Raw genomic sequence first — 250,850 nt, forward strand, 5'->3', positions numbered from 1 at the left:
CATGCCGTAATGTGGTATAACCTCTTGTTGCTACTGTCAGGGGAGTAGTTGTTTTGCTAGAAATTGACGTGTCACAGCGCCATCTGTTTTCATGATGAGACATTGTTTAATTCTAACTTCCGTGATGCTAACTTGCAATGTGCTTGATGCTACATTATAGCAATGATTTTAGAAGGTGCAGTCTGTGTAATTTGTGATATAGCAAGTTTATAAATAGAATACACAAAACTTGCAATAACTGACATAGCATTTACCATGCGACAAACTACATAATCAATTCAGTAGTTAGCAAGATACAATGACGCAGAAGGAAAGTAGATCGAAGCACTTGCAAGCAGCCATTTACAGCTTGCATCAATGAAGAATAAAAAATTAATTACTAGAATTATGAATGTAGCACTTGCAAGCAGCCACTGACAATAATGCAAAAGGAAAGTAACACTTGCAAACTGCCACGTGCAATTTGCATCAATGAATAATACAATATACATGGGTAGAATTATGAAAGTCGCACTTGCAAGCAGCCATTTACAATAATGCATCAAGGAAGAACAGAAAATACATGCATGAAATTATGGTAGTCATTATAGATCTGATGTGTACAGTCCTTTGTGAACTACAGAAAACAATTGTTTGGTGCTTGAATTCCGAATAAAATTTTAAAAATATCTTCGTCACAGAATTCTGTATCAGCACTCAAATATTTCCAGGAAAAAGAATTAATCTTTTAGAATCCAAATAATTTGAATGAAAATTAACATATAACCCCAAACGCCACAACAGACACTTTCCAGTGTAAAGAAGAAAGCCCAACTAAGAAATTGCTCTATAGAGATCGGTATAAAACCTGACTACTGCGCAATTTCGGATAACCCAGAATTAAGAAATAGAGACATAGAGGCTGTTTACACATAATAAAACACGTACACCTAGTATGACCTTGATAAAATCCAATCATTTTACTCGAGAATAAAATATATATAAAAAAGTTGTTTACTTGAAACTTATTCAAGGCCAGGAACTAGGTCAGAAATATAAACAGTGATTCTATTATTAGGCATTTATGAAAAGATTCAGGACAAACCGAAATGTCTGAAAAATATCAAAGTCTAGTAAAAAAAAAATTATATTACATTGACATGCAATGAAATTAAAAATAAAAAAAAATTAAAACTTACAAACAGACAATTAAATTCAATCAAATATGAATTAAATCAAATGAACGCAACTATATATATATATATATATATATATATATATATATATATATATATATATATATATATATATATATATATATATATATATATATATAGTTACGTCTAGAGGCTTAAATTAGGTGAGACGATTATCCTTAATTTTCACATTAATCCAGAAAAGGAATTCAGAATGAAGATTATAATGCTTATGTGCTAACTTCTTAAAACATCATTTCAATATTCAACAAATTCTGAATCCCTGCAAAGATTCTCGAACATTTCAAACCTTAGAACCTGAAATAATTTAGCAGTCATGTTCTGACCTTCTCAGATTATTGAGTCAATCAATAACTAGGGCGTGCATGATATCTCTACAGGACAAATGGAAACCTAGTTTCACGTAATGTTTTCGTGACCTCCATTCAAACTAATATGTGACCGAAATAGTTTTTGACTTGACATTTGCATTCAACCCCTGGGGAAAGTACATACATGTTTTTTTATATTACTGAATATCTTGTGAGTATATTTTGGGTTATTTCAGACAAGATCAATAATTTTCTAACCACGATATCATGTTAAAGTCAATGGACATTATAAACAATTTTCTTCTAATCCTGTTGTCCGAGATATCTAAGAATATATTTTGATTACTAAGTTTGCTTATGTTTTATTCTCATAAGATTTTTTGGTTGCAGTGCTCTGTACTTTGAAGGAAGAAATTGTTGCATTTGGATTAGTACATATTAAGCAGTACGTGCAAATATTTTAAGACACAACACTCAACTAAATAATTCCTACAGCTAAATGACACCTACAACTACGACAACAACAAAAATCCACGGGGGGGGGGGGGGGCAAAATCCGTTTATCTTGTTTGCCTTTCAAAAAAAATTGTGATATTTCGATAAATCAATGTGCACGCAAAATTTAAGAGATCGTTTAAATAGCAGAATTAGGGGAACTGAGATGTACACAAAATTAGACATACAAAGATATGAATGCGTTTAATCATAGTCATAGTTGTTTAAATTCCTGGTTAAGTTTCCAGTCTTTTAAATCATTGATCGTATTTACATCTCCATGGCGTTATAACGAAGCAAACCAGAGAAAAGTCATACACTTCGATATCCATATCCATCTATTAATATACCATGTGGCTATTAATTAAGAAGACCACTCCGGTGACCTAATCATTAGAGCGTCGGTTCGAACCCCGACCGAATCATACCAAAGACTTATAAAATGGTACTAGCAGCTGCCTCCCTTGGCTTTCAGCATTAAGAGGTTAGTGTTAGAACTGGTCGGCTTGGTGTCAGGATAATGTGACTGGGTGGGATATCATGCTACATGTCTGCGACATGATGCCCCAGTGATAGACATCACTATAAACTGTCATACTGCAGACCTAGTATGCGATAAGACTGAAAAATTGTTAAAGCTACGTTAAAAATCCAAAACACACACATTGATTAAGAAATTTCGACTTTGATCCAAGCAAATAGAACAAGACCAAACATGATGCATTAGCAACGAGAAAAGCCTGTATTATAATTACTACAACAATTACTGCTACTGAAGACTTATATGTAGGTAGATATACAGACAGACAGAAAGATAAAATACATAGAGAGTTAGATAGATCGATCGATAGATTTAAAGATTAAGAGTGATTCAAAGATGGAGAGATGTATAACATTTCAATATCAGAAATTATGTTGTGTTATAAGCTCTACTTTTGTTCTTTTTGTCAAGCATAAATGAAATTGCGCTGACTTTAGTGTACATCTAATATGACTAAACTATCAAATCAAATTATAAATTCAACAGTACTACTTTCAGTGCAAAATCGCACACACTCAGGTTTCACCTATCGATATATGATCATTGACAATAATTTTCAGCAGGTGCTGTCTGGAAATGATGTATTTGATATTCAATATTCAACCAAGTGAAGTGTTTTACTACAGTTGTTTTTAATTGCACTTCTGGTCTAATTTCCTCTTTATAAATTTGATTACTTCGTTTCCATGTTAAAGTCAGACAAGAAATATGTCCGGAAACAGGAATGAATCACACCATGTTTGTTGAAACAGGAAAGGAATTTGTTTTTATATAAACTAAAATGTCTGGTCTAAAAACTTGTGGACACAAGGGTTCTGCTCAAGTTCAGGTGCCGTTTTTATATATCAATTTATCCCCAGGAAGCAATGGGATATTAACCAAGTGAAAACTTTAAAATAAAATACGCAGCTAAATTTAAAAATTGAAATTAAAATACATTATTGTTTAAAAAGGAAAACTCGAAATATAAATTCGATCTCTTTTTAGAATATACATTTGCTTTGATATTAAAATAACACTGACCTGAACTTCTAAAATGGCTGCTTTGACGACCATATTGAAATTTACATATGTATACTTCTCCCGGACGGATTAGTCGTATCGACATACTATAGATATAACTGTATGAAAATGACGCTGACTGAACATTCAACATGGTGGTCGTCAAACTCTCTTATATGGCTACTTCATTTGAACATACTGGTTGTGTCGACATTTGGTTTTCATTTAAACACCGTAAATACTTAGTTGGTTCTGAGTGCAAATGGTTCATAATGGCCATCTCAGAGCTCTTGTTATCACTAAATCTCTCGCATGACTGTCGTCACTAACGCACTTCCTGCAATATATAACTGCTTCTAAATGAAAACAGCGCGAATCTAGTCGCGTTCCTATTCGCTCTTTTGCGAAGGAGTTTTGAAAAGCAGACCTAAATTGATCTTGGGTTCAATTCAAAACTAATTAACCTTGGGTTCGAGTCAAAGGTTCTTGCTCGCAATTTTGTAATTCATTTGGCTTATGTAAACAGTGGTCCATACGCATGCAAGCGAAATTTAACCGGAGTTTGTATTTAGTTACATTCGAATGAACAGGTGATACTAGTAGTCAGCAATCTGGCATTGATTTCAAGGTCAAAGGTTTTGACCCGGGTTTGGCTTGTGAGCATAACTGAGCATAACACACACACACACACACACACACACACAGATATATATATATATATATATATATATATATATATATATATATATATATATATATATATATATATATATATATATATATAACGTCTAGGGACTTAAACTAGATAACGAGACAAGGTAAACCTCAGCAAGCATTCAAAGTAAAGCAATTGAAGGAAAAGAATCAAATATAACTTCCAGTTTTTGAATTCCTGAAATATTCTAAAAAATTGTACCATCAATTTCACATTAAACCGGAAAATATCCAAAGGAATTCCGAATGAAGATTATAATGCTTTTGTGAAAACTTTCTAGCACAACTGAAGAATCACAGTTCCAAATCGAAAAGTTTTAACTTCAAGGTAATCCCGTGAAAATAGATGATCTCTAAGGCCCTTGAACAATTCAAGTAATCCAACATAATTACGTAAATGTCCAAGCCCTTGTATATTATTTTATAGTAATCCTCAAAGTACTGTCTGTTTTAGAATAAACATTTCCTACTAAGTAAGTCCAACGAACATATAAATGAATCATGATTTCCTCTCATCACTCTCAAAAGCTGCACATTACTGAATAATACTAATGCAGTGATTTAATTCTCTTAAATACTCCCTGTGTGCGCACCAAATCAACAAAATCTGAATCGCTCCCAAGATTCTCGAACATTTCAAACCTTAGAACCTGAAATAGTTTAGCAGTCATGCTCTGACCTTCACAGATTACTGAGTCAATCAGTAACTAGGGCGTGCATGATATCTCTACAGGACAAATGCAAACCTAGTTTCACGTAATGTTTTCGTGACCTCCATTCAAACTAATACGTGACCGAAATAGTTTTTGACTTGACATTTGCAATCAACCCCTGGGGAAAGTACATACATGTTTTTTATATGACTGGTCACCCCCAGAATTAAAGAATATCTCGTGAGTATATTTTGAGATCATTTAAGACAAGATCAATAATTTTCTAACCACGATATCATGTTAAAGTCAATGGACATTATAAAAAAATTCTTGTAAGCCTGTTATCTGAGATATGTAAGAATATATTTTGTTTGCTATGTTTGCTTATGTTTTATTCTCATAAGATTATTTGGTTGTAGTGCTCTGTACTTTAAAGGAAGAAACTGTCGCATTTTGGATTAGTACATATTAAGCAGTACGTGCAAATATTTTAAGACAAAAACCTACAACTAAATAATTCCTACAACTAAATGACACCTACAACTATTACAGCAACAAAAATCCACATAGAGGGGGCAACATCCGTTCATCTTGTATGCCTTTCAAAACAAAATTGTGAAATTTCGATAAACCAATGTGCACACAAAACTTAAGAGATCATTTAAATAGTACAGCTAGGGGAACTGAGATGTACACTAAATTAGACATACAAAGATATGAATGCGTTTTAGCATAGTCATATTTGTTTAAATTCCTGGTTAAGTTTCCACTCTTTTACGTCATTGATCGTATTTCCATCTCTACGGCGTTATAACGAAGTAAACTAGAGAAAAGTCATACACTTTGATATCCAGATCGATCTATTAATATACCATGTGGTTATTGATTAAGAAGATCGTTAGAGCATCGGATGCGGGAGGTCGCGGATTTTAACCACGACCGAGTCTTAACAAAGACTTACAAAACTGGTACTAGCAGTTGCCTCCCTTGGCTCTCATCATTAAGAGGTTAGTATTAGTACTGGTCAGCCTGGTGTCAGGATAATATGACTGAGTGGGGCATCATGATACATATCTACGGCATGACGCCCCAGTGATAGACATCACTATAAATTGTGATACTGCAGACGTAGGAGCGATATGACTGAAAAATTGTTAAGCTACGTTAAAAATAAAAAAACACACACACATTGATTAAGAAAATTCAACTTTGATCCAAGCAAATAGAACAAGACCAAACATAATGCATTAGCAACGAGAAAAGCCTGTATTATAATTACTACAACAATTACTGCTACTGAAGACATATATGTAGGTAGATATACAGACAGACAGAAAGATAAAATACACAGAGAGTTAGATAGATCGATCGATAGATTTAAAGATTAAGAGTGATTCAAAGATGGAAGATATATAACATTTCAATATCAGAAATTTTGTTGTGTTCTAAACTCTACTTTTGTTCTTTCTATCAAGCATAAATGAAACTGCGCTGACTTTAGCGTACATCTAATATTACTAAACTATCAAATCTAAATATAAATTCAACGGTTCTTCTTTCAGTGCAAAGTCGTATTCACTCTCAGGTTTCACATATCAATATATGATCATAGACAATTTTTTCAGCAGGTGCTCTCTGGAAATGAGGTATTTGATATTCAGTATTCAACCAAGTGAAGTGTTTTACTGCAATCGTTTTTGCTTGCCCTTCTGGTCTAATTTCCTCTTTACAAATCTGATAGCTTCGTTTCCATGTTAAAGTCAGACAAGAAATATGTCCAGAAGCAAAAATGGATCAGACCATGTTTGTTGAAAGAGGAAAAGAAAATATTTTTATAAAATAATATGTCTGGTCTGAAAATTCGCTGAATCAAGGGTTCTGTTTAAGTTCAGATGCAGTTTGAATATATAAATTTATCCCCAGGAAGCAATGGGATATTAACCAAGTGAAACCTTTGAATACGAACTAATGAGAACGATTTATAACATATTAGTATAAACAACCATCATTTCATCGTCATCCGTAAGTGGAAGACTCCTAATTTTATCCTCAAGAATAGATCATTGAGCTGGTGGAAATAATGGGAATTGAGGCTTACAAAAGCGACATTTGCAAATATTATTAAGTGATTGCATTTCTTGTATCATTTTCCCTTTGTGTGTTTGGTGGTTCCATTTCAATTCTAATTCAGGGCAGGAAATGTGTCAGTGTAGCGATAAGGATTCAGAGAAAGTAAATTGAAACTGGAATTTAAACTATTAGGATAAACTAATTGTACGGTCACAGGTTCCCAGGACCAATTAGCACCTATGAAGGTATTTTTTCAATTAGTAATTCAACATAATGAAACCAGTTGATATAAATTAGGGTTATGGTTCAGAAATGATGTCAATATCGATTTGTTGCCATGCCCTAAAGAAATGTTACGAAAATGTTACATATGCAAAACTAAACAGTAGCTGGTCAAATTCAAAAAGATAAATCGAAGAAACGCATAGAATGATTTGTTAGTTTCTACTAGTCTAAGAGACGAGGAAATAATACTTTTATTAGCAAAGATATATAGGTGAGTGGATGGCTAAATAGATAAATAGACAAATAGATGGATGGGTGGATACAAACAAAACAAAGTCATTCCGTAAATATAATCCATTTCGTGCATCGTATTATAACACTAAGACTGATCGTACGTGCATATTGACACTGCAGAATTATTCATGGCTGTGGTAGATTTTAGACATTTAAAAAACTCTCGAATCAGAGATTTCTTTAAATGTTTAGACACATTTTTTTCTAAATTATGGTTTGCTATTAATTTGATCAGTTGTGCCTATTTCATTCATGGCTCTATATCTTTTCCTGTATTATTATAAAACGTTCTACACGTGAACCTACGTTCATATATCATAAATACAGAGCTGTCGCAAGTTTCCGATGGACGAACAACAAAGTTCGCCAGCGCGATGCTCACGATGTTCTCATCACCAAAGCCAAGCGAGGGGCGGAGTGCTGGACAGACCACATACTTGTCCGAACTACCCTAAAGCTGCGCATTGCCCCACATCACCCAAGGCGTCCTAAGTTTGTGCGCACAGCCTTCAAGAATGTCAAACTTCAGCAGCCTTCCACCCAGCTCAATTTCCATAAGAGCCTAGATGACAAGCTGTCCACCAACGGACCTATACGTGGAAATGCCTCCCAGAAATGGAACAAGCTCAGGGACATGATAAGAGAAACAGCTATGGCGACTCTGGTCCCCAAGAAGCGAACCCATCAAGACTTGTTCGACGACAACAACGGTGCCATTGAAGATCTGCTTGTCAGAAAAACCAAAGCATTCGTGGATTGGCAGAATGACACAAACTCCATCCCCAAAAAAGACCGCATCACATCCAATTAAGTTAAGGCTCAGAGAAAAATCCAAAAGATGCATGACTATTGGTGGGAAAGGAAAGCTGATGAAGTGCAACGCTATGCAGGCACTAACAATTCCAAAGAGTTCTACAACGCCATCAAATTAATATTCAGCCCTTCAAAATCTGGCTTAGCCCCTTGCTTGCTGCAGATGGCAGTACACTAATAAAAAACAAGGTTGACATTAAGGACAGATGAAAGAATATAATAGTCAGCTCCTAAACCTGCCCTCATCGGTAAGCCAATCTGTTCTTGACCAAATACCCCAACAGTCAACGAACCACTAACTGGATGTTCCGCCAATGATTGAGGATTTAAGGACGGCCATTAAACAAATTAACTGTGGCAGGGCGCCTGGAAAGGATGATATCCCAGCGGAGGTGTACAATGCTCTCAGTGAACAGACTCTGGAGGCATTCCATGATGTGCTAATCAGCATCTGGACGGAAGAAGAGATGCCAAACGACCTCAGGGACGCATCAATTGTGACAATCTATCAGAATAAAGGCACACGTGCGATCTGCTGTAACTACAGAGGCATCTTCTTGCTCTCTATAGCTGGCAAAATACTTGCTCGCATCATTCTCAACAGGCTTATTGTGGCAGTGTCAGAAGATAACCTCCCCGAGTCTCAGTGTGGTTTTCGCCCAGACCGCAGAACCGTATACATGATCTTCGCAGTTAGACATGTCCAAGAGAAGTGCATTAAACAGAACATGAATCTGTATGCCGTCTTCATGGACCTGGCAAAGGCTTTCCATACAGTCAACATAGACGCACTGTGGGTAGTACTCAAGAAGCTTGGGTGTCCTCAGAAGTTTACCAACTTCATCCTGCTCTTCCACGATGACATGATTGGAGAGATTCTCTCAGACGGTGAACCCTCTGAGAAATTCCCCATATCTAACGGTGTCAAACAGGGATGTGTACTTGCTCCGGTACTCTGAAACCTCTTCTTCTCACAGGTACTGCTCCATGTCATTCGTAACCTTGACCTTGAAGAATGTGGAAGGTTTCAAACACCTTGGCAGCAAAATATTCAGTGATGGCTCCCTGGAAAAAGAGATCATTGCGAGGATCCAAAACGCCAGTCAAGCATTCGGACGACTCCGAACCAAGGTCTTGCAGCACAAGGGCATACGCCTTTCAACAAAGATGAAAGTGTACAATGCAGTTGTCCTCACGTCGCTCTTGTATGGCTGTGAAACGTGGACTGTCTACAGAAGGCATATTAGTCACTTGGAACAATTCCACCATCAAGCATGCGGATCAAGTGGCAGGACCGAATCACCAACCATGAAGTCCTTGATAGAGCCAACAAAACAAGTATCGAAACCAAACTAATTTAGGCCCATCTTCGTGTCATCCGCATGGATCAAAACAGAATCACAAAGCAGCTGTTCTTTGGCTAGTCCAGGGCAACTGAAATCAACGCCGCCCTCGCAAGAGGTACAAAGACAATCTAAAGACACACATCAAATGGACAGACCTTCAAGCCCACCCTCTCGAGCTTGCTGCCTCAGACTTAAGCCACTGGCGAGCCCGGACCAGAAAAGTCTGTTCCACCTTCGAGGTTGACCACCTCCACAGTCTTGCTGCAGCTCGTGAGAGACGTCACAGATATGTATCCCAGCCTCTCCCAACCACCAGTGTCCATGCCAAACCTGCAACCGCCTGTGTGCATCGGAATTTGGACTCCGGAGCCACGTGCGTATCCACCGTCGATGAGATCGCACTTCTCTTCCTGGGCTCGAGAGACTACCAAGAGAAAGAGAGATATGTGTGTATAATATATATATATATATATATATATATATATATATATATATATATATATATATATATATATATATATATATATATATATATATATATATATATATATATATATATATATATATACATATATATATAAGGAGAGAGGAGACAGCTGAGCGATCAAATTTATTCCTATTTTGGAGTCATTCTCATTTCTTGTGCTCCTGTTTTAAATTTGCAGACGTATTTTATGTTGTACTTAGATATTGTTCGAAAGGACAAAAATTTATTTGGATTGTCCAATAGACAGAGAAAGTGCTCATTCAATTTATCTACATCATTATTCTGCAACTATTGTGAATTGTACAAAGGAGTTCTGGACAACACCATTTTGACATCGCACAATTCTTGGCGGACGAGTACGTTTCCGGTTTTTAAATTTATACGGAACTTTTTATTCTGTCGGACTTTCATAGAGCTTTATCGGGACTGTTTTGGACCCACTTCATAATACTGTAAGTTCCTCTCACATTTATAGCATTGATAATTAAATTGTTTCTTAGGTTTTATAAAAACTTTTAGATTTTGCTTCTTTCTGTTACTTAGTTTATGACCATAGAGTCGTAACAAGTCTAAGCCCGAATACCATCAGTGGATGCCCCCCACCCCCCATTAAAACAACGTGCGCGTGCATCGGGCCAATTTTACGACCGCGATTGGGAAGGGTGGAGGATGAAAATATTTGTTTGCCTTTAAATGCCGAATTAACTGCCACCTATCTGGTTCCAACTCTTTTCCTTGGGTCCAAATGAATATTTATTTCGTGAAAATATTGTTTTACTCTGCGTAACTTCTTTTAACGAAACTCAATTTTTACGCTTAAAAACGTGTCCTTTAGCAAATATAAAAATGAATACCTTATCAACAATCATTATTTCACTAATAAAATGTATTTTCAGTGATACTTTTCTTATCTCTGCGTGTCCTAGTCCATTCGCCATCCTCATGTCAATACACCTCTATACACTCCGGATCATAGTCGTCGAAATTGTCGAACCATAAAGAAATTAGCGTTCATACAAAGAACTGTGTTAAAAATTTGAAGCTGTCTTGAATCTTGCAATAACAAAAATGTCTTTAGCAAGGTCCTACTTATCAGACCATTTTGTGTGAGTAATTGTCGTTGGTTTACGCTGCCAAGCTCGTTTTAAGTACGACATGTCTTTACACTGATTTCAAAAAAGGAGACAAGCATATTTACTAATAGTCCGAGTTTCCTCTGACCCTTGCCACCCCATGTTTGATATTTGGACGTTTATGTTGGGGTGTAGCGTCAGAGTCCATTCCCTATCGAAAAGTTGGAATTCGCCGACTCCTTTTGGTGTCGGCATGGGGTAGCCGCTTACTAGCCGCCTTAGCATACTTGAACGACGTTTCATCGAGATATACCTGCATGAAATCGATAGTAATATGATTTATTTTCTCAGAAATTGCGATCGTAGCATTCGTTCTGTCTTTAATCCTCTGACAGACGATACGAAAGTACATTGTTGCTGAAATTTGACCTGGATCTAATTTACCAATAGTAATTGATTAAACGTACAATTCTAAGAGAGAGAGAGAGTGAGAGAGAGAGAGACAAGGTTGGTGGGGGAGACCGAGCAGTCTACAACGTTAGGATCGCGCTGATTTTGAAATGAAAAATGCACACATAAGTCTTTTGGAAGCTACTCATTTTGCAAAGATAAAAGATATATATTATTACAGAGAACAGCTCTGTGCACATTGAGATGTTTCGATGCATAAATTGGGTTAGTATAATTTGATTCTTACTTGAACGTTATATCAATGATCAGTTCTGCTGATGATTTTGGGTATTGCTAAGTCGAGTCATTTACACATGTGTGCTGTTTAAAAATTTCCAGCGTGCAAATCAAGTAGAAAAAAGTATAAGAGATATGAAAGCAATCGAACAAACACACACACACACACACACACTCAATATATATATATATATATATATATATATATATATATATATATATATATATATATATATATATATATATATATAGAGAGAGAGAGAGAGAGAGAGAGAGAGAGAGAGAGAGAGAGAGAGAGTGTATGTGTGTGTGTAAGGTATGAACTACACCATGGAATGAATTTCATCACGGACATGAAATGAAATAGCAAAATAATGAAACGATTTTACAACACGTGCGTATTTCACGGGGGAGTATTGAGTAACACATAATTTAACGACAAACTTAATTTACTGTTGTAGTAATACTGGTTTCGTTTCGCCATTTTATGACTGGATGATGTACGTGACTGAAAACGTCTTGAAATTGTCACCTGCAAAGAAGAGGCGGCTGCTTCAGCCAAGTCATTGTGTTTTATTAATAAATGAATGCAAACAGGAACTTTTTTGCGCCATGAAAGCCTCCCCCACCCACTGTTTTTTTTTTTTTTTTAAATATGAGTTTGTTTAATCATGAAGGAAAAAACATGAACTTTGCAAATTAAAAATATGGACTAACGGCACAATGAATAGTATTCCGTCCGAGGTTAAATACGTAAGTTTTAGGTGGATATGAGTTTTACTTTGTTTAATGATTTCGATATTTGACGTCAATATACACTGTAGTAGAAACAGAGGAAGTGGTTACTGATCCCACCAAACGGAGGTAGGAAAGTCTTGGCAAATACGAGATCTACTGCTTTAAAAGGGATCTTAGGAATTTGTTTTCTTTCTTATTAAGTATTTTAAATCTGCTTTTAATACCCCATTATTTTTAAATCCTGCCGTGGGTGGTCAGTAAATGGCTGCTTGTTGGTAATTCGATAAAGCCATTTTTAATAGTGTGTGTGTGTGTGTGTGTGTGTGTGTGTGTGATTTGGATTTTTAACGTAGCTTTAGCAATTTTTCAGTCATATCGCTACGATGTCTGCAGTGTGGCAGTTTTTATTGATGTCTAGCACTGGGGCATCATGCCGCAGACATGTAACATGATGCCCCACACAGCCTCATTATCCTGGCACCAGACCAGTCCTAAACTAACTTCTTAATGCTGAGCGCCAAGCGAACGAGCTGTTAGTTGCATTTTTTTTTATGTAAGTCTTTGCTAAGACTCGGCTGGTTATCGAACTCACGACTTTCCACATCCGAGGAGGACGCTCACGGGCACGGGAGCTGTTCGTTTTAAATAGTAGATGTAGTTTGTTAGGAGTTGAGGTTGTAAAATAAGTAACAGAAAGAAACTGAAATAAAACATTTCTTCTAAGTTGCAAGCGTATATTTAAGAAACAAAGTACTGTGGATCAAATTCCAAATAATCATAACTGCCCCGCTACAACTCCAAAAGTATATGATTTCCCGAATGAATTCCAATAGTCCCGAATGTCCTTATGTGCCAGAATGATGCAATCTGGAATGTCTTTGAAAGAGTCATCATGAATCCAATTTAGTAGTGTGTAGAATAGTGAATCAACACTTTAATAATTCCAATGAATATTTAAATATTTGATTTCTCTCAAATTATATCTGAACACAACTGAAAATGATTCCACAGACTAATCTCACAGCAAGAATGAAACATTATTAAATATTTGTTCAGAAAGCCTCTAATTATACATGCACAATAGAATGTTTTGGAATTCCCTATATGCAAGTCATTTCCAGTAAGAAAATTCTGTCAAACTGGTTCTGAATATTCTGAACTCCAATAGCTACATATATATCTTATTTACAACTTACAATCATCGACAATAGTTAGCTGCATAAGTAGTAAATGGGGATACCGTAGGGACTAGGGGACTTATCATTAAAAACATGGGTTTTGTACCGTAGGGACTATAGGAAAAAATCCGTTGTACTATAGGGACAACATAATGTTATTTTCCCATAGTCCCTAGAGTACAAATAACTTTACAAAAAAATCATAGGTATTATAGGGACAAGGAAATTGAACATGGGGGGAAAATAACATTAGTTTCCCATTGTGGCTCTACAGTCCCAAGGGAATGGAACATGGATGGGTTTGTATAGAGACAATGGAAATGTAACATAGGAATACAGGACCGGTACTTGGGGGACAATGGGACTGTAACATGGTGGGTTCGCCTAGGGACAATGGGACTTTAACATGGGTGGGACTATAGAGAGACAAAAGGTATTAGGACTGTCTAGGGACAATGGTAAAAATCACGCTAGAAACAAAACAAACTCTTGCTTTACTATTCACAAGTCCCTAACCAGGGTGTATTGCCTATGTTAAATTTCCCCTTGTCGCCAGGGACTGTCTAGCGACAATGGGAATTTAACATGGGAATTTGAACAGGGATGGGTCTGTATAGCGACAAGAGAAAATGAACATGGGAATATATCTTGGGTTTGTATAGCGTCAAGGGAAAATGAACATGGGAGAGGGAAATAACACAGACAAGAGACAAACACTGAGTTGACAAGCAAATCTAACCCCAAGCTCTATTATCCACACAGAAGGGGAAGGTTAAATAACCACACACTCTACTATCCACACAAACGTACGTGAGGGCATACAAAACCCAATCATATACTATCAACACAAACGTACGTGAAGGCATACAAAACCCAATCATATACTTTCCACACACGCTAATCAGCCAAATCAAACCTTAATCTACGATCCACACACGCTAAGCAGCCAAATCAAACCCCAATATACTATTCACACGCTGACAAGCTAAAAACATAACCACAATCTATGGGCAGGGTTATACAGTGCAATGTCACTCGCGTCATTCTTCAACATTGTTACAATTTTTTTTCCGAACGTGTGTTTTGGTTTTAGATTTCAGAGTTAACCATAGGCAGGGTTATAAAGCGCAATGTCACTCGCGTCATTCTCGAAAAAGCCTTGTGTTTGTTTCCTTTCTTGAAAAAACGGTAGATCTAAGGTTAGAATTTTTCCGTGACACATTGCAGTGCCAAAATAAAGAGAAAGCTACGATACCTGAATTGTACAAGCTCGTCCACTCCAGATTTTATTTCATCCACCGATTTACTGATTTACAATTTGTAAGGATGTAAGTGTTTCAAAAAAATAAATAAAAAAATTACATGACAAACGGAACATTTCACAGAAATAGGGTGACTACTGGTCACAATTTTGGAGAGGTATCTTCACACGGGAACAGATACCTTTAAGATTTCAAACAACACTACTATGACGGAGAGAGAGAGAGAGAGAGAGAGAGAGAGAGAGAGAGAGAGAGAGAGAGAGTTATTCCTACTGTAGAACATATCAAGACACTTACGTTTGTTTTCACAGTCTATTTTCGTGAAGAAAGATTCAAAGAAACACTCATTCCACTCAGATAATCACAGCCATAGAAATATTTCACCATTATTAAATATCACCAGAGTGAACTGCAGATTTAGGCAACTAAAATTCCCTCCTTTTTTGATAACGTGGATGTAAAGTTCTCACAGAATAGTTCATCCAAAATATGCTGTGATGTATTTGACTATAAAACTGATACAATTTCTGCGGGATCGCCCAGGGTACGATTGTTCTTGCGTTAGTTTTACTTTTTTTAATTATTTTATTAATCGACTAGCAGTGAGACACGACTTATCTCGACACTGTGTGAAGAGATACTGAAGTCAGTTCGTAGTCAACGCGGTCAGAAAATAAGTCTAGCCAATGAAATCGTTTATGATGAGCGATGCATTGTTTTGTTCGAAGTTAGTGTGGCAAAATAATGCCTACGCTCTTGCATTGTTACCATTGCAGTGCAGACAGACTGAATATGAACTTGAATCGCTCTGTTGTGTATTGTACCATTTCTTCTAACGTATCAACTACTGAAAGGTCACAGTACTGGTTCACTTTTCTGAAATTGTCAATTTCGTTTTTACCTCACTTAAACATTTTGACATACACACTCACATAGGTGGAGTCAGAAGTGTACTGAGTGGCATGTTTTTTTTTTTTTGTTTTTTTTTTTAAATTGTGAATCTGGGGTTTTTACACATTGGTAAATGGAATACTGTTTCTTTTCTAGGGTTTTAGTTAGCCCCTATGTTCTTATTCTACAACAAAGAGACACTTATGTTTTATGCCAGGTCTATTCTGATCCAGTGAGAGTGAAATGAATAGTGGACCGTAAGACACACCCCCTTTATATAGGCGCTTGGTCTGCCATGGATATAAAGTAGCCCATGGTGTTTAAACTTTAGTCATTTGACGTTTTGCTTTCAAGATGAAACGATTGAATCATTTCGAGAAGAAAGAAGAAGAAGAAAGCAAGAGGCAGAAACCTGATCCATCGCCTCGTACCATCGCTGCAGTCTTGGCACAAATTCATGCTTGTGATTTTGAAGATGATATGAGTGAACCAGAATCGAACCCCAGTGAGTCTGCACCTAACCCAAGTTCACCAGTCAACTCTGAAAAGTACTATCACATTCGAGAGACGGAAAAGCGACCCTCTAGAAAATTTAGAACCACGACTTACAAATACACGGTGAAGTTTAAAGATTTCAAGTCCGACGTACCCATGGAGAAAGCAGAAGGGTTCATCACCGAGGTGTGGGATTATTTGCTCACCACACTCAAGCGACAATGTCAACCCAAAGAAGACGATCGCATATATCACGACGGCTTGAAATCCCCTGTTTGGATCGAGTTTATCAGACCCGCAGAACTAACCCCTTCCAAAGTCATGGACAAGATACAACAGGTGCAACAATCCAACGACCAGTTTGACATCACCGATGGAAAAGCCACAGTGAAAATGACCCACACCTCTCCTCCTCATGGGAGTGGTCGCAAAAAGGTCTTTATGGTGAACGGCCTTCGTAGTATTAAGCGTAGCCTCGTCCAAATTCACAACCCTCAAGACCAGATGTGTTTAGCCAGGGCTATCGTGGTGGGACGAGCGTATGCCGACAAGAACGACACGGCAGAATGGAAAAGAGCCTGGGAGAACATTCGAAAATCGAAACGAGCCTAACAACGAAACGAAGCAGAACTCCTGTTACAACAAGCCGGCCTGTCCAAAGACACACCCTGTGGCATTCCTGAAATGCAAAACTTGCAAGATGTCCTAGCTCCACGCTACACCTTGAAAGTGCACCCTCAAGAAATGCGTGGGCCTCTGTTGTTTCGAGGACAAGATTTTAAAGATGGAAAATACATTCACCTTTATCATCACGAAGAACATTTCGATACCATTACCACCATCACTGCATTCCTAGGATACGGTTATTATTGTGAGAAATGTGACTATGGCTATAACAATCGAGAGCAACACAAGCATTGTGGATCGAAATGCTCAGGATGTTTGGCCTCTCAACCCTGTCTGAGCGAAGGGCAAGAACCAGTGCATTGTCCTGCTTGTCTGCGCACGTTTGTCAGCCCTGCCTGTTACCAACAACATCTGAAGACGCAAGGTTCACAGAAGAAATGCGCTTGTCAACTCCTGAGATTGTGCCCTACGTGTGGACAAGGCATACGTACCAATAGTACCAAGGCACACGTATGTTCAGGAAAGAAAAAATGTCACATTTGTCATCACATCGTGGACTTGGAACATCAATGCTACATGCAAAAATACCAACCCCAACAAGAGGAAGATGACAGAAACAAAGGCAATTTCATCTTTTTCGATTTCGAATGCATACAAGAGACCGGCACTCACATTCCTAATTTCTGCGTGGCTCATCGAGCGTGCGAAAAGAGCATTCAAGAACCTATCGTGAGTCATTGCCCTCACTGCAGTAAGATTCCTGGAGGGCGTGAAAAAATCTTTCCAGGACCCAAGACGCTAGAAGATTTTGCCCAATGGGTCTTAGACCCCATCGACGAAACGTGGAGCCAAGAGGACATCGAAAGTTATGGTAATTGTCATCGTCACGCCACAGCGATGGCTCACAATTTCTCCGGATACGATGGACAGTTTCTTCTCAGATACTATACAGAACATGGCACCGAACGTCCTAAAGTCACTTTGAACGGAGCCAAAATCATTTTCATGCAAGTGGGACAAGTACAGTTTAAAGATTCGATGAGCTATTTGGCCATGCCTTTGAGTCGAATGCCTAAAACGTTTGGAATGACAGAAATGGCTAAAGGGTACTTTCCACACTTTTTCAATACCAAAGCCAATCAACACGCCGTTCTACCCCATTTGCCTAAGGCTCACTATTACGACCCCGACAACATGCATACCGAACAACGAGAAGCTTTCTACGCTTGGTACCAGGCTCACGCCTCCGACCCTTTTGACTTTCAGGAAGAAATGTTAAAGTGTTGTCGTTCCGACGTGGACATTTTACGGCGTTGCTGTGGAAAATTTCGAGAACTGTTCATGGAACACGGAGGGGTCGATCCTTTGAAAGAAGCTTGCACCATTGCCAAAACGTGTTCCTTAGTGTACCGGCAACGATTCATGCCTGAAAACTCCGTTGCTGTCATCAGTCCTCAAACGACCTACTATGTCAAACGTCAATACTCGGTCAAAGCCCTACGGTGGTTACATTACTTGTGCGATAAAGAAGACAAGTGGATTCAACATGCCCGCAACGGAGGAGGCGAAAAGACCATCGGAAATTGTTCCGTGGATGGCTGGGACTTAGAAAACCCCAAGATTGTGTACGAGTTTAACGGTTGATTATTTCACGGATGTCCCGTCTGTTACCCTGACCGTGGCACTAAAAATCAGTTTTTACAACGAACCATGGGAGACTTGTACCAGGACACTTGTCAGCGACGCCTAAAGTTAGAACAGCAAGGATACCAAGTGGTGGAAATGTGGGAACACGAATACGATCGCCGTTTGAAAACCGATCCCGAGTTTAAACGTGTCGTGGAAAGTTACCAGCTGATGGACCCCTTGAACCCGAGGGATAGTTTGTACGGAGGAAGGACCAATGCCACCTGTTTGCTGTACCAAGTCGACGAAGAGAAAGGAGAAGAAATCAAATACTTGGACGTGTGTTCGCTGTATCCATACGTGTGCAAATATTGTCACTTTCCTGCAGGGCACCCGCAATTGTTGACGGAACACATCGACCTGGCCAACATTCGACAATACGAAGGCTTGATCAAGTGCAAAGTTTTGCCTCCCACCGACTTGTACCATCCCGTCTTACCTCACCATTGCCAAGACAAACTGATGTTTCCTTTGTGTCGTACATGTGCCGAAACGTGCAACCAAGACCAACCTTATCATCACACCCAGGAAGAACGAGCCTTGACGGGAACCTGGGTCAGCGTAGAATTGTTCAAAGCTCTGGACATGGGATACCAACTGTTAGAAGTGTACGAAATTTGCCACTTTCCCAAGACACAACAATACGACAAGGGTGACCCCACTCAGAAAGGCATTTTCGCAGACTACGTGGATGCCTTTTTGAAACTGAAGCAAGAAGCCAGCGGCTATCCTTCCTGGTGTCACACTACCGAAGACCAAATAAAATTCAAAGAGAAATACTGGGAACAAGAAGGCTTCCCTTTAGACCACATCGAGAAAAATGAAGGCAGGCGATCGTTTGCCAAAGTGATGTTAAACTGCTTTTGGGGCAAAATTGCACAACGACCGTGTTTACCCAAGACGGAATATTTGACAGAACCTTCCCGCTACTTCCAGATGATTCACGACAAAACGAAATTCATCAAAGACGTGGACGTCGTTCGTAAGGATTTGATCTTAGCCAATTACGAAGAAGATCTGAACTTTGTACAAGACGATCGATTTGGAAATGTCATCATTGCGGCTTACGTGACAGCCCATGCTCTCTTAAAATTGTACGAAGCTTTAGAACTGTTAGGGGATCGCGTCCTGTACTTTGACACGGACAGTTGCATCTACATCCATCGCCCGGGTCAGCAACACCCTAACATCGAAGAAGACCGATTAGGAGCCTGGACAGACGAACATCCTGATGACAAGATTCTAAGTTTCGCGAGTGGCGGTCCTAAACATTACGGCTACGAATACCGTGACAAACAAGGAGAAGTGTACACGAAGTGTAAAGTAAAAGAATTGACTCTGAATTATCGTACCAGTCGAGTGGTGAACTTTGGCGTATTGAAAGAAGCCTTGCAGTCTGGAGAGGATGAAAACTTTAAAGTGACCACCCACCAACCGAACAAGATTGTACGTTTACCCACTCACCACATCCTCAGTCGACCCTTGGAAAAAGTCTATCAAATCGTGTACCAGAAGCGAGTGCGTCTTCCCAACCACTTTACTTTGCCGTACGGTCACATCGATATAGGACAGTATATCAAAAGGAATCATATGCAAGGCCAATAGTAAATGGTCAAGTGTCAGAAGAACCCGTTACCGAGGACAACCATTCCCTTCAGGACAGGACTGTCGTTTACATTCCCAAAAGACCCTTTCGGGAGGACACTTGTGTGACAATACCTCATGTAAAGACTGTCAGAACATTACACTCTGTCCCTAAGACATCTTAGTGACCAAACACATGTCTTACAGAGACTTGTTTCTATTTCACTTTGATCGTTTTCATGTGCCTTTTATCGTTGTACATAACTATTTGACTTTGATGTATTTTAGTCTTTCGTGTTTATTTTTGAAACCTCAATAAACGTGTCCTGAAAAAGTATATAAACTCTTGTCTTGTCTGTTTTCGTGTCACAAGTGACATTCCTGACACTATGGCTACCTCTGCTGTCTCTGCTCCCTCTTCCTCCACTTTCAAAGTCATCGACGAACACTTAGATCGTGCCAGTTGGGAGGCTTTGTATCTTCGCCATCCCTTTAACATGCTCATTGCTGGACCTAGCGGTTCAGGCAAAACCGAATTCGTCAAACGTTTGATCGAACATAAACATCATTTGATCGATCGACCACCTCAACGCATCGTGTGGTGTTACAAAGAGTGGCAATAGGCGTACAGTCTCTTGCGAGAGAGTCAAGGTGATTCCATCGTGTTTGTGGAAGACATTCCTAAAGAAGACGACGGAATCGTCTCTGACTCCCGTCAAACCCATTTGGTCATTTTCGACGACATGTTAGGAGAAGACGAAGAAGAAATTAAACTGGTTTACGCGCAAAGGGCATCACCGTAATGCCAGTGTTGTTTACATCACTCAAAATTTGTTTCAACAAAGTAAAGCCCATCGTACCATCAGTCTCAATGCTCATTACGTGGTCTTGTTTAAAAGCCCTCGAGATAAATCGCAAGTGCAAGTCTTGGCCAAACAGTTAGGAACGCCTAGGCTCACTCAGGCGTACGACGATGCCACTCAAACTCCACATGCCTATTTACTCGTCGATTTGAAACCCACTACCCCCGATGACTTGCGATTTCGTTCCCATTTGTTTCACCACTGGTGTCAAGACGGAGGGCCTGTTCTCTACACGTCCTCGTCCTCGACTTAACTTCACTCAAAAAAAAAATCTATAAAAACCTCAGACACTTTTTGTCAGTCTCACACAGCGTCAACATGACGTCCCTTCAGTCTCATCTTCCCGTCAAACTGATTCGTGCCTTGTATGGCATCAGTCGAGAAAAAAATCCACAAATACGTGCTCGTGTCTTAGAAGCCAGTCTCAAAGAAGTCTTACGATGGTTCACGGTGACAGAACGTCAATTACTACAAGGGATCATTCAGATTCTTCATCAAACCAAACGCTTTTTTGACAGAAACAAAGTCGCTTTCACCCAACTGGCCGATCCCCGCATCGACACTCCAACCAAAAAGCAAATCATTTTGAAACCTGGAGGGAGCGGTACTCTAGGTGGGGTCATCATTCGCTCCCTCTTAAGATGGGATCCTAATGCTCCCAAAGTTCTCCCCAAGAAAACAGCCAAACGAAGCCCCAAGAAGAAAAAGAGCCATGGTGTCAAGACCAGGTCACCACCCCAGAAAAAGAAAAGCCCACAGAAAACACGCAAGAGAGGCACTTCAGCTAGAACGCGACCATACATTCGCAAACCACGACCTGCAAGGGCGGTGACCGCGTCTCCGGTAGCCTCAGGTTCATCCACTTCTCCGTTGATGACACCACAGAAGCCCGTGTCTCCAAGAACTTCTCCTCCAGGTGTGACACCCTCCTCCTCTTCCTTAGTGCCAGTGGCCGCTGCTCACAAAGTACCTGCTCCCAAAACCAAGGTCCAAGAGAGATCGGGCATGTTACAGAGTTTACTGGATTTGTCCAAGCCAGAACTGACTCGATTTAGTCCGTTGTGAACCCCTCCACGACGTGTGATGCCTGTCCTCAAGTTGATACGAAGTAAAGACAATCAGTGGCGACGCGTTCCAGTATAAAAATGACCTGAGACAAAGCCTGGGTATCAGTGTTTTTGTGCTCCTGAAGAACCAAAGATGTCACCCCCCAGAAAACATCCCTCTTCTAAACCCCAAGGAAAGAAAAGGAAAGGACTACCTCCTCGTTTAGTCAAACATGGGGACATGTTGTCTGTCCTGTCCAAAGCTTCTCCACTCCTACGAAAAAAACTCATTCAATCAGCCTCCAAAGAGGTCATCGATACCGTGTGCGAATGTTGTTTGAACGTCTTGAAAGGCACGATCCCTTTGTCCAAACACCAGAAACAATGCTTAGGCAAACATCGTCACGTTCTTCGCCAAATGGTTCAAAAGAAAATCCCCATTGGACAAAAGAAGATGTTGGTGCAACGTGGAGGAATTTTCCCCTCTTGTTAGGCTCATTGCTGAAAGGAATCTTGGGAACCATGTTGGGAGGACTGGTGTGAGCAAGATAAAAAGGACCTCTGAAGTCCCAAGATCTCAGAATTGATCCTTGACATCGAATGGAAGGACGAAAACTAGCTTTAGTGCCTTACAAACGATGGATGGAATACCATCGTTGGCAAGAACAACGCACCCCGCATTTACCTCCCAATCCCCATTCGAGCGAGATGTCCCAGTTACAACACGAATTGCAGTCGTTAATGGATCGCCGCGATTTGTCCGAAACAGAAAAATCACAAAAGTACGGTCAACTTTTGCAACGACTGCAACTCTTTCACCAAAAAGCTTTAGACGAAACATCTCAACCCACTCTGAAAGTTTTTAAGACTTTGATGAAAAGTCCATCCCAAACGCCACTACCACTACCAGTACCACCACCATCCCCAGGGATCGTGAGAGACGCTACCCCACGAAGGCCTGAGGAAGAAGAGATACGAGAAGTCTTTCAAACACCGTCAGCAGCTCCCATTTCTAGTAAGATTGCAGCGTCCTTGTTGACCCCATCCCCCACACCCCAACGAGAAGAAATGAAAGCCTGGGTTAAAAAGATGATGTCCACTCCTCCTTCGACAGAAGTGAAAAAGAAAGAAAGGAAACCTGAAGTGAAACAAGAAAAGAAGGCCAAAGCCATTCCATTACCACCTCCAACACTACCTTCGTCTTCTACTCCCGTAGCCCATCGGACACGTAAATCCGTTTCCAAACCACCCTTTCGGCCCGCCTACAGTAGCATCACCGAAGAGTGGGTGACTTATTAACACACACACACACAAAATGGAGAAGGTGTTATCCAGCATTTACTACGATCCATCCCATCCTGCAGGTTACGGAGGAGTTCAGAAATTGTATCGTGCTGCCAAAACTCGACTGAAAAGTCTCCGTTTACTTCAAGTGCAACGATGGTTACAAGAACAAGCTACCTACACTTTGCACAAACCCATTCGAAGCAAGTTTTCTAGAAGTCGCACCCTAGTGGAAGGCATCGATCATCAATGGCAAGCCGATTTAGCCGATGTCTCTCATTTGACCACCTACAATCGTGGCTACAAATATTTATTTTGTGTCATCGACGTCTTTTCCAAATTCGCCTGGGTCGTACCATTGACTTCCAAATCGAGCAGCGAGTTAGTGCGAGCCCTGCAACAAGTGTTGAAACAAAGCGGTCGTCACCCTCTTCGATGGCAAACGGATAAAGGCACCGAATTTCTGAACCAAACTTTCCAAAAAGAATTAAAGAAACGTGACATTCACTTTTTCACCACCGAGAATCCCGAAACCAAAGCCAGCATCGTGGAACGTTTTCAAAGCACTTTGAAAGAACGCATGTGGAAATATTTTACGCATCACCACACTCTGAAGTACGTCGATATCTTACCGCACTTGGTGCAAGCGTACAACCAATCTTACCATCGAAGCATTGGACGTGTCCCGCAAGAGGTGACTCCCGACAACGAATTGCTGGTATCTGATCGCCTGTTTGGTAGGTCCCCGACGGTGGCTGTCCCCAAGAAAGGTGAAGTGTTAGCCGTAGGAGATTGGGTGCGCATTGGCAAAACCAAACGCACTTTTGACAAGGTTACTTACCTAACTGGACGACCGAATTGTTTCGTGTCACTGGACGAGTGCATGGCCGGGAACCTTGTGTCCAGTGCTAGTGCCAGTCGCCACTCCAACAACAACAATAACCCCATTTTGGGCGGAGACACTACACTGACTTCCAGTAACCCCTCGGACAGTCACAGAACTCTGGAATTATGAGTCACCCTAACCAATTTTACTTAACCTTACCCAGTGACAGTTCTGTGGAGGTGTTTCCCAACAACACTTTGTGCTGTTACACGGTCAAATTACCTCAGGCCATCCAATTAGATCACGAAGCCCATTGGGAAGTGGCTTTAGTGGAAATCATTCACCCGACCCAAGTCCTCAATGTCCTTCCCAATCAAAATTTTTTTACGGTGGAAGTTCATGACGAGCAAATGCAAAAGTACTTGAATATCCATGTCAAATATGACAATAAAAGCTATGATGACAAAACTCAAAAGTGGACCTACCACTTGTTCGTTCCCCCAGACTATTATTTTAGTGGTCATCATTTGGTCAGCACCATAGCCTCCAGGTTCAATGGCGTGTTTCTTAAAGCTTTGGAGAGTGTCAGAAAAAGTGTCACCCTGGAGTACCACAAAGTAGCTCGCCGCTTCCTGGTGAAATTTGAGGGAGGTAAAATGATGTCTATTTTATTTTGTCCTGAATTGTTTGGCATGTTGGGCGAGGACATGGAGATGAGAAAGAAATTTGAGCAAAAAGGTGAGCTAGCAGTCATTTCCGACAACGATTCTTTTAGCAAGTTATTTCGTTCCCCGGTATAAATGAACCAAGGACTGAATTTGATCTTTGTGTACTCCGATGTGGTGGAGTACAATGTGGTGGGACACACCCACGCACCGTTACTGCGTGTCATTCCTTTCAAAGTGGATTCTGCCACGATCGCTGACGAGGAAGGTGGAAACACTTATCACGTTCACCGCGAATTTGTACATCCTCATTATTTGCCCGTCAGTAAGTCGCATTTGGACACTGTCAACATTGCTATAAAAGGAGATCTGGGACAAAATATTCCATTCACCAAAGGAAAAGTCACTGTGAAACTTCATTTTCGAAGACGGTTCTCTCACGACTCGTAAGTCATGTATCCAGTGTACCGAGGGGTTGCTCGACAGCGAGGACACGGTTTAGGAGATATGTTAAAATCGGCCTTTCGTTCGGTGGCTCCCGTCTTGAAACCGATGGTGACACGAGGATTGCACGCCTTGAAAGATGCCGCACTGACGCAAGGAAAAGAATTTCTCCAAAATGTCAAACAAAACCCCAAAGAAGCCTTCTTGAGGGCAGGCAAAAATGTCTTGCTGCAAACGGGCAAAGACATTTTGGGTCGACAAGAAACACCTATAAATGCCCTGAACGCTACCGATTCAGGCATTCCCGCTTCCCTGACTCCACAGCAAGGACACGGCAGAAAAAGGCGACGAAGAAAACACCCCTTCACCAGTCTTCACACTTCTAAAGCTAGAAAGACAAAGAAAAGAAGAACCGTTCGAGACTTAGACATTTTTGATTACTAAAAATTATTGAGACACAGAAAAATGATGCACCGAGAGTCTTGTGTCTGTTCCAAGTCGGAACTAGATCTCTTTGCCATGCCCCCTACCATGATGACGATGCAAGAATCCCAGTGGGTCGAATTTCATCCCGTCTCCTCTTTGACGGAATCAGCTCCCATTGAGTTTGATATCAAAGGTCAACCCGAAGATTACATCGATCTGAGTAGCAGTTACCTATACTTGAAAGTCAAAGTGATCAAAACGGACAACACCAATCCAGGAGCCGATGCTAGAGTAGCTCCCGTCAACAATTTCATGCATTCCTTGTTCAGCGAAGTGGACTTGTACTTGAATAACAAACTGGTTACCCTTATCGAGCCTACCTGGAAAATCTCTTGACGTACGGAAAAGAAGTCAAGAATACTCATCTGGATGCTTGCGTGGTATGGAAACCTGACACAGAGGGTGAGAACACGTGAAACGACACAGTCCTGACAGCAGATGACGATCCTCACAATGTGGGGTTTAATGACCGTCGTAAGAAAATTCTGCAAGGGCGAAGTTTAGAACTGATGGATCGTTTGCATTTGGACATGTGGTTACAAGAAAAGTATTTGTTAAACGGAGTGGATGTCCGCCTGAGACTGAATCGTAGCAGTGCCGCTTTCCATTTGATGACCCATGCCAACGAATACAAAACTATCATCCAAGAAGCCATGCTGTACGTGCGTCGTGTGGAAGTGTTACCTAACGTTGGAAACGACATCAGTCACACTTTGAGCAGAACCACCGCCAAGTATCCGATACGAAGAGTGGAAGTGAAAACGTTCACTATTCCTGCTGGACAGCGATCCATGATCGAAGATCATCTCTTCCAAGGACAATTACCCAAACGTTTGATCGTTGGTATCGTCAAGAATTCAGCCTTCAATGGACTTCACAACGAAAACCCTTTCCAGTTTCAACATTACAACGTAGCCAAAATCGAAGTCAGTCGCGATGGCAAGACCTTGTGTACCAGACCCTTCGAACCTAAGTTTGGTGACATGAATTATTTGAGATCGTACTTGTCCCTGTACGAAGCCACTGGTCAGTTAGGAACCAACACCAGTCACGGTATTACGTACGAGGATTATGCAGGAGGCTATGCTTTGTGGGCTTTTGATTTCACTCCTGACCAAGGCAGCGACGAGGGACATTTCCACCCTATAAAATCGGGTCAGATTCGTGTGGAAATTCAGTTTACTACAAATCTACCAGAGACGGTGAACGTCATCCTGTATGCAGAATTTGATAATACGATAGAAATCAACAGTTTGAGAGAAGTCATTCTAGACTATTAGAAGCATGGAAGACTGTTCTCCCTCTTTACCTAGTGGAGAAGCTTTGAAGATGGAATGTGAGGAGACCGTGGAAGGAGAATCCCAAGACAAAGACGAAAAGGACATCGGGATCAAGTCGAGATGTCCAGAACAAGAACAGCAATTGGTCTCCTACTGTGCTACATACCTGGCAGACACAATTACGATATGGATGAAGCATGATTACTATGGATGTCAAAACATCAGTCAAGAAGAAAAATTCAACGAATATCTGGACGAAGCTTGGAGTCTGTTTAAAAAAGACGTGTTACGTTGGTGGTATAAAGACTTGCGTGAACATTTCTGTCCTCCATTAATGACTCAAGAAATCCATTACATCAAAGCCCTCTTTGACAAATTCAAAGAGAAAGTCGAGATCAAAATTGATCACTTATTATCACCAAAGAACATTTAGTGACTTATTTTGATCGTGATTTTTCTAGAAACAATGAGAAAGTAAATCGTTGATTTTGTGACTAGTATGCTTATTTTGTTGTCTTCAGCTAGGAAACGTGTGTCCATCCGTGACTCAATGACTTGCAACAGTGGAAATCTCAATTTCATTCACCATGTTGTCTACCTAAAAGAGTGTGAAAAAATGTTTGTTATTGAATTGAATGATTATTGTTGAAAAAATGTTTATTGTTAAATTGAATGATTATTGTTGAAAAAAAATTGTGAATTGTTAGTGTTAAGTGATTTGAATAAAAATGTTGTGTTTTGAAAAAAATGCCTTTGTGGTTTGTTTTGCTATGGGTATCATGATTCATGCTCTTTGACTTCTCTCTATCCCTCCCATGTCACTAATTTAGCGTTCCGACTCGATCTGTTGCTGCAAAAGGAAATATCTAGAGCAAAGTGCTTACGTTTGTTCAGTTTTTTATTTCAAGCCCTACAAAAGGATACAAGTTTGTCTTGAAAGAGGATTGAAACTCTAAGTTACACGGACGTGAAGGAAAACACCTCCTTTATTCCTACAGTTAGCTGCCGATGTGTTCATTCTAATCATGCTTGCCGTATATCTTTGTTATTTTAGAACTCCTATTTCTTCTGAAGTAAATACACGCATCAATAGACAGACAGCTTGGGTCACCATCCTTGAGGTTCACTATACTTTAGTTCATTTACTTCATAAAAACCCCAGATTCACAATTTAAAAAAAAAAAAAAAAAAAAAAACATGCCACTCAGTACACTTCTGACTCCACCTATGTGAGTGTGTATGTCAAAATGTTTAAGTGAGGTAAAAAAGAAATTGACAATTTCAGAAAAGTGAACCAGTACTGTGACCTTTCAGTAGTTGGTACGGAAATGGTACAATATACAACAGAGCGATTCAAGTTCATATTCAGTCTGTCTGCACTGCAATGGTAACAATGCAAGAGCGTAGGCATTATTTTGCCTCACTAACTTCGAACAAAACAATGCATCGCTCATCATAAACTATTTCATTGGCTAGATTTATTTTCTGACCGCGTTCACTACGAATTGACTTCAGTATCTCTTCACACAGTGTCGAGATAAGTCGTGTCTCACTGCTAGTCGATTAATAAAATAATTAAAAAAGTAAAACTAACGCAAGAACAATCGTACCCTGGGCGATCCCGCAGAAATTGTATCAGTTTTATAGTCAAATACATCACAGCATATTTTGGATGAACTATTCTGTGAGAACTTTACATCCACGTTATCAAAAAAGGAGGGAATTTTAGTTGCCTAAATCTGCAGTTCACTCTGGTGATATTTAATAATGGTGAAATATTTCTATGGCTGTGATTATCTGAGTGGAATGAGTGTTTCTTTGAATCTTTCTTCACGAAAATAGACTGTAAAAACAAACGTAAGTGTCTTGATATGTTCTACAGTAGGAATAACTCTCTCTCTCTCTCTCTCTCCGTCATAGTAGTGTTGTTTGAAATCTTAAAGGTATCTGTTCCCGTGTGAAGATACCTCTCCAAAATTGTGACCAGTAGTCACCCTATTTCTGTGAAGTGGACGAGCTTGTACAATTCAGGTATCGTAGCTTTCTCTTTATTTTGGCACTGCAATGTGTCACGGAAAAATTCTAACCTTAGATCTACCGTTTTTTCAAGAAAGGAAACAAACACAAGGCTTTTTCGAGAATGACGCGAGTGACATTGCGCTTTATAACCCTGCCTATGGTTAACTCTGAAATCTAAAACCAAAACACACGTTCGGAAAAAAATTGTAACAATGTTGAAGAATGACGCGAGTGACATTGCACTGTATAACCCTGCCCATAGATTGTGGTTATGTTTTTAGCTTGTCAGCGTGTGAATAGTATATTGGGGTTTGATTTGGCTGCTTAGCGTGTGTGGATCGTAGATTAAGGTTTGATTTGGCTGATTAGCGTGTGTGGAAAGTATATGATTGGGTTTTGTATGCCTTCACGTACGTTTGTGTTGATAGTATATGATTGGGTTTTGTATGCCCTCACGTACGTTTGTGTGGATAGTAGAGTGTGTGGTTATTTAACCTTCCCCTTCTGTGTGGATAATAGAGCTTGGGGTTAGATTTGCTTGTCAACTCAGTGTTTGTCTCTTGTCTGTGTTATTTCCCTCTCCCATGTTCATTTTCCCTTGACGCTATACAAACCCAAGATATATTCCCATGTTCATTTTCTCTTGTCGCTATACAGACCCATCCCTGTTCAAATTCCCATGTTAAATTCCCATTGTCGCTAGACAGTCCCTGGCGACAAGGGGAAATTTAACATAGGCAATACACCCTGGTTAGGGGCTTGTGAATAGTAAAGTAAGAGTTTGTTTTGTTTCTAGCGTGATTTTTACCATTGTCCCTAGACAGTCCTAATACCTTTTGTCTCTCTATAGTCCCACCCATGTTAAAGTCCCATTGTCCCTAAGCAAACCCACCATGTTACAGTCCCATTGTCCCCCAAGTACCGGTCCTGTATTCCTATGTTACATTTCCATTGTCTCTATACAAACCCATCCATGTTCCATTCCCTTGGGACTGTAGAGCCACAATGGGAAACTAATGTTATTTTCCCCCCATGTTCAATTTCCTTGTCCCTATAATACCTATGATTTTTTTGTAAAGTTATTTGTACTCTAGGGACTATGGGAAAATAACATTATGTTGTCCCTATAGTACAACGGATTTTTTCCTATAGTCCCTACGGTACAAAACCCATGTTTTTAATGATAAGTCCCCTAGTCCCTACGGTATCCCCATTTACTACTTGCATAAACGTGTTATTTACAAATGAACATTATCTTAGAGTACATCTACAATCATGGAACAATTAATCATACGGTATAGATATACAGAGCAAGTTATATTTGTACTATTCTTGCTATAGGCCAGAGAACCCCACATATGGTATATCTTTATTCATTTCAGCTGGCAAATATAGAACAATCATCCTACATCGTTGTATTCCCAGCCAGACAGATTGTCACTTATAATAAACGTACGCCGTATTTTTGTTGGAGGGCAGACAAAGTGACACTTCCCTCATCTGACCTGTTACAAAGAGACTCATCACACATTATATACCTACCACGTAATATTCGTTTCATTTTGAGGGCAGACTATTCCCCCACCCTTTCAGACACACGCCCGTCTTATAATGCACTACTTTGACGTACTTTTATGTCAATATATTTATAAAGGAAAACAAAATACGAAGTTAGAATTATAACTAAAGTGCATTTCCCGTGAAAATAAAACAAACATGTTACAGAGTCGTTCTGTGAAGAAAAAAATATGAACTAATATTTTGATAACATATTTCCCCAATATATTTCAATATGGCGGCCTGCTGCTAAATTCCCGTAGACATCTCGTACGTATTTGACCCCGTTTAACACGGGGGTCCCATATACACATAAGGTGACTTATATTGTAATCGTTCCTACCTTTCACTAAGCATCCCACATGATTCGTCATTTGCAGAGTTGTTTGCCTTCTGCCCCACATACATCGTCAGCATTCCTACTCTTCAGTGGTATATTTAGGCAATTTATTTCAAAATAATTATGTTGTAGTTCCTTCGAAATTTATTGTCAGCATGTCTGTAAATTTCTCATGGGACTTCTTGTCTGATAATCAGGAAGCAACATCTAGATCAAACTAAAAATGCGTTTGATGTATCATTGAAATGAGCCCAGTGGTTTTCTCGAAGGATTCCAATGTTGTATATGAGCTAGTTATTAAAGGTCAATGACACCAAAAACATACGACCATTTCATTTTAATGCATTTCATTCTAATCTGATTTTTTACAGCATGTCAATTTTGTTGGAGTTACCTTGAAATTTATCGTCAATGTATCGGTAAATTTCTCATGGGACCTGATATACGTTTATCAGGAAGTATCATAAAGGTCTAACCAAAAAGTGTTGGATGTATAACTGAACTGAGGCAAGTGGTTTTCTCCGAGGATTCCAATGTCAATGCGTTAGTACTGGAAGGTCACTCTCACCAAAATATACGGCCATTTCTTTTCAGTGACTTTAATTATATCTCTGACTTGTTACAATTTGTCAGACATTTTAAAGATTTTATTTACAAAAATGCTGACGATGTAATATATATAGATTGTGATAATATTTCAACCATTTTTCTGTAAGTTTTAGAGAATTATTTTGCATAACTCGAGTAAGAAGAAGCACAGTACGCTGTAGTTTTAATTGGCACAGGTTGTAAAATTAGCAATGTAATGAATAAAGAATTATTCCAAATGCTCGTATTTCAAAGAGATAATGTCCAGGTTTTTATATAGAAAACAATATATTTGTTTACATTTGCATCACTGTAACATGGAATACAAAGATGCACATAATATTCTAGTTTTGATTGCCACAGAATAAATACAGAGCTATTCCAAATGCTCGTATTTCAAAGAGGTGATGATCACGGTTTTGTATTGAAAGCAATATATGTGTTTACATTTACATCACTGTAACATGGAATACAAAACAACACAGAAGGTTATAGCTAATGTGTTATGCCAGGTCATTACTTACTAATGCCTACTTCTGGTAAGTTATGTTCAACAGTGACAACATTACGTTCTTTTATTTTGTTTATTATTGTAGTTATTCATGTTAGTAAGGCTGATTACTGGTAAGATATATTCAACAGAGATAACAGCACGATCTTACGTTCTTTTAGTTTGTTGATTTTTTTTGTTGAGTTTAATTACAGTGGCGTGCGCACAATTGTGCATGTGCCACTTTTTTCTGACTGCACCGCAGCCTGCTAGTTGTTCCTGGGAAAGGGGATGGTGCCACCTCCCCCAGGCTTTTATGGATTCAAGGAACCCTGATAGTTTGGCCTCAATCTGTGGGTCCATAAAGGTCCCTACAGTTGAATGGTTGGCTGTCATTAGTGGGAAGGAGAGCTCGGGAACGGTCCTGCTTGCTTTACATCGCTGGTTTCTTGTTGCATTTGCCTGGTGTTTCTTGCAATTTTTTTTATTTATTTTTTTTATTTATTTTTTTCGATTTTTTTTTTTTCTTCAAAATGTTCTAAAAGGAGGGGGGATGTTCTATGCTGTTTATAGAGGCTCTTAGTAGAAATCATGTATGAAGAGAGATTTTCAAGCTTATTATGGTATTACTACTCGAGGTGTTTATGGTGTGTTTCCTACGTTATGTTATTTATAAGTTTTTAGATATTACCTCTTTAAGTTATTTATTAATTAATGTTTTTAGAGATTGAATGTTATTTATACTTTATTTAGCAAGAGACCGGAGTCCTAGCCGATTACACGGTTCGTTAAGTACATCTAGGACCGGAATCCTAGCTGATTACTCGGTTCGTTAAGGACATCTAGGACTCTCTGACTGGTCTTAAAAAAGAGCCAAGCTTACTTCTTGACAGAGTGAACAAGATACCTAAAGAGCTATACCACCAACTATTAAATAATGCATTTCGCTTCTTTTCCCCATGTGTGATTTTACCTAGTTCTACATCTTGTTGTTTTAATATTTTGCAGTCTTCTACATTTTGTTTTTTTTTCTCCTGTTATTTCTTTAAACATTCGTATTTCACCTTTATCAAATCCAATGAACAATTCGAGTCATCGTCCAAGTTCATTCCTACATGAAAGTGAATGTACCTTTTACAGGTTGTGTGTTAATCTTGTTTTTATTATAGTTTTTGTCTAATTTACTTTCTAATTAAATTAAGACAGATTAACATTTTTATGGATTTCAACAAGTGACCAATTGTAAAATGTTACGTACAAGTATTTAGAACTAATTTGTTATCAAGCATATTTTTAAACATTTATTTCTTCTTTGATTTCTGTTGTCTTCTTAACATTTAAATGTTTCAGTGTTATCAGATTAGAACTCCATGAAGATGCAAAGCTTAGATTAAATGAATAAATATAGTGGAGTATCTAATTTTGTTTGGTATCATATAGTCATCTTTCGGTTCATATTTAAAATATCTCCAAGTTACAATTTGAAACCTTTTGCTAACTCTTGTTGTCGCTATATTAATTATCATCTGACAATTACTTGGACATTGTAGAACCTCTTGCGTTTACAAGAGTGTTTTTACGTCTTCTTTATTTGCTTCTCTTCCGTACGTTCAAGTGTTGCTTGTACTCCTCCATTCCTGGAAGGTTTGAGTTATTTTTCATTATCGCTTTGAAAATTTTCCAATTAAGTCGTAAATTATCGATTCCTTTGCAATAGCCGTGATAATGGCTTACAGTAGCGAGGACTTTGAAATTAAAGACGTCTTAAAATCCTCTCTATGTAGATGATAATGGGTTCGATACACAATAAATACAAATGAATCATATTGTAAAACGTGCTAGTGGGTTTCATGACAAATATGGATGACATAATGTTGTTGTTGTTGTTGTTGTTGTAGGGTTTAACGCCATTTTTCAGCACACGATAGGCTATACATGGCGGCCAGTATTAATGGTGGAGCAAGAACCCGAGAAAACCCCGGAAAGAACCACCGAGCCACGAGAAGCTACTGGCAAGCTTTCTCACATACCCACATTGGCTGAATCCGAGACTCGAACCCACGGAGACAGAGGTGAGATGACAGTGATCCGTCACGGAGACCACTCGGCCATTCGAGGTCCCCTGTATGACATAAACTAATGCCTTCGTCTGAATGAATTACATCACAGCTTGGAATGAAACAAAGTTAGAATGCAAAACAAAACATTTTTATTTTGTTACGAAATAACGATGGTAAGTAAATTCAAATTTTAAAGAAAGTCAAGATCAATTATAGATATATGCTAGCACCCATCATAAAGAAGTAAAATTGGTATAAACTTCTTAATCCAAGTAGACTGCTCAATCAAGGATATAAACCCTACTCAATATCCGCTTCAACCAAGTATTTGTTTAAAGACTTTCAGTAAACGTACCCGAGAAGAATGAATAGTAAACAATTGCAACAGGTGATGAACCGTTTGATGAACAGGTTGTTGTTGTTGTTGTTGTTGTAGGGTTTAACGCCATTTTTCAGCACATGATAGGCTATGTATGGCGGCCAGTATTAATGGTGGAGGAAGAACCCGGGAAAACCCCGGGAAGAACCACCGACCCACGAGAAGCTACTGGCAAGCTTTCTCACATACTCACATTGGCCGAATCCTAGACTCGAACCCACGCAGACAGAGGTGAGATGGCAGTGATCTGTAACGGAGAGCGCTTTAGACCACTCGGCCACTCGGGGCCCCTTGATGAACAGGTAAGAGAAGGACTGACTATAATTGACGATTTCAATGGAGGAACTCAAAGGAGAACTTCCAAATGAAGAGAATAGATAATACACTATAGCAGGAGAATGAGGTGGTTAGGCTAATCTTGTCAAACCAAAGCTATAGCTATCAAATTGGATGTTGAAACGTAGGAAGAGCAGATAGAAGATTTACAAATGGATATCAGCAAAGACACAAAACCCACATAAACAAGCTGAATGCAAAGAGCAGTTTAAAAATACTGAAAGTAAAAGAGTTAGTCGAACATATAGCATATACGAAGAGCAATTTTAGAGACAATATTGCAACAACAACAAAAACCAATAAAATAGTTGAGGTAATAATCATTCGATGAAAGACTGACATAACAGTTCCACAAAATTGGTGTAATAAAAGCTGTTGCAGCTAAAGCGGTAACAATGACAATACCAGCAATTATTCTTATCTATAACAAACCGTATGAAAGGTTTGTTGATTAAGGGAGGTTAAACAAGTTTATCGCGGTTTATCATACTCTTAGGTCATGCCTCAGCTCTGAACATCTCTGATTTTGCCGCTGGGCTGCCAGTGTTTGTTCTGCCATCAGTCTTGTCATCAGCGAGTGACATTTTCACCACAGTCAAATGTAATTGCTTATAGACTCCCAGCTAACTGTCCAACCACAAAGCCTCTATTTAAGTTCCCTGTGTATGCAAGCAAGGGATTTCTATACTGCATTGGGTTTACTAGATAGTGGGTCGATATTTTGCACCAGCTGAGACTATATGGATATCCTTGTGATGTGTTTGACAATCGGAACAGTTTGTAACGTTCTGTTTACGAATATATTTAGTTGTAGACAGAGGGTACGTGATATAATCAAGAATTATCATTAGGTGAAATGCTGACACAAAAATGTCAATAAATATATATACATTATATAGTTTTAGTACACCATAACTTGTAACTGTTCAGTACTGACTCAGTTTAACATCAGTCAATAATTGAGCTCTCTCCAAATATATAACTTTTTTAGTTTTGTATACCTCCGCAAATAAGAAACACGGTGTACACGTCATTTTCGTTGTCATATGTTTGTCATTTCGTGGTCAAAGTAGATAAAAGAAGACGTACTTTAGGTATGATATTGTCTTTGGGTATTTTAAAAATGTATGATCAGTAAATAGTAATAATACGCGTCTAAAGGCAAATTAGAAATAACATTGATAGAAACTGTAATTATATCTTGAAATGAAAATTATGATCAAACTGACACAAACTTTGTGCAAAAAAAAAATTCCATCAACAAAATGAAGCAATTGTGATAATGATCAAATGATTTTTTGGTAGTTGTTATTTCTGTCTATAGCTCATCTCATTTATCAGTCATAATTTTAGTCTTTTTTCTTCCAAATATATAAAACATTGTACCAAAATACTAGCTTCATATTCTATATGAATTTCTATTTTGATTGAATTATTTGTCAGATAGTTAAATAATATGATTCTTCAACGTGTTTTAATTTGCATACCATTTCCGGAGTCTCTACATTTCAGTAAAAACAAACATGGAACTATCATAATAGTTTTATAACGTCCTTAAATATAATCATTCGATTCATGACAAGAAGAAGATTGCGAAGAAGGAAAATACTTTACAAGAATGACAGAGACATGATGCTGGAGTAATACAAACAGGAAACAATTAAGAAAATATTATGATAAGAGCTGGCAGAAAAGGAACAAGAAGTGTTTGTTAGAGCCGACTACTTGCTGTAGCGCCGACCACTGTGTTATTGCCCGGCTGGAGTAATTAATAACATAAAATATGGCATTAATGGATGGAATACAAATTAGAACAACACGAACCCCAGTATTTAAAATATATTAATTTTAATTAATCACATAAACAAAATGAAATGAATATGAATTTGATGGATACTCTTTCTCTTAGAAATGAAGTTAGAACGTTTATGCTTAATACAATTGGCAGTTCTGTTTTACAGATAAAAACAAATTTCATCATATAATTGAAAGAATGATTGAAATCATTTTGCTTAGCATAACCAGTCTTCTACAATACGATGTCAGTGACAGGTTAGAGTCGCCGTTTTCCTTTCCTCTTCTCTCCGGCCTTTCTCGCCTTATGAACGTATGTATGCATGGAGCTATTTTATTCCTTCAAATAAATAAAATGCAACCTAAATAATTGTCAGGTTTTCTTTTGTGGCGTCGAACAATATTCCCACTCTTCTTATGTGAAATTTCATCTTAACGAAACTCAACAGACTAAAGCCTAAAGTAAAAATATGGTCAGTTCGCAACCTGATACACACATAATCCTCTCATCATAAAATTAATATAGTTTTCCTAGCTGCTAGCCACATTCCTAACTGTAACCATGACATGAGTAGGCCTCTTCGATAAACTATTACGTCCTACTGTGGGATATAAATCACTAGTGTACGATGTCGGTCGACAGTCATTCCTAATGCTAACACCATTAATTATCGGTTGAAAAGAATTCAGAACCTAATTACACAAATTAAATCATGTCTGGTCCTAAATACATTAATTGCTAATTATCAATTCGTTGTCTTACGTTTCCAGAAAGAGTAAAATAAATTCCGAGCATACCTGATACATATCATGTATGACAGTTAAAGTCACATATTCACATAATTTGTATCAGATGTAATGCATGAAGTCCTTACAATGCACGAGTCATATAACATTCGAGACAAATACAAACCAATAACTTCACAACACACGGAGAATTAATGTATGAATTTAAAACGAATATATTTAGCAAATCATTACAAGCTTACATCAATGAACATAGTGTAGGTGATTGAGACCAAACTTGTGCTTTTCCGATACTCGCTCCCTTTTTCTTATTTATCTTTATCTCTGTCTGTGTCCTCATATTTCCAGACACTCGTCCCTTGGACAATTTAACAAACAAAATATTGTTTACAGATATCGGAGCGAGGCTTCCACTTCCACTGAAAAACGTGGAGTGACTACTGTCGCGAGGGAGATTACTTAAATCTTTGAATTTCGCTTTGGAAACGCACGCCCCTCATTTAACTTAGCCAATCAGGATTAACTAACCGCCAGACCTTTAACGCACCCAAAGAAGCTATAATATGTCTCTCTGTTCCGCCTGTATTAATAACTAGTCTGGAAAACTCATTTTATGACACTTATTTCAAGTGGCACAAATTCTCTGGATTGTCTCTACTTTGACACTTTTCTCTACCTGACCCCAATTTAACATATCTATTTGACCGTTGACTTAGTTGGTCTTAATTAAATTCAGTCAGGTCTCCAAACAAGAAAGGTTAACAATCGCAGACTGTCGATTTATCGCGGGCCCAGCACATTCTTTAAACTTAATTGGCAATGTTCATGCTGACTACGACAGAAAGTGCTGTGCGACCATCAACATAATTTTTGCAGCTTACAGTGTTTGAATGTCAGTAAGCGGAATATTGCTTGCTGCCGATGAAACAAATCGAGTTATTATTAATTTGAATCGTATCACTCGGCCAGAGGAAAACAACAGTCACAGAAAATGCCCTGGAAGATATAGCTGTTCTTCAGTTTCAAAATACCATATGTCTTGAGTGCAAAACTGTGTGTGAACATGAAGCAGGTATATATATATATATATATATATATATATATATATATATATATATATATATATATATATATATATATATATATATATATATATATATATATATATATAAAGTGTCGCATTTTGAATTGTGTTCAACCTTGAAGTTGAATGCACTGAGCATTAAAATTTATCACGTTTAAGCCAGAAAAGTCTTTGTGCATGGTCACTTCGACCTTTCTTCTTTTGTCCCCCCATGTCAGTGTTAAAACTTTAAAGGCTTGCATTTATGGCTCACTGAGGCTGACCAGGGCATTGCAACGCTGTCCTGAGAAAGTAAACATCTGGGCTACCAACCATAACCACTTGATAGGAACCCATGTCAAATTAACATTTTTCAAAGAGAAATTGGTGCATTCACCGTAGTTCAGATTCTAGACTGTCTAAAATCTGACGAAAGAAATGATTTATCTTAGGATAATTTAGGAACCGCTGCTTACGATTGGCCAGAGCAAATTAAAGAGTACACTTTAGAAGTATTGAGATTTAAAGTGATGACCTTGGTCGAATTTCTTTAGTCTTAAAATTCATGAGAGAGAGAGAGTAGTTTTACACCGGGTAAGACTAAAAAAGAATAGTGCTTTCCTCGTTAAACAAGAAATGGGGACCAGCTGGCTGTATCGTAAGAAAAGACATGGTTTAGTGCCAGGATGCACAATTTCTGAAAGAGAACAGCATACACAATTTTAATTTTACACGTAATCTTCTATTTTTGATTGTTTTGTGCAAATGTGTTTGATATCACTAGGATCCGTATAATGTATCGTCTATTCAATTTCATGGAAATATGTTGATGCTAAAGTTGTTATGCAATTTATCTCTTTAATTTTACAGTTACTAGTTCATTGATAATACCGACGATTGCATGCTATCCATGTTTCCATATGTGTATGATTCCATCGGGTTATATGAAATAATTGTCTTTGTTAGGACGATACTGATTATCCCGAGTTAACGATAATCGCATATTTATATCTGATGTTGTAATGTTTAAATAATCTTTTAAGTTAGGGATTGCTGTGAGCTAGAATTTTGTGAATTTTATGCAAAAGTAATTGAGCATGTGATAGCGTAGATAAAGAGATAAGGTAATGTCGGATATACCGCTCTCGTGTTAATTTATGGTCGGTCGCTGTGAAACGAGAGTGATGATCTATCGGGTTAAGTAAGAATTTATGCAGTGTGGATAGCTAGTATGTATGCTTCTGAGTAACATAAGTGTGGGATTTTATGTACGTGTAGAAAGTGGTACATATAGAGATTTAGGGGTAATTGTGTCCTTTAAGGAACAGCTTTCTGGGAGAGACGGGACAGTCCGAAGACGGAAGTCCGAAAAGAGAAGTGATGTGTTCAGAATAAAGGACTATAAAGTCCAGGAAGGTGTGAAGCGTAGAGAATAAGAAGGTGATGCAATCAGTCGTGGACATTACGCTCTTTTCACCCCCCGTTATAATGATGAAATAAATCGAAATAGACACTGCTATCAAATTATGTTGACACTAACTTATGTTGAATTGGAATTGTCGCTATTAATTTGTTTTTATTTAAAACAATTCTTGTCTAAGGGGTCTCATATTGCATTATTTCTTCCCAATAGTCTTGCACAAGACTCTATTGAAATTCTATCTTTCCCACCGGGCTATAATATCGACGGAGGTCATCCTCTAGATAACGCCTACCAAATCCAATTAACCACCCCTCTTACTTAGAGGGCGACGTTACAATATTCATATATATAATTCCAAGAACTGGAACATAATGGTGAAACTTACGATAACTCTCTGATAGTTTGTGTCTCTCTGAAGAAAAGCCACCATGACCCGTCATATATATTTTGTGAAGTCTAGCAAACTCGGACCTCATTATGTGTCCCTTTCATCTTGTCAGGATGACCATGATCTTCCTGAAGAATTCCGAATTCGTGGCTCCTTTTGTTTTAAAGATTTTAAAGAAGAGAGGCATTGGTTTGTGAACCATTTTGAAGCAATAACAGAATGGTGACTATATGTTCTTTTACAATTCCAATGTTTATTTATAACAAATAACACTCCTGAAGAAAGACATTCTCAATTTTGTATCATCAGATGAATTCTACTCCTTAAATAGTATTTAGAAATAAACAACCACACTAGCTGTGATTGGTGCATTATGTAAGAGTTGTCCTTTCTGTCAGGTTTTAAAAAAAAGCTAAGCCTCTTGGCAACATGTGAGATTATGTTAATTCATATCTAGATCATATTTTGTATTTTTTTATGATTTTTTTAAAATGTGGTACACATGGCTGAAAATGTGTCTGTTGTGACTATATAACTCTTACCCCTGTCTAGTTCCAGCAGAGTTATCTCTCTTAAATGCAGTGGAGTACCTGGTTTTGTTCTTGTCAAATTGACAATTGAACATTGTTCTCTGTGACAGTGTGTGACATGCATGCTTAGGTAGGATAGAAAGTATATTTTTTTTCTCCACAAAACATTAACATTGAGGTATATGGAAAAACAATTGGTACCGTGATACCATCCGGCTCACACAATAATATTAATAGCGTAGGGCCATTCAACTGGGGTGTCATATTACCATGGATCCAAACTATGCACATTATTTGGACTTAGCCTAAGAGTAATCAGGAAGTTAATGTTTTTTTATAAAATGCATTTGTATGATATAGAAAGTGTACATGAGTTGCGTTGCATCATACAGCGCATTCTCGAATGTAATATTTCAACCTTAGCTATTCGAAAATACTGAGTTCAGTTTACTCATTGTTACAGGTAGAAAGTGCCGGTAATGAGAAACACAATTATAGAAAGTTCTCTGTATGTGGAATTGACTACAGCCAAATTACTTATATACCCCCCCCCCCCACACACACACACATTTTCTCTGTATAGCCAAATTCAGGTATATGAAGACGAAAATGTACACGTTCTTGATGTCTGTTCTATGTGACAGAATTGCATTATATGTTGGACGATTTAGGTAAATATTCTAACTTCATTTTCTAATTAGACCCGTGACATAAGAACGCCATGCTTTCAGATAGAAAGCGTCTGTCTCAAGACCGTTATAGCTGAACAGACGAGCTGAATTAAATTACAAACTGTTTGTAATAAATGATGTCTAACAGTTCTTACCGGCGAGAGATTCGTATACGAAAGTGGTTATTATAATAATCTGGTAAAATGTTCTTATGAAATAATCGAATGCATAACGAAGTAAATTCACCCGCGCGCATTCGTAATTTTTATCATTGCATTTTTACATAACCGTGCATTATGTATTTACACGGCTATCTTCACGCAGAGACGTTGAACTCGTCGGGTTTTGTGTAACCCAGATACTGCGGTTGATGGAGACACTGCTCTGAAAGAACGAAATGGTTCACTCAATCTGAGGGACTATGGGTTCTAGGCCAGTGGATCTTCGGGTTAGGAAGCTCTTGAGGCTGTCGTGAAAGGCGGGGGGGGGGGGGGGGGGGATGAGGTTGTTCCTTTGCTATTAGACGGGAGCTGTGGAATCGGAAATCTCTCGTGACTTCACGAGATAATCAATATCATACGTTCCACTTTGAATCAAATCCAATTCAATACAACTATTTGGGTGAAAATTTAATTCAATGTTACTAAGTGAGTAAAATGAACTATACAACCATTGTATTTGTTGATGAGCCAAATATCAATCCTAAATATTTAAAATTTAATACGGTGATCATGCCATGTTGATAGATGCACTTATCAAAGATGTTTGTTCGTAATTCCATATATTAATCATATCAGGTGAAGGTTCCAAACGGTGGTCATATCGGTTCATATACGGAATCATTTGTGTTTATTTGTTGAAAGTCCATGTTTTGATTGGTTCTCTTTAGAAATAATTTTCTCATATTCATTGTTCGAATTTGTACGCATATATTCATTATATATATCGCTGAAATTTGTTTGCATAGGTAAGGTGTCAGACATTCATCATTCATATGCGTCATAAAAAAACAAAAACATCACATTCAAGTAATTGCGATTAGTGCTTTCGCTTGATACAGTTCTACCCAGCTTCCTTAATGTTACAGTAATGACGGTTCAGTCCTTAACGATATTACAAAAAATGTAATAGATATTGGCAATTATCAATAACTAAATAGGTTGATCCATCTTATTGGTATATTCTCTTTCTTGCTCGTTTTAACCGGAGCCATGCCTGTTGATGTGTTAAAAATACTATGGTACTAAAAATTAGGTTTGCTTAAAAATTCAACCTATTATTGGAGTTTAGTTTAGAGTAAAATAATTGCATATTCTAGTCTTTAAAGTTATGTTAAATATTTCCACAATATGTGGTTTTGTATCTATGTAATGGGAAAGGTATTCAGTCTTTTCCATTTTCAACAAATGCTTAAAGCAATTATGTCATCAGCCATTTTCACTTTTAATCTTTCATACCTAAACAAGTTTGAAAGTACATATATCACAGTTAAGATTTATTTATATCCATCCATGTATTTTTCACATGCTTGCATGTCAACAATATTTGACTGACACCGATCATATATATGAATAATATTAATCTTTCAGAATGGATCTCATTTTCTCTCTTGCTTGCGTAATGTGTTGTTAGAAAGTTCGGTTAGCCATTCTTTTAATTCTGCGCATTTGATGTTTAAACGTTTAATTTGTTCCCAAAACAAAATGATATATGTTTAAACAGCTGTAGTTTCTAGATGGAATGAAAGTGCCTTGAATACTGTTCTTTTCAGTAAAATAATACGGTATAAAAGCATACAGAAAATCCTTTTTTGCTAAACACATTGCCATTAGGCGCATCGATCTATAAGGTAAACTACTGTTTCTAGCAATTTGCATCATCTTTAATCTTGTTAAGTGTATTAGTAATTTCAGATTTATATAAAAAGTTGCCATGGTTGATTGAAAAATAACTTCATATACATAGTCGCATTGCGTGATCTAAGTCGTTTCTTTCCCCATAATTATATCGTATGAAATCTACGAGATTTTAGAACTGTACTGTAAATTTAGCCGAGTAAAAATTTGTGTATTTACTTACATCAAGCAGCTATTTTATTCTTTCTTCCGAGCGTAATATTTCAAGAATCTTGATATCAGGATTCATGAGACATGTCTCCCAGCCATCATAGTTCAATGGAATATGGAAATCATCTTTTTCTAAAATAAATTGCATGACATTTTATTTCAATGTTCGAAATCAGCAGATCAACATCTCTTTGACCATAGTTTAATACCATGAAAACTAATACACACATATACCTTATTTCTTGATATTGATATTGGTACATTTACGTTAACTCGTGAAATCACATCTCTACACTGGGTGAATCCATCCCAATGTAACTTTGTGCCATTATTTATGTTGTGCAAACAATGTCATTTTATTTTCGTTCTACCCAGTGCACATTCAAGAGAACACAATTCGGGTGAATAAAATAGAGTTGAATCAGTTTAGTAAAATATATTAATGCTCACTTACTCTCTAGACATAACCGGTAAGGCAAAGTGAATTCGACTTCGAAGTGTCCTAGAAACCTCCTTGACAAAATACCCTACCATCAAATTTATTAAAATAAATTTAAATGGGTTCTCGCGCTAACACACAAATAGCCTGTGCAGCAAAATCTGACCCCCCCCCCCATGAGAACCATCACTAAAATTCTAAAAACCATTCATAAACACTCTACCATCCGATTTATGTAATAAACGAAGTGTTCTCAAGATCTCACTCCACCTTTCTCTTTCGCATTATATTTTCCAAAATACAGATTAAACCCTTATTCTGGGATAGAGAATCCTATCACTTGCTTCAAAAGCGGCGTCATTATAGTGGAGTTTTAGAAAATATTTTCATTGAAACTTTATTTCACCTCTAAACCCGTAACTATCAAATAATATTCAGAAAAATATATGCTAATATTAAACGGGACCGTCATAACCTTTCTGTAGTTAGGGCGGTTTACTTGGGGGAGGGGATCTTCTAAAATGAATAGGAAGCATTTTAAAAATGGGTTGAACAATTTGGATTGTCATATAGATCCAAATTAAACTCTGTCACTCAGATCAATTAGGTCAACCATTTAAAATATATATATAACAACTTTAATGACATTACACAATTTATATAAATAATGAATTCAACATATGAAATAATAACTATTTTGACAATATGCCATAATTTCATAGTATATATTTTATATTGGCCTTGATGTAGACTGTCTGTACTTTCTTAATTCAATAATTCACAACTATCAGAATCAAATTATCACTGAGACTTTTAAGAAATAGTAATTTCTCCCCAGGTGATAAATATTCAACTTTGAATTGATGGAGGAATTATTTTTGTTTCTTAAAACTAAGATATTTCATTACAAGTGTAACCATAAAGTCCACACTCTAGGTGCCCTGTTTCACAATACGTCTTCAAATTTCTTCTTCAAATTGAGATTTATGGTATCGTTTTTATTGTTGCTTGGTAACATTGATTTCTGCAAATATTATTAAGCAGCCACCAGGGATTAAAATATAGTAATGCAATTTCAAATTTTCCTTAATGGATTGTTTTGTATTATCTCTAAAAAAAAATTATTAGGATTTTGTTCAAGTTGAGGAATTCGTCAATCTGTTTTTCAAGGAAAAATGTTTCCATTGGTTAAATTTAATAACGAATATTTAAATATTGACCATACACCCTTTCCTCCTTCTCTATTTCTAAAAACAAATATTATTGTCTGATGTGTCATTAGCGTGAAAATGTAAAATATCAATCTGAGGAGAAATTTTGTAATTGTAACTAGGGCAGATTGTTTGCCTGACGATTTTATGAGTGTTGTATAAGAAGACTCCGTCCCCGTGAGAATCCTGAAAAGCGAATACTGACTGGCAAGCAACTACAAAAGTTTCTATATTCTAGTCAGTCGGTAATGTCATTTGCACCTCGGTGACGTCCTTCTAGATACGGTTAGTCTGAAAACTCTATTGCGATTGCTTGGTATCTACATATCTGCCCGATGCATAATGGGTAAAAAGTACGAAAATTCTGCACATTTGGAAGACGATGGTTATCTGCGGTCTCACGAGTACCGAATGTAAGGTGCAGTTGTCAAGGATCTACGAAACCTGCCGGTGTGCATTACAAAATTAGTGTCTTAAGCGCCAACGTTTAATGACATTCACTTACAAAGCAGTAAATTATGTACGGGGACTAAGGCTTGTCGTATTTTTCACGACTTTAAGCGCCAGGCCGTCAGCAATGTCTAATAACGTTGTCTCTGTAGTTTTCTACGTCAGTTTACTTCATATTCAGCTGTAGGCAATACTTATATGTATTGTTCCGTATGTTTGTGACTGTGGAACTGAATTTAACGACTAGTGCCCTACGCAGTGGAGACAATATTCAAAATTATCCAAACTGGTGTGTGCAAGTTAATCATGACACAAATGCTTAACAAAATATACGTACTTGCAGCAAGTATACCCATTTCTTACTTGAAAGAAAAGACAGAAAAAAGCAAAACAAGCATGGCAAATTTAAGAGATTCTTTCCTCAGGGAAGCCCCCCTCCCCCACACACACAAATACTTTACATGTTCTCATGAACTTTAACATACTGCAATTGCTTTTATGTTACATTCAAGAGAGTTTTTCTTTAATGATGAAATCACGAAGTGCAATTAAAGAGTAATAGGATAACTGTCCCCAGAGGCGTAGCAAGCATTCTGCCCCCACACCCTGGCAAACATTAGATCCTGGTAAAAAAGTTGTTTTATGAAAGTTTTGGGCATCCCCTGGGACTAAACCTGCCCCTATCCCACCCCTTTGCTGGGGTGGTTGTATCACCACTGACAATCCTTCTTCAAACGTTTAACTAATACCACGCACCAACAGAAGTCTGGAGTGAGTTCATATTATCTCAGGAGGATAGGTATGTATGTATGTCTGTATGTCTGTATGTATGCATATATGTGTGTGTGTGTGTGTGTGTGTGCGTGCGTGCGTGCGTGCGTGCGTGTATGTATGTATGTATGTATGTATGTATGTATGAATATATCCTCGCAAATTAAATCTCAACACAACTGAAGTTAAATATAGGAATGTGTAATTCTAATATGAACAACCCAAATATGAATAACACAATAAGAGGACCAAGACGAGCGTCATATTAATGGAAATTTCCATCAAACGGTAAACAAAATTTGTTTCTGGAATCTTCTAGGGTCAGAATCGAGGTTGTATCTAGAACTCAAAACAAGTAAACATGCTTACCCTATACGACAGTATGCGCCTGAACCCAAAATTTCTACCCTCAATTATGTACAAAGGTCAATCACACAGTACAACTTAAATAAACCGAAAAGTTGTCAAATTTGAGGTTTTGTAAAAACATTATGCAATTTTTTTCACATAAACTCTGATATACTATGCCACCCAGGATAATCTATACTTGTCCCGTTTAACGAACCTGGCGTATAAACAATTTATCAGCTTTACGGATTTTGCTTAAAAGTTTTATATCAGATTTATATTGATTCAGTGACCCTCTTCATCACAGTTTGTAATAGTTATCAAACTGATATGCTTTTGCATAAAAAGCTTAAAGATTCAACTTGAAAACAAAACTTATCTCTATATATATATATATATATATATATATATATATATATATATATATATATATATATATATATATATATATATATATATATATATATATATATATATATATATATATATATATATATTCATGCAAGGCGGATACTGCCGTATAGTTCAAACTATCAAAAGGGTCATCCGCTCGGAAAATTATTGCTAAATGATTGAACGTAGGATGGGCTAGACAACAAACCGTACTGGTTGTGCATTTGGTGCTTATGTCAATCAGCTGCATAGTCGAATTCAATACGACCCAACAAATGAATTTCGGCTTGTTGCCATCACTCGCTACTTTATGGCGAAACAGCAACTCTCCTAACCACCAAACTATTATGTTGACGAACATTCATGATACAAATTGAGATGACATTGCCTATTGACTAAGTCTTTATTCCTACTACTTAAGTTAACCCTTTTGCAGTCACATCTACCAGGCTACTATTGCTTTTTAAATTAAATGTCGAGAAAATTGTATTTTCCACACGTGTTATGATGCAAGTATAACGCCAAAAGGCTGAAGATTCTTCTAGATGCTCCTTTTGATTGCTTTAACAAGTTTATATTGCCGCCAGCGATGACGCCTACAATAATTACTTTGACATGCACGTGAGTAACATCCACTTTTGTGTCTGTCAGGCAATATAAAACATAAAATCAGTACTTTAGGTACTTTACTTGTTTTTAATTTCTGGCAGCAGTGGCCTTTAAACCTTGAAAGCTTCATTCAGTAAAACTCAGTCTTATGTGCAAACATGTTTGCCTCGCAATATTGCAACCTGGATCAATAAGAACATGCATCTTTCAGTGCATCATTTCCAACTGTTTTGAATACTAACTCTGCCGTGTGTATTTTCATCGGACCGCCTGCAGCCGTCAGTAAACCCCATCCAATGATCTATAAACATAATAAAGTCTCACTATGTCAGTTGACCTTTCTCTCAGCAAGGCCCACTGCAGAATTTTATCGAATGAATAAAACCACACTCGTACTGGGCGAGAGATAAGAAAAATTATTTATGGTCAGCATGGCTTAAAACAATTCACCATTAACTCCAAGTACCTGTTTATAGACATAAAATAAAAGCAACATTAAATGCAAGATACAGCAACACAGTGTAATACATAAATACAAAGGGTTAAATCACAAAGCAGGTAACTTAAATTATAATAGGCAAACCAATTGAGACAGGCAGAAGTTATATGTGAAATCAGCTTTTAGGTAACCAACAAAAGTACAGGTTATGACCTTAGGGATGCTTTTAACTTACATTTAAATTAAATTAAAACAAAGTTCCAGTGTAGGACTAAAAGGAAGACGAGATGCAAATCAAGCTTTATTTAAAAGGAAAAAGGAAAAACAAGCATGAAACAGTAGGGCATCCTGTGATGGTACATAAGACGAAATGGACCCAAACATTTATTAAAAATGTTCTCAAAATTAAGCTGACTGGGTTTCAGTTAATTTTGCAAACGGTTTGTGTATCAAGGGAAAATGCTAGCTAGCCGATAGTTAATTTTATCAAGAAGAATGTTATTTTTTAAAGTCGGAACTACTCGAGGAAAAATATCTGACTAGTGTTTTCTTAGATCGGTAACATGGCTAACACAGACTGGTACTATAGCTTTGACAGATTATAAGCTGTACACAATACAGCGAAGAACATATTTTAAAAATCATTTACAAAGTCATTTAGAGCAAAATCTGCCATACCTCGAAAAGATTTTTAAAATTTTGATTGCAGAATGCCAGGTGTATCATAGCTAAGTAAAAATGATATTATGAAAATTGCCAATTCCAAAAGAGTCAATCAATACAGCATGGATTCCAGCCATTCCTAAAACATGTAGGTTCTCTAGTTAACCTAGCAAGATGCAAAATACCACAACGAGACTGGCAAAGGTTCTACATATCAACATTTAGGTCACCAATATTAGCAACAAGCCCGCGCAGGTCAAATGTACCAAGCTCTGATTAAACCACATTAATTTTATTACATATAATGTATTATGTAACAGATTTCTCGAACTTAACTTAGAACAACATTCAAATCATACATGGGTTCCAAAAGATGAGAGTGTCTTTATAGACCAGTATACACACCAAGTATATGACAGCATTGGCACAGCATGTTTACGCTTAAAAGCTGATCAACATGCACCGAAATATTAGTTCTGCTTCCTGGTCAATCAAAGCATAGGTTGCAACCACATCACACACTGATTTTACATGTGTACTCCCGCCACACTACTTTTGCAACCACAATAAAATGCATCTTGAACTAGTGAATAACTTTTTCCCCAATTTTCGCATAGCAAAAACAGTTCCTTTCCGGAATACCCCCCCCCCCCCCGCGGCACAGAACTATTAACTGTAACGGCCTTAGCAAATGTCTGGATTTTAGCATGATTGAAATAACTTTCATATCATTTTTGTTGGTAAATTAGGGACAAATCCTTTCCCTTCTTAGTGCTTGTGTACTCGACAGTTTATCTTTGGAGTAAGTGTGCCCATCATATAATAAAAAAAAGTTGTCATCTTAAGACAGCTCGGCGTTCCATAACAGTTCTGAAGTACGCCAGGTATCGCCTCACATGGCGGTTCGTGTGTGTGTGATTTAGAATTTTTACGTAGCTTTAACAATTTTTCAATCATATCGCTACGATGTCTGCAGTGTGGCAGTTTATAGTGATGTCTGAGGCGGACGCTCTAACCACTAGGCTACCGGAGCGGTCATGGTGGTTCGTCAATTTATCTAGGCAATGAATAAGTCATGATGATGTTGTGTATGGCTTTGAGTAACAGACGTTTGCGCTCAGTTGACCTTTAACCGCAAGCTTCTTTCTATGGCAAAGTCGAGCGTGGCTTCTATACCTACCATTAATTGTTCCCTATGGAAATTCGACCAATCACTGATACCAGTTTCTACATGAAAATGCTATAAAAAGTATTTGTCAAGCACGATGCTGTCTAAATACACACTCTGTGCAGGTAAATGATCCCTCCAGCGGTATTAGAAAAAGTGTAGGTGACACCCGAGACAGTCTCCCCAGAACCCAGAGTGTGCGTATCTGAATCCAATACGTTCAAATGATGACACAAATTCAGATAATCGTAATCGACACATGATGCGCTCGTCTTTTCCCTACTTATGACTTGGACCTCCAAGTTAGGAACTTGTCTATTCTGTAAACTTGGGAAAAGCTTCATCCAAATATTTAAGAGGGACACAAAGTGGCAGTCTGTATTAGGAAACGGGCTACTGATTTACAATATCAACTGTTGTGACCAGGAGAACTGGGACTGTTACTGTAAGATACAAAAGCCTTAAGTTTCATTCAGATATTTTCATTGTTTTTGAAGTTATACCTGTATCTGGGATATAGGTCAGTGAATTATATTCCCTAATGCCGTGGTCTTCATACTGAGAAAAGAGGCGTGACAATGTAATTGTGACAAACTGTTTAGTTACGTTATATAATTGGTTGAAGTTTCATTACAATATCTGAAGCGGTTCAAACGTTATAATCCAGACAAGGACACAAATCAAGATTTAGTTTCCATTTTGTTGTGATCTTCGCCTTGAAGCAGAGAGCATATCTGTGGAAATACAACGAAGAAATTTTTCAGTGGTTAAAGAGCTCTATAGGACTGGTATGCAAGGCACCTGTTAGAAATAATACACGCACATAATTGTCGAAAGATCATCAAAATCTCAACTTGGTTTAAAGGTTCTTCGTTGGACAAAGATCAAAGAATTACATTTTCCTTGCCGAGACTTTGGCCTTGAGACAGAGGGCTGTAGTACGTGTTATGTATATATAATTTGTAGTGTGTGATTGACCTTTATCCACTATTGAGGTTAGGAGTTTAGGCCTACCTGTCATGATTTTTAAAACAACATATTAAGTAGCTAATTTTTATATATGAGTGTAGATTATATATTAAGATTATTATTTGTTGGTAAACATGTTCACATCGTTTTGGGTGCAAGATACAGCCTTGATTTTATGACCCTAAATATTCCAGAAATGAATTTTGTTTACAGATTGATGGAAATTTCATTTTAAGATGGCCTTGATCTTGGTCCTCTTATTGTGACGTATGCTTTCATATTAGGGTTGTTTATATTAGAATTATTCTTTCCTACTTTCCTATCTTAAACTCCGAAGTGAAATCAGTAGTCTAAGTGTGTTCAGCTTTAATTTAAGAGGATGTATTTCTTTAAATTATTCTTCAGAATTACAATGTGCTCTTTGATTTTATGACTATATAACTATTTTATGATTATTGTGCATTAATTTACAGACATTTTAGGTTATATAACTGTGATATATTAAAACTGTTAGCACATCATTCGAGGCTGTTGGTATATCAGCACTGAAATTCATTCGGTAAAGTCTATACTTTTGGACTTAGATAGAACTTTCAGGACTATTCAGGATTTAATTCACAATAGTGTATGTTCTTTTTAAAATTTCACTTTGTATCCTAGTGAAATAAATTATTTGTTGAATTTTACTAAAATCTGGTTTCTGCTCCCTTCTGTTACTTAGTTTAAGACCACATATTCGTAACATACGCGAAACACCGTCAGGTCATGATATATACTTGCGCAAGGTTTCGTGATAATCTATAACCTTTAAAATGTTATGACATTATCCGTCCGACTTTTAGACGCTCATATTCACGTAATAAAAAAAGGAATGTATACCTTTATGTCTGCGATAAGTTAATATTTATGTCAATAATGCATCAGAAGCAGATTCATCGATGCTATTATGTCGTGAAGATACCAATGTACAATTATTAACTGTTGAAAAGGGATAATATGAGGATACTTTAAATAATTATAGCGATTTTCGATAACATAGCTGTCTGCTTCCAGAAGCCTACGGTCAATACCTTACCTTATTAATGATTGTGTGTGTGTGCGTGTGGTTTGGATTTTTAACGTAGCTTTAACAATTTTTCAGTCATATCGCTACGATGTCTGCAGTGTGACAGTTTATAGTGATGTCTAGCACTGGGGCATCATGCCGTAGACATGTAGCACGATGTCCCACCCAGTCACATTATCCTGACACCAGGCTGACCAGTCCTAACACTTACCTCTTAATGCTGAACGCCAAGCCAGGCAGCTGTTAGTACCATTTTTATAAGTCTTTGGTATGACTCGACCGGGGATCGAATCCACGACCTCCCGCATCCGAGGCGGACGCTCTAACCACTAGGCCACCGGAGCGGTCTATTAATGATTGAATCGTTTATTATCTCTGACACACTATTAAGGATGTGAGTCCTTTGAAATGTTGACTGCTTTCATTATGAATACATATAAATGTAATTTAACTTCGGATGTGAATAGGTTGTCTGGCCACCGTGGCTAACATTATGCGACCCAGAACACTGCTGAGAAGAGAGATGGGCGCTTTATTCTCGGGAATCACTGGTTTCCTTGCTTTTAGAGAACTGTATGTCTGTGCTCCAAAAGAAGGCAAAACGAACTAATGAATAACACTTTACATTTGGATTCTTCTTTCATTGTATGAAATGGAGAAAGAAAAAAAAAAACATTCTATGACATTCGTTGGACAAGCATTTCAATAGATGATCATTTGCGCGTCATCTTGAAACGCTTGCTTAATCGGTGTAGTTTAAGTCGCTTTAGTAGAAGAACTGATGTCATTCTGTCACAATTCAAGTCAATCAAAACTCAGGTATATAGCTCATAGGCAATAAATTCAAGGTAGCATTTCTACCTCAACAGGTCGACAAACAATGGAAAATATTTTCATTATCACCGGCATTAATTTTTCAGTGGTTTCAAATAATTGAAAAATCATTTTAAACTCAGAAAGGTTTGACAGACAGCTTGAAATTTTGAATCCCACATTAGTTGATAACTCATCAAAATCAAATTCGGTTGAAATCGTCAAACAGATACTGGCCAAATATGAATAATTGACCAAAAATGTTTGAATGAGATTGTCAAGTGTGATGAAATATATATTCAGTTTTGTGAACTCGTAATATAGTGTGGGTCGGGGGAAACGAGCAGAGAGCACAAATCTCTCAAGATAATCGGAATGTCAAGAGAGTTCTACAAGCGTTACTTTTCGTAAATCATTCCAGAAACATGTGCCTGACCTGGCATTGTCGCTGGACATTTTTGTGCCTCCAAAGCATTGCAAAAAACTGTGGAACGTTATCAAACTAGCCAATCCGCACACTGGTAATCGATGTGTCCGTCTACTCAATGGCAACGCACCTGTGCATAAATCAGCGGTTGAGTGTGTGATGGCAGCTTGTTGGATGCATTTATCTTTACTATATAGTTTCGATGATGCTTTACCCGAGATTATTATGGACATACGTGCAGACAGGGAGTTAAACTAATGCATCTGAAAATGTTGGCAACATTTAAATGCTTCAGCTAGACGCGGTAGCTCAGCTGGCAGAACATCGTTTTCGTAATCCAGCATTCATAAATTGATACCCGCCCTTGCAAGTCTGTGTTGCCTGTATTAGAATGTTCCTTGGAACGGCATTTAGCTCCAATTGCCACGGCACAATATTACCAATAATATACTAGAAGTTCCGGTAAAACCGTCAGGAACAAAAACAAAATACAAAGCAACAGTTAGAGATGGAGGTACTCTACCCTCAGTGCCCCTTCTAGCCCCTCCTCTCCAAAACACTTTTTTTCAAACTGTAATTTTCTACTTTAACCACTTATTTAATCCTTTAGTTTTTTGAAATGTCACTTTATTTTCTGATAAGAATTTCCTGGATTCACAGACAAATCTTTAAAAGAAGAGAGTTTTGAAACCATCAAATAGTCTGGAAAATTCCAACATACTAAGTTTGGTAACAAAACTATTTTCTTATCTTTGAATTAACAAGTTCAGAAGACAGGTGCCTGGTCGGCTCAATTTTTTTGTAGGACCAGATATCGTACTAAGTTTTACGTTAAATAGTCATGTCACTATGACTACATTCCAGAGATATAGCTGTAAGACGATTTTTAAGATGGCCACAAGGTTGCCATATTGTAAGTCAAGTTTGTACCTTTCTCATTATTGAGCAAAATGGCAAATGGTCCTTTAGTGAAATATCTCAGTCATCCATTTACCAGCAGTATCCATTAAAAATGCAGCCTGGCTGCCACCTCGGTTATATTGTACTTCACAATGGCATAATTTTCATTTAAGACCAGCCAGACAAGATTGGCCTTTTGATTGAAAAACCCGTGTAGCTCCTGCCAGCCATAAAGAAGCAGCGGTAAGAATATTTGGTAATTATTTTGGCCGTTAGAGCAATACCATCTTCACGTCGTACCAAGCAGATACCATGCGTCTTTAAGTGAAAACTCCGTGATATCAAGACAATCCATCCACGAGCTGTGATAACAAATTTTTTGCGATGGCCGCTGTGGTAGAAAGGCACCATGACTTCTAATTTGGATAAACTAGACAGCATAAAGTCTTCTAGTGACAATACCATGTCAATACGAATATCCGTTCAAAACAAAGAGAAGAACAAAATTTTGAAGGTGACTGCCATTTTGGATGCTAGATCGTACCATTTATAATAGGAATCAACTAGATTTCAGATCAAGTTTGTAAGCAGTTTGGATAATCACCATCCTGTGTTGAATTGGCAATATTGCATTCAGATTCCCATACGTTGTTGCTTTTTGCCTTCTCAGCTAGGTGAAAGATCTGATGAGATGCCAAGTAATATGGGGAGAAAATCGGCGTGCCGTTTTGGACCTACCTATATGTGATGTGATACACTTGTCTGTCCACTTTGTATGTTAATAGTAGTAAAGACTGTTTCGTGATTAGGCATATCCGAGATTTAGGCCTCGGCATGTGACCTATACCAGTGGAATGAGAACGCTGCAGGTAACTTGCTAACCTAAAAGAAGGCCGTCTACCAGCTTGTGACTCTTGTCCGAGAGACCCAAGGTAAAAGTGCAGAAAAATCCTTAAGGTGGCGCTCTACACTTTCATATTTTGCATATTTGTAAAGAAAATAATTTTATTATGAATTGTAAGAAGAACTTTTAATTTCATTTTTTTTGGTGTATGATTGATAGGTGTAATTTAGGTTATAGAATATACAGCTTGGCCTTTCAAAAAACTGCTATCTCTGCTAGGTAGTTTTACTTTCTAAACTTTTCAAATGTAAATGGTAAAAAACCAGACTTTTTAAAATGGTATATATTTGATAATATATTTATTGTACTTTCAGAGGCTGGTATTATCTACTCTGGCAATATTCATTTTCCCTATTCCAATAACAACTAAGGATAGTATACTTTGGACTAAATCAGGTTAATTTTCAAGCAAACGGGATCAGTCATTTTGGTTAGCAGTGCGATTAGTGCAGGTACAAATTCCACAAGTAAAATATCCAAAGACATTTCAGCCACAAAAAAAATATATATATAACACAGAGGTATGCCAACATTTCTCCATTGTGAATGTTGCAAATGCAAATTTCACCTTACACCTGTCCCTCTCTCAGAAGTTCATAATATCTGTGAGCGCCCCACAAAAAGACCACACGGGAAATATTATTGAATAATTTTAAATTTTAGTTGTATAACTGAAACATTTAAGTCGCAAGCATCAAAACAATCCTTCTGAATAATTCTCAGTTTGTTTCCCCACACAGAACAGTATTCAATAGTAGCAAAGTCCCACACAGGCTTAGCGCCCCCCCCCCCCCGAAATGGGAGCTATTTTAGAACTGTACATTTACTCAACAGATCAACCAACTGGCTGTCAAACCTTTCTGAGCTTGAAATGATTCTTCAATTAATTAAAAACAGTAATGGAAATATCTTTAACGTTTGTCGGCCTTTTGAGCTAGAAAAGGTAGGTTGAATGTATTGCAAATCAGCTATGTTCATTAGCAGGCAGCATATGCTACGTGGTCATAGTTGATTCACTAGATAGCATGCCGCTCATTTATAGGCTGATTAGCATCCGTTAAAAGACAGTAAACATTGGTTGTAAGTCATGTGTCAATCACAGTATCAGATCGGTATCAAATTTCGATAATGAACAACTTACTTGGATGAACAACTAAATACATGGGCGAATCTTGGATTTTTTAAAATATTTTTTAATTTGTTACGATGGTGCTATTCTAAAATGGGATATTTCGTGTTGCTTAAAGTGGAAGCATTAACTGGAAGAAAGTAGAGCCGAATAATGTGTGAAATGGATTTTTAACGTAGCTTTAACAATTTTGCAGTCATATCTCTACGATGTCTGCAGTGTGGCAGTTTACAGTGGTGTCAAGCTCTGGGGCATCGTGCCTCAAACATGTAGAGTCCTGTCCCAGCCAGTCACATTATCCTGACACCAGGCTGACCAGTCCTAACACTAACCTCTTAATGCTGAGCGCCTAGTGAGGCAGCTGCTAGTACCATTAATACCATTTTATATATCTTTTGTATGATCAGCATGGGTACGAAAACCCGCGACCTCCTGCATCCAAAAGGATGCTCTAACCACTTAGTCCACTGGAGCGATCGGTCCAATTAATATCCCCCTAGATCCGCCACAACAGTTCAGAAGGGAAGTCTTGGTAAAATATATCCTTTACGCTCCTAATGATATTAGGTACGTTTTAAATTCCGACTCTGCTTCACCTTTGATGGTTCTTTCGCAGTTTCTGTTGACTTGAATTGTGATATAATGACACCAGTTTGTCAACTAAAGTACAGCCGAACATTTTATTTGTTTTGAAAGCGCTTCATGATGGCGAACATGCGAGCTGTTATCAAAATAACAGTCCAAAGAATGTCATAAAAATTCAATTTTGTTATTAAAGAAAAAGAAAGAATATTATTAAATGCAAAATGTTATTTTTTTGTCTGAAAAGTATTGTTTTTAAGCACAGGAATATAATTTTATAAAAATGAACGGAAATCGGTCATTTCCCGAAAACAAGGCTCCTGTCTCGCTTAACAGCAAAAACGTGTCCTGGAAAACGTAATGTCAGCCACGGTAGATTCGTTGACTAGAAAGTCTATTCCCATCCCAAGTTAAAATCACATAATGAAAGCTGGCTACATTTTCAAAGGAATCACATCCTTAATATTGCGTGACTCAATAAATGATTCATTCATCAATAAGGTAAGCATCTGCCTGACTATAAAGTACCCTCTCTTTTCAACAATTCATGTGTACTATCTGAATCTTCATGACACAGATGCATGGAAGAATATACTTCTGATCCATCGTTGACATGAATACGCATTAAACGCAAAATACAGGGTACGTTCTTTTTTATTTTGCGAATACCCGCCTTAAGTAGTGCGTATATTGTCATAATGTTGTAACATTTGAATTTTTTTAAAATAAATCTTGTCCAATTTTATATATGACTAGACGCTGTTTCACGCTCCATGTCCACACCTCCTTCATCAATACCCTAGCGGGGCCCCGATTGGTCTAAAGCGTTCTCCGTTACGGATCACTGCCATCTCACCTGTCTGCGTGGGTTCGAGTCTAGGATTCAGCCAATGTGGGTATGGGAGAAAGCTTGGCAGTAGCTTTTCATGGGTCGGTGGTTCTTTCCGGGGTTTTCCCTGGTTCTTCCTCCACCATTAATACTGGCCGCCATGTATCGCCTATCGTGTGCTGAAAAATGGCGTTAAACCCTTCAACAACAACAATAACCTAGCCATGCATCCAGTACGAATGCCAAGGTCACAAGGCAAACTTCAATTCCTTGATCTGTATCCTTGTCGGAAAAATAATTTTTGAATCGCGTTTGTGATTTAATGACAATTATCCAATTATACATCATGTGAAGAAAGCGTTTTTTCTCTCATAAAATTGTCATAACTCTTTAATCACTGAAAATATGTTGATGAAAGTCAAGTACAGAGGTGTGTCGGATACCACAGCTGTACCCACTGCTTCAATGTGAAGGTCACAACAATGGGCACTAACTCTTGAATTGTATCTTTGGAGTATAACGTTTGAACCAATGCAGATATTGTAATAACATTTCATCCAGTTATATATAGTAACTGAAACGCCTTCTAAAAATACCTATTATATACAAGGTCCTTTTAAAACAGTCATTATAACCAGTGAGGAAAACCTGAGAAATTCTTCTTTTTAAAAAAATCTAACCCGAAACTGTTGAGCAGCACCTTAAAATAAATTCTGAAAATTTGTGCATATTTTTCTTATTTTCATTTGATCATGTTTGATATTCTCATCCAAACGTGCATTAACATTTAAATTATGCATGAAAATAAGCTAATTATGCCTTTGTTCTTGCTTGTGCAAATATTATGTGTGAAATGAGCTAAATTATGACATCAGTAAGGTTAAACTGGATTGATAGATTGGACATTGATAGAACACAGTATAGAATTTGGCAACTATTAGCAGAATAATGCCAGCTTTAAGTAAAATGGTAAATGAAATTACTTGCATCACTATCAGTGCATGCTGTTGCATATGAGTGAGTGAATGGATGCAAAGGGATGACTGGACAAACTGGCCTCATGGTGTCATCATGTGAAGTGAAAGATTGAATAATGAACATATTGGCAGAATAAGTGGAAGAATGGACAGAAAGGTGAAAGGATGAAATGATGAAAAATGGTGAAATCTGTATGCAAGTGAAAACACTGCCATGATAGTACATAAATATATTTACAGAATGGTGACTGAAGTTGAACTCGGAACTAGAAATGTGTTAAATGAATGGGATGCCATATTGTGCCTGGAAAGACCTAAATGCAAAATCCAACCAAGGTCTGCTGGATGAACAAGCAAGGGTAACATAATGCAGACCTACCACTGTCTATGTGGGGCATGAACAACAAATTCAATTATAAAGTGTCTGGGTGGGCCATGACAATAAAGGTCAACTATAAATTGGCCATACCACTGTCATGGTGGGGCATTAAAAAAATTGTGCATTGATATAATTCATTAGAGTATCAAACAAAAATACTTGTCAGTAGCACAGTGAGTGAACGCATGGATCGTGTATTGAGTTGATACAGATACTGAAAGAATCTACAAGCTGTGTAGTGAGTGAATACAATCTCAGAATATAAAGGGCAAAATCAATGCTGCATACAAATATGTGTCTGTGTTTGTTTTGTGCCAATGCATTCACTGAACACTAACTGGATCCATCCAATTGTCATGCTTGTAATAAAATAATGCTGTCACATACCATCAATGTTAAACTGCCATTCTAATTACTCCAATGGTCCTAATCACCACAATTTTTTTTGTGGCGTTTTTGGTGTTTGACAGCACACAAACACAGTATTTGCACACTGAGTGCAGACTCATGGGTTTCAAGCATTTTTTGTACTATGTCCCCCAACTATTGATCCTGTGAATCCCAACTCCACCCCAAAGGATATACTTTTGAAAGAGGCTCATACAGTCTTTAATGAGTAATGTTCATTCATGTCTTTGTAGATACAAGCAATGGCAAGTCACACAAGATCATAAAAACTGAGATGCATTGAATAATCATTTTAATAAAATGTATTTGGCAATAAAAACATTCTAGGTATATGGTAGTCAGCTGAGTTGTTTTGGATTTTTAACGCAGCTTTAAAACAAATTCAGTCATAGCGCTACCATGTCTGCAGGTAGCAGTTGACAGTGATGTCTAGAATGGGGCATCATGCCGGAGACATGTAGCATGATGTCCCACCCAGTCACATTATCCTGACACCAGGCCGACCAGTCCTAACACTAACCTCTTAATGCTGAGTGCCTAGCAAAGCAACTGTTAGTACCATTTTTATAAATCTTGGGTATGACTCGGCCAGGTTTCAAACCCGCGACCTCCTGCATCTGAGGCAGACGCTCTAACCACTAGGCCACCAGAGTAGAGGAAGATTTAAGATTTTATGGCTGAAATAATGACAAAAAGAGACTGAATTATGTAAATAAATAATTTTATAGCCATAATGCAAATGTCTACAAAAAGCATGATAATACAATGCAGACAGCAAAGTTAAGGTGACAAAACTATCGAAACAAACAAAACTGTCTCATCTTATGGCACTGTTAGTGCGTTATATACTATTTGTTTCCTTCATCCCTCAAAGATACTTTGTGTACCCTGAATATGGAGGTTGGGGTACACAGTATCATTTGCGCTTGGGATCTCTTGTGCACTAGTGCCAGCACATGACAGGTTATACTATGCCCAGGCAATTGGAGTAAATTTGTAATCCCAGGGACAAACCAAAAATGCAAACTTGGCCTATATTACACATGGTTCACACCTTGGCCCTTTTGGTCAGGAGTTTGACACTCTAATATGCTGAGCCACTTCAGCTCCCTAAACAATACAAAAACATACATAACAAAAGTGATTCATTATGTTCTATGTTATACAAAACGGTGAGATGAACACAGCAGATTCCAACAGAAATAAATATTTTATTTAAGGATACAAATTTATATGTAACATTCTGTGTGTCTGGTTACTTTACATTTGAAAAGTACATTTGGTTTCCATTCAGGTGTTAAAGAAATAATATTAAATTGAGGTGGAGTGCAAAATACTAAAAACTTTATCCAAAAACTTTATCTAAAACTTCTATTATATATCAACCATGTAAATCCTTATCAAGTTTGTAAAAGTAGACTTCCAAGTAAAATTATGTGCAAGAAAAAGCCCTACTTGAGATGGGTCTGTTATTTTTTTTGTACTGATTCCTCCTAACAAACTGACCCACCCAGATCTGTTGGCACATTATACACTGGCAGGTCTCTGTCTGTGCAGTTTGCAGCTTGACCCGACTTATAAAACGAGTATAGACAGTAATCTAATATTAGTATTACTCTTAATATTAAGTATACATTGATATTTACATATAAATAATGTCTCATTCAAATAAATCTGTTACGGTGAAGGCCTGTATTGCAAGCCCCAGCATTCAGAGATGCTTGCCCAAAAGCATTCTTATCAGGAATCTTAACATCAATTTGTCTGAATCTAAGCAATGGATAACAGATCTGATACAAGTAACAATTTCTATATAATTATATTGCAACTTCTTTTGAGTCAATACAGTGATGTACACAGTAACAATTATGGTTTAATGAAAATAAATGGTATATACATTTATCCACTTCCAGGACCTTGAATTCATTCAATACTTTTTGCCAAAATAATCAAAACAAACATTAGTTTTCCTTGACAATTATCTGCATTTTATATTTTTCTTTGCTTCAGTTGGAAGTTTTAATATATTTAGAGTCTAGCTGACTGGTTCCATGTTATCAACATTCAGAAACCTAATTCTATGTAACATTCACTCATACTGATACTTAAGACTTTTCTCCGTACCCGTGTCTGCATTGAAAACCCTAATTCGAAATATTTAGGCAAAGAATTTTGTTAACATGATCCAGAATGTGGAGTTTTCAAATAATTTGTAATAATTCTGCAAAATCCAGAATGGTTGGCATCTTGGCATAATCTGAATTTTTACATTATTTTGACCAAGTAAAAGTTTTTCTCCTCAGGCAAAAAATTTATGAACAAGCCTTTAGTCTTCAGCCTGCAAGAGTTCCTATCTTTTCCTGGACTCTGGTTAGTTTTGTTTTCATCAACAAAGTTGTCTCCCTGTAGATAAAAAAAAGATTATCTTTGAGCATCTATAATTCTCATAACATTAATGACAAAGCAATACCATCAGGGTTTTTCACACAAGTTGGTAGCCAGCAATTTTTCACTGCAAATTTGTGCATTACTCATCTGCCTACAATTCCAGAATTTCCAAAAAGTTCATTTTAAAATGTATATAATACACTGCTGCATTTTGGCAGAGACAATTTATCTTATTAATATCAGCATTTTCTTCTATTCGATGCAGACTGGTCTAAGCCAGAGCTCAAACCATTGGAGAGCCCGATGGCTGGGTTCCCATAATACTAAATCGGCAGCCCCACCCCCACATCCGAATATCAAATGCCTGATAAACCACTGAGTGTGCCGACATCAAGCAAGTCTGAAAAAAAATTATGAGCACTGTAAACATACAAGATGCTTACTTTTCTTGTTTCAGCATTAGTATTAGTAAAAGCACTTGCCTGACACATGATTCAATCTATGTCAAAGAGAACCATCAATGTTCAGTGTCTTTCATGCCCAACTGATCCAGATTCAGAGTGGTGATCACATGTCAACAATTCCATAATGGAGGCACATGCTTGACTTTAAAAAAATCCAAAATCGATTTGTAGCAAATTGTCATAGAGCTATCAATTTTGCAGTACTGAGGGTGGTGGTGGCATGAAACAGACATAATAAGATAGGCTAGTGGACAGTTATTAATATATATGAATGATAACAGGCAATCAACATGTCAAACATGTTGTTGTTGGGTTCATCACCATTTTTCTAGATAGTCTATACATGGTGGACCAGTATAAATGGTGGAGGAAGAACCCAGGAAAACCCAAGAAAGAACCACTGACCCACAAGAAGCTACTGGCAAGCTTTCTCGCATACCCACATAGCCGAGCCTAATACTAGGACCCATCCAGACAGAGGTGATTTGGCAATGATCCATAATGGTCATCGCGCTTTAGACCACTTGGCCACTCAAGGCCTCATCAAATATATTGCTTACAGTTTAATAACAGATATCTACATAAAATAAAACATAAATGCAAAACACATATTGTGATATATATTGAACAGTGATTGAAAGTGAGTCTTTTTTATTGATGGGTTTAGTTTGTATATTTATAAAATCTCAGTTCTGCTTATTTTTCTTAGTCATCAATACCTAGCAACATTCATTTTTTCCATGCTCTATTATAATGCTATTTATATATATATATATACTGATTTTATCAGTGCACACTACCTGAGATCAATCAATCAATCAATCAATCAATCAATCAATCAATAAATAAATAAATAAATAAATAAATAAATAAATAAATAGTTTTATAATTAACTATTTTAAATTAATTCTTGTTCTATGATACTTACATGAAGTGGGAACTTTTATTTTTCATATCTAATATTTATTTTTATAGCCATGATTTCTATCTCATCATCATCACCATTATCGTAATTTTCATTGTTCTTGTTTTTCATGTCAAATGATGGTGCTAAAATCAGTATGTAATGTTTGACCTCTGTGTGAAGTATGTAACGTTTGACCTCTGTGTGAAGTATAAAGATTTAAACCTAAATCTAATTACAAAACCATGCCTGAATTTAAACAAGAGTTATGAAAATAAAAACAGGATTTGATGAATATTTAAAGGGAATTTTACAGAGGTCAAATATTACATACTTTACAGAGGTCAAATGTTACATACTTCACACAAAGGTCAAACATTACATACTTCACAGACGTTAAACATTGCATACTTAACACAGAGGTCAAATGTTACATGGTTCAAACAGAGGTCAACCATTACATACTTCAAACAGGTCAAAAGTTACATATCAAAGCCATTCATTCCCAGAAGTGGCATTTATCTCAAGGCTTTCACTTCTTTTTTTCCCCAAATTAATCCAAAAGTGTTTCCCTCTTAATGTTTTCACCGTTAAGCCATGGTTTAATGTGACTGATAGTATCTGTGGAAGCATTATATTATTTATAATAATAACGATGATAATATTAATAATAATAATAATAATAATAATAATAATAAAATGAATGATAATAACAATAATACAATTTGTGAAACAAATTTTTAAAATCAACATTATGCCACCCAATGCTTGATGTCATAATTTCATTTTAAAATTTAATATTTTATATCATCAATTAATAAAAATACAATTAAAAAAAAGGAAAGATATGAATCTATACAAGCATAACATCACATTACTGATATGAAAACAGGATACAAACTTCAAAGACCCAGATTTGCTGCCATGTAATGCACCAGCAGATCTGAGTCAATACAGTTTGTTTGGAATAATCAGTTGGACAAACAACATATACCCTGATCAACCAGTGAATAAAGCATCAGCAGATCAGAGTCCAAGTTATATGCAGTTGGTCTCTGCTTATAAGTGAGTATATAAAGTAGACATTTCCACGAATTTGTAAATATTGTTATGTGATAATGTATTTAATTTAAATGCATTGGATTGGTTTGGTGGTTGACAGCACATCAACATAAAGTAGGTTATTTAGTACCTAGGCAAATAAGTAATATGTCTTGCCAACATAGTAACCAACCCAGGCTGATCCAAAGGAAAGAAATGATCTTGCACTTTTTAAGTCACAAGTCGAGCATGCTGGTGAATAGTTTAACAAAAAAGTATAAAAAGCAAATTAAATTTGAAGAAAAAAATATTATTGACAATAGCAAAAAAAAAACAAAAGTACTCTTAATACTAATCAAAATAAATTTTACTTCCAGTTGCAAGCTAAATAATAAAAATAAAATCAGCATGTCAAATTTTAAAATTATACTGGGGTGGGACTGGAATTAAAACAAATGGTATAGACTACCTTTCTCTTTGGCACCATCTGTCACATAAATGAATAATGAAAGTCATTTATTTTAGTCATCTTTAACAATTACTGACTTAATGCACATTAGAGAAATTTTAAGTTTTTTTTTTAATGACCAATGAAGCAAATAATCCAGCTAGATTGTTTTAATAATTATTTTATCTAGGTCTCATTTCCATTTTATAGCAACTCTGCATTACAAATTGATCTGTAATTGTTAAACAATATTTTTATTTGTAATAATCTTTTACAAAGTGAATAACATTAAGTCTGAAAATCTATATGGAATATATATATATATATATATATATATATATATATATATATATATATATATATATACACACACACACACACACATATATATGTATATGGAATCTATATGGAGTCCCTCTTCTTGTACCTCTTTTAACTGAAATATGACCTAATTATGCCTGAAAACTGTGCTGATTTCATGACTTTTCAAAATGTATATTTTAAAATCTTTACAATTGCAGGAAATGTTTTAAAATTTTGCACATATAGCAGCAGATAATGACATACATTACAAGAAAAGAACATATAAATGCAAAAAAGATAAATGCATGATTAATTAATATATTTGTGAATTATAACTAATAATTTAATGTTCAATAGATTTCTGCTTCATCATCTGAAGAAAAATACATGGAGGAATCTGAGTTGCATAGATGCTTACCTAAAGTGGAGTTCTTCATCACCTTCCCCTTCAACTTGGATCAAAGTCCTCACCTTCTCCATCAAAAGACTCAATTCTGCCTTTAAGAACTTGGCAGATTGCTTCATTTCACCTGAAATGTCAGCAATAAAATAAAATAATTGAAGTTGCCATACCTTGGGTTCTTTTTGAAAGAAATTTGGACAGATATGTTTTGTTGTTTTTTTTGTTAGCTGTATACCAGTTTATGAGACATCCTTGCTCATGATAAACCTCAAAACAAGGTAGCCTTACTTAGTTTATTAAACACTTTTATGAACAAAGACAAAGTTTTGAGGACATATGACTGTTCTTTGATTTGATGAAGCTGCTTGTGTGTGTGTGTGTGATTAGGACTTTTAACATAACTGTAACAGTCACATTGCTATGATGTCTGCAGATTGGCAGTTTATAGTGATGTCTTGCACTGGGGCATCATGCCGCAGATATGTAATATGATGTCCCACCCAGTTACATTATCCTGACACCAGGCCAACCAGTCCTAACACTAACGCTTTTTTTCAGAGACCAGATTCTCAGTGCACAAATTGGTTTGGTACACAGTGTGATGACCTCTTTTGAGAAGCCACCTGCCTTCATGGACCAGAATCTTTGTCTATAAATTAATTTGTTATGTAGTATGATGACTTGGGTTTACAGCCATTTTTCAGCACATGCTAGGCTATACATGGCAGCCACCATGTTCCCCACCTAGTGTATTGAGGAAATATGATGGAGAATTTATGTTCACCATGTAGTGTATTAAGAAAATACGATAGTGCCATTTTACAGCCATTTTTCAGCACATGCTAGGCTATACATGGCAGCCACCATGTTCCCCACCTAGTGTATTGAGGAAATATGATGGAGAATTTATGTTCCCCATGTAGTGTATTAAGAAAATACGATAGTGCCATTTTTACAGCCATTTTGACCTCAACATAAACATATAATCCTACAAATGACACCGATTGTGACATAATCATGTAGAGAAATCAAAATAAGTCTAGTCCCTCTGTATAGTGTCAAAGTTGATGGGCAGAAATAAAACTCTAAAAATTACATATGACCTTGACCTTTATGGTAGGACACTTGCAATATGGCCCTCTAATGATGGTACATTAAAGTACCAAGGATTACCAATTTATCTCAAATGTCATTAAAAAAAAAGGTATATATTGGATTAGAACTAAAAATGAATGACTAGTACTCTCGTGCAGATCAGTTATTACTGGATCTTCAATCAATATAACTTCTACCAGGAGATGGAACTAAACTACAATATTTGTAAATTTTTTAGGATGTTGGAATTATGTTTGTTTCCATATTGATCCAATTATAACTTGGCAATTTTCTAACAAATGGGCAAAAACCTTCACAATGCACAAAACATGACTGAGACCTTTTATCCAAATAAAACATATTTCCTTATCTTCAACTTTCTTATCTCAAAATAAAATTACACAAGCAAAACCAACGCTAATATTATGAGCATATGTGCTCTGAAATGTAACAATAAACTACATCAAAATAACAAAATAAATCTTATCAGCCACAGCCTGGCAATTCGTTCTTGCTATTAAAAGGTATAATGGAAAGATCAATTACATGATGTATCACCACCTGCTTACACTGTATGTATATCTGTAATATTATTTTATGGTATACCAGCACGAAAGTGGCTATGAAGACCAAACTAAAAGTACAGTTCATAAAGTGTACAAAGCAGGGTTTTTTTCTCAGTAAATTACTTAGGGCTGTTCCATTAAAATATACATGGGACCGGGGAAAGCAGTTTTGAATTTGGGTAAACCTGGTAATAAAGAAACATTATAACAATGTCTTTTGAATTTGACTTTGAAAATTAAACATTAACCTTTTAACAAAAAAATGTTTTATCCAAAAACATAATCAACATTCAATACTTAATGAATATCTTGACAATTTTTTAAATTTTTATCCAATTGTCCTGTGCTTTGTGCAATCTGTGAACCAAAATGTTTAAAAAGCGTAAAACTGGTAACGTTTCCTATTTTACAAGAATTTGTACACGAGGCAATCTGATAAAAGTCAAATCTACATTGGTCCATGTGAAGATGTGACAGTGACCATTTAGGGGTCATGTTCTGTTGACCTACGTTATTACCATAATTGCTAATTTTATCAGCTGCTCAGACGAAGTCTTATTTCTTCATCTTTGGGAGACGAAGCAGTATGGCTAAAAAGCATCAATATGTGCCAAATGTTTTGATTCACTTAAAATTTTTGAAAGCTGCATCTCCACTGGCAAAAGGTCACCAGAACATGACCCCTAAGCAGTCACCATCAGTTCTTCACATAGTGGAGATCTGATTTTAAGATTGGTACATGAGGACATTTATTATATTATGTCAGAAATTCATGAAAACCCTGATATGTATGTATCTATATATATATATATATATATATATATATATATATATATATATATATATATATATATATATATATATATATATATATATATATATATATGTATGTATATGTATATATATATGTGTGTGTGTGTGTGTGTAACTATAATTCATTTTTATAAATTGCACTTACGTTACTTTGGTAAACTTTGTATTCAAGATTACAGTTCGAAATCTAATGTGCATTTCTGTATGACTATCTCTAGCAGACAAGCTCCAGTCGAGTCATCATGTTTATGTTAGTTATATTGTGCAAATGCTGAGCCCAATGCCAGATTACAGATAGCCAAAGTGTTCCAATATAAAATACAAACCTAAATCTGGCTGTCTGACTGAGTTACCATTTCTGGTCAGCACATTAATTGGAAATGTCATTGCAACATTAGGCATTGTTAAGTATGAGCTTTTCTGGCTGAGAGTAAAATACTGACACATTTGAGTGATGATTGGTGCTTATAAAAGTTGTTACAGCTGCAGAGAAAGAGTACTTGACATCACTAGGCATATACTGCAAAACCATGACATGTATACAGGATTGCTACAATGTCTACATTCTACTTTATATTTTCTTTTCCATAACATTTAGCACATATGAAATGCTATTAGCATGGACAGTCACTTCTCTGCCTTAAACACTATTCTACAACCACTCTATAATCATGTTTGTAGATGAAAAAAATAATAGACATGGTCACTATATACTGATCTACATTATCTGTAATATTTCTAATGAATTATTCATGGTTCTTGATGTCTTATTATTTGAAGTTGGGAAGGGGTCTACATAATACTTCAAAACAACATTCAATGTAACATCTTTATTTTAAAATATATTACCAAAACGATTTCTTACATCACTGTTAAAATGTTGTGTTCCAATCTTCCACTAGATAAAGACAATAAATTGTTCAAATTGTATTTCTGCTAGATAATTTTATTTAAGAAATTCAAGTCTGTCGAGAATATGCATGACCACATGTAATCTGAGATCCTGTAAAGTTAACCAACAAATTCTGATCTCAATGTTTTGTTCATGGCAACTCCATCTAAAACGAAGCTACCATAACACAACTAGTGTTGACCCTAACCTTCGTATCTACATCCACACATTTGCCATCTTACAGATCACAAATACATGAACATGTACCAAGATCATAGCAACAGGCTCATGGCAGCACGTGATTTTAAAAACTGAATTCTCAGGACAAATGACATGTTGGGACTTCAATTACATGTATGACATTAACTCATTACCCCCTGGCGCCACGTTTGTGCATCAGGAGGTAGTACCCTACTTTCGAGCTCAGTAATGTCAAGTTCATTTAAGAAACAACAAAGTGGGTAGAATTAAAGAAAAGTAGATTGATGTAGCTTTACAATGATACCAAATAATCTGGACTCCCTACCTGCATTACAAATTACTGAGTGAAAAAAAAAATACTTCTTGAGACCCGACTTTTTTTTATACCAAATATTTGCCTGTTGTTGGATTCAGATTTTGTGTCCAGATTGTAGACATTTTTGCTTCAGATTTAAGGAAATGCATAAACCCTTGCAAAAAGTAGGATAAGTAGGGTATTTTGAAGTAAAAAGTGGCCAGGACATGAAAATGATGGGTCCAATAAGCAAACAAAATTAAAAAACACAAAAAGAATTCCAAATTTTTTGTGTACACATGCGCGAGCGAAATAGCCAATGAAAAATAACATTTCTAACACAAGTAGGCATCAGGCTAAATGGATATCTCTTGGAAGCAGATTTATTTGCATTTGTTCAGAAGCAGCCTCCAAACTGTGTTTCTGACTTGCATCTCAGGCAAAAATGACAAATCTCCAGGGGTTAATAGGTCAACATGTACAACAATGACAAATGCTCAATCTGAAATTCCATAAACATCAATAAATGGCATCTATAAATGGCAAACTTTTAACTCTGAACAAGTAATTTAAACTGCTAAAACGAAGTTAACAAAATAACAATAGAACCAGTAAACCTTTTTTCTTTCAACATTTTAAATTTTGACAATTTTAAGGAATTCATCATTTCTAAATTCAAAGTAAGGTCTTGTTAAAACGCAAATTTTTCAGGAAAGCCCTTTTATACATCTTATTGCCACAGAGGTAGATACCTGTAAAATAAGAAAACATGGTAAGTGATCTGTACTATTAAAATTGGGACTATAAGAAATAACCCCAAAGACACACAGACTTAAATCCTGAACATAATCGGTCTGTGCCCTATAATGGTTGCCAGGGTTGTATCGACATTTCACGCTATGATACAAAAATGTGATCCAACATTTTAGTAAAAGTTAACAAGATACTCAAATATATGCCAATAACCCACTCTTCATTATAATTCATCTGATATAACATCTAAAAGTACAAGCTGCAAGGCTTTTAAAACTGCCTGCTGTTGAAGAAGACTCTATCATCACCATTGCATTACAAACGTGAATCCCCTCGCCAGCTGGACTACAATCAGAGTAACACCAAAAAGACTTCTGTCGAGATGCATACACATACCAATATTTATCATAAAATGTTAAACAGGAAATTCTTCAAAAGAACACTTATCATATTTTGTACAGTTTACTAACATCACCTAAATAAAACAACCACTGTTTGAATTTGTACCTGTTGACTATTTTCTGGATTACTCAATTCTGCATTAAGTATTTCACTCTATTTGGTGGCCCTTTTAAGAGCGAGTTTGCATCATTAATGTGAGTTTCTTCCTCAGTAGCTTTAAGTACAGCTTCTGTATCTTATTGGTCAACATGAACAGAAGTTGGTTTGTACTAAAGTCACTAATTGGTCCACCACAATGTTTGTAATATATAACAGTACTGATAATTTCTTGGATTTCTGTCTGACAAAAAGGAATAAAATCATAAATGTCATCTAGGCTATGACAAAAGGAGCAGCTATATTCTGAAACTTTAAAAAAAGTCTTTCAAAAGGAAATGTGCTCAACTGACCAATAAGAATTATAAGAAGCTAAGTAAAAAACATTTCTTCTATTTCACAGCTGAGTGCTGAACCTACAAGGTTACTTAGAGATTTAGCATCATGGCATTGGAATAATGTGCCTTGTCCATATTGGCATTGATGGGGGAGGGGGGCAAAAGGATTTTTAACTTCAGCTCAATTGATATGTGTGTGTATATTTATGCCAGAGTTATAATAGCTTGGGTGAGGACCTGTCCAATGATTAAATATATACTGCAAGGGATTACCCATTATCAAATTTCTATCATCAAAAACAGGGCAAAATTCCTATTCAGTTTCTGACAGTAACATTATGTACTATCTAAAATTAATTGTAGACATAGTGTGTAAAAATATTTAAAATTTTATGCAGTGATTCCAATTTTTTCATTAAAAAACCCCAACAAACCGAAAAGACAAAAACTACTGTCACATAATCATGGCTGATCTAATAAGAGTTGTTATTGCCGGTGAGGATAAGGGGCTTTCAAATTATTATGAATGCAGACAGTCATTATTTTACCGACCACAGCCACCCCCGCTGCTTTTGCTTTGTATCCCCTTCAAACAGTCAATTACTTTGTATTTTGAATAAAAAAGGAGTTTGTTTAATAATTCCATGAGTCCCTGTTTTCAAGCAACAGATGTGATCATTCACTGCATTTCATAATCTCACTAATCCCGTAAATTTTGGAACTACATTTTTATTTATTCATTATTTTTAGAAATATTATAACTGTACATTGTAAATACTGGATGCAGACAACACAGTTTTGACTGCCATGCATCATCTGTCCTGGAAACCAGAAAAGGACGCAGGGGCTCATCTAGTTTCTTGCAATTTATCTGTTATATATGTACTATAAAAAAATACAAGGTAGGACACTTCTCTCCCTTTTTGCCTGATATATGTACTACCAAAAAAAAATACAAGGGAGGACATTTCTCTCCCTTTTTGCTTGATATATGTACTATAAAAAGAAATACAAGGGAGGACACTTCTCTCCCTTTATGCTTGACCTGTATGGTCATGATCATGTCCACTTAATATGCAAATGCAATACAATGAATGGTTGACTGCCCTCTCATTGGCCAATGATGTACTGCACCTATTTATAACTTATTTCCTTGATGCTTTTCATTTTTAATATGAGTTGTATGTTGTTGGCTAAGGCAAAAATCTATGTTATTAGGTATGTATGTACAGCTTGGTCTTATCCCCACCCCCTACACAAATATTCAAACTTGGTCTTATCCTCACCCCCTACACAAATATTCAAACTTGGTCTTATCCCCACCCCCTAATAAATATTCAAACTTGGTCTTATCCCTACCCCCTAATAAATATTCAAACTTGGTCTTATCCCCACCCCTACACAAATATTCAAACTTGGTCTTATCCCCACCCCCTAATAAATATTCAAACTTGGTCTTATCCCTACCCCCTACACAAATATTCAAACTTCAGTACCTAATAAAACAACGTTGAATCCAAAGCCAACATAAGATTCCAAGTCAACAATATTTAATCCAAAGCCAACATAAGATTCCAAGTCAACAATATTTAATCCAAAGCCAACATAAGATTCCAAGTCAACAATATTTAATCCAAAGCCAACATAAGATTCCAAGTCAACAATATTTAATCCAAAGCCAACATAAGATTCAAAGTCAAAAATGTTTAATTCAAAGCCAACATAAGATTCAAAGTCAACAATGTTTAATCCAAAGCCAACATAAGATTCAAAGTCAACAATGTTTAATCCAAAGCCAACATAAGATTCAAAGCCAACAGTGTTTAATCCAAAGCCAACATAAGATTCAAAGTCAACAATTTTTAATCCAAAGCCATGATTCAAAGTCAACAATGTTTAATCCAAAGCCAACATAAGATTCAAAGTCAGCAATGTTTAATCCAAAGCCAACATAAGATTCAAAGTCAACAATGTTTAATCCAAAGCCAACATAAGATTCAAAGTCAACAATGTTTAATCCAAAGCCAACATAAGATTCAAAGTCAACAATGTTTAATTCAACTTGCAACTATGGTATGATTGTGCTTAAATTTTGTAGAGAGAATAATCCTTTACTACTCACCAACTCGTTGGTTTCAAGGTAACTTTCTTATTCTTGTTCTATAACTTTGACTTCCTTTCCATAAAATTAAACAAAATTAATGCAGGTCAATCCATGAAACTAGTTCATTTAAGTGTCACATAAGATACTTCATACATACATACAAATAGTAAAGTGTCACATAAGATACTTCATACACATACAATAGTAAAGTGTCACATAAAATACTTCATACATACATACAAACAGTAAAGTGTCACATAAGATAATTCATACACATACAATAGTAAAGTGTCACATAAAATACTTCATACACACATACAATAGTAAAGTGTCACATAAGATACTTCATACACACATACAATAGTAAAGTGTCACATAAGATACTTCATACACACATACAATAGTAAAGTGTCACATAAGATAATTCATACACACATACAATAGTAAAGTGTCACATAAGATACTTCATACACATATAAAATAGTAAAGTGTCACATAAGATACTTCATACACATATACAAACAGTAAAGTGTCACATAAGATACTTCATACACATACAATAGTAAAGTGTCACATAAGATACTTCATACACACATACAATGGTAAAGTGTCACATAGGATACTTCATCCACACATACAATGGTAAAGTGTCACATAGGATACTTCATACACACATACAATGATAAAGTGTCACATAAGATACTTCATACACACATACAATGGCAATGCCAATGTTATTATGCTCTGCATTGCTTCCATTCCAAATTTAAAGCACCTCAGTCAGATTTTTCCTCTGATAACTGTTAAAGTCAAATTTTGTGAAGCTGTATTCCATCCAGATCATCAGAATTATCTTTTGGAACTTAAATTGGAATGATTGCAAGTTATAGTTAATATCTCCAATGGAGACTCCATTACACACAAGCATTTGTTTTTGTTGGCATAGAAAAAGAAAACTGATAGACACCCACCCCTTCAACTAATTAACACAAAGTAACTAATGCAAAATCTACCCCTCCAAGCCAATTATGTGCGTGTCGGTCATCTTGCGTTAATTAGTGGAAGAGAAATATGTGTTGTTATAATGGTTTCTGACCGACAGAACATAGTGTCTATGGCAACAATGTTTGTAATGATTGAATAAATGGAATTTAACTAGGCCTTTTACCACTTTTTGATTGGCTTTGTTGAAAAAAAAAACAGAACTTACCTCTAAGGTGGTCAATTATTTCTCTAGGCTGTACTACCAAATACTGACTTCTTCCACTGTCGAAAACATGTTTCACGACCACAATTGTCACAATCCAGCCATTTGCAGTGCACGTTGTATCGGATCCGAATAATGCAAACCAAGTCTTATGAGAGTAAAATTAATGCGGCCGCAGAATTTATACTTTCATTTTGTAAGGAGATTTATTAAAAAATCTGCAGTTTTCCTTATGGTTAAGAAAATAAAGACATAGATTTTTACTTTGTTTATGAACAGTATAACTACAAATGCTGCATCATGTGGTCGGCTTTCCTCAACCTATTTATAGCTGACCATTGAGAATGTTTTATAGTCTGTCTATGTCCAATCCAAGTAATTGAAATGGATATACCCATGACCAGCAACAGTACTCTTCAGTGAAATACAGCATGCATAAAATCAAATATGAATTTGATGACAGGATATTTAAAGTGAAAGTTTCTGCTTATGTTTAGCTTGCACTTTTAGACAGACTTCTGGAGCCAGTTATTTCAACAACCTACAGAAGTGATTTTATTGAATAAACAACCAGGGACAGAAGTAATTTTGAACCAAACTATCCTGGCATATATTTTTTTTTAAAGTGCCATCTCCAGGTCCCATGGAATAGCCCTTATTCAATCATATTAATAATAAGGATATAAACCTCCTATATCCAGCCCTACTAAACAAGAAAATTAATCTTTTCTGTCTAGATGATATTGACAAAGGGCAATAGCTCTTGCACATTACCTCCACTTGCTGCCACCAGGTGTCACTACTTTTATTAAATGAGCAATATACCATCGAGGATGCTCACATGGCATGGTGTTTGGGAGGATTCTGAATTAATGTTAAGTAATGTATTCTTGAGAAAATTAATTTACTGAAATGTGCTTTCTTCTTCAAAAATATGTTCCCCGATCACATTAACATTAGGAGAATTGGTGATAGGAGGGAATGCTATGCATGCCTTTCATCAAAATCCTTGGACTGAGATGGCTGGACGATATGGATGGCTAAAATTTACATCAATATTGGCATGATTTACAGAAGGACTCAAATCTGATGTCTGCACAACAATGAAGCTTAGCTACTAACAACACCTAGTGATGGTAATTGGAGGTAACAGGCAAGACTTGTTGCCCTTTGTATATATGTTATAGATAGAAAGCACAAATTTTCATCCTTTAAGGAGGACTGGATTTGGGATGTAGCAAGTGTATATTACTTATGTTAATGTGAAAAGCTGGATGGATAAATAAACAGATGAACAAAATTACATTTTGATATTAAGTCCACCCAATGCACAAAAGAGAACATAAAAATAAGATTCATTTCATGCATAGCAGGAGTCATACAAAAATTTGATAATCTGACCTTAATAATCCCATAGCATTTAAAGACAGAACCTGCCCTGTTTACCCCATGAGACAATCCTCTGATAGAGCCATGAATCTGAGTCATATATTCAGTTAATTGTGGGAGTTTATTTTAGTTCACTTTGATCATGCACAATATTTACAACTGTTCAGTTGCATCAATCCTTTGATGATATATCTCTGACTGCATTATCAAAACATCAATTACTGAGCCCAAGTTCAACCTCCGCATAAATATTGGTCCAAGTTTCTAAATCCTTGGTGTTCCATCACTTGGGTATCATACATCATGAACACCTCAACTTCAGTAATTTCACCAAAATGGGAAAAGACAATTTAAGACTTATGATGGCTCGTTTAAGTTAAAAGTTACAGAGTTTGCTGAAAAAACAATAATTGCACTGCAGAACTTGAATTTGGTGTGGTGCAAGAATAAGCCAGTTATTGGTATAATGCTGTATATTCAAAGAAAAACTCATTTAATGGAATGAAAAATGTGACAGTAATCAGATTGAATTATGATACGGTGTCAAAATGATCATGCAGGAATGCTATTATATTGAATGCCAATCACTGAAAGGTGTATATGATTAATGAGATGTCACTTGTACTTATGACGTAGCCAAGTAAGTGCCCATTGATGCTGATGAAAAAGAGGATAGCTTCTTTAAATTTTGTTATAAATGAGAGGACACAATGATTTGGATCTGACACACAGAAGAAACATAGTTAAAACTCCCACGTCTTTTTATATGCCAGGATATTCTACTGTACACCAAGCTGGACTTCAGAAAATGAAAGTACAACATTTTGCAGATGACAGTACAGACAAGGAATCAGATGATAAACTGGATGAGGAATGAATGAAACTGTCAGATGATAAACTGGATGAGGAATGAATGAAACTGACAATGTTAACAACAAAAGTTTGACAGTGGATGGATTTATAAATTTAGTGGCTCAGACGATTTTGATAAATTCTTGGGCTTTGAACCAGACAACATTAGACATTTATAGGATATTGCGAACCACACAAATTTGGACTCTAAATGTTTATTTGCAAGACATGTGGAATTAATTTATTATATTGTGAACCCAGTCATCCTATACTACTGTTTATATACCTGCATGTGACTAGGAATTAATGGAATTATCAAATAAATAGATTTAAAATGTCAAGCATTAAGGATCTCATTACATGAAGATGGACAAAATTTAAACTGTTAATTCATTTGTGACACGTTCCACCGAACAATATAAATGTATTCATTTTCACCTGGTTTTGTTAAGTCTAGCTTGTTGTTTTTCCTGAAGTACGACTCACTGATGACAAGTCACACATTATACATGGATTTAATTTGCAAAGTAGATCTCGACTGACAGGAGGATCATAGTGTAATTAGCTTTTGCAGTCACAAAAAAGAAAGAAGGGATAAACTTTTAATTGTGTATAAACAGTATTAAAAAAAAGATTAAAAAATGCTGTTTTATTTGTGGAATAAATAAAATACAATTTCAATAAAACATCTCACATTTTTGTTTTAAAATTTTTTTGTTGTGATGTTATGTTACATGTATCATATTTTGAAACAAGTTCTAATCTCCCAACGGTAAATTCAATTTTCTAAATAGATTGCCCTTTTGCCAAAAAAATTTCCAGTCATGGATCTCTAAAGGATTTATAGTTTAATTCTATAGTTTAATCCATTGTTCAACCAGAGAAATCAAGTGAGACCCATTTCTCACTAATGTTGGCTCAATAACACCAGAGTAATGTATATATTTCAGAAATTAAAATTGGGTAAAAAAATACTTACAGATTGCAGCCATCAGGTGAATTACACCATGGGCATTGTGTAAATTGCTTAGGGCTCCTGAATCCACACAAGAACACAACTCATGAACAAAATACCTGAAAAGACAGAATTTTTCAAAATTTCTCCCATTCTGAATTCTGGAAGATAATGTTGCATTGAAACTGATACATGATTTTGGTAATATTTTGGTAATATTCATTCATTTTCATGCATGGCAATTGTTATAAAAATTCCATAGCGTTAATACAGGACATGTAGCATGATATCCCACCAAGTCACATTATCCTGACACCAAGCCGACCAGTCCTAACACTAACCTCTTAATGCTGAGCACCAAGTGAGGCAGCTGTTAGTACCATTTTCATAAGTCTTTGGTATGACTCAGCCGGTGTGCAAACCTGCGACCTCCTACATCCGAGGCAGACACTCCAATCAGTAGGCCACCAGAGTGGTCTAGCATAAAAGGTAATGAAGCAGCTCTCTGATGATGCAGGAAAGACACCTGGAGTCCAAGCATATTAGGTCATGAAGCTTTCTAATGATGCAGATATGACACTTGGAAACCCTGCATATCATGTGATGAAGTAGTTTTCTGATGACGCAAATATCACACCTGGAAACCATGCATATCAGGTGATGAGGTAGCTTTCTGTTGACGCAGGTGAGACAACTGGAATCACAGCACATCAGGTAATCAGATAGCTTCCTGCTGACACAGGCAAGAAAACCGTTTTTGTGGGGGGGGGGTAACTCTATCTTTCAGCATATGATAGGCTATACATAGCGCCCAGTATATTTGGTGGAGTAAGAACCTGGGAAGACCCAAGGAATATCCACCAACCAACAGGAAGCTAATGGCAAGCTTTCTCACATACCCATATTGGTTAAGTCAAGACTCAAACTCAAGTGGACAAAGATGAGATTTGGGAGTGATCTGTGAAGTTGAATGCCTTAGACCACTTGGCCTCCGAGACACCTGGAATCCCAGGATATCAAATAAAAGAGGTGAGAAACATGGAATTCCAGCATAATAATTGATAAAGTTGTTTCCTGCTAACACGGGAGAGACACTTGGAATCCCAGCATATCTGGGCAAAACAACTTTAGGTGGAAAGTGATACTGTGCAAAAATTTCAGTTGAGTACTATATATAATCATATTAATTCAATCATGACTGCTAGATCACACCAAGTTGTCAGCAAGATGGAACATGATAATTTATGATCGAGATTTGCTGAATCTGCTGACAAGATGAGACAAAACTAAGAAGACTTAGTGCAAAAATTTACCTATGCCTTGCCATTGATAGGTCAGACAAAACTGTAGATATGTAGTGAAAAACCTATACCTGTGCCTTGCCATTCAAAGGTGAGGCAAAATGGGGACAATTCAGTAGAAAATTTGTACCTATACCTTGCCATTCACAGATGAGACAAAACTAGATATATTTACTGGTAAAGGTTTTGGGAAAGAACCTACTTGATTATGTTGACTTTCTTGTTCAGGATCTGTAGGAGCCAGGAAGTGAGAGGGGGCAGGGATTTAACTTCAAAACTTTCCTGTAGTTCAAGCTGCAAAAAGAAAAAGAAAAATGTAACAAACACAGACCTTTAAAATACATTCACATTATTTCTTATGTTTACGTACACAAGTATAATATTGAGCTAGTAATCCAGACCTAACACTGAAGTAATTAAGACCTGAATTTTTTAAGATAGTGACTTCAAATTCCAGAATGATTACTGGGATAGTGTCTAAGAGTAGGGGTTTGGTTTGGGTAGAAGACAGGGGACAGGCACAGTAAGCTACATAAGAAATATTTTAAAAAACTGACATTAACTGCATTGTTATAGAATTCTCATTTGACTACCAATTTGTATTGTCCATATGACCTTAAATCCTCACCACTTAGAAGCCAACAACCAAATCAAATCTTTCATATCCCTTTATTCTGCTGGCAGTAGATAAAATAAAAATATACAAAACAATGAACAATTTATTTTGCCCCCCCCCCCCCATAACTGCTTATGAAGCACACATAAAAAACTAATCTGATCATACTAGGGTAAAGCCGTCACCTAGGGTCTATGCTATTTACTTGAAATCCTATGCTGAACAAATGGAAGAGACACTTCAACAATAAATAAGATGGAGATAGATAATGAAGATTACATGTAGTGGCACCTCCTACCCCCATAATCACAGAACTGTCTGAGTTCAAAAACTGAACTCTGACTCAAACCTCAAAAACATACTTCCAAGACTTTAAAGATGTGAAATTTGGTGTAGATGTAGAGATACTGTATATACTTGCTTATAAGTCAAATCCCAATGCGAACTGCAAGATCCTGATCTGCCACTATATAATGTGCCAGAAGATCTCGGTCTATGTTAGTAAAAAGTAAAAAAAAAAAAAAAAAACCACCCTGATCTGCCGGTGCATTATGCAATGGCATATCAGGGTCTATAGTTTGCAGGCGGACATGGCTTATGATTATATACAACAACCATATCACTTACACTTTGTAAGCCTCATTCAAAATGTACTGAAAATTCGAATTTTTAACATTTTAGAATGAGTTCAATTTTTGAGCTTTGGCTTTCTCATTAATATGGGGCCTGGTGTGGAAATCATAAAATCTTTGTACTTGAGGCAGTGTTTCACCCATTTATTACATCATTACATAATTACATTACTCTCCCTCTTCAAAGGCCATTCCTTTTTTTAAAACCAGCTTGCTGACAAAAAATATATTTCAGCCATTTTTTCTCCCACATCAGGAGTCACTCCTTTTATAAGGTCATTTTCTCATTGTAGAAAATGTAACCTCACAGCAGGTGAACTGTACTAATAAAGTGTTTTTTTTTTATTGGCTGGTTGTAGAAATTATCTCAGACTCAAGTGTCACATTTGATGATCTCCAGGCCTAATCTGCAGTACACATGTTCAGAATATCTAGGTCAGTGCTCTTTGGAGTTCAGTGTGAATTATTGTCAATCCATATTCTCTCTCTCTTTCTTTCTCTCTCTCTCTCTCTCTCTCTTTCTCTATGTGGCATGAATTCCCATGCTGGTGTCAAAAATGATATTTTCATCAGTACTCAAATTCATGTATGGTGAATGGAAGTTCAACCATTTCCAAGGTAGCGAAATATTTTGTTGGATTTTTACATTCATAATTGGTAGCGATGCACACCTCTTCGTTGGAATGAGATGTTTCCAATGCCTTATATTACCATTTGTCAAACTACAGGAAACTGACTAGTTGAGAGTTGGTGACCACCCCCACCCCCATATAGATCTTGCTGTTATTCTCATTACTGTTGGTTACTAACTTTACATTTAGAATAAAAATCTGTAGCAAATACATTTTGCTTATGTACACAAATTAAGAGATTCTGCAATATTTATTACATTGTTAAATGAACATCCCTTACCGGATGTAACAGATTATTTCTTCATTTTAATTTATCCACCTTTTCATTATTACCAATTATTCATTCACTTGTAAAGGAGCAAAAGAATACAGACTTACCTGTTGACTATAAAAGGTAAGTTCAGCTATCACTGTAGCAACTACGGTTGCCATGATGTCATGAAGAACTGCCTCATCCACAGACAAAGAAGTGAAAAGCGTCTTGATCAGTTCAAACATATGACTTTTGACATTCTGAAGCATCTATGAAAAAGAGAAAAATAAATTAATGACTTGAATAAGTACTGCTTCAATAAGCGCTTATGATTTTATGTTTCCCCCCCCCCTCCATATGTATGGAAAAACCCAACAGCTGTATTTCTCATTAATTTTTGTGAGTGTTTACAATAAATTTTTACAACTGTCTACTGCCACATGATGCTCCCTATGAATTAAATAATTATTGCAACAGAGGTAACAGTGTTTTCTCGTTTCAAAAAGAAGGGTCCCACTGGTATGGTCTGGTGTTTTACTGCAGAGGAACCCAAGTTATGTTTATTTTGTGCCAAGACAATTGGAGAAAAGTGCCTTTTCTGGGGACACACCACTGTCACCAACAAAAGCTGATCCAATAATAGGATACAAACCCCACCCTACTGGTCACAAGTCCATCATGTTTACTACAGATCCATTGCAAATCCTTTGAAGCCACCCCACACATTGGGTTGAATGTGGCCCTTTCAGGGAGCTCTGCTTATTGTTTATTCACTATAAACTTATCATCTGCTTATCAATCCAATTATGCACATTTACATTAAATTTCTTTACAATGCTGCACAAATTTCATACTCTTAAATCTGACCTGATGTAAGATAATGTATAATGTAAATAAATGGATGATAATGTCTACATTAATATCCATCATGAATGATAATGCCTACAAGGAAGTGTGTGTGTGTGTGTGTGTGTGTGTGTGTGAGATTTGGATCTTTAACATAGCTTTTACAATTTTTCAGTCATATTGCTATGATGTCTGCAGTGTGGCAGTTTATAGTGATGTCTAGTACTGGGGCATCATGACGCATACATACATGTAGCATCATGTCCCACCAAGTCACATTATCCTGACACCAGGCTGACCAGTCCTAACACTAACCTCTTAATGCTGAGTACCAAACATGATAATGCCTACATGCAAGTCCATCATGGACAACAGTGCCTACATGTAAGTCCATCATGGACAACAGTGCCTACATGTAAGTCCATCATGGACAACAGTGCCTACATGTACGTCCATCATGGATGACAGTGCCTACATGTAAGTCCATCATGGATGAGAATGCCTACATGTAAGTCCGTCATGGACAACAGTGCCTACATGTAAGTCCATCATGGATGACAGTGCCTACATGTAAGTCCACCATGGATGACAGTGCCTACATGTAAGTCCATCATGGACGACAGTGCCTACATGTAAGTCCATCATGGACGACAGTGCCTACATGTAAGTCCATCATGGACGACAGTGCCTACATGCAAGTCCATCAAAGGTGATAGTGCCTACATGCAAGTTCATCAGGAGTGATAATGTATACATGCAAGTCCATCATAGTTGTTTCTATTACACTGCTGCCATTATAAAAACAATGAAATTTTATTTTTAATTGGTCATTCTGAATCCAACATTCCAGATAAATTATTAGCAGTATGATTATTCCATTTTTCTTGAGCCTTCTTATACTTTTAAACTTGATTTGCTGAACTATCACTCCATGAACTGATGTTAGATTTTGATTGGCTGAACTATCACTTAATTGTATTGATTTTAAATTTTGATTGGCTGAACTATCAATCCATGTATTGATATCAGATTCTGATTGGCTGAACTATCACTCCATGAACTGATGTTAGATTTTGATTGGCTGAACTATCACTCCATGTACTGATATCAGATTCTGATTGGCTGAACTATCACTCCACGTACTGATATTAGATTTTGATTGGCTGAACTATCACTGCTTGTAGTGAGATCAGATTCTGATTGGCTATCACTCCTTTGACACTAGGGCTGCCAACTCAGGCTAGTCTTGGTGGTTATTGAACCCATGATCCCTGGAGTGAAGCACCCTACCAACTTAGTGCATAATAGAACAGAAGATAAAGGCTGATTATGCTTTTTTCTACCTATCATTTTCCCTAAAATAAATAGCACATTTTGTGATAGTAGATCCAGCCATATGCTGTTTCAAGCTGGTCAATTATATTCCACATGGAAATAGATTGGCATTTTTAACACATCGCTGACCAAAAAGTCTGAGTTCAAAAACGTTAAAATACAAAGTTACAAAGAGAAAACAAAAAAGTTAAATTGCTAAAATGACCTTAAACTCTATTCAGGTTACCTACATAAATGCAATAAAGCCTACAAATTTCATATACAAGATGATAATTAAATGCGTGATATATATTTTGTACTTGGAGGATTATTGACAGCAAAATTAAAATCAAACAAACTAAATGCTGTAAAAGATCATACATCAAATAATAAATTCAAAAAATAATATGAGAGAGAGAGAGAGAGAGAGAGAGAGATGGGAGCTGGACATGAGAAGTGAAATGGAAGTATTTTTTTTCCAAGGGCTTCAGACATATGGAGGTGGGTTTTTTTTTTATACAAGGACTGGTTTCTTTGGACTTTGGAGGTTTGTAAGGAGTATTTTTTCTTTAAAAAAAAAGTGTAACTTACATACACTGAACTTTCTTGTTATGCTTCTTTGCATATAACGGCATAAATTGACAATAAAACACTCACCTAATATTAGCTTGGATATTATTCAAGTTTTATTTGTGTTTAGTCACCATCTGAAAACTATCACTAAAATGCAATCAAATATTATTCCATTTTATTTATTTGTTCCTTATTTTCTGAAAATATGTCAATAATAGTTCTGAATTTGAAAAGCTTTGTACATATAGTTTTAATACTCTGTATGCCCTCTGATAAATTCAAGGAGATTTTGGCAAAGTTAAAGGAGTTTTGCAACAGAGTTTTGCAACAATTCAAGGATAAAACTAAAACCTATTTGTAACAGTACTACGCCAAGTTTTAAAGGTAATCCCTCAAATTCAAGGATATTTTGAAAGTAGTGTGAACCATTAATAATGGCAAGGGCCAGTATGTCAAGTCTGAGATCAAAGCATCACTGTAAAATGTGTGACCTTGACCCCAAGGTCAAAAGGTTCATCCAGCACATCACAATTAATCGTCTTACCTTCTTAATGAGTCATCCAAAGTATGAAGAAAAGACTCAAGGGGTTATCAGCAAATGGAAACATTTCAATCGAAAAACTTAACACAAATTTTGTATGACCCTGACCATGATGCCAAGGTCAAAGAGGCAAGGGAGCATGTTACTGAATGTGTTGTCTTAAAGTCATAATAGGTCGTCCCATGCATGAGGAAAATCCATTGAGACACTGAGTAAATTTAAGCAGATTAAATAACTATAACCAAAACCGTAATGCAAATTTTCTATAACCGTCGTCTTGACCACAAGGAAAACAGGGTGAATGACCATGTCATAAAATGAACTCTCATGCCTTCATAATGATATGTGCCAAGCTTAGGACATATATGCAAATAAGAAGTTTCAAGCAGAATCTTAACAAAGCATTGATCATGCTGCTAGTGGTATAACCGACGCTGGAAAAGTGACTGCTAGGTCAATTCCTACTATTTTGCAGGCTTGACAAAAACGAAGACCTATCTTTTGAAGATTAGGACCTAATGTTATCAATTGAGTTCAATGTTTAAGATAAGACAAAAGATGTGGAAATAATTTAAAAACAGCATGGCAAATATATAATTATTACCATTCAACAAATGTACCAGCTGAAGTCACCCTAATTACTCATAATACAATGTACACAATATTGTCAATCTGGCTTGCACAGAGTAATGCCATTCATAAAGCTGTAACATTAGCATTCTCTACAATACTACTACTTTATCTGGAGGTGTGTTCCATTTTATCTTCTCTGAGAATAACTCACCTCAATGTTCAAGTAAATAAGAATCCCAGATGTTGGTGAATTTGAAAACACAAAAAATGTAGAATAGAGACACCAAAAATTAAATGTGATCAGATTTTGCATTTACACACGCTGAAATATCTTGGCATGAGGAGTTAAAATTGTATACAACAGACACACTTGTGAAATTTGTCTCTTTTACTCAAAGTGATAAAGTATACTGCAAATGAAACTTTGTAGGAAAAGCATGTTTGCATCTGTGACTGAAATTTCTTGATTATTCTAAAACAGCATACAGTGCTATCATCAATGTTCATGAAAGCGGAACCTACCAGCAAATATAACAATGCTAAGGTGTTGACCTAGCTTTGCCTTACACTCCGGATTGACATATATATGAAAGATATGAAAGGATGGAAAATTTACAATGTGAGAGAATTTGACTTATCCTCCACACAGACTTAAACGCTGAAAAATATGGTATATGACACATGGTTCACACCATTGTATGAAAATATCGGGTAAAGACTTTGTAAGGAAAAATTTCTTGAATGTAAGGCCCAAACATCATCACAACTCAACCAGTTCTGTACTCCATACTGAAAGAATCCTCAAATTGGTATACTGACTTCCATTTCCTGTTTCAACTGAGTTCTTGGTTTATTGTTTCATAAAAATCTTTTAATAACTGTCATTATAAAGCTGACATTACCAATTAAAATATTAGAAAAATAAAAAGCACTTACTTTTTAAAAAAATTTCCTTAATAAAAAAGTAAACACTCTTTCAGGCCTTAACAAGTAAACATATTTCCAATTTGAAAGGACCAGGATGAACAAATGGACATAATTCCACAACTCCCATACCCAAGACATTAATTTACCAATATTTAGTAAATATCAAGCTCAATTCTCAAACAGATTCAGACTAAAATAAGGAGTATGTCAAAAAAACATAAAACTGACAAGTTTACAGAAAATCAGTGCAATTGCTGACATAAGGAAATTTAGTGTGTGTACTATATAACAACAAAGAGCAATGTAATGTTGCAACTGATAAACCTCCTTTGCCCAAGGTTGGAAAAGTTCCTCATGATTCATAATTTCAATGGCTAGTCAAGTTTCAGATGACACCAGTTAGCATTTTGTGGGAATGAGTTGTGATGAATCAGCAGAAAAGTAAATTTTTCAATCTACGAGTCCCTGAATCTACAAAAACATTTACGTTAAATTCTAGGCCTGTGCTTTCGAATACCTTTCTTACTGTTTGATTTTTTTGTTACAAAACAACCAACAGCATTAAAAATAAAAAATATTCATAAAATCTTGATTTTTCATTTAATGTATTTTGCCTTATCTCTAAGGAAATTTTCATGATTGCCTAAAATTTTGAGGAATTTTCTCAACTCTTTTTTTTTTCAAGAATAAGAAGATTTTCCTGTTTAAATTTAAAACCTAAAAGGAAATATTGCATCCTTTCCACCACCTGTACCTCTAAAAAATATATAACTACTGTACTGGAAGATGATGTACAATTTCAATCTGACTTGAAATTTTGAGAATTTTCAGTGAAACTAAGGCATATTCTTTTTGCATGCCATATATACTCACCTATAAATCAAGTTGAATTGATAACTGCATAGACCCTGATCTGCTGATCATATCTTGGTCTATGCAGTTTGTTAGGAGCAGTTAGTCAAACAAACAGCAAAAGCCCTGATCTTCTGGTGCATTCTGTGATGGCAGATAAGGGTTTATGTTATTTGCAGCATTTATATGATTTATATAAGGCACTTCACAGTTGGCTGTTTATACTGTACAGGCAAATAACATGTAAATTTTTATTGCAGGCTTAAACATGTCACTAAATTTTTATTTCAGGCTTGGTGAGTTAGAGCGGGTGATATGAACTGCACCTTGAAAGAAGCGAGTAATGGAGGCAAATTGTTTGCCATGGGATGCATTCCATGATGACATTCCAACTGAAGTATTCACATTTTAAAGAGTTTTATTGGCCTTGTGTTATTTAGGATTTTACTCTTATTTTCTTCTTTATTTGTTTTGCATGATTTTTTAATGTTTTTGCAACGTCTTAACCTTTTGTCACATGATGCATATTTTTTTCTTTTAGAAGTAGAGATTTGTATTTCTGTGGATACTGGCATGGAATTTTGTTTTTCTTCCTTTATCTTTCTGTTATCATAATTTTCCGTAAATCCAGAATTGTGTTGATGTGCCACAAAACTTGACATACACCCAAATGAATGAATAAGCTCAAGGACAAAAACTGACTGGGGACCCTGAATGGCTGAGTGGTCTAAAGTGCTCACCATTATGGATCACTGCCATCTCACCTGTCTGCGTGGCTTTGAGTCTCGGGCTCGGCCAATGTGGGTATGTGAGAAAGCTTGCCGGTAGCTTCTCATGGGTTGATGGTTCTTTCTGGGGTTTTCCTGGGTTCTTCATTCACCATTTATACTGGCCACCATGACCTATCTTGTGCTGAAAAATGGTGTTAAACCTAATAACAACAACAACAATAAAACTGCCTAATATAAATTTACCATGCTATAAGGAAATTCTAATCATAAGAAGCGCCAATGATCCAAATTCATTCCTTTTTGCAGAAAGCTTCAGTACTTGTTGCCTTGGGAAGTCAGCATGGGGATGGAGTGATTTTGGGTTTGGAGTAAAGGAACGTATAAAGAAAAGGGAAACGAAATAGGGGTTCCATTCCTGATGGTATGTTATCTGAACTGAGAGCCTGTTAGAATCTGATCTAGGCAGATGAGAGGTGGTAGCTCCCTTAAGAAGAAGAGTATTATGGTATTTTAGATATAAAAAATATAAATAGGGTCAAAACCAACCTTCACACATTGGGTGTTGTGACTTTTTGCGTAGGCAGCCAGTGCAACAAAAACTTTACTTAGAGCTCCTGGAATTAGGTTTCCATGTGAACTTCTGTGTGCATCGTTGGGATCAATGACCTTCAAGAATTCTGTCACCTGGAAAAGACAGAGTAGTACCGCTGGCAACAGTACCAACTCCTGGTCTGAAAAACAAAACAAAACAAGAGTTACATGTAAATTTGATATTGTATGTACCCACTGTACATGACTTGATAACATTTTAATACAAAACTTAAGCACAGAATTATAAAATTTGTGAAAATGCCACCTAAAATAATATATTTACGTACCTGATAATATTTATGGGCAAAAAAGTCAGGTCCAACTGAAACACATCAAAGACCTTGATTTCCTGTCATATAATGCATTGACAGATCAGGACCTTTGTTGTTTCTACTCCTGATCAATCCTAGAACAAACTACATAGACTAAGGACTGCCAGCGCATTACATGACGACACATCTGGATCTATGCTGTTTGTATACTTAGATCTGACTTGGATGCAATGATATATGGTATGTCTCACGATCTGCTTAACACATTATATATGTATAACTTTTATAAACCAGGGAAAACTTGATACTGAATGATGCAAAGCAAATCTCAAAGTTCAAAATGATGGATTACTAGTTCACAAAGTTTCATACACATTGAAAATAAGGTATTATAATTGCTTTTGTTTTTCCTTTATAATTTTAGATTGGAATTGCTTGAAACTTTTAAGTGAAGATGTCAACCAGCTGCCCAATAGTAAAAAAAAAAGTTATTACATCTGATGAAAGTCAGTGACATCACAACAGGTAATATGATGAATTATTGCAAATAAAATGTGTTGTAGTGACAATAACAAGACTTGCATGGAGATCAGAATATTTTATGTTATGATGTCTACTGTATACTTTCCAAAACTTTGCATGTACAATTTTTAAAACTAGTGATGCTTCCATGGTCTGCATCAATTTGTTTCTCTTATTAGCTTATACAGAGAAAATACCAAAATCTTTAAGCTAATAAAATCCAGTATTAAAAAAAAGTATGGATATTCTTGTATTCACTGATTCTTTAACAACCTGAACCACCATGGATTGTGAGATTAAAAAATTTGAACACTGAACTATAACAGTGACATTGCTATAAGTGGCACTGGAAAAATTTATATTTATGTCCAATCACTGACCATAAAACAGGAACCAAAATGTCTTTTCTACATATGTATGTATGTATGTATATATGTATGTGTTGTATGTATGTTTGTATGTGTGTGTATGTTTGTATGTGTGTGTGTGTATGTATGTGTGCATGTATGTATGTATGTATGTATGTATGTATGAATGTATGTATGTATGTATGTATGTATGTATGTATGTATGTATGTATGTATGTATGTATGTATGTATGTATGTATGATTGACTAAATGACTGACTGATTTTATTTCCTCTTCAGCAAAAGATTACATCAGATTAATCAAATTCAGGATAATACAAGATCATAAAATACAACAGAAAAGTGAGAAAAATACAACCATAGTACTGTCAGCTACCGTACTGACAAAACGAAATATCTCAATACCTGCAATTATGCAAACCTGTAATCATTTGGCTAAGCATGGCACTGATCTTTTAACAATTGCTTGATGATAATATTTCACAAATATTACTACGTCTATATTGTTATGTGCTTAACATTAACTTTGAAACAGTAAAGAAAATGAAATAAAAAACTTATACCAGTCTAACTATATATTTATATCGATTTCTTGTGTGTTTTTGATTATGTTTTAGACTAATGCTATAATTATATCTAAACCTAATGGCTCATAGGTTAAATAAACAAGACAAATGTATGTATGTATGTATGTATGTGCATGTGTGTATGTATGTATGTATGTGCGTGTGTGTATGCATTTTTATTTGGTGTAAACCGAGGACATTCATGAGATTACACACCAGCATACTGAGGATACCTCCAACAAAAGATGCTCTCAGTTGGAAAAATGGTAAAATCTTGTGTCACAGAATAAGGCAAGAAAAAACTTGGTTTCACCTTAGAACGATTTGATTATTTTTGTCATACCTGCATACAACGTTACCTAGGGTGGATAATTGTTTTTTTTTTTTATAGGTAAGCAACTGAACTAGCATGTATTTTAGCGTAGATCACTTGCGGCAAGACACACTAAAAGCACGGTATGCATGGGTATTCTACTCTTACCAATACTCACTCTCCTGTAGATTTAAGGCAAGCTTGTTTTCTAACTGACACACTGGTTGTTGGATCTTGTCAAGGAGTGAACGTTTTCCACTTCTGTTCTCCAGCCATAGGGCTGTCTGTATCTCTCGGTACCTGTCTGTATGTATGTCTGTGCGTACCTGTCTGTATGTCTATACGTATGTCTGTGCACATGGTAGCTCCATGAAGGGTGGGTGTGGTCAATACAAGTGGGTCAACCCAATTCAGGAGAACTAGGCGCTGTCTGTACATATGTCTATATGTATGTCTGTGTGCATGGTCAATCAATGAAGGGTGGGCATGGCCAATACAAGTGTGCAAACCCAATTTAGGAGAACTGTGTGCTGTCGGTGGTATGTGTGCGCGGGTGGACGCTCGAATAACTAGGCCACCTGAGTGGTCGTATTGATTGTTAAGACTGGACTAGATATGCAAACATGTCCTTGTTGGTCATAATGTATCAATGTCTACAGTCTCCATGATTTTGTCAAATAGTAAGCATCCTTAGTTTGCATGGATTATATGGAATATTTGTGTAAATGTGTATGTCCTCGCTTGCATTGCTAAATTTCATATTCCATAGAACTGATAATACAGTTCCTTCATTGATACATCACCATCTGCTATTAATTTACTGCCTCAAACAATATCTCTTTTTGCACTATCATTGCCAGAACAAATGTCCTCGGTACATGGTTCCATATGCAGGTCCTCAGTATCCAACAAATACAAGAATGTGTGTGTGTGTCTAAGTATCAGAGATCCTAAACAGCATACATACTGACAGATGAATGAGATCAAATATACAGTTGCTAACTTGATATGTTGGACATTGGACATTAGGCATACGATGGTTGTGTTTACCTCATAAAATGATTAAGTTTTCCCAAGTTGTATAAACACTCTACAGTCTCAATTATTTAAACACTCTATAGTCCAAACTGTTTCAACGCTCTAAGGTCCCAATTGTTTAAACACTCTATAATCCCAATTGTTTAAAGAGTCTATATTCACAAGACAATAGAGGTATGAATGACCAAACAAATGATTGCCCTAGCACCTGCATCATAGGTATTATACGAGTCCCTCACACCAGTGTCAGAAAAATAGAGTTAAATTCAAAAAGTTAACATAACCACTGTAACATTAATAGAGGATCATTGCGACCTGCTTTGCTTACCCTTCAAAATGAAGACACTTCTCAGTTTCATGACACACTCTCTGTATCGTATACATGCATTCTTCTTAATAAAAGGCATCAGAGCTAGAGCCTGGATTTTAAAAAAAACTTAATATGTTCACATTTAAGATAGAACCTTAAAAGTGGCAATGAAACTATCAGATTATCAATGTGTTTTTAGTTCAAGACAGGGCAAGAAATGTATGTATATTTGCATGTAACTACAACTTTCTATCTAAGTTGGAAAATGTCAATATGCAAAATTGTATTTTTGGATAATACTACTCTGAAAGAGCCAAAACATTGCAAGTAATCTTCCAATGACTGTTACCTTATCTTGCAGACAGAATCTTGACACTGGTACAATATGTAACATCCAAAATATTTTATTGTCATTACTTGAACAGCCTCTGAACTGCAGCCCAATCATGACAATAACATTCATCTTTAAAACTGAATTATAAAAGTGTTATGTGACATGACCTTAAGTCATGATGCATGAATATAATGGTTTTTTTTACATCTCACTGTCCTTGAGAATTTGTGAGCTACAGGGGTAACACAAAAATAGATAATGTTGATCTAGGGTCTAAACCTTGATGAAAATACCATGAATATACACAATTCATTCCAAAGTTATGACTTAAAAATACCACAAGTTGAATTAAACAACCTCCGATGACAGTCCAAATATAAAAAGTAAGTAAACTTCACCCGTGACTTTGATCTTGCTGATACACGATATCCCCTCAAACTATGACTTTAAAGGGGAAAATATTTAATTTCATGATCTTTAACAGATGTTTCTGGGTGATAGTCTGGAACCACAAAAAATGATATTGACCAGAGACATGGCCTTTTCTGACAGGTCCATGAAAATATCAAGTGACAACATCAAGTCATGGTGTACAACCATAACCAACGTTTTTGCCTGCTACTTTATTTAAAAGTTTTCACGTTACAGCCCCCAAACAAATATAGTAATGTCCACCTCTGTCCTTCGAATGAGAACATTGAAAGTGTTAAGTTTTACAACCTTGTCGTACATATTTACCAATTTTTATACCATTACTTCTATCAAATTAAGAGTCAAAAACAGCAAACAAAATGTAACCCTTATCTTTGACATTATTGCTTTAGAAACACACTCTCTAGTTCCAATGTGTACATTTACAAATATCACCCAGGCAATAAGCTATTGCAGTAAATAATCCAAGCAGAACAATTTTGGAAGTTTTTTTTATCCACATTTTCTTCAAGAAGCAGGTGGACAGTGTCACTCGTACTGGATGATTTCTTGGGTAACCATCAAATTCAGTGTAATCCAAACTGAGATGCAGGAAAATACTTAGAATTACATATCACCAGGCTTCCAAATCTATATAGCTAGGGGTATGGCCTCATCCAGGGGCCATTTTTTTAACGCTGTAATTGTGTACTTTTCCTTTCATAACCAGTCAGTGTAATATATGGTTATGAATCCTGAATACCAAGTTAAGTCTCCTAAACTAGGGCATGACCCAGAGTACATGTTGGACCTACGGGTGCATATATATTCATTTGTGCTCAGTGCATGTGTGTGTATGTGTATATATACACTGGCTATCCATTCGATCCAGAATCAAACACAAAATTTGTTCTCTGTGCTACATTTCACTGTCAGACTCTAGTCCAACATACATATCCGATCTCACCCATGTGTACACACCAGCAAGATACTTACGCTCCTCTTTTGACAATCGTATACTCATTCTTCCCACTATGAAAACAAAGTCATATGGACAGCATTCTTTTGCATACCAAGGCCCAGCAACGTGGAATGAATTGCCCACTGAACTTAGACACAAAGACACAGTGATCACATTCAAGACTGCTCTCAAAACTCACTTATTTTGACTGCAAGAACAAACTTAAAGACCTAATAATGTTTCCTATCTGAAATATTCTCAGCATGTTTTTTTTTATTTTTTAATGTTTTTTCTAATTTCATGGTGTTTGTTTTTGTAATAATATTATTATATGTTTTTTATCTTATAGGTGTTGTCTAATGTTGTAAAGCGCTTAGAGCTTCTAAAGATTAGGCGCTATACAAAGTCCTCATTATTATTATTACTACATATACACACACACACACACACACATATTCATTATGACTGATTTCTAAAATATTCCCCAACCCCCTTGCAAAAATCATGTATATTTTTGCAATCCCTACCTTTATTCCAATATTTATCATATGGAGGGGGATTCCCTTAAAGTTTCAGTTGTAGAATAGACACTGAAGCAATAATTACTACCTCGAAAATTACATCAAATATTTTCAAACAAAACTTTTAAGTTTTATTTCTTAGGTGAGTATGTGTCATTTTTCATCGATATCTTTGACAACACGTGTCCTTAGTGGTTACAGAGTCTGCCTCTGATGCAGGAGGTCACAGGTTCAAACCCTGGCTGAGTTATAATAAAGACTAATAAAAATGGTACTAGCATTTGTCTTGCTTGGCGCACAGCATTAAGAGGTTTGTGCTAGTACTGATCGGCCTGGTGTCAGGATAATGTGACTGGGTGGGACATCATGCTACATGTCTGTGGCATGATGCCCCAGTGCTAGACATCACTATAACCTACTACACTGACATCATAGTGATGTGACTGACATTTTTTTAAAGTTACATTAAAAAAAAATCCAAGTCACACACACATCTTTGTTAGCTTTGGAGACTATGTTACAATCTTCATTAGCTCACTCATTGATATCTTGAATATATGCAACACATGGTTTGCAACACAACTCAAAAATATCACACTTGTCAACACTGAGAGTGAGTTTTAATGCTTGCCAACTTTGAGAATGAATTTCTGTGATGGAAAAAAGAGCAAAGGATTTGGTAACAAATCTTTTTAATTCAAGAACACATTAAAATCATTTAATTTCTTTCTCAGGAACAAACTTTTTATCTTCAGTTTAATTAAAAGATTACAGTAATGCATAACAGTTGATAAAAACTCAAAACTATTCCTAAATACACATGCTTAATTTTGTTGTGAAAACTGAAATCTGAGCCTGGATGATGAGGAAGAATTAAAAGTTGGATAAAACAAAATAAGCAAAGCAATGCAAATTATTAAGTTAAATATTTCCTGAACAGTTTATATTTTCTTTCTTATGTCTGAACAATAATCAAATGTTTGTTGCAATGTACTGGAAAACCTCTCACCTCTGTCTGCATAGGTTCGAGTCTCGGATTCAGCCAATGTGGGTATGTGAGAAAGCTTGCCAGTAGCTTCTTGTGGGTCGGTGGTTCTTTCCGGGGTTTTCCAGGGTTATTCCTCCACCATTAATACTGGCTGCCATGTATAGCCTATCGTGTGCTGAAAAATGGCATTAAACCTTACAAAAACAACAACAACTGGAAAACCTATGAGTGAGCTAATCATATATTGTTTGGCTGAATCTAATTATTATGATAAAGAATTATGAATTTCCAGTTTTGACCAATATCGTAAAGTTTGCAAACCTAAAAAATTAAATTACAAAGAAACAAAAAATTGTGTTCTTGGAACATGGATATCTGTCCTGTTGTTGTTGTGGGGTTTAACGCCATTTTTCAGCACACGATAGGCTATACATGGCGGCCAGTATTAATGGTGGAGGAAGAACCCGGGAAAACCCCAGAAAGAACCACCGACCCACGAGAAGCTACTGGCAAGCTTTTTAACATACCCACATTGGCTGAATCTTAGACTCAAACCGCCGCAGACAGAGGTGAGATGGCAGTGATCCGTAACGAAGAGCGCTTTAGACCACTCGGCCACTCGGGGCCCCAGATGTCTGTCCTGAAAACTAATCTAGACACAAGAGTTACAGTAATCAATACGAGATGGATGGATGGTATAATTGTAGATGGATGGTATTGTAGATGGATGGATGGTATTGTACATGGATGGTATTGTAGATGGATGGATGGTATAATTGTAGATGGATGGTATTGGAGATGGATGGATCGTATTGTAGATGGATGGATGGCATTGTAGATGGATGGATGGCATTGTAGATGGATGGATGGTATTGTAGATGGATGGATGGTATAATTGTAGATGGATGGTATTGTAGATGGATGGATGGTATTGTAGAAGGATGGAATTGTAGATGGATGGATGGTATTGTAGACAGATGGAATTGTAGATGGATGGATGGTATTGTAGATGGATGGTACTGTAGATGGATGGATGGTATTGTAGATGGATGGTATTGTAGATGGATGGATGGTATTGTAAATGGATGATATTGTAGATGGATGGATGGCATTGTAGATGAATTGATGGTATTGTAGATGGATGGTATTGTAGATGGATGGATGGTATTGTAAATGGATGATATTGTAGATCGATGGATGGTATTGTAGATGGATGGATGGCATTGTAGATGGATGGATGGAATTGTAGATGGATGGATGGTATTGTAAATGGATGATATTGTAGATGGATGGATGGTATTGTAGATGGATGGTATTGTAGATGTATGGATGGTATTGTAAATGGATGATATTGTAGATGGATGGATGGTATTGAAGATGGATGGATGGTATTGTAAATGGATGATATTGTAGATGGATGGATGGTATTGTATATGGATGGATGGTATTGTAGATGGATGGATGGTATTGTAGGTGGATGGATGGTACTGTAGGTGGATGGATGGTATTGAAGATGGATGGATGGTATTGTAAATGGATAGATGGTATTGTATATGGATGGATGGTATTGTATATGGATGGATGGTATTGTAGGTGGATGGATGGTATTGTAGATGGATGGATGGTATTGTATATGGATGGATTTTATTGTAGATGGATGGATGGTATTGTAGATGGATGGATGGTATTGTATATGGATGGATGGTATTGTAGATGGATGGATGGTATTGTAGGTGGATGGATGGTACTGAAGATGGACGGATGGTATTGTAAATGGATGGATGGTATTGTATATGGATGGATGGTATTATAGATGGATGGATGGCATTGTAGATGGATGGATGGTATTGTAGATGGATGGTATTGTAGATGGATGGATGGTATTGTAGATGGATGGATGGTATTATAGATGGATGGATGGTATTGTATATGGATGGATGGTACTGTAGATGGATGGTATTGAAGATGGATGGATGGTATTGTAGATGGATGGATGGTATTATAGATGGATGGATGGCATTGTAGATGGATGGTATTATAGATGGATGGATGGTATTGTAGATGGATGGATGGTATTGTAGATGGATGGATGGTATTATAGATGGATGGATGGTATTGTAGATGGATGGTATTATAGATGGATGGATGGTATTGTAGATGGATGGATGGTATTGTAGAAGGATGGATGGTATTGTAGATGGATGGATGGTATTGTAGATGGATGGATGGTATTATAGATGGATGGATGGCATTGTAGATGGATGGTATTATAGATGGATGGATGGTATTGTATATGGATGGATGGTATTGTAGATGGATGGATGGTATTGTAGAATGATGGATGGTATTGTAGATGGATGGATGGTATTATAGATGGATGGATGGCATTGTAGATGGATGGTATTATAGATGGATGGATGGTATTGTATATGGATGGATGGTATTGTAGATGATGGTATTGTAGATGGATGGATGGTATTATAGATGGATGGATGGCATTGTAGATGGATGGTATTATAGATGGATGGTATTATAGATGGATGGATGGTATTGTAGATGGATGGATGGTATTATAGAAGGGTGGATGGTACTGTAGATGAATTCATGCTTGGATAGATCAACAAGGGTGGGTAAAACTACATGACCTAACACTCATGGTGGAGTATAAAACAACCAGAACTTGAGTTATGTACTATTAACTATTTCATTATAAGAAAAAAAGTTAATTCAACTGTCTTGTACCTGGATGCTTTTCAGTAATACAAGACAACAAACCATTTAAGTAATGCAATCGGGAACAGTTCAAGTAATTAATAATAATCAATCATTACTCTTTTGTGCAAATAATCAATTATTAATTTCTTTTAATTGTGCAACACTATATAGCTGCAACCTTTTGTTGTCTTTTAAAATACTACATAACTGTAAAAAAAAAAACACATGAGTAATGGTGACACATTTGCTGACATAAATATACGCCCACCTGCATCGCATCCCACTCTGATTCAATTTAAAGTCTGACTAGTCAGATGTTTTCCAATCCTTTAAAAAATGCTTTTATGAAAAGTTGGTGTAATAATAATCCATCATGAATCTTTTATGCAACAGAAACATGCAAAGAACCAATTATGAATTTCATGCAATTGTGCAATGCTATTCTTTGTAATATTTGTCTTTGTCTTTATCGATATCGTAGAACAAAACTGGAGGAATAGTAAGCCATCTGGCAAATAAATGTATGCCCACCTCACACACATCCAACCATACCCTATGTCAGTGAAACGTCTAGAGTACACAAAAATCTATAACTCTTCTCTCTTTGTTTTGTGTGTGCTTTGGATTTATAATGTAGCTTTAAAAAAAATTCAGTCATATTGCTACAATTTCTGCAGTGTGGCAGTTTACAGTGATGTCTAGCACTGGAGCATTATGCTGCAGACATGTAGCATGATGTCCCACCCAGTCACATAATCCTGACACCAGGCCAACCAGTCCTATCATTACCCTCTTAATGCTGAGCACCTAGCGAGGCAGCTGTCAGTATGATTTTTATAAGTCTTTGGTATGACTCAGCCAGGGTTTGAACCTGCAACCTCCCACATAATTTTGCTGCAAGTAAAATGATTGGTTAATATGCATATCTTGTGATTATGAGCATACTATATCAAATGTTTCAAACATATCCACTAAAAATTGCATGAATAGCTGCATTCAAAATTTCTTTTATGTATTGCACCCAGCTGTAGGTTAAAAATAACGGGCAATAACTCTTACAAAAATCAAGGGAACACAAACATTTGTCATTATATATGTGCATCTCATGATGATGGCAATGATATGTACCAAGTTTCACTGTGATCAATAATAAAAAATGGAAGACACATTCTCAAGATTACGTCTTGCAGAGCATTCAGATGCAGGACATAAAGGGCAATAACTCTACACATCTACAGGTGATACCCACAATATTTACCAAGTTGCATGGCAATCCATCAGAAACTATGGGACTAGTGCTAATGAAACTGTCGTATACTGCATTACGATGCAAGACAAATGGGGAAAAAAACTGTCGGAACATTATATCTGAGGGACATTATTCGTATGTCATGTGACACATTTAAAATGTGCTAAATAACAATATATTGAAATTCAAGATTTTTTTTGTTTATTTCTTCCAGAACCTCATTTTTTACCAATTTTTTTAAAAAACATTATATTTTAACTTCCATTTTATATGTAACATAATTCATATTTTTTTTATTTATTTCTTCTCAGTTGTAAATGCTTTTATCGGAAGAAGGCTAAATTGATGAATCTTATTGAAACTCAAAGGAATTCATTAATGTAATGTCAAAGAAAATTTATTTTAAGTTGGTATTCTTCATCTGTGATGTCATCAAAATCAGGAAATAGTAATGATATGTGTTATCTTCAATGAAAAAAAATTGAAATGCTTGTGATTCTAAAACTATCTGACACATTTTGAGCAAAGTTTCAGCTTGATTCATTTTAAGATGTCCTCCTTATTTGTTAAATGTTATTTCTAAACTTTGGTATCACTTTAAGCATCGCTTACAATAAAGTTAACTGTAGTTCAAGATGATTGGCAATAACAAGACTTCAGCGTGATGGGATGTCTAAATTCTTATGTGCCAACAGCGCTATCATGTTTGTAAAACTTTAAGTGCAATAAATTTCAAAATTGTTAACAATAAACCATTTGTTATGTATATTTGATTTAATTTATATTTGATTTGATTTAATTGTTTGTTTGTAAGTTTTAAATATTTATTTATTTAAATTATTATTCACTGGAAATACAAAGTGCTCATCAATAACAGTCTTTGAATGGAACATTAATATGAAATTATAGTTAATTTAGACAAGAAATTTTTTTGATTATATTATTGTGATACATCAAAAGACTCTTAGAATGTTGCTACAATCTAGACCACTGGTTCATTAGCACATTCAAGACTACAGGCGCATCAACACATTCAATATTGGAACTGATTTGGAATAACACTGGAATTTAATTAGAACTTTACACATCTGGAATTGTGACAGAACATTTAGGACTATTTGGGATTTAATTCACAATACTCTAAGCTCTTTTAAAATTTTCATTTTGTATTCTATGGGAAAAATTATCTGCTGAATTTTACAAAACTTGCTGGTTTTCACTCTTTTCGATTACTCAGTTTAAGATTACAGATTCATAACAACTAAGAGGAGCAATCTGATTTATGTATTAAATTTGGCATTTTTTAATATAAATTTTAAAAAATATGCAGATTACACTTCTGTGTATATTAATTACACATTAATATCATCTTCTTTCCAAAAACTGCAATTATTTGTTGTTGCTTTATCTTCAATCTATCAATGACCATATTCAATGAAGGTGTATTGTAATTGTTTCAATTTCTTAAACCTTCCAGAGGATTACTGTTCACTTCATAACCTATTGCAAAATCCTACTTTAGTACTGTATATACTTGCTTATAAGTCCAATCTAACTGCAAACAACAAAGATCCTGATCTGCCATAGCATAATGCACCTATAGACCAGGGTATATGTTATTGGTTCTAGTGATTACTTTTAATAAACTGCACAGATCTGCCAGTACATTATGTGATGGCAAATATAGGTCTGTGCAGTTTGCAGTAGGCTCAACTTATAAGCAAGTACAGATGTTAAGTCTATTGATCCAGTTAGGTGTCACTTCATCATACATATTGGGGGGTAATAATACATATGCAAACCCTTGATACAGCTATACTTTGGAAATTAATTATTCAAAACAGCAGCAGAGGAGGTGAACAGACCTTTTGCAAGAACATAATTTTTGAAAAAAGAAAACTTCCTACGAAAATGAAAAATATAAGGTCACAAACGCCAAACCGAAGCCTCTAACTTACAGAGAGTTTCCCTAATTGGGTTAGTTTTTGTTACTTTATCTTTGTCATTCGTGTTTTTCTAAATTTGTATGTGATTTTTATTTACCCACTGGACGTTTTATTAAGGTCGCACCTCCTCTGCTGCCATAAATGTATGAGTAATTAAATTAATATCTCAACCAAATATTTTATCATAACCTATACGATATCGTGATCGAGGATCATGTAAATTTATTGTTAAAATCTGTGTGCAGTGTTCTGTGCTTTTCAAAATAAGTTTTTGAACCTAATCATGTTCACAGAACTAAAATATTGGTTATCTCTGATCACTTTAGGTATTTGTGTATATCACTGTGTAACATAAATCACGTCTGTGTTTTAATGTCTGCCTCGAGAAAATATTCTATCTGGATTTGATTGTTCATCCAGCATTACATCATCATATACTACTAAATTATTAATAAATCCATCAAGGTTGTCTACAGATGGGGTTTCATCAATATCGGTGATAAAATTAATAATATCGCCATCTTTGTCCAACAATTTTGCATTTTCATTAAAATCTTTAAGTACATCATAACATTGCTGATAATCAACTGACGGAGCTACTAAATACAACTTATCCCACCTGAGCCAACTCATTATCAAATTAAGCAGTAATTGTGTTTTACCCGATCCGGATGGACCTATTATTATCATTCTGATGGAATTTGGTAATGCTGAAATATGTTTTACTGGCTCTTGTTTTCGTGTCACTGAGAAATCAATGACATTCATGCTATAAAATATAATAACTAATATGGATATTGTATTTGATGTAGAGCATCCACCCCCACAAGTGGATTAAAAATAATAACAAAAAATAAAAAGTGTCACTTAAGGTAAATGTGTGAAATGTGATACAAAAAAAAATAATTTCTTTCTAATAATAAAATTGGTGGTGATATCGCTGCTACATCAGGAAAATTACCAGGAACACCATGAGCTAAATACCCAGGTGAAAAACATCCTCCAGGATATAATTATTGTGGTCCTGGAACCTGACTTGATATATGACTTGATGAGCGAGATCACCCAAGACCTGGAGAGTATCCAATAAATGCTATTGATCAAGCATGTCATGTTCATGATGTGGCTTATAAAAGAAAAGATCTGCAACAACGACATATTGCAGATGTGAAGTTGATTCACTCATTAAATTCCATAAAAAGTAAATATATTAGAGAATCATTATTTAATTGGTTGGTAAGATCTGCAGTGAAGGGTAAATTATTATTCAGAGCTGGTAATTAATCAACTGATTATCATAAAATAATGGAATCTATTTATTATAGCCCAAGAAGACATTGGAGGGGTAGAACAGCGATTAGTAAACCTGCTGATGCAGCAAATGTTACATGTTCTGTTGCTGAAAATTGGTTAGCATGGCAGGCAATATGGCAAATATAACTACCACCAACTAAAAAAATTCTGCATGCATATTTTGATGTCAGCACTCCTAATGAAGTTCATCAAGCAGATATTTTATTTTTACCACATGATACTTTTCAAACTGGAAGACATCAATCACGTACATACAAATATGCATTAAGTGTCACTGATGTTGCAAGTAGATATAAAGAAGCAGAGCCATTATCAACTAAAACAGCAACTAGAGTTTCTTCTGCTTTTGAATGAATTTATCAATGAGGACCCTTGCAATGGCCACAACTATTACAAGTTGATCCTGGCAAGGAATTTCTTGGTGCAGTATCATCCCTGTTGTAAAAAACTTAATGTTAAAAATTAGAGGAGGAGGACATACCGCAATTCATCACGATCGGGCAATTGTTGAATGACTTAATCGAACACTTTCTGAGCAGTTATTTGGATATCAAAATGTGATGGAAATAATTCAGAAACATATAAGATCTTGCGAATGGGTTGCTAGATTACCAAATGTGATAGCTGCGTTAAATAATGAAATTACTTGAACAAATGCCATGAAACCTATTAATGCAATTTCAAAAAAACACATACCAATACAATGACATGAATTTTCAAAACAACCTGTATTGGGTAATGTGACTGTCAGGTATTTACATGAACCTGGTAAACTTGAAGGTGGTAAAAAAATAGCGACTAATCCTGTTTGAAGTATTACAACACAAAAATGTCTAGCATGGTAAGATCCACGGGTAGACCTGCAATCTGCAGATTAGATTAAACTGTTCCTCAACGTGGATCTGTACGCAAGCAATTACAAGTAATTCCTGAAGAGACACACAATGGAGTTTTATCCATAGTTAATGCGCTCTCCACAACACTGACAGGAACTAAAACAATATCATTTAATACAAGATTTTGTTTTTCTGATGATCCTGGTATATCAACATCAATATTCTGTCATCACGTATCTGCTGGTCGATAACACAAGTTTCAGGCATTCATAACTTTGCTTTTGAACCCCCAATTTGTGTCAGTACTTAAATGTACTCAACTATTATGCCCATATATACTTCATACCCGCTTCCTAAGGTGCATGTATGGAGTATCGGCTGATGTTTGTTATCATGGCATCCTCAGGATCAGACTTGTCGAGTTTCGGTTATCAGTGTCCCTATATACCAAGTATCAGCCACTTGCGGCTCCACATACAGGTGTCGGACACACTTCACAACCCTACAAACTCCCACAAGTCTCTCTTCCTGAGTAATTCCTATAGAACAAACAATTCAGAGCTAGGCTGGTGCAGTGTGCTGTGACAGGACTTGCCCCCGTTATGCCAAAGATTATTTTATATGTATAATAAAGTGTATATTGAACCTGGGTATTGTGTGTTATTTAAATGTAACATAAATAATTGTTGTTGAAGTGTATCACAAACTATCTTTCTACTTGCAAGTATCAAATCATTTGGTCACCGTGAGCTCCAAAAGTTATTAATAAGAGTTTCTGAAATTATTTCACGCATTACTTCACACTGAATTTTATTTGGTTGTAGTCTGATTAATTTCTTAAACTCTCTTAATTCTGGATCAAGTGATCTATGATCATCAGTTATTTCTTCATAATAATCTACAAAATTCCTCAGCCACTTATGTGGAGACAATCCAACAAAAGGTGGTGGTTGACGATGATTGCCGCAAATTATTACAACAGTATTTTTTGTCAATAACCAATCAAGAAATATCTGTAACGTTTCTAATGAAACAGTGCATATTTCATCCCAAATAATAATCCTTGGAATATATTTCTCTCCCATTCGTTCAGGAGTCCATTTATCTCCCTTCCATTCAAAGAATGTGTGATAAGTTCATGATTTAATAATTCTTTCTCTCATTTCTCTTGCGAATCTGTGTGTAGGTGTTAATACAACTATTTCTGAACAACTGTTCAAGAATAATTTGATCACACAAGTTGTTTTACCACAACTTCCAGGCCCATTGAGATTAAATGTTTTATGTGTACCTACAGGATCAAATACAAATGGCGCTGATGACAATTTTGATATTTGATTTTTTTTGCAATTTGGCAGCTTCAATTTCAACATAAAGCCAAAACAACAGATTTGGAAATACTGGCAAACATTCAAAATTGCAAGACCTTGTAAATACAGAAACTTGTGAAGAAACGATATTTCAATCAATAAACGCAGATGGCAAATATTTTTATATTTACTTGCCTTCGGTTCAGCCCATCGCAAATAATATTCCCAGATCTGCTTTTTCGAAAAAATATAAACAAAAGATAATTTTCAGTATCTCCCAATTGTGTTAGATACAAACAGATAAGATATCTCTGGTGGAGTAATTAAGCAGTTACTTCCTTGTTGCTACTAATATTATATTACTATTTATTTAATTTTTTGTGTCATTATACTCACTGTTAAAATAATTATTGTTAGAACAATCATTTATTCATTCTGAGACTTCTATTCATTGGTGGTGAAAGTAGCAGAATTACATATATTTATTAGTGCACTTTGCCAGTCTTGAAACATGTAAGGTGTTTTTTTATGTCAAGTAAAATATCAAGATACAACAGTTATTTTATCATTTTGAGACTTCTATTGCTGATGAAGGGAGATAACTCTGTCAAGCTAACGCTCTCTGCAGCAGAGTAATTCAGTGGTTACCTTGCTTGTTGCTACATAATATTTATATGACTAATTAGGATTTTTTTGTGTGTGTCATCGTAACTAATTTTATACAATAATTAAACTATTTGTGTAACAATTAACACAAAATTAATTCAAGAAAATATTTCATTTACCTTTAATCATTTCATATGTATTTCCAGACTGACTGAGATAGAATGAGTCTGGCCGTGTTTTATAGTCAAATAAACCCACGCAAGTATTATGGAAAGTTATTGTTCCAGAAAATCATGTGACTATATTATTCTGGAAACTTCGTCATTTTCCAGAATATTACATGGGTTTATTTAACTATAAAAGACGGCCAGACTCATTCTATCTCAGTCAGTCTGGGAATACATCAGAAGTTAATAAAGGTAAATGAAATATTTATTTAGTAATCTAGATGTTTTGTATCTGCTATATTACACAATTGTATTATATCATCTTGGTTGAGGAACACACACACACACACACACACACATATATATTGTATAATGAATTAAAAAAATATTAATATTATTTCTGCAATTAAAAAATTAATAAAAGATGGCATAAAAATTCAACTTGATCCAGAAAAAAGTTATGATTCTGAATCATTGCAAACACGTAAATTTGAAAATAGATATAAACTACCAGAAGAATATAGATTTTTTAAGCTCATCCAACAAGCTATGTTCCAATCTTTGGCTACTGAAGTTAAAAAGTTAGTATCTCTCTCAAGCGTGATTGAAAAACTTAGATCAGAATTAGCTCATGAATACGAAATGAAAAAAGTTATTAACACACACGTGGGGCAGTTAAAAAGGTTTATGTCAGATCGTGAAAATGAAAATAGTAAAGAGGATTATGAAAGTGAAAGTGAAAATAGTAAACATGGTCATTTATCCTTCAACTTTATTCTACCTGAAAAATAAATAAAAGAATCATTTCCTGTGCTTTTTCCTCCGATCAGAATTTCTAAGCAATCAACATCGGCAAGAACAGTCAGGACAATTTCCTAATCCACTTCTGGTTTTTGGTTCAGATTTTCCAGTCAGTTTTATCATACTATCACGAAATGATTTATGAAACACTTCACTCCCTGAAAGTTCAGGACCAAATATGATTGAAATTATATTATTAATCCAATTATCTTTTGTCAAAGATCTATGTTCAGGTTTAAAATATTTATCTCTCATCATATATTATGCAATATCTAATACTACATAAAAATCCGCAGCCATGAGAGTCTTTAAACCTTTAGTTGTGAATTTATTTTTAGGATTAGCTTCAATTTCAGCACTAGAAGGTTGTGGCTGAGCTTTAGGAGATTGTTTTTGTTGTTGAGGAAGTTGAGAAAGTTGTCGTCGAGGAGATTGTGGTTGAGCTTCAGTTACAATGCGTGGTTGTTTAGGTTGTTCTCTTTTTCTTACTTCTTGAAATTTTTGAAAATCAGGATCATCAGCTTTAACAGAATCTTGACTTAAGTAAAGATGAGATATACATCTCTAACCCAATCATCCTTTGCCCAAGAATCAGCACATTTCATTCTTACATATTTTCCCCTATTTTTTTAATTTGCAGCAATATCATAAACTTCTGATTTTGCATTTGCGATAGGCTTAAAACCTTTAATAGTCATTTTATCTTGAAGAGCAACTTCAGGTTTAGGAGGCTGAGCCAATCTTTTAGATTCAAAATGTTGCTCTATCTCTGAATCTCTATCTCACAACAATCCATCACAAACTGCAAGACAAGTTTTGTTGACAAAATTTTGCTTTGCACTGCATTCAGCTGCAGGACAAGAAGTGCATTAAATAATTGCAAGTGTATACATTTGTCAACATGCCAATATTCGGATGATGACATAAACATGCACAAAGTTCATGGCAACTGATTGAAAATGTGGGACAAGTTGCATTCATAAGATTCTTTTGTACAATGCATCCAGCTGCAGGTAAAAAAGAACATTAAACCCTAACTGAAACTGACGGAGGACTGTGACTGACTAATATATGCATCTTGTACCAAGCTTCAGCAGTCCACTACAAACTGTGCAATGATTTGCTGCCATAAGATTCGGTCATACACTGCATTCAGCTGCATGGGCCCCAGGTGGGTGAGTGGTCGAAAGCGCTCAACTTTATCAATCACTGGCATCACACATTTGTCAGAGTGGGTTTGAGTTTCTGACAGCCAATTCGTGTATGTGTGAAAGCTTGCCAATAACTTCCCGTGGGTTGGTGGTTCTTACTGGGGTTCCCCCCCCCCCAAGTTCTTCCTCCACCAGTTATATTGTCCTCCATGTATATCCTATCATGCCCAATAAAATCGTGTTTAATCTGATTAAAAATCAGATTTCCACTGTGCAACATGAAGAGCTGACAGAGACTGTTTAGGGATCATGTTCTGATTACTTAGGATTTACCATAATTGCTAAGTTTATCAGCCAATTTGATGAAGTCTTATATTGTTGTGTTTGGAAGACTGGGCAGTGTGGCTGAAGAGCATCAATGTCTGCCAAACAATAGGATTCACTTTAGATTTTTGAAAGCTGCATTTGAACTGATTAATTCAAAGGTCACCAGAACATAATCCCTAAGTGATCGATGTCAGATCTTCATGTAGGATGGTGGAGATATAATTTTAATGAAAATGAAATTAAACCAAAGAATAAAAAAAAAAAACAGCATTCATTTGCAAGGTAAATTGGACAATAATGTTAACAAATATTCTGTGAGAATACCTTGTTGACAAGCACATCTTCAATAGATGACAATAATATATGCACATATACGAAGCTTGTATATCACATTGAAAACTGTGATTAAATGTATTCTACATCAGGCTCCAAGTCAACAACGTTAATAACACCATTACCATAGGAACACTCACCTCTGTCTGCGGCGGTTCGAGTCTAAGATTCAGCCAATGTGGGCATGTGAGAAAGCTTGCCAGTAGCTTCTCGTGGGTCGGTGGTTCTTTCCGGGGTTTTCCGGGTTCTTCCTCCACCATTAATACTGGCCGCCATGTATAGCCTATCGTGCTGAAAAATGGCGTTAAACCCCACAACAACAACAACAACCATAGGAACACAGCGATTTACTGATATGGGATTGCATTTCTTTTAAAAAGGCATCCAGCTGCATGACAAATTGGAGCAAAGTGATTTGTCAATATGCACAATTGTTTTTACAGCAATCCTTAAGGAGTTCTAATACCCCTTTCCTGCGACTACATTTAACTGCCATACAAAACAGGAAATGTAATTCCTAACAAAAATTGACAGAAGAAACTGATTTGTCAATAGATGATGATGGGCACTACATTTACCAATTACATGATGATCCACTGAAAACTGAAACTTGTTACATTCGCAAGACTTTGTCATACATAGCATTCAGCTTCAAGTCCAAAAGGGCAATAACTCTTACAAAAATTGTGGAATCAAAATGATTTGTCAATCTGCTTATCATTAAGACGATGGCCATAACTTTCACAAGGTTTCATACCCATCCATCATAAACTGCAGGATTAGTTGCATTCACAAGATTGTGTGATGAGCTCATGGACAAAAGGATGGGAGTATTAAAACAAATCAATAATGATAAATATGAAAAAGATCAATGGATATTTTTAAGGAATTATATCAGTCTTATCTTTTATATTTTAACAGAAAAGTTCACATAAAAATATGACTGTGTTGATGGTTACTGAAATTATTTCAATTTTTAGTATAACTATTACTCAATATGCCTAATTCTGATAACTAAGTGAAATGGTGATTGGTCCAGCCGACAGATAATTGATACTGGGGCAAATGGACCAATGGTTACATCAACCCTATTATTACACTGTGTTACTATTGTTGTTGTCATGATTGTTGATGATACTGATGATGTTGCTGATAGTAGTAGTTAGTAGTACATGTAGTTATATTATTTTTGTTTTCGTTACTTAGGAATTGCTGTTTTTAATGCCACAAAATATTGCGTAGAGCATCATACCACAATTAGTTTGAATACATTAAGTCCTCAAATGTTACTGAGTAAAAACAATTGAATGGCTGAGTTTCAAGTCAAACAAGGACCATAACTCTTGAAACACTTTTAGAAAACGGTGATATCAAGCTATAACTTGATGATAATCTTCCTAATGTAAAATCTCATAATAAATTTGATCTGAATCCATTAAGAAATTCTGACACAAAATAAATGACAAATTTCCAAGTCAAATATGGGCTATAACTGGGAAAATGGTGAAAATCAAACTTGACCTAGATCTTCTTCATGTTAATTCTCTCATCAAATATGCTTGAATTTGATAAGCCCTTCAAATCTGGATTTAATCCATTTAATTTTTCTAAAGATTACTGAAAAAGAAATCTGCAGGACCAAACACAAATCTAGTTTGAATCCAATAGGCCCTTCAAAGGATATTTAATGTTAAGAAACTATTCAGGACATGACAAAAATATGGGTTGAATCCATTAAGCCCTTCAAATTTGGTTTGGTACTCAGTATCATTTGCTATGGGCGACTGAATATAGATCTCAGCTGAGTAACACATGCTATGGTGACTAAATGTAGATCTCAGAGCTGCAGGTACTTAGTAAAATTTGCTGTGAATTTATCAATTTTTGTGGGTACTGTATATATTTATATCGTTTTGTGACTCAACTTTTACAGATTATATTTGATTCACTCATTTCAGTGATTATGGTGAAAACTGAAAATTGGTATAAACCAAAAGTAATGTTTGCTAGTAAATTGAGGAGGTTCTTGAGCAAATTCAGTAATGATTATTTATGCATAATCTTCAAACAAATTAATACATATAATATGTATGTGAGCTGCATGCGAGTCCCAACTCTACGCCAGCGATGGCAAAAAACGAAAGCACAATGGCACAGTTGAATGTTATTTCTCCGTTACATTTGGCATTAGAATGAAAGTGTGTAAATCTAGTTTGAACATAGCGTCACCTGTATAGTAACCAGAACAATCTGAAAAACTGATGCATCTACCTAATGTAAATAGACCAGCATGTCACCAGCTGACAGAATCACAATATGTCTGTCCAATATGAACAGCATTTAAGAACCTTACAATGTATGCATTTGGTAATGTTCAGCATAGCTGACAAACAAACACAACACGATCCTACCTCTACATGGTTCACACCATCTTATGAAATACTGGATAAGGACTTTGTATGGACATTATAAGGGAAAATGCCTTGAACATAAGGATAAAACATCATCACAACATGGCAGATTATGTACCTCTTTACTGAAAGAGTCTCGATTCTTTTGAGGTGTGCCAATTGGTATAATGACTTCCATTTCCTGTTTCCAGTGAGTTCTTCATTATTGTTCGATAAATAAAAATAAAATCTGTTAGTAACTGTCATGATAAAGCTGATTTTATCAATGAAAATTTAGTAAAATAAAAAGGAAAACCTTTTTCATGAATTTTCCATTTTTACTAAAGTTTAATAACAAGTAATTGTGTTTCCAATTTGTAAGGACCGGTACAAACCAAGTTTGATTGGCAAGCTGCATATTTGCAGAAAAAGACTCCCAATAAAATCCACATCTTAAACTCTAGACAGTATTTTTGTTAAATTTTCACTAGAAACTAGTGAAATCATAGTGGTAAACAGCTCTGCTTTAATGAGGCTATATACAAACAAACACTCCTATTAAATTTCATTGAGTTATTGCACCATCATGTTGTCAGGCTTCTAGGGATGGACGGACAGACAGAGAGACAGGATCAAATCAAGCTGACCCAGCTGCAAGCAATAGGGAACTAAATATAAATGACACCTTCCTATCTTCTAATGCAACTAAATATAAATGACACCTCCCTATCTTCTAATGCAAGAGACATGAAAGGGGTGGGGGGATTGATGTAGACAATTTCAAATACTGTATACAGTAGCAAAAGGGGTGGAGGGATTGATGTAGACAATCTCAAATACTGTATACAGTAGCAAATGGGGTGGGGAGATTGATGTAGACAATTTCAAATACTGTATACAGTAGCAAATGGGGTGGGAGGATTGATGTAGACAATTTCAAAAATACTGTATACAATAGCAAATGGGGTGGAGGGATTGGTGTAGAAAATTTCAAATACTGTATACAGTAGCAACAGACCTGCCAACCCTTAAAAGACATTCTCAGGAAGGCAGTCAATGCCTTCCCTGAAGGTCAGACCAATATTCAGTAAGAAGTAATGAAATATGAACTGACAATGTCAAGTTAAAACACAAACAAATAATAGATAATAATATTTGTAACAAATCAAAAACTGTAGTCAAATACAGCACATGTGAAATTACATCCTACCAAAGTGTTTGTAAAGTACACATAGGTCTCAATGATCTCCAGTTCAGTGCGATAAATTGATTTTCAGGAACAAATGCTGATTTTCAAAACTTTAATGCATATTTAACTACTGACAACATCTACAACCATCAGTAAAGATGGTCAATAACCTGGTTAATTATTTAATATCCAAGAAGCATGTGTTACACTCTTGCACATTTTGAGTAAGTCATCAGATACAGGCTGTTTATTGGAGCCTCTTCCACACCTTATCAATTCAATCATTATTGATTTCACTGATGATCTGAATTATGTGCGATTTACTGGACTAAAAATTCTCTCACAATCAGCATTTTAGAGTGTGCTAAAGAAAGAAGTCCTAACATAAAATAAATCTGAAGACTTTTCATTCTAGCACACAAGTAATCCTTTGTGATTTTACTGTTTGGAAAAAGTGCAAAATAAATTTGCCTGCGTGACTTGCAAATGAAGGAAGAAGGTTCCTTTCTAAAAGAAATTTAGCAAAATAAACTTCCAATCAAATTACAACAAGCTTCTCCCTGGTATTTATAAACACTAAGTTCAGGCTGTGCTGTTGTGATGAAGCAGCAAGCTGATGTTTATTAGCTTTTTATCATGTTTGATGTCATGGGTGCTTCAATGTCCAATAGTGAAATCACATTTACACAATTTGCAAAATTGCAATGTTTTCTCCTTTACTAAATGGTCTCACAAATTTAAACAACCACATAATTGTCCTTTGAGTTCTGTTTCCTTTTCTTTGCTGGAGAAAATTCTGCATCTTCTGCTTTCCTTTTCGACATGAGGAAGATAAGATACAGTGATAGCGGCACATGCTTTGCACAGTCAATATGGTGGTTAAAGACTGGTATGATAGCCTCAATTCTGAATGAACCAATCACATTTTAGAACTCTATATCCCTGTATATATGCAATAAATTTAATCAAAGAATGGAACCTGGCGCCCATTCTAAATAGAAAATTGCAAGGAAATTATACATTTAATTTTCTTTTTTAGAAAATGGATTTTTTTAACATGAAAAAGGTACACTCCTATTCAGGTCCAAAATACAGGAAAAACGTGACACTCAGCATCTATGTTATATTTTGATTTACACATATTTGTTTTTCAGTTTTTTAAATGTGTGGACAGGGAATTCAGCACACTTTGTATCCTTTTTGGCTAAGTCTTTTTTTATGTGGTGAATTTTCTTAATTTTTTGGGGATCCTGAAGCTTTTTGGACTTGCTGATCAATGTGAAGTCAAAGTTAAATAAACTCATGACTCATACTAATCATTGGATATGTTTACTAGAGCTGAGTCACATGTTGCAGGTTGGTTAACATTTTACTGTTGTAATCAGTGGCTAATTCCACTTTACATTATAAAAACCAGTCATGCAATATGCATGAACAAATATTTTAGCCAACCGTTACATAAGACATCTTCAGTCTAGTTGAATGAAGCTTCTATGGTTGACTTTGGAATTTTCTTTTTCCAAGTAATAAACCTTTGAACAAGATCAGACTAAATTTAGGTCTTACAACACTAATATTTATGAGGCAGAGTACTCAAATTCAAATGTAAAATAGCACTAGCTCACACACTACTCTATTACACATTGTTCCAGTCTGACTATCATGTCCACAGCCATGTCTTCGAGTAACATTGTATATAATTTTGCATGTATACTTCTTGACAATTTACAAAGTGTTTAAGAAACAACGCTGACATTTTCTTGTTAAAGCGGGAGGTCCAACAGACTTCTGTCAGGTTTACCTCTTGTGTCTGACTGGAAAAACTGCAGGTCCCAAACCATGGACCACTATTTTCAAGCCTTGAACATGGGGTTCCTGTTACAGCCCCATGCAATAACCCAACCCCGAGCCTTCTATCCATTTACTAATACCATTAGTTTTATTCATCACAAGCTCCTGTGGGGTAAATTGGTCATTTCCGACAGATGTAACCGTTTATTCCTAATGCCCCTTAGGCAATCACTTCAAAAAATGGCTGACAAACATGTTGATAGTAACGGCAAACCAAAGAAAAAGTTCTGGAAGGCAGGTTATAGAAAATTACCACATTCTTAGCCAATCAGTAAAAAGAATACTGTGCAATAGTTTCACAAGCTTATTTGGACCAATCAGAATCACATAAAGTGATATGTTAACAATTTGCCATATCAAAACTATTAAAATGCACATACTACATGTAAAGTGTACCTACTATGTGATAAATTGAAGTTCCCAAACCCCATGGAGGTCAGTGGTTTGCTTGCTGGATCTCTCATTGCGACATAATCTTTATGGTTTGTATTTTCTGCAGCAATCATCTTCCACCATCAGCAGTACTGAGACTGACAACACATGATGTAGAAAAAATGTAAATTGCCTTTTCTTTGCAAAGCATGACCACATACCTGGATATTCCTTTGTATGCCACCTGTTTAGACTTTTTCAGATTGTATACTTCTGTGCCATCTGTTTGGACTTTTCAAACTGTAATTTCTGCCTTCAACATGTTTTTGTAATAACAATTGCTTGATCATGCACAGAAAACATGGGCAGATTAAATCATTTCAGGTACCATTGCAAATTTAGTATGGTTTTCTGACCAATTTTGTTGAATCTAATATGAAAACTAAGATCTGGACCAAATCTGGACAAGCAAATATCAAGACAGAACTACAATGACCATATTATAACTCATTCGGCTCCAATCCCGTCTGTAGGCGTGATCCGGTTTCTGCATTCATTGGCCGATCCCTCCTGTAGTTGTGAATTGTTTACTGCATTCAATGGCCACTCCCGTCTCCAGGCGTGATGAATGTGTGTTAGATACAATGTCTCTGATTGGTTAGAAATGGTTTATTCCAAGAACTAAACAACTATTAAACCAATCTGAAATGATTTTACTTTCATTTGTGGAAATTTGAATTGTTCAGAAGCAAAAGGCTAAAGTGTGAAAGTGGTTTAACTACACGTGTTCTGTTCATGAAAAATCATAAATTATGGCAGATGGAAGAGTGATTTTTGATGAGAGCAAAAATGTGGAGTTTCTCGGGTTTGAGCTTGAAATTATTGAGCAAGCTGAGGAAAGATATGTTCAGCAGTTGAATATTTTGTGAGATTTAGATTTGGACATAGAAGTTTCTGAGCCTGAATCGTCCGAAGATGATGATGCTGACAGTGATGATGACGGAGTTCTTGCGGATAAACGTTGCACATAAGTTTGTAAATACTGTATAAATAAGTTGTGAAAGACTTCTACAAATAGGGAAAAAATTACATCAATGTGTCGACAAATTCATTTGAAATAAATGGTGAAAATTTTGTGGATTTTGTTTGGATATAAGAAGAGAAATTAAGGTAAGAGTGAATGCATGTGCACGATGTTTTCAAACAGGTAAAAACTATGGGGCACAAGCAGCTAGACACAGCTTTGTGCTTCTGAGGCATATCAGCAGAGATACTGAAAACAGTGCTGGGGCCGAATGAGTTAATATTTTAGCTATTGTTCTGCAAGTGGATCACCAAAACAGTTGTAGCCATTTAAGTGCAGACAGCATCATTAAACATCAGAAAAGAATGATTGCTGTGGCGGAAAACATTAAGTGCAAAACATCCACAGCTTTGGCAAGACAAAAGCTGTACTTTAGTTAGCTTAGAAACATATTGCAAATAATGAATTTGGAGTCTTCTGAAGCTAAAGATTGTGGATGCCCATCTCTTGAGAAAAAAAAAAGGCATGTTCCCATCAAAACACAGCAGAAGAACTGGAAATCGCCCTCACCAAAGTTGTGATGGAACAACTTGATACTGGAAAAGTCCCTGTGCAGATGCAATCAATTATGAAGCAGTGAACATGACCATAGGCAAAACACTGATTGTCTAGCTACATCTGAGTCAAAATCTACAACCAAAAACTGCATTTTGGGGAGGAAATATAGTCTTTGATGGAAAAGCTGAAACAATTAAAAAGTTCATGAAGAAATGGCTGATAGACATGTTCCATTGGTCAAAGTTATCGGACTCTCATCAGATGGAGCAAGTGTAATCACAGAGACATACAAGAGTATGCATGAAGACAACCCTTTCCTCATACACTTTAACTGTGTGGCTCATCATGCAACATTTGCATCTAAAGATGCATCAAACACTGAACAAAAAGTTGCAGATTACAAAAACACAGCCAACCAAGTCTACAAGTTTTATCAGTATTCAGGAACAGGAAACCGGTATTTAATGGAACAGCATAATATAATGAGTGATGATGTAATCTTAAGCTGACTTGTTCTGAGAAATGTCTTACAAGAACTGCTGAATCTCTGAAAAAAACATGCCTTACAGTTGTTCTTGAGCTTGAAAATGAACACCAGCGACTGAACAATGCCAAAGGACTCATGCAAAATGGACAAACACTCTCCTTTATTGCAACGATAAACATACTTACTGATGCTGGGCTTTCATAGAGAGAATGAATCTAGTTTTTCAAAAAGAACCTGTCAATTAAAGTATTATAAAACCAATGGTTAGTTCGACAATACTTGAACTGGTCAATCTTGCATAGGACCTTGGTATATCAGAAGGCCAGTTCAGAGCTGCAATCAGAATTGACGGGAAATACAGGGACCTCAAAAAATTACTACACTGGAGTCTGTATTCGCTTTCACAAATGAATGAGAACAAAATTCATTCAGTCTCACTATTATATCTTTAAGCACAGTTTTCTGAAAGAGATGTAGGCACTGTTACAAATATCAGTGCTGTGTTGAAAGTTTCATTTTACGCAGATGGAGCTCCTGCATTGGATTACTACATCAATGATGCTCACATAGGATTATGGCATAAAGGCTGTTAAAACCTGTAGTACTTAACCCTGTTTTCAGTACAAATGAAAAATAAATTTCAGCAGATGAAAATGATCCTCTAGGGACATGGCAAACTGAACTCGCGATTCTTCATGTGAGACATTAATTCAAAGACTATTCTGACATTTTCAGTTTGAAAAACTTGCAGATATTATATTGGCTATTGGATTGGCTATTCTAGTAACCAGCATACGTGATGCACGTGGTTTCTGAATGAATGAAATTGAATGAAAACTGCTGGAAGAATGCATAACCAGACTAATGCTATGAGCATTGTAAAACTCATGACATTGTCATTCATGTGAACCTTTTGACTCGGAGCGTTATCCTCTTAAGATGCAAGTGTCTCCAGTTCCGCCCATCACTCACTTAAATCTCCCCGAAATACAAAATAATTTTTGAGAAATTCAATTTTTTTCCACACTTTGCTTCCACTTCAGTATATCTGTGGCAATAATGCCGGCGATGATATGAGTATGAACTAGCTTAAGCAGGGCAAGACAGTTTAGTTGCACATTTCAAGCAGCACAAAACAGCTGACATCCCTTCGATGCTCTCGACAGGGTCGGATGGATTTAGTGTTGAAGTTTGAAGACATGGATACTGTGTGGGATCAGAATTCAGAAAAGATTAATGACATTAATTGATTATGGCTGGATTTCTATTTGGGAGTCAAAGACATGTGGTGCAATGAAAGTTTGGCATTCTCATTGAAAATCCACCCTCAGCAAGACATTAATTGCTGATGGTTGGATTACGAAGGGAGTGCAAACAGCATAAAACAATTAACATTAATTTCATTCTCTCTGCAGAGTAGGTTCAGCTTTTGTGCTTAAAGTTGTTGAGATGAATTAGAGTCTATACTATCCACGATCAAGATGTTAATTGATTATCGCTGAAGTAATAAAAGGCCAAGTGGCATAAAACTTCTTTGGTTTGTCTTTGGTTGTTAGGGATGTTCCAGTAAAACATACATCTCCGCCTGGGATGACACTTCAAAAAAACTTCTGAAGGAGGTTGTGTTTCAAACTATTTTGATTCTGACAGCGGAAGGTTGGTTAGGAAAATCACATCTGTTGTGGGTTGTGTTAAAAAAATGTGGCCTTTTTTTCGAAATCACTGGTGGGGTTGTCAAAAGAAAAAAACGAATATATATTTAAAATCACATCTAACCCCTCCTATTGGTCTAATGTGAATAAAACGTTGGGCCAGAAAATGATGCCAGTACGAGCTGAGTGCACGTAATTTGTACAAATTCGCATACTTTTAAAGCAGTGATAAGTGTTCCACAAATTACGTCAACGTCGCAGATATAAAACATGTGCTTTGTGTAGTATGCAATTTTTATTAAACTTTTAACTTTAAAAAGAGCATTTCACAACGTAATTAGCGCTGCAAGTAGTGGTCTAGCAGCGCTTGATGCGACATCCAGATAGCTGGATACTTTGATTCAACATGAATGGCTGTTAAACTAAATTTTATTTGTTCATTGGGCCCTGGACCAAGCATTTTATGGTAGTTTTAACGTTATTTTCATCATGCAGTTTTACAAATGCGTGTTTCGAAAAAAGGCCACACAGGAAACCAAAATGGCTGAATCACAACAGGGTTTGTCTTCAGATGACGTTTTCAGTCGGCAAAAAATGGCTGGTGATAGCTATGATGACAATGAATTTCATGTATTTCAAAAAGTAGACTCACTCTGATGGACAAACAAGAGCTGTCAGTGTTATAAAGAATGTAGAAATTAAACTCAGTGGCAACCAGTAGTTCTTATAATTTGCAGTTTTCTGGGAAGGGACTGCAACTTTTGCTTGTGGGACTCCTATTTTTACCAAAATGGGAGTCTTGGACTCCTAGTTTTAAAATCCTTGCGAGACCTGTGAAAAACTTTTCTTTTTGGAACAGAGATATCCATGAGAGAATACCCATTGTGCCATACCCGTGAGATGTTGAAAATTGCACAACCATAAAGAACAGTAACTTGTTCAAGCTAGTACAATATGTATTTTATCTTGTCAACCTCTAAATTTCTGAATGTATTCTGCTTGGATTCCATGTTTCTGCACAAAACTCAAGAATTCAGGACTCAATGTACTAATTCGTTTCCCACTGAAAACCTGTGCAAACACCATGATATTAAGGTATTAAGGGAATGATCAATGACATATACAAATAATAATCCACCATGAAAATTTTTGATTTCACAGTATCAGAGACATACATGGCTGACATACAAACAAACAAAAGGACAAAAGATTGATTATAATGAATGAATACAAATAAAAATATGCAGTAGATTATATAATCTATAGGAATTCAGCAGATTGCCGCCAACCAACATTTAAATCGCTTCTGTCCCCAACCCAATATTAAAATTGCTTCTACTGCCCACTAACCCATAGCCAGAAATTATGTTATAAAAATATGCTTCTGTAGAGGGCAGTGTTTTTCGATTAAAACATATCTGATGGTGGATCATAAATTTTTTAAATTGCTTCTGTTGTGGGTTGGTTGAATTTGAAAATGCCTTCCCCCATGGGGAGGTGTGTGTATATGTTTTACTGGAACAGCCCTTAACAATTGTCGAAGCATCTAAATGTACATTTTCTCCTGATGATATAAAGTCAAAATCTAAGCAATTAAAATATTACATGAAATTCAGTGATGCTTTAAAACAGACATTTCAGTGGAGAAATCAAGATCAAAGGAAATGAATATACATTCTGCCATTCCTGTAAAGCTGAATTTCTGCTAAGATAGAAAGAATATTATGTGTCATGCAGAAACTCCCTCTCATGAAAACATATTAAACATAACAAATATGTCACCACTGAAATCCATGTTCACAGAATCTGCATCAAATGGGGATAAAGATATACATGCTGAGATGCTATTTGCCACCTTCACAGCCTTACATAATCTCGCTGTTTATAGTAGTATATAATTTTTCAGATCTAGTGAAAATAAGGTTAACGGACTTAGAAAATCGCAATAAAAGTTCTCATTCAAATGGAAGAATACTATGCAAATTGTGATCCAAGCTCTTAGACGTCATTGGGATAAGAAAGTCAAAGACGTGCTGCAATGAAAAGTTCCCCCTTTTGATGTTCAGACTAAAAAATTTCAAATCTCCTGATATGTCCTAAGTTGACTGCTCTATTCTGTCACTCGTATACATTGTTCAGTTCATTTTTATCAATTAACAAATACATATTCAACTGCATGTATAAGCATCGACAGGTAATCAGTGAATCTTGTACCTGAAAACTCACTGATATTCTCTTCCCAACCTGTGATATAAATGCTTGAATATTGAGTCATTTCATTGCTCTGAAGTTATTTCATTTGTTTACCATTTGCATCTTTATTTCTTCTTGTTCAAAGCAAATTAATAACAACATGTTCATACACTGCATGACTGGCTTGGCCTGGATTTTCTAGCTTTCTATTTTTATATGACTGTAAGTTGTGTGATCTATAAACCATTCTGAATTTGAAGATTTTCACTCCCACCAAGTCACTAAAACAAAACATTTATGAGATGTATGTAAACACCATAACGATTCACTTTATAAGAACGACAGTTGTCATGTGAGGATTAAGTTTGCAATGGACAGTGAAAATTTTATATTGGACTACACTACTGTCACAATGCTGACTTGTGATGTCACTTATCAATACAGCTCCTGTAAAGGTCAGAAACTCATTAACTTGATCTTTTTTTTCTAAATAATTGTTCACAATATAACTTTCTACTTTTTGCAACCAATAAACCTGTTTGACAAGACTGGTTGATCGTGTTTGTACCAGTAAAATTTGGTCTTGTATCAACTTTTCCCATCATTGTTTGTACAAGGTACTGGTAAGTGCACAACCACAGCAGAAATGCTGTTTGCAGATGTTCCATTTGCAGATGTTTGTTTGAGCTGTTCCATTTACATACATGTTACCTATGGATGGCACTTTTAAATATATGCCAGTGTACTCTTATTAAACAAAGTTCTAAGAAAATGATACAAAATTCTAAACTGCATCTATGGGTAAATACTCTGCACTAAAAGTATCTTTCCTATGTCACAAGTATGTTTTGCTGGAACAATGTTAACCATTTTTCATAAAAAATGTTTTACCAGAAAGTTTGATTTTAAGGTTTGCTTTAATTGGGGATATGCATATCGTATAAAATGTTCAATAGTTTTGTATGAAATCAGAATTCATCAACATTAATGCATTACTGTGATATGATGTTATCTCCCTTTAAGATTTCAAACTTGTATATCTCCCAAAAAAATCTTTAATCGATTTTTATTAAACTTTTACTGTACATTTTGTCGAGGTTTTTGACACCAGTTTTACTTTGATATAGTGAGTCAGCGAAAATAGTCAAAGTCACACTAATTCAAATATGACACTGTGTGGTAAGAAACATCCACTTGATGTAATTACTCAAAGGGCATGTGCCATCTTTCACATTAGGAGCATAAAATATACCCTATCTTTGTTGGTTTTTGCACACCTTTGTAATCAAGTGGTAAAGTCATTTCTTACACGATCTTGTAGTACATTTTCAAAACAGTATGTGGTAAAATCTGTGACTTTACCTTTTCATAGAGTAAAATAGAGTTATCTAAACTGGGAAATGTTTTAAATAACTTGCATAAAGACATGATATCCAATATGGCTATGTATCTCATAATTAAAAAACAACTCAACCTTTATTGTATTATAGAATTAAAGCATGTCTTACCTCCTGAGATACAGTGTGAGCAAAAGTCAATGACATCTGGTATATAGTCAGTGTCACACAGTCCACACAGCAACAAATTACTGAGAACCTCCAGAACAGTCTGAAAATAGTATTAGTAATCAATTATTGACTTTTGATGAGAACAATGTATCATTTTATGGACCTCTGACGAGATCCATATATCATTTTATGGACCTCTGACGAGATCCATGTATCATTTGATGTACCTCTGATGAGATCCATATATCATTTTATGGACCTCTGATGAGATCCATATATCATTTTATATAATTTTTGCATCTATTTAGAGGTTATTATATTGCTATTTTCATATAAGCTATTAAACAAAAATCTATATAACATTTTGTATTCTTTTCATACTGTACTTGCACCTATTCAGAAATAGAATTCTTCCCACTCTCTTTCTCTCTCTCCCAAACACTTGTATGACAAAAATACAATGTTAAGATTGATAATCAACTGTTGTTTTTTTTAAACAAAAGACTATAAATAAGTAAAATACCTTCTTTTGCACTTCTCAAAACTGGAGACCAGCTTTTCAAATTTTCAAGGCATACCTTAATAAGGAGCACGGCAAGGTCTTTTGAAACTGTACTCTCTGTCTGTCTTTTTTGTCCCACAACTTCAGCTTCAACCTTTGACGTGAGAACTGGGAGTACAGAGTGGTCCAGCCATGTATATAATTCTTCAAGATGTGGTTTGATGTTGTGATCTGTTTTGCTCTAAAAAATAGAAAGGTGATGATGCAGCCCTAAAATGATTAGTTGCATTTATATTTGGTAAATTATTACAATCTTAAGAAGTATCACATTTTTGTTGCAATAAAGGGTTGACATAAAACAGGCATGCACAACTTCCGCCAGAAAGTGATTTTTAAAGCCATAACTTAGGACATAAACGTAACTATATAAAACCGGTTCTGAAGGTTGCAAATGCCTGACAAAGAATATAAATCACCACAAAAATATCTACATTCTCCAATAATTATTATTATTTCTGAATTAGAGTAACAGCAGCTGCATTTGTCAATGTCAAATTTACCAATACAGCCGACTCATGCCGCACACCTGTCAAGCAAAATCCGGTGCAGAGCTGGATTCAACTAGCCCACCATTGATCACAAGTGAAATTTACAATGTTTTAAATAATTTAAGAATGTACGCGTATGTAAATAAGTTGCTGTTGCCAAATGTGAACACAAAGTCCACTTTATGTCATTCTGACTGGAATATAGGAACACAGGAACATAACATAGATCATCTTTGCAACAGGAGGGGACTCTCAATGTAGTTTATTCATTTTTGCTACTTTTGAAATTATATGTTAGATAAAGGGTGCACTATTACTGCCATCATAAGTACACGGCTTTGCCTTGGCACAACCGATACAATAGCTACTATCAATCTGAATTGATACTATCACCATTATCTAATGTAGAAATAGCTACGAATAAGCAAAAATTAGGGACATAAGGGTAAAATGTGTGATTCTATTGAAAACTCTCTGACGCTTAGAACAGGAAATAAAAATTCCACAAGGAAGCCAGAAGAATGATAACATCTATACAAAACATGTCGTCCACATGCAGTTATATAATACTATTTACAGTACATAGCTCTATGCATTATTTTAATTGTCCTCCAAACTGGTACTGGCTCTTTTCAAGTTTGCTAAAAGATCCTTTTCCAAAATCGTGTCCATACAGCAAAGGCTGGCTGCCCATTTATCACACCACACGGCTCCATTCTCAGCTCTCTCAATTTTTTGGATGGATTTTTGTATCTTTAAAACATGAAGGACATTTTTTTTTCTCTATAATGATGAATTTATTTAAATTTGATTCCATATAGCCTTTAGGATGGGTTTACAATCACTGGCTGACATTTTGATGTCAAGGCACACATGAAAGGCTTAGAGAAACACTGAATATATAGTTCGCAAGTGAACACAAACGTTGCAGAAAGCTAATTAAAAAAAAATGAAAAACAAAGTACATCATGAAGAAAACACAATCAAGTGAAATCAAGCATTCTGAATAATGGCATGAAATTGATCATATGATAGGAATTACCAGAAAAGACTGAGAAGGAACGAAACAAACTGTTCTGAATGGCATGTTATAGGACAGAAACTGGTCTTATGTCGCAAATTACCATGCAGACAGGAAAGTCCCAAAAACACTCTAGTTGTATTGCCAGAAACTGATGTTACAAATTCAAAGAAAAGAATAGAAGGGACCAAAAATACTCACATATGGCTCTAACTTGCAACAAATTTTTCTTTTGGTTTATTTTTTATATATACAAAAAATCATGATTTTTGTATACAGTAGCACAATTTGTGAACAGGCTTGGCAACTCTGGACATTTAAGTCAAATTCAGGACAATAGACATCTCTGTAGAAGGCATGTACAGACATTATTTATGTGCCATGTTTACAGAAATAATGGGTGATACCAGGCACATTTCTAGCATGATTGAGAATAGTGCCTTGAACCATCATTAGAAGAGGGAGAAGTCAGACACATAAGAACAAAACTGTCAGACCAAATTGATAAAATTTATAAATCTGCATGATTCTGAAATAATCTTCATTGAGATAAAGATAAAAATTGATAAAATTTATAAATCTGCATGATTCTGAAATAATCTTCATTGAGATAAAGATGGCTCTCGAGGTGAAGAAATGTGAGACAATATATCATAATTACCTTAGAGTGAAGAAGAATCAACAACTTGCAGCGAATATTGAAAGTTTTAGTCAACAACTCGTCATCTGCAAGGGGATTTTCTATTGCTTGTCCCTCTAACCTCTTTGTAAGCAAGTCCTGTCAAAAATTAGACTATGTTAAACTCAGTGTTATAAATCAAGATAAGAATCCATTTGAATAAAATGAATACATTTAGTTTTGAGGTTAAAATGTTTTTGCACTCTACAAAAAAAAAGAGAGTATTCTCAGAGAAACATAATTTACCTAAAAATTTGCCATCTCCTTCAAATACATTCCCCAATTACATTACAGCAGAAGAATTGGTAATAGGAGGAGGGAACTGCTTATTTGATGGTTTGCAGGTAGAAGACCTACTGTTTTCATAAAAGAGGCAATATTGTTGGGTATCTAAATTTGCAGTTTGTTGCAACCAAGAAATCAATGAAAACTGGTACCATATGAATAATAATAATGATTTCATGATATGATGTACAGTAAAACAACATTAATCTCATTCCACTAAATATTCTACATCACAGCTATTCCCTTTAAAGATACATGACAATCAGGCAAGGCGTTTTGGGGGGTTAAATTATATACCAGCGTACTCTGATTACTCAGACGTTCATTGGAAAATAATACAAAATTTTAAACTGCATCAATGGAGTTACTCCACACTAAAGTGTTTTCCTTGGTAGCAAATATTTTACTGGAACAGCCCACACCTGTTTACCCTGATATGAGTCAGTAATCTGGCAATGTCCTGTCCATAATTTTAGCAACCAGTTTGTAGGTTATAGCATGAACATGGCTGTTTCTGCTTTAGCTGATCCTGAGGTTCCCCACTCCATTTCTACACCTACCATAGTTTGCAAGAATTGGTTGCTGCAAGTTCACAACCTCGGTGCATATATTCATTTCAAACAGGACCTTTTAATCTGTTACAGAAAGTGAACATATATCCCATTCTTTTATTTTACTTGCCATCAACTCATGCACAACACAAAACTTGCAGGCTTGACCCCACTCCTAATCCTACAAATGTCTAAATACAGTACAATAAAGCATTCTCAAGCATTTCAAAGCTACTTCAGAGATTGAATTCAAGACCCTAACAAACACAAAGAAGTCATGCTGTTTCTTTGTGGAAAAAGATTTTATCGAAAAAATCTGGAACCATAGCCCTTATTATTACAAAATCTTCTATAGACACTATACTCAGTCACAGCTGTCTTCTACACAGCTTCTTTCGCACACACTAGCAGGAACATGCCACAGTGGGAAAAAGGAATATTTCAGTAAATCATTTTTCCCTGAGAATACTCACCCAATTACATTAATTTCAGAATATTACCCTGCTACTTCGCGAATCCAACCCTACTAAAAGATGAAAAACATCTTTTCTGGGTATATATATATATATATATATATATATATATATATATATGCATACACACACACACAGGGAAATAGCTCTTGCTAAGTCCCCCCCCCCGCCACCCCGCCATCAACAGGTGTCACCAGTTTTTAGCTGAGCAATATATTAACAAGGATGCTAACATGGTGGGGGTGGGGGTGGGAAAGTTTTTAAGTAATATAATTGGGTAAGTATTCTCAGAGAAACATAATTTACCTAAAAATTTGCCATCTCCTTCAAATACATTCCCCAATCATATTATAGTAGGAGAATTGGTAGGATAGAATGCTCAGCATCTGACCTTTACCTTGGATATCTTTCTAGGAAATGACGGCTGGATTCCCCAGGTGAACTATAACCCATTCTCCTAATTACATAAGCAATACAGACTAGGGTAACTTGATGTGTAACCCTTTCTACATCATCATCCTCTAGTGCCACTCATGTGACTGTAGCCAATGGTTGCAGAGGTGAACTTTCAGTCAGGGGAGGGACGCAGCATCAGCCCACAAGACTCACAATACAGGCTGACTTGGGATATATGCTAAGGACATCAACACTTTCCATCATTGACTTACTCCACTGTTCCTACCTTTTAGCTGCCTTCTGGACCACTAAATCCCAGACTTCCTCTGACCATGTCTTGCATATGCTGCATGACACCAATGATGTACCTTTTGTACATACAATACAGGTGTCATGGATGTCCTTCCTAGCTTTGAACTTTGCACTTTATGCAATAGGAAGAGTGGAAACATGAGAATAGTGTCGTGTTCAATCAATCAATCCTCTCCGTGCCGTCTGGTGCTTGAGGCGACAGCAAGGGAGCACCATTTTGGTCTGTCGGGTGCTTTTATGGGGGCGGTCTGCAGGGTGAGGCCTCTGGTCTTCAGTTCTCGCTCCACGGTTCGGCGCCAGGTCTCTTTGGGTCTGCCACGGTTCCTTTTCCCCTGTGGAGTCCATCTCAGTGCCACCCTTGGTAGTGAGTCAGGGGGCATTCTGCAGACGTGGCCGAGCCATCTCCATCGACGAGTTGCAATGGTCTCAGCGATGGTGCTTGCGCCTGCTCTGTGCCGGAGTTCCTTGTTTGAGATCATGTTTGGCCAGAAGATCCTCATGATCCGTCGCAGGCACTTGGTCTGGAAGACTTTGAGCTTGCATTCTATGTTAGCAGTGGTCTTCCAACACTCTGACCGGTACAAAAGGACGCTCAGCACGTTGCTCTTGAAGATACGGATCTTCATGTGGGCGCTGAGGTTTGTTGTCCTCCAGATGGGCATCAGCATTGCGAAGGCCTGGTTGGAATTGCTGATTCTTGTGGTGACTTCCCTTGTGCAATCTCCATCTGTGGTGACCTTGCTGCCCAGGTATGTGAATTCGTCTACTTCTTGCAGAGGCTGGTCGTTGATGGTGACTGGGTCGCCCACTCTAGTGTTCTTCCTCAAGACTTGTGTCTTCCCTATGTTGACTCGAAGACCTATGGTGCTTGCTGTCTGTACCAACTGTTGTGTCTTCTGTTGGATATCTTGGTGTCTGCTTGCCAGCAACCCGATGTCATCGGCATAATCCAGGTCATCCAGCATTGAGGTCAGCGTCCACTGTATTCCTTGCCTCCTGCCCTCTATGGTGCGGCGCATGATCCAGTCAATGGCCAGTGAGAAGAGGATCGGCGAGAGAATGCATCCTTGCTTCACTCCGGTTTCCACCTTGAATGGTTCAGTGAGTAGGTTGTTGTGGATGACTCTGCACTCAAAGTTCTCATACAGGGACCTGATGACGTTGACAAGTTTCTGAGGGATGCCGTAGTGTTGTAGGATCTTCCACAGAGAAGCTCTGTGCAGGCTGTCGAAGGCCTTCTCAAAGTCCACAAAGACCACATAAAGGGATCCATTCCACTCATGGGACTGCTCAAGGATCTGTCTCAGAGCAAAGATGTGGTCAATGCAGGATTTGCCCTTCCTAAAGCCTGCCTGTTCCTGGCGTAGGATGCCGTCCACAGCTGTTGTGATGCGTTGAAGAATGATGTGACTGAAAATCTTACTGGAGATGGATAGTAAGGTGATTCCTCGCCAGTTGTTGCAGTTCCCCAGATCTCCTTTCTTGGGAAGTTTGACGATGATTCCTGTTTTCCAGTTATTCGGTGCTTCTTCACTATCCCAGATCTTTTGGAGACTCTGGCAAAGAAACTGCGGTGTCTTTGTGTCTTCTGCCTTCAGCATCTCGGGACATACTCCATCATCGCCAGGTGCCTTCCCATTCTTCAGCTTGTGGATGGCCTGCTTGACCTCCTCAACAGTGATGTCGTTGCAGTTGATGTCAAGGTCTTCCTCTGCTTTAGGAATGTCAGCGAGTACTGGTGGGTCTGGGTGATTCAGTATGGACTCGAAGCGTTGCTTCCATCTCTTCAGCTTCTCCTCCACTGTGACATGAGTTCCATCTTCATCTCTCACTGGAAGGTCGTGGTGCTGATCGTAGTCGCCCTTCAGCTTCTTGGTGTTCTGGTACACCGTCTTCATGTCTTTCTGCTCTGCTGCTGCCTCCGCCTCCTTTGCCAGTCTCTCTGTGTATTCTCTCCTGTCTCTCCTTGCTGATTTCTTCACCTCCTTGTCTTTTCCTCTATACTCCTTCAAAATTCTCTCTTTCAGTCTTGGCGACTTGGAGTCCAAAAGTCTCTTCTTAATCTGTCTTCTCTCCTCTATGCGAGTCCACGTCTCTCCTGATATCCACTCTGTCTTCTTACTATTCATATAACCTAAAACTACTTCTCCTGCTTCCTTCATTACTCTGTTGAAATTGTCTATGGTCAGCGCTGCCTCATCTTCTAGAACACTAAACCTATTCCTTAGGGCCAGCCTAAACTCTTCCTTCACTTTTGGATCTTTCAGCTTGGCCACATCAAAGCGCCGATTCCTGGAGAACCCTATCCTAACTTTCCTAAGCTTCAAAGTCACCTTGGCCACCAAAAGACTATGGTCGCTGCCGATGTCAGTGTGCTGCATCACTCGCACATCCTGCAGAGAGTGTTTCCATCGGCCGTTGATGATGATGTGGTCGATCTGGTTCTGAGTTCTGCCATCTGGTGACGTCCATGTGAGCTTGTGGATATCCTTGTGCTCGAACAGGGTCCCTCCTATGACCAAGTCATTCTCTTCACAAAAGTTGACTAGTCTTTCCCCGTTGTCGGTCATCACACCTACTCCATGGCGCCCCATGGTCCTCTCTCTGTCTTTATTGTCGCAGCCGACCCTAGCGTTGAAGTCGCCAAGTACCAACAGCACGTCATGTCGATGGACGTCCTTTAAAACGGCTTGAAGAGCGTCGTAGAAGGTGTCTTTATCCTCTTCTTCCGCATCGTCTATTGGTGCATAGGCCACAACAACAGACAGCTTGGCGTACTTGGAGTTCATCCTGATGTACAGCAGGCGCTCATTCACTGGCTTCCACTGTAGAACGGTATTGGTCTTGTTCTTGCTGATAATGATGGCGACCCCCTCCCGGTGGTCATTGTCCTTCCTTCCGGACCAGATGATGACTTCTCCGGAGTTCAACTTCTACTTGCCGGCACCAGTCCATCGTGCTTCTGTTACACCCATGAGGGTCAAGTTGTAGTGATTCAATTCGCTCACTGCTTGTGCCAGTTTTCCAGTCTGGTTGAGCGTTTGCACGTTCCAGCATCTAACTCTGATCCATGCTTTTGGCATCAGAAGTTCTGCTATCAGGATGGGGACTTCCTTGCGGTTTTGTTCTCCATCCGTCATAGAGCCAGTTGCCTGGTCTGCTTCGCTTCCAGCGCCGGTTGTCGTTTGTTCCCTTGTTGTCGTTTCCGTAGCAAGAGTTGTTTTAACGGGGTGGGGTTGCTAGCCCCATGCCCAACCCTCCTGTGTCGTGTTAGATACCTATAATATATGCTTGAAATCATGCATTATGCCTTTAGTTAACATTTTCTATCAAAACAACACCGAATAAGAAAACCGAGAATAAATCATCAATGCAGCACATTATAAAATCTCTAATACTATGTCTGTTACTAAGCAAAAATAGTCAAAGCTGTGCTAACTTGTAAATGACAACATGAGATCAAAGATAGCATGGTGTAATGTGGTCTTAAATAGACAAGTCCAAACAAGTGACAAAATCACTCAAATTTGGCAGAAATTTAAAAATAATGCAAACAACCTGCATCAGAATGATTGTTTCACACAATAAATCCAAGAGGAACATTGGATGGTTCGATCTGAAACACAAAATTGGCTTGGATTGTCAGCAGTTAATTGTGCAATGTTATACAGCAGCAAACCTAAAAACTAGCAACACCTGGCAGTGGCACAAGAAGGTAATGGGCAAGAGTTATTGCCCTTTGTCTACATGAGATAGACATAAAGCGACATATTTCATCTTTCAGCAGGGCTGGATTCATGGGGTAGCATGCTAAATATTCCTAATGTAATGTGATTGGGGAACGTATCTGAATAAGAAATCTCCATTATTTCAAGCAAAGCAAGTCAGAAAATACATGAATTAAGAAGCAGTCAGTCAGATGTGATCACTATTTTTTGACTTCATCTATTTCATATTAATTTTTATCTTAAGATAGAGAATGTATTTCCACCATCTCAATGAACCTTACTAACTACCTCATCTCTTCACCTATGCCTTGTATCACATCTCTTCACCTATGCCTAGTACCTCATCTCTTCACCTATGCCTAGTACCTCATCTCTTCACCTATGCCTAGTACCACATCTCTTCACCTATGCCTAGTACCTCATCTCTTCACCTATGCCTAGTACCTCATCTCTTTCCATTTGACTAAAAGGGTGCTGCAGTAGGTCAGCATTATACACATATTCAAAGGGTCAAGGGTTTGATACCTGTTCAAGCCAGCACAGGTCAGCTACCTCAGTGTGTCGATAGGAATAGAACTTAGCTATCATTTTCTTGGCATGATATGGCCAAAAAGTACTGAAAGTGCCATTCAAAACCAACCAACCTATGGCCAAATTTATGAGTAAAATTCAAGATTCCTTTTCTTTGATTTAATGCAGTATGGCTCAGAAATTTCTTTAATTGCTACATTAGAAAAGTTCACCTGCAAATTTCTTTAATTACTACATTAGAAAAGTATGTGTGTGTGTGTGTGTGTGTTTTGGATTTTTACTGTAGCTTTAACAATTTTTCAGTCATATCGCTACGATGTCTGCAGATTGGCAGTTTATAGTGAAGTCTAGCACTGGGGCATCATGCCACGGACATGCAGCATGATGTCCCACCCAGTCACATTGTCCTGACACCAGGCCGACCTGTCCTAACATTAACCTCTTAATGCTGAGTGCCAAGTGAGGCAGCTGTTAGTACATTAGAAAAGAGTACATATGCCAATTTCTTTAACTGCTACCTTAGATAAAGAGTATATATGCTAGGCTAAGAGCAAATTTTGAAATTATCAATAATTATCAATAATCGTGTGTTTTGGCATGAACCCATTTCATTCATTTCAACCTGTGGCACGTCAAGAGGTTGTATGTGACACGCGAAGGGCAACCAAAAATCTCAATTTTATCAGTGTTACACTCTTACTGGTGGCACACGCTCGTTTATTTTGTAATTAATCCCCAAAATGTGGCAGGCTATGTAAAACAGGTTGCCAACCCCTGGCGTAGACCAAATGAAATTTGTTTATTTAACATGTTAGAACTGAACTAACTTTAAAAGAGGAATCTATTTCAATAAATAAATACCTGATTTCAATGTTTTCATTACAAAAAAGTTGTCTAAAGCAGGCAAGTTATGAGATTATTTAAAATTAAAAACTTAAACAGTCAAATTAGTCTTAAGTACCTTAGCTGAATGCAACAGCTGAGCTAATTCAGCAAGGTTCTTTCTGTTGTTCTGCAGAAGTTGTTCCTGACATACTGGGTGCTGCAGAAGGTACTGTAACACTGACATGGCCACCTGAGGCTGGGGCTCATTGGGATCAATAAAACACACAGATTTGGACTTCCGCACCTGCAAAATAAAGTCTTTTAAGATAAGTAGTGGTGAAAAATGGTTTTAACAACCTGTTACCTTATAAAGAATATCCTAGCTCTGATAATGATTGGGTCATACCTATCACATATTGATCCAGTTTTAGTTGTTTAATGTCCTAAGATCCTTGACTCACTTGGAACACTTCAGTTTTAGTTATTTAATTTCCTAATATCCTTGACTCACTTGGAACACTTCAGTTTTAGTTGTCTTAAAATGTTCCAATATCTTAGACTCACTCGGAACACCTGTTTCAACTGTCTTAAAATATCCTAACACCCTTGACTCACTTGGAACAGTTCAGTTTTAGTTGTCTTATGTCCCAATATCCTTGATAAACTCAGAACACTTCAGTTTTAAATGCTTTAAAATGTCCTAACATCCTTGACTCACTTGGAACTACATTAGGGACTTTAACTTTATTTCAACCCTACCTGTTCCATTGGGGTTGCAATCACTGAAGTTAAGAAGTCATTTCAAGAATTACATAACAACAACTCTCATGCATAACAATGCTATTAAAGGTTAGCATTGATAAACAAAGTGGACAGCGAGACAGAAGGTACGACAACCATCATGCCGGCCACAAATGAGCACAGAAATTTTACTACTATTTTCATACTACAGTATTTGACTGTGTGATCGATTCAACTTTATTCCATCACAAATATCATACTGAATAAAAGCTGACTACATGCATATTTCTGATTTTAATCTGTTATATGACTACAAAATTGTCTGTTATGTGTAACCTTTTCTATGGCACTAAATAGCCTAACAGTGCTTGTGTGCCATAAAACTAAAATCAATCAGTCAGTTACAAAATTGTCAAAATAATAAGAAAAGCTAGATATCTGATTCAATGGCAGGGTTAAAATGGAATATGTTGCTGCAGGTAGCAAATGTTTTTAAACTGGCTGCAAAATATATTTACAAGAGGAAAAGCATCACTAGCAGTTCATATTTTCAAAAAGGTAGCAAAAAAATGCATCTTACAAGTTTTTAACTAAGCAGGAAAACCATAAAACTTATACAAAATTGCTACTGTGTATTTCAATCCCTGAATGTGTGTGTGTGATTTGGATTTTTCATGTAGCTTTAACTTAACAATTTTTCAGTCATATTGCTATGATGTCTGCAGTGTGGCAGTTCACAGTGATGTCTAGTACTGGGGCATCATGCCGCAGTCATGTAGCATGATGTCCCAGCCAGTCACATTATCCTGATACCAGGCCAACCAGTCCTAACACTAACCTCTTAATGCTGAGCACCAAGCAAGGCAGTTGTTAGTGCCATTTTTATAAGTCTTTGTTATGACTCGGCTGGGGTTCGAACCCATGACCTCCCACATCTGAGGCAGATGCTCTAACCACTAGGTAACCAGAACAGTCCAATCCCTGAATGGTCTAAATTGTAAAACATGCTTCTTTTCAGGCTTATGTGGAGTTTGCACCTACATCGAGTTGTCTATATTGGTTCTAGACATTCCATCCTGCACATGAAACAGTTTTCTGTTTTTGACATATGAAAGGCTTTCTTCCCTGCCCTTTACCATTTAATAAAAACAGCAGATATTGTTTCAGCCACTTTGTCACAGATCTAGGATACTTCTGCCATGTGTATAATCCCAGAGTACAAAAATACTGACTGCTTATGACAAAAATACTGATTTTCAGGAACAAACACTGATTTTCAGGAACAAATATTGATTTTTAAAATTTAATGCACATGTAACTATTTACAACATCAACAACCATCAGTAAAGTAGGACAGTAACTTACTTAATTATTTAAAGTCAAAGATGCATAAGTTGCACTCTATCACCTTCTGAATGGGCACCCTGTTCCATCAGGGTGCCCATTCAGAAGATGCAAGAATGCAACACACACCCAGACACAGACTGTTTATAAGAGCCTTTTCCACACTGTGTTTTTCCAATCATTATTGATCCCAATGAACCATCTTTCATTGACTGAATTCTGTGTGACGTATTTTTTACTGAACTGTTTTAATCTAGCACATGAGTAATCCTTTGTGATTTTACTCTCTGGAAAAGGTGTACAAAATAAATCTGCAGCAACACTAGTACTTGAAGAAGGTTCGTTTCTAAAAGAAATTTAGTAAACTGAACTTCGATAAAATTACATCAAGGTTCTCTCTAACATTTATAAACATTGTAAGTTCAGGTGTAGCTGCTGATGATGAAGCAGAAAGCTGATGTAATCACAATTACATAATTTGCAAAACATAAGTTTTTCTACTTTACTAGATGGTGACACAAACCTAAACAAGACAGCACGACAATTGTCCTTCCAGTTGTTTTGTTTTCTTTGCTGGAGAAAATTCTGAATCTTCTGCTTTCCTTTTCTACATGACAAGAAGTTGAATATTATGAAAGATGAGATACAGATGGCAGCAACCGCTTAATGCAGTCCAATATAGTGGTTAAAGACTGGCATGGTAGCCTCGATTTTGAATGAACCAATCATATTTTAGAACACCAGATCCCTATATACATGAAATACATTTACTCTCAGAATGGAACTGGGTGCCTGTTCTAAACAGAAAATTGCAAGGAAATTTCTAATTCCATTTTTTTAATAAAAAACAGATTTTTAGCAAGAAAAACATGCACCCGTATTCAGGTCCAAAATACAGGACAAATATGGAAAAAATGGGCAGCTATGTAGCAATCTTTCTTATGTAGAAATCTAATTTGATCACACTGTTACATACCTGCAAAATTTACTTACCAGCACACCCTCTTTGTCCATCTGATAAGAGGAATTTTATGATCTTCAGCCTGTGCAAATTTGATTTATTTTAAAATTCTCTTTCAGTTATTATTTCATTGGCATTTACTAACAGGTTACTACCTCACATACTTTTCTTTGTAACTGCTTTGGGACATTTACTGAACCAAGTGTACTACAAGCAAAAGCATGACAACCTATGCATTTTTCTTAAGTGATTTGGTTTTGCTTAGCTATGTAAAGATATCACAGTTCACAAGTGATTACCCTAAAGTGCTCAGGTATCTATGGTTAGTAGTCCCTGAATTCTCAGGTCTCCTCCACTATAAAGACCACAAAGTAGATCCTTTACCTGACAGGTGTTTATAAGGAGTTCCCAATGTCCTATGTGGATATAGCTACCAGTCAGTAGTCAACATCCCAAAACTGTGATTTGGATTTTTAACCCAGCTTAATTTTTTCTAGTCATATCAGTACGTTGTCTGCAGTGTGGCAGTTTATAGTCATGTCTAGCACTGGGGCATCATGCCGCAGACATGTAGCATGATGTCCCACCCAGTCACATTATCCTGACACCAGGCTGACCAGTCCTAACACTAACCTCTTAATGCTGACAGCCAAGCGAGGCAGCTGTTAGTACTATTTTCATAAGTCTTTGGTATGACTTGGCAGGGGAATGAACCCACTACCTCCTGCATCTGAGGTAGATGCTCTAACCACCAGGCCACCGGTGCAGTCTCCATTCTGTTTGTATTAGTTGATTTTTCCGGAATGGCACGTCTGTTGATACAATTAATCCGATTGGAATATGAAGTTGTATGTGAATTTGTTATTGAAGACAACACTTTAGAAAATTCCAAACAAGAACACAAAGGTCAAAAGACTTGCTTCCCCCATGCCTTCTGAGATAATTCACCACAGTGGAGTTGTTGGACAGAATGAAAACTCCCTTTCCACATATTTTTTCCTGCCACCAATAAAATATTTTGAGTATGGCATCATCTCAAGATTATTGATATGTAAAAGACATCCTTGAGTTGGCCACACTCCTCTGGCCTCCTGGTACCTACCATATCCACTCGGCCCCAAGTGGCCAAGTGGTCTAAAGCGCTCTCCGTTACAGATCACTGCCATCTCACCTCTGTCTGTGTGGGTTCGAGTCTCAGATTCGCCCAATGTAGGTATGTGAGAAGCTTGCCAGTAGCTTCTTGTGGGTTGGTGGTTCTTTCCGGGGTTTTCCCGGGTTCTTCCTCCACCATTAATACTGGCCGCCGTGTATAGTTTATTATGTTCTGAAAAATGGTGTTAAACCCTATAACAACAACAACCATATCCACCTAATTAACAAATCCATTATAAATTCAAAGAATTACAGTGAAAGACAAGATAGCTATTGGTATTACTTGAGAGTTTTTCTAAATAATACTCTTCATATGTTTTGATTAGTGCTGGTAAATATTAGTTTCTTTTGTGTACTATTTGCATTGGTATGCTTACCCCATACTATAGACTCATTATGAATTTAAATTCCCTAAATATGCACATCAAACTCTGTTTAAATAAATGCCCCCCCCCCCTTTAAATATAAGCAAGTGCCTGTGTTTAAAGATATATTTCATTGAAGGGATTAACCAAGAAAGCACAACTGACATCATTTAATTGTTCAATCGTACATGCAAAAAATCCTAGAACTGATGAACCCAACACAAAACATGACCTTACAGGCACCATGCCAACTTGTCCCTTTGCGATTATACTCAATAGTCATGTATACTGTGCTGGTAAATGACAATGGCATATGTCATATTTACTTCCAAGACCTTGAGTGATATTCATCGTTTTTGTGAACCCTATCAACAAATGCGAACTGTATGTAAAAGTGCACTCCATAAGAAAAAGATATTTTACCTTTCAAGATGCAAACTCTTTGTTTATTTTCACATATTTGGTGTATCTGTTCAGCAGAATACAATAATAAATGTGTTTTTTTAAAAATCATTTTAGTTTATCTAATTCACTTTACAGAAGATTTATAAGGTACGTGAAATGTTGCTGAATATGAAATGGAAATGATAAATTGATTCCTACCTTCCCTGCCTTTGACCCTGTTGAGTAAGCAGTTAGACATGGCTTTAGCCAGTCTATCACCAGATCCAGAACATCTTCACCCCGTCCCCAGCTACAGAGGGACTCCAACACTGATGAGTATTCTTCAACAGTACAATCTGTCTTTAATTTCCTCAACTTCGACAAACAAGTTCGGCTGAAAAGTTTTCAAAATAGAATACCTGCGTAAGTACTTTTTAAAAACGATATTTACAAAGAGTATTGAATAACACCACATGCTATGAGCTCCTTCAATGTGCATACATGAATACTGTTATTGAATAAATTTCCTACACGTCATACATGGCCTCCCTTGGAAATATTTTTCTTTTCAACATGAAATTTGCCAAATTTAAAAATCTGGGGCCACTTTTCAGCCAAAGAAGCAATTTTATGCCATGATGCAGGGACTTAAATATATGTGTAATATTATATTAGCCCTACTTTTAATCCAAATAAACATGACAATAAAACAGTTTTTTACATGTTTTTATTACATTTCAAAGGACAAGAATAATAATAAATATAACGATACCATTATATACATGTGAAGTTCAAAAGCAAGGATGAATAAGAATGTTTCTGATAATACAAAATACTGCTTAGTCTTTCTGAATATTGTCACTTCTCCAATATCTGCCTCATTTTTTCCAAGACCATTTTTAAATGCCTTCCTGAAATAAAGATTCTCAACACTGGGCCCATCAACAGAAATTCTCAGCAAATTTTTCAGAGTAGATATACCCATAGAATTTCTTAGTTTGTTTTGATCAGATTCTGGCGACTGAACCCCCTCACAGTTTGCAGTAGAAATAGGGGCAACAAGTAACCTGGTAACTGTCTCAGATGCAGCTGAATATAAAGAGCTGGATTAGCCATGTTCTTTGTGCTTGATACAGGCTTGTTTCACAAGTAAATATTTTAGTTTTCATTGATATAAGCAATTCTGGCCCTTTACAGTTGGAGACTCATCCTTGTAGTGGCACCCTGTGTTACTCAGTTAAGTTTAGACCACAGAAACAGGTTATCTAAGTAAATAATCCCTAAAACACTAAACAGTCCAAAGTGCATCTCACACTCACATTTTGCAATAAACATAAATTAACAACACATGCAAATGACACAAAATCTTTCTGCCACCCTGTTCAACAACAGAGTATATCCCCCGACCATTCTTTATTTCCTACTAATCACATTTAATTGCTTCTCAAAACTGACTGACAGCTTGCAGTTAGCTGCAATCATGTTCCAGTAATGTCATATTCATCATCTACCAGCATGATCCACTGCCACAGATAGAGAAAACAATTAAGTGGCCCAAGTCACTTATATCAATGAAAAATTAAAAATTTACTTTCTAAAAATTTGTCACCAGCAACTTTTGTCAGTCAATAACACTTTCAAAATTCTTTCAAAGCCTAACGAAAGTCCTGTTGAATGAGTATATTGTTATTCAATGAATTTCCTATGTGTCATAAGAGTATATTTTTATTCAATTAATTTCCTGCATCATTCATGTATATTCTTATTCAATGAATTATCAATATATCATATGTGTATATTGTTATTAAATGAATAATAATAATGAGGACTTTGTATAGCGCCTAATCTTTAGAAGCTCTAAGTGCTTTACAACATTAGAAAACACCTTTAACATAAAAAACATATAATGATATGATTACAAAAAACAAACACCATGAAATTAGAAAAACATAAACATGCTGAAAATATTTAAGGTAGGAAACATTATTAGGTCTTTTTGTTCTTGCAATCGAAATAAGTGAGTTTTAAGACACTCTTGAATGGGATCACTGTGTCTTTGTGTCTAAGTTCAGTGGGCAATTCATTGCACAATGATGGGCCCTGGTATGTAAAAGAATGTTGTCCATATGACTTCGTTTTCATAATGGGAATAATGAGTTTACGATTGTCAGAAGAGGAGCGTAAGTATCTTGCTGGTGTGTACACATGGGTGAGGTTGGATAGGTTTGTTGGACTGGAGTCTGTGAAATGTAGCACAGAGAACAAATTTTAGTTCAATTCTGAATCGAATGGATAGCCAGTGTAGGGTACAGAGCAGTGGGGAGGTGTGCTCTGGGAATGGTACTCTAAGTATGATCCGAGCAGCTGTGTTTTGAACTTTTTGAAGTTTCTGGAGTAGATATTGAGACAAAACAGAATTGAGTTACAATAGTCCAGTCTTGAAAGTACTAATGAACACAAAAGTGTTTTAGTGACATCAACTGAAAGATATTTGCCAATGGAGCTGATTTGTCTCAGCTCAAAATATGCAGCCTTGCATATGTTCATGACATGTTGGTGCAATGTGAGAGTACTGTCCAGAGTAACACCTAGGTTTCATACTGACTGTGAATTTAATGTTGGTGTTGCTGATATTTATTGTTTGAGGTAAAGGATGTGACTGAGAAAGTCTTTGTGTTGTGACCAGAATGGCCTCAGTTTTATCATCATTCATCTGCAGCTTGTTACATGTCATCCATTATTTCACATCAGAAATGCACCTCTCTACACCTTGGATGGTAGCATCAGCTTCAGTTGCATGGCTAGATTTGTATATTTGAGTGTTGTCAGCGTACAATTGGTGAGACACTGGATGATGATCTATGACACTTGAGAGCAGCTGAGTGTATGGGATGAAGAGAACAGATCCAAGAACAGACCCCTGTGGAACACCACAACATAGATTAACTGGGCTGGAGTGTATTCCATTTGCAGACACAATTTGTGTCTCGTTGACCAAGTAGGACTATAACCACAGTAAGGCTGTATCATGAATGCAGATTGTACTTTGCTAAAAAGACTGTTTGAATTCAGATGAGATAAAAGCTGGGATAGAACCTTTTCTAACTTTTTTTTTATAAGAATGGGAGATCAGAAATTGGGCGGTAGTTCTTTAAATTGTTATGGTAGAGTGTTGGTTTCTTCAGCTGAGGGTTTACGATGGCAGTTTTGAAAAATGATGGGAATTCACCAGATGAGAGAGGTATTAATAACATCAGTTAGTGAAGGCAATACTGGATCTAAGCACTCAAGCAGCAGTGATGTTGGAATTGGATCAAGTTCATATGACTTTGGTGCACTCTTCATCATGACTATACGTAATAAATCTATAGAGACAGGTTCAAATGCAGCTAATGGTTGCCGATGAAATTCTGTATCCCAACTGTATGGTTGTTGTTGTTCTAGGGTTTAATGCCATTTTTCAGCACAAGATAGGCTATACATGGCGGCCAGTATAACTGGTGGAGGAAGAACCCTGGAAAACCCAGGGAAAAGCCACCAACCCACGAGAAGCTACTGGCAGGCTTTCCCACATACCCACGCTAGCCAAGACTTGGACTCGAATCCATGCAGACAGAGGTGAGATGGCAGTGATCCAGATCCAGAACGGTGAGCGCTTTAGACCACTCGGCCCCCCAACCGTATGGTGATGATGAGTCAATTGAAATTGTGTTGTCAAGCTATCTCTAAAGGTTTGTACTTTGTCACGAAAGAAATTTGCAAACAGGTCCCGAAGGTCAACTGGAGAGAAGGTAGTTGGAAGTGGTGAACATTTGTTTCTTGACATTAGCTTGTTAGTAATCTCAAAGAGCTCTTTGCAGCTGGAACTTTCCATGATCTTAGTACTGTAGTGGGTTGATTTCACTGCATGGACTTTGTTTGTGACATTCTTCTTAGAGGCTTCATAGATTTGCTTTTGAATAGTGAGTCTGGTGGAAAGCCAAAGCCTTTCAGCTTTACGGCGGTCTCTTTTAGCAGTGCGAAGCAGGTCCCTAACACTGCTATACCATGGAGAACACTTCTGAATTGATACTCTGCACTTGGTGGCTGGGGCATGTTTGTCAAGTAATGAACGCAGGCAGTTATCGAGTTGTTCCGCTGTAGGAGGTAAGCAAGTTGTTAGGCTTGCTTGGATGTCATGCATTAGTTTGGTTCTATTTATCATACGGAGGTTTCTCTTAGTAGCAAATAAAGGCTGAGGGTTATGGACTGATACGTCAAGATCGCATACAATGCAAAGGTGATCTGATGCAAGTTTGTGGGATACCAGGGAGGACCATAGAATATTATCATCAGGTCTATGAAGAATCCAGTCTAAAATGTGACCATGTTTATGGGTGGGTTGGTTAAATGACTGTTTGAGGTTGAAAACATTAATGGAATCTAGGAGTTTTGATGTGTTTGGGTTTCTGGGACAGTCAAAGTGAATGCTGAAATCTCCAAGAATAATCAGGTTGCCACCTATCGAATTTCCATACTCCAAGAGATTCAGAAACTGCTCCAAAAAGAGAGATTCAGTCAGCTTGTTTTTCTACTAGGAGGGCAGTACAGGCAGAAAAAAGGGACTGACTTTTGTTCCAGTGTGAGTGTGGTTTGGACTAGTTCAAATGATGTGTGGTAGAAAATGAAAGTTGTGGTGTGGTTAAGATGTTTGATCATGGAGTTCTTTCTGATGACAGCAATTTCACCTCCACAAGAGTGGCGGGTGAACGACTTGATGGAGTAACCGGTGGGTATTAGATCCGCTCACTTGGGCTCATCATCTGATGTTTTTAGCCATGTTTCTGTCAGGATAAAGATGTCGATATTCTGATCTTGATAAAAATTAACTATTTCTGTGCGCTATTCCGGTGGTTCTACTGATTGGGAATTGAATAATGCAATACGCAGAGGTATCTCTTGGATAGTTGACACAAAGGTTGACGATTTAATAGGGATCTGAATTAGATTATCTAAATTAACAAATTTTTAAATTGTTCAGCAGGAAAGGGCATAAGGGAGATAACTGGAATTCTTCTTACTGTTCTACGCCGGCCAGCTTTTAAATGTTTCTTTTTTCGCTTCTGTTTACATTTAAGTAATGATAAATGTAGTCCGAGTTCGTTTAGTCTAGAGCACAAAATAGTGTGGAGAGCCAAGGAGTGGTCATTTAAAGCAATTAATGAGGGTCCATCATAGCATAAACGGGTTGACTGGCAAGTATCACATGATGGCGGTTTGTTCAACAACAAAAGAAGTTGTAGCAGTGGAGAAAGACAGCTGAGAAATGTTCTTGTTTCCAAAACAAGGAGATGCATACACTGCGGCAACAATTTAGAAGAAAAGAACCATGCATGTGTAGAAGAAAAGAACCACACTTGTAAAAACTGGCTGTGAAATACAAGAACCTAATCAGGTTCATTATATATGTGATTCAGACTATATTAGAAATTTAAAACAATATTTAAAATAGTTTTGAGGCAATGGTGTTGACAAAATGAAAAATGATGAGACAAATTCAAAGCTTAAAAAGGACAACAATTATGAAATTTGGATCAGGTGATCTACATGTGACATTCACAATATCTGCAAAATGTCATCAATAAACAATAAATAGTTCATAGTGTCTAATTTTGGAGTGTGATTGCAGAATTCATATCACTCAAACTGCATGCCCTATCTTTGCTTCTTCAATAAATTTTTCCTGTTGAGAAAATTCTCCCCTTGTTCCACATGGAGACGGAAATTCCTCCTTCCTTCTGTTCTAAAATTCACCCTGTGTCTGTGTGTATTCTTGCTAACAAACTAGCCTGGGAGAGAGAGAGAGAGAGAGAGACACACACACACACACAGAGGGTGTATATCAATGGAACAAGCCATATTTACACACACACATACAGATAGACAGGGTGTATATCAATGAAACAAGCCATATTTACACACACATACAGATAGACAGGGTGTATATCAATGAAACAAGCCATATTTACACACACACATACAGATAGACAGGGTGTATATCAATGAAACAAGCCATATTTACACACACATACAGATAGACAGGGTGTATATCCATGAAACAAGCCATATTTACACACACACATACAGATAGCGTTTATATCAATGAAACAAGCCATATTTACACAAACATTTACAAACTGAGACAAGGTGTATATTAATGGGAGAAACCATTTGTACACGCAAACACATACAGACAGACAGGGTGTTTATCAATGGGACAAGCCATATTTACACACATATACAAAGAGACAGTTTATAGTGATGTCTAGCACTAGGGCATCATGCCGCAGACATGTAGCATGATGTCCCACCCAGTTACATTATCCTGACACCAGGCCAACCAGTCCTAAAATAATAGGGTAAACCATATGTACACACACACATACATACGACGGGACAAGCCATATTTACACACATACATACAGACAGATGGGTGTATATCAATGGGACAAGCCATTTGTACACACACATACATACAGACAGACAGATGTACAACAGTGGGACAAGCCATATGTGTATATACATAAAGACAGGTTCATATCAATGTGACAAGCCATTTATTTGTGTGATTTGGATTATTTTTAGCATAGCTTCAACAATTTTTCAGTCATATCACTAAAATATCTGCAATGTGACAGTTTATAGTGATGTCTAGCACTAGGGCATCATGCCGCAGACATGTAGCATGATGTCCCACCCAGTTACATTATCCTGACACCAGGCCAACCAGTCCTAACACTAACCTTTTATGCTGAGCGCCAAGCAAGGCAGCTGTTAGTACCATTTTTGTAAGTCTTTGGTACCACTTGGCCGGGGATCGAACCCATGACCTGCTGCATGCGAGGCGGATGCTCTAACCACTAGGCTACTGGAGCAGTCGACAAGCTATTTATACACTTACATACATACAAACATACACAAACACATACATACAAACAAACATAGACAAACACATACATACAAACAAGTGCATATAAAAATACTCTCACTGCACTAGATCAGATGAAATTTACAGCCTTGTGACAAAATTAATAAAAAATTTCTGCTCTCATGTATTTATCATCTGAATATATCTTTACTATTGACCCACCCACAAACAATGTACTGAAAACTATTTACCAACATGTGAATGTTGTGCAACAAAATTTACTTATTCACGTTAATTTATGCAGAATGAAAATCTCATCTTCATGATTATTAAGAAAAACCTCATGTTTACCTGTTTCTATGTTAATTCCATGAATCTGATCAATTGACTTTGATGGCCATAATGTCAGTGTCTCAATATGTAGCTTTGGTCAACTAAAAATGTGTTCATGAAACAAGAATGCCCTGCCCTACCACATTGCCTGAAAACTGACCTACATGCAAAACGTAACTGGATGGACATAGTGATATACACTCAGAAGGATGTACAAGAGTAGTAGTATGTACCCACAATGCATTCAAAATTACTTTCCTTTCTTCCTTCATTCAATGATTAACTTACATACCTGAGGGGCTGGAGATATTTGTGTGGCAAATATCCTGCCAGTAAGACCAGTGCATTACAGATCTGAACATCCTTTGAAATGAAAAAAGGTAGAAAGAAATTAAACATTTTACAATAAATTCTTAACCCATCTGATTTTTCACCTAATTTAAAGATCTCTTTTTTTTCTAATGAACAGCAATATGTACAAAAGGCTCCCTTGTTTATCATTAATAGCAACATGTACTAGAGGTTCCCTTTTTTCTCATAAATAAATAGCAACATGTATTAGAGGCTCCCATTTTTCTCCTTAATAGTAATATGTACAAGAGGCTCCTTTATTCTCATTAATAGTAATAGGTACAAGAGTTTTATAACATGCCTGTACTGAAACTGAAAGTAGTTTTATGTTTTACCCAATCTTATGCAGAGAAAAATCTGTTTTGAATGCACCTACTTGTAATACACTTCAATATGCATCTATCAAAGTAAGACTAATTGGGGTAGACTAAAACAAGGATGAAGAGCATGGTGAAATCCATGCAAAAGCCTGGGCATATAACCTGAAAACAAACATGTGAAGCTGTTTACCAATGTGAGGCAGGGTAGAGAAAAAAAAAATTTCAGATGGGAGCTCCTTACAAAGTTGGATGCAATTTGACTCAAAAGTAAATCCAATTTTAAGCATTTAACAGCTAATTTAAAACTGGTACCTCAGCCTGGTTTTGACTATTGAGGTCCACTTTTCATCCTCAAGGTACCTCAGCCTGGTTTTGACTATTGAGGTCCACTTTTCATCCTCAAGGTACCTCAGCCTGGTTCTGACTATTGAGGTCCACTTTTCATCCTCAAGGTACCTCAGCCTGGTTTTGACAAATGAGATCCACAAGGTATGCTACAGAATTCTTGTTACATTACGCTGTCTACTGAACTCTATTATCATTACAAAACAGACATAAATGAGAAATAATGGAAATATGTACTTACCTCAAAAGCTCCTAACATTTCTGGAATGGCTATGCAAAACTTTTTCACCAAGTCTCTGTAAATCTCTTCATTCTGTGGCTACAAGGAAGGTTAAAAAAGAAAAACTAAAACATGAGATCCATGGAATACAGTGTAATATCTGTGAATGATATAAAGCAGGCAAAGCAAGCATCTGTTCATATCAGTTGACAAATTTTCAGACATAATCTCCCAAAGTTCCAGCTGAACATGGTATATGATGTAAAGATTATATGACTCAAAAATACTTTCCCCGTATCTTAATACAGTTCTACCTTGATACAATTTGTAATTGGGGTCAATAACCACCGACTGCATTATGTACCAAAACACATTACAATTATAACTGCAGTATGTACAGAATCATGGTATATTGAGAACAGCATTATATACCAAACCACAGTACAGGATGAATGATAAAAAAGTTGTTAAATGATGCTTTGAAAAGGAAATAAAGATATAACACTTAGCTTCACATTTTCATTCATTCCTTTCTACAATGGTATGGTACTGGTCATGAGGTCCATAGTGGAATATCCAGAATCATGTTATGATGAGGCACGTTATAAAGAGTAAAGCTGTATTATTGATACTGCAATCATTGTTGCTGTCACCTCTAATGCCTTTAGAAAAATGTCTTACAATAAACTGCCTTCAGAAAACAATATATACATAACAAAATTTCCTAACAGCTCCATTTATGAAAATTTACAGTTGAGTACAATTTATCATAATACAAGTCCCTTAAAATGGAAATAAAATAGCTAACATTAAACCATAATATAGATACAAACGCTTGCATAATATAAATACAAATGCTTGCATAATATAAATACAAATGCTTGCATCTGCAGTATAAAAGATGAAAATGATTTTAAGAAATCTAAGCATTAATGTAATGAAGATACAGGCAAATAGCAGCATTATATTGATTTCCAAAATTATAATACAGATTTAAAGTTAATAAGCATCTGATTGAATAGGCCAAGTATCTATAAGACGTTAATTACAGCCATTACATACTAGATTCACAAGATAATGTAATTCTTTAAATAGTGCGGTACATTTTGCTTAATACTGAATCCTTTACTAGCAACATGGCATATATTGACTCAGGATGAAACTGAAAGCTGATTTTTTTTCTCTGGTCTTGTCTATGACCTTCAAAAAACATCATGAGTTTTTTTTACTTGGTTTTCTACTATGAGCAACATGACAGTATTTTTATATACTCTATGTAACAGCGAAGCAACAATTTAAAACCACAGACATTTTAAATAAGCTTCTTTATTAGTGAGGAACATATCTCTACTGATATTCATGGATTCCTTTATAACATTTTTGTAACCAACCACTGTAATGAAATGGTCAGTTGACAGATGGCATTATTGCCAGGTCCTGCTTTACCAGTGTTTTTTCTTCTTTATGAAAATGTACATGGTCATATTGGGTCTGCATAGAAAATTAATCTTTATGAAAATTAATTCTCCAGTGAGTTGTATTTTGTTGTGTCAGACACAGTAGGTTACCTATCTTAGTGAAACGAATGGGCATTCCAAAATATTTACCAAAAAAAAAACACTCCAGGCTCTAAAAAGACTTGCATTTACCCAATTTTAGTTACAGATTCCATAACTGTCATGGAGAGATTGGTTAACATGTATTTTGTTGGTAATTTCATGTTTGTATTTGTGGTATTTGTATTAGAAACTTTATTAATGGTATCTCAGGAACGCAAAACATATGCTCAGTTACTCTCATAAAGGTAAACATTTGACATCCATGACACATTCTAGGTCTTGAGCAAGTAAAATGAGCAAAGATTTCTCATTTTCTATATTTCTATTTTTTTATATAAAAAAAACAAGCTTTATGACATACATACACACACACTGCATATATATTTACTAACTTACTTATGAACTAACATTTGATCAATATTTTCTCCTTTCATGGATTGATGATTATAAAGTTGTTTCTTTAAACTGATTACGTCAAGAATGCATGTTCAGGTTTTACGGATATTCAACATAGATAAAATAAAGAATTATTTAGCGTTAAATGCAACATTCATGTTCACCATTTACCTTTGTATTTCAATGGATCATCAGCACACAACCTTCATTTGACATCTAACAGTTTCTTATAACGTCACCTTGCATCATGAAATTGTACATCTTTTCCAACACTGAATTATTCTGAACCGATGTTTAGAATTAAATAAATGCAAATTATTGATTCAGTTCCTGGATTATTGAAAGAAATTGGTTTCTTCTGGTTTGTGACCAACATAATAATTCTATAACTTCAGGAAAATTGCATAACATTGAATCATGCATAAATTTAATTATTGAATGGAGTTATAATGATTCAGGACACAGTGCTTTAAAGGTAAATATTTGAACAGAGTATTAACAATTATCTTTTTGAAATGGAAAAAAAAACTTACATGTATATTTAAAAGCTATTACATGTACTTTACAAAACTTCAATATCAAAATAAATCAATGACTAATATCAGGGATGAAAACAGCCTCCTAAATAAAGCCTGAAAATTTTCCATGCATCTCCAGGACATATGTAAAATACAGAATTTCACAAGTAACTGAAAACATGCACAACACTTTCAAAATCATCAAAACATATAAGAAAAGATTAACTATTATTATCATTTGTTAACTTGAATACTCTTTCATTGTTTTGACAAGTCGCTTGTGAAGAACTGTTGATACTCCTTCTTTCAGCTTGTATGAAATTGTTTCCAAATGGCCTGGTGTACCTGCTGTGAGGTAAAAAAATGTGTTTCTTCTGGTTTTAAAATTAGGGTAGGTAGAGTTTTTAACGTTATATTTATATTATAAAATCATGAGTATATATCATAAACTAAGCACTTCAATTACTGGGCCAAACCAGCTCAATTAGATGCAAATATCAATTTCAGGATTTTCTTTTCTTTTCTTTTCTTTTTTCTTTTTTACCCCGAGATGAAATATGTGCTAGGGTTAGCATTGAAAAAATAGGATGGTTGGCTGACCAGAAACATTTTCTTTTGGCCTGAGGTGGTCACTGCTATTTTCAAAGATGCAAGTGACTGAAAAACCACTGGAAGTTTCTGCCTATTTAAACCTGATCTTCCCTTTCTGTGCCTTTTTGTTTTAGCATCGTTAGGGAGCACTTTTTGCCAGCTGATCCAGAATTTTGTCTTTGCAGCTCATTCACCATGTTCCAATTTCCAAATATATTCTACACACACACACAAAAAAATCCTTATTTTAATCATTTTTCTTTTAACCAGTTCCATCTGAACGGATTATTTACTGAATGGTCAAAGTTAGTTAAATTCATATATTTTCCTCTTTCAACAAATTTCAATTCTGTAGAAGCCATGAAATTTCTGAGTGAGCGAGACATTACTCAAAAATGCATAATGAACGACTGAAACAATGAACAAATCTGCCTGCACAATGTGTTTAGTTGCCTTCGTTTCTGCTAGAATTACAATCAGGAACAAATATTCGGATAAAAGAAGTAATTATAATTTTTTTATAAAAAAAAACGGGGAAAAAGTCGGCCAGAAATTTTTCTAAACAATAAAATTGGCCTGCAATATAAAACAGGATTTCTGACTAAAACAGGAAAATTTTCATCTCTATAGTACGAACAATCTAATTGTTCTGAGAAGACAAAATAAATGAGTAACTGTATCTTCCAAGCTCTTACAATGGTGGCGTTTATATATGTGGTCATATAAATGTAATTATATAATTCAGCTGAATAATTATAATATATACTCCAGTAAAACATACATGGGACCCACAGAAGGTACTTTTAATGTGGGGTACTCACCCAAAGATGCAACTTACCATTTTCTTATCATTTTAATATGAACTTTTTGAAATCAAAGTACCCTGGCATATATTTTTTTTAAAAACTACTTTCCTTGGTTACCATATACGTTTAAATGAAACAGCCCTCATTTACAAGTTTGAGTCCAACTGTAAGCAATATATACCCTGATCTGCAACTGCATAATACACCAGTAAGTCATGGTCCAGGCTGCTTGTTTCTACTGATTACTCCTAACAAACTGCATAGACCAAGATCTGCTGATTCATAATGCAATGGCAGATCTGGGACTATGCAGTTTTACAGCTGAACTCCACGTAGAAGCAAAATTATATGGTATCCATTCTGGCATCTACTTTCAATACTTTATCTTCGGCTAATGTGGGTATGTGAGAAAGCTAGCCAGTAGCTTCTCATGGGTCGGTGGTTCTTTCCATGATTTCCCCGGGTTCTTCCTCCACCATTAATACTGGCTGTCATGCATAGCCTATCGTGTGCTGAAAAATGGTGTTAAACCCCACAACAAAATCAATACTTTATCAAGTAATACTCTGGAAGTGAGACTGCTGGTAAATTGCAAATGTACCTTAGATTGTAAAATGCCACATCTACAATCATCATAAAACATAACAAAGTTCAAAAAATGTTGATTCAAATATAGTATTGATCATAACACATAATGCAAAGTATAAATGTAACACATAATATAAAGTATAAATCTTAAATTACTATGATGCATTTATTTTTGAGGCTATCAATTTTCATGGTATTTTTTTTAAAACTAATACTTGCACCAGTATAGTATATATTTACTTAAGAGTCCAAAAGGAAACAACACAGACCGTGATCTGCAGATGCATAAAGTACTGGCGGATCTGGGTCTGTTATTTGTTCTAATGATTATTTCTAAAAACAGCAGAGACCTAGAGCTGGTTGTGCATTATACGATGGCAGATCTGGCTATGTGCAGTTTGCAGCTGGACTCAAATGAGAAACAAGTATGTACAGTATTTTATTTGTTGAAACTGGACAGGGTATTCCAATTGTTTATACAGAAGACTCCAAAATCCATGAAAACTTCATATACATGAATAAAATTTAATTCAAATCATTTTTCCAAACATTCATAAAATGGAAGTTCACATATGTGACCTCACAAGTGCAATTTTCTAATTTAGCAGAATCACACCCCTTGACATCTGTCATTAAACTACTGCAAAGTAATATGGCAGAACTACATTTACATTTCAAATGGCCAAAACTAATTATCCAGATATTCAGAGACAAAGAAAATAATTCCCAACAAATTGTCTAAAAACACAGGGTTGTTGAGGGGCAGGGTATGGGCAAGATCGACCTCAGTTTCAGATTCTGGAGTTGGCCACATGAAGCTTTCATTTGCAATGGATGAAAGACAATATCAGAATCTTTGTTACCTATGTATCACTTGATCCTGACATGTGAAAATACCTACATTGCAATATCAGATTGTATTGTTAGTAAAGTCCGAGTTTAAGAACTGATGTGGTTGATCATTTCATTGCATCTAAGGTTAAACAGCTTTAGCTTGATCAGCAGAATTGAAAAATAATACTGATATAAAAAAAAGAATTATTGCTTCCTTTATTCAATTTTCCTCTGAACTTGTCCAGAGAATAGGATGTTAAGTACAATGTCAGCTTCATAGTGACCGAACAATTATCTGATTTGTGTCTTCTAATGAACCAATAATAAAGTAGTATGTTGTGTCAACATGGGGCACAAGTATTGTTGCAGTGTCAAGTTATTACATTTAAATTTCAAACTTCAAACTAACTGGGTTGGCTGGTGTTCAGTGCAGTGAACAATAATCATGTGTCAGGCACTGTGATCTGCAGACGTCTTTACCACTCTCCTATGAGGGACCGCTCTGTTGGCCTAGACATTAGAGTGTCCACCTCGTATGAGAAATGCTGCGGGTTAGAACCCTGGCCAAGTCTTACCAAAGACTTATAAAAATGGTACTAACAGCTGCCATGCTAGGCACTCAGCATTAAGAAGTTAGTATTAGGACTGGTCGGCCTGGTGTCAGGACAATGTGACTGGGTGGGGCATCATGCTACATGTCTGAGGCATGATGCCCCAGCGCTAGGCATCACTATAAACTGCCACACTGCAGACATTGTTGTGATATGACTGATCATTTTTTTAAAGCTACATTAAAAATCCAAATTACACACACACACACAAAGACAGACACTCAGATAAGAGGAAACAGATTTCACAGATATATAAATCTAACAGAATAACGCTGTGATGTCTGCAGCTTGGCAATTTATAGTGATGTCTAGCACTGGGGCATGTAGCATCATGTCCCACCCAGCCACATTATTCTGACAACAGGCAAACCAGTCCTAACACTAACCTCCTAATACTTAGCGCCTAGTTTGTACAAGTCTTTGGTATGATGGCGCCAGGATTTGAACCCCCGACCTCCAACATCCAAGGTGGACACTCTAACCACTTGGGCCACCAGAGCGGTTGGCTTGTGATGATGCCCCACAAATCATGAAAATTGATATCCATGAAAATATAACAATTCACAGTATTTGCAACTTTATCCATGTCTCAATCTGTGTTTTTACAAGACATGAAATGTTGTCAGACTGAATAATACAATCTTTCCAATCTCTGGAAGCAGCACCTCGTTTTTATTGTTACTATGCTCCAAGTTTCTAAAAGGATTGCAAATGTATTTTAGTCATTTTTTCATGTATTTTTTTTGTAACCTTTTATTTTTCATACACAATCCAGTCATCAAAATAATAATTATTTAAATGTATTATAATCTTCATACATATCACTTTATATTTTTAAATTATCGGACATAAAATTTCTACTAAGAAGATTTACATTTGTCAAAAAGATCAAAAATACCGAATTGACATTTTGTTTGACAATACAAAGATTGATGCATAAGCATGGGCACCCACAACATAGGTCAAGGGGGGTAACATGCCCCCCCCCGCCCACCCCATCATACTGCAAATATAGAATATTACATAAGTGCTCATTTCAAATGAAATTTGTTCAAAACTGTTGAAATTTCAACCTTTCTTTGCTCCCAAAAGACCAACAGAATACAGAAATCATTCAACTTGTTTTATAAATTTGATTTGTAATGAGCCCACATCAAAGATCCTTGAATCACCTTCTGAAGATCTTTTCCTATGGTCGTCCACATGATAGCTAGGCCCTCAATGAGCAGTCGTAAAACTGGGACATTCTTCATGGTCAGCTCTGAATCGTCCAAGTCCGAGTCTACATCTTCCCCTTTTTCATCACCACTATGAACATCCTGGTCAAAGAGACAAATGTTATATGCACAAAAGGAAGAACAAAAATAACATACCAAAATCTACTATAAATTAATATATTTCTGTGGTTCCCCCCACCCACCCAATTATTTGGGGTGGTGGTGTTTTCATCTCTAAGTCTGTGGATTGGGGGAAGGGATCCTATTGTTAGCAGAAAAAGATAATTGTCTGTTTGGCCATTAAAATGCTAACATGTACAAATCAGAAGATCCATAAAAATCAGTATTCCACAGCATATAACAAATTAGCAATCTTTCCTCATTTGACTGAAGTTATCCTACAAAATAAATTTTCTGAGCTGGAATCAAAAATAAGAATGGAAATGATAAACTTAATTTTTTAATTCCACTCCAAATATTTTTCTCAAACAAAGATAGATTTGAATCATTGCTAAAATTGGAAGAGATACAAAAAAATCTTTATCTGAGAATTTAAATCGAACCTGCTTTAAAGGTCACCAGTATTAAACAATCACCTGTCCCCAATAACCAGTCTAACAAAGCCCCATTAATAAAAATATTAATGAAATGAACCTGTCTTAAACAGCCATCTGCCTTCAGAGCCCAATATTCTTGCATTACAGAGGTGGTTACATAAGACAGGTTTGATTACACTGTATAGAAAGAATTTCAAATAAGAACCGAAGTAATTAGCAAAACATAATCTTAAAAATGCCTAAATATAAATGTACCTGAGACTGAAATTTTTATAAGCTCGATGTAAGGGTCCCATTAATTTTACCAGTTGAATCATAACATGTATAATAACTATGTCGATAAAGATATAGACAGAAATGAGATAAATAGACAGAAATGAGATAAAACAGTGAGACCTAACGGAAAAGTATATTTACAATTTTAATTGCTACATATACTTACTTGTAAGTCAAGTCTCACTGCAAACAACAATGATCCTGATCTACAATAGCAAAATGCACCTGCAGATCAGAGTCTATGTTGTTTGTTCTACTGGTTACTTCTAACAAATTGCACAGACCCAGATCTCCAGGTGCATTATGCAACAGCAGATCTGGGTCTTTGCATTTTGCAGTTGGGCTCATTAAATAAGCGAGTATATATGCTACTGTATTACATGATTGGTTTGACATCAATAAAATATTGGGATACAGGTATCAGAGGAATGAACCCAGCATTAATTTTATTCATGTGTCAGGGATCCAAGGATGAAGATACTATTTCGGACCCTGGACCTATCTGAGTGTCTCACTTTAAACCAGTGGCCTCAAACTCTAACCATCCTGAGGACCGCATGAGGGCATTTTCAAATGCACAAGGGCCACACCACCTTTGTTGTATCTCGTGACACCTTGTGAGGCCAATCGTTTTGTGGGCCACAAGATATGGCGGTGGGCCACATGCAACCCAGGGGCCACATGTTTGAGACCCCTGCTTTAAACAGTTTTAAGTTTCTTTTTCTGTTTTCATGGACTAATACAGACTGCAAAATTTCTTTAGAAATGTGAGTGAGCTGCTGATAGTGGAGACTAAAACAAAAGACAAAAAAACAGGTTACACCATGTGTATGTATGATAAAAGTATAGAAATATCCATCAATGTAACAGAATTATGAAATAGAGAAGAATAAATGAGATCATACAAAACTGATATAATTTTTCAAAATGTACAAGAATATAGTAACAATGTGTAGGAAAGAGATTTACTAGGAACCACACAAGAAGACACATACATACACACACATACACTTTTCAAGTAAGGGAAAATACTATAACTCCATTCTGATAGAGCCATTGTCAAGCATGGGTTATCCTTCTTGAAAAGTGAAACATTCAGGTATCATGAAATTGGTCATTAGATTCTGTTTAAATTCGGAAAGACAGTCCTTTGAAATTCTTAATTCAGTACAAAAATTTAAAAAAACACGTGCATGGTTTATTCTAGTTTGAAAGATTTTACTTACGAAATGACAAGTAGGTTAAAGTATACCTCATTTTGAACATTTTCTTGTCCAGCATTCTCCTCTTCTTCCTCTGTCTCTCCCTTTTTCTTTTCTCTGGAATCGCTATCTCCCTCTGCAGACTTCTTAGCAGCACTGTCCTCCTTTATACATACCAGGACAGAGCGGCATAACAATATCATATACTTAGCTATAAGAAATGGGAAAAGATAGGATCAAATACAAAAGTCATAATATATGTACAATTTACTGTATATCAGAAATGATTTTGGTCTCCCATAAAAAAAGCTGAAAAATGTTAAGGGGGTTTGGTGGTCCTCCCCATTGGGGTCTCAAGAGGCATTTTACACTCATAAAAAAACTGTTCCTGGTGCAACTTATAATCTTAAAATAAACCAAAATAATCATTTGAAAACTAATAAATTTACCAAAAATGTTCAACTTGACTTCAATAATTTCACAATATTTATAGTCACATGAATTTGTTCCCCAATACTATTGATGCTGAAGTTATTTCATGTGCATGTCAGTGTTCACATCATAATTAAGTCACAGTAATTTGTCAATTTTTGCAGCAAATATATTATACTTCTCTTTTCATAACAAATCTGTAAAATACACACCCAAGTATATCAACTATATACAAATAATCCCATACATTCACTTGTCTTTTTCTCCAATGGACACAACCTGTTGACATGCCAGTTGAGCTCTTTTTGTGGCTTTGGCAAAGATTTCTTTAGTCTTCCTTTCTGACTGACTTTTCTGGCTCAATGTGCAATTGTTTCTTTTCCTTCTCAATGAGAGCCTTTTTCCTTTTAAGCTGGTGCTTGTATTGGTGACATGAAGTGCGCATATTCTGATAGAGAGCTACATCTGTTCTCTCATGCAAGAAATCTTTCTTCTTACAGTAACTAACTGCACTTTTTCCAATGTCTTCTGAGCTTAGATTTTTCTGTATGCAGCTTCTTTTGTGGGTGCTGTTCCAAACTTGTACAACTGCAATGACCGTAATTCAGATTTTTCTTGCAGAGGTCACAAAATGCCAGTCCTCTAGTGTTCAGTTTTCTTATAAACTGACCAACTAAATTTCCATCAACTTCTTGATCCAGCCACTCCTATTTCCATACGTTTTTTAAACTTTTGTCTAAATATTTCATGTCTTGCTCTCTCTCAACTACTCAGTATGACATGTTTTACAAGCATGCTTCTTCTTTCCATTGCCATCAGATTCCATTACATGAAAATTCAGTGGATAACATTAAACCTTTGACCAATCAGAATACTCTTTACAAGAGTCATGTGCTAACTAATATATGGAACAAATAATTTAAAAGGGTCGTTAGAGAATCGGACTGGACAGACCGTGTTTAAAAAGCTGGATCAGTGATGATATAAAAAACGGACTACAACAAGAAAAATCTGATTCAAGTCAGGAGAAAAGTGGAATTCCGCTTTAAAATGGAGAAAAATCATCTCTGGTATATACTCACTCATAAGATGAGTCCAACTTCAAACTGCAGAGAGACCGCTCTGGTGGCCTAACGGTTAGAGAGTCTGCATTTGATGCGGTAGGTAGTGAGTTCGATCCCCAGCCAAGTCGTACCAAAGACTACAAAAATGGTACTAACAGCTGCCTCACTTATCACTCAGCATTAAGAGGTTAGTGTTAGGACTGGTTGGCCTGTTTTCAGGATAATGTGACTGGGTGGAACATCATGCTACATGTCTGCGACATGATGCCCCACTTCTAGGCATCACAATAAACTGCCAAATCAAACTCACATTCAAACTGCACAGACCCAGATCTGCCATCACATAATGCACCGAGTGATCTAGGTCTGTGCAGTGTGTTAGGAGTAATCAGTAGAACAAACAACATAGGCCATAGGCACATTATGCTACGGCAGATCAGGATCTTTGTTGTTTGTAGTTTGATTCAGTTTATGAGCAAACATAAATGGTATGAAAGGATATATGCATGCATCAAGTGAATAACATATTTCATCAATCATTTTACTCAGGCTTTTCACCCACTTGATGAAATGTATCCATTATTCATACAAGCAAATTTTCTTTTTATTTTATGCTCCAACATATCTGAAGTAGCAGAATTCTTGTGTTGTGTGTGATTTGGATTTTTAACATAGCTGAAGCAATTTTCAGACTTATCTTTATGATTTCTACAGTGTGGCAGTTCTGCAGTGTGGCAGTTTATAGTGATGTCTAGCACTGGGGCATCATGCCACAGACATGTAGCATCATGTCCCATCCAATCACATTATCCTAACACCAGGCCAACCAATCCTAACACTAACCTCTTAATGCTGAGCGCCAAGTGCAGCAGCTGTCAGTATCATTTTATAAGTCTTTGTGGTAAGACTCGGCTGGGGTTCGAACCCGCGACATCCTGCATGTGAGGCGGACATTCTAACTACTAGGCAACCAATGTGGTTGATTTTTTATGGTACATGTAATGTAAGCTGTTTACTGCTTATATTCTGTGGTGTTTTTTGTATAATCACACTGAAAATACAAGAAGTAACATAATTCTCTTTCCAATTTCAAGGTATTAAATTGCACACTTGGGGGAAAATAAACATTGAAAAATTCTTAATTTTAGAGTGCAATAAAAAAATGTTTCTTCTGCGTGACATGTCAAGAAGTTACCACTGCATCACGTGACATGTCAACATGTTACCACTGCATCACGTGACAAACAACATGGCAGATTAAACTTTTTTGGTCACAATGTCACCAATGTCCAAAGAAAAAAGTTATCAAGGAAAAAAATAAAACTGATAATTCACTGAGAATGAATTATCAAAATTATTTCTCTTGGAATATCCACTAATTCAAATAATAGCATTAATCAATGCCATCATTTAACATTGCATTATTGACAATGGATGTTGCTAAGTATTATGTCAAGATATGACATCAAATTCTGATGCAACTTGATGATTACACACAAAAAAATCTTAATTTTTGGAAATTAGCCTAAAATTGGGAGCATATTGTTCCCACCATAAGCACAGTCCATGTTGTAAGATGGCATGTTTGATTAATATAAACTATGCAAACAGTTCAAGGTCACAATGTTCCATGCAAATTTGAAATGACAGTACTTGATCAATGTAAGAACACTCACTCAAAATGAGACATATAATCAAATGTACCATGATCTAATCTTTGTCACTAAGACGTTTGAAGTATTCAGTATTTTGATTATTAAGATTCAGTCAAATAGTGAACTTTTGTGTTGTGGTAATCACAACATAACCAATAAAAAAAAATAATTTAAAAATGCAATTCTACTAGTCCGCCCTTTATAAGACCATCTCTTCTGCAGCAGAAAAGTGCCATATAAGACAGGTGGCCTTTCTTGAACGGGATCATACCGATGTTATTAATAACTACATATAATATGTTAGTAATAACTACATATAAAGTATCACTGTCCATCGATTCTGCTTTCATGCTGTAATAGAATGTATATTGATGCTGCTTACATGAATGCTTTTCTGACATCAAGTTTCTAAGCAGTGATCAAAGCAATTTATTCTTTCACTGGCAATTTATAGTCATTACACGAAATATGCATTTTTCTGTAATCAAGAAGAGAGATGCCACAATGGCTAACATATGACTTTTTCTTCCTGGAGACTGGCTGATCTGACCTAAACAATAATGTGTTTCTGATTTGTCATCTGATAATTGTCAGTGGTAACAATAGCCAGTAATTACCACAAGATACAAAACTTAACATCTAACAATTTAATGCCAGTTTGCCATCGTAAAAGTCCATAGCAATCAAATGAAAGGTGTATAAAGGAATATACTGTTATGTCTTTATTTGGTTCAAAGTAAAAAATGAAAATTAAGTTCATGAATTTCTATTGGAAAAATGAATACTGACTCCTTGCTTTGGTTGGTCAACCTACACAGTCATTGGTTATGCGCCAATCATCTGTCCACACCAATACTTTTCAGTACAAATTCAATAACCCACATGTATTGCTTGTGCGAATATTAAATATTCCATGATTCTAAAACCAGATTACCATTTTGTTAAAAATATCACTGAATAGCATAAGAAGCCCAGGTCTGCAAATTGAGCTCAAAACAGTACTGAAAAACTTTAATAAAAACTATAACAAATAGATGTTAACACAAAAAGTGACTATGTCTCTCTTCTCACTAAAATTATGTCAGCAAAACAACTGACCTGTTTCATTTAGATCCATATGCTGAGAAATATATTTAAAGAACTGTCGCGCTGCTGCAGCGTTCGACTCAATCAATGTCTTGATACGGAACAGCTTTACGCTACCTGTAAGAACATCAAAAATCTTGTTAAATTGATGAAGCCTTATCCAATAAGTTTTTTCATTTCAGATAAAACAAATGAAATTTTTTTACAACTATCCTATAGTAGACATATCTGAATTCCTACCACATTTTGGATATTCCCAAAGGGCAGTAGAGAACAGGGGAAGATGGAGAGAATTGGTTGTAAACTGTGATGCCCCAACGACCTCTTGGGTTACGGGATTATTGTTGTTGTTGATGATGATGATGATTTCCTAATGTGGTACTGAGATAACCAAAAACATGTTCAAAAGACTTTCCTTGCCTTGATCATTTTGTGACAAAAAAGCCTTCAATAAATGCAAGTAGGTTTTATAAATAAAGTAATTTACAAATTATAAACAAATAACTCAATAAGTGGGACAAATAGTGTCATTAAGACACAGACAAATAGACGATTACCACTGGCTTACTTCTTTCTTTTTCCCAAGTGCAAGCAAGCCCTTCACAAAGTTTGGTTCAGATCCATAATGTTATTAAGCAGAAACCATTTTTATTCTTTAAGTCACAATGACCTTGACCTTGGATATCAAAATCTAAAAGGCTCTTCCTTACCCCAATTGCAAGCCATCCACAGACCTTGGTAACTGTAGATGGTGGACACTAAAGTTATTATGCAGAAACAAAATTGGTAACTGACAGACAGATGGACAGAAAACACCAAAAAGTTAATATACTCCAAATTATGGCAGGCATGTAAAAATATGTTTACAAGGCTGGGCAATTCCAAAATAGTCTACTTGCCTGGTGTCAAAGTTTTCATGAAAAATATGATTTTAACATTGTATTCTATACAAGTGATACAAAGTTTTACTTGCACAAAAAAATGTCTAATGCAGATTTTTATCAATCACTAATTTTGATGAAACAAAGTTATATGATTTTTATGCATAAATTTTACAGTTATTAAAACTAATATCAAAGCTATAAAAATAGCACAATAATGGATGCAATGTGTCATTCTTGCTTTTCTAGTAGACATCACAGATATGTAGGCTTTTGCTATCAAGTCCATCCTTTACAGGTCATTAAATTGGGAAATGGTTGACTAGTTCAAGTTATTCAGGCATATTATGTTTATTACTAAACCATGATGCTTTACTGTCTTTTCAGCAATAAGATTTCCAAAATTAGCAACTGGGTGGCCATATTAAATCAGAGTGGAACCAATTTCATTTAGAACCAAGTAAGTTGGTGAAAACTGAATATCAATATGAATTTCCACTCAGGAGCAATATAGCAACAAGATGTTTTCAAGATGACTGTCATGGCAGCCATAATGGACATCAGACTGGCATCATTTTCATTTACAGCCAACTAGACCTTGGAATGAATGTGTGTGTGTGTGTGTGTGTAAAGTTTCATGGCAATCCTCCAAGTAGCAATAACATACTTGTGCTAACAGATGGACAGACATATCAGGCAAGGACAACAGACCATAACATAAACTGTTCTAGTTGTGGATGGGGGAAGCACACTATTTTCTGAGGAGGAGGGGCTTCTGCAGTGTATTTTTTTATTCTGTTCTAGTGGTGGTACCCTCCACCCCCATTAAAGTTGCTTCCCCATGACTTGGCTCAAGATTTAAACTGAATAGCCCTTAGTGCATACTAATAAACAATAATGAATACCAAAAACATAGTCACGAGTCCACAAAGCCCTTTTCAAATAGCTATTATTATCTTATGTATTTAACATGATCCTTAAAGAGCGCTCAGAATGTAAAAATTGTATCTGGAAAAGTCAGCCACACTTTTAACGTGTACACAAATCAGTGTAGCACAGTAAAAATAATTAGGAATAACAAAGGCTCTATTGGAATATGATAAGCACATTCTCTATTTATGGTGAGTACATATGGCTGTTCCAAAGACATATAGTTGTAAACAATTAGCCAATAATTATGCTGCAAAAATCGACAATCAGTTCAATAGGTGTGAATCCATGGTAACTACAAAGGGTTGAGTAGAAATAGTACTCTATTTATACCATAGTAGAAATCTACATGTACCTGAGTAGAAATAGGACTCCAAGTAAACATGAGTAGAAATAGTGCTCTTCATATACATGACAAGAAATAGTACTCTGCATATACCTGACTAGAAATAGTACTCTATGTATACCCGAGTAGGAAGTATTTTAAATATACCTGGCTGGTCCATAGGCATAAAACTGTTAAATATCAGCTTCAAAATTCTTCTGACAACAGGGGCTGAATCACATGCCAACCTCGCCAGCAAGTGGTTAACTGGCACCACACTCCAATACTTAAATACAAAAATGATTGCTTACTGTAAATATATTTGTTCTGAAAACTGAAGTGTTAACTATGAGATTTATTATTACTCAATTGGTCCCTTGAGAAAAAAAATCAAGATTTAATTAGGAGAAAAACAAAATATTACAAGCAAAAGTCATCTAAGTTGACGTAATACTCAACCCAGTACTCAAATCATGTAAAGATTCCTTCTGAAAGTATTCCATGGTCCAATGCTCCTAATTTTTAAATTACTTATGCGGTTCAGCTGTCAATTTATACACTAATTATATTAGTTTGTTTCCATAGCAACTTAAAATAAATTGAATGCAAAAGGTAATTGTTTTTAAGCATATTCACATTAAGGTTAGAAAATAAACTCTGCTACTTCTCAAATCAAGCAATCCTAGAAAGATTAAACTTCTGTCTTTCCAGTCTATATGAAGGTAAAAAACATCCAAACATTACATCCCCTGGCACCACCAGGTTGCTGTCTATCAATTGAATATTTACCAGTTTAAGCTAAGCAATACATTCAAATAAAAAAAAATGTCACATTAGTGAGAATATTACAGCACAACCAACAAAAGAGAGACACAAAGGAAAAGAAGACTGTTAGTACAGGAATGAAACACCTGTGACTGTGGATTTTTGAGCAGGTTGGGCACCAGGGGAAATTTCATGGGGCCGTCTATGTAAGAAGATCATCATCCACCCAAAACTCAACCCATCTGATGGGAGGCTATCATGATCACTTTGCATTTCTTAATCCTTATTTTGTTTTATTTTCGGTACATGATGAAGCTGAGCAGTTTGCGATTCAACTCATCGCCAAAAGGGTCTATCAATGGATGCCCCCAAAGCACATAAATCTGAATAAAGACTGATGGATAGGTGTATCACTCGGTGTCAAGAGAATTCCCGTTTCACGATACCAAGTTAGCCAGGACATTTAGTCTGACCTTGACCGTTACTTTCAGATGTGAGTTGCATCATTGGTCAGATGATTTGTTGCACCCACCCACCCCTAATCTGAGGACTTAGAACACCACTACCAAGTTGTACAACATCATCAGAACCGTGTTTCTGTCAAGTTTTCATTACAAAGATGAAACGTTTTTACCTTGGTCTTTTCTTCAAGGTTTATTTGAGGAGGTTAACTGCCGTATTCCCCGCTTGGTGTGCAGATCACACTATTTCTTGCAGAGGAATTCTATCCATGAGCCCAAACTTATGGGTCTAAAGGTCAAGCTCAGTCATGAAGGGGGCCTTACACCCACTGGGAAACCCAAGTAAGGGAAGAAACTCTTCCATTAATTGCATGCCATAACAAGGTCACAAGTGGCGGAGTGGTCTAAAGCACTGTCTATCACGGCTCACTGCCATCTCACCTCTGTCTGCATAGGTTCGAGTCTCAGGCTCGGACAATGTGGATATGTGAGAAAGCTTGCAGTAGCTTCTCATGGGTCAGTGGTTCTTTCCAGGGCTTTCCCGGGTATACCTCCACCATTAATACTGGCCACCATGTATAGCCTATCGTGTGCTGAAAAATGGTGTTAAACCCTATAACAACAACAACAGAATGCCATAACAGGAACCATGTGATAGAGGGACAAAGAAAATCACCTAAGGTCAGCAATTGTGCTGTCAATTCCAGAACCAGTTAACACATTGGTGACTCCAGTGATGTAGGGGAAAGATATGGGGTCAGCATCTCTGCCATGTTTTGCTCCTACATTTCTAGCTGACCAAATGTTTGTTTCCATGAGCATTATCTTTGATGGGGGTGGCGGTGGAACCATAATGGTTTCCCCAGCTAGACTAGCAAATAATGATGTCTTGAAATGAATGCATTGCAGTGTTGACTACTTTCTGCATTTCTTCTTTCAATATTATGGACTAAACTACCTCGGACCACAAACACTGCAGGTTCAAGAGAACATGGACTGGATTTTTTTAATGTAGCTTTAATCACTTTTCAGTCATATCGCTAAAATATCTGCAGTGTGGCAGTTTAAAGTGATGTCTAGCCAAGCAAGTCAGCTGTTAATACCATTTTACTAGTCTTTGGTATGACTGATCCAGGGTTCTAACGCATGACCTCTGCATCTGACGTGGACACTCTAAACACTTAGGTCACAGGAGTGGTCAAGTGAACATACATTAAGTGCATGTCAGGCACATCATTGGCCACAAAAAACCTTTTGCATTAACACACTTTGTCGCCATTATTCAATTCCGAAAGACAAGGACAGCCAAAAAAGGAACTGGAATTTAACAACAAAAGTAGTGACCTGTACCAATGATCAACACTTGTTACTCTAACAAATTATATAGTCAGGGTATGCAAATGAAAACCAACAACAAGCACCAATGAAACCATACTGAAGCACAAGGTCAGAATACTTAGGTCCACAGCCATTAAAAAAATTCAATAAATTATTATCCAAATTCAAAACATAGTTATTGCAACATGAAACAGATACCTTTTTACACAATACTATAGCAACTTTTTCAATAAATGATTAAAAACCACAAAAAGATTTTCTTGGCACTTGTGAGGCCGAGCAGTACAATATTTATTTTATGGAACAAAAGCTGTCACGTAAATACCCATTTGAAGGGTAGCCATCATTGGTCGGGGGTGTGTGTGTGTGTGTGTGTGTGTGTGTGTGTGTGTGACTATTTTGCTTTGTCTTTGTGCTAAACATATGGGAAAGATGGAATTTTTTTCCTTCCTGAATTGCTGGATTCAGGAGGTACCAGAGTTTATTTCCTAATGTCAATCAACTCAGGGAATGTGATCAATGGAGAAAACTCTAAGCATCAAAGGACACTCCTATAAATTTTGATTAAGACATGCAAAAAGTTTGGCTGAAACAATTATAACAGTTTTAGAATAATGCTCTGGAAGTAAAAAAAATGTCACAGATGGACATAATGATAGTTATTGCCCTTAATATTACAGACCTGGGGTATAAATATAAGAAAGAGACGGAAAATTTTACAGTTACACAGAATGAAAGCTTTATCACTCTCACAGAATAAGGCAAGAAATAACTTTGTTTCGCCTTAGAACGATTTGATCATTTTCGCCGTACATGCGTACATTACCTAGGGTGAATAATTGTTTTTCTAGGTAAGCGGCTGAGCTAGCATGTACTTCGTTGTAGATCGCTTGCAGCGAGAGTTACTAGAAGTTTGGTATGCACTGGTATTTTACCCTAATACTCACTCTCTTGTGGATTTAAGGCAAGTTCCGTTTCTAACTGACACACTGATCTTTGGATCTTGTCAAGGAGTGAACGTTCTCCATTTGTGTTCTCCAGCCATGGGGTAAGTGTTACATTTGTATTTCATTCGATATGTGAAGCATATTCAGTTTTTGATGTCATATCATGAAATAATGTCTTTACTACTATGCAGATTTGAAACATTGTGAACTTTTGAATTATTATTATTTGATTAGATTATTTGAATCTCACTTTCATTTGAATCTTTATTTTCATTCCATGAGATTAGTTGAATCTCATTTTCATTACATGAGGTTACATAAGATTATCTGAATACTAGAGCTATTCCATTTAAAGATACGGGGGTGGGGGGGAGGCACATTAAAAATGGGTGACCACCCATAAAAGTGATTTTTTTCCATACCACCACCAGTCACAGAAGTGAATTTCTGAAATTCATGACCGTGCATACAAATTATTTTTACAGAAGTGAATTATATATTCATTTTTATTATTGGTAAATTGAATAGAAGTATCAAACTTAATAGAAATAAAATGTAATGGATCTAATTAATATTTATAATTAAACATAATATGATAAATATAAACATTTTGTGAATAGTAATAATAAAATGAGTTGTTCATTTTTGATCAACCGGGTATTTGTGCTTTTCAGAGTTAAGGATGAAACATTGTCTTGATAGTTTATTTGGATTAAAACCCCAATATTTACATGGTTTAAGATCAATCTGTTTATAAGCACATAAATAATAGTACCCAGAAATTATATATGAAATTTGATAGCAGGGTCAAGCATGTAAGTTTCAAAAATTATTTTCAAGTTAGACATGGTAATATGTATTTTATATCAAGGGATTAAAGAAATATTAAAACTACAAGATGCCTGAATTACATTTATTTTCAGTAAACATGGAAAATGTTCCCCAACAGACTGCGAACATGCAGTTTTAATTGTCTTATATAAAGATGACACATGTCTCATATCACACCTTTTACACACAGTATCATTGGATACTCTGCCAACCCATTTGAAGATTTTACATATTTATATGTTCAAACAAACATTACAAAACAAAAACATTACCATACTTTATATATATATATATATATATATATATATATATATATATATATATATATATATATATATATAAGTTTGTTGTCTTTTCCAGGCATTATTGTTGTATCTTGTCTTAATTTGTCAACTATTACACCTGTAAAATTTCTGCAATTTTCAAACACACAGAACTGATTGGATCCACAGATGCATGTAGTTTAGAAACCAAAAACAATTCCACAAAACAGTTTTCCCATGGCAAAGAGTAATATTTTGAAATATGGTAGTTTCTCATGAGGTCGATATATAAATCCATTATTTTCACTGTGATTTATGATAAATTTGTCCAATTTTCAGTAATTTATCATTTCAAATCTAAACTTTAATCATGGTATGGAAAATTTAAGAGTAAAGTCCAACCATTATAGCTGTGTAATTATTTTTCATGGAAGAATTTTTAATATGCTTTAAAATCTTGAGAGAACTCATTCACCATCAAGTCAGTGAAGCAACGTAACCAACCGTACCTGCCATTTCTCATACTCAAAATTTACAAGTTTTTTGTCCATGTCTACATCACTAAGTCATCTGAATTTGATAATTTATAAAACCTAACTGCTGCCTACATCAATATTAGAGCCTTTACCTAAGTTATTCAAGCTTTCATAATCGTGATTCTAATCGTGAAAACTTCGTAAGTACTGAACGAAATCCACAGCCTCCATTTTGGAGAGTGGAGAATATGACCCAGTTGCTTTAAATAGCAGATTTCGACCAAAGCATGAACAGTAAACACATGAATGAATGTAGCATCTAACAGGTGTTTTCCCCCGAAGGTGGTGCTACAAAAACCCGCTTAAAATGGCTGATGTTTACAGCAGTTGTCAAAAGGCGCTTCCATGCGAAAGGATTAGAGGCGTCCAAAGGAGCTTGCATGAGGTAAAGGGTTAAAATAAAATAGGCACCACCGAAGGAAGCATTTTTCTTTTGATATGACATGGCACAGAAGTGATTATTGTTTACTGATGACCATGCATGGAAATTTTTTATTTTGCCGTCTGTAGGGTAGTGGTATGTTTAAACTGAATAGTCCTTAGTCATACATGAGAATACATTAATCATTTTTAGTTTACCAATTTGTGAATGTCTGGATAGAGTAATTGAATGAGACATACATTTGGAGCGTGAAAGAATCAGTGCATTTATAGTATATATATATATATATATATATATATATATATATATATATATATATATATATATATATATATATATATATATATATTTTATTAATTCATTTTATAAATTTTCATCTTTCATCACATTGTGTTGTGTTGTCATTTGATCCAAGCATCCATTCAGGTCTATCCTGTTACAATCGCTCCATTCTACATACCCGAGGTATGAACATAAAAAGAAGGAAAACATTACAGATGGACATAATGATAACTACATCCATAAACACTACATAGATGGGGTATAAATATCATGAGACAAAAAGCTTTACATGGTGATAGCTATATCCCTTCATATTACATACCCTAGATATAAATATGATAAAGAGATGAAAACTTTACAGACATAGTGACAGCTATATCCCTTCAAATAACATACCTGGGATATAAATATGATAAAGAGATGAAAACTTTACAGATAGCTATATCCCTTCATGTTATACCTGGGATATATATGATAAAGAGATGAGAAACTTTACAGACGAACATAATGATAGACAAATCCCATCATTGTACACACATGAGGTATAAATATGATAAAAAGATGGAAAACATTAAAGATCCTAGGACACCTGTATCCTAATATCTAACTGAAGCCACACCAATCACGTAAATACACAAAAGTATATGTGTGTTTTATTCCAAGATGGCAGAAGGAACAAGTTTAATATGGTGCAAGAAATATTTGAAAGCCATATCAAATATGTACTTTCCACTGACTTACAACAAAACTCCAAATGCGGCTTTGTATTTATTACTTAATCCATCTTTCTAAATATTTTTAGCTTTACAGTATGACTGAATCAAAAAGTGGGATTTCTAAAAGTAAGATTCACTGCATCTAAACATACTAATGTCAAAGAAGACATCAAAGTGGTTCCAATGTGGGTATGTGATAGAGAAAATATGGACTAAAGATCTGTATCAAACGCCAAAGCAACCATGTAAGATTAAATAGATATGTGCTTAAACTTTATAATATTATCACGTGCTATAATTGGTAAATACATTTTTATGTTCTATATCATTTTTCCACTCCTCATCTCTATCTGTTACAATCATCATGACTCATTCAGCTGGACTTTTCATCAGAAACAAAAGCTGGGTCTCCATAGGAGCATTCTTTTAGTCCCAGACCTCAGGTTTATAAAATTTCCAAATCCTGTTTAAAGTCACTATATTTGTGAAAACGTATGATAGGAAAATATATGATCTACAAGTATAAATACTAACCTTTATAGCCCGTAGACCTTTTATGGCCATTAGTAGATCCATCATGGCAATTCGCACTCGCTCTGATGCATCATGAATGGCATTTTTTATTTCTGGGAGAATGGGCTTCAGGAACAAGTGGCTGAGGTGATTCTTTAACAGTATGCATAAACCCTGGGGAAAAAAAAGGAAATTTCAGTTTCATTATTTGGTTACATAACTATGAAAATTATGTTTTATATCCAGGATCTATCCAATTTACATAATAATGTCTAGTCTTTTTGATCTGTCAAAATTATATAATAATGTCTAATGTCTAATGTTCCATATCTGTATGAATTACATAATAATGTCTCATCATCCAGACCTGTCAAAATTGTCTAATCTTCCAGATCTGTCAAAATTACATTATACTGCCTAATCTTTCAGAACTGTCAACAAAGAATGATCTCAAATCTGTCAAAATTAGATCAAACTAACGTCTAATCTCCCAGATCTGTCAAAGTCACATCATATCTAAACTCCAATATCTATCAAAATTATATCATATCTAAATTCCCAGATGTCAAAATTACATCACAATATGTAATCTTCCAGATCTGTTAAAATTATATCAAAATAATACTTACACTCCCAGATATGTAAAAATTACATTATAATGCCTAATCTTTCCAAATTGTGAAATTTACAAAAGCGATCTCACTGACCTGTCAAAAAAATATCAAAAATACTATCTAAACTCCAAGATCTGTCAAAATCACATATTCTAAACTCCAAGATCTGTCAAAATCACATCATATCTAAACTCCCACATCTGTCAAAATCACATATATAAACTCCCAGATCAGTCAAAATCACATATCTAAAATCCTAGATCTGTCAAAATCATGTATGTAAAATCCTAGATCTGTCAAAATCACATATCTAAACTCCCAGATCTGTCAAAATTACATCATAATATGTAATCATCCTGATATCAACATGTCATGATACCTGAAGGTAATGAAAGTATAATATTTCAATGACAATGGATTTTTTCCTATATGTGTTTAGAAAGAAAAACGACACCACAAACAACAAGTACAAGCAGTGGAAAATAGAATCGACAAATGTTGTCTCCTTGGTAAACATTAGGTGATGTTGGCCAACTGCTGGGTCAGGTTTCATGTGTTTAGAATATAAATACCCTAAAATCCCAACAATTAACTGCATCGTTTAGTCACTTTTACTACAATTTTACAGGCTTCATTTCAAAACCATCTTACTTTCCATAGCATCTTACTTTTGCATGTCTTTTGGCAATACATAATTTTACATTGTCTCCCTTTCATGTTTCCATATAAACAATGCATTTTCAATTATTTTTAACTTTGGGATTTTAAAACAAATGAAATTGAAAATTTCAAACCCATCATTAACAGTTGTAATGATACATGTCTCATTATACATGGTACTCAATAATATTTTAAAATTTTAATAAAATTCAGCTAATTTTAGATCTGTATGCATAAAAAAGGAACAATATACAAGTATATAAGAAATACAAGCCAGAAAATTGTGCATCTTTTTCTGAAAACTCTTATCTTCAAATTATTTTTAGGCACAACAAAATGGCTTCACATTTTCATGATTATTTTCATATCTACACAAATTTATTCTTTCAAGATTTTACCATATTAAAGTTTCTACTTAAATTATACCTGTTGTGCTGGCCTAAAAAGTTAGAGCATCTGCCTCGAATGCAGGTGGTCGCAGGTTCGAACCCTCGCCAAGTCATATCAAAGACATAAAAATGATACTAGCAGCTGCCTCACTAAGCTCTCAGCAGTAAAAGGTTGGTGTTATGACTGGATGGCCTGGTATCACAATATTGTAATTGGGTGGGACATCATGCTACATATCTGCAGCATGATGCCCCTGTGCTAGACATTACTATAAGCTACCACACTTCACACATCATAGCGATATGACTGAAAAATTGTTAAAGCTACAATAAAATCTAAATCACACACACAGGCTACTTAAGTTATGTAATGTTTCTCACACTGAAGCTCTTATACATTAAGTGAATGTCAACAACTTACAAGAACATAGTCTATATGTATTTATATATAGCATTTAATCTACATAAATCTTCTCTAATCATAGGCTAGTTTTCTATTTATTTGCAATATGATTTAATTTTTACTTTTCTTGCTGCAGACTAAACAGACACATAATGAAGAAAAAACAACTGAAATATTGTTGCTTTGAAAATGTTCAATAGACAGTTTAAAATTTATCATCAAATATGGCATTATTGTTACCTAGAATTATATTCAGTGTTCTCCAAAGAAAACCAAACAAGAACAAGAAAATGAGAGGGAAAAAATGGATACTAATAAAAGGTCTCTAATTTGAAATAATAATTATAGCATAATTTTTTTTCTCACTCATCCCATGATCCAAACACTCTTGACATTTGACCCTGAATCCAAAGATCAAAGTGATTTTGTAAGCAAAGCCTAAGGTTTGACAATACTGTGATTCCACTCTTATACAGTGTCCGTAACAGCAGCCCCCCTCACTTGTCCAGTTTTCTTGCTTTTACTGAGTTTGTGTGCAAAAGTGCCCTCGTGGGCAGCCATGCAGCCAGCGTGTTAGGTCAAAAACATCAAATTTACCCCTCACAAGTGGCCATGTTTTATCTGTGTCCAAAACCAATATTTAATTCATATCGTTAGGTAAGTAATCTGATTATCTCTACCAATGTCAGTTTTCCTATGCCAGGTTATCATTACTGAGAGAAGTGTTGGCTAAATGCATTTTAAGATGTACCACCACAGTTAATATAATATTAGCTACAAATACCAATATTTACAAGAAATGGCCTCAACAATGTTGTGATCAAGTTTTAGCCTTCACACAGCCGATGAGTTCTTCTCTTTGATGATTATGACCAGAGAAAGTTGTCAAGATCATAACATGGGTCTACATAGGCTAAATATAGCTTTTGTGGATTCAAAGAGAAATTAACCTTGAACAAAGCAACGTACAAGACAAATATCGAAAAATCATGTGACAGTACATGCATCACTGCCTTTATAAGCAAGTGATTTGTCTACTCTACAAAAGTTCATCTGCATGATTAAACTGCAGTACAAATAGTAACATTAGAAAAAAAATCATCATAACATTTGAGCACATCAACATGTAAATGAAAATTCTTACTTTAGAATCAAATGTTATCTGACTCAACAACAATGGGGAAAGTTCAAGAGTTCTTGCCAAAATATAATGATATTCAAAAGACTTAAATAAACATCATAACAGACAAGAAGAATATTCTGCAGCAAAGGGAAAATGGAGTAAATGGAATATTCTGCAGCAAAGGGCAAATGGAATATTCTGCAGCAAAGGGAAAATGAAGTAAATAGAATATTCTGCAGCAAAGGGCAAATGGAATATTCTGCAGCAAAGGGAAAATGGAGCAAATAGAATGTTCTGCAGCAAAGGGCAAATAAAATATTCTGCAGCAAAAGGGCAAATGGAATATTCTGCAGCAAGGGGCAAATGGAATATTCTGCAGTAAATGGGCAAATGGAGTAAATGGAATGTTCTGCAGCAAAGGGCAAATTGAACAAATGGAAAGATAATGATTCTAAATGCCAATGTTTGTACAAAGATTTAAATGACATATTTTAATGGTTTTACAATGCATGTGACAATAATATACTATCGACATTTCATGCTTAAGAATTAAGAACTATTAATATATATTCACTTAAAATAAGTCTATTCTTGAGAAAATAACAACCTTTTTATAATTTATGTTACTTTTAAATCAAGATGCTAAATACTTTGAAGTTATATGTAGCTTTCTTACTACACACACATATACTTCTCACAAATAAAATCCCCTCTCTGAAAACACCACCCCATTTATAAGGACAATTTCCCTGAGCAGAATAGGTGGCCATATGAGCGGGGGACCACTGTACACTGATAAAAACTGGATATGAAACAAAGCAGAAGATGCAAGGCAATAATTGATGCAAAGGATCTGCAACACCTATCACAGAGAAAGAGTCTAGGTGCAAAAAGATATCAATCTAAACTAACTTTCAGTACACTCTCCCTGACTTCAGGAGAAGCTGCATCATGAAGTAGGTCATTCAACATTATTGACATCAAGCCTCTAAGTGTCTCAGATGGAATCATCTCCCAGTAGAGGCTCATAATCTTGAATACCCCCTGCACAGTTTTGCTTCGGACATGGTGACTGGGGTCCTTCAACAATGTCTGAAAGAATAAAGCAAACAGAAACCTGTCGATATGGGATACTGCAAAAAGAATAATGATTTGGTTTGGTTTGGTATCTTACAACACAAACACACAGATAAGTGATTAAGTGCCAAAGCAATTGCAGGAAAGGGCCTTCCTAAGGTCAAACCGCTCTAGCAGATCCAGACTGGTCTAATAAGGATTCGAACCTGCTCTATTTTAGTCATGAGTCCTGCAAGATAACCAATAAGCCACCGCAGCTTTTGACTTCATTAGTCGCCTTTTGCAAGATCCTGGAAAGCACAGCAGGCCTATTTTACATCCCTGAGCCCACTGTGGTTAGCAATGAGAACAAACTGATTTGCTTTTGCTTTTATTGATTTTTAATGTAACTTTTAACATATTATTGGCTATATCATGCAGCCAACCAAGAGTGGCCTCAACAGATAAAAAAAAAAACAACCTTTGGTTTACGAGTCTGACATGCAGTTGACTGTATTACCATGGCTTCCTGAGAATAAACAAGACCTCCACGATACAAGAATTCTTTTTTCTTTTTAAATTACAGTCAAAACATGTTGTTTTTAAAAAAGACTATAACCAAACCTCTTACTTTAAAACACTGCTTTTAGTCATAATTATATATTCCTATTAGCCTCTGTAGCACTAAAACGGTAGCATATCAAGAAATTCAATTTTTTTCCCCACTTCTTATTCTGATTCTTAAAACTGACCTGAACAGTTTTAATTCTGATCAATTAAGAATAATATGGACAGTAAATTAGAGAAATGTCCATTATGAAGAGGTGTGTTCATTATATGCTGTGGTCATCTGTAAATCTTCATATTAGGTATCTTTTGTGACTGGCAGACATGGTGAACTCCAGAGGTGATGAGGAGCCCCAAGTGGCCGAGTGGTCTAAAGTGCTCACCATTATGGATCACTGAAATCTCACCACTGACTGCCTGCATTCAAGTGTCGGGTTTGGCCAATGTGGGTACGTGAGAAAGCTTGCCAGTAGCTTCTTGTGGGACATTGGTTCATTCCAGGGTTTTCCTGGGTTCTTCCTCCACCATTTATACTGTCTGCCATGTAAAGCCTATCTTGTACTGAAAATGACATTAAAACCTACAATAACAACAACCATAGGTGTTGTCACAGGTGTTGACAAATGTTTCATGTGTTTCTTCAAAGAAAACTCTGACTCAGGTAAAGTAATCATTCTGACCTAAATTTTGATGAAAATATTGATAAAATAGAAGCAACTAATTTCATAGTTAAAAACAACACTAACGCAGTGAAATGGACAGTCAAATGAAACAAGACAGGAAGTATACAATACTAAAATGCAAGAGTTCTTCATACATAGAAAATATCAAACTGCTGCTGGAGCTGCCTTTCTGCCTCCTGTTTACTGGTGTCCTCCATCACAAGGGGAAAAGCATCCAAAAGTAAAGTCGCTGCATTCAGCCGGACAGCACTGTTAGCCACCTATAAATAGACCAATCCCCTCATTATCTTTTGAAGAGAACTGAGCTCGGAGTTGGACATTAAAAATGGAAGTCCAGGACCACATTCTTCCCAAAACTGACAATGAATTATAAAGAAAACTTTTGACTAAATATTAAAAACTGAGGGTCCTGGAAACAAGGATTCTCATTACAGAGTGTTCCAAGTAGCAGGTTCAAATTTAAAGTCATGTGCTTGGCTATGTATCAAAAAGTAACAGATTAATACAATGTTACAGAATTTCACAACTCATTTCAAATGTAGAATATATTTTATAACTGAGTACAAAATGTTGAAAATTAGTTGTGACAACTCTTTTTCTTTTTCTTTCCTATATTTTTACATGTGAAAATACCAAATTCACAATGAAATGCAATGTTGGATTGTATGTGTCTACAGAAGTTATACTTATAGTAAGAAAAATAAACATTCTATGACGTTAAGCAATAAATGGAAACTATATAACTTTTCCGATATGAAAGTTATATTCTGTCGAAGGTATCTGACTTGCACCATTTGTGTCTTGAAACAGTTACATCCCTTGTACTGCATTGTCAACAACAATTAAAAACACAATATGCTGCATCATTCTGTCAAATGTTTTGGTCAGAGAGGGTCAAATAATTTGGAAAATGTCACACATGCAATTTATTATAAAAGATTAGGTCATGTCAAACTTAACACTCATCATCTGTATATGTTGTCATCCTGCAAAATTTATCTCTGTACTTTACACCCATTACAGCAAGGGATCTTTTTGACGCCTTCAGTTTAAATGTGTATACATTGCCAACATCAACACCACCAGAAAAGTAATACCTCTCACATGCAAGTTTTGTTTTAGTTTTTAATTGCACTTTGATTTTAGTGGGTTTTTTAACTGCAATTTGAACAAATTATTGGCTATATCATACCGAGGAAACGGGAGGTATGTGCCAAGCTGGCATAAGTGGGTATCAAACCTGCAACCCTTTTATTACATTTCCAATGCTCTAACAACTGAGCTATAGCAGTTCCTGTCACAGGCAAAGTATCAACTCTAAAGTTTCAATGGGAAGCTGCAAGCCCAGATAATCTTTAAAATGATGCCATTTGGATTTATTGTGAATTTTACTTGGGTCACATATCAATTACAAGATTGTACCGTTTATCCCAAAATAAATATCAAGACCTGAAAATTCTGGTGGCCAGAGGTCTGATTGTTTTTCACACAAACTGATCTTATGAAAGCAGCACTAGCCCACTGGACCTTGAAAATTTATTATTTCTTCCTGTAAATTGAAGAAAATGTGTTTTTTAATTCTTTTGTTCAGCATGTACAGCATGGCTAGAGTCAACCAATCATTGAAATGCCTTATTGAAAATCATGTCCAGTTTTATGTGTGAGTATTTAATTTGGATTTTTAATGTAGCTTTAACAACTTTTCAGTCATATCACTACGATGTCTGCATTGTGGCAGTTTACAGTTATGTCTAGCACTGGGGCATCATGCCGCAGACATGTAGCATGATGTCCCGCTCAGTCACATTATCTTGACACCAGGCCGACAAGTTCTAACACTAACCTCTTAATGCTGAGCGCCTAGCGAGACAGCTGTTAGTACCATTTTTATATCTTTTGTCCACTTTAAAACTGACCCATTATTACCAACTGAAACAAACTGAGGGCATATTATTTGCACCATGAAGGTTATAGTAAATAAAACACTCCTCTCAATCTTCAACACCCCGAATGCTAGAGCACTTACAAAGCTGACTGCTGTTCACAATATTAGAGGGATTTTTTTTATATATGTCTTGAGACCATTGTACACACACTGATGGCTTTCTTCTGAGAAAACATGACACTTGTCAGGTACACTTCAAGGGCTCACAATGTCTCACAAATCCCCCCCCCCAAGAGAAAAAAAGTCAATTTTTATATTTTCTTTTACTTTGCTACTTTTTGGTGTGTATGAAAAGTGGACTTTATTTACATTGCACAGAACATACAAACAGTTCTAATATAAAGTAACCTCAGTGGTTGATTGGAGTGGTGTACAAGAAGGAGGGAATTAAGTATCAGCCAGTTTCTTTTGCATGTGTAAAAACCGGTGACTGAACACATAACCAGTGAGTTTCATTGTACTATCCAGGCGCCAAAGATGCAGGCTTATTTCCAAAACTTATTTCCCAAATATAGTGGAGATTTGATGACATAAATGAGTACAGGATTTAGCAAAAATAACATACAATTTTCACACAATTAGTCGATATTTTGGCATGACAGGGTACATACAGATCAGGAGAACTGACATTCAATGACTTTTCAAAGAGCAGTTACCAGTTTTCAATGACTAGTCACAGTATAAAGTGTTCTACTTACTTCAGTTACTAATTTAAATACAAGAAACAAATACAAAAAAACAATAAAGAAATAAATAAATGTAATGAATTACAAAAGGAAATGATATTTATAATGTCATTGTAACTGGATCCAGATGCTAACCATTGCTATTTAGCTTCTATACTTTCTCTTCCAGCTCAGGGATGCTGCTTGTATTTTATTTAATGGGATTGGTGGTGGCTCCAAAAAGGATGGGGAGGAGGAAACAGACATGGTTCAATATTTACCTAACACCTCAATATCCATCTCTTTCTTCCAACTCCACTGTTAGAATCCTATTGAAATTAAAATCTTTAAAAAGATGTTGCCCCGACTTGTTGATTTTTGTTTGAAGCTTAATCTGCTACATACCAATATATGAATATTGTTATTTACTGAGACCTCCATACCGATATATGAATATTGTTATGTACTGAGACCTCCATACTGATATATGAATATTGTTATGTACTGAGACCTCCATACTGATATATGAATATTGTTATGTACTGAGACCTCCATACCGATATACATACCAATATATGAATATTGTTCTTTACTGAGACCTCCATACCGATATATGAATATTGTTATGTACTAAGACCTCCATACCGATATACATACCAATATATAAATATTGTTCTTTACTGAGACCTCCATACCAATATATGAATATTGTTATGTACTGAGACCTCCATACTGATATATGAATATTGTTATGTACTGAGACCTACATACCGATATATGAATATTGTTATGTCCTGAGACCTACATACCGATATGTGAATGTCGTGAGACCTCCATACCGATATATGAATATTGTTATGTCATGAGACCTCCATACCGATATATGAATATTGTTATGTAGTGAGACACCCTGCTGAAGGGGCACGTACATAGCTAGCTTAACCAGCTGAAACAAGTTTGGAAGCTGTTCTTTATGGATGATGTGAACAATTTTCCACAGCTCACAGGTATTGTCTCTTGGACACTTCTACTCCAAAATAAGATTTTTCACTAACATAAGCTCCGCTAAAGTTTCACTTTCTTGAATCAGGCTTTACTGACTAATACGCCAGATTTATTATCTGTTCCATAATGTTGTATTAGGATTTAAAGTCCATCAATGCAAGTCTGCTTGTTCAAACAGAGGTATTTGGGTCAAATATCTGCATTTAATTTTTAGATTCTTACTTCTTAAATTTACGTGAACTCTTGTATATATAGCTATATCAGCAGTTTTCTTGTCAACGAAAGGGAATCTGCAAACATATCAAAACTGTAAACACTTTTTATAGTAACTTAAACTAAATAAATGTTGTCGTATCCCTGCATTTCTTCAAATGAATTAAAAAGACAGTGAAATATATATCCCCATTTTTCCTATCAATGATAATTTGGTTGTAAATTGTCCCGGTCTGTACATTAGAATTCACCTTGCATTGATTTACTCCAAAGTAAAAACATAATCAAGGCAAATCCAAGAATAAAGTTAACATTACTATTCATTGTCCTCGTACATGAAAACTGAGTAGTAAATTTAAACTTCGAGACAATACTTAACAACGCTCCTCAAGAATATCAAGTGGTTAATCTGTGTTTAGAAGTCCATGAACAATTGCCAAATCAAGTTTGGACCTCTTAATCTGGTAATCAGGTCTATCAAGTGTTCGAAAAGTTACGAATTTGCCAGTTTTTGCTAAAGTCGAGTAACATATTTTCGAGCTTTCAAAATGACATCACAAACTATGTGTACTACTAAAGTCATGTTGGCAATGCATTTTCCGGTTCTGAAGACTCACTTTCAGGAAAGGATATCAATTAAAATTCTCACTTTGAACACTTTTCCAACTCCAACAATCTGATCACTTCATAGCTTTAAAAATAAACTAAACCAACATTTATAGGATATGGGGTCAACAATGTTGTGATAGAGTTTTGGGCTTCATACATCAGTTAAGTTTTTTTTCTTTGATGATTACTTATCATAAAACACTTTCCCGGTGAGATGGGGTGGCTGTATAAGAGGGGGACCGCTGTACATGATAAATGGGCACATTTTACACACATATTAACCATACTGATGTTGCTGTGGATGCTGCTTTTATTTATTATACTGTCGTAAAAGTATTATGTTAATTATCCAGATAATAAAAGAAATCCTCAGCTAAATATCTAATTTGTCCATCCTGTTACACGAGTTACAAGTCAATGACAGCAATATTTGGAAAAGAAAATTGACAGTTATCTTCCAACTGTTATTTTATAGAAGATGGGATACTAAAACAGTCATCCCTACAAACTTTTATGTGAAACTGAAGCATATAAAATTTGGAGAATTTGTCCCACAGGATTGGCTGAGGAGCATATTGCAAATCTCATACTGTCTGTATAAATGTCTTACCATCAGGTGTCTCCATAATATTGATTCATACTGTCTGTAAAGCATGTCTTATCTTCTGGTGTCCCCATAATACTGGTTAATACTGTCTGTATAGCATGTCTTACTTTCAAGTGTCTCCATAATATTGATTCATACTGTCTGTAAAGCATGTCTTACCTTCTGGTGTCCCCATAATATTGGTTCATACTGTCTGTATAGCATGTCTTACTTTCAAGTGTCTCCATAATATTGATTCATACTGTCTGTAAAGCATGTCTTACCTTCTGGTGTCCCCATAATATTGGTTCATACTGTCTGTATAGCGTGTCTTACTTTCAAGTGTCTCCATAATATTGATTCATACTGTCTGTAAAGCATGTCTTACCTTCTGGTGTCCCCATAATATTGGTTCATACTGTCTGTATAGCGTGTCTTACTTTCAAGTGTCTCCATAATACTGGTTGATACTTTATGTATAGCATGTCTTACCTTCAGGTGTCTCCATAATATTGGTTCATACTGTCTGTATATCATGTCTTATCTTCAGGTGTCTCCATAATATTGGTTCATACTGTCTGTATCTTCAGATGTCTAGACAATACTGGTTCATACTGTCTGTATAGTATGTCTTACCTTCAGGTGTCCCCATAATATTGGTTCATACTGTCTGTATAGTATGTCTTACTTTCAAGCATCTCCATAATATTGGTTCATACTGTCTGTATAGCATGTATTATCTTCAGATGTCTAGACAATACTGGTTCATACCGTCTGTATATCATCTCTTATCTTCAGATGTCTAGACAATAATGGTTCATACTGTCTGTATAGTATGTCTTACCTTCAGGTGTCTCCATAATATTGGTTCATACAGCTTATAAAGCATGTCATTCATTCCCTTCTGTTTCTTCTGTTTGTGAAGGTAGAACAACAGCTGGAATGTACAAGAATTTCTGTATAGTGAAATCATACAAAACATTTTGCAAATTGGATGAAAATTACAATTTGTTTTCTTAAGGACAAAACAATTTTCAGTCATGTTAATCTAACAGATTATAACACTTTAAACATGTCAGTAAGGCCACAGTGTTTACACATGTAAATAGCTTTGTTTAGTTTAATGCTTGCAACCATTTTCAAATCAGTTGTTGTTGTTGTTGTGGAGTTTAACGCCATTTTTCAGCACACGATAGGCTCTGCGTGGCAGCCAGTATTAATGGGGGAGGAAGAACCTGGGAAAACCCCGAAAAGTTCCATCGACCCACGAGAAGCTACTGGCAAGCTTTCTCACATACCCACACTGGAAGAATCTTAGACTCGAACCCACGCAGACAGAGGTGAGATGGCAGTGATCCGTAACGGAGAACGCTTTAGACCACTCAGCTTAAATCAGTAATCATTTAAACAAATATGCACATGGAACATATGGTGCTAGCACAGGTGCATATACAGGAAGTACAGCGTGACCCCATTATAGCACGATCCGTTATAACGCAAATTCAGATATAACATGGTCACAGCGTGGCTCCCAGAATTTTATATACACGTATTTTTCTCACACACAAAAAAAAAATATTTCAGAAAAGTACTCCCCAAAAACGTAAAAAGTTTATTATCATTTTGGGGAAGAGATCGCGCATGAATAAAACAAGACGATCGTGGAGTGGCTCCTGAAATTTTATATGTATTTTTCTTGTACACGAGAAAACGTTTTTTCTTCTTAAAAGTACAAGAAATAAAGTGCAAAATGTTTATTCTAGGATCGCGCAGGGCTTCGCCAATGTCACAAACTGCGATTTTATTTTTATTAATTGGCAGCAAAATAAATCGTCTGGTGATTTTTTTTTATTGCCGACCTTGTTGGCTGTTTAAACTTGTATATACAACCATTGGTTTGGAGTGGAGAAATTCAGAGGCCCCATGAAAGGAAGCTATAAACTTGATATAAAATGCACTGAAATTTATCTATTGTTACATAAACAATTTCTTTGTCCATATGGACAAACCATCTTAACAGTGCATTGTCATATCATAATCCACTTATGTTGACATCGAGCATGAGTACTGTATGTTGTGAGAAATCCGCTTTTTTTGTTGTTGTTGACACTTCTGGAAATGGAGATCAACCGGACAAGGCAATTATCTCGTAATCTATCTTTCGTCAGATATTTGGCCGCTCACTAGTAATTAACATATTTACATAGAATGACATTTGTGTGCAGATGGTATGTAAAATTCCTGTTCTTTCCACTCAGAATTAAATCCTTCAAAACACTCATATTTTCTGTACTAATCCTTGTCATCAGACCAGAACACCTGTGTCTCTATCGTCCATTGACCCTTTGTTAAACTGAGTGGAAGGCAGCATCACTCCGCAACCACAAATGTAATTTTTTAAAAATCTTACTTGTTGGTTTATTCAATATGCATGGAGGAACTGTAACTACAAAAAACCAAACGAAGGCCAATTCCTTTTTTAAAAATGTACCCAGATTAAATAATTTTTGCTTAAATTTCAAAGAAAACATTACCTTTGAAGTACTGACTGTTATGAAAATGTACTAAGCAAATGGGGAAAAAAATCAGTCTCAATCATGCAATACAATTATTTGATGTTGCCGCCATAATAAGAAATGGACATTTGTTTGGTTCTCTAAAGCTGGCCTTTAGCGGTGACTTCAATAATGCATGCACATTTCATCAAGGAAAGTCGACTACAATCTTCAATAAAAACAAAGAACTTTTCTTCAAAGAAGTCAGTACCAAACTTAATAAAAGTTTAAAAGTTTCCTTTTTGCAGGGAAAAAGTTTGTGCTTACGAATGCTACCAATGGCGGCTTAAAATGCAAACTAACTTTTACCCACATGGGACGTACTGAAAAGTAAATGTGCTTCATCATTCTTTACGTGATTGTGCTATGTTTATCCACTGAATTCAGACCTATATGAACTGAGACAAAATTATTGCATATTTTAAATCTGTGTGGAATTTTTTGATGGAATTACTTGTATTGTGGATTCAATGTATGTGATGAGATTCGCGGGTGAGTACACAGTGTTGATACTCTATTCATGCTATACATAAGATATGTATATATAAACAGTATACATGTATATGTACCAATCCATGGTTCTCTAAATAAAGTACAATATTATATATGCCTTATCTGTTTTCACTACAGGTGTATTTCTCATTTAATATGCATCTATTTAAGATGCTAACTGTGCCAATGAAGCACATATTTTACGACCTGCATTTATTACCTACCCCCCCCCCCCACAAATTTGTTGGGGTACATGCATCATTTTCTTCAGCTAACTGACCTAGTTGCTTATAACACGGTTCGGCCTATAACATGGTCGGGTTCTATGGCTCCCAACTACTGTGTTATAGCGGGGTCACACTGTATGTCTAGAAACATTATCAACTTTTTCATCTCTCTCTCTCTCTCTCTCTCTCTATATGTGTGTGTGTGTGTGTGTCAGAAACTGTATAATCAAACAAATATCACAACAAGATTTAAAAGACTGCATCAAATGAAATGACTGTGAGTTGAACAATTTATGTTATGCACATTTTCAATGGCTTTCATAGCTGTCAGCTGTAAACTGAACATGCAGATCAGAGGAAACACTGAGTTTTGAATCAGTTCAATTAAATATCATTTCATACCATGCTCATGCTTAGACACTGTGTTAAGCACTGAAGCCTTAAACCTGAATGTGGGAAAAACAAGTTTAAGTGATAAGAACAAAACCCGTTCATATCATCCTAATTATGTGTAGTTCTTTAAGCAGATTTTTAGTAAATATCATTAGACTGTATTATTATTCATCTGTTTTTCTGAACTGGTTACGTACCTTTCAAGCTAATATGACTGTCTTATTTCACTCTTTGATTACATCTAATACCTCCATCTAAGTCAACCAAAAAAGGCCATGAAAATTGTCCCAAAATGTCATGATTTTAGAGTCCATGAAAATGCTGTCCCAAAATGTCATCATTTTAGAGTCCATGAAAATGCTGTCCCAAAATGTCATCATTTTAGAGCCCATGAAAATGCTGTACCAAAATGTCATTTTAGTGCTAGAATTAAACATTTTGTTTGATTGGAAAAAAATGTGTACAGACACATTTAACAAATACAAGATTAAAATTAATTAAATAATTAAACGGAATTAAACTCTCATGCAGTTTTCTGTAATTTTCATCTCTGGAGAAATGAATTGGAACAGGGATGCACAAATGACTGTGAAAATTCTAATGGCTGATAATAAAGATACAAGATTCATCCATACAACTGAAAACATGTTTGCCAAGTCTACTTACTGTTCTCAAAGCTGGGAAGATGGCATGGTTACCCAGAATACAGTGATGCATCAAGTCCTGTATACAGGATGTCTCCAACTTCTGTCAAAACAAAAGCAGAACTACTTCCATAACTTGCCTGGAACAGTCCCCATGGTTTTCTATTATGTACCCCAACCCTATTCCTAACTGACCCAGGGGAGATAATCCAAAGTCTATTAAATATGTCTTCCAGCAACGACTATGAGTATAAAGTTCTGGTATAGCTAACCTTTGACCCCATACCTGGAACCTCAGTTGAAAGACCTAAAACAAACTTGAATCTTCTTGCAGATGGTTCTGGATGAGATGGAATAATGGTGAGAGAGCGATTGTGGGACAAACACTGATCACAAATCCACTCTATTAAAGCATGGGAATTATGAAGAAAATAATTTATCACTTGCCATTATAGGTGTACCTATTACCAGTATACCTCTAGGATTTTTTATTCATAGTATATACCATGGTACTTTTACACTGTACTGGAGTTTCAGTAGTTCCATCAATAAGGATTGTACCAACATTCCCCAAATAATCTTCTTACAAACTGAACAATATTAACAGCATGGTCTCATCTGTCATGACATAATAATTAAAACAATTATTATTTCTTTTACAAAACAGCAGCATTTGTCATAAATTAATTTTGAATTATACAAATATAATTATATTTATGATAATCTAATCACAAGTGTGATACATGACATGTATGCAGATAAATATTCAGGGCAAATCGCAATGTTTGAAAAATTTCAGATTTTAAAAAATTTAACTTTTTAGTTATTAACTAGTATATGTTAAAGTGTTAAGTACATTTGTTTCTTCATAAGAATCTGAATCAGTCTAAGTCTTTTTAGGCGATCATTTGTTTTCTGTTTGAATTTTATGTATTTTCTCAAATCTACTAAATATTTTCTCTTTCCTGAGTATGGGTGTTTTATGTTTACTAGCCCTCTCTGGTAAATATCTTGCCTGGTTGTTAGCATCCGACTCAAAGTTTCCCTCCTTAATATAACAAAAGTGTAGCGAATAAATCCAAGTATTCAGTGTCAATACTTGCCTGTTTTTTTATCAACAAGCTCTCTAATGTCAGTACAATATCTTTCACATGGCATCAGCTTTAGTGTAAGCTTAATCATCCCACTTTAGTTACAGATTTTCGATGACAAATAATAGAACTGACATACACATGGCAAATTCATTTACTGACCATTTACTGGGGGGGGGGGCTGTGATTTTCTTTCTAACAGAGACATTTTATTTTCTTTTATCTCAAGATAATATCTTCCTTCAAATATTATAATGGATATATGGTCCTATTTTTTCCTATAAAACAAAACCAGATATTTTTCTAGCTATTAACAAATGTAATTTTTTAAAAAAAACATGATTCAGGCCATTGCTAAAGAACATTAAATTCTTGGTCACTAATATGTTGTGGAATACAGTAGCACATATCATATAATGCTCAGAAATAACACGGTACACCATGGTACAAATCTGTAGCACCCAGATCTAGTTACCAATAAAGCCTATGTCTTATTTTTGCACAGATGTATACACAGATTATGGTCAAGAAAAGTCTTTAGCTTATACAACTGATCTTAAAATAATTAACTGGACATTTGCCGTGAATGGACAATGATAAAATGAGTTCTTTATTGTCCTATATTTTCTATGTGAATTTTCCATGTGTACTAAATAAATTTAGCCAAAGACAAAAAATAAAACATAAAATCAAAACGTTTCAGTCCAGTCGATTATTTAAGCTAATTAGACGAGACGGATTATAATGGCACTATGAGCACATTATTCACTATGCTCAGGAAACGGGAGCTAAGTGCCTTTCCCAAAAATGCTCTGAGGGCTGTTCCAGTAAAACATATACCCCCCGGAGGGAAGGCACTTTCAAATTCAACCAACCCACAACAGAAGCAATTTTAAAAAATTATGATCCACCATCAGATGTGTTTTAATCGAGAAACACTGCCCCCTATAGAAGTATATTTTATAAACATAATTTCTGGCTATGGGTTAGTGGGCGGTAGAAGCGATTTTAATATTGGGTTGGGGACAGAAGCGATTTAAATGACAGCTGGCTGGAGGTAATCTACTGAATTCTTATAGATCATATAATCTACTGCACATTTTTATTTGTATTCATTCATTATAATCAGTCTTTTGTCCTTTTGTTTGTTTGTCTGTCAGCCAAGTATGTCTCTGATACTGTGAAATCAAAAATTTTCATGGTGGCTTATTATTTGTAGATGTCACTGAACAGTCCCTTAATACCTACTAATTTAACAGCCATAAATACAGATTTTATAATAGATATTTCTATTCTAATAAAGAAATCATGAATTTGTATCCTTAATAAACTCTGTGTTTACTAAAGTGATCACTATGTCTTGCTATTTTTCTTTGTTCTCAGGCATGCTGCTTTTGATTAGAATAATAGTTAAATCTTGTATTGCTTTAAATGCGTGGTCAGATTCTATGATTCCTTGTCATTATTTTTTTCAATAAATGTTTTGGTAAACTTGTATGATTTGTCAGAAAAATAACCAATGATGCCTGTGGAAGTGATGTTGCATCATTTGTCTACTTTTACACTATATAATTTATTGTAAGAACATCTTTTTCAGTTACCGATGTCTTATTTTTATGCCTTGTTACAAGACTAATATAAAGTTATAAAAAAAATATAGCAAGTCAAACATTTTTATATCATAAGCTAGATTTTTAAAAATGGATGAAAGTCAAGGAATCATTTTTCCCAGAGCACTCATATAATCAATGTCATTGCAGTTAACTGTATTGTCAACAGCAGCAACATCATCACTGATGGCCTAGCAGTAACATTCTGCACTTTCAATCCAGTTGTCACAGGTTCTATCTCCCACTTCTAGCCTTTCACATGAGACTTACACCTATGGCCTGAGGGGCTTTCATGGCAGAGTTGTATAAGATGCTTGTCTTGTGATACAGATCTGAGGGGCTTCCATGGCAGTGGTACAAGATGCTTGTCATGTGATTACTTGCCTCCAATGTGTAAATGAGAATGTTGCCAGTTACTTGTGGAAGGTCAGTGGTTCTACATTAGTGGTGTTTGGTGTCTCAAAAGGATTTGGATTTTCTTCGGCAGTAAAACTGGCTGCCATACATAGATTCTCTTCATCTGAAAATGGTGTAAAGGCCATAATGATCTACTGAAACCCCCGAGATCTCATGTCTAAATGACTTCAGCTGTTGGAGATAAACATCAAATCAACAGAGGCTCCATGTGCCCAAGTGTACTAAGGTGCTTGCTTTTACATCACTTGCACATCTCACAGAGTGAGTTTATGTCACAGATCAACCAATTTAGGTTGGTGGTCTTTCGGGGTTCTTCCTCCACCTAATATATTGTTAAAAAATCACCAAAAAAACCCAAATCAAACCACACTAAATCAACTAACTAATCAACTGTGGCAACAGCAGCAAAGGTACTAGTCAATCATTTTTGCCACAGCTGTATAAGTTTATAACTTTTGACTCAAGTAATTTTTGTAGCCCTTAGAATATCGTCAATTATACCTTTCTGACAGTTACCTAAAAGTCATCATCAGTTGGTGCAAATGGATTTTTCACGATGAGCATATGAGATGGAAACATCTTGAGCAATCCTGCATCACACACTGCCGAAAAGTTTACATTTTAGCTTACTTAAATTTTCTCTTAACAATGTTCATTATTCCAGCTAGAACTGTTATAACTTATCCAAGCTATATTCACCAATATCTGGAGATATGCATCTGTAATAAATATTTGTAACAAAGTATGAGAATGCATCAATGTTTTTCAATGATGCATTTGAATTGAGCAACAACCACAATCAACAAACCAAGAAATAAAATTATTCACATCTCTCAGGTAGAAGTAGGGTATAATCATAATCTGCCAAAAGATTTTTAAATTTGCCAAATATTTTTTCCAACCATACTGATTCAGTGGACATATCACCAGAATGGACAGAAACAGACCAGAAGGTTAAAATCAATTTGATACAGCTTTTAAGTAGCTAAATTCATATTGGTTTAGTTAACTGTACACCCTTTATTGTCTTCCTTTTGATGAAATTTCTTACTGAAGCTAAGAAAATAATGTTGCATACATAAAAAAGGAGGCACACTTCTACTCATTATTGTTTTTATTATACTTCTCCATTCCAGCCTGTTCTAATGATCTTCTCCCACCACATACTGTTTGTCTTGTTTATTTGTAAATTTCTCACTTACTTTTCCTACTACTATACAAATGTTCTGTGAATATGCATATCAGTGTGAAACACAATGGGAAGACTAAATCCAAGATTGAAAACCTCTACATTTCTGGATGTATTCTGCTTGGATTCCATATTTCTGCACAAAACTCAAGAGTTCAGGACTCTCTGTACTAATTCAGTTCCAACTGTAAATTTGTGCAAACACCATGATATCAAAATTCAGTAACTTAAAATTTTGAGTGCTCATAATCAAATTTATATCAGTATAGACACATCTATGATGACAGCTTTTGTGAAAAGAAAACCATAACAGCCGCACCATTTTCTGGATCTATAGAAATTTGAAATGTGTGCTTTCAATACTGCACCAAAGAGTCAGCTGCTGATTTCAGTAATGAGTCGTCCAAACTAGGGTCAGTAAAGGGATGGAAATTATGTTAATAAAACAATGTCCCTCACTTTTTTCAGTTACAAGTAGGACAAGCTCTCCAAAGATTGTTTTTACTAAAATCTTACTTTCATTATCAACCAATCAGGGACAGTCAAACCCATATATACTATATTTTATCTTAACTGATTTATAGTATGGTTCTTGTTCTTTTACATCTGTAGTAATGTGAGTCCTTTAACAACTCTCAATGGTTGTAAGACTTTTTCGACCATGCTGAATGGACACACTGTAAGAAAATGTTCAAGTAACAGAAATACCATGGGATAACCAGAGACCAATGAAATCAAATAGTCAAGTTATCTCCCCTGCAGGGATGCTGCCAGGATTTCAGGATGTACTCTAAGTTTTGTGTGTGTGTGATCTCCAATGAGGAAGTGGTGGTGGTGGGAATAGCCATTGTTAAATATCTCCCTAACACTTAAATACTGTTCCACTCTGTTATGGCTCTACTGAAATCAAAATTCTCAAAGAGATGTCATCTCTAGTTGTATAGCGATTATTACCGTGATGTCATTGGGCATGGTCACGTGGTTGTGGTGGGGTCTTGATTGGGATGGCATAAAGACCATAGGCCTACTCCATATTTGACAGCTAATTATGATGTTGTCAAAAGAATTAAAATATTTCTAGCAATTCAGTTGGACTCAGATACTTGATTCATAGTCAATGAAATGGTTCTAAAATTGATGTGTTTATTTTGGAGCTATGTTCCTCCATCACATTCAAGATTTGGATATACCAAAGGTGAAATTGGTACAGTTGCATCCTAAACTACTATCATGGCTACTTCAAATGTTATTTAGTGTGAGACTTTAATGCAAGAACTCGTAGCTTCAGTGATTTTTGGGTTAAATAAATTAATTTCTTCTCAAACAACTCAATTTGGTGCAGATTACATTGTTTTTTAACGATATGGTGAGAATTCTTGATGTGTAAAAATTGCGCAAGAAATGAACAACATCAGATAAGAAAATTACTACTGCTGGGAAAATACTAATAGGAATATATAGAAATAATGATATAATTATTTAAGTAGAATATGTGGTGACAATATGTACATCATTTGGTCATACATTTGCATGATATAAAAGTTTGTCTTTTTATTCTTTTGTTGCCACAGTGGTTCTGCCAACTAGAGATCTGCACACACTTAATTATGTTGTGTGGGGATTCTCTGATGTTCCATATGAGCATTAATCTGTTAATTGTTTCTGAATTTAATATGATCCTCCTCCTCCTCCTCTGTGTACGAATATTATTCTGTGCTGTGAACTCCTTTCATTGCCTGCTGTCTGAAACGCATGTGCATAACTAGCTTGAACAAGTTACTGTTCTTTATGGTTGTGCAATTTTCAACATCTCACATGTATGGCCCCATGGGTATTCTCTCTTGGATATCTCTGTTCCAAAAAGAAAAGTTTTTAACCAGAGGTCTCATTAGGATTTTAAAACTAAGAGCCCATGGTAATAACATGAGTACCACCAGGAAAATTTGCAGTCCCCTCTCAGAAAACTATGCAAATTATAAGAACTATTGGTTGCCATAGAGTTTAATTTCTACATTCTTTATAACACTGACATAGCTCTTGCTTGTCCATCAGAGTGAGTCTGAATTTTTTCGATCCAAGGAAGGTTTTATTCAAAGCACTAAGCTAGGCATCACAATTTCTTACACTTGGCTACTGTCCCTTCCAAACTATTAGTCTCAACATGTCATGATTCCGAGGTCACGTGCACTGCTTATTCCGTTACACTCAGAAATGAACACAATAATGAAAGCTAAAGTTGTTTATTTGATGTACTGCTATAAATGACCACATGTACATCTTTGGGTATTTCTGCCTCTGAATTCAAGCACTGTAAATATCAGTAGATTTTCCCACCAGCTGCCAGTCAAAGCCTTTGATCTTGCCGCTTAGCTATTGCAGCATGTTCTTTTGATGTACTCTTATAATGGTAACGACGGGGCGGGGGCGGGGATTTCAACCACTAAATTCTGTCATTGTAAATATCAGCACAGCTAACTGATCAACACATTTTGCAGGTGACTGAAGCAGGACTAGCAAGTCTCTGAATTTTACCGCCCACCTAAATAAAAAAAATTGGCGTCCAAATACGCGTGATTATAAGCGTTTCCAAGACCTCTGTCAGTTTTCACTAACATGAACCCTGCCCAAGATTCCCATAGTCTGCTTGTTCAGACATGGGTATCTTGAATAATTATAACCGGCATATTGTCCATCCAACACGTACATCAGACTCACACTCAACATCAATTTTGGGCTCAAAATCACACACTGGCATTTCCAGTGACATTTTCCCAATGTCCAACAGACCAATATACATGAAATTCATTGTCATCATAGCTATCACCAGCCAGTATTTGCCGACTGAAAACGTTGTGTGAAGACAAACCATATTGTGATTCAACCATTTTGGTTTCCTGTGTGGCCCTTATTGGAAACACGCATTTGTAAAACTTCCACGACGAAAGTAAGGCTAAAACTCCATAAAATGCTTGTTCCAGGGCCAATGAACCAATCAAATTAAGTTTAACAGCCATTCATGTCGAACTGAAGTATCCAGATATCTGGATGTCACATCAAGCGCTGTGAGACAGCTGCGGCAGTGCAAATTACATTTAAAAGTTTAATAAAAATGGCATACTGCGCAAAGCACATTTTTTTATATCCACAACGATGATGTAATTTGCTGAACATGTATCACTGCTTTAACAGTACGCAAATTCGTACAAATTACGTGCACTCGCGTGTACTGGCATCATTTTCTGACCCAATGTTTTATTCACGTTAGACCGCTAGGAGGGGGTTAGATGCGATTTTAAATATATAGTCATGTTTTTTGTGGGGTTTTTTCTGACAACCCCACCAGCGATTTCTCATTTTGTTAACACAACCCACAACAGAAGTGACTTTCCTAACCAACCTTCCACTGTCAGAATCAAAATAGTTCGAAACACAACATCCCACATAAGTTTTTTTGAAGTGCCATCCGGGAAGTTGGGGGGGTATATGTTTTACTGGAACAGCCCTGCAGCAACTGACCCATGGCTGGCCTGGGTGCTGCTAATTAGGGAAAAAGAAAAAATATGTAATTTATGCCTCATTTCTCACCTGCTTTTGCTTATCCTCTGCTTGTTTCCAGGCCAGGAAGTACACCTCACCATACCGTGAATGCCAGGATCTACGGACACAGCACAACATCATATAATTTATGCAATGCTTTGTTTTCAACAAATTCTGCTTTTTAAAAATTAAAAAACCTGAATCTTCTTTTGGGATTTTAAATAAAGAGAGTTAATTCCCATCCTCATTTTACTTTATCAACTTTTGTTATTGTCCATTCCATATGTATTTATTTTAATGTATCAAAACTATTTATCTATGTATCCATAATCATCCCCATTTTGTCTTGAAGGAAAATAGAAATAATGAGAGCTATAGACAGTACTGAAATAGAGATAAGAAAAAAATGGTAAGATTTTAATAAAATAAGAAATGCAGGTTAATTTGACTAAAATTAGAGGCAAGTAAAAAAAACTTGTGTACATTTGCCTTGGACTGGGCTCTTTTCAAACTATACAAAGATTTTAGGATTTTATAAGTTTATTTGCATGATACCATACCTTGGGGCATTTGGAATGTGGAACTTAGTAATTCTGTGAAGCTCAATAACAAGGTCACAGTCCAGACTCAACACATACCCAAGAAAGCGAACACCCTGAAAAAGATAAGGATAATCAGACCATGTTCTTCCTGGAAACAATCTTATTATTTCATACAATAATATTATTTTTGAAGGAACTGGAAGAAAGTAATGGTATCTAAATAAATAAATCCAAGATTTCTTGTGAATTGTCTGGATTCTTGGCATGATCTGTTTTCAGTTAATACCAATACTTGTTGAAGCTCACAGCTTGTCTCAATGAGTCAGGCATTATAGAGTATAAAGTTCATTATGAAATAGCACTGTCCCCACACTGGTTAAGTCAGACCTACTTCAGCTTGCACACTGCCAGACTCTGGGAGTTTCCTAACCTTAGGAACTTAATTGACTTACTAACTGTGGAAATTTAGCTCATTCCACCTGCTGGTCATTCTCTTTATGACAGCTAATATGTAATAAATACTATGAAATCTTAAGCTACACAGGTAATGAACAAAGAAGAATAAATAAATATGCAGACAGGCCATGTGTGTGTGTGTGTGTGTGTGTGTGTGTGTGTGTGAGAGATTTTCATCAGCTATACTAAGTACACAAAGATCAGATGGATCTGGCTATGAAGAATAAATAAGAAAGAAAATACAATCTGACCTTAAGGAAGCCAATTAATCAAGAATAATAGGGAACAAAATACTGAAGTAGCATATTAAGGTATACAACAACTGTATAATATTCCATGCAGTATCTGAACACATAAATTACATACTCCAGATTGTATATGACCACAGCACGATACAATTCTATTTAACAAGAGTTTTTGTGGTTCAAGCATAGCTCAGCCAGTTTTAGAAATAAATGTCTGTTAGTTTTGTCTTCATAACTTCCATGTACAGGGCTGGACAAATCCACTTGCCCAATGCCCAAGACAAGCTCAAGTCCGCAAGGTGCTTGCTATTGGGCAAGTCAAAACAATTCAGCAGTCAGGTTCAATTCATATTATCTGATATTCTGCACATTTTGAATTTTGCAAATTAGCAATAGTACACTGACAATTTTTTTTGCATTTATATGCACCACAAACTTCTATTACAAAAATGCTTACGCTTTCATTTATCTCTTAAAATTATTTTTATTTCACAAGTCTGTCACTTCCATCTTGTAGTCAAGGTCAGTCTCACGTTATTGACACAGACACGATAATGTGAAAATTTATTATTTAAAACAAGCTTTAATAAATAGGGAATGAATATTTATATTTAAAGTTGCAAACAGTTACAATTAAACCCCAATATTTTCAAGGTCAGTAGTCCCCCTCTTATAAGGCCACCCCTGTTGCAGCAGGGAAATGGCCTTATAATGAGGGTGGCCTTACTAGAGGGGGATAACAAATGCGAATAGTAAATACATATGAAGAAAGTCACAAGTACATTTAATTCTAAAACATTTAATATTTTCATTTAAAAATCAAATGCATGTTGTAAAATAAATGTAAAACAAACTGTTTCATCATTTTCAAAAGAATGTTATGAATAACCATTGATATAGTTTTAAAACTGTCTTTATAATTATGTTAAGATCACATCATCTGTCACTTTGCTGGTAAGTCTAAAAAACAAACCAGTCTCGTCACAATTAAAAATATCCTGGCTGTCATATCCCTTGCATATATCGTTTAGTCTTTTGTTCCAATCTTCGACAACTTCATTACTAACATCAGCTGATTCTCCACTAAGGACAGGACACACTTATTATTGTGTCAGACTTGAAATCTGTGCAACCATCCGTTACTTGCAGTAAAGTCATCATATTCCATTTCAAGTGATAAAACTGTTGCATTTTCTTGGATCATTCGACCATTGAGTGGAATTTTCTTAGCATGTGCAGTGCAAAACCATTCAAAAACCTTGTCATTCAAATCAGGATACAAACATCTCCTGGCGCAAACAATCTTCCTTTCTCTGTCCATTCCACCTTCCCACTTCTGCAAAATTGTTTCCTTATCTTTCACAATATTGTTTATCTGAGTCTTTCTGACATCACAGTTTTCTGCTAGGATCCTCTACCCCCCCCCCCGCCCCCCACTTTCGGTCAGTTGAATTACTTTCAATTTCTCTTCTATACTGAGGATTTTTCTTTTCCTCGATGACATGTTGATCTTTCTGCAGCAAGTTATTCAAGTTGCCAACTACAAGACTAATAAACAATTTTGTATGCATTTAAACAAATTGCAATGTGTTTTTAAAGGAAGTTATCTTGTCATGTGATTCGTTGGTCGCAGTCTGGTACCCTGTTTTTATACATTTCTTTACATTAAGTGAGAGAAGCCAAAACGGCTTCGATATGTACCATTAACATCACACAGATTTGACCTCGCGGCCATTTGGATTTGTAATCTTGACAATTATTGTCAGTAGTAATAGCCACTAATTATCAAAGTGAACAAGCTCAACATCTTACTAAGGGAAGTGATAAAGGCTATCAAACCATTTTCCTGCTGACTTGTGTATTTTACATCAATAATGCCACTTCTCAGCTGTTACTACTGTTCAATAACTGTAATTCTCAGTGACTAAACCGGACATCTCATGATAACACAACAGCAAGACTAATCGGATTACATGTACATACCCTTTTGTATGGATTAAAATTTGAGTCTTTCTCTGCTTTATGGAATAAATGTGGCTTCTCATGAGGCATAAATGATATAATATTAACCTTAGTGGTACATGTACTTTAGTCAACACTTCTTTCAGTAACGAAAACCTGACATCGGGAAACAGAAATCATATTACTTAACACAAGTTATGAATAAAATAATGGTTCAGGATACATATTTAACTAAAATGCGGCCGCTTATGAGGGGGTAAATTTTATATTATTGCACTAATATGCTGGCCGCGTTAGCCAGGTGGCCTTTCGTAAGGGGCACTTTTGAACACAAACTCTTCGGTGCCAATGGATTCTGGCCATTAGGAGTGGGTGGCCACTGGTGGGGGGGAGGCATTCAAGAGGGGGACTACTGTATATGGGATTCACTGACCTTAAAGTTACCTTGCCACAGGAAATGGGCAAGCAGGGTATCACTAATCATAATTCTGCTAAAGGCAATGAGCAAGTAGGGTCTCACCAACCATTATTCTGCCACAGGCAATGGCCAAGTAGGTCTCACCGGTCATCATTATTCTGCCACAGGCAATGGTCAAGTAGGGTCTCACCAATCATTATTCTGCCATAGGCAATGGCCAAGTAGGGTCTCACTAATCTGTCTAAATAAATGGTCTTATCCAATAAAATGTATCCTGCTTGCAAATCTTGTTTTGATGCATGTAGCCACATTTAAGGTGCCTAGGTGAGCAGAGTGGTTTAATAAAAGAAGTCAAATCAATATGGATATAAACAGAAAAACTATGGGTATTTTCTAAATGTTTTTATGTCTGTTTAAAAAAGACTATAACGTTCATTTACAATAATTTACTGAAAACATGGACTAATGATAACTAATGGAAAGACAATCTTTTCAGTAGTAAAACCATAAGAAAGGCTGCAGATGTTCATGATGTAATAAATAGTCACCTATCGTATCATATTGGATAGGCATATCAAACATGTCTTTCTCTTACTGGCAAACTGTGTCACACATAACCATGTGACAATCAAAGAAAAGAAAATAGTATCTCATTCTCACCTCATCTGTTTGGAGGTACCTGGGACTGCCAATACACTTGAATAGTAATTCCTTGATATTATCACTGCTCTGGTTGGAGAAGTTGATCAGAGAGAGGGCCTCATGAATGGCCCATACCCTCTTAACCTCTACTTTCTGTAAAGAGATAATTAACAGGCAATTTCTTGACATTGTAAGGTTAGTGTCCTGAATGTGATACAATTTTAAGTATATTTAAGTAATTAAATTTTTTAAGTATTCAACTGATTTTGGACCAAGTTAAAAAATATCTTAAAGGCATAACTCAATTTACAGCACATGGCACAAGGATTGGAAAAAAGTTCGATTAACTAAGAATGCCAATGAAATGGTGTGACCAGGTCATTATTTATTCTCAAACTGTGAAGTTTGCATATTGTCTCAAAATTTGTATCATATCATGCATTGCTTATTCATAACTTTGCCTTCACTCTTATCGTATCATACACAATGACCAAACAGGGAATTATTTTAGTGGTGGTTAAAGTTTTGTGATTTTAGCGGTCCTAGACTGATTATGCGCAAGTAAATCTTGTCAATATTTATTAACTGCCAAAAATAAATCTGTGATCTGCTGTGAAATAAATGTTTTATCGGCTGTGAAATAAATATATTATCTGCTGAAATAAATGTATTATCTGCTGTGAAATAAATGTGGCTGTGGGAAGGCAAAGAGAAAAACAGATCTGGCCACAATTCTCCTAATTTGTTACATGAAAATGACTCAGTCAAGATAGAAAGTACATAAAATAAAGGTTTCTTCTTTCTTGGGGGTATCTTAATGTTCAGTATAAATCAACAAGAGCATTGTCAATGGCACATTATACAACCAACCCTTATTTAATAGCCCTTATGTAGGTACTAGCAGGGCATGGTTCACTCTGGAAATTGCTGAACATCAGGTCTCAATGGATCTTTGGTCAATGTATGTGGTATTGAACTAAACTTACTTTGCCAGCAAAGACTTTATATGACTTTTGACCTTTCCACCCCAGAATGTATGGGTTTCTTTATTAACCTAAGTGCAAGCCTATTATAAAGTTTGGTGAAGAAATAAAATTTACTCTGCAAAATCTATATTTATTTGTGCCAGTGATCCTGACCTTTGACCTATTGATGCACTGGATCATTAGGCATCTTTCATATCTTAAGTGCAAGCCTTCCACAAATGTTGGTCAAGGTACATGTTACGAATCTATGGTCACAAGCTTAAGTAACAAAAAAGAAGCAAAACCAACAAGTTTTATAAAAGTTAACAAACAATTTCAGTCATATTATTAAGATTATTATTAAGATTATTATTACTAATTGTCAATGTGTGTGTGTGTGTGTGTGTGTGGTTTGGGTTTTAACATAGGTTTAATAATTTTTCAGTCATATTGGAATGATGTCCGCAGTGTGGCAGTTTATAGTTATGTCTAGCACTGAAGCATCATGCTGCAGACATGTAGCATCACGTCCTGCCCAGTAACATTATCCTGACCCCAGGCTGATGAGTCTTAACACTAACCTCTTAATACTGAGCACAAAGCTAGGCAGCTGTTAGTGTATGATTTGACACTCTAACAACTAGGCCACCAAAGTGGTCAGTAGCTGTTAGCACCATTTTTTAAAGTCTTTGGTATGACTCGGCTGGGGATGAAACCCATGACCTCCCGCATCCGAGGCATATATTCTATCTACTAGGCCAGCAAAGTGGTTGTCAATACATATGTAAACATTTATTTATAAATCCAATGCAGTATTATACTCAAAGTCACATAGGCCAAACTGAACTAAAGATGTTCTGTACACATTACAGCCATGAATAAGAATTATGCAAATTAAATAAAATCATGTAACAGGAGTTACAAAAATATAGATATACATGTACAAAACAATGTATAGAACTAAAGTTATTATGTAATAAATATAATTTTTGATCAGTGGATTTGATCTTTGACCTTTTTAACTATTGAATCTTTAGGCTTCTTTCTTATCCAACAAGTCATCCACAAACCATGACGAATACATATGGTTAAGGACCGATATTTTTGCAAAATCCATTTCCTTCTTTCAGTCACAGTGGCCTTCACCTTTGAACCCCAAAATCGATAAATTTCTTTACCACAAATACAAGTTATTAAAAAAATGCAAGCCGCCAAAATAGTTTCATTCAGGTCTTTGAGGTGGAAGTAATGTTATCTGGGGTAGCCATTTATCTTCTGTCAGTCAATAACCTTGACTCCTGGCCATTTAAACTCCAAGATCAACATTTTTTTCATTAGTTGGAATGAAAGCAATCCATAATGGCGGCAACAATTCTTCCTTTTAATCCCGATGTATAAGCCAGTCAAAAACTCATTTTAACATTTTTCTATTATTCTATACAACTGGCTGGCATAGCCTTAAAATTAAACACCTCCATTGATTGATTTGTTTTCCGAGACTTCTCCCTCACTGAATAGTAAATAAATCATCTGTATCTGTCATCAGTTGTTTGCGACATAACTGAGAGTGGCTAAACCTAAGCCAAAACAAAACAAAAGATGTTGCTACAGGTAGAAGGTACAACTGGTTATCACATGCAAAACATAAACAGCAATTTATTACCAATCACTGAAAGACTACTTATCAAAATTTAAACTTACTTTTTTGGCAAAACAGCTTGAATATACAGCCACCTATTTAGCTCAAATTTACCTTATTTCCAGCTATGTTTAAACTTTATCTCTTTTATATCTATTGCACAACTTCTACAAAATTATAGTAACACACTCTCAATAGCTGGGATGTTGGTGCAAAGTAGTCCTTCATTGTGGAGAAAACCTGAGAATTGTGAGGAAACAACCTTGAATGGACACCTGCCTAGTTACATATGCAAAAGCAAGTGTGCTACTGCTGTCTTACCCAGGCCACATTACTTGCTACCTGACAACTCAAGACACAATATTTATCCTATTTTGTGACCTGATTACATTGGCTGTGGTACAATGCCTTGAACTACATTAAAAGTCCTATACCTTCCCACGCCATCTAATTTTCATAGCGTTTCTGGCTATCTTTATCTGGGGTACTGTATATACTTGCTTATAAGCAGAGATACTGCCAGGATTTTATCTAATGGAGGGAGCTCCCCATTTGTCACTAAAATAAGACAGAAGTGAAGGGAAAAAAAAAAAAGGGGGGGGGGAAATGGCCATAGACCAATATTTACCTAATGCTTCAATATCCATCTCTTTCTTCCTACACCACTCTGTTAAAGCTCTACTAAAATCAAAATCTTTAAAAGATGTCACCTCTATAGTTGCATAAGCTTTAATCTTTTGATTGTTTCTGAGCATAATCTGTTCTTTATCTGTGTATGAATAATGTTCTGTGCTGAGAACCAACAATTCAGTCTGATGTCTTAAGGTGCATATACCTAGCTAGCTTAGCCAACCTGAATGACTGGGTTCTTCATTAAGTACAATTTTCTAACGCTCCCATATATCATCTTTTGGATGTTTCTGCTCCAAAATAAGATTTTTCACTAACACAAGCTCTGCCAAAGTTTCACTTTCTTGAATTAGTGCTTTACTGACTACTATATATGATTTCTTATGTTTCATAATGATGTATTAGGGTTTTAATTCCATCAATGCCAGAGTTTGCTCTTTTAGGCACTTTATTTTGATCAAATACATATTTCAACTGATACTTCATTTTTTATACTTATTTTTTCAATTTATCTTAAAACCCTTATTGGCTTTGAAGCACACGATCCCATTGGGCTAAATTATTTGAGAAAAGAAATGAAACTTGCACTTTACTTTTAAATTATCTGTATTTTAATTAGGCTTGGTATTCTGCCTTTCTACATCTAATTTTGGGGCCCAGCAGGGTGGCAGAATGGTCTAAAGTGCTAGCCTTTATCAATTATTACCATCTCACCTCTGTCCATGTGGGTTTGAGTCTCAGGCTCGGCCAGTGTGGGTATGTGAGAAAGCTTGCAATTAGCTTCCTGTCGGTTGGTGGTTCTTACTAGGGTTTTCCAAGGTTCTTCCTCCACCAGTTATATTGGCAGCAATGTATAGCCAGAGATGCCCATTGCCAACCAGGAAAATTCAGGACAAGAGTAAAAAAAATGCATGATTCTATTGAAAAATTAAGAACAGTTACTGCAGGAAGAAATATTCCAGGTGGAAGCCAGAAGAAAGATAAAATCATTTACATGCTGAGGGCCAAGCAAGGCACCTGCTAGTACCATATTTATAAGTCTTTGGTATGATTCACCTGGGGTTCGAGGTGGACTCTAACCACTAAGGCCACCGGAGCATTGATTACGTACCTATACACTTACTTATAAGTCAGATCCCTTTGCCAACTGCATAGACCAAGATATGTCGTACCATAATATGAGTGATCTGCAATTGCAATATGTGATGACATACCAGGGTCTCTGCCGTTTGCAGGTGAACCAGACTTTCAAGCAAGTATATATGGCACATATACCCCATCTGGTCATTCACCATCGTGTTTTTTTTTTTTTAAAATGTCTCAAAGTATATAAACAATACATAGATTTGACTATCATTACTCTCGGTGCTGGTATGGTACTGTGTGCACAAATTGTGGATATCAGACTGTTTATTGGTATTGTGAAATGCCAACATGGATTTTAATGCTGATGAAGTGGGTTTTATGGCAGCAGCTATTGCTTACATTTCTTGGATATCCCCCTCCTGCATCATGATAGCGTGCACATCAGACAATTGCCTAACTGGATATTCCTCTTCTTGCCTCATGGCACTGTGCACATCAGACAATTGCCCAATTGGATATTTCCTCCTCCTGCCTCATGGCAATGTGCACATCAGAAAAAAACTGCATAACTGGATATCCCTCTTACTGCATCATGAATGTGCACATCAGACAATTGCCTAATTGGATATCCACTTTCTGCCTCATGGCAGTGTACACAACAATAGCCTAATTGGATCTCGCCCTTCCTGTCTCAGGGCAATGTGCACACCAGAAAACTGCATAACTGGATATCCCCTTTCTGCCTCATAGCAGTGTACGCATTTGAAAATTGCCTAATCCTGCCCATTTATTTATTTATGATAGCTATACTTAACTACATTCATCATGTATATAAGATTTGAAAGCTTTTTTAAATCTCACTGCATTTAAAAAAACAAAAAAAATTAATAAACGGAATAAGCCCAAGGAATCCTTTTTATATATAAGCTACAAAATCAATAAAATGTTTAACAGGTACTAAAATGGTAAATATTTTGTAAACAGTGACTTCTGAAATATTTTCATGTTTAATGATACACGATTCAGAACCAGACGACAACTCAGAACCAGTCTAAATGCTGAAACAGGCATTCACTTTTATAATTACTATCTGAGCCAGTAACGGTGGCAGGCACATAACAGACAAAAATAGTTCAACTGTTTGTAATACATCAATTCCCCTAACACAACCCAAAAATGTCAACACAACTAAAAACGTTACTATGTATACAAAATTTAAAAAATAACTGAAATGGCATTATATAATGCTACTGTAATGGAACCAGAAATAAATGCATTAGACCATTCAGCCTCCAATATTAAATGAACAGCAATTTGCTTAGACCACAAGGAAAAGTTTACAAAACTCTTTAAATATGAAATAAAAATACACTTGTACCATGTTCATTTTATTTTGTGCTATTGGAACTGTACCAGGTCAATAATAGAGGTCAAAAGATACCATATATTAACAAAGTGGCCATGTAAACAAGACAAATATTGATTTACCAATTAATTTCAAAGTCTGAAAGACAAATACCAAGAAATGAGCTGCAAATGAAGCAACTGACAGTTGACATCATCGACACCTAATATGAAGTACTAACACAGTATAATTCCCAAAACTAAATGTGGCACTTTACTAATGTGTTCAGTATTTGTAAGACCACTCAAGTGGCCTAAGTGGTTAGAGCATCCTCCTCAGATGTGGGAGGTCACTGGTCCAAGCCCTGGCCAAGTCATAATAAAAACTTATTAAAATGGTACCAGCAGCCGACTTGCCGTGCACTCAGCATGAACAGGTTAGTGTTCTGCCTGGTCACAGGATAATGTGACTGGGTGGGACATGCTGTTACATGTCTGCGGCATGATGCCCCACTTCTAGACATCACAATAAACTGCCACACTGCAGACATGGTTCCCACACTTTACTAAATATAAATTTCCAGGTTTTTTCCAGGATGAAATTTATTTTTTCAAGGTTAACATACGACCATTATGAATGGAAGTAAAGAACATTTTGGATTATAAAACATGCATTTTCCAAATCTGAAGATGTTTCTCTTTCAAGACTCTCCAAAACATGTACTTCTGAAAAGATGATCATGTACAAAACCACAAAATGAGTCATACAAAACAAATTTGACTATATTCCCATAAATTGGCATTTAAAGCCATTTCAATGTAAAGAATACAAATTCTAACATTACTTTGCTGACCTGCATTATGTTGCTACGTGGAAACAACATAATGAGCATAAATTATTTTGTTTCCTTTCAAACATTTAATTCCAAAGAATTCTAGAGCAATATGTGTGCATGTTACACAAAGTAAACATTTCCTATCACTGTATGAAAAAACCCCAATAAATGCAAAGTTTTAGAATCGTATCTTGTTACGAACAAAGTTTAACCCTAAAATTATGTGCCAATAAAATCTCAAACAAGATTTTTCAACCAACCTAAACTCCTTAAGACGATTTGGTTAAAAATTCCATCATTTAAAGACATTTACAAAAGGGTTGATTTAAATTTTGACAAAAGACCTTCAAAATTATATATTGTTGTATAAACAAGGACTGAATTTTCTGTAAAATCAACTTGTCTTTTTGTAGTTCAAGAAACCAGTCCCCAAACCTGTATTGTCACATGGGCTCTTACCGTTTCTTAATATATAATAAAAGGGATGATAATTTCTCATTTCTCATGCGTTCTATTTAAGATCTGAAACCAATGCTTCAAGATACACGTCACTGTGTAATAGTCTTGCACCAATGTTCAGCTCAGAGATTTGAAATTTTTCTAATCCCGGTTTCCGCCAAATATTCCAACCCTATTTTTCACATTTGGACATTTTTTATGGAGTGTGGGTTCAAAGCAATTACATATGAAAAATTTGGAATCTGCCACCACTGTAAGATAGCTTACCAGCCAGCCTAGCAAATTTAAACTAGGTTATATTGATGTATACCTGCATAAAATCGATAGGAAAAGTATTTATTTTCTCGAAAATAGCAAGTATTATAATCATTATGTCTTTAATCCACTGAGAGGCTAGATGAAACTCAGCATAGATGAAACCTGACCCGGTACTCACCATTTGCATTAATAGTCACATTACTTCAAAAATCTCAAACAACGACATCGAAAATACAATAGCCATGTGATATCAACAACAAACTCATTTTTAAGGTTGTTGTACAAAATTTCAATTATATTAAATGAAAGTCTGATACCTTTTGCAAAAACCAGAAAGAACATATAATTCTCAACATATTTATTTCGAGAACTACAAGAAACTTCGCCAGTCTCATTCATCAAGCAGAGTAGTCTGGTTCCCTGCTTTGTATGCTCCCTACGTGAGAGAGCACATGTCAACGTGGTAGTCATGTGATACAACAAAACTCTGAAGTTGGTCTCAGAATAAATACAGAGAATTTTGTGCTCTTTCGTTTTTGTATTTTTTATTACGACTTTCATTTAATATTTTTTCTATAATATCTGAAAATGACAGTTGTGAGATTCTGTGTACTGGTGCAACATGCTACTGAAATCATTATTACCAGCTTTAATTTCATCAACACATTAGTTTCATTGTCTTTCAGCAGATTAAAGACATAAAAATTGTATTACTAACGCAATTTATGAAAAAATAATTAATTTTCATATCGATTTCATGCAGGTTTAACTCGATTTAACAACGTTTATGTTTGCTAGCCCATCCGCTAAGCAACTATGCTTTAACACCACCATGTTGGCCTCTTGTGATGCTAAACTGGTTTTCATACCTTCCATAAAAAAATATGGATATCGAGCCGTCTGTGAAACAAAAAGTCTACTAGATGAATCTAATCCACTGAGTGTTTGGATTGTCTCAAAAAATATATTTATGGCATGCACCCAAATGGTCGATACTGAAAACTCCTAATATTATGGTTAGAACTTGATAAATTTAACTTGCGATCAGTTCAGTTACAACACAATTATATAACTGTTTTGAACACCACGTTGTGGAGGAAAATTCACGGGTTTTCCGCTGACTTTTGTCAATATTTGCAAAATTCAAGGACTTTTCACGGTCGGAATAAAATGATCATTTCTCCCAACTTTTTCCCGCTAGCGTGGGAACCCTGCATTTAAAAACATGTCTATGTACAGTTATATAATATTAATTACAGTACACAGCTCTGTGTATTCTTTTAATTGTCCTCCACACACTGCTGTTGGCAAGCTCCTTTACCAATATTATTTCATGGCAATCCAGTCTGGCTTACAATCACTGTCTGACATTTTAATGTCTAGGCACAAACAAAAAGTTTAAAGAAACACTATCCATCATAGTTTGGAAGTAAACACAATCAAGTGAAATGAAGCATTCTGAATAATGGCATGAAAATGATCATAAAAGGAAAATAATCTTAAGTTACTCTTCATAAGAATATTCTCAAATTTATATAAGTGGAATTAAAGAAATGATAATAAAAATGAGAAAAACAACTTTTCATTACTTTTGTTCATTTTTTAACAAACCCAAAAAGCAAAATCAATATACAAGTCAGTATAAAATGTAATTTGGTGAAACAAAGCTTAATGATTACACCAAAAGCGTAATGGTTGTCATGTATGCATTCACACCAAATTCAGGACAATAGGCATTTCTGTATAGCCCATCCTGCATTGAGAAATGGCATCAAAACCCAAAACAACATTTAATTTTGAAACACCAATGAAAGGAGGTTTGACTGGTATGCTTTGGTTTTCTTTGTGTGCATCCAGCATGTACATCTGATTCACATTTTACACCATTTTCAGGCTCAAAATCACTCACTGGTATCTCCATTAACACTTTCCCAGCTACAATAATCAAATATACTTCATAACTTTAGAAATCATTGTCATCAGCCAGTATTTGGTGAATGAAATTGCAATCTGAAGAAGAACCATTCTGGGGATCAGTGATTTATAAAACTTCCTTGATATGAGGCTCAAACTATGACATTAATGCTTCTTACAGGGCCCAATGTGCCAATCAAACTTAGTTTAACAACCATTTATGTCAAGCTGAACCAAGATGTGTAAAAGTTGAAAAAAGACTGATTTTGTAAAAAGCGCAATGAAACTTTTACTGTCGCAACTAAAGATGCAAACGGGTAACTGGGTACTCACCCACTGATAATAACCCCAGTAATGACATGAGCCATAGAGTACTATTTACCATTTACAAGTTTTCTGCTAGTATTTGTAAAGGCAGCACTCACTTTGTTTTCAAGTTGACAATTCTTTTAACTCAGCTAAAAAATATACATTCTTTTTCCGAATTAAAACAGAGGTCTTCCTTTTCCAGTAAATAACTGACCTTAAGCTCATAGCTTGTTTCCCCATGTAACAACTCTTTGATTGCGCCACAAGTGTGGTACAGTGTCAAAGAGGGTGGTTATCTGATCATGCCACACAAATGACACATGTTCAGTTGCAACCTCTACTAGATTTCACAAGCTGTATGATCAAAGTGTTACTTACAAAGCTCAAGTTCAGTCTCTAAATAAGCATCTACATTTGACAGTGAGGCCAAGGAAAGGGAGTCAGATAATATTTATGATGACTACTAGATCATGAAGATTAACTAGACAATGATGGAGGATTTTGGAACTTTATCAGACAATGAGGATGAAATCTTTCACTTTGTACCAGATGACATCAGGTAGTGTTATTCATAAGACACCGTGAATTAAACAAACGTGGACTTAACTTCAGGTCTGTACACATTTAACAGTTTCCAGCACTATGCACCAACGCTGCTCAGTAAGTGTCTCTGCTATCTGGCAATTTACTATCCAATTTTGGATATAATCCCTATGCCGACCAACTCGGAGATCACGTCTGTATGTTAAGATAAACAAGTTAGTTCCAAACATGTGGTTCCATTATTTTGTTCATTTTCATCACTTACTAAGGTCAATCTAATATATCTCATCATTGTAATTTAAAATAAGCACAATTCTTTATAGAAGAAATTTGCAAATATGCATGTTTGCAAACAGTCAAATTGTCCATGCTTACATCGGCTCTTCAGTTTCAGAGGTGTGTAGCTTTGCTGATTGTTAAGCTCTATAATTTCGAAAGTAGCTAAATCTTGCATGAAGTCCGTAATTCCATAATATAAGTGATCAGTTTTGAAACTTATGAAGTTTGAATTTCCCTTTGATCAGGTACGCAGGTAACAGATGATTAGGATATTTGTAAAAATTCTGCACGATTAGCGCTATCACGCACACTGGCAACATCTCTGTAAAAGCCAGATCTGAGAGAAAACTGCAGACCCCGACCTGAAATCACATAATGGACCAGTGTATCTGGGTCCATACAGTTTGTTAGGACTAATCAGTACAACAAACAATATAGACCCCAATCTGCTGTTGCAAAATGTGCCAGCAGATCAGGGCATAGATTGTTTGTAGGAAGATGATGGCTGATTATATGTTGTTTGTAGTTGGATGTGACATCAGTATACGCACCATAACTAGCAGTCAACTATTATAATGCTCCAATAGACCTAAGTCTACACCATTCATCCAACATAATGTTCATGGAAACTGCATAGACTAACTGGTACATTACAAACTGCATATACTAGCTGGTACATTACAAACTGCATAGACTAGCTGGTACCTTATACAACAATAGATCTGCTTATGTACTGTTCAGAGCTTGGCATACCATATGTAGTTGCTTATAAGTCGAATCCAACTGCAAACATCAAAGATCCTTATCTCCCCTAACATAATGTGATTGCAGATCATGGTCTATGTTGCTTGTTCTACTGATTACTCCTAACAAGCTGCACAGACCCAAATCTGCAGGCACATTATATGATGGCATATCTGGGTCTGTGCAATTTGCAGTTGGATTCATCTTATATGCGGGTATATACGATGAGCAAATACCATAATAGCAATATAAATGATTAATATTACAGCGGCCTCATTTCGTAGACTCCTTTCCAAAAGGTAGACCATTGAGTTCATAATGATGTTCTCTCTATGTTCTAGTTCCTTGTTCCACCATATTTCAAAAAGCTTACTTGTGTTGTTCTTCAAATTGTCACATGAGTCAGGCAATTCTGGGAGGAGTCCTGCAAAAAAAATATTGGACAATTAACTTTAACTATGTGTGGGCTACAGGCTTGAATTTAATGAATTGAGCCATGTTAAAACTCAGGACTGATTCCATTTGGAAACAGAGGGAGTTTGGTCAATTGAGATCCAAATTAGCTAAAACATTTAATAGGCTTTTATCATGCCCAATATCACATCTATCATGATGCTGGAATGTGTCCATTATCATGGAATGGTAGCCTTTGGTAATAATTGGGGTGAAACATTTCTCCTCAAACAACCTGAGAAAAGGTCAGCCAGTTTAGGGATGCAGGCTCTCTGAGGGTCAATGTTTTTATTGGCATGGCACCAGTCCCTAAAAGCATGCCATTTTTAATGTAATGTACCAAGCCTTCAGAGCAGAGGGCCTTCTGGCTCTCAAGATTCTCTCCACAACTGAAAGCCCGGATAAAAGTAAAGTGTGCAGAAGAAGATGGTCTGGGCAGGGAAAAGAAGATTCAGGTTGGCTGGAATCTTCCTGGGCAGATCTATCACTTGACTGAGTAGATCGGTGACTTAGAACTTGTCCCATCTAAGAGGAGCTATCAGAATCATCATGCATTTCTGACCCCATGACTTATGGATTATTTTTTGGTATCAAGACTGTGGGAAGGTAGGCAAATGCCCACAACCCCACCAAATTGATTGACAGTGCACACATGGCCCAAGCTTCTGGGTCTGGAACTGGAGAAACAAAAGTGAATCTTGAAATATTTAAAAATTAAAAGCTAATTGTGAAAAATGCATGGGAAAATAAAAACATTATCTGAAAAGTTGAGTTACATTTAATAATATATTAAAATATAAGAATAATCAATGCATTTGAAAAAATTACACCTGTGTCTACCTTGGCAACTAACTTACCATTCAGAATGACTCCACATGCCAACAAACTATGTGGTACCAACTTGTTCTCTAAAATCTGCAAGCTACATGTTGCCAGGGATAACATGCACTGCAAACTTTCAACCAGCTTCTGTAATCCCTGTAATAATAAAAATAATAATAATAATAAATAATAATAATAATAATATTAATAATAATAATAATAATAATGAATATGAGGATAATAATAATAACAATGATGAACCATGCTTCATTGTACATAGCTTGGCTCAGTTTACAGACGAAGCCAGTTTGGTCCTACGTGAACATATCTCATGATTATGCAAAAAGCATATTTCCAATGCATTTTTGTTTTAGGAATGCAAACAAAATTACAAAACTAAACAAAGTTGATGGAAAGATGGCATCTATAATAATAATAATAATAACAATAAAAATAGCATTTACTACCACCATCAATGGACCAAAATTACAAGTCAAGTCCAGACCTGATCTACAAGTATATTATGTGACAGCAGATCAGGGTCTAAGTGAATTGCTTTTTTAATAACTCCCTAGAAACTGCATAAATCCAAATCTGCTACGCACAGCAGGTGTACCTTATTTATTGCTTGATTACAATTGATTGCCATTGTCAGGATGTAAGAAAAGGCCTATTGACACCTGCATCCTGAAATGTCCTTTCAAAGCATCAGTTCACTGATTCCAGTGTCAAATATGAGTTATGCATATCTATATTGTGTGTTTAACTTTTGTCCATGATTGTTGATTGTAAGGGTCATTTTCTCATCAACATATTATGTAGCTAATATTTATCCATGACTGTACAGTAGATTGTACTTTAAGATAATATAATCATGTGGGCATGGCCTTTTGACTTTAGAAGGTTCTAGGCATACCTGCTTTTGGTCTTGTTTGTAAGTTATAGATTGCTTCCTAACATTCTGTTCAAGATCTAGATATTTTAAAATTTAGAATGTTCTACAAGTGAACCTGTTTATGAATTTGATGGGAAAATGACATACATCCTTGCTATCTCTTTGTGTCTTAGGTTTTTATATAAAGGTTGTTTACATTAGAATTATTCATCCTATTTTAACATTGGTCTAGTGGAATCAGTGATGTATTGTGTTAATTTAAAAGGATGTATTTATAATATTCATTGGAACTACATAGTGCTCACTGTCTTTGGGACTAACATCACTATTTTGGAATTATTGTGAATTCATTCAAGGACATTCTGGGCTACTGGCACATCAGCATATTCAAGATTGGAATTTGTAACACCACATGAATTCATCTGGAGCACTATACTTTTTGACTTGTGATAAAACTTTTAAGACTATTTGGGATTTGTTCACAACAATAAGTTTCTTTTAAATTTTCACTTTGTATTCTAGGGAAATAAATTATTTGTCGAATTTTACAAAACTTAGTTTTTTACTTGTTATCTACTCAAGTCCATGCAGTCGGAACTTGTGTTTAATAAAATTGGTGCCCTGGTCAGAGCCAGTGCCAAAAGGGTCATAGCTGGAAGCTGAGAGCTATATGCATTTTGAAGCAGGGAATGGGCAAATCAGGAAAATCAACCACCATACCTGCTTCCAGAGCTGAATATACTTAGTTGGGTGTTGGCGATATGTCTTGAATCTAGGACTGGGCATACTTGCAACATTTATTAAATTACCCAGTCCTGGCATGTTGAGCCAGCACTAATGGCATCTGACATCTAAAGCCCCAGTACAGGTACAGTACATCTTGTACTGATTGAATACAAACAGTCCAGATGGGCTGCTGTATCACGTCAGCCCTGGTCCACTGTCTTTTTGTATAAATCTGAACTGATTGTTGTTCTCATAATTTTTGGACCATCAGCGCATGATAGTCTATACATGGTGACAGTATAAATGGTGGAGGATGAAACAGGGAAAATCAAAGTAAGAACTACTGACCCGCGATAACATGCTTACTTATCTACAATGAAGACAGAGCACAGTAAAACCTGTCTTGAAGGACCACCCATTCTGCCAAAAAATTACGTCTCTCATAACAGGTCATAACACTGTATAATAAAACTGAACTGAGAATAAGATCTCTCAAGACAGGCGGTCTAACATAACGGTAGTCTTTCAAGACAGGCGGTCTAACATAATGGTAGTCTTTCAAGACAGGCGGTCTAACATAACGGTAGTCTCTCAAGACAGGCGGTCTAACATAATGGTAGTCTCTCAAGACAGGCGGTCTAACATAATGGTAGTCTCTCAAGACAGGCGGTCTAACATAATGGTAGTCTCTCAAGACAGGCGGTCTAACATAATGGTAGTCTCTCAAGACAGGCAGTCTAACATAATGGTAGTCTCTCAAGACAGGCGGTCTAACATAATGGTAGTCTCTCAAGACAGGCGGTCTAACATAATGGTAGTCTTTCAAGACAGGCGGTCTAACATAATGGTAGTCTTTCAAGACAGGCGGTCTAACATAATGGTAGTCTCTCAAGACAGGCGGTCTAACATAATGGTAGTCTTTCAAGACAGGCGGTCTAACATAATGGTAGTCTTTCAAGACAGGCGGTCTAACAATGGTAGTCTCTCAAGACAGGCGGTCTAACATAACGGTAGTCTCTCAAGACAGGCGGTCTAACATAATGGTAGTCTCTCAAGACAGGCGGTCTAACATAATGGTAGTCTCTCAAGACAGGCGGTCTAACATAATGGTAGTCTCTCAAGACAGGCGGTCTAACATAATGGTAGTCTTTCAAGACAGGCGGTCTAACATAACGGTAGTCTCTCAAGACAGGCGGTCTAACATAATGGTAGTCTTTCAAGACAGGCGGTCTAACATAATGGTAGTCTTTCAAGACAGGCGGTCTAACATAACGGTAGTCTCTCAAGACAGGCGGTCTAACATAATGGTAGTCTTTCAAGACAGGCCGTCTAACATAATGGTAGTCTCTCAAGACAGGCGGTCTAACATAATGGTAGTCTTTCAAGACAGGCGGTCTAACATAATGATAGTCTTTCAAGACAGGCGGTCTAACATAATGGTAGTCTTTCAAGACAGGTTTTACTGTAATACATTGACAGAAATAAAGATAATATCCCTGAGTGAGAAAGCTCCAAGGAATCACTCATATAATGGTAAAAAGGCACAAATGGATATTGATTTTGCAAGATTTCGAAAAAGTGTGTACTTCCTAGCAAAAGCAAATGTACTAATTGTTGGGATTAGCTCTTTAGTACTTTCACTGTCAAAGAAAGCCTAGGAGAAATTGATCTGCAAGGTAGTGAATGTACTTCCTAAGGTATTATGTTCAGGGTACATATCTAAAGAATACTGCAATAAACCTTGATGTACAATTGACAGGAAAAAATGGTGTAAAGTCTTCAAGGTATTTTTTGGGTCAAGTACCAAGGAATACCTGATGCAAAGATTTACAACAAATGATTACCCTACCTCTTTGTTTTCATCTGCATCTGCCTCTACTTCCAATGTTAGGAGAGTTACAGCAAACGTCTCCTGTACACCGTCCCAAAACTTTTCAAGCTCCACCTTGCTAAAGGCATCTAGGGCCTCTGACAGATCACCGGGTTTAATCTGAAAAATATTTATATCAAAGGAGTCCAAACCAGGGTGTGATTTCAGATGAATCTAGCTTAATTTGCCTATTCTCAAGCTGACTTCTTGACCCAACCCTTGATTGTCATTGACTACTTTATTATTCCATGTCCAATATCAAGTCTTTATTTTATATTAAAAAGACCAATGTACACCACTCCCTCGATAACTCACACCCTGATAACTTGTGAACCCGCTTAAACATGGGGTCAGTCGTGGATCCGATGTTGTTGGGTTTTTTTACCAGAAAGTACCACAAAAAATCTGACCCCTATTTGTTGAACATGAAGAAAATCGCGATCAAAATTGGTAACTATGACCTGGGAATTTTAATAAAGATTAAGAAATTATCAATTTTTAATAAGAAATCGTGTTTTTTGTTAAAAATTTCTTTTCAAATCATATTCTTGGTACACTGTAAAAAAACAGTATGTAACAAAAAATGTCATTCCAGGAAATTATCACTAATGCCTATTTGAGCCAGCACTTTTAATAAATAAGTATCAATTAAATAAGTTTTTTTTTATGAAGTTAAATACGTGTTTTAGTTATATTTTTTACTTTGGTTGAAGTGGAATGATCATAAATACCATGTGCCTTGTTGTATTCAAACATGAAATGCCAATCTCTCATAACAGCTACCGCTCCGGTGGCCTAGTGGTTACAGCGTCCACCTTGGATACGGGAGGTCGTGGGTTTGGTCCCCGGTCAAGTCATACCAAAGACTTACAAAAATGGTACTAACTGCTGCCTCGCTTGGCGCTCAGTATTAAGAGGTTAGTGTTAGGACTGGTCAGCCTGGTGTCAGGATAATGTGACTGGGTGGGACATCATGCTACATGTCTGCAGCATGATGCCCCAGTGCTAGACATCACTATAAACTGCCACACTGCAGACATCATAGCGATATGACTGAAATTTTTTTAAAGCTATGTTAAAAATCCAAATCACACACACACACACACACACACACCCATAACAGCTACGTATGCAAGCATTTCTGTGAGAACATAATTAAGTGCCGATGGTATTTTGATACCTAATTTGCATAAGTATTTGTTGTATTGTTGAATTTAATTAATAGCTGACCTCCTTGTATTACAGTGTTAATTATGTCTTTTGAATCAAATAAAGGGAGTGGACTAATTGAAAAGTTATAAGGCATGCAAATCCAACCTCCATAAAAACTGGAAGCCCTGGTCTAGTGTCAGGTCAACTTTTTACAATTTTTTGCATGATAATGTAATTAAATTACTTTAAAATTGCATACTCATTCACAAATGTGATCAACAATAGCAAGAATACCAAGCAAAATGAATAATTGATGATGTAAAATTCTGTTTTTCAGAGATACATTTTATTAATGAAATGCTAGGTTCAGAGTTTGTTGTTAATTTGTAATTATTGAATTGGCACTCAGAGATTTCCTCATGATGACAAAAAGTTTCACTACTACTTGCAATGAAATCATGGCATTAATTAATATTTTATTATAGAACAATAAAAAAAACTGACTTTCAACGATTGCGGCTGTTTTATGAACAAAATGTTTTGTTGCTCTTTAATAAAAGGGAATCTTGTTTGATTGTGAATTTGAATCAATAACCAGTCTAGTTCCCTGCTTAATATGCACCTTGCATTGCATTCCAAATGAGTAGAGAGCAAAGCAGGGAACAGAAGGATCAGGGAATCACACTACTCAACACCAAAAAGCAGCGATGTAATACACCATGTTTTCATGTACAAGTAAAGGTTCTTGAAACCAGATGGAACAATGTTAACGATCTCGGAGTGGTTGGGCATCTTGAAATTAAAGGTCTCCCCCCATGGATTTCTTGATTTCCAGCGAGAATGGTATCATTTTATATTGCTATGGAGGTCACTCAATAACTTGTGCTCTCGCGTATAGTGCGGTCTAGGTTTTTGGACTCCATTGTGTGCGAGTTACCAAGGGATAGGTGTATACTAGTGACAATATACTATTTTCATGGATTTTGATCAACTGTTGTGTTTTATAAGTAGCTGAAAATAGAATTAGGTAATGTTTCTTCAGTGTTCCAGCTATAATCTAAAACATGCCAACTACCGGTGCCAAATGAAGGGCACAGATCACATTAAATTTGCTGTGAAATGGAACTGAATTTTTTGTCCATATACAAGACATATCCAGCTATAAACGTTCACCTACTGAAAAAGATCCCGTAATACAACTACTTTTAATTAACTTTATAAACTGGAACTTTCTGAAATAATTGTAAGAACTTATTTCTTTTACTGCTGCAGGATATTAAAAAGATTTTACTATTTTTTTGACAGTGCAGCATGAGTAAGCAACAGTTCAACTGCCGTCTGTACTTTGAATATCTTGCAATACTATCTTTTTCTACTGCTACTCCCCAGTAAAAGCAAATATTCTCTCCTCCAACTAGTAATTGGAGGACTAAAACAAACACTACATGAACCCAGTCTGATAAGCAAGTTAAATTTGGAATACCTTTAGTCTTGAGACTAATCAGAGCTGGTTAGGATGAAGGAATTAGGCAACAACAGAAGTACATATTTAAAATTAGTTTTAACCCCCCACAAAGACTATGTTTTACTACTATTAATGCAATTCTGAAGTTACAATCAAAAAAGGAGGTTAAGAAATTGCCATTGCAGTATATAGGGCATTCTACCAGTGTTTCCCTTTACGCACATTTGTGCGTCAGGGACGCAAGCTGGAGAAAATTGATGCACACATTTTGTTGCTGTGCATTTGGTTGATGCAAGGGATTCGCATAATGCAATCAGGATTTATTTAATATCCAATATATCGGATGAAGGGTGGCATCATGTATACTTCGAGCACAGGCATTGACTGGTTCCCTGCTTTGTTTACTCCCTGTGTTGGGCTCCTCTATTTGTATAGCGGAGTGCAACACAGGTAGCATACTAAGCAGGGAACCAGACTAAGTGGACATAAGAAATAAGGAACCAGACTAGCATAGGCAATGTTATGACGGAGTAGCTTTCCCTAATCTCTCGAGCTCTCACACGATTTCCATTGAGCTCAGCAAGATGTCATCTTGATGTTTAACCTCAATGCTTGTTACACTAGAAAATGATCTCCAGATTAAAATGCTGTGCACCAAAAATCATTTGTGAAGAAAGTGAAAGAAGCAGAACACAGAAGAGTAACTGTGGATCTAACTTTAATGGAAAATGGACAAAAAAATAATTCCCTTGACTGGAATACGGCACATCCGTTAGGACTACCGATGTGACTTCTGATAGCGTGATTGTGAAGACTGCCAAAGTGAATAATCCTTTCGTGACAAGGCTTAAGAGTTTTAATAAATCTGCCGTCGTTCGCCACAAGATATCTGGAGAACACATTATAACCCAAGGCATTCTTTCACAACAAAGAAATCAGTAAACTTGCCAAGACAAATGCATTTATTTAAATTACACAGTCAGGGGGTCATTGCAGATTTTGTTGGTTTTTAACTTTGCTGCAATAAAAGAAAGACCTTAAAGTTCAAGTGTAACTTATTAGAAACAAGATGAATCATTGGCCTCCTTGATTTTTGGATAAATTTGTTCTAGGATGAAGTTCAATGAAACTGATGATAGTACACATTTTATGACAGGAGGCAGTAAATTGACTGCCATTCGGTTAAAAAGATTTATTAGGCTTTTTGTATTGGCTTGTATATAATAGGTTGGTCTATAATATTGCTTCAAAAAGATTATAAGAAGACTGTTAAAAGTACGATTTTAAAAGAAAAATGAACTAATAAAATTATTCTTTGAATGGACAATGCATTTGTTTGTTAATTGTTCATGTTGGTTTATTTGTATGTTTAGAGAGAGAGAAAGAGTATGTTGTGCAAGTTGCAATATCCTATTTCAAGCTGAAAAAGTACGAGTCGGATGAAAATTTGTCAGTATATTTTTGACCCCCACATTTTTTATTTGACCACCAGTTCTGACACCAAGGGGTTTTTTTTAACCCTCAGTTTTACACCCCTGGGGGATACACTGATCTACTGCAAGCTGTATAATCACTTGAAAACATGCTGGGTCTAATGTCGAATTGCCTCAGCTCTAATGTGACACTAATCGAAGGCAGAAAGAAGAGGCGTTGGAAACCTACAGAATATATGGTTTTAACAACATCATCCGAAGAAGACTAATCAAAGAAGTCCAAAGACGCAGCAATGGTTCTGATCTCGTGGCCATGGATTCTCATGAAAGAAAGATCTCCCAATAAGCGACTGATGAGTTCTTTTGATAGATCAATCCACCTCGAGATGGTGACAATAAAAATACTAAGGATACCTTTGAGAGGCACACAGGCAGTGTCAACCCTTTCTTTTCCCTTTTGGTTAAGCCAAATAGAAATGCAATGCCCTAACCAGGCAACCAAATCTATCTTGATCATCCCCAGATATGAATGAGACTGGGGATTTAAATCCTATCAAGGGATACCGAATGTAGCTGATTCTTGGCCAGACACTGAGGCTGACAAAGAAGAGAAACCGAATCAAAGTTACCAATGAACCATAAACAAACTTTTCCACCGATGTGTCATGAATTGCACCTCTCAGATATGCTGGGGAGAGATGGAGGACTTGAAGCAAGCTTCACTCTGTGTTCATAAAGAGGTTAAAATAATGACCAAAGAACAAAAAAAAAAAAAAAAAAAAGATCTGATCTAGCCATTAAAGAGCAAGAGACTGATCTTACAAGCTCAGAAAACCTGGTCAGTTCTGAAAGAAGGGGTCCAAGCCCATAGTGAAGCATATGAGAACTTAAAAGTATTGGAGAGGGCAGTTCTGTAGCCCTTAATGGCTGATACTAATTAATCCTTTTCTTCTAATTGGAAAAGAAGAAAATCTGCAAAGTGCTGTTAAGGGAGGGCAGATAGAAGCAATGCATTTCCTACTGTACCAAGTAAAGAAAATTCTCTACTTTGAATTGTAAACCTTCGAAATCATTTGCTGGGCGATGCCACTGGCAACGTTTTCTGAGAACCAATCCTGGAAGATGGATTATATTTATATCAGCCAGGCAAGAAGGTGGAGAATTCCAGGACTATTATGCAAGAGCCCCTCTGTGTAGTGAAGCATATCCTTCCACAGTATTCCAAGGTCATCATCGACCAACAAATCGAGATCACTGAACCACAATAATTGGGGCAGCAGGAGGATATCAGGATGGGTCATGAACCTGTGAAGAACCTGAGGAATTAACCTGCAAGGTTGGAAGGCATTGCCATAAGGATGATGACTTCAGACTGATCACAAACTGCATATGTCCTCTGGTTTGGAGGAGAGAGTCTGTTGTTCAACCTTGTTATGAACATGTCTACCACTGGCTTTCCACAGTGACCATTCAATGAGGACCACATAACACTGTCTAGACAAAGCTGGAGGTTCCAGTCAGAGAGAAAAGTGTATGATTGCACCACCATCCCAATTTCTGCATTAAACTGCAACTGATGTGTTGTCTGAAGCAACCATAACAAAGTGACATTCAAGTGGACAATATCTTCTGCAGGTGATGCACCCTTATAGCGCTACAAATATGACCTACCGTATATACTCGCGTATAAGCCCATTAGTGTATAAGCTGACCCCCAAGCTGAACAGGTATAAACACTAAAAAGTGCATGACACACATATAAGCCGACCTACAACTCTGAGACATCTCAAGATGCACAAGGTAAGTTCCATTTAGGCAAAGTTATATTTTTTTAAAAAATTACATGTATACTCCTCTTGAGGTTGGCGTGCATGATTATTAAAAAGAAATGGTATAAACTTGTTTGAAAAGTAATTTGTTTAATTTTCTGTTTTCCTGTTTCTGCCTAATTTAGATTTGTGTATAATTTGATCGAACGATGACAAGAATTTAGTATTCGCGAGCTGCTCTAACACTACCTCTCCTTTTTGACTCGACTATTGTTTATTTATGCAGTATTGCATTGGACATTTTATATCAGTGCACCTGTAATTACGTTTTTACTTTGCTTTGAAATTGTAAATACCTAACTGATTAAAATGTAATCCCAGTATGACAACAAAGCGAACAAAAACAATACAGGTCTGTGCTAATACCATAAAAGCTGAGTTGTAGTTTGGGTTGATGTAAGCAACCTTACACCATGGCTGTCATCTTTCACAATGGAAGGAAAAGAAAAAACTCCAGATTACTAAAAAGAATTCGCTTCTTCACTAAACAGAATGTTAAGTTTAAACATTATTCACATAAATTAATGATTTTATTTTACCTCTACAATAATACAAAAGTAAAAAAATAAACCAGAACAAAAAAGTAAACCACAACAATAAAACTGTCCACAATTCATTTCAATCCCAAAAATGATCACTACAAATGATGCTAGCTACATCTGCTATAGTGCCATTCCCATGAAAGAAACTTAACGAGTGAACACCTGGCATTTTCGTACCATATATAACAATGATAATTACCATCGTGGTTCTTCACGGGTTTTTCCTCCACCAGTTATACTGGCTGCCATGTATAGCCCATCTTGTGCTGAAAAATGGCGTTAAACCATACAACAATAACAATTTCAGGATTTATATGAGGGAAAAATTCTTACAGAGACCAGAAGCCCTGCAGAACTATGACCAAAGAGTTCTTGGTAAGCACCCCAGCAAGAATATGAGGTGTCAGTGTATCAGAATGAATGAAGTTCAAGTGCATAAATTGGTACTCGATTCAGAAGCCGGTATTAATTTCACCACAAACTCAAGATTGTGATATATTTTGGATCCTAAAGAGAATGCTAAATACAAGAACTGGAGAGGTCCCTTTCTTGGGGAACTAAATCTGCTCCATAAAAATAAGTGATTAGACCAAGTCTTCCTGTCCAGTCATGATGTGAGATACAGTATTTGTGAGATTCTGATCCTCGCTAGATGAGAAAATTCACCCCTATGTAAACAAAATTCTGAGAAGAGATCTGATCCAACTTCGACTAGTTGGGGTTTTGACCTGTACAAGTTACTATCTGCCAACATAAAGGCACATCTGAGTACAGTGTGCATCAACCATTTCTACAAGTTGTGGATGGTTGGGGCCTCACTATTATACTAGTCATCATAGTGAATGTTCTGAGACCAGAAGCTTGGCAGGAAAGGAAGAGCCCAAAACTATAAGATATCCTTTCCCAGATAAAACCACAGGACTCTCTCACGGGCTGGGAAGATGGGGATTTAAAAATAAGCATCCTGAACATCAATGGAGATCACGCATTCATTCGCTACGACGGCATTCCTGACAATGAGTCTATTTTGTAATGCTATTTCATATGAAACTTGTTCTTGTGGGAAGAAGTTGTCAGTTTGCCTCTTTGTAGAAACTTGGAGGACATGGAGAAAAACCCAGACTTCCTACGCTTGTCACTCTCTCTCTTATGTAACCTTTTTTAGAAGGGTGTACACCTCTTCCTGTTCAGATACCAGTTAGAATTGGCAGAACAAAATGAGGGTCAATGAAAGATGTGGATAATCTTGGAAGTGAAGACAATAACCCTCCTTTATGTGGAAATTAATCACATTTCATTAATTAGGCTCTGAAGAAATAAAATGCCCATATCACACCTACTGGGACCTTGAGATGGGTGATGGGGGCAGATGGTGTAACCCCATAGGACCCACTGCCTCACATCATAAAAAAATAGGATAGGTCCATATATTTATTCCCCTTGCCCCTCAGGCCAACTTGTAGTAAGAAAGATGTAAAGAAAGGACTTTTAAATTGGTTCTGACAGTAGCAGTGAAGCCTCTTTTGAAGGGGACCCATCAACCAATTAATATTGTTTCTCTTATATTAAAGATTTGCTTACCAGGGCCATGTAGGATTACAGATTGCCATTGGAAGCTTACGTAAGAAGCAAAGAAGCCTTCAGTTTCAAATCTTCAAGGAACTTAGCATTGACTCGAGCTCAGGTCTCTGCCAATATTCAGAGCTGTGAAGCATCCAAGTCTATTGTGGGGGGCTTAAGGACTCATAAGGAAAATGTTACCTGTAAATGAAGGCACACATCAGGGGCAGCATCATGGCCTAGTGATGATCTCTGCATTAGCTCCATAATCAATGCTGAGTATGGAAGCAACATAAGGTCCATTCTAACCTGCACCCCAAACAGACACAACAAACTGGAGAAAATGTTATTGTCTGAGGACCCAAAGCAGCAGTGACCTTCCCCCCTCCTTTTCCTTTTTGATAATGAAGTCAGAAAAGGGATAGTGAAGATCTACAGCCTGCCCAGTCTGCAGATCCATGGAGTTGTGGCTGACTCACAACTGGTTGATTGGAATTCCCAGTCCCATAAGGGTTGAATGGGAATAGCAGGGGTGTCTCACCTGATCCCTCCATCTAGACTGAAATTCAGAACCTATGGATTAAAAGGCAAGAAAGAGTAAGGGGGCTAAAACCCCAAGCCTATTCCTTGAACAGATGACTGGTAGTTATTGACCAGTGGCCAAACCAAATATCAGCTGACTCCTAGTGACCAGTACTAATATCCTTTCCCAATGCCTAGTGAATGACCTAGTAGCAAATACCTGATGCATTACCTGTGACCAATGCCTTGTGTATGATGACCATGACCAGTATGCAGTCACCAGGCAAAGGGTAATCAGGCAACGGTGGAAATTCTATTTGTAGAACTTGAATCTGACAAACGATCATCTCTCGATCTGGAAATAGCAAGAATAAGCCCAAATTTCTCTTGCAGCAGAAAAGTAGGACTTACTACCAGGTGTTCACAACTTTCCTCTACCATCAACTACTGAGGATCCCTACTTCAGGAGAGGACAAGTATCTTCGTCTTGGAAGTGTCAGGGATCCTACCTCTGCTGAAGCAGGTGATGACTGTACCATGGAAAGAGTCAATCCTGTGCTGGTGACTGCCCTAGGTCAGAAAGTGTACTAGACCCCATCCTGGGAATGAAGTCGATGTTAAAGTTAATAATAGGAGGAATTAGGTACCTCTTCGTAGCCCTAAAGGAACGGAAACTTTCCATAAAGTATGCCAACTCATCAAGCCAAAGAGCACAAGCAGGTTAGGTATGTTTCCCACACAACCCTTTTATGACTACATTTACCCACACTTTGAAGCAAAATGAAATGCTGAAAGAAAATAGAAAACTTAACTGATTGGAACAAGAAATGAGTGGGCAATACTTCCCTTAAAATTAGTTATTATGAATGATGATGGAAGGAAGCAATGTTTGCTACGATGATACAAATAACCCTTAAATTTAATGGACAAATATCAATGAAAATTATGCAAGAACTGGAGAGAAAGTATTTAAAACCAGAAAGAAAAGTATACTATTGATGGCAAATATGCCAAAAGACAGCAAATTACAAAATTCATCGAGCCCCCAAGACATGGAAAAGGACGATATTTCAAAATGATATTAGTTGACTAAGATACATGAAAGCCTTCACCTTGTATTTTATTCTAGACAGACTGGGGAACAGCGCCAGAAAAATAACAATCCAATAATAACAGGTATTGCTACTATTGAAACCTAGCTCAAACCTGAATTGAATCAAACTGTTTGAAGAATATAAAATAAATGCAAAATCTGTTGAAATGTGTATGTGTGTGATTTGGATTTTTAATGTACCTTTAACTATTTTTCAGTCATATTGCTACAATGTCTGCAGTTTGGCAGTTTATGGTAATGTCCAGCACTGGGGCATCATGCTGCAGACATGTAGCATGATGTCCTACCCAATTACATTATCCTGACACCAGTGTTTCCCTTTACGCACATTTGTGCATCAGGGATGCACACTGGAGAAAACTGACGCACACATTTTGTTACCATGCGTTTTTTTGACACAAAGGATTCTCATCATATGATCATGATTTATTTAATACCCAATGCATTGGACAATGGATGGCATCGTATATACTTTGCGTATAGGCACTGACTGGTTCCCTGCTTTGTTTGCTCCCTGTCTTGCTCTCCTCTATTCGTGCAGCAAAGTACAATGCAGGGAACATATAAAACAATGAACCAGACTAGCATAGGCAATGTTATGACGGAGTAGCTTCCCCTCGATTTCCATCGAGCTCAACAAGCTGTTCTAGATATTTAACATCAAGCCTCGTCACACTAGAAAGTGATCGCCAGATTAAAATGTCATGCACTAAAAACATTAGCGAAGAAAGTGAAAGAAGCAGAACACAAAAGTGTAACTGTGGATCTAACTTTAATGAGAAAATTATTCCCTTGACTGGAATATTCATTATGATTACAGGTGTGACTTCTGATCGCGTGATTGCAAAGTCTGCAAAAGTGAATAATCCTTTCGTGACAGGATTTTAGAATTTTTAAAAATAGGCCCTTGTTTGCCATAAGATATCTGGAGAACACATTATAACCTAAGACATTATTTCACAATATAGAAATCAGTAAACTTGCAGAGACAAATGCATTATTTGGATTACAAAGTCAGCAGGTCATTGCAGATTTTGTTGGTTTTTAACTTTTACTGCAATAAAAGAAAGATCTTAAAGTTCAAGTGTAACTTATCAGAAAGAAGATGAATCAGTATCCTCCTTGATATTTGGATAAATGTGTTCTAGGACAAAGTACAATGAAACCTATGATAGTACACATTTGATGAAAGGCAGTAAATTAATTCCCATTTGGTTAAAAAGATTTATTTGGCTTTTTGTATTGGCTTATATGTAATGTGTTGGGCTATAATATTGTTAAGGAGACTGTTAAAAGTACAACTTTAAAAGAAAAATGAACTAATAAAATTATTCTTTGAGTGGACAATGCATTTGTTTGTTAATTGTGCATGTTGGTGTATTTGTATGTTTAGAGAAAGAGAGAGAGAGAGAGTATGTTGTGCAAGCTGCAATATCCTATTTCAAGCTGAAAAAGTATGAATCGTATGAAAATTTGTCAGTACATTTTTGACCCCCAGTTTTGACACCTAGGTTTTTTTTGTACCCTCAATTTTACACCCCTGGGGGATACACTGCCTGACACCAGGCAGAACAGTCCTAACAGTAACCTTATAATGCTGAGTGCCAAGCGAGGCAGCTGTTAGCACCATTTTTAGAAGTCTTTGGTATGACTTGGTCGGGGATTGAACCAATGACCTCCCGCATAAGAGGCAAGTGCTCTAACCACTATACCACTGGAATGGTCGTTAAAATGTGTAACAATCTAAAGTTTTCATCCCATACACTAATTTATAAGTCAAGTCCAACTGCACAGACCAAGATCTGCTGTTGTAGAATGTGCTGGCAAATCTGGATCCATAGTTTATTAGGAGCAACCAGTAGAACAAGCAAAAGACACCCTAATAATCCAGCACAATATGCAATGGCAGATAAGGGTCGATGTTGCTTGCAGTTGCACTCAACTTAAAAACCAGTACATATGACAGACCTACACAAACACAGAAATATGCCTAACAATTTTCATTTGTCTGGGTCAGGTGGTTTCTGACTAATTATGCTAACAAGTTAAGCTCAAGATGGATGACAGAAGAACAGGAGTAAATCATGATGCTCCCAGTTTACCAGTAGTGAAATACACGTACCTGCTGAACATAACATATAAGCTCTTCTTGCTTCTGATTGTTTGCAAGTGATAGAAGTTCCTCTCGGGCCGTCATATTTTGTTCCTGCAAAGATCAAACAGACTGGTGTCTTACATTTCCAGATGTCCCCAGCCAAAAAAATGCATTTTACACTCATAAAATAATTGCTCTTGGTGCAACTTGTAATCATAAAATAAATCAAAATAATCATCTGAAAAACTAATAAACTTGCCAAAAATGTTCAACTTGACTTCAATAACTTCACAATATTTATTGTCACATGTATTTTTTTCCCAATACTATTGATGCCAGTCATTTCATGCGCATGTCAGTATTCACATCGTAATTAAGTCACAATAATTTCTCAATTTTTGCAGCAAATATATTATACTTCTCTCTTTTCATACAAATCTGTAAAATAAACAACCAAGTACATCAACTATATACAAATAATCCCATACATTCACTTGTCTTTTTCTCCAATGGACACAACCTGTTGATGAGCCAGTTGAGCTCTTTTTGCAGCTTTGGCAAAAATTTGTTTACCCTTCCTTTTGGTCACCAATGACTTTTTTGGCTCAATGTGCAATTGTTTCTTTTCCTTCTCAATGACAGCCTTTTAAGCTGGTGCTTGTATTGACGACATGCAGTGCACATATTCAGACCAAGGGCTACATATGTTCTCTCAAGCAAATCTTCCTTACAGTAATTAACTGCACTTTTTCCAGATTCCTTCTGAGCTTCAATTTTTCAGTATGCAGCTTCTTTTGTAGGTGATGTTCTAAATTATTCCAACCGCGATTACAGTAATTCAGATCTTTATTGCAGAAGTCACAAAATGCCAGTCCTCTAGCATTCATTTTTCATATAAACTGACCAACTAAATTTCCGACAACTTTCCCCTATAATCATTCCCATATGTTTCTTTAAAACCTTTTTTGAAACTTTCTGTGTCATGGTCTCTCTCAACCACTCGATACACCATGTTTTACAAGCATGCTACTTTTTCCATTGCCATCAGTTTCCATTACACGAAGATTCATTTAAATCTTAGACCAATCAGAATACTCTTTGTGAGAGTTGTGTGCTAACTAATATATGGAACAAATAATTTACAAGGGTCGTTGCGGAATAGGACTGGAAAGACTATTTAAAAAACAACCAAAAAAACGGATTGGAGATGATATAAAAAAAGGACTATATCAAGAAAAATCTGATTCAAGTCAGGAGAAAACCAGAATCCCGCTATTAAACGGAGTGAAATCATGTCTGTTTTTATACAAACCTGTTATGAGAGACCACCTGTCTTGAGAGACCATTTTTTTAGGCAGAAGAGGCAGTCTCTCACAACATTGAATTTCCTTTAATAAAACCATAAATGTTCAATCCTATCAATGGACTGCTGTTACGAAATTAGAATTACTTTACAAAAACCTGTCTATTTAAAAACAGATGCACTTGCATAATGGCTGTTTCAATTCGGTTGGAAAGATGGTTTCAGTTAGTTCATATACCAACTGTAATGCTTCAGTCTGTTATCAATGAATAGTTACGGTAATGTTTGATCGGCAACAAAGAAATTGGGATAAACAAGATAGTAAGACACGTGTGCATTTCCACTCATGTACATATTACAGGGGTTGTTTCAAAACAAGTTTATAATTTTTTTCAAACACCATTTTATAGTGAACTTTCATTAAAAAAAATTTAAATGATCATGCTTTGCATTTTACATCTGCAGTAAAATCTGACTTCAAAGAAACACTGCTGCTGTTCACAAACTTGTCAAAACTCTATAATACATATGGCTTAAATATTCTTATTCATAGCAATTATATGCAATAACTTTTGTTCTCCTACACATATCTAGCATTTCTGTATATTGGTTTGTCCCACATCTTCATTGTACCTATGCAAATTATCACAATGTACTCATCCACTGCAGTCTTCTCTCGCTAGCTGTTGTCAGAAAATTAAGTAACATGGGAAATGGTGGTTTGCCTTTTAATTGCTGCTATTTAAACTGCCCAAAGGATAGTTTTACATCAGCTCCAATCATGACTGTTTACTATTTATACATGCTACATGTAACAGGCATATAGTGAAAGTTTTCCCCCATTTTCAAAAATTACTGAAAACTGTTTTCTAGAGATACAACTGTGTGAGGGGGTTTGGGATTACAAACTCATGTTTTTAGCATGATGTGCCATGTTACAATTTGATTAAAATCGTATCTCCACTTCATGTAGGACAGTGGTGACCTGATTTTAATCAGATTGTGCCACATTATGGCAGGTATGTCAACATCTTGAAAACACATTTTGCATTAAATAAGCACAATGAAAGTTTTCTCTGGCAATTTGATTAACTGATTTTGACAAGCCCACCTCTCTTAGAATACAGGATGGTCCCGATGTGAAATTAGTGGTCCCCAGGCACCGGACTTTCAGATTTTTGAGTCCTGCGTTTAGGTGAAATATTCACCCTTGTCCATGAATTCTAACTTCAACATACATGTACCAAGAGATCAAGGTTGAATAACAGTAATTTCAAAAAGATAATTTTACTTCTGCAGGTTGTCATTTTGGGTCTTCATGGCTTAAGCTGCTTGGTTTCAGTTTTCTAAAGGACATATCCAGAAGATTCCTCTTCTTAACTGGCGTCAGAATTATAGTTGGGGTTATGAGCAATTACAACTTGTGTTCCATCACTGGCCAGGAGTAGAGAAGTATTCTACAACTTGACTACTGTCCAGAAGTAACTCAAATTAACAATCTCTGACGACAGCATAACCTTAGAAATCTATGAAAACCAGTAAAATCTGGTAAAGATTAATATAGCCCTATTAATGAAATATAATTTGTAGAATCCTAATTTTGTAATAACCATCTAATTCAGCCTTGGGGATTTATGTGAATTGCTTTGAGAGAAGTTGAGCAATGTCTGAATATTCAAATTTTCGAAAACTACTTATGATAACATACTTCACTATGACTGGTGTTAACTAAAACTGTATCCACTGAACTATTAATATTATGAAAACGACTATTTTGACTCGAAATTTACTGGCTTCAAGATAGCAGTCTACCATTAGTTTCAATCCCTGAGACAGTGAGTTAAATCTGATGTACTGAAAGCCTACTAAAGTCGACTCTCTGAGTTAACCATTGCCATTGGTGCTGCAGTTTTGCTATGCAAACTTTAGCCTTAGCACACGAGTCCGATATTTCATCAGTAAAGTACGATGAAATCTCTGACAACACGAAATCACCTTATCGGTACTGTAAATTAACACAAGAACTGCAAGCATGACCCTAGCTACAATGTGGCAGCCTCAACGTGATTTGTTTGTGGTTGAGGCTACGAAATGATCCCATATCATGTAATGGAGCAAAAAAAATAATCACTAAAATCAGAAAAAGTGTAGAAATCTACCATGTAAGTATATTTGTGTTGTGAAAGAAGTTTGGCTTATTTTGAATTTATTAGGCCCTTACACGATAAAATAAATTGGCACAGTTACACTAACCTCACCGTGTCCACCATCACTGATAATGTGAGGATTGGTAGACCATATTTGGATATTCTAAGCTATGTTATTATCAATCAAGTGGCGAATAATGGCTTCTTGGTGGAATTTCAAAGCTACTTGTAATGTGCAGAATTTCTGATTCAAACCACACCATATTTTTACTATGATTTGTTTAAGTTCCCAAATAAGGCCTCAATGTCCTTATATGGCACACAAACGAGGCTGAGAATGGAAGTAATCATTATTTGAACTTATATGGCGGACGATCTAAACAAAAATATCAGACAAAAAAGGTAAATGAGATTTTACAACTATTTCTACAATGATTTGCGATATTTCTGGTATTAAATAAGAGGGCTACTCAAATTTATTGCATTATATGCAAGGAATATGTTCGTTAAAGAATAACATTTCAACTTAACCCGATTTCGGCATTCATCATTTTCCAGTATACTGAAATGTAGGCCAACGAAACTTGAAAACAGGTCCATTTCTTTTGTGAGAATTTTAATTTATTAAAGAAAAGACACCAGAGTAAGTAAAGTCTGATTAAAACATTATTACTTTACTTTGTAGAAAAGCGCCGTTATTTTAGATGCCAGTTGTGTGAGATATTCCTAAAAATTTGACTTCCATTACAATGTTAGTCACATCAAAACACACTACACAGTGCTGTTAGTTAGGCAGTAAGACCCTGACGCCCAAAACATAAATATCAACATCAGGTCTGACATGTAGGACTAGAGATGGAGTACTAATATTAGTACTATAGGACTCTACATCCCCGTTCGCTTGTACCCCCTACCGATTTCAAAAACCTGAGTGTTTAATGTGATAAAAAGTGCACAGAACTAAGTCAATTGAATCATTGATTTATAATTTCTAACCTGACTGTGATCAGGATGGTATTAATGCTGGCATTCCCCTGCACCATTTCATGCTTAACAGACTTTCCATACTAACATGGCACCATACTGCATACACAATAGGCTAGTTTATTTCCATCAGACAACATTATGACGTAGCTCAACCTGTTCGGCAACTGATGAATAATTGTGTAAATTACATAATGCTAAGAGTTTGGAATTATATCCCTTTCATATATGAACACAGAAATTAAACCACTTGTTAAATCCACATGAAAAGCAAATTTATAGTTGTCATTATTTTCTTTTGCTTGATTCGACATTGTAAATATCGGAAGCAGACGACTTATGTATGTACATTTTTAGTTGTGATACATCCCATTGCTGAAAATGGACTTGTCCAGAAACTGGAAATGGATCCGAGCATGTCTGTCCATTTCACTGAAAACTTCCGTTAAGTATGAAATGCACATAAGATGACGGTGTTAGGGCCACTCTACTCAGTCAGGTTAGAAACTATAAATCAATGAATAAATTGACTAAGTTCCTTGCACTTTTTATCACATTAAAGGTTTCCATTATTTAAATCGGTAGGGGGTACAAACAAACGGGTTTGTATTGTCAGACTATAGCATGACCCCAGCCTCCGCTTGATTAGACTTTTGTCACGCATCTTTCATCGCTTCAGACTCACCAAAAGACTGAAAAGCTACACATATCCATTCAAAATACAGTAATGTACAAACCCATAACTCATGGACGACCATCGCATGAATCTAATACGGCCTTAGTTTTAAGAGGTCTCACTAAAAAACCCAAGACACCCTAGGACATCCAAAGACTCTCAAAGTACACATCAAGACTCAATAAATTACCTACTTTAAATTTCAACAACACAAACAAACACAGAAACAAAAAGTGTGAATATTTAGCAATTGTTTATTTAACGGTAGCGAGATCAAAGAGTTGCCAAGGGAAATAACTCCCATTTTGACAAAGAATGTTCAGGCGCAGTAACATGAATATTTATCAGCATTTATAAACAAGTAGCAATACCACATGGGAGCAAGACATTTCGACCCCAAGAAAATTCCCAAGACATTTCGACACCAAGACACTTCAACTCCAGTCAAGGGACAATTCGCCCCCGATTCATGCATATTTAAAGCAATAATTAGCACTAATATTAATTTCCACTAATCACGCCATTATTCATTGACGTCTGCAATTAAAGAAGATACCAACACATATCTAAGTCGCCAAAAAAATGTCAACATTTAATTAAAATTAAAGTCACATTTATTAAGTTGTGCATGCTAATCTGAATGAAAAGAAATCACATTTACTGCACACTAGAAATTTGCATTAAAAAAATCCGATTTTGCTTTAGAAACAATAATTAGCACACTGCTAATGGTCATTCCCACTAATCAGTTATTCATAGGTGTCTGCAATTTAAAAAAAAAGATGAAAACACTCAATTATAATTAAAGTCACTTTTATTAAGTTAATCAATGCACGCTAATTTGAATGAAAAGAAAAGGGTTTGAAAATTGAATGCACCAAACGCTTTAAATTTGTACAAAAGAGCCAAACGTGTGTAAATTTTGGATTAATTTATAGTAATTACAGTTTATATTGTGACATTTCGATCATATATATTTTGGTACAATATGAACTGAACTGTGTTAATTGTGACAATGGTGTTTTATCCTTGTGTACAATATCATAATCATGTCAGGCCACACCAGCTTGCTTTGTCTTGTAATAGATGAGGGAAATGTTAGCATCGCATTTGCGATACAGGTTAGTGTAATGATTCATTATCCTTTTTTTAATCTGTCAGTGTTTGCAGTAATTGCAAAGTATTAGATGTTTAACTTTAAATACCAATATATCATGTTCTGCACTTTTAAATGTATTTTATTTCTAAATTAATTAGTACCGAGCATGAAATTAGTAGCAAAATCTTCTATACAATAAATCAATACAATTACAGATACATGTAAATTCTTAATAATATTTAACTTTCCAAAACACAATATATATTTAATAATAAGTAGTAAATAATAATAATAGCTTTATTAATTATGGTGTATTTTCCATTTTGTGATTTCATGTACTTTGATTTCTGTATACGTTTAATGTCCTTGAGGACGTTTGCGAAAATCTGTCTTTTGCTTTTCGGATTTGCACCTCCAGACGCTGTCATGCATGTGGCAAATGTGTTCTTTTTTCGTTAACTGATAATTCCCACTGTCGTAATGAGCACTTCTATCATCCATGAAATGGAGCTGTGTCACGCTGAAAAGTTTATGTATTAGATCTTGCGCGTGTTGTGGTTTCCAGTCAATGGAAAGTTGTAGAATGTTATTGGTGGATACATTGTCATTAGTCAAATTCACGCGTTCAGTATTTTTGCAGCTATCTTTTTTGAAAAAATATTTATGTAGTCTTGGTTTCAAGTTATTTATAAAGTATGGTGCAAATGTCGGGTGCTGTTCATTGATGATTGTTTCCAAAAGTTCCGATCGACTTTCAAAATCTGTTGTAGTATTTGCATCTGTGATGACACCGGTATCAAATATTCGGGTCATTATTATATCACGTTTACCCTTTTCCACCCATATTTTATTTTGAAGGAAGTGCCTAACAGTATCCTTCAGATGTTTCGTGCAAAGATAGCATGTAGCCGAGGGGAATACAGGCTCTATTGGCTTGTTTATACTCTTCTCATCATCACTTCCAAATTCCATCATTTCAGGCACTCTTACTTCCATGTACTGAACTTCTCTATCTAGCTCTGTAGCAATATGTTCCATAAAGCTCTTGTAAGTTCTGTAAGAAGCATCTATATACAGAAGGACAGGATCAATACATATCGGATGTTCGTTTGTACTGTTTCCGACAACTCTTTGATACGTTATACAATCGTTTTACTCATCAATAAATAACTCTTTGATACGTTGTACTATTGTTTTACTCATCAATAACTCTTTATGTAATTTGTTTGGTAAATATAATGCGAAGAAAGCACAATTTGCTAGAGAACTCAATAGTCAATAAATATGCATTGTTGTTTTGATAGTGTTGATAAATGGCCTGATTTAATAAAAGCTAATTTTATATTTTATTTATGGAAACATTGGAAAGTTATTTTGGTACAAATAAATGTAAATGCAATAGCTCATATTTTTTTTTTCTCATTTCAGCTAGAAACTTGCTATATTAAATAAATTTAAAACGATGAAAATCTACATTTTATACTCTATTACTATGCTTGTGAAAACATTAATAACTTCTAAAATAAACTAGTTATGTGTGTTTCATCGTTTTTCTTCTTTTAATCAGTCTGTAAATTGGGTAATATTTTTGGCATGTCCTCTGGATTTGCTATTGAGACAGAGTAATTCATTCAGAGAATTAAATGACTTGGTAGTTATTGTTGATAATTAATTGTCTAGTTAACTGTACCAGTCATTAAATGGCCTATATAATCAGAGAGTTTAGATAAATTACATCTGATATATCAAGCATGACATTGATGTAAAATCGAAAGGAATTACAGAGCGACTTTCATTCAAGGCTACTTAAAATTAAGGGAAATCACTCGTGTGGAGCTTGTAACATTCTTTGGTCATGTATGCTAATCGTGTAAAAAATGTTGATGCACGATTTAAAATGAAAACTTGTATATAAACAGTTTAAACTTTATAACAAAATAAATGAGAGAAGTATGGTGCATATCCATTAAATAAGGAAATTGTTTAATAACATTATAAAATTAACGATATTTGATGCATAAGAGTTAGTTTCCGTAGGTTATTGGAAAAAGGGACATCAACCAATACTATTAATCACTGACGGTAACAATTTCTGTATGTGTGTTTGCTTTTCTCCGCCTCTTGTTTCGCTTTTGAAAGCTTTGGTGCCAATATATGTTATAGTGGGGTGTTCTTTGAGAGTCTTGGGGTGTATTGGGGTGCTTAGAGAGACCGTAGTTTTAAGTGTTAATTCTTAAATAGGTCGGTAAATTGTAAGCGACGACACGAGATCATGTGCCTTCTCACCAGGGAAATGCCCCTTGCATTCGAGTAAGGTTTTGCATCCATGCTACTTTGCAAACTTTGCTACTGAATTTTTTATTTAAAAACCTTGAATGGGAAGTGCGTATCGATGTTGATGCCATGGGGTAACAAAGTGTTGTTAGAATCACACATTTTCGAGGGTGATGATACACTCACAAACACAATTTCTCTTGTATATGGGTTGATGAATACATGTATCATCGTTGATTGAGTAACAACTTACATTATAATCACTTCCAGGACTAATCATCAAGGTTAAACAAGAAATGAGTGCACAGATTTCTGCTTGCCGCCTAAAACGTCGTTCAAATGTGGCGCCGTAACAGTTGGACTATTGCCGAAGTACTTCAAATGCATTATAGATTACACTGTGATGGATCAGGGTAAAAACGGTCCGGAACCAAAAGGCCAACGACCAAAACGGACTAGTGCTTAAAAAGGCCCGGTCCGAAAAGGCCCGACCCAAAAAGGCCCATTTTTAATCAATTACCAATTTCTAGTATCATGTCCAATAAAAATAACTCATGTCAGGAATTACATCACAATTAATACTTCCAGTTCAGTACCCACGAATGTAGTTCTAGTCTATTTTTAGAACATTTTTTCCTCTCTCATTTTGATGGTGATAGAAGAGTTTTATTTATGCAGTTTTGGTAGGGATTTAAAGGTAACTGTTTATTCTTGATAATATGAGCTCAGGGTGTTGTTGTCTGTATGTATTTTGGCGACAGTGCACAGTGAGTAATAAGGCCTTGGTGATGATCCGGAAGTGAAATACGTGTTCTGGTTACATGCTGTTATGTTGAGAGTCAATGATCTAAAAAAAGAGCAGGTCAACCTTTGACAAGAACTTCACCGTGAAGTCATCTTTGAAGGTATTTTAGATTAACATATGATTTGCATTGATTGTCACACAGTGGAAAGGTCAGTACTGAGAAACAAATGTAGAGAACATATAGTAAAATTAATTGTGTACTATGTCCACTGTGATGGATCAGGGTAAAAACGGTCCGGAACCAAAAGGCCAACGACCAAAACGGACTAGTGCTTAAAAAGGCCCGGTCCGAAAAGGCCCGACCCAAAAAGGCCCATTTTTAATCAATTACCAATTTCTAGTATCATGTCCAATAAAAATAACTCATGCTTAAATATCAAATCATTGTTTTACTGGTAAATCTCTATAAATAATTTGCAGTAGAGAATCATTGTGCAGTATGTCACAATCGTACGTCAAGTGATCATGAAAATAATTGCGACACGCTACTATGACCGAATACGAGTTAGTGTCAACCACGTGTGGTTTGTGCATGCCAATTTTGTTATGGTAATGCCTTAATTAAGATCATGTCTAACTAGTATAAGCAACAAAAGACAAACGCTAATGTCATTTCATATATAAAAACTTGTTAATAATAACAAGCATTATTGGTAATACATGAGTATTAAAATCTAATATCAAATACTACAACAATAGTGCTCATAATGGCTGTCAAATATATTTAACAGCAAAATATAGTAAACAATTATACAATTATTATATGCTAATGTTTTCTCCATTAACTTTGCATTGTCAGAATCGTTCAATATTTTACAATTCTGAACTCGCGCGCAACTTCATAATGCGCTCATAAAAGAACTACTTTCTATTGTAAACAAAAAATGTACACAGACGCTAGCACTTTTGGTTTGTAAACAAATCATGTGCACTCGCGTAGTAGGTACTTTACATTTTGGTTGATTAAATTTGATTCTGAATGGAGTAAAGCAGATGTTTTGTGGACTGCCACATACCAGCTGCTCTGGCATATTCCGCGTTATCATTTTTGATACAAAGTTTTGAACTTAGGCTAGCTATACAGTAGACGCCAGAAAGGGTCCTTACAAAAAACATGAGAGTGACAAGGCATAAACTGTCTTCTTTAGCTGGTAATAAGAATAGCAAAAAATATATTTACAGTTTTACATCCTGAATTTCCCCAGAATGTACTTTCTTACTTCTGCAAACCGAATTGCATGAGCCATGTCATAGGTTTTCAAGCTTGATTACACATTTCGAAATTGTACTGTAATTTTGAATATAAGTGCAATTACATCCTCCTTACTGCACTCAAAATGAAATAAGCATTAAATTCGAAAGCGTTTTTTTTTTTATAATTGCAACTGAAAGACTTTATATTTTTCGCACATCATGATTTCGAACATTCAATGACAGAAACAGAAATACATTTTCATTGTGAATTGTCACATATAAATCCAGTCCATAATCACGAAATTTCGTAGAATCGACAAAAATACCAAAATGGATTAATTCCAGATCAAATGGAAAACTTGTTGCAATGTGCATTCATTCACAATATGACTGCAAAATTAATTTTTAACTAGACACGCCATTTTCCTTTGAAAGTTATATCTAGCAAGCGACTAAGAGCAAATTTAATCTGGGCGGAGTTATGTGCGCAGTAATAATGTTGTTGTTGTGTAATTATGAATCTGCGCTTGTGTATTTTGTTTGGAATAAGGCATACATTCAGTTACTTTGTTTCTTGTAGGGTATTTTCTTAAAATAATTAAGCATTAGGTAGAATAAGAAAATGAACATATAATAAAAGGGTTACTGCATTTGTATGGGAAAATATGAACTCGTTTTGTTGGATGGATGTACTGTACTCCCAAGGTCGTACAGTATTCCGTTGGAAACATTCGTTCATATTTTCCCATACAAATGTAGTAACCTATAATAACAGCAACAAATAATCTTTCAACTATAAAAACAGTATGCATAGATATTCACATTACAACCAAAAAAATTAACAAAAATGCACACAGTGGCTGCTGACATTAATATTATGATTTATTATATGCTCATTTTTTTCTCCGTGAACTTTACTGTGTCAGAATCGTTCAGTATTTTACGATATTGCACACATTCATATTGCACTCAGGCGCAGGACACGTGTTCCCAATAGTGTATTAGGAAATAATTTGCAAACAAATCATGTACACTCGTGCAGAAGACGCTTTACGTCTTGGTTGATTAAATTTGTTTCTGAATGATCTGAAGCATATGTTTCGTGGACTGCCACATACCAGCTGCTTTGATACATTCCGCGTTAACTGTTTTGATACAATGTTTCGGATTTTGCCGATACACGCCAGATTTCATAAAATTGATGGGTACCTACAAATAACATACAAGTTAAAGGGAATAAACTGTCTCCTTTAGCTGGTAATAAGAATGGCAAAAATATACTTGCAGTTTTACATCCTGAATTTCCTGAAAATGTACTTTCTTACTTCTGCAAATCCGAATTACATGAGCCATGTCATGAGTTCTCAAGCTTGATTACACATTTCGAAATTGTACTGTAATTTCGACTATATTCCCAGTGCAATTACATCCTCCTTACTGCACCCAAAATGAAACAAACATTAAATTCAATACCGTCTTTTTTGAGAATTGCAGTTGAAAGACTTCATATATTTCTCACATTATGATTTCAAAAAGTCAATGACAGAGCAAACACACTTACAGATGTCAACACTCTTCTCCCGAGATGATTCAGTCCGATGTATTTCATGTACAATTTGCACAGATGAATCCAGTCCATAATCACGAAATTTCGCAGAATCGAAAAAATACAAAAACCTATTCATTCCAGATCAAATGGAAAACTTGTTCCAATGCACATTCATTCACAATATGACTCCAAATTTCAATTTTAACTTGACAAAAACGCTATTTTCTTTCGCAAACTTATGTATAGCGCGCGACAAGTTACATTTATCTTGCCGGAGTCATGTGCCGATTATTAACGTTGCTGTTGTGTAATGATGAATCTGCACTTTTGTATTTAGTTTGGAATACGACATACATTCATTTATTTTGTTTCTTGTAGTGTATTTTGTTTATATAATTAAGCCTTAGGTAGAATAAGAAAATGAGCATATAGGTGGCGCTATACAGTTTCGCATTTTGCATAGGTTAGGATTTTAAAGAAAAAGAATTTCCCCGGCTCTCCTCACTGGTTTTACTGGCTATTTAAAAAAGACCTTGTATATCTTAGGTATAATGCAAAGAACCTTTAATTCCCTTTATTTTGGTGTATGATTGATGGGTGTACTATGGGTTATAGAGTATACAGCTTGGCCTTACTTCAAATGTGCACCTTTCAAAAAAGTGCTAGCTCTACTTGGTCATTTTCACTTCCTGAACTTCAGAGGTCAATTGTATAAAAAAGAGCCGATAACTTCTTTTACATTTTATATATTTTGGTAATTCATTCATTGCACGTTCAGAAGCTGGTATTGTCTAGTCTGGCAAAATTCATTTTCCTTATTTTAATAGCTTCTATGTATAGTGCACTTTAGACTAATTCAGACTGATTTTTTAACACAAGGGAGCAGTCATTTTAGTTAGCAGTGTACTTAAATCATGTAAAATTTCCAAAAGTACAATATCCAAAAGAAATATCATCCACATTACATTAATGTAGCATAGAGATATGCCAACATTCTCTCCACTGTGCATGTTTTAAATGCGAACTACTTCACCTTACATACGTCACTCTCTCAAAAGTACATATTATCTGGTGAGCGCCACCATAATAAAAATGTTACTGCATTAGTATGGGAAAATCAAAGATCTGCATGCCAATCTTCAGTTAAGATAGTTTTATTGGCAAGATTATGGTCTAGAAATTAAAATGTTCCACAAATTATAAAAAAGTAACTTAGGTGTACTAAAATTTGCCACTTTAGTGCAATCCCCTTCATTAATACGCCAGTGCATGGTAAGATCTCTTCGATATCAAATACACCAAAAATGTATTATTTATGATGGTTTGGTTTAGCTGTAGTGAACTAAAGAGAGAGCCGTTTAAGTGTCCCTGGAGCCAAATAGTCCCTTTTAAAATCTAACTGTGTGAATTGATTGTATGACTCCACGTGCATTATTTAAGTGCCGGCGCAACGTTACAAAAATGTAATAAGGACAAACCATGCAGTTGTGAGGTAGGCAGGCACTTGTGAACTTGTGATGTAAATGTATAGTTGTGATATTGGTGGTCATGCATTATTTAGAGGAAAATTAATATAGTTTCTTTCATTCGTTCATTAAATAGATCCATTGTAGTATTAATGCTCACAGTTAAAAAGGAGATCTAATATACAAGCACAGATGAAAAGCTAGCATATCTTGCCCATCGCAAACCCATGCATAATATCTGCATGAAATCCTTTATTCAGTTTTCTTGTGTTCACGGTCTAATTTGGCGAAATGTGTTATGAACATTGGACTGCCCATTAATAAACATGTATATCAATATTACTTTCTGTGTTAAAAAAAATAGATCATATGTATTTGTCTATGTTTACATAAATGCTATTAGTTCTTCTTGATGCCATCTTTGTAGAGTACAGCAAAACAGGTTGAATTTGTACCGCGTAAACCGGGACGCAGTTTTCCGACTGATACTCAACGGTTTTGAATCGAGTGGGACGTGTGTATTGTTCTATATAGCATGATCTGAAAAATTACCGACACAACCGACACAACGGGACGATGCTCAGACACACTTTTTTTAAAGGTTTGTATCATTAAGTAAGGTCTTCGCATTTCATTTAAGCCGACATTACAAAACGAGGACGTCCCCGTTTCAAGGTGTGTCCTCGGTCTGTTGGTGTGTATTCACAATGATATCCCCGTTTCGCGCATTTTACAAACGCGCGCGCGCACACACACACACACACATTTTGGATAAGATATACACAACGTTATTATGTAAAATTTTGTATTTCTCACACACTTTACCCCTGTGAAGTGTCGAATTTTGAAGTTCAAGGAACTTTAAAGTTGAATGCATTGAGCATTAAAATTTTATTGCATTTAAGCCAGAAAAGTCTTTGCGAAGGAGCACTTCGACCTTTCTTCGTTCATCTCCTCCCGCGTCAGTGTAGACTTCAAAGGGGCAGCATTCCACCTCAGTGAAATTGACCGAAGTATTTTCACAGGGTCCTTAGAAGGTAAACATCTGAGCTACCGACCCTAACCACTTGGTAGGAACCTATGTCCACTTATCATTTTTTTTCAAAAGGTACATTGTCACGCACTGTCCTTCACAGATTCCGAGCTGTCTAAACCTGATGAAAGGAATTATTTATTTGGGAAACATTAGGGACCGCTGCCTACGATGGGGCAGAACAAATGAGGGTGTACACTTGAGAGCAATCAGACTTTAAAGTGAAAACTTTAGTCGAAAATTCTTTCCTCTGAAAATTTCCAAGAAGAGGAACTTAGGCTCGACTCTTGGAAAGCATAAAGAGATTAGTGCATTCCTCGTTAAACAATAAAGGGACCATGTGGCCGTCTTGTATAAAGAAAGACAGGTTTTAGTGCTAGGACGCACAAGTTCTGAAAGAGAACAGCAATAATGTAAGCAATTTTAGTTGCACGCAATATTCGATTATTTGGTTGTTTGTTTTATGCAAATGTGTTTGCTATGACTAGGTTTCCGTATTATGTATCGTTTATTCAATTCATGGAAATGTGTTGATGCTAGAGTTGTTATGCAAATTATTTTATTCAATTTCATGGAAAGTGTTGATGCTAGAGTTATTATGCAATTTACCTTTTAATTTTACAGTTATTAGTTTATTGGTAGAATTCATTGCATGCGATCCAAATGATCATATGTGTAGGAGTCCATAGGGTTATATGAAAATATCTTTGTTTGTTGGGACGTTACAGACTATCATGAGTTAACGATAAATACCTAATTATATCTGATTTTCTAATGCCAGGATAATCTTGTAGGTTAAGGATTGCTGTGAGTTACAATTTGTGAATTTCATGCAATAGTAATCGAACATGTAGTAGCATGTAAAAGGATACGGTAGTATTCGATAGACCCTCACGTGGTAATTTAAGACCGTTGATATACGGTCAAAAGGAACGAAGGAAGGAGATGCACATCAATCGTTGACATTGCGCTCTTTCCACCACTCGTTATGATGAAGAAATAATCCAGATAAGATACACCTGTTAAATTATATTGATATAATCTAACTTGAATTGGAATTGTCGTTATCAATTTGTTCTGATTAAATTTGTTATTTTCTTGTCAAATGGGGCTCGTACCGCTTTATTTCTCCCAATATTCTCGCTCAGTTCTCTTTTGAAATTATATTCTTCTTTCGAGGGAGGTCATCCTCTACATAACGCCAGCCAAATATAACTAACCACCCTTCTTACTACGAGGGCGACGTTATAACCCCTCATAAACAACCAAGACTGGACACCACTAGCCAGGTATGTTTCTGTGAAGATCCTTCTAGGATTGTATACGAGGAGAGAAGTGGGGCAGCCTACGGACAATGGGAAAATACATTAAGGACCCACCCACCCTCGCTGGCAACTCTACGAACAAGGGGAATTTAACATGGGGAATTGAACATAGGAATGTATAGGGACAATTGATTGGGCCTGTCAACGGACAATGGGAATTTAACATGGGGAATATTGGGCCTGTTTACGGACAAGAAAAAGTGGAGTCTATATGGCGTCTGACGTCACGGTATGGGAGATTGGTACCAATGCTGCAACCATGGGAGGTGACATCACAGTACTGAGTAAAGGAGTGGGGCTTAGATTTATATAACACAGACAATAGACAAACACATATACAACATTTTTTTTAAAAATTGGAGGCAAGAAAGCAATTCTTTTCGAGGCATACGAGTGGCCCTGAAAAGGGCCTTTGGGATCTTCTTCTATTTTCTTAAGTTCTTCATCCACGTTCTCACTTTCTCCATTATTCCTTTCTTCTTGTTCTTCTGTTCCTTCTCTTCTATCCAGTCAGGAAGACCCATAGCTCTAAATTTTTCCTGTATTTTCATCCAGTTGTTGTTTAGTTTTTCAACTGCTTCTTTCTTCTTTCTGTTTTCTTGTTCTTTCCTCTCTTTTTGCCCAAGTGTCTTTAGTTTTCTTTTCCTCTCTTTCCAACACCTTTCTTATCATTTCTTCTGCTTTTATGAGCTGGATGAGACCCCACTTTACATACCAACACTCGGTCCAATACAACCTGTCTTATAGGAAACACCTGACATGATCAAGTGCTTCCTTTAAACTTCCTGCTCTCACATAGGGGGGATTAATTAATCTTCTTAATTTCTTTACTTCCACTTCTAGTACTCCCTCTACCAGGTATTTCGCTACTTTGAGGCACGTCACAATGTTCAGGCTGCCTGGAAATCTCCCTTCCTTATTTAACATTTCCATAACAGATGTCCCATCCATTATCCAAAAGTAACAGTCTCTCAAATTATTAAATAAATCAGACACTGATGTTATCTTCTTTGCTTATTCAAGGTTGAATGGCCCGAATGACGGACGCTTGAGATTTTATTTGTCATGCATGGACGTGAAGGAAAAGATTCCCTACTTCTCTCTTCACATATTATCTACTATCCACACAGAGGTGAGGAGACAAAAAACTAACCACATTATATAATATCCACACATGCGAAGAAGCAAAACAAAACCCAAATATACTATCCACATAGGCGAAGAAGCAAAACAAAACACAAAATATACTATCCACACACGCGAAGAAGCAAAAACTAACCCCATATATTATCCACACACGCGAAGAAGCAATAACTAACCACAATTACACTATCTACACACGCGAAGAAGCGAAAACAAAACCAAAATATACTATCCATACACGGTAAGGAGCAAAACAAAAACACAAATATACTATCGACACACGCGAAGAAGCAAAAAGCAAACCACAATTATACTATCCACACACGCGAAGACGCAAAACCAAAACCAAAATATACTATCCACACACGGGAAGGAGCAAAATAAAACACAAATATACTATCCACACACGCGAAGAAGCAAAGAACAAACCCCTAGTATACTAGCCACACACGCAAAGAAGAAGAACATAACCACATTATATACTATCCACACACGGGAAGGAGCAAAACTAAACACAAATATATTTTCCACACACGCGAAGAAGCAAAAGAAAAAAACAAGCACACACTATCCACACAAACGTATGTGAGCGCTTACAAACCCCAATAATACACTATCCACACAAACGTACTTGACCTCATACAAACACACACATACACACACACACATACACACACACACACACACACACACTCTCTCTCTCTCTCTCTCTCTCTCTCTCTCTCTCTCTCTCTCTCTCTCTCTCTCTCTCTCTCTCTCTCTCTCTCTCTCACAATCACATCAGTGAAGGGGTGAGTGTTATATTCACACTACTCCACATTCTCACAAATTGGCAATTTGAATAGTGTCTCTTTTCTAGGGCTTTGGTTAGCCCTGTAAAGGACTGTTGTTTGGAACTCAAGATGCACCTAGCTAATGGCGACATCTCCCCGGCCTGGCACCACAGACACGTCTCCTACTCCAATCATTCTCCCAATGCACTCGTGTGGTTGGGAGTGCAAAGGGAGGATGACTGGTTTCACTATCCCAGCTTCACTTTGAGGTATATTTTGGACACTTTGAAGTTCTTAAACTGGAACGGATTTTGATCGTGGGCTCCGTTGAATGCTGCATTGCTCACGATGCCAACGATTAAACGTTTGGTTAACTGTCCTTGGAACAGATGATCTTCGATCCTGGATCGGAGTCCAGAGGTAATGGTGAAAGTTTTCACTTCCACGAGTCGTATCGGATACTTGGCGGTCGTTCTGCTCAAAGTGTGATTGATGTCGTTTCCCAATTTAGGTAACACTTTCACACAACGCACGTAGAGACTGGCTTCTTGTCATCATAGTAGGTGGCATGGCAAACAAATCCAGTTCCGACTTGGAACAGGTGCAAGACTCTCGGTGCATCATTTTTTTGTCTCTGTAATTGTTTAATAATAAAAAACATCTAAGTCTATAGCAGTTCTCCTTTTCTTAGTCTTTCTAGCTTTAGGAGTGTGAAATTTTCTGAAGGGGTGTTTTCTGCCTTATCCTTGCTGTGGCTTCAGAGAAGCGGCAATGCCTGATTCGGTAGGGTTCAGGGCATTTATAGGAGTTTCTCGTCGGTCCAAACTTTCCTTGCCTGTCTGAAGCAAAACATTTTTGCCTGCTCTCAAGAAAGCTTCTTTAGGGTTTTGTTGATGACATTTTGGAGAAATTCTTTACCATGTGTCAATGCGGCATCTTTCAAGGCATGCAATTCTTGTGTTAACATCGGTCTCAACACTGGATTCACCGAACGAAATGCTGATTTCAACATATCTCCTAAACTGTGTCCTCGCTATCGAGCAACGCCTCGGTACACTGGATACATGACTTACGATTCGTTGGAGAATCGTTTTCGAAAATGGAGTTTCACCGTGACTTTATCTTTGGAGAATGGAATATTTTGTCCCAGATCTCCTTTTATAGTAATGTTCACAGTGTCGAAATACGACTTACTGACGGGTATATAGTGAGGATGTGCAAATTCACGGTGTACGTGATAGGTATTTGCACCTTCCTGGCCATTGGTCGTGGCACTATCCACTTTGAAAAGAATGACACAGTAACGGCACGGAGGTGTGTCCCACATCGGGGACAAATCGGACATCGGAGTACACAAAGATCAAATTGAGTCATTCGTTCAGTTCTACAGGGTTTCCAAAAGCCTGTAAAAATCCATATTACTGTTGATCTTGGGGCAAACATTTTGTGCTATCATCTGTGGATGTCCACCCAAAATTTCAAACAAACTCCTATCAAACCTGAGGGACAATGTGTCGATATCCTGGAATTTGATCACGAGGTGACGAGCCACTTTATGATACTCAGTCTTCTTTTAGCTCTGTTCAGGGCTTTGCCAAAGGCTAAATGGAACCTGTCCGCAAGGGTGTCCACCAAATGTTCACCACTAAAATAATAACATGAAGGAATTTTCAATGTGTAGATACTGAAGGATGGATTGCTTTCTGGTCTTGTGTCCCCTGAAAACCCGATTTTATTTATTTCTTCTTGAAATAGGTCATTCAGGATTTCGACCTGGAAAGTGTTTTGCTTTTCAGTGACGTTTTTGATTTGTGTAGGGCGAATGCTTTTCACCAAAGCCCCTTTCCAATGGGCTTCGTGATCTAACTGAATGGAGTTTTGTCAATATATAACGCACTCTCAACAACATTGACAGGAACTAAAACAATATCATTTAGCACAAGATTTTGTTTCTCTGACGATCTTGATATATATATATATATATATATATATATATATATATATATATATATATATATATATATATATATATATATATATATATATATATATATATATATAGATAGATAGATAGATATATATATATATATATATATATATATATATATATATATAGATAGATAGATAGATATATATATATATATATATATATATATATATATATATATATATATATATATATATATATATATATATATATATATATATATAGAGAGAGAGAGAGAGAGATATATATAGATATATATATATAGATATATATAGATAGATATATATATATATATATATATATATATATATATATATATATATATATATATATATATATATATATATATATATATATATATATATATATATATATATCTATATATCTATATATATATATATATATATATATATATATATATATATATATATATATATATATATATATATATATATACGTCGATATTCTGCCATCGCGTATCAACTGGTCGATAACAGAATGGTACCGGTAGATTTGAAAACCTATCTGTATGTAACATAAATAATTGTTGTTGAAGTGTATCACGAATTATCTTTCTGCTTGCTGCTATCAAATTATTTGGTCTCCATAAATTCCAAAAATTGCTCTTAGGAGTTTCTGAAATTATATCACGCATTATTTCACATTGATGTTTATTCGGTTGTAGTCTGATTATCTTCTTAAATTTTCTTAATTCTGGATCAAGAGATCTATGATCATCAGCTATTTCTTCATAATAATCAAAAAAATTCTTTAACCATCCATGTCTAGACAATCCAACAAAAGGTGGTGGTTGACCACGATCGCCACATATTATTACAGCAGTATATTTTTTGTTCATAACCAATCAAGAAATGTTTTTAATATTTCTAATGACACTGTACATATTTCATCCCAAACAATTATCTTTGGAATGCATTTTTCGCCCATTCGAAAAAGAAACAATGCTTCTTCTTTCCATCTATCCCCAGTCGGACTGCAGCTGAATTCGAGAGAACAGGCGAGTAAAACATTTACTCGGTAGTGTAGATGTATATATATAATAAGATGAATTTTTGATAATATTAATGATATTATTTCTGAAAATTGTTTTTATAAAAAAGACGGTATAAAGATTCAACTGAAAAATTATGAAATTATTTCTGATTTGGAATCATTACAAAGTCGTAAGTTTGAAGGTTAATGCACATTATTGACCGAGTATCGATTGATTAAAACGATCAAGCAGATAATATTGCAATCTTTAGATATAGAAGTGGAAAAATTCGTACCGCTTTCTATTGCGATTGACATTAGATCAGAACTATCTAAAGAATAAAAACAACAAAAAAATCATCAATACGTGCGTAAAACAACTAAAAAAGATTATATCAGATCGTGAAAACAAAACCGCTGTCACTTATGAAAGCGAGAATAAAAGTGAAATTAGCGATGAAAACTAGAGAATCAGTAAAAGAATTATCTTATAATCTATATTTTTTTACAAAAAGATACCAAATAAGATTTTTTATTCAGAATAAGACAATATTTTTTTAAGCTGATCAAATTTAAAACAGGAATGTGCATAATTCAGAATATGATCTCTATCACACATGATCATATACATATGTTATCGACGAAGTTCATTTAATTGTTCCTGCGTCAATAAAAAAAAAATCTTCGTTACCGTATTCATCAATAACTATATTAACACTAAATTGTTCTGCGTTGACTGGAGACTGTGCCATTATTGTTCTGATGGCGTTTTGAAGTACCTCTCCCTTGTCACGTATGAAAACTCTCACGTGTTGGTACATTATATAATATACCTCCTGATTTAATTAATTGTAAAACACTCTGATCAAAAATCTACGGACAATATTGTTATTATATTGAGTTTTTTCTTCTTCTGAATATTCTGAATTTTGCTATGTTTTCATGAAAATTAGTCAGATTTATAGTTTTTTCACCTAATTTAGTCATTTTTGTCGAGGAAAATCTATTAGATTTCGTAATTTTTTAGAGTGAAAACCCCAGCGATTCTATAAAAGATTTATCGATAAATCGCTAAATTTTCATAAAACACCTCAAAAAATGATATTTTTAATTTTTTTGTGTCCATTTTTAGACTGGTTTTAGTTGTTTTTTAAGCAGAAAAAGCAGAAATTTAGAGAGTCGCTCCAATTTTCAACCTCGAAAATTATGAAATCTGATAGATATTACTCGACAATTTTATGAAGAATAAAAAAAAAAATATTTCACGCTCAGGTTGAAAATCATTAAGATATGACATACATATTTATATTAAGAAATTGTTCACTTAGGTCAATTAAGTGTCCGGATTGGTCAATAAGTTTAAAATTTATTCTTGATAATAACGGATTATGACATAGTAGATAAACGGGATTAATAGGTTCTTGCACATTGAAATATCCGGGAGGTACGTGCGTAGTAAATGTATACATAATATATCCTTGTTAAGCATGAATTGATTTTTCAAGATCTATTTGAAAGCTGCCGTCAATTACGTCGCATACAAGATTAATTGCAATCGTTGAGGTCATATTAATGATTTCTGGTGAAATATGACGACCTTCACCGTACGGATTATTATTGTGTTTAAGAATAGTTGGAGGTGGTGCTATTTTTCTCCATGATTCAAGTATTTTAGGAAACTTTCATGAATAGTGTTCTTTAGGTACTCCTTATTATTTTTTATATACTGCAAATGTAAAATCACCTGGTCCTACATATTCTTTTTCTGTTATTTTATAATGATTGATAAATGGTTTTCTAGGGCGGGAGGGGGAGAAATAGCGTGGTTATATCCTTCCTTAATGAAAGTGTCATTAACATGATTATAATCTGATTCCAATTGATTTAGATGTATTGTTTCATGTCATCATTATAATGTTGTGATGACGACAAAAACATATTTTGTATTTTGTTGATTGATTGTTTGACTTCAGAATTAATGGGGCAGGAATACATTTTATAAACGTCCAAGTATTTATTTAGCCACTAAAAGCATAAATATTATATACACCATCAGTGGCATTCCACGGGAAAATATTTCGATATTTCGGAGTTGTTATAAATATCTTTGTGTCTGTGTTAAAATCATCTAACTTTGGTTCTGGTGGTCCTTCATATTTTGGTGGAATTTCAGGCCAGCTTAAAAACAGATAGATTGATAAATATTTACAACGTAACCTGGAGAATATATTTGAATCGCAATGAACTGAAATAGCTATTTTCGCTTCTTTTCCGGTTATCGATTTTAGTCTGCGTTGAAATTCATCATAGATTTGTTCGATTTGATAACTTCCTGTAGGAATAGAAGCAACATTCCAGTCTGGTGTTCCATTATCTTTATTTCTATTTTCAAATACTAGTGAATTATTCGCCTGTAATCCACCCAATGATTTTGTTCTGATATTTGGCCAACTGTAATATACTCGTACTTGCACTAGTACGATTTCTTTCACTGAAATTGCAGTTGAAAAGTTAATACTAAATTCTGGATTAGTTGAGCTTACCGTTATCATTGTTGTTTTTGACGGAGTCGTATTATTTACAATCTGTTGTAGTAGCTCGCTTGGTGATGTCATTGTTATTTAAATCTTGATTTTCTAAATCAATCACTGTCATTGCTTCATTGTAGATTTTGATCATCTCCGTGAACTCAAAATCTGATATTTTTCCATCACTAAGGCTCGTTAATAATAACGAGGATAATTTGGAGTATGCTATCGTTGATGTATGTAGTTTTGTTATATAATCATGCAATTTAGCATTTGTACACGTACATTTTTTTTTTTGCAACGATGTTGAGAATACCGGCAATGATTGTTGCAGTTGAAGCACAAGTTGTTACAACTACTGGTGCCATCATTGTTATTGTTAATAGCACGCCGGTTCCAGCAATAACAGCATACGCTGGATAAACAATTATGTCAACAATAACTACACGTCTGCGATATTTTTTTAATTTTCACTATATTCTCGTCAACGATATTTTTTAATTTTGTTTGCCATTCACATGCTTGATTGTACCTGAATTTTTGAACGTCGATTGAAGTTCTCATTATATTTTACTTAGTAATCAATTGTGGTGTTTCGGCCACAAATTCCAGATACCACCAGTAAGACGTTGCGGTTAACTTTTTATCGGATGCTTCCAGAATAAATATTTCTTCGTCTCCCTTATTTAATATCATATACACGGTTCCAGAAAATTCATCGCCTGAATGCTGCCAGGGATACGTAGTAAATATCTCAAATTTTGCAGCGCTGAACACAGACAGTCTATACACACCAGTGACTTCTGCAGTAGGTTTGAGAGTTTTATTTTGTAGTGACCATGTTGAGAATCCTGATGACACTGTGTATACTATGTTGGTAATCTGTCCGTGGGGGATTTTAATTAGATTATTTTTCTTAACGATCTCAGGAATCCCACTTATGACATCTTCTAGTTTTTTTTTCCTAATCGTTTCAATATCTGATATAGCTGTTTTAATATCGCCATGTTTTGTGTTAATATCAGCCAGTTTTACGTTAACAGTCAACGGACTTCCCAAAAAATCATCTGAGATTTCATTAAGTTTTTGAAAGTTTCTACGAAGTCTTGTAAACGCGCTTACGTGAGAATCATACTCAGCTCGTAGCGTGGATAATTTAGTATCTACTGTGTCTACATATTTTTTTGTTGCAACATCTTCATCAGATGTTGGATCTATTAAAACAACTATCTTATTTCCGTTCATGCTGAGTTCGCCTGTCATTGTATCACCGGTGTTCCGCAAATGATTAGCAACGCTTCTTTCAATTTCATTTCTAATAGTTGCGAATGATATAGGTGAGTCTCTGATTCTACCGCCGTCAGTAAATACTGGAATGTTATCCGTAGTGGCACCGAGAACTCTACGAACTATATCATTCCATTTGATGTTGCTCGTCTTTAAAACACCGTGTTTGTCCTGAAAAATAACAACTTCATCTCGGTCAACTCCAGAAAGGTTCATAATATCAGCGAGTTCATCTTTAGTTGCGTAATTTAACAAATCAATGTCTTCTTTTTCTTCTTCTTGCCTTTAGTGGTACCACTAAGAGAAGATCTTCCGTAAGTATCAACCGTTATATTTTAAGATCTGTTTAAAACGACCACGTATCGGTGGATCAGTTAGTGTTTGTGTTGCTAATGTTGAATACCAGACTTGAATGTTTCTGGCGTATTTTTAAAATTCTATTGGCGGAGGAAGCCCGTATGAATCGAAAGTAATGGGGCCACGTGGGTCAAATGCGTAGGCAACCCAGTGAGTACCAGGCCCTGAATTATTATCAAGATTCATAATTCCCGTCTCAATATTGTTTGGTTGTTTTGGTAATTGGTCATGCATAAAAACACCTCCGAATACTTTTTTATTTAATTTTTTAACAGCATGAAGTAAATCAAAATTTGACATAGGCAGAATTAGCGAAACGTTCCTGGAAGTCTTTTCCGTACCGATAAGGGGTTCCCGGTAATCTTAGATCCATTCCTTTTTTTAAAAAAATATCCTTTCCTGTTATTTAATCAACAAGCATACTACCAACCTTTCCGGCAGTATCGCTTAAAACACCGAGTGCAGCTGTTTTGTGCGATGACTAGGGCTGCAGCGGCTATTAATCCTGGTATAGCTGCAAGAAGTGGAAATATACCACCTGTTTTAATTGAGTCTTCAATAGCGCTCGGAGGAAGATGAAACTGAACTCCGGTTTTTTTATACTAAGGTCTTATTAAAATGTTTGAGTTGAGTCTTGGTTAATGATAATTTGCTTGGTCCACCACTAGAAATGTGATCTTTTTTTAGTGATATTTTATCCCGCATTTACTTGTTACAAGTTTTGATTGTAATTTTTTCACCTCACCGAAAGTGAGAGTGACATTAACGTGACTATACGACATTTTTATAATATCATGAGCGATTTAATTACATGTTTTCTACTGGAGCGTCAACAGCTCTCATTCTTCCACCAGCACCTTCAGGTAACATTGATTTATCTGAAATATAAACTGCATTTGCTCTGTAAGCACCACGAATAATTGGTGGACCAGCTACAACAACAGGAGGTTGTGTTACTTGAGCTCGAAAGTGAGTATCAACGACAGATTGTCTAGAGAAATCAAGATACTACAGCGAAAAGTAATAAATCCGATACAGCGTCGTAAAGTCTAATTGTGATATTTGCTACCGTGTATCTATATTTTGATCACGTCCCATAAACGTCATTAATCGATGATATGCACGCGCTACGTGATTTTGATCAAAATTTAACAATATATCCTCAGCTGGTTCTTGATGCCCGTTTATCTGTAAAGAAACGTCATTAACTCTAAGTTTGCCAAATATCATATGACTAAGTGTTTGTGAATTTATTCGCGTTAAATCTTGAAAAGCGACAAATGCATGTAGTGGTGCGGAAATACCCTGCTGTAATGCTATGTACTATGTAAATAAACCATTAACACTAGTTTGAACACTGTCTGTGGTCACTGTCAAACATGATAGTAATGATTTACCACTTGAATCCATGAAAGAAAGTAGTTTTTGTTCTTCGGCAATCGTTGGAGTCATTACTGGCATCCACAACGAAAATTTTGTTAGTATTACTTTACCAGCATCACCAGCAGATCGCCAAATTGCATCATCATCAGTAGCCTTTCTAATAAGGGTAACTGTATGTCTAGCTCCAAAGATAACTTTTCTAACATTTCTGCAAAATCCAAAAATATGTGACAGTGGAATTGCGCATGAAAATCTTCTACGAACATCTTTCAGCATTGATCGTCGTGATAAAAATCCTAAGTTGTAATCTTGATTAGCATCATGAGACACCGACCACACCGCAGTATCAGCAGTGTCGGCATCGTTTTCTTGGTCGTCTTATATTATGCGGTCTGTGGTCAGGGCTGTCAGTACCGTCTTTGGCGAACATCACTGTCGGGCCGGCTGATCTTGTGTAATCATTAGAATATCTTGCTAGACCTATTATCGTCGTGGAAACGTCAACGTCCTTCTGAATTGATTCAATATTTCTTCCGTCGATAATATATGTTGTACTGTCAAATAACGCCATGATACCGTTGTTGACAAAACCAACTCTAACATCGGCTGCGTATTCAGTATCATCTGCTTTTATAATTTCACCTTCTACATCAATAAATGCTTCAGCGGGTAAGAAATATCTGCTTGTATCTTGAACTTGTTATTCAACTCGCCCACGCTGATTTGGTTATCGTGTGTCATAAGAATAAAATTGATAATCGCGTATAGATTCATCTTAAAGACCACTTCCTGTTATCAAACTTGAAGCCAACTCTGATAGTTTCTGGTTTGCTGCTTGACGTATTATTTTACTGGCATTTGCAGACATAATTTCAGTCCTGGCAATTTTCACCGGTGGTTGTGGGGTTTTTTTTTTTCGTACTAATCGAGCTAGTCAGTCCTTGACTGTCGAGAACGCTTTACCGACAAGATTACCAATAGCATTAATACCTTTATCACGAACAGCATCAATAGCCTTCATTCCTAATTGTTTTGCAATCGGTATTACTTTTGCAGCCATCCTTTTGAATAAACCCATAACAGTATCACCAAGTCCATTTCCGTAAATCGCTTTGTAAGTTGGTAATCGTGAGTTTACTACCCTGACCATTACAGGTCCACGTTGTGCATTATGTACGATCATTTTGTTAATTACATACTGATTAATTAGTTGTTTTTTTTAGTCGCTGTGATAATCATCAGCTATTTAATCGATGGGAGAACGATAAATGTTGCGATCGATAAATGTTGCGATCCATAATACCACCAGTATTTAGTCTTCGACAAATGTCAGATATTTCATTAACAATTTCCTGCGCGTTTTCCTCCAATCAGAACTTCTAATCTATCTACGTCAAAAAGAACACTGTCAGGACAGATTCCTTGAGTAACAAAACCACCTCCAGTGGTTTCATCTTTCTTACTTGTTGTTTCTTCTGTTTCCTTCTCCCATTTTCCTGAGACTGATTTCCATTTTGCTTCTTTCTTATCTGGTGAAGAACGTAATTCCTTCTTTCGTCTAGTTTCTTCAAATTCCTGATCTTCCTCTTCTCTTTGTTTCCTTTCTCGTTCAACCTCCCTAAGTTTCGACCTCATTTCTCTCTCTCTCTCTCTCTCTCTCTCTCTCTCTCTCTCTCTCTCTCTCTCTCTCTTTGTTCCTTTCTGTTTTTGCTTTTTCAAGTTGCAACTTCATTTCTTCTTCTTTTTGTCTCCTTTCCAGTATTAATTGTTTAACACGCTCATTTACTGTCTGTTCAAAAATACTAAAATTGTTAACATCTTCCATACATCTGATTTATGGAGTATCAGTTGCGATGCGAAATACATCCCTAACCCAACTGGCAGATCTCATAGTTCTCACATATTCGGTTTTACATACTTATTTCTATCATGATATCAACACGCGGTAATATCAATTACTTGGTTTGGGTCTTTGATATCGGCAATACCCTCGGGCGTAAATTTATCTGCAATATTAATTCTACCTCCTGACAGAGGTGGTGGTTGAGGAGGTTGGGATGGTGGTGGTTGAGCTGCTTGAAGACGGCCAGCAATATCAGCAAGCAATGTTTCAAGAGCTTTTTGTGTTGCTTCAGTTGCTGTAACAATTTTCTTGGTTGGTTCGACAATTGGTTTAAATAATTTTTCTGTATCTTCTGCATATTCAACTTGAGATTCTTGACGTTCTTGAAGTTTTCGTCTAACAGAATCACGAACGGGAAGAAATTTTTGTATTGCTTCTAATCTCTCTCTAGCTAATCTGGCTGTATTAGATTCCATAGCTGGTGCCATATTATTGATATATAATAATGATCTAATTATAGCAGCAGAGGAGACGCGACCTCAGTGAGACGCCAGGTGGGTAAACGACAACATATATACTTGTTAAAAAAACACTAATAACAAAAAAGTAACAAAAGAAACTAACCCCCAAGAGAGATTCTGGGAGAGAAACTCTCGGTAAAGTTAGAGGCTTTGGTTTAGGGTCGGCGACCTTTTTTTATTTTTTTCGTATGGGTTTTTAGTTTTCAAAGTTACGTTTCAGCAAAAGGTATGTTCGCCTCCTCTGCTGCTAGGTCGATGTTTGCCTTGATTACCGTTTGACAGTGGAATATCATGATTCTGTTGCCGTGCTGTATTGCACAATAAATTTATAAAATGAGGCTTTGTTTCTCTATGATTACTTTAAGAACATAAACGAGCTGCTGAAATAGTATCTACCTACGGAGGGAAATGTGTTCTACTTAAACAGGAATGTTGAAAAGATTATTTTCTGTGTGCGTGCGTGCGTGTGTGTGTGAAATGCTAGATGCACAAACCAATGTAAAGCGTTTCAAAGTTGAAAAATGACGTTAGATTCTGACTGGTCTAATTAATGTACATTGATGTAATTTTCAACTTTCAAATAGAGCACAATAATTTACTTATAATTAACGGGGTAACACTAATTTCTTAGATTTTAACACTTTATGTACTACACTAGAATGAAATTAATTTGAGACAATATTTCAAAAAGCATGCAGATTGACTTGTATACACTGAGTTCAATTTGTCGTGTACAAGTAACTTGTGGTAGCTTTAAACCACGAATTCAAAGAATCAACATAAATTTATTGCACAAAATGTTATTTATGTTTTTAAACGAAAGATGCAAGTATCAACCGTGGGTTTTGAGTTTTCATTAATTTTTTCTGGGTACATCTCTTTAGAAGCAGTAACAGTTAAAATAAGATCGGTCAAGCTAATACAAACACACGTTGTTTATACTCGACAAGAGTAATAGTACAATATTAGTCACAAAAGACCACTAAGCCGAGTTGAATAATAAACATCTTGAGAAAAATAATCATAAAACTCTATAACAATTATGATATAGAAGACAATGAAGACACTTTTGTAAACCAATAGATGTATTATATTGCTAAATAATATCGCAAGCTATTGCTAAATAACATGGCCTGTATGCTATTGCTAAATAACAAGGCATGCAGGCTGCTGCTAAATATCATGGCATGCAGGCTATTGCTAAATAACATGGACCGCAGGCTATTGCTAAATAAGAAGGCACGCAGGCTATTGCTAAATGACGAGGTATGCAGGCTATTGCAAAATACCAAAGCATGCGTATACTATTCTTCTAAAACAACTAAAAGTTAAGATATAAATGGCATATAATCTGATAAAAGCAAAACACAGGAAAAGAAGGTACGTTCTATTAAGATAGCACTAAACAATTATAAATCACTGTCCATTAAGTACATTTTAATTGGAGATATATAAATACTT

At 36.0% G+C, this 250,850-nt stretch overlaps 1 protein-coding gene across 1 annotated transcript; it reads right to left on the reverse strand.

Moving 5' to 3' along the window:
- Positions 1 to 60,291: 60,291 nt before the first annotated feature.
- Positions 60,292 to 229,571, reverse strand: LOC149791606 (condensin-2 complex subunit G2-like). The gene is made up of 30 exons (XM_089970158.1): positions 229,456 to 229,571; positions 220,747 to 220,830; positions 208,987 to 209,127; positions 205,552 to 205,672; positions 204,508 to 204,665; positions 193,254 to 193,388; positions 189,531 to 189,625; positions 189,019 to 189,088; positions 181,149 to 181,229; positions 177,660 to 177,752; positions 171,927 to 172,052; positions 170,399 to 170,578; positions 166,319 to 166,471; positions 159,432 to 159,549; positions 157,140 to 157,244; positions 152,941 to 153,101; positions 150,811 to 150,957; positions 143,757 to 143,834; positions 142,792 to 142,862; positions 135,479 to 135,653; positions 130,449 to 130,616; positions 123,194 to 123,310; positions 121,040 to 121,204; positions 120,462 to 120,561; positions 87,834 to 88,018; positions 81,056 to 81,199; positions 79,000 to 79,091; positions 77,521 to 77,615; positions 65,554 to 65,665; positions 60,292 to 61,990 (listed from the first exon to the last, which is right to left on the reverse strand). Exons 1-30 carry the CDS (start codon positions 229,480 to 229,482, stop codon positions 61,921 to 61,923), a joined length of 3,567 nt encoding a protein of 1,188 aa, XP_089826284.1. The 5' UTR covers positions 229,483 to 229,571; the 3' UTR covers positions 60,292 to 61,920.
- Between the last annotated feature and the right edge of the window lie 21,279 nt (positions 229,572 to 250,850).

This window comes from Sinohyriopsis cumingii, chromosome 9 (genome assembly GCF_028554795.1).
Source record: "Sinohyriopsis cumingii isolate HCF-2022 chromosome 9, ASM2855479v2, whole genome shotgun sequence".
Taxonomy (NCBI): Eukaryota; Metazoa; Mollusca; class Bivalvia; order Unionida; family Unionidae; genus Sinohyriopsis; species Sinohyriopsis cumingii.

What these genes read in the sequence shown, in the direction of transcription:
- LOC149791606 (XM_089970158.1), bottom strand. Translation starts at nt 229,482, where the DNA reads ATGATTAGTCCTGGAAGTGATTATAAT. An exon ending in AAGGTCTACGGGCTATAAAG is followed by an intron (nt 159,550 to 166,318) that starts GTTAGTATTTAT and finishes TTTGTATTTAAG; the next exon opens with TATTGGAGTGTGGTGCCAGT. An exon ending in TATGCCTATGGACCAGCCAG is followed by an intron (nt 157,245 to 159,431) that starts GTATATTTAAAA and finishes ATGTTCTTACAG; the next exon opens with GTAGCGTAAAGCTGTTCCGT.